Source organism: Mytilus edulis, chromosome 5 (genome assembly GCF_963676685.1).
Source record: "Mytilus edulis chromosome 5, xbMytEdul2.2, whole genome shotgun sequence".
Classification (NCBI taxonomy): Eukaryota; Metazoa; Mollusca; class Bivalvia; order Mytilida; family Mytilidae; genus Mytilus; species Mytilus edulis.
Genome location: NC_092348.1, coordinates 7630077 through 7881360, shown reverse-complemented (window position 1 = coordinate 7881360; position 251284 = coordinate 7630077). Strand labels below are relative to the sequence as shown.

The 251284-nt window shown below is 32.5% G+C and overlaps 13 protein-coding genes and 1 pseudogene across 14 annotated transcripts; 4 read left to right on the top strand and 10 right to left on the bottom strand.

Annotated features, from left to right (window-relative positions):
- Positions 1-10485: 10485 nt before the first annotated feature.
- On the top strand, positions 10486-37202 carry LOC139522856 (23 kDa integral membrane protein-like). Its single transcript, XM_071316463.1, has 7 exons — positions 10486-10691; positions 11085-11312; positions 22681-22755; positions 27359-27466; positions 31474-31650; positions 32677-32760; positions 34693-37202. Exons 1-7 carry the CDS (start codon positions 10620-10622, stop codon positions 34753-34755), a joined length of 807 nt encoding a protein of 268 aa, XP_071172564.1. The 5' UTR covers positions 10486-10619; the 3' UTR covers positions 34756-37202.
- Positions 37203-49650: 12448 nt separating this feature from the next.
- LOC139522855 (uncharacterized) lies at positions 49651-55905 on the bottom strand. The gene is made up of 6 exons (XM_071316462.1): positions 55752-55905; positions 55416-55495; positions 54668-54811; positions 51912-52028; positions 50970-51087; positions 49651-50066 (listed from the first exon to the last, which is right to left on the bottom strand). Exons 2-6 carry the CDS (start codon positions 55462-55464, stop codon positions 49820-49822), a joined length of 675 nt encoding a protein of 224 aa, XP_071172563.1. The 5' UTR covers positions 55465-55495; positions 55752-55905; the 3' UTR covers positions 49651-49819.
- A 7808-nt stretch (positions 55906-63713) lies between these two features.
- Positions 63714-67673, top strand: LOC139522854 (integrase/recombinase xerD homolog; annotated as a pseudogene).
- Positions 67674-76090: 8417 nt separating this feature from the next.
- On the bottom strand, positions 76091-90916 carry LOC139522853 (uncharacterized). The gene is made up of 3 exons (XM_071316460.1): positions 90492-90916; positions 78374-78517; positions 76091-76964 (listed from the first exon to the last, which is right to left on the bottom strand). The coding sequence occupies exons 1-3, from the start codon at positions 90739-90741 to the stop codon at positions 76753-76755; spliced, it is 606 nt and encodes a 201-aa protein (XP_071172561.1). The 5' UTR covers positions 90742-90916; the 3' UTR covers positions 76091-76752.
- A 5630-nt stretch (positions 90917-96546) lies between these two features.
- On the bottom strand, positions 96547-102569 carry LOC139525397 (uncharacterized). The gene is made up of 10 exons (XM_071320714.1): positions 102411-102569; positions 102047-102168; positions 101268-101433; positions 100739-100844; positions 100147-100383; positions 99844-99944; positions 99455-99557; positions 98473-98611; positions 97862-97966; positions 96547-96955 (listed from the first exon to the last, which is right to left on the bottom strand). Exons 1-10 carry the CDS (start codon positions 102464-102466, stop codon positions 96828-96830), a joined length of 1263 nt encoding a protein of 420 aa, XP_071176815.1. The 5' UTR covers positions 102467-102569; the 3' UTR covers positions 96547-96827.
- A 16418-nt stretch (positions 102570-118987) lies between these two features.
- Positions 118988-130874, bottom strand: LOC139525393 (hemicentin-1-like). The gene is made up of 14 exons (XM_071320709.1): positions 130591-130874; positions 129317-129598; positions 128516-128803; positions 127929-128113; positions 126989-127144; positions 126274-126421; positions 125580-125873; positions 124907-125200; positions 123437-123622; positions 122775-122867; positions 121862-122146; positions 121005-121115; positions 120583-120628; positions 118988-119343 (listed from the first exon to the last, which is right to left on the bottom strand). The coding sequence occupies exons 1-14, from the start codon at positions 130640-130642 to the stop codon at positions 119154-119156; spliced, it is 2610 nt and encodes an 869-aa protein (XP_071176810.1). The 5' UTR covers positions 130643-130874; the 3' UTR covers positions 118988-119153.
- Positions 130875-134620: 3746 nt separating this feature from the next.
- LOC139525396 (gamma-aminobutyric acid type B receptor subunit 2-like) lies at positions 134621-138811 on the top strand. Its single transcript, XM_071320713.1, has 7 exons — positions 134621-134823; positions 135248-135383; positions 135868-135975; positions 136243-136365; positions 136656-136997; positions 137295-137435; positions 137972-138811. Exons 1-7 carry the CDS (start codon positions 134663-134665, stop codon positions 138794-138796), a joined length of 1836 nt encoding a protein of 611 aa, XP_071176814.1. The 5' UTR covers positions 134621-134662; the 3' UTR covers positions 138797-138811.
- A 4091-nt stretch (positions 138812-142902) lies between these two features.
- Positions 142903-148221, bottom strand: LOC139522852 (uncharacterized). The gene is made up of 4 exons (XM_071316459.1): positions 148062-148221; positions 145134-145275; positions 143305-143601; positions 142903-143043 (listed from the first exon to the last, which is right to left on the bottom strand). Exons 1-4 carry the CDS (start codon positions 148087-148089, stop codon positions 142977-142979), a joined length of 534 nt encoding a protein of 177 aa, XP_071172560.1. The 5' UTR covers positions 148090-148221; the 3' UTR covers positions 142903-142976.
- Positions 148222-148890: 669 nt separating this feature from the next.
- Positions 148891-154049, bottom strand: LOC139522851 (hepatitis A virus cellular receptor 1-like). The gene is made up of 4 exons (XM_071316458.1): positions 153982-154049; positions 153097-153232; positions 150482-151117; positions 148891-149276 (listed from the first exon to the last, which is right to left on the bottom strand). Exons 1-4 carry the CDS (start codon positions 154007-154009, stop codon positions 149204-149206), a joined length of 873 nt encoding a protein of 290 aa, XP_071172559.1. The 5' UTR covers positions 154010-154049; the 3' UTR covers positions 148891-149203.
- A 7052-nt stretch (positions 154050-161101) lies between these two features.
- Positions 161102-166036, bottom strand: LOC139522279 (V-set and immunoglobulin domain-containing protein 4-like). Its single transcript, XM_071315829.1, has 4 exons — positions 165925-166036; positions 165063-165425; positions 162590-162784; positions 161102-161650 (listed from the first exon to the last, which is right to left on the bottom strand). Exons 1-4 carry the CDS (start codon positions 165983-165985, stop codon positions 161502-161504), a joined length of 768 nt encoding a protein of 255 aa, XP_071171930.1. The 5' UTR covers positions 165986-166036; the 3' UTR covers positions 161102-161501.
- A 7826-nt stretch (positions 166037-173862) lies between these two features.
- LOC139522850 (uncharacterized) lies at positions 173863-178229 on the bottom strand. The gene is made up of 5 exons (XM_071316457.1): positions 178111-178229; positions 176723-176787; positions 175899-176267; positions 175310-175504; positions 173863-174314 (listed from the first exon to the last, which is right to left on the bottom strand). Exons 2-5 carry the CDS (start codon positions 176781-176783, stop codon positions 174154-174156), a joined length of 786 nt encoding a protein of 261 aa, XP_071172558.1. The 5' UTR covers positions 176784-176787; positions 178111-178229; the 3' UTR covers positions 173863-174153.
- A 3411-nt stretch (positions 178230-181640) lies between these two features.
- LOC139525394 (hormone-sensitive lipase-like) lies at positions 181641-199072 on the bottom strand. Its single transcript, XM_071320710.1, has 9 exons — positions 198462-199072; positions 194705-194860; positions 193822-193899; positions 192795-192974; positions 191407-191514; positions 189676-189820; positions 189150-189368; positions 187016-187980; positions 181641-186539 (listed from the first exon to the last, which is right to left on the bottom strand). Exons 1-9 carry the CDS (start codon positions 198981-198983, stop codon positions 186348-186350), a joined length of 2565 nt encoding a protein of 854 aa, XP_071176811.1. The 5' UTR covers positions 198984-199072; the 3' UTR covers positions 181641-186347.
- On the top strand, positions 199042-225292 carry LOC139525395 (DDB1- and CUL4-associated factor 8-like). Its single transcript, XM_071320712.1, has 14 exons — positions 199042-199369; positions 203141-204373; positions 206335-206444; positions 210970-211110; positions 212796-212890; positions 213588-213695; positions 215892-215919; positions 216821-216868; positions 217468-217525; positions 217794-217901; positions 218255-218385; positions 219067-219186; positions 220039-220152; positions 222949-225292. Exons 2-14 carry the CDS (start codon positions 203179-203181, stop codon positions 223054-223056), a joined length of 2364 nt encoding a protein of 787 aa, XP_071176813.1. The 5' UTR covers positions 199042-199369; positions 203141-203178; the 3' UTR covers positions 223057-225292.
- Positions 225293-233392: 8100 nt separating this feature from the next.
- Positions 233393-238364, bottom strand: LOC139525391 (perlucin-like protein). Of its 2 annotated transcripts, none has more exons than XM_071320705.1 (4): positions 236972-237403; positions 234921-235015; positions 234322-234412; positions 233393-233693 (listed from the first exon to the last, which is right to left on the bottom strand). In XM_071320705.1, exons 1-4 carry the CDS (start codon positions 237297-237299, stop codon positions 233428-233430), a joined length of 780 nt encoding a protein of 259 aa, XP_071176806.1. In that variant the 5' UTR covers positions 237300-237403; the 3' UTR covers positions 233393-233427. The 2 variants fall into 2 exon arrangements, with proteins under 2 accessions (XP_071176806.1, XP_071176807.1); XM_071320706.1 differs by lacking the exon at positions 236972-237403 and adding an exon at positions 238104-238364 and having other exon boundaries at positions 233394-233693.
- Between the last annotated feature and the right edge of the window lie 12920 nt (positions 238365-251284).

The window sequence follows — 251284 nt, the reverse complement described above, 5'->3', positions numbered from 1 at the left end:
CCAAGAAACTAACACATTGTCTACCCAACCTGTAATGTATATTATACACATTTAATCATTTTTACCAGCATGTTAGCAGTAGTTCTAAGACATTTTTGGGAAATAGACCGTAACCTGTAGAAGGTGGTGATTACATAGATAAAGTACTTTCTTTTCCCCTACCGACCTGCCTGCCCAAACTAAACTCGACAAAGCATTTTTAAATTACAACATGTAGTCTTCAACTTTTGGCAGGTCTATACAATGGCAAGTTGCTAATCGCCCCAAATCCATTTCAGTGTATCATTGATTGAACAGAGATAATAAAAAGTCTTCAATATTCATCAAATTCTCCAATAACATAGAACACGTTATTGTATGCCGTAAATCAACCATTTGCTAGGTTCCTGATTTGCAAGGTCACATGAATAATAGTTTTGGAGATTTCAATCCTCCTTTTTTATGCCACCAGTTTTGTAATAAAACATACACATCAGACCTTATGTCCGTATACTCCAGTGGACCCGAATATAAAATGGTTGCCTTATTATTTACAAAAAGTGTTTTTGCACATTCAAAATACTTTATAAGTAATTCCATTTCGTAAACATTTTATAATATTGAATTCGTCCTCAAGGTTCCATCTTCGTACTATATTTAACGTTAAAACTTTGTATTATTTTGTCAATATAACGGATATATGAATAGGAGGTTTAGCTATCTTTATAAACAGGTTTTACCCATAATTATCGTTTGAAAATTTCCTGTACCGTCAAAAACGATTTTCACTTGTTCTGTTGAATTTTTAAAATACCAATTAAGGATATTCTAACTCAGGAACAGATAACCTTTGCTGCAAAACTTTGAGGAATAATTCGGTCCATAATGCTCTTCAACTTCGTACTTTATTTGGCATTTTTTAACCTTTTTGATTCGAGCCTCACTGAATAATCGTTTGTAGACGAAACGCGCGTCTAGCGCAAACGAAACATTTCGATCCTGTTATCTATAATAAGTTTATTTACAACCACTGAGTCGATGCCACTGCCGGTTGAGTTCTATTCCCCGAGGGTATCACCAGCCAAGTAGTCAGCACTTCTGTGTTGACATGAATTATCAATGATATGGTCATAATTATAAATTATCTATTAAGAAAACGCGTATGGCGCAAACATTTTTTTTAATCCTGGTATATATGATGAGTTTATTTGATTGATAGCGTTCTAATTTACCAGATTATATGGACATCCCTTTTTTCAATTTACTTTGGAGTTCGGTTTTTTTTTGCAATTTTTTACTAGAGCGTCAATGATCAAGGATTTGAAAGATTGACCCCGCTTCTTGCAAACAAAACTGTACGCCTGGTATCTTTGATGGTTTCTTTTTTACATTTCTAATACTTAATACTTTTATATCCCAAATTCATGTATTTAGTTTTGATGTTATATTTGTTATTCTCATCGGATTTTGCTTAGTTAGTTTATGTGTGTGTTAAATTTTAATGTTGTGTTGTTGTTCTCCTATATTTAACGTTCCCCTCAGTTTAGTTTGTAACCCGGATTTGTTGATTTTTCTATCGATTAATGAGTTTCGAACAGCGGTATACTACTGTTGCCTTTATTTTACAATTATATTCAAATCCATTAAAATTTCTCTCACCTACAATAATTCCATAGGTTATATAAAAAAGGGTCCACCTTTGGTGAAACAGGACGTGCTGTATAATAAAGTAGTTTCATACAAAAGTAAAATCACGAAAATACTGAACTCCGAGGAAAATTCAATCTGAAAGTCCCTTATCACATGGCAATCTCGAATGAAAACACACATCAAACGAATGGACAACAACTGTCATATTTCTAACTTGGTATAGGCATTTCCAATTTTAATCTTATTTTATAGCGCTAAAGCTCTCACTTGTACGACAGTCTCATCAAATTCCGTTATATTTACAACGATGTGTGAACAAAACTGACATAATAAATAAAATAGTCAAAATATGGGTATAGCAGTCATCACTGTGTTACAATCTTAAACATCATTTACAAAAAAGTACTAATAATCATCATCGCCCTCCGATTTGTATACTTCTTTTCAGGTCCTTTCAGTTAAGACATTCTACATAAAAAAAGATGTAAGGCCAATTTCCCCTGAATCCATTCTACAGATGTTCTATTTTCTAAACGTTAATTGTATTTACTAAAATTGATGTATCAAAGATTCATGTACGTCGTATTGGCCACATTTTGTCGTATTTTTGACCAAATTATTATTACTTTAAAGTTTAAAAACAGCAATCTTTATTATCAAAAATAAAGTTTTGAATAGACGATGTCACTGAGAAATTTGCAATAAAGGAATGACAAATTATTTTCATAGGTTGGAGAACTCTAAGGAAAATTCAAAACGGAAATTCCCTTAATGGCAAAATCAAATGCTTAAACACATCAAAAGAATGGAAAACAATTGTCATACTCCTGACTTAGTACTGGCATTTTTTTATTTAGTGTTTTTAACGTGGTAAGCTAGCTAAACCTCTTACTTGTATGACAGCTGCAAGAAATTCCTTTAAATTATCAAACGATTTGCATCTTTTTTTTCCTCAAATAGTCACAATAGACTACCAGTACTTAATATGATCAAAATTAGTTAAAAAAAACTTTCTAATTTCGAACATGTATGAAATACAAATACAAAATAAATTGGTCCTATTTCTTTCAAGTTGAAAAACAAACAAAACAGTGATCAAAGACAAAGAGCCAATCTATAGTCATCAAAACCTTCAAATTACAACTAAATGCAGCACGAATCAAAAACTTTGGTAACGGTGCTATACATAGAGCGAGTATGTTGACACATTAAGTTTTGGGATGAAAACAGTGTTCCTCCATTATTATTAAAACTATTTAAGAAGACTGAACATCAAAACGACCTACATCTAATTTTGCATTCGATCGGTATTTGTATTTGTCGAATAATGTTAAGCCACATACATGCATGTACATACATGTGTGTATATATGATAGTGATTATAGCGAATAAATAGATTGGCTTTCCGGTGACTTTTCTTTCTTTTTAATTTGCAAGTGGAAAACTATTTGAGAACGTTCCATCTACATAATTGTGAAGGATCTGAATTTGTCAGCCTTTCAACGGGCATTCAGAAGTTGTGTATATAAAATAAGATGTGGTTTGAACTATCGACCAGTTATCAATTTTTGACAAATAAAATTGACGATAGCATCTATATGTCACCGTCCCATTCCATACTGCTTTGCTAGCCAAATCTGCAGAATATGTCACCTCCTATTACCGCAATAGAACAAACGTTAAGATTTAAAAAATATATATATAACAGGTTCAACTAGGTCTTGGTTTGGTTTTTATTCTAAAAATCTTTTTGCGTTAAGAATAAGAGTAAGACTATTTATTATTCCAATCACAGGCTCTTGATGGATAGTATGACATATACACAAACTAGTAGAACAAAACATCATGATTCTTAATAGAAAAAAACTTTTTTTTTATTTGTTTGCATTCGTTTAATATGTTTGAGCTTTGGATTTTGCCATTGGATTTGGGAATTTTCATTTTGAATTATCCTCGGAGTTAAGTATTTTTTTTTTTTGCATTGATTGTAAAGGTTCTCCTTCGCCCACTTATCATACAAATCAGAGAAACAAATAATAAAAAAAAACCATAAAAATTGATACCAAGCTGACCTGTCTTCCCGTTGGAACATGAACCATGGGTCGATTATATGTTTTGGGACGAAAAGTCTCTTAGTAAGGACATCGACCCATGTGTTTAGTAAAATATTATTACATAACGATAAAAGCATATATATAACGATTTTCTTTTTGCAGGTAATGATAAAGTATCACCACGGTTCGAATGATCTTAATGTTGATAGATATCAATTACTTTCAAACTGTTTGAACTAGTCCATACCTACCAACATTTAATGCAAATAGAGTTATCCCGCTTATTACCACGTATTTGACGATGCTATCATATAACAATTAAGCTGCGTTGGATAGAAATCGATCTTTTTTTTATTTAGATATCACTGTTCATTACGTCATGTCATAATAAATTCAATTAAAACAAATAAAGTTACGCCAAAATTTGAACTCTCAAAAAGAAATCAAACATATAGCGATTGTTATGGTAATTCTATGCAAAAACAGGTGACGAAGGAATTTTTCGCAAACTTTCATTACGTTATTAACATAAAGGGGAAACAGAGTGGATTGTGTCGGATAAAAAGGTGTTCAGACTACTTAATCTAAAAATACTGAAGCTTTTCATTAGACAGTCTGGTATTTTATGCAGGGTTCGCCTTGTTTAGTTTTAACTGTATACAGGTGTAAAATCACCATTGATTTCCCCTATTAGTCTTCGTTAAATTTGCACTTTTCAGAAACAATGCGCAGTGTATCTTTGTTTCAAATAAAGAAATAATTGGCATGAGTTCAGTTGTATCATGTCTGTATTATAGAAAAATATTCACATAAAATTTCATTGCATATAAGATAATAACCATCACTGGAAGTTAACAAATCAAATGTCTCCCCTTAGTTAATCTGTGTTAAAGCTTTAATAACCAAGTAACCTCAAGTTTCCAGAATATAGAAACCCCAAGTAAAAAAATAATGTTGCTTTGACATGTTTATGACCCAGAAATGTTTTACTGCAATAAAATGTAGGATTAGTTATCTACAACTGTCAAATTCAAGCGAATTTTTTTTTTTTTATATTTCGTCCTTTTTCCGTATGCAACAGGATGTGTCGTACCATGATTTGGTGGTATTACACCTATTTTGATCCTTCCGTTAGTAACACGATGATTCCCGAACTGTCGGGGTACTTTGCCGAACTATTCGGACCCTTCCGGACCAGTAGGAATCTGTTACGAACTAAAACGACTGCGTTCAGACAATAATAGGACATTCCAGATAATTGAGCATACTAGTCCGACTTTTTCACTTTTCGTGTCGTATCGCTGTCTTATCTCAAACGGGAGCAATAATCGGCAATGTGTTAACCCCGCATTAATAAATACCATTTTCTGCAGTTTAACATGATGTTTTCTTGAGTCCGTTTTGATCATTTGTAAATTAAACATACAAGCTTGATTCGCACACTAAGATTAATATTATTGCTGCTATCAGATGATTGGGTATGTAGAAATCAATTAAAGATGACCATCTTCTCTAAATGTCGTTAAATCTTTTTTTTTTCATTTGAATATCACTGCTCATTAATTCATGTCAAAATGAATTCAATTGAAACAAACAATATTTGAACTCTTAAAAAGAAATCAAACATATAGCGATTGTTAAAGTATACTATTTCCATGCAAACACAGGTGACGAAGGGATTTTTAGAAATCTTTCCCTACGTTATTAACGTAAAGGGGAAACAGAATGAATTGTGTCGGATAAAAAGGTGTTCAGACTACTTAATCTAAAAATACTGAAGCATTTCATTAGACAGACTGGTATTTTATGCAGGGTTCGCTTTGTTTAGTTTTAACTGTATACAGGTGTATTACCACAATTAATTTCCCCCTATTAGTTTTTGTTAAATTTGCACTGTTCAAAAAATTGTGCAGTATATCTTTGTTTCAAATAATGGAATACTTGGCACGAGTACAGTTTTATCCTGTCCAGTACAATAGAAAAAAATTCACATAAAATTTCATTGCATATTAGATTATTACTTTAACTGGAAGTTAATACATCAAATTTCCCCCTTATTTAACTTGTGTAAGAGCTTTAGAAACCATGTAACCTCAAGTTTTCAAAATATTCTATAGAAACCCAAATTAAAAAAAAAACAATGGTGCTTTGACATGTTTATGATCCAGAAATGTTTTACTGCAATAAAATGTAGGATTAATTACCTACAATTCAACCGAATATTTGTTTTGACCTATTTTCGTATGCAACCGGATGTGATGTTCCATGATTTGGTGGTATTACACCTAAAGCTATTTTGATCCTTCAATTATTAATACTATTCTCTGACAGAAGAACAAAGTATACAATCAACAATTAATATCAGTAAATGACTTTAAAAGTGTAATCGACTCACTGAATTTCCTATAATTCACATCATGCATAGTACCGCAACTGAATAATTCCTTTGATTATGTTAGAAAAAAACGTTTTTTTCTATTTATGTATATATAAATTATGCATTGCCTCTTTTATTTTATACCTTACCATTCTCTATCATATATTATGAAAAAATGTCGGGGTAAACGACTTTGTTAAAACAATTTTCAATCATTTTTTTCCTTGAAAAGCATGATACATACATGTCCATGATTTTTCTTTATATTCGAGCTGTATGAAATATATTTCTCTTGCGGTATTTTCGTAGCTTGTATAGTGATACATGTTGTATTTTGAAACAGATTTAATTTTCTTAATCTTGTTCTTCCACATCACTTGGTAGGTGTTGCTTAGTCTTTAGTTTTTCTATTTTGTGTCACGTTTACTATTATTTGTCTGTTTGTCATTTTATTTTTAGCCATGGAGTTGTCAGTTTATTTACAATCAATGAGTTTGACTGTCCCTCTGGTATCTTTCGTTCCTTGATATATAGGCCTTAAACCTGTCTCTTAGTAGGGAAACGTTCTATCACTGCCATGAAGACCAACATCATCAACATTTCAAAAGAATATCTTCCCTTATTTTCCCCATTCAGAAATACAGATACAGATTTTAATCAAATTTCTACAGTGTCAGAATTCGGAAATTCAGATAAAAAAACTAAACACAGATAGCAGGATCATAATAGTTTACAGAGGTTAGTTACTGTTGCTTTTATTTACACCAGACTAGCGTTTTGTCTACCAAAAAACCAAAAAACTCACAAGGGGCGCTCGGAACAAAATAATTGTGAAACAAAATAAATCCAGAAAGACGTTGATGAAGATAAAAAAAAATAATAATGAACCGAATCGACTTAAAGCAATGTTTTTTACTGACAAAGAAAAACATTAATAGTATGAAATTTCATTTCCAAAAAGTTTACCTCGAAAAAATAACGCAACATTTTCATTCCATGTCACCACAGTGTTGAGGTGAACTTATGAACAGGAACATCAACGGTTTGATATATGTATATAAAAAACGAGAACCACTCATGAACCACATCAACAAACGATAACCACAGTACAACAAGTTCCTGACTTAGGACAGGTGCAAACAAATGAAGCGGATTTAAACTTTTAAATATTATTGCATTTCCGACTACTGCATGTTTTAAGTTTTTATACTTCAAGTTGGCTTATTGCAACACATATAATTCATTAGAGATAATTTATTCTACAGATTGAATCAATAGGATAAAAATAAAATAAGATGTAAAAGGAAATTACTTTCTTTGTAGTTTTATTTGTCTCAAAATTGAAGACGACATGTATTTTTGTGCGACTTTATATTGTGTATCACAATATTCATTTTCCCATGTTCTATAAGGTCATTTGAATCTAATTTTCAGCACTGATTGCTCAACAAAATGTTGTATTGTTTGATGTCTTTAATACTCAAACAAAATTAGATTTTGTTGACATTCAATAAAAGTTAGATAACAATTGCACACGCAAAACTGTCATTTGCAGTTCAATTCTATACGTCAGTCCAATTATGTTACTTTTATATACCTCAAAAGTGCAGTTGTAAAGTACACGATATGGAGGAGTGGATCCAGGCGGCTTCTTATGGTAGAAAATTTGCGTCTTTCAGTATGTTTGTTCTTTATTTGACTCCCGTTTTCTTTTAATTTGGAAGGCTTCGCCGTATCTTCCTTTTGGAATGTTCTGGATTCGTCACAGATATGCTATGCAATAGTATACCAATACGCAGAATCATTCAGATGTTTATACCATTAACCAACCTATAACGTGCCTTCAACACAATAAATCAGGATACTGTAATAACATTTGATACATATTTGATGATCATTAGAAACATAAAGTAATACATTTCTAAAAACAAACAATTGTAGAAAGTGATAATTATTTTTTTTTTACATTCAAATAATTCAATAGCAATATTTATAGTTGTATTGACCAACTTCAAGCGTAATTTGAACTTAAATGTAATTGACATTTCATTGTAATTTTTCTGACGATGTTTGTGGCATCTTTTTTCCCCGTTTTTTTATGCACTATTAATTTATTTTCCTTCTATCAGAAAATGACTTTTTGTGCTGTAATATGACTCACACGTAACAACATTGTTGTTTTGAAGCGTAACATCATATTATGTTTCTTCCTTTTTACTCTACAGCATGTAAACTAGAATTATTACATCACATGTTTCCTAAGAATTCCTTCTTTTGATTGGTTGACAACAGTCGAAGGGCATAAGACTTTAATATTTTATATGCAATTCAACCAAAACATTTATGGCAGCATGAGTTTATGGTGACAACGTCAGAACAATGCTTTGAAAACAAACGGAAAAGTTGATATAACTTCTGCACTTCATTCAAAATGTATTTCTGCCAACGCTTTTACATCCGAAGAAATTTAAAAAAAGAAGCATTTAATACTTTAATAAAGATTACACAAAATTAAAAGCAAATTTATAAAATAATATAAGTTCACACAGATAAACTGAATTGTAAAAAAAGTCATTTCAAACAAAAAAATACGAAATAAACAAAACTTTGGAAAAAAGCATCGTAAATAAAGGCAATAGTAGTATACCGCTGTTCAAAACTCATAAATCTATGGACAAAAAACAAAATCGGGGTAACAAACTAAAACTGAGGGAAACGCATTAAATATTAGAGGAGAACAACGACACAACATTAAAATGTAACACACACAGCAACGGACTAAGCATTAGACAACATCCGATGAGAATAACCAATATAACATCAAAACCAAATACATGAATTTAGGATAGAAAAGTACCGTGACACGTCTTATAGTAATGTGAATTCACACTCAAAAATAGGAGAAAACAAACGACACAACGGAAACACAACGTAAAAATGTTACACACACAGAAACGAACTATGATATAACAATGGCCATTTTCCTGACTTGGTACAGGACATTTTAAAAAAAAAATGGTGGGTTGAACCTGGTTTTGTGGCATGCCAAACCTCGCACTTTGATGGCATTGTTAAATATAACATTAAAATGACAACATAATAATACAGGACTACAATACAAATAAATAGCAGAACGTATTAGGCATATAAACACATGAATAATAGATAACAAAAGGCATCAGGTTTAAAATTCATTACGTCAAAAACGCGCCTCGTCCAAACAAGACTTACCAGTGACGCCCAGATATAAAAGTTCGAAAGTCAAAAAAAGGGGGACAAAGTTGTACAGCTCTGAGGATCAAAAGTTGAAAAAGGTTGTGCCAAACACGGCTAGGTTTTTTTTGTTTGTGATAAGAACATCTTTATTATATAGAACAATTTATACTATTGCAAACAGTAAATTTTATCAAATGAATATAAAAGATTTACATGATCAAACTGACGTTAACTAATTACAGAAAACAAAACCATAATACATAATGCATTGAAGACCAACACAGAAAATAGACACACCCGACTCGTAAAAGATTTTCATTATCATCATAAGAGTATAATTGTAGTGTTTTAAAAAAAATTGGATATAGAAAGTAAAATATTCTCATTTAGGTTTGACAAAAAGAAAACAAACCAGGCATTATTATAATTTAAGCTGTTTTTTTGTGAGAGATGAATGCGTCTTTTTGATAGCAGTCTTACTATATGTTATATAGCATCATGTAACAATCTTTCAATAAAATAAACTCATCATAGATCAGGATTTTGTGATCAGTCCAAACCTGTTTGTGGTTTTCTTATTTTTCAGGTATTTTAACTATTCATCTTACTTTTCATAATTAGTTTTTGAAGACTAACTTTTAATATTACTCAGATATACTGTTGCTCCGAAGCTATGAATTATTGTTGGCCCTTTTCACTTCGCTAGTATTAAAGTAATCACAAGTTATCACAAAATGACGACTACCATTCATTCACTGGAATATAAAAAAAAAGGAAACAGGATAAGTTTAGAAGGAAACAGGAAATATGCACATTTTAAAAAGAACATTTTTTTTCAAAGTTTTAATGTAACAATATGATTTGCAAATAAATAACAAAAAAATGGAAAGATCAATTTTAAAATGTCAGTCAGAAATAGCTTCTCAATCCTTTTCAATTAGTTTGACACATCCTTATATAATGGTAGGTTAGTGGTCTAGTTTTGTTAGCGCTGCTGGATCTTTTTTACCGTATGGAATATTGTTTGTTTTATACGTCATGCTTCACTCTCAGAATAAAAACGATTTCTTTTTTAAAACTATTACACCATTGTACAATAACATTCTATGACGCAATAGACAGCATACCAAACAGAACATAGATTTTAACATAATACTGACAATTTAATCAATAGCTAAATTAAAGAATATATTCCTCTCAGCCATTTAGAATTGAACATATTTCCAATTCCACGGATAAAATCCATCCTTCCAACTGAACGTGTTAATCGATTACTGAGAGTCAATTTCACTGTAGCTGATGTGCTGTTTAATGATCTACGATGGAAGGATACCACTAAATTAATGCAAATGGGAAAATGCAGCATCGAAACGATATCAAAAATTATTCTTATTACAATCAACGTCATATTTATTGTAAGTCTACTTATATGTATTTTTTAACTATTGGTAAGATTCCAAAAATTGTTTAAATTTTCAATGTTAAAAAGTTGTTCAAAAGTTAACTTAAGTTGAAAAAAAACCTGCATAACAATAAGCCGTTCTTGAAAGTGCAAAATGCAATAAGAAACAAAAGAATAAAATCAACCAACGTGCATTTGTTAAACATTTTAAATAACTTGTAACTGACATGAAAACTTTTCATTTAATCGCGACTAAAGCAAAGAAAACTGACTTTACTATTTGCTTTAATAAACGATTTTTTTTATTATTCAACTTTAACTATGTAAATTTTGGTTAAGAATTAAAGTATTTGAAGAACAAAATGTTAATTAATTCACTAATTTAAATGTAATCTTTTGTTTTCAGGCTATAGGATTTGTTATAGCAGCATTCGGGATAGTAGTTGCCTCTGGAAGTAACATATTTGGAGGCTATATTGAACCTTTATTTCGAGATGCAGGTGGAAGTGAATCTGTTGGTTCCTTTTTTCTCTATGTAGCAATATCCGCTGCCGTTTTAGGCAGCCTTATTCTCGTAATAGCGTCAGTTGGAGCTTGTGGTGCCTGCTGCAATAAGAAATGTTTGCTGTATTCGGTAAGTTTGTATGTTGCACTTTCATCTATCTCAGCATTTTTTTTTGCTATCCAAATTGGTTCTGCTGTTGTTTGGGATGTATGAAATCTTATTATTTGGCGTTAATTAAAACATGAAATATATTTTTAAGATAAAAATCCTTACAAACACAGACAAACGCCTAAATATCAATAAACTCTTCTAGTCATGTTATGCTTTATATATAGAATGTACTTGAAAGATAAAGTTATAAATCGCTCACGTGGGAATTGCTTCAGTTGTTTTCACAAATCCAAGAAATTTACGTTGAACGCAAACTATTTAGTACCGATCTGAAATCTTTACTACTATAACGTGTCTACCATCCTTTTTTTATGTTTGAACTTCTGAACAACCTTATCCAAGACCGATTGTACTTTCCTATACAATTTATGACCTCACTGTGCTGATTTCATTGCATAGCACCATCGTCGATTTTAGAGTTATCAGTTGGTTTAGTACATGTAATTTGAACTTACTTTGAGTACCTGTGATTTATAAAAACAAAAAACAAAAACAAAACGATGTTGTATGACCTAGTGACTTGGATGTGAGCAACTAATTTTTTATACGATATTATATAATCTGTATTTCCTATATAATCAATATCATATTCTGAACAACTTTTATCGTCTGGAATTTTGTCAGAGGAAAAACCTTAAAAGGTGTCAGATTTTATTGATAATTCAGTCTATGTTTTTTTTATTTTCCTAGACTCGGTGCGATTTAAATAGACAAATTGTTAAGTCAACAGTTAAGTGTTGATAACCGTACGTTAACATGACAATGCAATTTAGGTTTTTTGTTTTGTTGGGTTGATGCCTCGTACGTATCAACAACTTTTCCTGAGGCTTATTGATATTAGAAAGGATCTAATAGAGGTTAAAAGAAATGACACTTCTCTGTTATAATTTTGTTTTTGTTTCTTTACCATGGCATTGGTGTTTCTTTATGGTTTTTAATAATTATTCAAGTTTAACATGGAGAAATTTAATGTCATTTCTTAAACGTGGGTTGTAAAAAATATACAATTATTTGACAAAAAAGCGGTGGACAAGGATTACAATTGTTCATGAAGTTTCAGAAGGTACATTAAATATTCAACAACAAACAGCTAAACTTTAGATATTACGGAAATAACCAAACAACAACATTCAAAACACAAATAGACCATAATAGACATCTAAAGACATATTTCGTTTATATTTGTCAGTAACCTAACCAACGGATTCCGGATGTGAACAAAGTTTAGACATATTGTCAATGCTTGTGACTTTGTCGTTGATCAGTGTTGATTACTTTTGTCATATTCATGGTCTGTCTTACCTTCAGTTTGAGGTTTTCCGATTTTTGTTATCCCTATGTGTCATCAAACGTATTCAAAATGAATAATTTACTGTATATTTAAAAATACTACATCAACAGAATCAGAATTCACGTATTGTATGTCTGCATTCTTAAAGGAAAGACATCTATGTTTTACATTCTAATATATTGAAATTGGTGGATCATTTTTTGTACCGGGTACCTTTGGTTACTATTTACACCACTGGGACGATGTCACTGTTTGTAGAATTTTACCAGGCATAGATTACCTTAGCCGTATTTTGCACTACTATTTCTACTCCGAGGGTATCTCCAGCCCAGTAGTCAGCACTTCGGTCATGACATGAATAGCAATTATATGGTCATTTGTATAAATTAAGTGTTTGCAAATGTATGAATCAATCGAAATATTTAGGATTTTCTTATCCCAGGCATAGAGTACCTTAGCCGTATTTTGAACAGCTTTTTGGAATTTTGGGTCCTCAATGCTCTTTAACGTCATAGCTAATGCTAACAATGACCACTGCCCTTTCCTCGATCTTGATATCTATATCACTAACGGAAAGCTGAATACTAAAATTTATGATAAAAGAGATGATTTTTCCTTTCCTATCGTTAATTATCCATTTTTAGATGGTGACGTTTCCTTGTCACCATCTTACGGTGTTTATGTATCTCAACTTGTACGATTCGCTCGTGTATGTAACAATGTTTTAGATTTTAACGAGAGAAATTTATGTATTACTGAAAAATTATTGCACCAAGGTTTTCGATATCACAAACTAGTCAAAACATTTACTAAATTTTATCATCGGTATAAGGACATCATTCTTAAATATAGCTCAACATGCAGACTTCTTATATGTTCAGGTATTTCACATCCAATTTTTTATGGAAATATTCTTTATAAAGCACAAAGGTGTCAGTATTCACCTCAAAAACTAATCAAACCTTTGAATAGACTTATTAAGAAGGGATACAGTTACGATACTGTTGTCAGGTCATTAAAGATTGCATATTTTGGCGTTAATATTGATTCACTTATAGGGTCTTTGCGTCGGAAATAAACACATTTATTCAAAAACTAGTTGTTGGCATGACACGGGTTATGTTCTTCTTATATATGTTATGATGGTATGATACTAAACACCTAACGGGAAGGATTGTGCCTGATGTTCATATGATGAAATCATAATCTTTCAGTCAGTTTAATTGAAGTCTGGAGCTGGCATGGCACTTGACTGCTAGTAGTCTGTTGTTATTTATGTATTATTGTCATTTTGTTTATTTTCTTTGGTTACATCTTCTGACATCAGACTCGGACTGTCCCAAGTCAGGAGCCTCTGGCCTTTGTTAGTCTTGTGTTATTTTAATTTTAGTTTCTTGTGTACAATTTGGAAATTAGTATGGCGTTCATTATCACTGAACTAGTATATATTTGTATAGGGGCCAGCTGAAGGACACCTCCGGGTGCGGGAATTTCTTGCTACATTGAAGACCTGTTGGTGACCTTCTGCTGTTGTTTTTTTCTATGGTCGGGTTGTTGTCTCTTTGGCACATTCCCCATTTCCATTCTCAATTTTATTGATTTCTAACTATTTTATCACCGCGTCACAAGTTTTATGTAGACGAAACGAGCTTCTGACATATCAACTTATAAACCTGGTACCGTTGATAATTATTTACACTAATTGATCGAGGCCACTGCTGGTGGACGTTTAGTCCCCGAGAGTATCATCAACGCAGTAGTCAGCACTTTGGTGTTGACATGAATATCAATTATATGATACTTTTAATTTGTATAACTTAACTGTTTGCAAAAGTATGAATTATTCAGAACACTAAGGATTTTCTTATCCCAGATATATATTACCTTAGCCGTATTTGGCATAACTTTTTGGAATTGTGGGTCCTGTATGTTTTTCAACTTTATACTTGTTTGACTTTCTAACAATGTTGATCCGAGAGTCACTGATGAGTCATTTGTAGACGAAAAGCGCGTCTGTCGTTTCAAATTATAAACCTGGTACCTTTGATAACTATTTAGGTAGCAATACCTAGTAGGGAGTTTGGTTTCTCAATTTTTGCCAGAATTAATGCAATGTTTGCAAACACTTTTTTTTTACGTAGTTTTTGACGCAATTTTACAAAACAAAATGAGATGAAAGACATGATTTTTATTGGATTTCTTGATAGATATATGTAAACAGTTTTAGAAAAGGTATTACTTCAAAAGATTGAAATTCTTATGGTCAAATATTGGGGAAATATATGGCACCTTTACCCACCTTTTTTGCAATATTTTATAACAAATAAATGCAGATTGTTGCCAAGGAGACATTAAAAAGAAATAATATTTTACCATTTCAACTACTGGATATAAAATCTATGGAAGAGTCTGATAACATACATATGCAAATATATGACATAATCAGTAAGCTTAATTTGCAAATAAGCAATGAAAAGCGGATGCTACAATTTATGAGGGTAAATTTTGATATTTTCCACTGGGTCGAGGCCACTGCTGGTGGACGTTTCGTCCCCGAGGGTATCTTCAGCCCAGAAGTCAGCACTTCGGTGTTGACATGAATATCAATGATATGGTCATTTTTATAAATAACTATTTGCAAAAGTATGAATTATTCAAAATATTAAGGATTTTCTTATCCCAGACACAGAGTACTTTAATCGTATTTGGCACAACTTTTTTGGAATTTTAGTTCCTCAATGCTCATCAACTTTAAACTTGGTTAGCTTTCTTACTATTTTGATTGGAGCGTCACTGATGAGTCATATGCAGACGAAACGCGCGTCTGTCGTATCAAATCATAAGCCTGGTACCTTTGATACCTATTGTACCGTATTAACTAATATATATCTAACTAGCTAATCAAGGTCATGTATGAGACAAACAAACGCGCTTTATGACGACAGTTTTCATAACTACTGTCCTGTTTTATTCTTGTGCAACATCTTTAAATAACCTAGATTGGAGATCTTAATTTGAATAGCGCATGCGTGATACATGTGTCTTGATTTGATTAGTGTAAATGCAGGTTTTAGTGTTATAATGTTAAGAAATATAGTCATTTTCCACTTATATCGCGACTACGGGGAAGCAGATTGGGAAGGTTTGGAAGGAAAACATTTGACAGATTCAGTGCTATAAAGAAATCTTCATGACATTTCATGAAGATGGATTTTTTTGGGGTAAAATTCGATTTTGACTCGTCGAAACATATGCCTCTTCACTGGTTAAAAATTGAGCTTTTTTTTTATCAATACCTAATTTGTGTTTAAATTTATTTACAAATTTCTCATTTATGAATTCGCTTTCACCATAGGAACTAGTAGCATTTGGCAACTATCCGACTGATCGAAAATCCTTGATCCGATAATCGCAAAAATTTTAATATAAACTTTTTCGAGATATATTTAAAATAGATTTTCCATAATAATGTAGATACATGATCTTTGTTCCTAAGCAGTGTATTTGATTAACATGTAATTATATAGACTTTATAAAATTGGTTTGTTAACAAGTGAGATATTTGATCTTCAAGAGACGTGAAACAGTTTAACATGAATAAATTGTTAATGACAAATTATTGATAATCAATACATGTTGATATAATTTTCTTTTGAAATATCAGGAAATTTCCTTTAGTCTATTGATCAATCTAAATTCGGTATCAAGCCAATTATAAGTTAAATGTATGTTGCAATATATAAATAAGACGATCTAGTAGGATTTCCAATAATACGAGTTTATGGAGACCAAATAAAGTAGATGTAAGCAATTACAGGTCATGGTAACAAAAACCATCACGGGCAAAATGAAAAACGAAGAAAAGACAAACAACAGAAAACTAAAGATTCACTAACATGAACTCAACCAACAATCAACAGTACACAGAAAACTAAAGATTCACTAACATGAACTCAACCAACAATCAACAGTACACAGAAAACTAAAGATTCTCTAACATGAACTCAACCAACAATCAACAGTACACAGAAAACTAAAGATTCACTAACATGAACTCAACCAACAAACAACAGTACACAGAAAACTAAAGATTCACTAACACGAACTCAACCAACAATCAACAGTACACAGAAAACTAAAGATTCACTAACATGAACTCAACCAACAAACAACAGTACACAGAAAACTAAAGATTCACTAACATAAAGTCAACCAACAAACCGGGGAGGAACCTGGTGCTTTGGATTAGTGAGAATTTCTTGCTCAAATAGGTATACCCGTCATTTTAGTATTGTTAAATACATTTACGAGTCATATACAGCAATTAAGCATCTTAAAATCAACCCTAATCATATATATATGTTTTTTAAATATGTCTATTGGTTATTTGTGTCATTGGGATTGGGTCTCATTGACGTATTCACCAGATCTTCTATTATTTATACCACTTGTACTGATGGAAAAAATATTTAAGATTTTGCATCGATTGACGTATATGTGACATAGCATAAAATACAATTTGATAAGCTTGATTGTTGTCATTATAAAAGACCTCCAGAACATGTAGAGCAGCAACAATGCCAAACATTTGATTTGGTTTAAGTAAAACATTATGAATTGTTGAAAAGATTGTGTTTTGGCTTTAATGCCCTCATCATGAACACTCAAAGCCAAAATATCTGATTAAAAGATATAATAAAAAGAATATTGGAACAGGCAAAGAAGTATGATCAAGAGTTAGAATTCTTTTTAATCTTTCTTTTGCAAGAATGCATGTGTGAGTGTGTTATTTTAAATCAATCTGCCTTTTTCTGCACAAATTTCTATTATTCATCGAAAAGTAATTGTGTTTAAATAAAGAATATAAGGGAAGTTGTACTTTAATTACGTATTCGCACGTACAAATAGCTGTTTTATGAATTATTGCTTAAGTAATTGACAAACATCTGAATATTGAAACATTAAATATTGACTGACAGAGTAGCAATGTTAGTTTAATTAAATTTGCAAAATTATTTTTTATAAGAAAATTTCAAATTACAAAATCATGATAAAAACGAAACATTCACAATTGAGCGGATGCTACCATATCGGACTTTGTCTCGACCAAACTATACTGTCTTAATGTAGTATAAGTTCATACAAAAGGGGGACGAAAGATACCAAAGGGACAGTCAAAATCATAAATCTAAAACAAACTGACAACGCCATGGCTAAAAATGAAAAAGACAAACAGAAAAACAATAGTACACATGACACAACATAGAAAACTAAAGAATAAACAACACGAACCCCACCAAAAACTAGGGGTGATCTCAGGTGCTCCGGAAGGGTAAGCAGATCCTGCTCCACATGTGTTACCCGTCGTGTTGCTTATGTGATTACAAATCCGGTAAATAGTCTAATTCGGTAGGTCACATTCATGAAAGGGAAGGGGATTGTAGTTACGACGTAAGGAACATATCCGATATCATTTGTGAAACGGTTATTTCATAACGGTCAACCAACTCGTGATGGCGTCCGTAAAATTTACGAAGGGATGATTTCAACTTCACAATTTGGAACTCTTGGTTTAATAGCTTCCTTGTGAGCAGTAACCCTCTATCAAGAAAATCATGATAGGAAATACAAGCACGGGAATATCGTATCAATTGGGAGATATATACCCCGTATGCAGGTGCAGCTGGAATGTTGCTACTTAGAAATGGAAAGTTCACAATTGGAAAGCTGAAATCATCTCTTTTGTCGTAAAGTTTTGTTTTCAACCGACCCTCATTGTCAATTTCTAGATGTAAGTCAAGATATAAAGCCGACTTAACTGTATCTGTAGTATCCTTTATCTCCAATTCGATGGGATAGATGCGTTCCACATAGTCACCAAATTTTGAATTGTTTAGTGAAAGAACGTCATCTATATAGCGGAAAGTAGAGTTAAAGGATATTGCTAACTTCTTATCTTTCTTCCTTTTATCATATCATGCATACACAAATATTTTTGATGAGCTTGCTATTAGTGCTTCATGCATATCAAAATTTACTGGAATAGAACATCCAAGAAAACAACTTAAAAAAAAGCTTTGAAAATTTGTCAGGCTTTTTCATACATATATCTTCTATATAAATCAGCATTGGCACAACAAGCAGTACAAATACATGTAACGAACGGTACTAAAGGAAAAAAGTATGAAATTATATGTTCAAGCCCTTACAGTTGCCTATAATTGTTTACATCCACCTGCATTTTGGTGGATAATTGTCTCATTGTAAATCATACTCCAATGACTCGTAAAGTGACATAACTATAGGTGATTCGAGCTTTAATTTCTTTACCGTAGAGATGTAGGCAGACTTTTACTCTCAAGAATCCATATATTATCAATCCTTAATCTGTACAACGACGTTTATTTAGTCTATAAAATTCTTAACAAATTAGAGTATGCTCATATATTTGACCATACATTTATGACGTAAGGCCACGAAATGAGACTGAAGCAGAAACAGTCAAATCATTTGGTGTAAAAATAATATTTATGTTGGTCCCACTGCTTGATTAGGATATAGTAACTGTTTGTTGTGGACAATGTAATAGTATCCCTTGTTTCGGAACTACTTAATTCTGATACGTATCTAAATGTTAATGTTCTGCGATGATTGGGATGATAAATGCATATCCATTTTCTTTTGAAAATTCTTTTTTTTAAATCAAGATACTAATGTCATGTTTACCCGAGCTTTGACAAATAAAAACAATTATAGTGAATGATCGAAATACCTTAAAAGCTCGGAAACAAAACGAAAACAGCAAACATTTTAATCGAGGAAATGTTTAAAATGTCAAAGCGGTATATAAAAGTTTTATGCGAATGGTTGCTTCCTTTCCCATAACAAGAGTAAAAGATATATGATACGACGACAAATAAAAATGGCCATAAAATGTTATAGATCTTTGTTTTAAAATGTTTTAAACAATGCTTAATTGACAAATAGATAAGTCATTTAGGCAATCCCGTTTATTATATTACGTGTATACTAATGTGTATTAACCGACTTCGGTAACATGAAATGATTGATAAAATTCAGTGATCACTGATCTATTTGCTGATTTTACAATCCATTATATAAAAAACTTGCAATTAGTTAAATGACGTACAAATTTCAGAAAAAAATGCGAAACTAAAACTCTCTTTCTCTCTAAATATTGACGTACGCACTCAATAAGAAGGTTTAAAGAGAATCATAAGCTTTTCGAGTTTTTATATTAGAGAGTTTGCATTTTATCTTTTTTTTTATACAAATGTCTAACAAAGACACTGGCCATAAATCAGTTGTATTTTCAAAGATATTGTTGATTGATACATTTATAGAAGGAGACGTTTACATTGTCACCGCTCTCGGTTTTGCTAGTTTTGAAGTACGTGCAATTCTCTTAGGTTTTGTCTGTTACCGTGGTTTGAATCTTATTAATCCTTTTATGAGATTATAACATTAATAAATACTGTTGCCTCAATTTTAAAAACTGAAATTTTGACATATTTGACCAAATTTTTAGTATCTAACCCCAAAAAGTATAAAAAGGACACCCTTAACCAACACCAAAAGTCTGTGTAAATCAGAACTTTATACTGTTCTACGAATAGAAAAAAACAAATCTTATTTAACGCATCATTCAAAAAAATTGAGCAAACATCTTTCTGTCAATGGAATGACATTAATGACCTTCGAACCTAAGCTTCTAATTAAACTGTTTACCTCTATCTGTATAACGGTTGACGACATGCTTTTAAAGTATTCCTTTAATGTTGTGAGTAAAATGTGAATTTATTTAAAAGAAATCAAGGTGTATTGTACTTTAATAAGACGAACGACGTTTATTTATTAGTATCCAAAAAAAATTTACACTAGAAATTATTATGATAAGTAAAATGATAATCTCAACACTTTAACCATTATTGAAAAGAAACCTTAAATTAACAAAGATATCAAATTCAAAACGGAAGGTCTCATTTCGAATGACAAATGATAATAACTGAACGCAAGTAAAAAGAGATAATAACTGAACGCAAATAAAAAGAGATAATAACTAAATGTTTCTGGTTTTCAAAGACTATTTAAACTGACCAGCTGGTTAGGTATCTCCTGTGTAGGTCATTCGCCTCGTACAGAAATAGTGTTGTTGTTTTGATCCATTAGGTTTATGATACTAAAAATCATTTCTAAACTTGTGGACATATTCATAAAAAGTAATAATTAAAATGTTGATAACATTGATATATTGATACTGTTAATAGAGACCTCTACGTACACAAAGATCAAAACAGCAAGAATGACCGTCATTTCATTAAAAAATCTATGGTTGTTTTTTCCAATAACGAGAGTTTATTACATGACAATCATCAGATAATCAAATGTACTTAACTGTATTGAATACAGTCAATGTTATCGGCAATGACGTAATACGGATTAAAAACAACTTAAAATGCATCTTGTTTATCTGTACACGGTTGTTTACCAGATCATCTATACAAGAAGCAACAAAATATTCTACTTAAACCAAACTGACAAGTTTTCAGATCATATTATCCTTCTAAGTCTTAAAGTATAATCACAATGCTAATACTTCATTAAGATGCAAATGATGATATACTACTTTTTCAGCTAGTTAAAATGTCAATGCACGCAACAATTAATTATGTTATTGCTTCGACGAGTTTAAAACGCAATAACAATACACTCAGTAGAATATCAACTTGAAATCCTTTAAAAACACTCTATATAGGATTGGTGCTTATCTTTTGAATCCTGCAATAGTATCCGCCTGCTTATATGTGATTGCGACTAATGAATAGTGATAATATAGGCAAAATTTAATTCATTTTCATAGGTTCAACATCCTGCCTCAATATTGGAAAGACGTATCACAAAGTTGGCCTTGTACTTAAAATTAATTTCATCTTAATTCAAAGGGTAACTTTATTTCCATGTTGAAGCAATTGTTCGATTGCTTGTACATATCTCCAACCAATTTGACCATGGAACACGGTTTGTTTACGTCAAAATTGAAATCATATCTCGTGACGACGGAGAGTATTTGTGAAGATATCAGAGATTGGTTTGCTGCATCTAAATATCTGTTTTTCAGTAGACAATGCAATCAAGTTTCTTTTTAATTTTCTCGTTCATAAATTGTCATTGTGCAAACGACTTATCACCCAATGATAACTTGACATTAGTATTATGACGGATGCTTTAAGTGGAACAGAAATTTTTAAATGTTATTAGCACCATCGTTCAGTTCTTCTTGCTAATTTTGTTTGTTATATTTTGTTTACTCTAACTCTAACGAAATAATCTAAAATTCGCAGTACTCTAGACAAGTTGTAAATATTTTTTTTTTAATTTTTGTCTCGAATTTCCAGACTTCAGGGACACAAAATTCTCAAAACAAGAAAAAAGAATTAAGTCTATTAATATCAACCTTTATTTTGCAGAATTCCTACAATTAAAACCAAATAAGCAAATATACTTGTACTACTGACTTTTGTAAAGTAAATTCGTTAAGACTTACCAGCCCATGCGAAAATTTCTACTCGAAATCTGAAATGTAATTTCATATCAAAGGTAAAAAAGTATGAAAGAATTCGCCATAGATCTAATGGACAACAATGTTTTTTTTTTTTATCAAATAGCAAATTAACACGATACTCGTTTTAAATACTAAACTTAAAATAGCGTCAACATTGATCAACGGTTATTTCAGTACAAGAATTTACAAAGTTTTACCACAATAGCAATGTAAGACATGCAACTAGTGATTTATGTATCTTTGAAGTGCTGTTTCGTAATATTCTGCAGAAACTTCATATTTCAAATGTTGATTAAACATTCTGATATTGTAATATCATAGCACTAGGGCTGTATAGAGCTTGTAATTAAAATAAATTGTTAGAGTTCTTATAAAAGCTCTTCATTTAGGTTATCCCAACTATATTAAACATAATCATTTCATAATACTTTACCAAACTTTTTTATTTTTAGTATGTTGCAGCAATGGTTGTCATCTTAGTTATTGAGATAGCGTCAGTTGTTGTCTGTGTTTTGAAATGGGATTGGGTAAGTTATATTTTAAACTTTTGTGTTTTGTTAAAAATAGAAAACTTTAATTGTATCTTCAAAGTTTTAAAATGTCAACAAACAGCAACTGGTTTACTGAAACCTTTCAGTTTGAGTTTATTTTGTGATTACGTCATAGATATATCGTCCTAATTTTTGTCTGCGGTTCGGATTCTTACTCCAATATCTTCAATGACAATCTTTACAATTTTATGCTATTACAAAAACGTTTTTTCTACGCTTTGTACTAATATTACTACCATGCTCAATTGAAAGTTTCTTTAAAAGGACTTTTCCATAAAAAAAATGAATTATCAGATAAAAATTCCTTGATTTAGGTAATGAAAAATCTTCCTTTGAGAAGAATAATACCGATTCCAACAGCAAATACATCTAAAACATCAAAGTGCGTGACTTTTAATTTGATTACATATTTTTTGAGTTTGGTAGATCGATATCTCAATTTTACATAAGCTCGTTACTTATTGTGCACCCTTACTGGTAGACTCGTTTTTGTACTCATATGAATCAGAATTCATACAAAACTTTCTAAAAGAATAAAAGAAAAACAACCAGAAAAGTTTTTTAAATCCACTGACAAAAATATTAAATATGCCTTGTCACTCAATAACCATTTCAAATAAGAAAAAAAAAGAAACAGACAAAGAATAGTACACAATACACAACGGCAAGAGTGGTATATCGCTGTTCAATCGACATCAAAGACAACAAACAGAACAAAAAACTGAGCAACATAATCAAAACCTGGGTGTTATCTCAGATGCGGATTCTGCTACGCATGTGGCAGCCGTCGTATTGCTCATGTAAGTCAAATTCGGTAGGCCATATTCTGCGAAAAAGGGTCTGGATAGTAGTTATGACAATTGGAACATTATAACTTTTACCGTTACCATCATAGACTGGTTGCTTGGTGTGTGGGTAAACTCACTAGAGACATGTTTTTGAGGTCTTAGATCTTAAGATGTCCGATATTGTCATTGTGATTGAGTGTGGCTTCCAAAGGTGGATGATAGATAAAATGTAGGATAAACATGTTCCTACCCTATACGTCGACGCAACCGTCATTTAATTTGGATTTTATGTTATTCCCTCAGTATGATTTATATCTACTTAATTGATGTATGATGCACAAAAGTCGGTTAACTACTGTTGCCTACATTTGTGACCAGCCACGACATATCCAGGCTTATGGAGGTAGAACGTCATTGTGAGAAAAACGCCGTTCACTATATGTGACTAACCACTTTCAGGTTTGGGAGGGTACATTGTCTAAAATTTGCTTTTTGTATATTTATCTAGAATATTTCGAAACAAAACTCTCTATCATGTTATTATGACATATTTGTTGTAATAGCAATGAAACGAGTCATTTCGAATATCGGTATGAAAATGAGACTATTCTATGACGGCTTTTATTTATTGAAGGCACTAATTTATAAAATACAAAATTATTGTATTTATTGGCTCTTAGTAATGTTCAATAGCGTATTTGAATAAAATTCCAAAGACTTAAATTTACTACAATACAAACAATTCTTAGCTCTTTTTTAGAACATGTAATTTAAACTTGTTGAAATAAAGTTAGTTTTAAATTTGTCAAAGTAAGCTTTAAGAATTCCTTTTTTTTCCTTTAAATTCGTCATTAATTTAGATTTATCATGCATGTCTCTAAACATAGTATGCAACGCGTAACAGTTTATAAGTAGGTGTTCTCATCTATGCATTTGATACGGTGCATTTATTATAGATATATTTCAGACTCCATTTATGAAAGAACATTTATAAAGCAGAGCAATTTTTTTGTAGCTCTATTTTAGAACATGTAATTTAAACTTGTTGAAATGAAGTTAGTTTAAAATTTGTCAAGGTAAGCTTTAAGAATTCCCTTTTTTTTTTTAAATTCGTCTTTTAATTTAGATTTATCATGCATGTTTCTAAACATAGTATGCGACGCGTAATAGTTTATAAGTAGGTGTTCTCTTATATGAATTTTATACGATGCATTTGTTAGGGAAATATTTCAGATTTCATTTATGAAAGGAAATCTATAGAGCAGAAATTTGATTTTTTTTTGTATCAATTTAAAATGTAGATTCAAATATTTTTCACTTCAAACGATAAAGTAAAACTAATTCAAAACTTATATATGATGTATAGTTCGGCGTCAGCAAAAAAAAGAAGCCAAGGAAATTGTTTATCTCTTCTTCACAAATACTTATTTCTTGAATCTTGATATTTATCATGTTTATAATTTTTCTAACAATGACGTTCTACCTCCATAAGCCTGCAAATGTCATGGCGGGTCACATTTATGAACGATTAATGATGCCTCCTCTAAATGTTTTGCTGTATGGGCTATGTCAAACTTTAACACAGAGATGGAAGGTACCAAAGTGACATTAAATATAAACAAGAAGATGTGGTATGATTGACAATGAGACAACATGAGACAACTGTCCACAAGAGACGAAAATGACACAGACATTACAACAATATAAAACAATTCAAACGAGAAAAGTAACGACCTTATTTATATAAAACAATTTAACGAAAAACAAATATGTAACACATAAACAAACGACAACCACTGAATTACAGGCTGACTTGGGACAGGCACATACATAAATAATGTGGCGGGGTTAAACATGTTAGCGGGATCCCCCCATAACAGTACAACATAAGAACTATAAAAATCAGTTGAAAAAGGATTAACTCATCAGATGGACAAAATACTATTGTTAAAACTCATTAGTCGACCATAAGTTTCCGGGGTGTTGAGTCATTTCAAGAAACAATGATCATGTGACAAGGAAACTCATTATTATTTAACTTTCATTACTGTTGATAAATGGAGAATTTCCAAGGCGTCAACTACCCAGAAAACATACTCTTAATTATATTGTTTTCTTATATATAACTGCACACATTTCTCCAGGGTTTTTAACCTGTGTATAGCTAACGTTCTTACTGTCCTTTTCATAGTCTTTAATTTTTTAATAATCTAAAATGTTTTAAATGACTATTTTGTCTCTAGAACATGCAATGACCAATCAACACGCACCTTCTCTAAACTCGGCGCTGTATACCTTCATAAGCCTCGCAATCAACACAGTGTTCAACATACAGAAGCGAACAAAACCACTGTGTATGGTGTATTTCTTTAATAGATTACAGTCCAATTAAGCAACATCTAGGAAAACCAACACGTTATCTGTCGATCCCGCTAAAATTTGCTTATATTATTAAAACTGTTTTAATAAGTTTTACAATTGATAGTTTTAAAATTGAATTTTCATATTGTATTGAAATTCATCCTTAAACATACATATATATATATATATATATATCTGGCAATATATGCCTTTATAATGTACGAATAAAGCTCTTAATCATATCTAATTTTTTAAATATAATAATCAAAAAGTTAAGTAGATATCAATAGTTTGTTATCCTTAAATATATATATACGTTTTTGGCACTTCCTTAATTTTGAGAAAAATAACATTTTTCATTCAGATAACTACAGACGCTATATTTTATTAAAACTTATGAATATATCACAATAGTAAAGCATACGGTGTGTTGTCTAGAAATCTTATCGTTGCCTGATTGATTTTTACTCCATATTGAATTTTAACTTGTTTTGATTGTTTTTTCGATCGGTAATATTTCCATCTATTTCTAAATTTTTTTATTTTTTTTTCTATCTATATTTAACTTGTACCTGTTTTCATATATTTCTAAATGGTATTTGCTTTATTTAAAAAAAAAACTCGAGTTTTGTATAATATTAATTAATAATTGAATGCTTCTTTATGTAAAGTTATTGGGGATGTAAAAGCGGTGAAAGAAGTACATTTTGTATATGCTAGTAAGCTAGTAAAGTTCTGTTTTAATGCTCCTCAATATCGCAATTGATTTGATTTGTTTTTCCCCTTTGCCTGTTCTAGCGCTACTGATAGGACTGATATAAACGAAACTCTCTAACTATGGAATAAATTATACTACACAATCGCTGTATTCATGAAACTGCTGGAGGACGTTTTGCAACTCTACGGTATCACTAGTCAAGTACTAGTCAGCACTGTTTTGTTAACATGTAGTATTATTGATTCTTTCCTTTTTGTAAACTTACTATATAAAAATAGCAATAAAACCAGATTTAATCTACCACCATGTTGTACCAAGGCAGGAAAATGACAGTTGTTTACCATTCGCCTGATGTGTTTGAGCTTTTGATTTTGCCATTTGCTTAAGGATTTTCCGTTTAGAATATTCCTAGTTTGGTTTCTTGTTATTTTACTTTTTATTGTTTCTTAAAATATTGATTTACTAGAATCCGAAATACTGAAAACGTCCACACCAGACATAAAAAAATCCTATAAGATATGATTACATAGTGTTCAGGAAGTATATGCAACATGGAACACTACGTTACTAGTTTCATTTAGGGGTAAATGAATGGGCATATTTTAAAACTCATTAGTGTAGACCGTGTTATGCTGTATGTTTGTACGCTCTGCGACAATTAATCAATTTTTAAACAATTTTCAAAAACATGTATCTTTATTTCCTTATCAAGGTTGAATCTCAACTGAAAAGTGCCTTACAGATATCCATAAATGACCAGTATGCTGGATCATCAGCAACAGATCCGATATCCGTGGCATGGAACTATGCATTTGTAACGGTATGTACTATCATTACTGTACATTGTCAAAATGTTGATAAAATCTATTCCTTTGAGTATTATAGAGTCTACAAAATTATCACATTAACGTTAACGTACCTACATTTATTTTTATTCACTTTACATTTTTTTTGTACATATATTTACAGAGTAAAATGTATATTCCGATTTAAACAATTAAGGAGGCTCGCAGTACAAAGATTTCAGCAAAAAATTAAACATTTGTTTTTTCATTTAAAATTTTATTTATTACACTATTATTACTTATTGATATGGTACAAAAATCAACCAAAGAGATTCATTAGGTTTGGCCCCAGATGACTTTTAAAATGTTAATATCATTGAAAAGGCTCAAAATGATCTCCCTTTGGTGCAAAAGTGTCATTTTTTGGCATTAAAATTGAAATATCTTTTTAATTCATCGGTGACCTATATTTTTTGTTATTGTTTTCATATAAGCTGATCATAAACTAAATAATTCTAAAATTTAAGCGATTTCTGTAATTAAGTTCTTTTTTTATTTCGATATTACCTCTATTTCTCCTATCAGTTCAACAGAAAAAAAGGACATTAACAAAAATGTATGCTTCTTTCGGATGCAGATTGTGAGCTTAAATGAACGGTGACACCAGTTTTTATTTCATTTTTCTATTAAGTATATGATAAAGTTCATTTATAGAAAAATATAGCGAAATCCTATATAAGAAACAAAAGATTTTTACCCGGGAGCCCCCTTAAACATGGCTGTTTATATTTGACACATCATTGCAATTTGTCATGTTGGATGCACCGATGAAAAATCAGAAGTTTTAACATCTTATTTTGATCTGCGCTTTTCCTTTGTCTTACAAATATGTGTTTGATTAAGGTTTAGAATGTTAATTTGACTTACAAAAAGAACCACAAAAAAAACAGAAGATTTCTTCATCATGCATGTTCATATGTTTCATAATGAGTGTGAATTGTGTTTAGATTCAAATCAACTGATGTAAGGCATACACGCGATTCTACGTCAGAATTAATATGAACCTATTCATTCGGTCCCAGTACCTAAAATCTTTCTATCCTTTATGGTGGGTTTAACATATATAAATAAAATAAAAAGATAAGAAAGCAATGATATGTGCCTTTTTGAGCTTCTTTGTTTAAAATGTGGTTTTTTTTTATCGTGATAAAGATTATAACACAATGTTCACTGCTGTATCCCTATTTTTGACGTTGTTACCTATTATGTCTCTGTTTTGATCACGCATCATTGTCAGTATAGTCAAATCTGGTGTGACTGTCATACAAGTGAGAGGTTTAGCTACCTATCAAACCAGTTTCAATCCGCCATTGTCTACATAAGAAAATGCCTGTACCAAGTCAGGAATATGACAGTTGTTATCAATTCGTGTGATGTGTTTGGTTAGGGACTTTCCGATTTGAATTTTCCTCGGAGTTCAGATTTTACTTTTGAATTAGTTATTAACTTGAGTTATTCAATTCAAAAAATATTGATTAAGTCGTCTTTCTCTTATCAAAAAGTCTGCTAAAATATTTTCTATTTTTCAAGCTGTATTTCAAATATATTTCCGCTCACGATATTGAAAATAGTGTGTCATGAACCCATACTATTGTAAAACAGACCAAATCAATGTATGACAGATGTTTTCCATTCGATTGATGTTTTTGAGATTTTGGTTTTGCAATTTGATAAGGGATTTTCCTCTAAGGTCGGTATTTTTGTTATCTTTACTTTCTCCAACCTTTTTTGACGCATCAGAATGACACCAACTTTGTCAATAAAGACATTTTAGGTGATAAATGCCAGTGTTATGTTTCGATGGAAGAAATCACTGATTACGTTTTCCAATGGTCCGTAGTGATCTTCATGATATTTGGCAGTCGCCATTTCCCTTACGAGTAGTCATAAAATAATACCGCACTTTCGTGACACAGTGCAGGAAATGCCTTGGAAATCAAGGGTTTTAATCTCTTATCAATACCACACTCCGTTTGATGGGATATAAGAAATATCTATTCATAGAGGGAATAGATAACAGGTCACAACTATAAGAGAGTACTTGTTAGATGATTTAATAGAAACAAGAAGATGTGGTATGATTGTCAATGAGACAACTGTCCACAAGAGACCAAAATGACACAGACATTAAAAAATTTTGGGTCAACGTACGGCCTTCAACAATGAACAAAGCCCATACCACATAGTCTGCTATAAAAGGCCCCGATATGACAATGTAAAACAATTCAAACGAGAAAACTAACGGCCTTATTTATATAAAAAATGAACGAAAAACAAATATATAACACATAAACAGACAACCACTGAATTACAGGCTACAGACTTGGGACAGGCACATACATAAATAATGTGGCGGGGTTAAACATGTTAGACCCAATAAAGGATTTTTTATCAGCTCACCTGGCACAAAGGGTCAAGTGAGCTTTTCTCATCACTTGGTGTCCGTCGTCTGTCGTCTGTCGTCCGTCGTTAACTGTTACAAAAATCTTCTCCTCTGAAACTACTGGGCTAAATATAACCAATAATGGCCACAATCATCATAAGGGTTTCTCATTTCAAAAATGTGTCCGACGACCCTACCAACCAACCAAGATGGCCGCCATGGCTAAAAATAGAACACAAGGATAAAATGTAGAGTTTGGCTTATATCTCTGAACCCAAAGTATTTAGAGCAAATCCGACACGCATTAAATTGTTTATCAGGTCAGGATATATCTGTCCTGAAAAGTTTAGACAAATCGGACAATACTTTGTTGGGTTGCTGCTCCTGAATTGGTAATTTTAAGAAAATTTTGCAGTTTTTAGTTTTTATCTGTAATATTATTATAGATAGATATAAATTGTATACTGCAATAATGTTCAGCAAAACAGGATCTACAAATAAGTTAACCTGACCAAAACGGTCAATTGACCCCTTAAGGAGTTATTGTCCTTTATGATAATTTTTTAACAAATTTTTGTAAATTTTTGTAATCTTACAAAATCTTCTCCTCTGAAACTATCAAGACAAATTTATCCAAACCTAGTCACAATCATTAGGGTATATAATCTTGAAAATGTGTCCGATGACCCAGCAAGAAAACCAACATGGCAACCATGGCTTAAAATAGAACGTTTGGATAAAATGCAGTTTTTGGCTTGTATCTCTGAAAATAAATCATTTAGAGCAAAATTGTCACGGTAAAAATGTTCATCAGGAAATGATCTATCTGTCCTCACATTTTCACACGAATCAGACAAGCTTTGTTTGGTTGCTGCCCCTGAACTAGTAATTTTAAGAAAAGTTTGCCGTTTTTTGTTATTATTTTGAATATTATTATAGATAGAGATAAACTGTAAAGAGCAATAATGTTCAGTAAAGTAAGATTTACAAATAAGTCAACATAACCAAAACTATCAATTGGCCCCTTAAGAAGTTATTGCCTTTAAAGTAAAATTTAACATTTTTTGTAAAGTTTTGTAATCTTTTACTAAAGCCTTCTCCTGAAACAACTGAGACAAATTGAACCAAATTTGGTCACAATCAGCATTATGGTATGATGTAGCTAGTTAAAAAAATGTGTCTGATGACCCTGCCTGTCAACCAACATGGCAGACATGGCTAAAAAAAGAACATAAGGGGGAAATGTAGTCTTTCACTTATATCTCTGAAACTTAAGCAAACGTGTAACGGTTGCATTATTTCATGCATCAATTGTAAATAAAAATATCAGGTGAGCGACACAGGGTCCTTGAAGCCTCTATTTTATTTGTGCGTCAATACCCGGGGTCAATACCTTATGATGACTTTTAAATCTTTAATGTTATTCCTATGATGAAATTTGCAGCCAACAACATATTTATACATAACAGAAGATGTAATCAAAGAAACACATAGAAGCTTCTCTACAAACTACATGAATTGCATAATTTCTACTTCATCTGTGAAGACAATGATTTTTTGAAAATCATTTATTAATCCTTTTTTAATTATTCTTGACAGTTTCATTGCTGTGGTGTGTATAACTCTACTGACTTGTCGTCCGCTAAGAAATGGAATTCAACAAACAAAATACCAGACACGTGCTGTATTGTAACAGGAAATTTTCCTGACCAAAGTGGTCCCACTGATCCTTCATGTCCCAACAAACCAACAACAGGAAACTCTCATGCACACAAGGTATGGACAATTACTTTTTATTGTTTCTTTTTTATTGCACTGCATTTAGCTTGTATTTTTGTTTTTGTTTGAGTTAATACAGTTGAAATCTTCACCTTATCTTGGGACATTTTCAGTTTTGAAATTAATATTATATCATATGAAAAACGTTGATATCGTTTGGATAACTTACCTTATATAATTCCAAAAAACAACATTAACTGCTTTTGTGCCAATCTGAAAGCATGACACATAAGGAGTTTTACCAGGTAAATATGTTGATGATGATGATTGAAGTCTGTTTGCTGTTCAGTGGTAAATTACTAAGAAGTAATTGCATAGTCAAGGAAAAAAATGTTAATATGATATGAAGCCCACTGAGTACTAAAACGATTCACTGATCAGAATAATCAGGTGCTAATTCCAAAGGTTACAATGCACATATCATCTTGGTCGCGACCAGTATTTGTTCTTACTGCTTAATTCCGCGTGCTCAGCAAACATTGTGCTAATACCAAAAAGTAACCAAAGTGTTTTATCCGGTCTGTGATCGAAGATTTAACCATCAATAATCGTGGCGGGCATATTTAAAACCGTTGCGGTTAACATGTTATAGTAATGATAGTTTTTCTTCTTTTTTTTAACTTTTGTTTGAATTTAAATACTTGGACAGGAAAGCAGTATGGTCATTAACAGACTCGTCTGACAGCAAATCTTTTGCTGAATGTGAAAAGAACCATTTTTTCGAAAGTATTTGGCACAAATGAAATCATACTAATAAGAGATGTTAAACATGTTAAATGATTCAGAACATTTTATCTTTTTTTTATCAGATGTAAATTCTCGTAATTTTAGCGAATTAATTCGAACATATCTGATTTTCAAAAATCTAACAATAAAGCTTTTAAAATAAAAGTTGGAGGATAAATACACCAGCATTGATATCAATCTAGAAAAGTATGCCGACTGTGTTTGAATTTATTTAAACTTTTTAGGAATAAATGTAGGATTTCCATTATTTTATATGGCTTTTTATCTTTTTTCTAGGGCTGTTATGAATCAATCCTGGACTTAATATTACAATACAACGATTATATAATAGGCATTTCGGCTGCGATTGCTGCACTGCAGGTTGGTCTTATTAATATACTGATACAGCTGTTTAATTCTATCTATAGCAAAATCAAAAGTTGTTGTACTAATTTATTCTTTAAGATTCGAGCGTCACTGATGATTCTTTTGTAGACGAAACGCGCGTCTGGCGTACATAATAAATTTAGTTCTGGTATCTATGATGAGTTTATTTACAACCACTGGGTCGATGCCACTGCTGGTGGAGATTTATTTCCCCGTGGGTATCACAAGCCCAGTAGTCAGCACTTTTTGTGCTGACATGAATAGTCACTGATATGGTTATATTTATTCATAATTTTTTAAAATACTATAGCTTCTCTACCTCAGGCATAGATTACCTAAGCTGTATTTGGCAAAACTTTTATGAATTTTGGTTCTCAATGCTTTTCAACTTCGTACTTTATTTGTCCTTTATAACTTTTTTTGGATTCGAGCGTCACTGATGAGTCTTTTGTAGACGAAACGCGCGTCTGGCGTATATACTAAATTTAGTCCTGGTATCTATGATGAGTTTATTTACAACCACTGGGTCGATGCCACTGCTGGTGGAGATTTATTTCCCCGTGGGTATCACAAGCCCAGTAGTCAGCACTTTTTGTGCTGACATGAATAGTCACTGATATGGTTATATTTATTCATAATTTTTTAAAATACTATAGCTTCTCTACCTCAGGCATAGATTACCTAAGCTGTATTTGGCAAAACTTTTATGAATTTTGGTTCTCAATGCTTTTCAACTTCGTACTTTATTTGTCCTTTATAACTTTTTTTGGATTCGAGCGTCACTGATGAGTCTTTTGTAGACGAAACGCGCGTCTGGCGTATATACTAAATTTAGTCCTGGTATCTATGATGAGTTTACTTATTCTTTAAGGGCATACGATACAGTTTCGATCTCACGATGATTTGTTTTCGAAAATTTGCATTGAATCTATTTTTCATCCCAGCAATTCAAATATGTATAAAAAATGTACCTTCATGTTCTTCTTTTAAGACACAACAGGGGTCGAATTTTTAGACATTTACCCAAAACTTTTTTTCTTCATTTTTATCAATTGGATAAATACACCTAACTTTTTTTTAAGAAACATTATGAAAATCTTCTTTACATAAATATGCTCTTCATATTTACAACAATTCTATGGAATGATTTTTAACAAAATTTCTGGATTTTAGAAGAAAAAACACCAGCATTTTTTGCGGTATATTTAATTGAGATAAAATTTAAAAAAAAATCAATGTTGACTTTTTCATTAAAATTGGTACAAGTAATCTGCATATGTAATCAAACCCAATGCCTTTCCCAAAACAAGGGTCCATGTAGTTTTTAAGTAAAATCAGTTTAAATCCTTGAGTAGAAAAATGCATATTTTCCAGTCATCTCATACTTTAACGTCGCAAAAATAACATTTTTCGTAAGCAACGTTATAACCTCCCCTGTAACTGTATCGTATGTCCTTTAATTGCACCAATCTTGATTCAATTATTGACCATGCAGGTCCCGTAATTTAATACTGGTTTTCGACCTCTTAAAATCATCCATAGTTTTGGTGGGTTAGCACGTTAATTGTCATTTTACATCACATACGGTTATTCGAAAAAATGAATAAAAACAGATAAAACATGGCTTTTTGTTTGAATAGGCTGATACATATCTTTAACATTTAAGTACATATTCATGTACTTGCAATATAACGAAGATGGTGCATTTTTGCAAAATAGTGCAGGACAAGAGTTTATCTATGCTATCTCTTTTATATATATGTATTGGGCGGAGCAATGCATTATTTGATTAACATATCTCTGAAGAGAAATCGTATTTAATGATTGTACATTTAGAACAAAAAACTTTAATCTAACTGAACTGAACTTTTGTACCTGACCATTGAATGTCATGTCAATTTGTACAATTATAAATATTTATTACAGATATTTACACTAGTTGCTGCCATCGTGATAGCTAGGACAAGAAATAAAATCCGTCCAACGTGACAAAACTAACCTCCATTACAGCTCCTTTATGCAGTGACCCTTTCATTACAGATTGTAGTATGGTTTCATTAAGTTCGTTGGCAGTCGAAGTATATGTTATAGTTAATTACCTGAACATGGGAATAATATTATGATTTATCAGAAAAAATTATTAAATTGACTGTTAATAAATAAATTTTTATGAAACTAAGGTTTCAAATCTCTTATGCTAAGCTGACCGTAGATTGATGTGACTACATTTTGTTTTTGTCATATAGCTTTTCTGCTGTTGCGGTTCTTATATATATTTGACTTTCAAATATTCAGCTTTGAGCGTTCCTGATGAAATTTAATTTTCTTCTAGCGCATTGGGTTTGTAAAGTTTTGCATTCTCTTTTTCAACATAAGTATGGTAATTATATTGAAATAAGAAGAACTGTACTGAAATATGAAGGAGATTACCTCAACACTGTCATGCTAATGATATTATCTCCGATATATTATGGATACCTTAAAAGCTATATACTATTATAAATTCTTAATGTTTGTTCTTACTTTTAAAAAGAAATATATGTATTCCTTTGTGGACTTTGATCAAAAACGTTGGATAGAAAGAAAAAAAACATCAATATTTTTCAATTAGATGGTACAGGAATAAATGAGATAAAAACCTAGGAAGATATGCAAATTATTGTATTTAATTGATTTTGTATCAAATATGCACCGAATGAAACCGGGAATCAAAAGTAAAATGGTAATAGACGCTGCAACTACTTCTTCCTGCTTTACAAGCTAATCAAGTACAATGTTAATTCCAATGTCATTCTTCTTCTATGATGAGGTATGAACTGTGTGAAAAGAGTCACCTTTTTTATTTATTGTCCTGCCGTTTTCACGTTCGTTAATTTATCATAACCGGAATCCTTTTGATATTTATGTTACTTGGACGACGTTCGAAAACAAAATCTCACTAGTGTGTATAGTATCAAGGTATAAATATCTAAACAAAGTTTTCGTGTTCGTTCTTGGTAAGTGACAAAACTAATTAGTCAACCTTCAAAGTAAATCACTTAGATAATTAATAATGCAATCACCATGATTGTTACTGCACACGTAAGCACCTGAAAAAATCATTTTGGTTGTATGAAGCTTGCTTTACTGTGTCATTATGCATCTATGTTTTATCTACAGTAATTCAGATTGGATATCTGATCATGTTTAACCAAAATGAAAACATTTTTTCTTGTTTTAGGGTCCTTTCTCAAATATGTAAACTTTCTACTGCACCAAACTTTGAACTGATATTTAGGAACGAAAAAAACACGATGTCCTTGTTATTTTATTCCAAATTTGGGATTTGAATTTCAAATGGAAAATGCATGACTTGTCATTTTGGTTACAATGGATAATTGCTATTTGGTAGACATTTTTCTAGGAAAACGGTGGTGTAACCTATGTAAGACTTCTATATTTTACTTATATAAGATGACCAAATCAAAAATACAACTCACATTGATAGTATTCAAAGTTGTATTAAATTTCAGATTTTATAACATATGATATGAAAAGAGTCAGGTTATAGAACGAAACATATCCGAAATACAAAAAAAAAATCTGACAGAATCCCTTCTTTAGATCTAATGTTCTGAATCTGAAGACACTCATATAATTTTATTTTGTATTTATCATTTCGCGGCCTTTGTTTTTTAGCGTGCTGTGGAAAAAAACATTTCATTGTTTACTTCTACGTCATTTGGTCTCTGGTGGCGATTTGTTTTATTGGCAATCATACAACATATACAGATATTAATAGTATATAACAAATTGTGATATATTCACGAACCTTACCTTAAATACGTATCCTTTAGACTTCTGATGTTGCTATGATACACTTAATCCCAGTGTTGGGGTAGCATTTACAGATAAGTGTCATTGTAACACTACTACAACACTGAAATATGTGTTCTCTAGAGTTCGCGCTGTCTTTGCAAATGTTCGATAGAGAAAATATATCATGTCAATTTATATCATAAATATTACATCAGTACAGTTTTTACTTAACATTCTATTTAATATTACTGATAAAAATTATCTATACCGTAGATATGCTTTGCTGTTCCGGGTTGAACATTCTGCGTACTAATACAAAAAAATACATTGTGTAATGTCAAATAAAACAAAACAAAATGGATGCACTTACTTTCGTCTATCATGGCTGTTATCTTGTTTGAATTTGTCAGAAATTCCTTGTATTGAAACTCTTCTAAATAGATTTAAAATTTTCTTTTATATATATATATATATATATATATATTCTTAACTGCAATGATATATCGCATTCGAGTCGACTATTTTATGTATACTTAAAAGTTTTTGTTTTATTTACGTAAATTGCTTTATTGTCATTTCATTTTTTGGTCATTTTATTTGTGCTACATATTAAAAGAAACATGTATATAACTATAAAATTATATTAATTCTTTATATTACAAAAATGTGGTTTGAACCAAACTACATTGTTGAAGGCCTTACGGTGACATATAGTTGTTAATTTCTGTATCATTTTGGTCTCTTGTGGAGAGTTGTCTCATTGGCAATCATACAAATCTTCTTTTTTTGTAAAGACAAAATTATCAGAACTAGTTCATATTTCAAACTTCATTGTGTGAACAATTCTCATAATTTAGCATGATTTGGCAGAATAAGACACATTTGCCAGACTTAAATGAAAACATGTGATAAAAAAATGGAATGGAAGTATGAGAGGGTACTTTATATTAAATATTTAACATAAAGGGTGATAAAAAAAATGTGTGTTACCACGTATTTATAAGTTGATTTTAAGAATCATGAGATGTGAAATCGTGGCAATGACAGTAGATGACTTAAAAAAGAAAATTTACTGTGAATTCCTTTGTTGTTATCATTATAAGAAGTAAAGCACTTCATGTATATTAAAGTGTTAACTGTGGGTTCTTAAATTGACTTATGTTGAGCTGTCCATTCAAGTTTTTATACTGGCTTTTGGACACTTATTTGTTGTCTTTATACACCATACGATATTTCGTACAATTTTGATTTCTTGTTATGTCACTATTCTTCACAAAAAGTGTTGGGTTTGTGTTCGAAAGAAAAGTAAGCATCAATTTGTTTTCAAGCATTGGAAATAACCTTAACTGTTCCAATTCTTAGCTGCAGTATAAAACAGTATTGAGTCAATGTTAAATAGATAAAACGTTGGTTTGGATTCGACATCGACCTTATATTGCATATTTCTTTCAATCCTTATTTCCAATTAACGTCTTAACGTTCATTTATCAGATATTATCTCTCTTATAGTCTTCGATTTCGGATTTCGGATGAATTTTTTATAAGCAATTAGTTTTTATGAGCAGTATTAATCAGTTTACGCTAATAATTTAAATACGTGCATTCGTTTTAATTGCTTCAACGTTCCTTAAAAACTAAGATATTTTTTCTCTTTACAAATTCATTGACGCTGTACTCTTATGGTTTGAAAAAAATGACATGACAGAATTTTGTCGACATATAAATCATTGGAATTTACCTTTTTAATAATTATGTCAATGCAGTGATCATTCATTAATACCGGTATTGTTGTTAAACAACACTTTCTAAACCGCAAATAAAGAATACACATTTAAAGAGGAATTAAATGATTGATTATCATTACCTTTGAATTTTTGCTGCTCACATTTCTTGGGCAACGTAATATCATCGATTACTTTAATAGGTATCGCGTAGCTTTCACTTGATTTGATTTTATTTGTCTAAATTGTGCTATATTGCTAACAGTCTAATAATAATAATAATAATAATAATAATAATAATAATAATAATAATAATAATAATAATAATAATAATAATAATAATAATAATAATAATAATAATAATAATAATAATAATAATAATAATAATAATAATAATAATAATAATAATTATAATAATAATAATTATCATTATAATATTAATAACTCATGTTATTATTGTTATTATTATTATTATTATTTTGTTTTATCAATTGTTTTTAGATTCAATACGGTAAGTAAGAGTGTACTTTGTATATTAGTAGCAGATATCCTTATTATCAGTTTTTATATTTGTATGATTATGTAATGAGGACTTTAGTCTATACACAAATGTACCCTGTGTTAGTGATACGAGTTATTGATAAAGCTTATTGACACAAAATTCCTATCTAAAACAACAGATAATCATAATTCGTAGTAAAACGATTTTTTGGAAATATTTTTTCATGAACAAAGGAAGTATGAATAAAATTTGCTGCATTTGTGTATCAAATTGCATTTTATCTTATAAAAAAACCAAGAAACAGTCAACGCTATTGAATGAAGTGATTTGATTTGTTCGCTATATCTATTCTTTTCATATATTTTTAATTTTCTTTACAGAATAAATATCTTCATGTTAATTATCTAGCATTAATGAAACGAATCCTTATTTGTTGTAAAAGACGTGAACACCTTTTATTCAAGTTTTTTAGTGTCTTTCATGTTTTATAATTACTAAAGTTCAATAGTCTTAAAAAGGAAACTTATATAATATATCCATTGTTTTCATTATCTAATATTTTCAAAGAAATCCTATGCTTTATTTCTTGAATTTATTATACAGTACTGTACATTTCTAAAGAGATTAAATTTTAAATGACAACATTACAAAAATGTGACCTCAAAGGGTTGAAATAATAGATAAAAAAGAAGAAAAATGTATTAAAGTACAAACAGAGCATCTTTGGCATCAATGCATGGTTAGTATGTCAGCACTAAAAGGATAGAGACTGCATTATTATATGGCTGTTGCATGTTATCTACTTCTCGTACAAACAGTTAAGTTTCTTACCACACTAAATTCCCAGTATGCAAACCAATTCGCGCCACATCAATAATACTGTAAACAAACTTATGGTCGCGAATACTTTATTTCGCGTAAAGACTTTTGGAACCCCATTTCACGGCGATTTAATTTCGTGATTTTCTAATTTGCCTTATTTAGTTCAACGAGGAAATATTCAAATTCATATATTCGGAACAATTTAGAGTCGCGATATTTTTTTCTACTCGCGAAAGACGCGAAAATAAATCGCAATAATTAGTATAATTAGTTGGTTTACAGTAGTTAGTTTTACAATACCTTTGAATACTAGCTTTGATTGCTGTTAAAATTGTTGTTAAGAAATTTAGAAAGAGGTTTTGATGTGCACTTGTAAGACCAAGCAACATACCTTGTTTGTAAGGTCAAGTGTGTAGTTTATGTATTCAATACAATGGTGGACAAACTTTCTTTGTCTTTGGTTGATATTCCAAGTAAAATAGAACTGACCTATTTTCTGAAGGATTTTCCCTTCAGTTAGTGTAGCGGGTGTATATGTTCAGCGTCCACGAAATTGTCAATGCTAGTACTTAATTTTTTTTTATTCATATATAAATTAAGGTATGTTATGTTATTTACACAAAAAAGATGTTGATTGTGGATTTATCTGCGGGGGCTGTCGGAAAATACGCGAAGTACAAACATTACGCATTTGGTAACGTTGTAACCATAACGCTTTACTCTGTGACGTTATTATATATGCATTAGCCATCACGACGATTAAACGTATATAGAAAACACAACGCATTTATTGAGATTCTTTAACATTTATTGTGCCTTGACTGACGGAAAATTAGTTTATTGAACAATGGAAACGAAGTTAAGGGCAATACGTGCCGGCAACAGAGCAGCAGTGACGAAGCTATGGACCAAATTCATTTAGCGGAAACAAATTCGAATCATATGTGCGAGGCTAAGAGTCACTTGGTCAAACAGTAGCAGAGATGTATGGTTCGCTTTTGGTATCAGTAGTTTTGGACACGCTACCGATTGACATACGAAAATCTATTGCACGAGAACACGGGGGATCATGGATTCAGACAGATTGTACGCCACTGCGTTTATTATGGGTACGCAATCACTTTCATACAAGAAGGTAAATACACGTACATGTATTTTTTGTTCAGGTGAGCACTTTTCGAAGGAGTGCTATGAAGTAACAGACGCAAACACTAGAAATCAAATTGTAAAACAGAAACAGTTGTGCTTTAACTGTTGAGGGTCCCATCGAGTGGCTACATGTAAGACTTCAAAACGATGCAAAAAGTTAGACGGAAAGCATCATACAAGTACATGTATATGTAAAGGAAAAGAGGCAGTTCCAGGTACTACACTGGACCCTACTACACTAGTCAGGTATAGAGATAGTTGAAATAACAAACATGACAAGTGTTATGCAAAGCCATGACATTCTTCTTAAAACAGCAACTGCACCAGTTACATATAATGATCGAGAAGTAGAATGTAACATCTCATTTGACGAGGGAGCCCAGCGTTCTTTTATAACTCAGAAATTAGCTGATAAATTAGAAATAAAACCTACAGAAAAAGTAAGCATTCATCTGTCTGCGTTCGGAGATTTATCTCAGAAGGTTTGCAACATAGACACTCCAACAATACTGTTACAGACCGACACAGGAGAAAAAGTCCATATCGACACACTCATGGTTCCAGAGATTGCCGTCCCAATTCGGAACAAGATTGCACAGACTACAAGGGACTTGCCACATTTGAAAGTACAGAAAGTTTTGAAATGATTTACTCATAGGCGCTGATTACTACTGGGAATTTATCGAGGATCAAATCATAAGATGAAAAGGACCCACCGCTGTTCAGTCAAAGATAGGATATCTAATATCAGGACCAATGCGCCAACATATACAGATCTGGTAAACGTCAGTACAGACAAGAACACAGCTATTGACAACGAGAAAAGTTGCCTTGGAAACATGATCATCTAGATGATATACCTTCAGGTATGACCGTTGCTAAAAGAAAACCAGATAACACATCACAATGGCTTGTACAAAGTAAATCGCACATGAACCCATTTGAGGAAAATTACCAAGGAAGCAACTATCTAACAAGACCGCCCGAACGAACACACCCTCAACTGGTTGAGTCAAGAAGCCACATAGATACACAAAAGGAACTTATAACGCTTAGAAATTTACCGCTTAGTGAAGCTACCGTGTGTGCCAGAAGAAGCATCCATGAATGGACTATGAGATAATAACTTTAATTGTGATCAGTGAAGGTTAAGTGACTTAAGTATTTTATTTGAGATGGACATTAATTTTCATTTTCATTTATCTACATTGTGAACTTAAACTTTTCATTTTTTGTAATATATTTCATTTTTGTCGGCCCCCATAATGTCGGAAAATACGCGAAGTACAAACATTACGTTAAGGTAACCATAACGCTTTACTCTGTGACGTTATTATATATGCATTAGCCATCACCACGATTACACGTACATATATATAGAAAACACAACGCATTTATTGAGATTCTTCAACAGGGGCAACAACACTCCGAGCTGTCACGGAGGTAGGACAATATATTTTTTCAAACGGAGTTTTGAACAGAGTATGATATGAATAAGTGATATGAAATGAACTTGTCAAAGTTACCAGGATTGAAATTGTGTACGCCAGACGCACGTTTCGTCTACAAAAGACTCATTAAAGACGCTTGAATAAAAAAAAATCTAAGTCCAAATAAAGTACGATGTTGAAGATCATTGAGTACCCAAAATATAAAAAAATAAATTGCCAAAGTGTAATTTGGTTGCCATTTGTATCTAATGTGCTACGAATTTGAGACATTTCCATTGACTAAATTTCATGTCAATACTGACTTTAAACAGTCATGGCGGATCTGCTATGCCTTGATAATAATTTACCAATTAATTATATAAAACACTTACATTTTCATAATGTAAACTTTTGATCGAAGGTTTACAAATACAGCAGAGCTTAAATGGCAATTTTAGCAAACTGGGTGACTGTACCTTTTGCAGTTATACATCTTGTATTTTTCAACTTACTCTTATTAATCAAATTTATTTATTTTTTATTCCAATTTTTTTCAAGTTTCTTTTCTTTCCATGTTTTATTATTTTGTTTATTATTTTATTGGCAAATATAGGTTTAGAAACTCATAGCAGCAGGATTACTATTAGTATCATGTTTGAATCAGAGACCAGACCATCACTACATAACATACATTGTGTTAGCTACTCATTACTTATGGTCAGTTGTGTGGGACATTTTTCAGTTATTTTATGTTTAAAGTATGTTATCAAACCATATGTGTCATGTATATTCAATTGAAAAAAACAAACAGATGTTTAAGACTACCTTAGATCAAAAGATAGTAACATGTACAGTCTTCGAGATCCACACTATTCTGAAAAAGACAAACGATTAGTTAAGAATCATTGGGATGGAGAATGTGTCTTTAGTTCCTTTTCCAAAGAGGAGTGGCCATTTTATTTAATAATAATTTTGAATATAAGATTATCAAATTTAAAAAAATCAAGATGGTTATTTATTAGGAATGAATATCAAAATTGTTACTTTAATTACATTATACATGTTATATGGCCCAAATAGTGACAACCCCGATTTCTGTGACAGTTGGTGAAATGATTGAGGAATTTGATAATCAGATTGTCATTGTGACAGGAGATTATAATAAAGTGTAAAATCAAGACCTTGATACTTTTAAAGACTTAAACAATAATAATCCATAAACCAAGGAAAATGTGTAGATAAAAAGCAAATTTAATATTTAACTGATACCTTTAGAGAATTATAGCCAAAAAGTAAAATGTACACTTCGAGGAAACCAAATCCTATAAAGCAGGCCAGACTAGATTTTTTAGAGTTTTACAGAGCTTTTACAAAATAATTATAGATTAGATCACTCGACTATTATTTTACAAATAAAGCTTAATAACCGCAGTATTAGGAGTGGTTTATGGAAATTTAACAGCTCTCTTGCATATGATCCCAATTATGTCCATATGCTTATCTTGTATATAACAAAGAAAAACCTAAACTTAGTAGACTCTAATGATATTGAGTTCATATTGAGGGATCAATTATTTTTATAAACATTATTTCCTAAAATAAGGGGGAGAAACAATTTAATTTGCTTCATTAAAAAAAAAAGAAAACAACTAAATTAGAACATCTGCTAGCTGAACATATAAACAAGTTGGAAGAAATAACCCAAACTGATGAAATTTGGGAACAGATTGAAATTAAAAAAAAACATATCTCTAAATTCTTAAACGTAGGCTGCATTTCTTTCTAACACAAACGATGCAAACGGCTAAGCGCGCACATGTTTTGATCATTTGTTTCTAACATACATTTGAAAAGTTTACATAAACTTTGACAAACTATGCAAACGTTAAAAATGCATCTACAGTTTGTCGTTCGTCGATTGTTAGAACAAACCTACATTTGTTTCTAAATTCACCCTGATTAAACGAGGTATTTGTTTCTCTGTTTGTCAGTCGTCTGTTTACCAACAACATGTGCATGCATTACTGACAGTTCAAACAGGGTCAGTAAACAAAGATTAAACGATGTATTTGTTTCTGCCTTATGTAGCGTTAAGAAAACAGCACCAAACACCACACAACGTTTACAAACTTTTGGTTAGAAAGAAATACACCCAAAATCAATTGAGGGGTCAATATATATAGTCAAAGAAGAGGGATAGCAACCATCAAAATATCATGAATTTACAGACCAAAAAATACGTCAATAAAACATTATGAAATTAACTGATATATCAGGAAATGTAATTAAATACAAAAAAAAACAAATTCTAAACGAAGCCAAAAATGAGACAATAAAATTTATTTGTTTGAATAATACTGACTATAAATATATACTAGAACACACCCGCGAAATCGCGGGCATTCAGAGCGTAGTTTAAAGTATGTAAAGTGTTGTTGGAAGAATTTTGTAAAATACAGAATGACTGGAGAATTTCAGGAAAGTATCATAAGTCATAGGTTATTGGGGACAGGAAAATGTTTTTTTACCCTCCACCTTTAATTCCAAAGTTCCCAATTTTTGGTTTTCTATCAATTTCAATATGAACATACATTTAATATGTTATGAACATTTATTTAAGTAAGGCGCCTGTAATTCAGTGGTTGTCGTTTGTTTATGTGTTACATATTTGTTTTTCGTTCATTTTTTGTACATAAATAAGGCCGCTAGTTTTCTCGTTTGAATTGTTTTACATTGTCATTTCGGGCCTTTTGAAGCTGAGTATGCGGTATGGGCTTTGCTCTTTGTTGAAGGCCGTACGGTGACCTATAGTTGTTAATATCTGTGTCATTTTGGTCTCTTGTGGAGAGTTGTCTTAACATGGCAATCATACCACATCTTCTTCTTTTTTTTTGGTAATCAATGAATTTTGTAAAAGATTTAATGACTGGAGAATTTCAGAAAAAGTATCAAAAGTTCACATGAATAATTTTAGCGCTTATCTGTATATTATGAACATTCATTACTATATAAATAAAGCGTATTTACTTTCAATTCTAAGTTTACTAATCGATCCATGGTGATCATTGATATAGTATACAGACCCTCTCTATTTAATAAACTCTGTGGATAGTAAACTTGAAAATGATAGCAGATAAAATTCTGAAAATACACTTTATTCGTAGTATACAGAAAAACGCAAACCGGAAGTATAATCTGACTTAAAATTTCGTACAATGACGGAACAATATCCGGATGCCTTTTTTCTCGTTTTTCTCCTAAAATAACTCAATCTGAATAATCATATGAATGGATGACAAATGCGACTATGCACTGTACCTATAGGACACAGAGGCGTGTTGATTAATTTATTCTGGAAAGAAGAGAAGCGACATCAAAAATGAGGTCTTCTCGTTTAATAGTATAGATATATACCAAAACTATGGGAAAATATGAAAGAGTCCTTAGAAGAAGAAACATCCCTTGTTAGAGTTGACTGATGCAATTAAAAGAATGAAAAATGAGAAAAGCCTTGGATCTTATGGATACACAAATAAATTTCTAAAATTGTTTTTGGATAGATATAAGTAACTTTGTGCACACCAAAGCAATACATTATAGTCGGAATTCTATCAGATTTGTAAATTGTATTTACAAATTATGTTTACAAATTAGCAACAAGTTGTATTGCAGAAAGGATAAAATCGGTTTCATCAATCTTAACGGGAGATATTATGCAAATCGTGATACAAGCATGAAATTTGGTATAAAGGTTGACTTAATGATAATTTAACAAAATCAGTTGCTGGCCATAACAAAAATGTTTTTTTTTATCTAAATGGCCACCGCTCATTTTGCATATTGGCGTCATATCCCTTTGGCTACAATCCTTTGAAAACTGTGTTAAAGGTAACATCCATTGTTAGTTTTGATCAAATGTAAATTACAGTTCCTAAAGTAAGATGAAACAGTACAAAACATGGAGAACACAGTGACTTCCGGTTCCAATATGGCGGAGCACACCATAAGAGAAGCATATCCAGGTGGACATGTTTGGGCGCATTTGGCAGGTGCATGTACCAAGTCATGAACACTGGGGTTGGAACTTTGGATGTGCGGATGTAAGAAATTCAGCTGTGTTGGTGACTATAAATGCTACCGTTTTGCCTTCCTTGTAAGGGTTTGTGTATTGGCAGAAAATTATAAGATAAGCAACATGTATTTATAACCAAACTAGGCATTTGAACTTAACAAAGTAAGTGGTATATCTTGTTACGTTGATGGAAATGACATTTTTCAACGTTTTTGGAACCGGAAGTCACTGTGTTCTCCATGTTTTGTACTGTTTCATCTTACTTTAGGAACTGTAATTTAACATAAGGCCGCTGCTTTCCTCTTAAAAATTTGTTTTCAAATCGTGCCTCGTTAAAAGCAAATGTTTATGTTGCCATACATGATGCAAATAAATACTTCTATGATATCCATGTATGTCTTCATACTAAAGCGGAGAAACGCCCGTTAAATCGGGAAATATTTCCAATGTCCGTCAAGCTTACATCTTCACTTTCCCACGAAATGCCGACACAGTGTCACATCCGCTAAATGTATGGAAGAAAGGAAGAGCAGCTACACGAGGAACAACCGCAGCTGATGTTATTTGCAGGAAGCCATCAAAAGTCTTTACTCATTCAAAAACCTATCTACAATTTATCCAGACCTAATCTTGCTGCAATTCCTAATAATTCTACATCTGTGTTAGTACTACTTTTAATTACTTTTGACAACCATTTTAAGCAGCATACACAAACATGTGTGTATCTGTATTGAAATTGCAAAAAAAAGGGTCAATCCACCATTTTCTACATAAGAAAATGCCTGTACCAAGTCATGGAATATGACAGTTGTTATCCATTCGTTTGAATTTTTTTAGCTTTTGATTTTGTCATTTGATTAGAGACTTTCCGTTTGAATTTCCCTCGCAGTTCAGTATTTTACTTTTTATTCATTGTTTCGGTTATTTTGAAATCAGGTTTAAGTAATAAAAAATCACAGATCCTTAGGTGACTTTAATATATATTTACATTTAAATTTAGAACAGAAACAGCGTAAAAAGCTTTCGGAGTAATGACATGTATATGAAAGCACTACATATGTTCCAAGCCGTGTCAGTAGCCTTGCACTTATTTTTAACTTGACAATTACCTTTTGAACTAGCTGCTTACCAGTAGCAGTATCGATCAAGTATTTGAAAATGAAAATAACAGTACTAGTATATAAGTCCGAAGCATTCTTGTTTATGAGTCATTACAGGCATTATCGAACATTATGTTTATATATTATAGTTCACCCCGGCATGAGGCGTATCTGTTACAGCATTTTGGAATGTTTAGTGTTTAAATTTTGAAGTATTTCATATTGGATTTTACCTTCCGACTTATTTTGCTTAGAGTGACAATGATGAATATGCACGTCTACCATATTAGATTGTTAACTTGGTATCGTTGTAGAGGGTAAAGTGGTACAAATGTGTCCTAAGTCAGGAATCTGATGTACAGTAGTTGTCGTTTGTTTATGTATTTATACATGTTTCTCGTTTCTGGTTTTATTATATAGATTAGACCGTTGGTTTTCCAGTTTGAATGGTTTTACACGTCTAGTAATTTTGGGGCCCTTTATAGCTTGTTGTTCGGTGTGAGCCAAGGCTCTGTGTCGAATGCCGTCCATTGACCTCTAATGGTTGACTTTTTTAAATTGTTATTTGGATGGAGAGTTGTCACATTGGCACTCATTCACCATCTTCCTATATCTATATCAAAATGTTAAGGAATACGATCGCTGTGCTAATTAAAAAGGTTTTCTCTTTTTCTTTAACACTTGATCAAAATATTTTTCAAACTTCCGTTTCGTAAATTTCTTTAAATTTTGATCTTTGATCAACAGGTAAAAATGCTTTATAATTGGAACTGAAATGTTGTAAACAATGATTTATAGCCTCAATTTTCATGTAATTTTATTGCAGAATTAATGGATTAGACACAAATAAATCATACTTATGAAGCCGTCTCCATAAATTTCAGGTACACTTTATAACTAAAGAAAGATTGACTTAGATTAGAAATATTCCTTTGGTATCGTCCGACTCTCTTTTTCTTGCATGTTGACAATAGATAATCTAAATATTATTTCTGAAGCGATAAATAATTGAACGTTTAGTAACAAAAGTGAAGAACTTGAATGTTTTTTTCTGTAGTAACTACAGACGAACTTAAATAAAAGAGAAATATTTCATAACTCTCAACGAAGATTACTCTCCATAAATATTTTGGATACATTTTATTTTTCACTCGTCTTACAAACTAACATCTGGGTTTTGGTAAGGTTTATATCGAATATTCTTATAAACATTTATTGTAGTAAGTGATACATTTTCTAAATAAAGGCAATATAAGTATACCACTGTTCAATATTCATCAATTAATAAGAATTTATTATTCATCTTGTATTCATGCTGTTAGGTTAAGGTTAGTCCTACGGTTATGTATCTGATAAATAGCTGACTAATATTTCAACCTTTTTAAACTCGCCACGGTCAATCACTTAAATTTAAAAAAAAAGAATGTGACTATGAATCTATTCCATCGAACTGGAGATAAAGGATACTACAAATACAGTTAATTCTGCCTCATATTTTGACTTATATCTAGAAATTGACAATGAGAGTCGGTTGAAAACAAAACTTTACGACAAAAGAGATGATTTCAGCTTCCCAGTTGTGAACTTTCCATTTCTATGTAGCAACATTCAGGCAGCGCCTGCATACGGAGTACATACATCCCAATTGATACGATATTCCCGGGCTTGTATATCCTATGATGATTTCATTGATAGAGGATTGCTGCTCACAATGACGCTTTTAAACCAAGAGTTCCAAATGACGAAGTCGAAATCGTCCCTTCGTAAATTTTACGGACGCCATCACGAGTTAGTTGACCGTTACGTAATAACCGTTTCACAGATAATATCGAATATGTTCCTTGTGTCGTAACTACTATACCCTTCCCTTTTTATACATGTGACCTACCGAATTAGACTATCTACCGGATTTGTAATAACATGAGCAAAAAGACGGGTGCCACATGTGGAGCAGCATCTGCTTACCCTTCCGTAGCACTTGACATCACCCCCAGTTTTTTAGTGGGGTTCGTGTTGCTTAGTCTTTGGTTTTCTATATTGTGTCTTCTGTAGTAATTTGGTCTGTTTATCTTTTTATTTTTAGCCATGGCGTTGTCAGTTTATTTTCTATCTATGAGTTTGACTGTCCCTCTGGTATCTTTCGTCCCTCTTTTCTAACCTTGACAGCTTCATACTGAAAACTAAGTTGATAAGGTCGAGTCAATTGTTTTTCAAATAAACGCAGTAAGGCTAAATACATGATACTGTTGGATGACTGTTGAACATCCAATGGCAAATTAATCGCATGAAATAAGATATCTAATTTTTAATGCATAGAAACATACTTCAAAACAAATAACACAAGTCCAACAAGAAACCAGTCTCTAAGGTACTCATACCAATTAAGGTCAAAAGATTGAAAGCAAAAATAAAGGTTGTGAAACTTAAACCAATTAAAAATTAGAAAAAGGAATAAAAAGTCACTCTGATGGAGGATCGATGTGTGAAGGATAATAGTAACAGTAGTAAACTTCCGTTGAGTCAGTTTTCTTTGGATGACATCCATTATCACTACTCTTGTTCCTGTAATCTTCGTCATCCATCTTCACATATTCGTCCCTGACAGCCATTCCACGTACACGCTGGCATGTCGATGTATACTTGTACAAATAGAACGGCTCTCTTGCTGGAAGGTCAATGTAACTGTCTATAGAAGTAGCGTCAGACCTATTGTACATATAATTAATACTGTAAAAATCATGTATTATAGATATAGTTCTACATACGTACAAATTACGTTTTTTCTACTTATACATTGACAAAGGATTTGCTGACTATTAAACGTCGGGGGACGAAAAGACGATTTTTTTCACGTTATTTTAGTTTTAAAAAGGGGAGAGTATCTTTATTCAGTTATCATTATTGAAACATTGATAATTATTATGAATTTACTGTTAGCAGAATATGTACATAAAGAGGACTATTATAGGATTAATCGACTTTTTAAAGATATCTTTTGGTGTATAAACTCGACCAATTCACTCACATATAATTAAAAGTCCGAAAGACTTTTAAAATATGTTTGTGAGTGACCAATAAATTTCCCTTTCGTAACCTTTATCACACGTAAATTGTCAATTTGTGGTATTGAATGCACCTGGCGCATAAGTAAATTTCTTGGTAAACGCCAAAAATATCCATGAAATCTGAAAAAATAAACTGAGAGAATATCTTAATGTTTTGTGTTTTTTATTTAATTTGACGACGAATGCGCAGTAGATATAAATATATTTAACATCGAGACGGCGTGCTATTATCGCCGCTATCATTTGTACATTGGTTACAAAAAAAGTAGTTCTGTCAATGACGCCTATCTAAAAATAAACAACATCAAGATTCACTCCCGTAAGCCATCTGTACAAATCATATTAACGTATTCTCTAATATGCAAATCATATACGAATTATTGCCCTATAGCTACGCTTGGTTGATTCCAATAACTAATCTTACATAACAGTTATATATTGTTGACGCCGCCACCAGACACAGCACGCCCCAGTCTTGAGTTTTCGACATTGTCAAAGCGCGACGACACATAACCAGAACTTAACCTATTGAATAATGACATACCTGCAACAGTAGTATATTTTTGTGTTCCTGTTGTATACTCCATCTGGAAGATCACCACCATGCGAGTTGGTATTTCCGCTATCCTGGTCGTCCCAGTAGATAGAACCAGTGCAAAATCCTATCAATAGATATTAGATTTAAACTGTAATGTTTGAATACTTTAACGAATCGTAGACGGATGAGTGCAGTATACATTTATAAGTAAACCCTAAATAATCAAGATATAATTCATTTGTCGGCTATGGAAATATGTTTGATAAATGCTGATTTGCCTAAACGGATGACCAAATAAAGATTGAATAAGGAAAATAAATTTTATCATAAATAAGTTTTTGTTTGAGTTCGGTATTTTTGTTTTTTTTTTCCCCGTTTTTTTCCACAGTCTCCTCAGTGAATCTTTTAGCCAAGCAAAAAATGGGAAGTATATACACAGCTTCTTTTGATTATGTACTTTTTCTGGACCAAAAATCTGTAGAACTTGATCTCTAATTTTGATATTCAGTACTATTTTGTTACTTTAAAAAATGTAGGTACCTGTATTTTACAGTACTTGATTTGTGCTTGAAATTTAAGTACACAGTACTACAGATTTTTGGTTACGTTACATTTTCAGCATTGTGAAACTTTATATATTTCAAGTCTCTTAAAGTTATGATTTTCAAACATGGAATATTGACATCACTGTTGGTATTATTTCTGTACCAAAATATTAAGTACGAAATCAAGCACTGTTAAATATAGGTTCCTAAATAGTACAATAATTTTAAAGTAAAGAAATAGTACTAAATATTAAAAGTAAATTTCCAGTACTACAGATTTAGTGAAGTACAGAAATAGTCCCTATGCAAAAGTAGCAGTGTATAGTAGTTAAATATTTAGTTGAAACTAAAGTGACAGTAATAAATACATGAAAATATGATTGTTTAGAAAATGCAGACATACCTGAAGGACAGGTACCACCTTTTCTGGCAATACAATAATTTCCTTTTGGCCACTTTCCTGATCCGCTGAATGTTTTTTTAGTACAGTAATACATCTTTGTGTTTCTATTAAAGGTACCTAGAAGTACAAAAAGAAAAGTAAAGGCTGGTTTTATTTATAAATACTTATCTATAAATCCATTATAGTTAAACATTGTATAATGGGCTTCTGACTACTTAATTTCCCCCTCTTTTCTATGAGTTAACTATGACATTGATATTATTTTAGATTTTCCTTATACAAGAGGCAATTAACATGGTATAACAATTTGGGATACTGGAATAAATATTTCACAGTTGGCTGGTGATATCACTTGTATTTTGAAAGATGTAATTTTCGCGCAAATTGTATAGGATTCCATAAACAATTTTGAAGTACATGTAATCAAGGTTAAAAGTCATTTTTCTAAAACCGAAGCAACATGGATTAGAAGAAATAGATTTAACAAAGAAGATTCCCTTCCTATTAAATGGACAGATGGTTTTAAAACCTAAGTTTGAAATTTAATGCTATTGAAGAAATGGTTTGTTCTAATTTAGATACATGCATAGAAAAATGGAATCAATAATAAAAATGTGGAAGATCAGAAACCTTTCCTTGATCGGTAAAATCGTTATTCTTAAATCACTTGAAATATCGAAGCTTATTTATGTCATTTCATCTACACATGTACCAAAATCGTATGTAATTAAAAAACAACGTGACATGTATAGTTTATTATGGAATGGTAGTACTCCGAAACTTAAATCGGAAGTTATTCTAAAGTATTCTAGCAAGGGGAACTGAAAGCCCCAATTTTTAAAGTACAGCTGTTATCCTTTGGTATTATGTGGGTAAAAAGATTTCTGATAGAACACAACTCCAAATGGAAACGTGTTTCCAAAGCATTCTTCTCTCGTTCTGATTTAGAGGATTTATTTATGAGCAGTTGTGAAATTGAGTTTTTGGATTTTATTAGCACATCTTTTTAATATAGAAGTGTTATCTGCTTGGAATCGTTTCAGGGGTATTTTCATATCGTTAAATGCATTTCATGTTAGAAAAGAATTTATTTGGTTCATTGGTTTCTTTTTTTACAGATCTTGGTACATGAAAGAGGCATAAGGTTCATCAATGATATTGTAGATGATAAAGGTGATATTTTGTCTCATGACGCTTATAACCAAAATTATAACCTGAATGTTTCTTTTGTAGACATTCTATCTATAAAACGTGCTATACCAAGTGACTGGAAAGTTTGTTATTACAACAACACATGTCACCTAACAGCAACTCATTTGGAATCGTTTTTCAGCATGAGAACAAAAAAGTACCTATCAGTAAATTATTTGCTAAAGATGTTTATTTACTTTTTATCGATCAGGGAAGTGTTTCTCCTATTTCACAATAAAGGTGGGAAGACGTTTTAATATAGAAATTAGTGACGAAAAGTGGAAAAATATGTATTCACTGGCTTTTAAATGTACTATAGAAAGCAAACTACAAGCTTTCCAATATAAAATGTTACACAAAATAGTCTCACATAATTATCTTCTTGAAAAATATAAACTGTCCTTAACTAATGAACGTGCCAGTTGTACAGGAATAGAAACTTTAGGGCATACATTTCTTGAATGCTTAGAAATAAAACAATTTTGGCGAAAATGTTGTAATTGGTGGTATTTAGTTTTTGGAGTAAGAATATTTTTGAATAAAGACTGTCAATTTTGGTGCATTGAATTCTGATTACTTAATTTAAAATTATGTATTCTACACGCAAAGATTTACATCAATAATGTAAAGAACACACAAGCAGACAGAATGTTAATATCTGTGCAAGCTTTTCTTAAATGTTTGAAAAGACGTCTGGAAATATAAGAATATTTATATCTTTCTAAAGACAAACACGAGTTATTTGTCGACAGGTGAAGGGGTATTTAAGGAAGTTATTTAATTACATTTATTTTGAATATTATTATATATTTAATGAACTCCAAAGTATTTTTAAGATGTATCATATACTGTGTATTCATATCGTTAACTTGTAAATTTTTACTATGCCTTATTCGCATAATAACAATAGTATATTAATGCCATCAATGTCATGTCATTCACTTATGTCTTGTAAAAACTATGCATGCACTGTAGTTTGAACATCAAAAAGATCAATAAATGTTTTTGTTTTTAAAAGAGTCAATTTGCACGCTCGTGAAATTTGTTTTATCTGTTCTATTTCATCCAATGTTTTTTTTTTATCTACATTTTGCATGTTTATATACATTTTAAAAATCACGAGTCATAAATCAGATAGGAGTAAATAATTTGGACTATTTTTGGTAAGAATTCCAGTCATTTTTATGTCGCCCAATATAGTAAGAAACTTTTATTCTTACCTCTGAGAGTCCGATATTTCCTTGTTTTGCAATCATGCTGGTAATTAATTTATAACTGCTCAAACATTTTTTGAAAGATTTGCATAAGCGTTTAAGTACTTGTATGCAAACGTTGCCCAAAAAATACTAATAAACAAATTACATTAGAGATAGAGAACTTCTGCACCCATAGATTATATATACAATATAGGTTTCTTCATAAAAAGGCCTCGCATGAAATTTTATAATGTTTTCTTTTCATTTTTGCCATCTCTTTGACGTATGCTTCGCACATTTCCGATATTATTTACGCGATAATATGTTTTTTTTAATTAAATCATTCAATAACAAATACAATGTTCTTACCGAAAAAGTGGTAACCTGTACTCGGGGTAACAGAGTTAATATTATGGGTGTCTTCATTGTCCTGGTACCTCCATCCTTCAGACCATCCCGATGGGCATCCAGTTTGTGGTTTCGGAATCGAATACTTTCCACTTGGCCAACTCACTAAATTTATAAAATAGATGGTGTAATGCATAGTTGTACAACATTAGTAAATAGTATAATGATAGAGTCTTTACATTTTTTACAGAAATTATTTACAGAAATTGATGAGACTGTCATTAAAGTGAGAGGGTTAGCGCTATAGAACCAGGTTTAATCCACCATTTTCTACATTTGAAAATGCCTGTACCAAGTCAGAAATATAACAGTTCTTGTCCATTCGTTTTTGATGCGTTTTGTTATTTGATTTTGCCATGTGATTATGGACTTTCCGAATTGATTTTCCTCTAAGTTCAGTATTTTTGTGATTTTTCTTTTTACATATAACACTATCTGATGTGAAATATGAAAATATATGAAAATATACTCATCGAAGTTTAAACTTATTAAATGGATTGATTAAACACTTATTTCTTAGAATATAGAAATAACATTTTATAATGGGTACAATGTAAATAACAATCAAACAATAGGAAGTTAACAGTAGAATTTATGAAATCCTTTCGCTTTACATAGAGTTTAGATGTGTTTCAAAAACATCTGAAATGTAATCATTTATCAATGAATAGTACCTAGTATAAATTTGAAAAAAAAGTACAAAAATTACCTGCACAAGAAGATGCAATCATCAAAAACAGAATAAACATGTTTACCATCTTGAGCTCTTCTCTACTTGAATTAAAGAGGCTGAAAATATATATGTATAACATAGTTCACTAGTTATGATGTAGAAGCTCATTTAAGATTTGTGTCTATTAAAAGAAGCAGAAAAAGTTAGTGCTTATACTATTTTTTTTATCACAAAATATGGTGCTGCTTCTAACTAAAAATAAATTGTACCTTTTAAATTTTAGTACAGAATATGATGAAGAAATATTTACATCTCTTCGACTTCATAACTAAAACAAACATTTCAGTCTCATTAAAATATAAAGATACATACCTTAAGCGACCTGATCTTTGACAATTGACAGACTGATTATACTTGAAAGAAAAATGTCACTAAATAATTAGTTTTGACCAATAAAATATCAAAGGATATAAGACATACTGCGTAAATCCAAAGTGAAAATAGAAGGACAATTCAGGTTTCGTATGACCTTGTGTGTACTACGCAGAAATAGTTTTAAAAATTAAAAAATATATAATTACAGTATGTATTATCTTTATGAATCAAATATATGGATGAAGAGTGACACATTTTATCCATAGTGTTGCGAATGGTTTGAAATATTAAAATATACTCAGGGATTAATCAAAAACATCAATCTCGGAAGGACAAAGCAAAGATGAAAATATGGGACTAACTGTATCAAAACTTAAGGCCAATTTAAGCAAAATTGTCAGTCAATTAGAAGTCTGTATTCTTTAACCTTGATGCAGTTAAGTAAAAAGTGTAAAGTGTTCCTACTCGTCCAATCAATTCACAAAAGAAGTCTTGATAAGATATTTTATAAGGTTGTTTTTTTTATAAAAACCCAAATTTTGATGTATAGGTTTACAAGTGACATTCATCAAAGACGAGAAGTTATGTTTAGCACTCAATACATTAATCTTAATTCTTATCCTTAACAACACACCATTTTAAACTGAGAACTACCAATGATTTGACTTTGGAAAATAACAATACAACTTTGAGGATGAAACTAATCTTTCTTTCTAGCCAAAGAAAAAAATAAGAAAAAATGAATCCACTCAATATTGTGTCAAAGCCAATAGCTTTTGCATCTATTGTGTAAAATATATAACACAGTTCGATGCCCCTTCCCCCTAAATCTAAAATCAACAAATGATTAACCAGTGATGTTGTGATGAACCTCTGATTAAAATGTTCTTACATAGAAACTGGTTACTTGCATATGTTAAGAGTAAGTCGACATGGAAAAAGTTCATATCAGTATTTTGAGAAAACTAATGTTTACCAAAGGATTAAAGCATGTCCTTGAAGTATTATTGCATTTGCCTTTCTTTTTCATTACGAGCATTAATGGTGTTACTACTGATATTTCTTGTGTAGATAAATTATGTTTGTCTTTTTTCTTAGATATAAAACCATAAGCTGACAACTTTTTTGTTCTTTTGTCTAGGATAACGATAAGCCGGCATCTGTTTTTGTCTTGGGTATTAAACTTTGAGCTAACATCTTTTTATCTTTTTCTTGTGTATAACAGTATAATAAAATTAACGGTACCAATTTTCTTGCACCAGATGCGCATTTCGACAATACATGTCTCTTCAGTGATGCTCGTGGCCAAAATATTTGAAATCCAAAGCTTATATAAAAGATGAAGAGCTATAATCCAAAAGGTTCAAAAAGTATAGCCAAATCCGTGAAAGGAATCAGAGCTTTGCATGAGGGAGATACATTCCTTAATTTATAATAATTTCTAATATTTTGTAACAGCAAAAAATCCGTATGTTCATGCCAGTACCGAAGTACTTGCTACTGGGCTGGTGATACCCTCGGGGACTAATAGTCCACCAGCAGAGGCATAAGCTGGCATCTCTTTTTTTTTTAACTGTGTATGTCTTCTTAGTTAAATTAAATTACTTAAAATTACGTCCGAATGTTTAGAAAATTGAAGAAGCGTAAAAATCTAGTTTCTATCACATTTTCTTTATACGCCATTTGGATTTTTTTTTTCAAAGTTTTGAGAGATTCCAACTAGTGTTAAAAAAAAACACTTCTACCGGTAAAATCGTATTTACTATTGATATTGGCAACATTTTTCTAAACTGACTAACATACATGAAACTTTTACAGTGTTGATGTATGAATAAGTTTGAACTGACTTACTGCTGTGTATGTTTTAGTTTGATTTAAACAACTTATATGTTGGATCTAATTACCCTATTTGAGCATCTGGAATCACCACTCACTTTTAGGTTGTGTTACTGTTGTCTAAATCTTTAGTTTCTTTTAGTATTATTTATGCCGTTATTTGTATTTTGATCATTTAAGTTTTTTGTAATAGAATTGACAGTTGGGTTTTTTTCGACATATATGCGTTTGCATATCACTTTTTGTATCTTGTGCCTCCCTTTTATATGGTTTTAATGTATCCACGGAAATGCATGATATCATATGTTACTTTTAAAGAGGGAAACATGTCAGTCACTCGTCACGACAATTACTTTAATACATCTATGACCATTACAATCTGGGGATATTAAGATTAAAAATTAATTCAAGATTCAGGTGCTTGTATGAAAACTGTCACACTTTATTGTTTACTACAGCATTTTAGCATCCTTTTATTAGTAGTACCTGGACAATGTACAAGTATTTTATTCGTTTCATTCAAAGGTCAATTAAACGCGCTGTTCAAATTATATATAACAGTACACTACCGCTGAGTGTGTGAATATCGTTAATCTAATGTGAACTGACCACGATTCCGGTTTCATCCACAGGGTATCTATGATTTAGGCTCATTTTCAATTATAAAAAAAAAAATGGAGAGGATTGTGCCATCTTTTATATAAAATCTTTTGAAATGTTTCACAATGCAAGAACCTGTTCAAAGTGAGATGTAAAAAATTTGTGAACACGTATGATCTTTTAGGCTTTTATCCTAACAACCACATACTGAAATAGCAGCAGATATTCAATTTATAAACATCCACTTAGTTAAGGTTTATGTACCCTTCTGTAGCCATTTTTGTACGAACTTTTCAAACTTCAATTGTATCAAAACTACAGATATTATGAATAATAGAGATAGGCCATGTTGTACATATTCCAAGGGGAAACTTGATGCAAAGCATTATTTTTTACTGTTCCATTGCATTTAATAGAAAAAGAGGACTTTGTGGCAAATAAATCAAGATTTTTATAGAAAATCCACAGCCTTTACTCTCGTATTTGGCAATTTGATGACTGATAGATATAGGATTATTGCATGCAGTGCTAGCATTGATTTCCTTAAAACAAGTTTATAAATGTAGTTATTGGTTAAGACAAGTATAAATATGGCCAAAATCAAGTACACCTTTCAGGGTGCGCTCGACTTTAGTGACTCAGCACGAGGTGTTTTGGAATTTACAGGTTACTTAGAACTTTTTGTAAAAAATAAACACTAGCACATCATAGAAAATCAAGTGAGTAATTTATGTTTCAAATTTTATAACAAAAATCTCTGTATTAAAGGCTGTGGATTTTCTATAAAAATCTTGATTTATTTGCCACAAAGTCCTCTTTTTCTATCAAATGCAATGAAACAGTAAAAAATAATGCTTTGCATCAAGTTTCCCCTTGGAACATGTACTAAATGGCCTATCTCTATTATTTATTATATCTTTAGTTTTGATACAATTGAGGTTTGAAAAACTCGTACAATAATGGCTACAGAAGGGTACATAAACCTTAAACAAATTTAAATAAAAACAAAAACTATGAAATATTTTGACAATAATTTAACAGTTTATTAAGTATGCTAGTTCTACAAGGAAATTTGCAATTATGTCGGGGGGGGGGGGGGGAGTACAAATATGTATGGCATGGTCAATTTGATGAGTTTGGAAGCTGTGCAGTTATGTCTAGTTTCTGATTTTAAGCTTTTCAACGTTTTCTAATTATGTCAAAAACATAAGGTTGATCTATTGTGTTGGTGTTTTCTTCATCTTTTTTATTGATGCTCCAATACGTGTTAAATGTTTGGAATCTCAAATCTTTGGTCTAGGGCGTGCAAAGTTATTTTACAAACATCGTGGTGTGTTCACCAAAGTTGGTGTCATACCTGTATTGTTTATAAAAGCATGGAAAGAAAATGTTTTAGCTGAAGTTTCCTTATTTGGAAAGTATGCAAGCACAAATATTTATACATAAAAACAAACTTTGACTCGAATCAAAGGCATAAACGATATTATTCACAAATTTTCCCTATTTGTTACACAATGACTTTTCCTCACTTCTCACTTTTAATACGGAAAATATCAATTGATGACCATATAATAACGTATTGCTTATACAGAATTCTAGCATCCTGTCATAAACACTACAAGGAAAGATTACAACTATTTTGTCGTTGTATTGTACAACATCAATTAATATGCGGTGTTGCAAAATATGACCTTGAGCATTTTGATGCGAACATGCAAAACAAAAGTTATAGTTTGTAATATTTTTCTGTCAGATAAAATAGTAGAAATAACAAACTTTTAAATTACTTAGAGTAGTCAATGTATATATAGCCTAAAAATTCATGCGAAAACCATTTTTTTTGGCAAAGGGTCATTTCTGTTTTAATTTGATCAGAGTTATTCTGACTCTTTTTGTCAAGGCTTTGTCAACGTCTTTTATTCTCTTTACAAAAAAAATAAAAAATCATGCAAATTGATAGCACAGACATCAATTTAATTTTGCTAGCACTCAGAATGCATAAAGAAAATGAAAGTTTTTATAACAAATCAGACTTAACATTTCAACATGAGGTAATTTTTTGTGATTTGGACCGTATGCATAACGCTACTTACGTTGAGATTTTTTCCGAACGGACGTTTTTTTCGTCATGTGCAACTATAAATTTGTAATACGATCAGATTTTTTAACGTTAGTGGTTTTATGCATACGGACCCTGCAGCAGAAGATTTATTCTCAGCACAGACTTTCAGGGGCGCTAGTTTCATAGCTTGTTTAATATAGTAAAAAATCAAAACACTGGGTAAGTTGCTTCTCTTGCAGTTTAATGTGAGAAATTATGTTTCCAAAGGGTCTTTCTTACGCTACAAAAGTAGGGTTATGTGAATATTTATCTTGCCAGCATGTTAAAATATCTCTGTTGTTAACTATATTATGTTGTGCATTTACGTATTGTGTTAAATGCACACATTGTAATATATTGTTAGGCATTCCTTTTAGAATTTTCAGTGCTCATGGTTTGTTTCTAGTTTTGTGCCAAATATGATGAGGCTTTATATCACTTTGTCTTTTTCACTTAGTTTTCATTTAGTTATTACTTCGGATAATCCTACAAACACCTTTTATGTGTAAAGAATTTGATATCTTTGTATCAAAATGTTGTTTAAATTTGTACATAATTCACATTATAAAAAAATGTATTTGAATAACCTCTAGTTGTGTTTTGAAACATTTAAACAGAAGAAAAAATTATACGTATTTTTCATGTGTTCCTACTTGTGAATTAATTTTTTCCTCAACAGTTGTTTAATGATTTGATGTACTAAGTATTCAATATGTTCTTTTCCGTTAGTAATCAGTTATTTCATTGCAGTACAAGTATTGTTTACATTTTTCATCGCGGTTTTCCCTCGCATTTGCTCTTTGTGGCGGTCGAAGTTCTAACTATCGGTCTCGTTGTTAAAGGCACTGTATATACGAAACAATATCGCGATGTAGAGTACGGGAGAAATAATTCTGTAGCAGAACATTAATGTAAATTTTGATTATATGACCTATTCAAGTGTATACATTTTTTTAAAGTTTCATATAGCTACACTTTTTTTTTAAACAATGTTTATATTTACCTCCGTTCAGATTACAGATCATGTAAAATTACATGAAAAAAATCTATGTAAACATAAATATCAAGGTATAAACATAACCGTTTCAACAATAGAAGTATTTCATTTAAAACTAATACATGTATCGCCTCGGTTCAAACCAATGTTATGAAAATACCTCAACATATTTCTAGTAAACTTTATTGAGGGCCTGTCTAGAATTTCACCTTTGAGATAAGAGAATTTGGAATGGGACATAAATTGGTAAAATAAAAAGTTTAGACCATGTGAAGTTAAACCATGACAGAATTCAAAACACAATTAGAATGCCATGAAAAAGGGTATTGCTGAATTTTGTCCGACGACTAATGAAAGAAACAAACATTGTATTGCACCTAACATGTATTTTTACAGTAATATATACATCCCCGAACTAGAAACACTAGACAAGGCTTTCTCTGTCTCATTTTTATACTTATACCTCGAATTTGACATACAAAGTCATCTCAGTACCAGAATCTATGACAAGCGAGACGATTTTAGTTTTGAAATTATCAATTTCCCCTACCTTAGTAGCAATATACCAACTTCATCTGCATATGGGATATAAATTTTCCAAATTAGTCGGAATTCAAGAACTTGCAGCTCCTACTCAAGATTTTAAAAACGTCACCAGTGTCTGAGCAGAAAGCTGATGAACCAGGGGTATATCAAAGAATGTCTTGTCCTTTTTCTAAAAAAAATCATCGGAAGGTAACGAAACTTTGTTGATATATATTCCGTATCAACTTCATAAATAATAAACGATGGTCTTGAAGTATAGATTATGTGTACTGACGTTGTGTTTCATCTTAATAAGGTGTTATATAATAGAATTCTTGTATTTGTCTTTATTACTATTACTTTAACTGCTAAGTCTGTTTTTTGTGATATCCATTTGATGCGACTCTGTACTTATGCATCCAGTCGTACTTTGGACGACAAAATTATTTTTTATATTTACCAGTGTGGCATCAAATGCGCGATTTTACGTGAGAGCCCATGTTAATCTAACCATTTGACTGTCAGGGTAATGATTCGGTCCCAGAACATACAACCTTTCAATGCTTTATGGGTGGATTTTACATAAATAAATAAAATCGTATAAAAAATAAACTGTTATCACAAAGATATGTCTCGCCTCTTTTGTTATTTCAATAATGCAAATGTTGAAATTAAAATAGCAATACTCTAACATCTTACACAAGTTATGCAAATATTCAAAGTCAATGAACCATAACTGTAGGGGCATGGCTATACAAGCTCCATGGAAATGAGACGAAAGTGCCAATTTTAATACAACAGTATACCAAATAACATTGACTTATCATACTTATTTCCCTTTAAACAGACCTAAACACAAACTAATACATGTAAAATAAGCAAAATTTCAAAGTCAATAAACCATAACTGAGTGGGCGTGGTCAAATATTCTCCATGGAAATGAGATATGTCAATGCTTATACAACTGCATAGCAATTACCATATACTTACCACTAGTGGTTCCCCATAAGCTGACAAATCACAATGTATTTATCAATGTTATAAAGAACACGTGTATTTGTTGTGACATTTGTCACATGACTAGATATACCGGTTTGAAGGTATTCTCTATAGAGTAATGAGTATTTCACGAGCTAATATAAGCGGGAAGAATTGTAACGGTAAATATATGTGAAGTTATTTGTCATTCGACGCTTGCATTTCGGACAGTTAAGTCTGGTCATTTCTTCAATATGGCAGAACATACAGAAGAAAGTTTACTTCTACAAGACGACTCTTTACCTGATAAAAGCAGTGATGGTGCTAACAGATCTTCTTCTGATAGGGACTTACATGACACGTTCTCTCTATTCAAGTTGTACATGGACGGGAAAATGGATAGCCTTGAATCCAAGTTGGTAGGTGAACAAGACGCGATGTCCAAGAAGATAAAAGAGGAAGTCTCTATCAAGTTTAAGCACGAAGGAAACCGAATTCAATTTAAGTTTAACGAAGAAATCGTGAACGATCTCAATAAGCTTTACAAGTCAATACCGTCAACAGGGGCACATAGTATTCGTGTTGTTCTGGATTTGCTGGATAAAGTTAAAGGCCGTAATAAGCTTATAAGGATTGCTGATTCTTCCCCGGCAGGATGGTCAACCGTCCGTGAGTACGAGTCCAATGATATTGCTTCTGACAGTGAAGATGAGAAGAAAATTCGCCAGGCGGAGAGTCGAGCTATGCGCACGATGAAAGACAAGACAAAAGGACGTCCCGCTCCGTATTCCAACAAACCCAGAGTGCCACCAGCCGAAACCTATGGTAATCCTACCTACAATCAACAGTTTCAGAGGCAGCCCTTTCGTAACAGCGCCGCACGGCGTGAGCCGTACCAGTGGGACATGTGCTTCTATTGTAAGCAGTTCGGGCATTGGAGAAAAAATTGCCCCCTCAAATCTGGATCTGTTGGTGCCGGATCGTCTGGACTTGCCAACCAAAAGTAAACCTGCAGATGCACCCAGAAATGTAAATGATGAGTATAAATTTACTGATATAGATTGTTTTGAATGTGAATATGAGTCACAGTATGAATTAGATAATTCAAATTCATTATTTTGAAGAAATTAGTCATAATTTCATGTCATTTACGGGTGTTAAAGGAAGGTTAGCCAAGCATGTAAAATGTTGGGAAAGTATTGGAGCAAATTCCTTTGTTATTGACACAATACGTAACGGTTATGTCATTCCATTTATTGACCCGCCGGTAAAAATGTTTATTAAGAATAATAAATCGGCACTGATGAACGAATCTTTTGTCAATCAGACTATTTCTGAGTTAGTTACTACAGGTTGTGTTGTTGAAGTACCATTTCAACCTCATGTTGTCAATCCATTAAGCGTAGCGATTCAAAAATCTGGCAAAAAACGGCTTATTCTTGACTTATCTTCTTTAAATAGATCAATCAAAAAAGATAAAATAAAATTTGAAGATTGGAAGATAGCAGTTCAATATTTTCAGAGAGATTCGTACATGTATAAATTTGATTTAAGTTCTGGATATTTTCATTTGGACATTTGTCCGCAGCAACAAACCTTTTTAGGTTTCAGATGGAATAATAGATTTTATTGTTTTACAGTTTTAGTATTTGGTATATGTACGGGCCCATATATATTTACAAAATGTCTGAGACCTATGGTCAAATATTGGCGTGAAAACGGTATAGATGTTGTTTTGTACCTTGATGATGGTTTTGGTATGTGTACAGATAAATCTAAGTGTATAGAAGATTCAGATTTTGTTAAGAAATCTTTAGAAGACGCCGGTTTTCTCATAAATGAAGGAAAGTCAATTTTTTCCCCTGTACAGTCATTAGAATGGCTTGGTATTGTTTGGAATGCTAGCGAATTTAGTCTTGTTATCCCAGACAGACGTGTAAATGATTTGCGTGTATCGCTTGTGTCAGTTGTTGGAAGATTTTCTAATATAACTGCTAGAACCTTAGCTCAGGTTGTAGGTAAAATTATTTCCATGGCTCCAGTCATTGGCAATGTAGCTAGAATTATGACAAAATTTTGTTATATGGCAATAGAGTGTAGAACAGAATGGGACAAATGGCTGTTATTTCCATGTCCATACAAAGTCTTATCAGAACTGCATTTTTGGTTAAAAACATACATAGTTTAAACATTAAGTTGTTGGGTCATTACTCAAAGTCACATGTTGTAATTTACTCTGACGCCAGTGGTAAAGGGGCAGGTGCATATTCAGTAGAACTTGACAAGAAAATTTTTCATGAAACGTGGGATTTTTCTGAAGCTCAAGAAAGTTCGACATGGAGGGAGTTGAAGGCTATAGAGCTAGCCTTGATATCTTTCAAAAATGTTTTTGAAGGCAAAACGCTTAAATGGTACACAGATAATCAGAACTGTGTTAAAATTGTAAAAGCTGGTAGTATGAATGAAAAACTACAATTTTTAGCTTTGTCGATTTTTTTGGTCTGTATTCAAAAATGCATTTCCATTGACATTCAATGGATTCCTAGATCGCAAAACTCTCAAGCTGATTATATCAGTAGAATGGTTGATTACGAGGACTGGGGCGAATCAAATGAGTTTTTTTCAATTTATGAATGATTTATGGGGTCCTTACACAATAGACCGGTTTGCAAATTCTCAGAACGCAAAAGTGTGTAGATACAATTCTATGTTTTGGAACCCGTGTGCAATAGCTGTAGATGCTTTTACACAAGATTGGTCAAATGAGAATAATTGGTTGGTACCACCTGTTTATTCGGTTATTCGGTGTATTAAGCACTTGATTTACTGTAAGGCCAAAGGGACCTTGATTGTTCCTAAATGGAAATCGGCAGCCTATTGGACTAAGATTTTTTATAAAAACCTAGAATACCAGGTACATGTTACAGATGTAATTTAATTTATAGATACAGAAGGTATCTTTGTAAGAGGGTCGAACCCAAGTTCTATATTTGCTCAAGAACAATTCATAACACCAGTTTTGGCGGTTATGTTAGATGCTACTGGGTAGCGGTGACGCGGTCATATACAAAATAGTTGACATGGTTACGTTTATTAATGATTTACCAATAATGTATTGGTGGTGACATGGTCAAGAATTATAGTTGACAAGGTCAAATGTATGTGACAAGACTTCTGGTTTAATGTGAAGTATGGTCATGCTAATTTTAAAATATATATTATGTTTTGAGCTTATTAATTTTTATAACGTTAACACATTTTACAGACATTTTCAATGTTGGGATATGGCAATCATTGTCCAGCGATATTCATCCTAGTATGCCTGATCATCTTGTACAGAAGCTTCCAGATTATGTTCTATCGTCGAGGGCGGACAGCACTAGAAAGAAGTACACTTATGGATTCAACTCTTGGTGTAAGTGGTCAAAATTACATTGCATTTCTTCATTACCAGCTTCTACTGCTCATATTGCATTATACTTAGTTCATATATCAGAAACATTCAACTCTACAAGTAAAATAGATGAGGCTGTATACGCGATTTCTTGGGCACACAAGCTGGCCGGTTTTCCGAACCCTTGCAATTCCGACTTGTTTATTTCTGTTCGTGAAGGGTCATACAGAAAAATTGGACATAAAATTAATAAAAAGGAACCTATTACAGCTAACATTTTATCAAAAATTGTTCATTTATATGGTCATAATCTTAAAGATGTACGCATTGCATGCATGTGCTTATTAAGTTATGCAGGATTTTCTGAATTAGCTAATTTGAAAAGATCTAATGTAACCTTTTTACCTACTCATGTTAAGCTATTTTTAGAACAGAGCAAAACTGATGTTTACAGGGAAGGTCGTGATGTAGTTATTTCTAAAACTGGAAATAATACTTGTCCAGTGGCTATGTTAGAACATTATATGAAGTTAGCTCAAATAGCAGATAATTCTGACGAATTTGTATTCAGGTCTTTAAGTTATTGTAGTAAAAGTGGAACTTATAAGTTAAGGAAAAATTCACCACTTTCATACACTAGAGCTAGAGAATTATTGTTGAATGCATTAGAAACCATCGGTTTAGATAAAAAAAACAGTTCGGTCTTCACAGTTTACGTTCAGGTGGAGCAACCGCTGCAGCAGCAGCAGGGGTTGAAGATCGTCTATTTAAAAAACATGGGCGATGGAAAAGCGAAAATGCTAAAGATGGTTATATAAAAGAAAGTATAGATAATAGATTGTCAGTATCTAAAAAATTGGGTATATAAGATATAATTATTGCTGTAAAATAACTATTATCTGTTCCCTTTCTTTGTTTTCATTCGATGCTTAACTGTACTGTCCAGGCGAGCTGATATCCCAAATAGTGTTTGGTTTTTTATTTATAAATATTTTATGTTCGTTTGAGTTGACGAACAAGAACATAAATGTATTTATCAATGTTATAAAGAACACGTGTATTTGTTGTGACATTTGTCACATGACTAGATATACCGGTTTGAAGGTATTCTCTATAGAGTAATGAGTATTTCACGAGCTAATATAAGCGGGAAGAATTGTAACGGTAAATATATGTGTAGTTATTTGTCATTCGACGCTTGCATTTCGGACAGTTAAGTCTGGTCATTTGACCCCACCCACCCACCCACTTTTATTTTGTCAATATTGAAAATTGATGTATTCATGCTTAAGATTTATGTGGATGTTTTTTAAGATTATACGTGCTTGAAAAGATTGTTAACAAAGATATTTCTTTTGTAGATTGTGTATAATTGGAAAATGATATGTTGAACATGTTGAAGCAGCGGCTACGGGCGTGCAGACAAACATTGTAAATAAATGAATAAATATGCTTAACTGTACTGTCCAGGCGAGCTGATATCCCAAATAGTGTTTGGTTTTTTATTTATAAATATTTTATGTTCGTTTGAGTTGACGAACAAGAACATAAAACCAATACATGTCAACTAGGCAAAATTTCAATAAACCATAACTGAGGGGGTGGGGTAAAATAATCTTCCTAGTAATGAAATGTGCCAGTGCTAATACAACTGCATACTTAATATCATTGACCTAACACTAGTGATTCTCCATAAACCAACATAAGCACAAACTAATACATGAAAATTACCATAAAAATGTTTAATCCCACTGCAAATGTTTGCACCTGTCCTAAGTCAGGAATATGGTGTACAGTAGTTGTCGTTTGTTTATGTAATTTATACGTGTTTCTCGATTCACGTTTTAATATATATTTTTATATATTATAGATTAGACCATTGGTTTCCCGTTTGAATGGTTTTACATTAGTAATTTTGCGGCCCTTTATAGCTTCGTGGGGGTGAGCCAAGGCTCCGTGTTGAAGGCCGTACGTTGACCTATAATGGTTTACTTTTATAAATTGTTATTTGGATGGAGAGTTGTCTCATTGGCACTCACACCACATCTTCCTTTATCTATCAAGTCAATAGACCATGACTTAGGGGGAGGGTCCCAATAATGTCCATGGAAATGAGATATGCCAATGCTTGTTCAACTGCATACCAATTATCATTAACTTACTACTAGTGGTTACCCATAAACTATCCTCATCAAAAACTTATACATGAAAAATTAGCAAAAGTTTCAAAGTCGATAGACCATGACTGAGGGGGTTGGACCAAATAACTTCCATGGAAATGAAATATGCCAATGTTTATACAACTGCCTACTAATTATCATTAACTTACTACTAGTTGTTACCCATAAACTGACCTAATCACAAACTAATACATGACAACTAGGCAAAAGTTTCAAAGTCAAGAGACCATAACTGAGGGACGGGGCCAAATAATCTCCACGGTAATGAGATGTGCCAATACTAATACAACTGAATACCAAATATCTTTGACCCGCCACTAGTGGTTCGTCATAAACTAGACCCAATCACACAAACTAATACAACGACACCGGAAACAGCATACCTATGACTCTCTCAAGCAAGACAAAAAGCTAAATGAGGTTGATAAATTGGATGTATGCTTTTGTGTGCATCTTTGTTACATTTATTTGTTTTGATAGTGATTAAGATGATAACACAATGTTGACTGCCGTATCCCTATTTTTGACATTTCTGTTTGTTTTGTTCAGGTATCTTTAAGAAGCAGCAAATATCAATTCTAAAGTCTTTGGTTTGATCTGTCAAGGGTTTAAACCAACCATCTCCAGCACGGATTGGTAACACAGTATCCCAAGATCACCAAGCACTTACTGAATAACAACATTGAAATTAACAAGAATATTGACAAACTTAATGACAGGTACACATCAAACAATTTAACCAAATTTAAGTTAATTTATTTATATAACTTTTTATTGATACATCTTTTTTCTAGTTTTTGGAAGAAAAGGGGAAAAAGTTAATCTTTCCATAACCTGGTTGAACCAAAATTCTTAAAATCAACAGCTGTATCAGTTAGAAACAAATTGTCCAAAAAGTAAAATCACAAAAGAACTGAACTCCCAGGAAAAGTCAAAACTGAAAGACCCTAATCAAATGGCAAAATCAACCAGATGCTCCACAGGGTGCAGCTTTATACGACAGCAGAGCTTGAACCATGAACGGTTGGAGCAAGTATGGACACAACATTCAAGCTGGATTCAGCTCTAAATTTGGATTGTGATTAAATAATTGACACAGCATAGGTTTCTGACACAGAATGAATGTGGTCTAATGAACTTAAAATTTTTTTTTTGCCTTTGAGCAATTCACTAAAAAGGTTTGAAGAAGTTTCTTTTTATTGATGAAATCTGAAATGAGAAAATTGAACCCCCCCCCAATTTTTTTTTCACATCCCCCTTTCCGTTATTCCAAAACTGATCTCAATTCAAATTTCTAATGGAGTTTGCAACAATAACTACTCATTTAAATACATCATAAAATATTAAAATGTAAAAAAAGTGCTTGTTATCAATGAATGGTAAAGATTGTTTTAATTTATCAGTTGGTAGTAAAAGTGAATATACATGGTATATTGTATAAAACAATGATTTCAGTTGATTCAACTACTATTCTGGACAAAGAAAGATAACTCCAATTGAAAATTTCTTGCTATTGCGCAATATTGTGCAATTAGGTATTTCTTGCTATTGCGCAATACTGTGCAATTGAAAATACTTGCTATTGCACAATACTGTGGAATTGAAGATTTCTTGCTATTGCACAATACTGTGGAATTGAAGATTTCTTGCTATTGCTGAATACTGTGCAATTAAAAATTTCTTGCTATTGCACAATACTTAATACAATAATTTTGGATCCTGATTTGGACCAACTTGAAAACTGGGCCCATATTTAAAAATCTAAGTACATGTTTAGATTCAGCATATCAAAGAAGCCCAAGAATTCAATTTTTGTTAAAATCAAACTTAGTTTAACTTTGGACACTTTGGACTTTAATGTAGACCAATTTGAAAACTGGGCCAAAAATTAAGAATCTACATACACAGTTAGATTTGGCATATCAAAGAACCCCAATTATTCAATTTTTGATGAAATCAACAAAGTTTAATTTTGGACCCCGATTTGGACCAACTTGAACTGGGCCAATAATCAAAAATCTAAGTACATTTTTAGATTCAGCATATCAAAGAACCCCAAGGATTTAATTTTTGTTAAAATCAAACCAAGTTTAATTTTGGACCCTTTAGATCTTAATGTAGATCTAGACCAATTGGAAAACGGGACCTAAAATTAAGAATCTACATACACAGTTAGATTCAGCATATCAAAGAACCCCAATTATTCAATTTTTGATGAAATCAAACTAAGTTTAATTTTGGACCCTTTGGGCCCCTTATTCCTAAACTGTTGGCACCAAAACTCCCAAAATCGATCCCAAACTTCCTTATGTGGTCATAAACCTTGTGTTTAAATTTCATATATTTCTATTTACTTATACTAAAGTTATAGTGCGAAAACCAAATGTCTTCGGACGACGACGACGCAGAACACGGCGCCGACGTGATACCAATATACGACCAAAAAATTTGCAGTCGTAAAAAACTCAAACACATCAAATGATTGGATAACAACTGTCATATTCCTGACTTGGAACAGGCATTTTCTCACGTAGAAAATGGAAAATTGAAACATGGTTTTATAGCTAGCTAAACCTCAAAATAGATCATGAACCGAATGACATTGAAACTAATATCATTGTAGGAATGCAAAATTGTTTCTATAACATTTAAAGTATAAATACACTAGTTTCTATATAAACTTTATTACAGCTTTTATCATACAATCTACAATATTATATTGTAAAATACTTAAGGTGGCTATAACAGACAATGAATGAAATTCTGTGATTAATTTCTAAAAAATATCAATGAACGCACAAAAAGGATGTCATACAACTATTACATATGTATTATAAATCTTTTTTAAATGTTAACTGTTTTTGTGCATTATCATATAAATTTTAAAAAAATGATTGACTGATTTGTTTCAACCATCATTTCTGCTTGAATTTAAAGGAAAAACAACTTTTAAATAATGAGTATAAACTATGTAAAAAAAAGAAAGAAAACAATGATATATAAAAAAAAAATTAAAATGCACTAACAAGACTGACAAGTATCTGCAACGAAATTATTTTGATTGGTAAAATTGGTGGTAATAATAAAATCTGAATTAAAGATTCATTTAACCCTACAATAAATAAGTTGGACATGTATTAAAGTAAGGCCCAACTCAATTTGTATGACTGCAATTAGAATTGTCTGAGCTATCAATTCAGTTGATATGTTGATATATAAATGCTACCACAACCATTCAGTCAATAACATGAATATTCTACTCAGTGTAATTTGTAATGAGATAACTTTTTTTTAAAGATTTGGTGACATGGTTGTATGTGCGTAGAATCTTAGAGTTTTTAAGACTTTTCTACATTATAGTAAATGTCTCAAGGATATATCTAATATTGATAAATAACAATTTATAATACAACTAAAATCTACACTGCTGGACATTTTGAATATACAATCTGTTGAAGAAAATACCTGTCATATGTAGATTTCAATTTAAATCCAAAACAAACAAAAATACACTGAAAAATTCTGATATAATTCATTCCTTAATAAGTGAAAAATATCCCCATTTTACATTAGAACTCCTGTACTTTCTCCTCAATTCAATATAAATGTCTGTATTGGATGATACAAAAATATCTTTGAAGTGGAAGTTGTATAAAAAAAATACAACCAACAATGTCACTTTCTTTTTACATTACTTCTTGTAAAAATAATAATAATTAATGACTTTCTCTTCAATTCTAATTATTAACAAGTAAATCACATTACAACCTCAATACAATCTATTTGCTTTCTCTAAATAGATGTCATAGCTATATTGTTAAAAAAAATAACATAAAAGGATATTTTCATTATTAAAATGCACATATATTCAATGTTACAAAAACAACCCAAGATGCTATCTGCATGAGTAAAAATAAATTATTCTGACACAAGAAAATAAAATTATATTGAAAATTCTGAGTATTTATATTAAATGTAGATTTTTTTCTGTTTAAATGTTTTCATAACACAACCAGAGGTAATCAAAATACCATTTTTTTTTAAACATGTGAATTATGTACAAATTTAAACAACACTTTAATACAAAAATATTAAATTCTTTACACATACAAGGTGTTTGTTGGAAGTAATAACTATATGAAAAGTGTGTGAAAAAGAAAATGTGATATAAAGCCTCATTATATTTGGCACAAAACTAGAAACAAACCATGAGCACTGAAAATTCTAAAAGGAATGCCTAACAATATATTACAATGTGTACATTTAATGCTACATGTAAATGCACAGCATGCTACAGTTAACAACAGAGATATGCTAACATGCTGGCAAGATGAATATTCACATAAACCTACTTTTGTAGCATAACAAAGACCCTTTGGAAACACAATTTCCCACATTACACTGCAAAAGAAGCAACTGTCCCAGTGAATTAATTTTCACTATATTGAACAAACTATGAAACTAAAGCCCCTGAAAATCTGTGCTGATAATAAAAAGTATCACAACATTATACAACAAATTGATAGTAAAAAGAAACCAAAACATCACAATAATACTAAACAAACCAAAATATTCTCATGAGCAAGTTATCATAAACAAAAGGATGAAAAAAAGACACAGTGAAAATTCATAATAACATCATAGGTTTGATTTGATTAAGTGATTTGAAAAAGAATCCGGTGTAATATATACTGGCTTAACAACTGTTGCTTACAGTTACAATAAAAAGTCTACAGTCTTTATGACAGAAAAAAATCACAAAAATTTACTTCAAGTTGAAATGTTCAATCTGACTTATTACAAAAGTTGTCAGTTTCTTTATGCATTCTAGGTGGTAGCATGCTTCAAGTTAAATTGTTGTCTGTGATATCATCTTTCTTGATCATAATTTTTTTAAACACTGGATTTATCGAGCCAATTAAAAGACATAAAAAAACTTGCCAAAAAGAGCATAAACATTTCATGTGTTAACCAATGTTCTTGCAACTGTCCAGTTTAAATCAATATATGATCAACATTTATTGTAAGGTGTTCAAATCAATCTTGCTGATATAACAGCTTGAAACCTGAGATTTACTGCAGTTTCCTTTGACAATTTTATCACCTAGTACTGATCAAATTAAAACAGAAATGACCCCCATGCAAGAAAACTAGTTGCCTCCTGAATGTTTTAGGCTATATATGAAAGTACCAAGTATGACAACAATACTAGTACATTGACTGCTCTTAGTAAAGTTCTCTTATTTCTAATCTAAAATCTGACAGAAAAATATTACAAATATAACACAATATTTATTGCACTAATCTAAACCCTTTGTGTGTATACTGAACTATCAAAAGTAAACAGAAATGCTAAAGAGATATGGTCTACAATTTTAATAATTGAAGTAGATTTTTTTATCTCTCTGAAAGTCTTAAAATCAATTCCTTTTTAATGTTCAAAATGTATCAATAATTTCACTCTTTCTAGTACATTTTAAGAAAGTACTGAATTATGGTATAGGTTGAAATTAATTTAATTAAAAAATCAAAAAAAGTTGCTAGACCATATTCGCTTGACAATAACTGCTTCATATAAATGTTTAAACAATGCATAGAATGTGTGCCAGTTTTTCTACAAATAAGTGATTAAAATACACTAACATGAACATTTTACATAAACAGAAAATAGACAGGTAAAAAAACTGTTCTTATTCTAATGTTAAAACTGCTTGAGCAACATATTTGTTCAGCAATTTTCTCTCAGAATTTGTTCCACTGTACAACAGTATCAACTTTATGTAACCTTTCTTTTAAAATAGTTGGGTATCAAAAATAAGCACACTGATATGATCTTCTTCCTTATTATGCATATCGTTAATGAAATAGTATGACAATTGAGATATATCTTATCAATAAAAGCCTCAAGTCTGTAAAAATTCATCTGCTGTTTAAGGGTTTCACTGTAATTTTATAAAATTTTGAGTATACAATAACTACCTTTGCCAGCATTTTGCTTTTCAGACCATTATTCCAAAAGCTATCTAAATATTAAATACAAACACAGGGCATACAGTTTTCACAAAAATATGACAAAGTTTAATAATCATAGTCAAATTTAAAATTATCCTTCTTACGTTCATCTATGTACTATTTGAAATTTTCAAAAATGTATTTAATAAATTTTTAATATATTTTTTTAAATTTCAATAAAATTATGTCAGCAGCATTACATAAACATAAACATAAAAATATGAAATCATTATTCTCAACATATAACATAAAATAAACTTGCATACACTTGCACTACAAAATAATGACATACAAAATTGTTTATGACTTAAACATGAGTATAATGTACATTTAGTATTCTAAAAACATATAAAATATCTCAATAAAAAAAGTCAAACATTGTTACCCTCAATAATTTGAAAATTATAATAAAAAAAGTAAAGTTTTTCTGTTTAGATATATGAATAATAAAAACTCTATTTTCAAAACTTCATCTTTCATGCAACTGAATATTTTTTTCAAATCTTTATCACACTTGTCTTTGACTTTCAGATTGTTTTGGTCTTCTGAAAATTTGGTTTTATGACATTGTACAGTTTATCTTGAGTGAATAAATATTATCCGACACTGATAACAAAATAAGAGACAGCTGGTAAGAATTTATCAAGTATTCAAGATTAAATAACAAAACAGGGGGAAAAAATCAAAACACTGGTAAAATAACCAATAGGTATCCCCGAGGAACCAGTAATGACGCACCTAACGTTGTGTTTGTCTCTGCATTTAATCTACCATTTAAAAGAAAAAGAAACACGGAATAGAATGAAAGATTGATCACTTGTTAATGTATTTCAATCATTAAACAGTTGATTTTTGAAACAGTAAAAGCAATAAAAATCATGTTTGCTAACATTACAAACGGACTGTCAACTTATGATGGGTACCAGTAATGACGCACTATAAACAAACCAGTAAAAACCACTTGCAGTGTACCTGATGTTCGAAAAATTGCTTCAATCCGGATAATTTAAAGTTAACACTATTCAACAAATTTAATTTTAATAACAAATTTTGACATTTACAGTCACTTTTATGATCATGTTGATAGCAACACAATTTTTTTCATTAATTTAATTGTAACCTATATTTTATTTCAAATTTTATATAAAATTGTTCAAAATTTATCAAAGTGACATATATATTCCATATACTTGAAAATAAGAAGTAATTGCATTCATAAAACAACATTGACATTAAAACATTTATCAATGTATACTTCGTACAATGAATGAAAAAAATCGATAAACAATAGAAAATTATATAAGCGACGATCATTTGTTCTACAGTGATTCCCGCTTAAATGTAAAACCATGTCACATGACAGTCATATGATTTGAAAAACACAATCTGGGGCAGCATGTGCATACATACTTTTGCCGGCCAAAGTGGATTTAGGACTGATAATCATTCTGGGAAGGGTAGACTGTTTTTGACCTTAATAAAATGGCAGAAATTGCATTATCTTTACTAATTCAAGCAATAATAACATTTCTTGACAGAGTTTGAGGCATCTATGTTGTAGTCATATGACCTTCACCATCATGTTATGAATAGTAATTATCGATGACGTCACATCTTTTGTTTAGAAATATAAAACCCAAAACTAAATTGGTGCGTCATTTCTGGTCCGCGTCAAAACAGGTACCAAGACGATATATCTCCTCCTTTAAAGTGTGGGATTGATATTTCATTTGACATAATGAAAAAAAGAGAGGTATGAGTGGTATATGTCAATGAAGCAGCAACCTAACTATTCAATAAAAACACAAAAATACAGAGGTCAACATGCAGTCAATATTTCATAAATTACGGGAAATCTTTCTAATAAAATCAATCTTTAATTTGAAGGTAATAATGTTAGACTTGACTTAAGTACAATATAAATCACAACTCTTAAACAACAGACACTTACACTTGTGTCATATATAATATAATACCTTAGTGCATGAAGGTCTAAAAAATACCTCTTCTAAAATATTCAAATATATCCAAGGAAATCTTTGAAATAATTACTGGCAGCAAAGTTTTGTTAATAAAAAAATTACAAGATTAATGAAAATTCAAATACCAATTTAGTAAAAAATGATTTTAACAATATGCTGTTATGATACTGCAACTTTTTAACGCAAGCCAAACCATAATTACAGACTGAATTTAATGTTTGCTTAGAGATTATTATTACATATAAAAGCACCACCTTTGTTTAAGAAAGATCTAAAGACAGAGGCATTATAACATGAGAATTGTTAGACCTACTGCATTTGCCATTAAAGAATTGCTGCTGAGATGTAGTCATGACGACCTACTTTCAATATAAATTAATATAAATTCTATTTTTAGCATTCATCATAGTTCCTACTTGCATGTCCAACACAATAGTATATTACACTTGACAATAGAGAAAACACCCCAGCACCTACAGCTACCCAGAATCCCCAGCCGTAGATTAACTGCATCCCAGTTGAACTTTCTTTGGTCAGAACTTCAGCTTGATGATCGAGGTATGCTTTAGCACCAAACACACAAACCGAAACAGCAATCAACAGAACTGAAATAAGTATCAGATTGCAATATTTGAAGATAGTCATAGAAAAAAACCCACATCATTTCATCATGTTCATAATTAAATAGGAAAAGAACTACTATCATGAATAGAATCACTCTAATCATATGGTATTATTCACAAGATATAAATTTGTAAAATGTAAACTTTGTAATAGTTTTAAAACATTTTGGTTGGTCAAAAGATCTGAAACCTTATCACAAGGTAATAGTAAATTAGAGAATTATTTCAACCTCAAGACTGACTTTGTAAATGAGGCTTATTTATCAATTAAAGATTTTAGTATAAGAAGAGCTATATGTAAAATGAGAATAAGTGCTCATGATCTTAAAATTGAGAAAGATAGATATAGTAAAAAATACATAGAGAGAACTCAACGTCTATGTCATCACTGCTTATCACATGGATCAAATTCTATTGAAGATGAGACCCATTTTACAGTAAATTGTCCATTATATGATGAACAGAGGAAATTATTATTTGATAAAGATATCACTTTTTGTACTAATTTTAAAGAACTCCCTAATGATAAGAAATATTTCTGGCTGTTCACAAATGAGCATTTACCAACTCTCATGTGCCTAGGAAATTACATTATTAAAGGTTTAGAAATATGATCCAGATGTAAACAAAAAATATGAAGTAATTTAGTATTTATTGTTATAAGATTTAATATAATAGTTATATAAAACACATGTTGTGTTAGGCTCTGATCCTGTCCATAACGTAATAGTACATGTATGTATTAGTTTTCTGTTTTGCTTTTTCCAATCATATTGTGTTGTAAAATGATGCCCTTTATGGGTTCTTGATTAGATTAATAAAATTCTTATTCTTATTCTTATATGTTAAACTTTTTCACGCCAAGTGCTTACTATTCCTCTCCAAAATGATAAACTGACATAGATTTCACTCACCAAAAGGTTTGTGGCAAATGGCTCTTTAGAGGATTTTCTTCTATAATTTTTGTCAAGTTTCAATTTTAGGTATTAGTTACACAAGAACATGAACCTGAACGCTAGCATGGCTCTACCTAAGGTATGCCAGGAGGGATCATGAATCTATTTTTAAATGGTAACTCATTAGCAACCACACCATTCTCCTTTTTCTATATAGTAGACAACTTCATAAGGTCAATAATTAATTATTTCATTAACATAACCTTAAGCTTACACCAACTTACATTTGTACAAAAATAAAATGTACATGACTAAATCATTTGAATCTTTAGCCACTAGTACGATGGCCCAGACTAGTAAAATTTTACTTGGACTAGTAACTATTTGTAACTATTTGTTTTGACACATAAGAGAATTGTTAGAATATTGGTCGTCAGACTAGTATATTGAGAACTGAGCCTGATCTGACACTAACGTTACAATATAAGAACTTACAAGTGAGGTTAGCAAACGCTCCAGCTGCTTGGTGGGCATTACATCCTTTACAGACGTTACACAATGACAACAGACCAATCAAAAGAGCCAGCATGGAGGAGGCAACAGCACATGACATCAATCCCTGTACAGCTTTAAACCAGTCTAAAAACAAAAATGTACATTATTTCAGTCTGTGGTCATGAATACTGTAAATTCAGAAATCATTGCGAGGTTTTTATTATTGCTAAAAATGCAACAGACGTGTAAACACAATAATTCAAACTCGCATTTTGAAATATTTTATATGAATTAAACAGGATATTTCTCAAAATCGTAAAAATTAAAATCGCATTTAAGTCTAAAATGACAAAATTGCAATAATAATTACACACAATAATTTCTAAATTTACAGTACGAGTTATTTCACCTAATGCAATAATATCAACCAACATGTAGAAGACTAGGACTGTTATAAATTGCATACAGCATATATCATGTACATGTACATCTACATACCAGATGTACATATACTGTACACTGAATACTATCTTCATCAATTATCCATCTGCCTATAAACAATCACCTACAGTAAAAGTCTCAAGCATACATGTATGAGTGGTACATTGTACATTCATGTAAGTCCTCGCAGCAATAAAGGGATTAATAGTAAAATAATTATGCAATAACTTTATATCTATTTACACAAGTATAAGGATAATTTGTCTTAGTAAGCACTTTTAGAAGTGTGAATTTAAGAAAACATTGATTTTACTACCATTATAGTCAGAACAAACCATGTATCATTAAGCTGGATTTATTTTTAATTGATAATCAACAGGAAATTTCATGTTAACATTGATTCTTTACACAAAATTAAAAGTGACAAGATAGCTTGCTGATAATTTATAATTCTAGCTATAGGTCATTGTAAATGTTGTAATACAAATGTGTAAAATGTAGTTTTAATTTTGTAACCTCAAACTTCTGCTATGAATTTCAGTTTGAGGTTACATGTATATCTAATAGACAGAAAAAATATTAGTCATTCCTTATAATTTAATTATTTCTTCCATATTTAAGAAGTAAATCGTGAAAAAACTTTGATGGTGTCAAGGTCATATGACAAATCATATCTATGAGCTGATAGACAAACTTTCAGCCAATCAGAAGACATGATACATCCAAAGTTAAATTATAAAGGAATTAAAAAAAGAGTTACTCAGTATAATTCATTTTGCTGATTTTCAAAGTCATTTTAAACAAACTCCTGCCTCATTTTACTCACATTTGTCATAAAAATAAATAAATCCAAAATAAGTCAAGGACCCTCCCCCCCTAAAAAAAGTTTGAGGTCAAATTATTAGTATATTACATATAATTTATAGATATAAGAAGATGTGGTATCGGTATGAAATTATGTACTGTTTATTTGTACTGAATGGTATTTTCCACCCAAATATGTTTATGTCAAAAACCTCATGGTCATCAACAAAAAAAAATACACAAATTTAACATGTAATCATTGATTTGATTGCTTTCTTTTATAAACTTTATTTAGATGTAAGTATTCAATCAATGCACAGTTAAGCAATTTTTATATATACATGTAATGTTAGATATCAAAGAGAATTTTCAACATGAAGAACCCTTGACTAGTCATTAGAAGGTTGAATGTTCAACCATGTATGACAAGCAAGTTCAAAAGTGTAATCAGCTGTCAATGTAATCCCCTAGGCAATGTTCACACCATTTAACAGTTACACCAGTTAACACTTAACATTTCTTAATTGCCAGGGATACAATAATTGGGTTAGGGACAAAACTAATGGGTATTTGGTCAAGAGAGGTGCACCAGTGTACAGATTTAACTAAGCAAAGTCACTCAACCTTTCAACATCCTTTTTGTGAAAAAAATTTAATCTTTTTACTCAGTGCAACATAAAATTTGGGATCTGGAAAAACTAATCTGATGGGTTTGCTAAAAGATCTACTACTGGCTATTTTCCCTGTTATTTTTACTTTTCCCAAGGGAGACAATCATGACCAGACGGCAGTGTAATAAAAAATATACTTGCAGTTTTTTCATGTGCTTTTGTACAAAATGTATATAGAAAGTGACAATAATCTTAATAAAAAGGTTAAGACAATAAAGTCATGATAGTGATTATTTTTTATTGGTACCATTTATTCTGTCAGTCTGACTGTCAACTAGAATTTTAAGTCTAAATCAAATATGTTGGATGGGATATGAGAGAGTAGCCTTAATGATATTATCATGATTATGATAGATTTGGTTCATGAGCATCTGTCTTAAACTATTTTTTGAAAGTCCAGAAAAATATGACCTAGAGTTTGATGAATTTCACATGACTGGAAATTAAATTTATAACACCACAGGACATTATCTTTGTTGTAAATTGAGATTCTTGTTCAAGATTGCAAGCTTATAAATGAAGATATCTGTCTATAGCATATCAATTAACTAATAAAGAGCTAGTTTCTATATAATTTTGTAAAAGATATTTTCCACTTTAACGATGGACACTGCTGATCACAAGCTGGTTGAGTTTCATACAATTTCAATCACATTATCCATCAGTGGACTTTCTACCTTTCATATTTCAATTGTCCATCATTTTAGAACTTGTCCGAGATATTGCCGATATTAACATATACAATAAGTTTTATAAAAATTTGGTAAAAATTGCACCGGTGAGAGCGATAACCATACCATTTTCCATATCTTTAATATTTATAAGTGGCAAAATCTCTTTTTAAAAAGTTGATAGTTCACAATTTTAGAACTTTGTTGTATACAGTGTACTATCAGGTCCTATCGCACCCAACGCATCTTTGCAGACTACACATTTGCACCGCACATGTTTGCCCCCTTGGTCTGTTCATGCCTTAATTTCTATTCAAATTGCATAAGATATTTTTTTATACATTTATATACCAAATAAATGACATTTTCCTGAATATAGCTTCTTTTTTATTAATTTGATGATTAATTATTTAATGTTAATTATGTATCGATTTCTGCTCATTTGAATTAAACACAGCTAAATTTAGTATTATTATTTTGAAAATCATAATAGTTGTTTTGACTTTCTTTGATGTAAATACTGCATATACTTAGATTAGTATGAGAAAAAATTTGTAAGGGTTCCGTGGAACCCAGTGTCTCGCCTACTTTTGCTGTTAATCGCAGGCTCAACAAAAACAAGGAAAAAAAAAAATTGTCTCTCAATACTATCTTTTGATTGTAAGAAGCTTCTGTCCAAGTTTGGTAAAAATCCAGGATAGTTTATTAATCTAATAAATGTTTTAAAAACTTTAACTGCAGACTATACAATGTATGTAATGTAAACTGGAAGAAAAACTAAGTCCATCTATAAGTAAAATATGAAAATAAACAGGTACAAAATTTAAAAAAAACTTCCTTCTAGATACAAGCTTTAGATCGTAAACAAACTTTTGTCCAAGTTTGGTACAAATCCAGCAAAGCTTATGAAAGTAATTAAAATTTCAAAAACAGAGTGAATGTAATGTTTCCTGACAGACCATGCTGACAGAAAACTTAGTCAATTTATAAGAACTAGAGGCTCTAAAGTCAGTAAAGAGCCTGTGTCGCTCACCTTGGTATACATGTATGTGAATATTTAACAAAAGCAGATAGATTCATGACAAAATTGTGTTTTGGTGATAGTGATGTGTTTGTACATCTTACTTTACTGAACATTCTTGCTGCTTACAATTATCTCTATCTATAATAAACTTGGCCCAGTAGTTTCAGTGGAAAATATTAGAAAAATTTACAAATTTTATGAAAATTGTTAAAAATTTACTATAAAGGACAATAACTCCTTAGGGGGTCAATTGACCAGTTCAGCCATGCTAACTTATTTGTAAATCTTACTTTTCTGAACATTATTGCTGTTTACATGTTATCTCTATCTATAACAGTATTCAAGATAATAACCAAAAACCGCAAAATTTCCTTAAAAATTACCAATTTAGGGGCAGCAACCCAACAATGGGTTGTCCAATTCATCTGAAAATTTGAGGGCAGATAGATGTTGACCTGATGAACAATTTTACTCCGTCAGATTTGCTCTAAATGCTTTGGTTTTTGATTTATAAGCAAAAACTGCATTTTACCCCTATGTTCTATTTTTAGCCGTGGTGGCCATCTTGGTTGCATGACCGGGTCACTGGACACATTTTTTAAACTAGATACCCCAATGATGATTGTAGCCAAGTTTGGATTAATTTGGCCCAGTAGTTTCAGAGGAGAAGATTTTTGTAAAAGATTACTAAGATTTACGAAAAATGCTTAAAAATTGACTATAAAGGGCAATAACTCCTATAGGGGTCAATTGACCATTTCGGTCATGTTAACTTATTTGTAAATCATACTTTGCTGAACATTATTGCTGTTTACAGTTTATCTCTATCTATAATAATATTCAAGATAAAAACCAAAAACAGTAAAATTTCCTTAAAATTACCATTTTCGGGGCAGCCACCCAACAATGGGTTGTCTGATTCATCTGAAAATTTAAGGGCAGATAGATCTTGACCTGATGAACAATTTTACCCCTGTCAGATTTGCTCTAAATGCTTTGGTTTTTGAGTTATAAGCCAAAAACTGCATTTTACCCCTATGTTCTATTTTTAGCCGTGGCGGCCATCTTGGTTGATTGACCGGGTCACGCCACACATTTTTTAAACTAGATACCCCAATGATGATTGTGGCCAAGTTTGGTTTGATTTGGCCCAGTAGTTTCAGAGGAGAAGATTTTTGTAAAAGTTAGCGACGACGGACGACGACGCCGGACGCAAAGTGATGGGAATAGCTCACTTGGCCCTTCGGGCCAGGTGAGCTAATAAAAAGGTTAAGACAATAAAGTCATGATAGTGATTATTTTTTTATTGGTACCATTTATTCTGTCAGTCTGACTGTCAACTAGAATTTTAAGTCTAAATCAAATATGTTGGATGGGATATGAGAGAGTAGCCTTAATGATATTATCATGATTATGATAGATTTGGTTCATGAGCATCTATCTTAAACTATTTTTTGAAAGTCCAGAAAAATATGACCTAGAGTTTGATGAATTTCACATGACTGGAAATTAAATTTATAACACCACAGGACATTATCTTTGTTGTAAATTGAGATTCTTGTTCAAGATTGCAAGCTTATAAATGAAGATATCTGTCTATAGCATATCAATTAACTAATAAAGAGCTAGTTTCTATATAATTTTGTAAAAGATATTTTCCACTTTAACGATGGACACTGCTGATCACAAGCTGGTTGAGTTTCATACAATTTCAATCACATTATCCATCAGTGGACTTTCTACCTTTCATATTTCAATTGTCCATCATTTTAGAACTTGTCCGAGATATTGCCAATATTAACATATACAATAAGTTTTATAAAAATCTGGTAAAAATTGCACCGGTGAGTCGGATGAGAGCAATAACCATACCATTTTCCATATCTTTAATATTTATAAGTGGCAAAATCTCTTTTTAAAAAGTTGATAGTTCACCATTTTAGAACTTTGTTGCATACAGTGTACTATCAGGTCCTATCGCACCCAATGCATCTTTGCAGACTACACATTCGCACCACACATGTTTGCCCCCTTGGTCTGTTCATGCCTTAATTTCTATTCAAATTGCATAAGATATTTTTTTATACATTTATATACCAAATAAATGACATTTTCCTGAATATAGCTTCTTTTTTATTAATTTGATGATTAATTATTTAATGTTAATTATGTATCGATTTCTGCTCATTTGAATTAAACACAGCTAAATTTGGTATTATTATTTTGAAAATCATAATACATTTAGTTGTTTTGACTTTCTTTGATGTAAATACAGCATATACTTAGATTAGTATGAGAAAAAATTTGTAAGGGTTCCTTGGAACCCAGCTGTGTCTCGCCTACTTTTGCTGTTAATCGCAGGCTCAACAAAAACAAGGAAAAAAAAAATAAAAATTTGTCTCTCAATACAATCTTTTGATTGTAAGAAGCTTCTGTCCAAGTTTGGTAAAAATCCAGGATAGTTTATTAATCTAATAAATGTTTTGAAAACTTTAACTGCAGACTATATATATGTATTGTAAACTGGAAGAAAAACTAAGTCCATCTATAAGTAAAATATGAAAATAAACAGGTACAAAATTAAAAAAAAAATTCCTTCTAGATACAAGCTTTAGATCGTAAACAAACTTTTGTCCAAGTTTGGTACAAATCCAGGAAAGCTTATGAAAGTTATCAAAATTTCAAAAACAGAGTGAATGTAATGTTTCCTGACCATGCTGACAGAAAACTTAGTCAATTTATAAGAAAAATACAGGGAAAAAAAGATCTTTTTTAATACTAAATTTACATCTGGATACTTAAGAGATAACTGTATTGTATTTGAAGCTTTAAGGACGTCCATCGGTAGTTTTACTGTCGCAAAGGAGTAGGTTCAGTAAGACCCCGTTTTGGCCCCAAAATATAGCAGTTTTACAAAGTTGTGAAAAAGTTATCTTTTAGCTATTTATTGGAAAGTAGAATGCTTCTGCTGCACAAATATTGGCTCTTTTTGACAATACAATGCACATATATTGGGTACTAACATCATTAAGTCATGCTAAATTACTGAAATCTTCACAATTTTAGCATTTGAGTTAAATTTTAGAGGTGTAATACCACCAAATCATGGTACGTCACATCCGGTTGCATACGAAAGTAGGCCTAAAAAAATATTCCCTTGAATTTGACAGTTGTAGAAAATTAACCCTGCATTTCAATGCACTTAAATTTTTATGAGTCGTAAATATGTATGTTGGGTGTCTGAAAGCATCCTTCTTTTTTTATTTGATGGTCTTATAAAATATTTACGGTTACATAGTTACCAAAGCAGGTAACCAGTAAATAACAGTGTAAAAATTGGGTTGTCTACCCTCGGCGGTGGTTACTTTCTTATATGCAATGAAATGTAGTGTGAAATTTTCACTGAATCACTGGAAAGGATTGAACTTTACACATGCAAAGTATTTCTTTGGTTGAAATAAAGGTAAATACTGTACGATTTTTTTAAAAGTGCCAATTTAACAAAGACTAATAGGGAAAAATCAATGGTGGTATTACACCTATTTAGGGAAACTAAATGTGCACTCGTGACCCTATTGTACTTTCATTTTTAAAAGTTATTAATAAACCAGTTCATACATTGTAAATATGGACTATTCGGAATGGATTTAGACACAGAAAGTACGTTTGAGGTAAAATTGCATTGAAATGGGGGTTTACGGGTGTTTTCTTAGTCAAATGGGTGGACAGACGAAGCTGTATTTAGATTACTGTGTTATATTTTAAATTACCCTTACAGTTTTTGTTTTGTTTATACAACATGTGAATTTTTTATTTCAGTGTTAACCATGTTCTGAAGAGCATTCTGTTGAAAAATCTTATATGTGAATTGGTCTGCAGATGACACTTCAGCATTAAAGTATGTATCAACTATCATCATGTTTTTTTTTGTTTTGGCCGCAAAAGTTTACAATTTGCCATTGTGCCGTCTACATTTTGCACAGACAATAACTCATCTAAACACTTATTTGTCCTGGATTTATAAACATCAGAATCCAGTCTCACATACTTAAACTTTATAATTCTTACCAATTATTTTTTGTACCAGCATTCCAAGGGACATAACCCTTTTTAAAAACATTTTGAGGTATTTTTTTATTACTCTTTCTCCCCATTTCTAATGTAAAATACAAGAAAGTGGACTTTTTGTGTAAATCTATTAGAAATATACTGTTATGAGTAAATAAAAAGACTTTGATACCAGTAGCAATAAATGATTGACTGAAAGGGAACCGTTATTTCTCACACTAGGGGAACAGACCAAAAACTCAAGTTACACATAAGGGCTTATAGAAACTTCCGTGTAGACTGTTAACATTTATAGAGACAGTTCTTTCAGCTAAAACACTTAAATCATTGATTTAACATTACATTTATTTCATTTTTGTGGGAAAATAATCACATTTTTTTTATTTTTTAGACAAAAGATATCAAGTTTTGATGAAAAAGGAAGGAAGGAGGAAAAATGGACCAAAACAGACCAAAACAGACCTTCAAATGAACTCTAAAAGGTGCAATAAAATTGTTTATCATCTTAAAGTTGTCTTTTGTATTCTATTTAATTGTTTGAATGCATATATCATGAGTTTATGATCAGATATTAGTCAACACTGCATTTTATAATGATACACTGAAATTAGGATTTTTCGAAGAAATTGGACTGAAATTGCCGTAGGATATGGCCTTACATTATAGCGATTTTCTCTGAAACTATAGTTCTGACTGAGACAAAACTTGACAGTTATGCTTGAAATAACTTGCAATTGGAGGGGAAAAAATTGCATTAAGTTTATTTGACATTTAGGTGTTCTTTAGGTGTAATACCACCAAATCATGGTACGTCACATCCGGTTGCATACGAAAGTAGGCCTAAAAAAATATTCCCTTGAATTTGACAGTTGTAGAAAATTAACCCTGCATTTCAATGCACTTAAATTTTTATGAGTCGTAAATATGTATGTTGGGTGTCTGAAAGCATCCTTCTTTTTTTATTTGATGGTCTTATAAAATATTTACGGTTACATAGTTACCAAAGCAGGTAACCAGTAAATAACAGTGTAAAAATTGGGTTGTCTACCCTCGGCGGTGGTTACTTTCTTATATGCAATGAAATGTAGTGTGAAATTTTCACTGAATCACTGGAAAGGATTGAACTTTACACATGCAAAGTATTTCTTTGGTTGAAATAAAGGTAAATACTGTACGATTTTTTTAAAAGTGCCAATTTAACAAAGACTAATAGGGAAAAATCAATGGTGGTATTACACCTAGACGGTTTCCGTCTTAAATGAAAGTGGCCGCATTCGTGTTCATCCATAATATTGAAATGTAAGTTGTATTTGATGATAATACATAACATATATAAAGGTTGAGGATGAACATGGATGTGGCCACTTTCATTTTTGACAAAAACCATCTGAAAAGTGACGATTTTTTGCATATATTTGATAGATTTTTCATATTTAAGCTTGAATCGGAGCGTTTTTAATGACTTAATCAGTTAAAATCTTTCACATAAACTAATTGAATCAATTGAAATAATCACTTAAGTGTTTAAATAGTGTCCAAAATATTTCGTTAGATAAACCTGAAATTTGAGGCCAAAATCGGCCATTACCGGACCTACTCCTTTAGTTTACCTGGCGACGCGTAGCGCAGACAGGTAAACGGGTATTTGTGACAGTAAAACTACCAATGGACGTCCTTAAAGCTTCAAATACAATACAGTTATCTCTATTCTAATGCAAAACAAGTTCATAATTAAATTTCAATCATTATTTTAGTGTAAAATCTTCATTAAAGAAAATTTTTTGAAAAGATGTTATCTTCTTTGGTCCCTACACTAGGTGACGTCATAGGTATGCTTCCGGCGTCAAACATAAACACCGGGCGTTTTCTAGCTTCTGTGCCGCTTCGGAACGTAATAAAATTTGTTAAAAAGAAGATTTTTAGGTGCAATATGTGAGTTTTTTTGGCTTTTTATTGTAGACATTACATGTCACTACATTTAGCAATTCAAAATGTCAGCTTCCTAATTACAGACAAGGAGATAGAGAATTTTACGCTAACCGTCATCCAATTAGAATCATTGATACACAATAATTGCATTAGAATATCTTATGATAATGAACAAGCTTCTGTCAAAGTTTGGTAGAAAACCAGGTTAGTTTAAGATAGTTATTAAAATTTCAAAAACTTTAACCACAGAGTGAATATTTGTGGACGCTGATGCTGCCGATGGAATGTCGGATCCCTATGTCTTGCTTTTCGACAAAAGTCGCAGGCTCAACAAAAACAATGCACTAACCAAAATATGATTAAGATTTATTCACCACAAAAATCATTGTCAGAATGTCACTTTATGACACAATGAAAAAAAAATGTAGAAATACACCATTTGTACATTAATCCAAACATGATTAAGATTTATTTAACCAAAAATAAACAGTCAGAATTTTACTTTATTTTGAAACAAAGAAAAAAATTACAGCAATACCATGAATACGTTTACTAACCAAAACATGATTAAGATTTATTAAAAACTTGATTACAAAATTATTAAACACAAAACCTAATTCTATTCAAATCCTTGACAAAACCAATAAAAAAAGGAGCGAATGTGATGGGTGTGAAAGGACTTTGGATGGGGTCTCACTAATTAGCGACAACAAGCGTCAAGAAGCGACAACAACCGTCAACAAGCGACAAGAAGCGACAACAAGAATTATTTTAGCGACAACAAGCGACAAGAAGACTATTTAGCGACAAGAAAACATTTTTTTTTTTATTAGATATAAAGAAATTGTATTTAATGGTTTTTTTTAAATATACGAGCAGATATGTCTAATTAAAATGTTTTATTATATAGATAAATAAGTCTGATAAAATTTGTTTTGCGTTCTTTTCATTTACGCCAACCTTTGTTCTCAAATGCCTTGTAACATTTTCACTCAAGTGCCTTGTGCACAATGTGAGTTCAGATGTTGGAAAACTGTCTTTGATAGCTTTTACTAAAGCCTTTTCCGGCCTCATCTGAACCAATCACAAGATTGCTATAACTAAGCAAGGTATCACTTATTGTTGTATCAAGCACTGAGGCAATATGAGTAAAAAAACGTTGGTAGGTGTGGCAAGCACCATCCCAATGCAAATAAATTGGTTCCATTATTATTGGGGTTTCTGTTTTTCCCTTTGCGTTTAAAATTTTGAAATGGCTTCAGTCAGCTTGGTAGAGCAAAGGAAATGCACACGCTATAAAATTGAAACAAAAACAAAAAAAGGTCAACTTTCCTTTGAAGGATTTATTGAAACAAAAACATGAAATATTATTTCCTTTCTAACAGTATAATTCATTGTTCTTGATAGGAACAACATTAGATGTGGCTTCACCCTAAGGTAATAACAGTACACACAATGTGGAACATCAAACTGAGATTAACGAGTCGCGTGTCCCCTGTTTTATTGCTACAATAACATCCAATTCAACTTTGTACACGCGTCAGACTATACAATTACACGCGCCAGAATATACAATCATTGTAAATAGTGAACACCTGTTGAAAACTCAAGATTGTCATTAATTTCCTTTCATCTTCAATCAATATGCATAAACATGATAAATATCGTGTAATGAAGCAATAAACAAATAAAAAGATGAAAACATTCACATTTCAATTTTCTTTTCCTCCTGTTTGATTACAGTTCTTTGTATTTCACAATTTGTGTCAATATTTTCAAGACAATGATGCACAAATAATTCATTTTGCGAGCTTAATATATATTGCACGAAAAGAGTTTTAAAATACAAATTATAAGATAAATAATATGTTCTAAAACACAAGGAAAAGTAATCTCATAATACAATAATTAAACGTAACGTAATACTGGCTGTTATTCATAATAGATGATAAAATATTATGTAAATAATGTTTCATTTTTTTCTATCAATTTTAACTTTCTTGTCGCTAAAATTATTTTCTTTAACATATTCTTTTAATATTTATTGCAATGATTAATTTTAATTGAAAAAAATGTTTTCTTGTCGCTAAATAGTTTCTTGTCGCTTGTTGTCGCTAAAATAATTCTTGTTGTCACTTCTTGTCGGTTGTTGACGCTTGTTGTCGCTAAAATTCTTGTTGTCGCTAATTAGTGAGACCGCTTTGGATGCAAGCATGTAAGGTTTCGAAAATAAAAGTGGACGATCAAGAAGGACTTGAATGTGTTTTGTCTTTTGAGGCAATCGGACCAGGATTCCTACTATAAAATGTATCATTCATGATTATTGTACAAAATGTAGTAACAAACGTAATTTGGTGAAATATCAAAAAATATATAAATGTGTAAAATATTTCCATTTGATCTGCTTTAAAATTACCAGGGAGACAAAATAAATAATTGGGTGGGGTGTACCAAACAAAACCACGCCCACGTTAACAATAACAACATCAATATCAGAAATTATTTTATACCTGGGAGATCTTTTTCAATTTGGAAATTGTCTGAAAAGAACCATTTGCAATTATCTAATATCCCAGATGTAGCAGGTCCGCCAAGACAACTGATCCATAGACCGCAGTCACAGTTTGTTGATGCACAATGGCATAAGGTGTCTTGTTTGTTGACAAAATGTAACCAGTTTGGCATTGCAAAACACACAATCGTAGCTACAGTCGTGATTAACACGAGTAAAACTGCTGTAACAACTAAACAAGAAGCCATTTCTATCGTCTGTTAATCTGTAATTAACAATATATTGTGTACTAGTCAATTTTGTCTTAGACACTTCTTTTCTTTCTTTTATATTTCTTCTGCTTCGGTGCTTTTGTACACTTCCGGTGTCTTTTAAGGCATTTCCGGTTATAGTCTCTTTCAACTTTCGGTGAATTTGAACAATGCTTTAACGTCACATAGGAAGAAATTTTGTCGTTCAATGTTTACACAAAACAATTTTATAATTTCACATGGGGAAATGTTAGCATACAGGGTTAATAAATCAAAAGTATGTTAGAATTAAATCACGGTCATAAAACTTTCGAGCATGATTTTTGTACTCAGACTCGAAAATCAACCAATCAAATTGCTGGATTTCATGTTTCGAGCATGATTTTTGTGCTCCGAGCACTGAGCAAAGTTTTATGCCTTTAAATAGACTGAGATTTAAAATTGTCCAGAAGGTCTGTAGAATGTCTAAGAATCCAAAAATGCCTACCACTACTGGATTAAAATAATTTTGTCGTTTGTCGTTCAACGTATTTTCTTATATATATAATAGAACAACAACATAATGATATTTAATAGAAGAATAATATAATGACGGGATCTTTTAAAGTACAGAGTCACGTTATAAGAACCAAAGAAACAGAAAAAGTCGAATATACAAAACACAATTCCTCGTTTTGCATCAGGAACTTTCTATACTAAGTTAGTACAGAAAGTTATACTAAATTAGTATAGAAAGTTATACTAAGTTAGTACAGAAAGTTATACTAAATTAGTATAGAAAGTTATACTAAGTTAGTACAGAAAGTTATACTAAATTAGTATAGAAAGTTATACTAAGTTAGTACAGAAAGTTATACTAAATTAGTATAGAAAGTTATACTAAGTTAGTATAGAAAGTTATACTAAGTTAGTATAGAAAGTTATACTGACTAAGTTAGTATAGAAAGTTATACTGACTAAGTTCGTAGTGGGTGTCATTGGGGTCTAAGCGTGACGCGGGATTGCCGATTTTTTGTAAGCGTGACACGTGAAAGCCAAATTATTGTGTCGTGAAAATGGGAAATGAGGTCTAGCGGGACCCGGGAAATGACAAAAAAATGAGAATTGCTTACGTACATAGTGTAAGCGGGATACGGGAATCTGACAAAACTATAAGCGGGATCTGGGATCGGAACCCCCAATGAGACCCCCTTAGTATAGAAAGTTGTACTAAGTTAGTATAGAAAGTTATATCAAGTTAGTATAGAAAGTCCCTGTTTTGCTTGTAGTAAAAGAACCCTTCATAAAACGGTACACCAGCATAATACATTTTTAGTATTCTATTCCCAGAGTATAGTAAGACGGACTAGAACACAGGCGCTTGGTGAATGGACACCTCTTTTTTCTTTCCCATTTTCTTTCTGTTTGCATGGTGTTTACATTTTTTTTAGTAAATATTCTTTTTACTCATTTGCATGACAGTGATTCCGGCATTTCGAGTCCTCTATACGTATTTTCAACGTAGACTATTAATGAAACTGGGAACTTACACATATTTTCGGCTAGGCTGTCTACTGACTGGCTGCTTACCAGTGATCACTTGCACTTGTCTCTGAATACGATTTTCTTTAATAGTATAGATACATATATGTATATAGGCTATGCAAAATTCTGCACTTAATCAAGAGATTGGGAGAACTTTTTCGTATCTATAAAAACTGGCTGTGTAACTGATTGTAAATGTACCAGCTGCAATCCCCGGGTGGATCTTTTGCTATTCTCCAGTGTGAAAGAATATTCTTTAAATGTTCGATAATTTATTTTTTTATTTTCACTGGCATAGAGTAAAAAGAAATTATTCAACAAAATGCATCCCACAACTGGCCTGTCCCGTAGTCCGTACATCAGCGTGAACGGTATGCGTTCGATCTGTCAATCCATTATATGTTCATGCCGGTGTGGGCGGAACTTAGCACATGTCTGTACTGCAAAACTCTTTATCCCGTCGAGTGAAAACCAGAAATTTGGCTTCTTCGTGGTACTCTTACGGATAAGAGGAATTAGTTTATAACTGCATGCAACAATCGAATACTGAATACAAAACTGTTTTGTGGGACGCCAATTAAAAATGAATTTTACTCCGCTTTCAGGCGATGCAGCTTGAACTGGATATTTACTACCTTTTATCCTGCAATACCAGTGCTATGGACTTAACAGTTGACCAAATTAATAAGATTTGTGTTTTTAACAGTGACTGGAGCAAGTCTTCAAGAATGTAATGAATTTGTTGTTCAGGTATTTAGCAAAGTTTTCATTGGGGCTAATGCAGTAAAAAATAGTACGTAAAATAGAACAACCTCGATTACGGTGTTTTTTTGTTTTTTCGGGTTTTTTTTATTTTTATTTTTTGGTGCGTATTTTCGATTCTTTAAATTTTAGCTCACCTGACCAAAAGGACCAAGGTAGTTTTTTTTTCATCACTTCGTGCTAGTCGTCCTTCGCCGTTAATTTTTACAAAAATCTTCTCCTCTGAAACTACTTGGAAAAAGTTAACAAAACTTGACCACCTTCATCATTGGGGTATCTAGTTTTTAAAGGGTGTTCGACGACTGCCAACAAACATGGCAGCCATGGCTAATATATCTAACATACGGGTGAAATGCAGCTTTAGGCTAATATCTCTGACACTAAAGCATTTAGAGCAAATACCACAAAGGGTATAAAGATGTTCATTCGGTTCAAATAAACTCATCATAGATACCAGGATTAAAATTTTATATTTACGCCAGACGCGCGTTTCGTCTACATAATCTTATGACTCATCAGTGACGCTCGAATCAAAAAATGTTTAAAAGGCCAAATTAAGTACGAAGTTGAAGAGCATTGAGGACCAAAAATTCCTAAAAGTTTTACCAAACACAGCTAAGGTAATCTATTCCTGAGGAAGAAAAGCCTAGTTTTCCAAAAATTCAAAGTTTTGTTAACAGTTCATTTATAGTTATGAACATATCGATGATAACTCAAGTCAACACAGAAGTGCTGACTACTGGGCTGGTGATACCCTCTGGGAAATAAATCTCCACCAGCAGTGGCATCGACCCATTGGTAGCAAATAAACTTATCATAGATACCAGGATTAAAATTTTATATTTACGCCTGACGCGCGTTTCGTCTACATAAGACTCATCAGTGACGCTCGAATCAAAAGATGTTTAAAAGGCCAAATTAAGTACGAAGTTGAAGAGCATTGAGGACCAAAAATTCCTAAAAGTTTTACCAAATACAGCTAAGGTAATCTATCCTCCTTGAAATTTCAGACTAATCAGACGAATCAGACAACCCGCTGTTGGTTTGCTGTCCCTGAATTTGGAATTGGGAATTATCAGGAAATTTTGTAGTTTTCGGGTTATTATCTTGAAAATTATTATAGATACAAATAAACTGTAAACAGCAATAGTGTCAGCAAAGTAAGCTCTACAACAAATCAATATGAAAAGTGCTTGAATAGAATGGCGTATTCACATAGGTAATTTTCTATGCTAAAGTGACTGGGAAATTTCATTGTTGAAGTTGACTCTTAATGTGTGCAATGCATTAGAAACATTAGGTCACATTCGGGTGAAAGTGGACGGGTGTGGTTACGACAATTGAAACATAACCGTCGTGTTGTCAACATGAACACTGTTTTAAAACGAGTAAAACCCTTTTCTCTTTCACTAGTTACTACAATCTAATTAACATATAGATCTCTGATTTCGTTAAACTACATATGATAGTTTAATGAAATCAGAGATCTTTATCTTAATTAGATTGTAGTTGTTACTGGTTAGAACCATGAGTGATTATTAACTAACTATTAATAGGACGAGTGTATCACCCACCCAGAAGTCATATATTGCTTTTGGTATCGCACATATGTATCATATTATGATATCAGTAAAGAATTTACAGCAAGCATTTGACAAAGTTTAAATGTTATAACATATAGCACATATCGTATCGTGTTAGCATGAAGCAACACATTTAGAGTATTCAGCATGCGCATTAGTCTTGTTTTCTATGTTGTGTTTTATGTACTATATTTGTTTTTTTGTCTTTTTTTGAGGAGCCATTGATTTGTTTGTTTATTTTCGATCTATGAGTTTGATTGTCAATCTGATATCGTTCACCCCTCTTTGGTAAGAGGGTGCTATAAGAAAAGACTGTTAACCCTCGAAAACATTGTCAACTTGGGGATCGGAGTAACAATCAGCTTCAGCACCCTCTCAGTTTAAAACTCAATTATTTAAATAAATTCCGATTGATTCAAGATGTCAAAAGTGATAATAGTGGCAAAAGCTTCAAATAAAAACCGGTTTCCATTAGTATGAATGTTTGTGACAACATCACGTGGTAAATGATAATAATGATCTTATATGATAAAATGTGTCTCTATTGTTAAAAGTTATCTACAGGTCAAAAGTGTTTCACCATTCGGAAATTCACCCAGTATATGTATTTCATATAAAATCACCTTTTTAATAAATGTTGAAAACTTACTTAAAGGTCCAATTTCTATGAAGGCGATATGAAATGTATCATGAAATGTAATTCACATTGGAAATCATGTTGTTTATATGCCAATATCGAACACATTTTCTATGTTGCCATATGATTTTTTTCGAGCAGAAATTCATGTTTGTCTAGGTATATAAACAGTGATTTTCTTACAAGTATAAATCATAAATACATATCATAGTTATTGCAAGAAACTGTATACAAACTGTTGTATCTTATGGACAAATGTGTATAATGATTAACCTATAAAACAAGATAAATAACTCAAAATACATCAGATACAGCGGATATAGACTAGTATTGCAATCTAAATACAATGTACATTATACAAGTTATACACGATAATCAATTAAGAAGTAAATGATAACCTGATATAATTTACATACACGATATAATTCAAAATATATTAACCCAACAATATTTGAAGTCACGCCCTTGCGTAGTCATATAATACAAGACTTCGTACTGAAGTCTATATAATTTGCATACAACGGTTTTAATTATCGGATATATGTTTTTTGCTATGAATGCTGAACCCCGATAAAACAAAAGTATGATGTAAACGACATGGACCTACGAAGTCTTATGTTATTGGACTAGCCCTTCCGGAGTACCTGAAATCACCCCAATTTTTGATGTGGTTGTGTTTCTCAATTTTAGATTATTATTGTGTTTTGTCTTCATTGAACTGTTATTGATTTCGTTTTTTTGCCATGGCGTTGTCAGTTTATTTTCGACTTACGAATATAAATGTCGATGTCGTATCGTGGCGGATCCAGAACTTTTCATTTAAGGGGGGAAGGGGCGCTGACTGACCTAAGGGGGAGCTCCAGTCATGCTTCAGTGATTTCCTATATAATCAGCCAATTTTTCCCACAAAGGAGGGCGGGCCCCCAAGCCCCCCCCCCCCCCATCCCCTGGATACGTCTATGGTCCCTTTGGTGTCTCTCCACCCCCTTGATAACTTTTAGTAAACAATTTTTTTTTCTGTGTGTGACGTCAGGTAAAAGGATCAATTTCTGTCCCTATATCCAACATTCCCTCTTTTTCTAGCGCAAGTCTAAATTTCCTGTCCTTCATCAAATTGCGAGAGACTGACGTGGATGTTGTTTTCCTTTTTTTACAGAATAATCGCAAATGTATTTGATATGAAATGTTGGCCAGATATATATCTATACAATTTGGAAAAGATGATAAAAATAAGATCTATTCATAAAATTAACTATTTAATCTACAGCTTTTATAAACATACATTTACATTTACTCTTATACATTTACACTCAAGACAAATCTTTTCTCTCTTTCTCCCTCCCAAAACACAAATTTCTCTCACCCTCTATAAATCAGTCCTACAACCGCCCATTTTCACACACACGGTTACTAACAACTTCTCAGTTTCAGACAGAAATATATATACTCTCATTCTCCCAACCATACAGACACAAGTGTATATATGATACCATATAAAAATAATCACAATCAATCACAATCAAAGCACACGGAGTTCTGATCCATCCATAAAATAATTGGAAAAATCTCATCAATGTTTATGTCCTCATGTTGTCAGCAGATTTGCAAAAGAATCCCCATCTCTTTTGGTTCCATGGATTTACCTTATACCACCCAAAGGCAACTTTTGATTCGTCTGTGGCAATCTTCAACTTGACGATCATTCCTGAAAGTTATAAGGCCGTGTTAATCATTCTCTATATTATTTATAGTAATTGCAATATAAAACAAATTCTTAACATTGTATAAACATACCGGTTATTAATTCGACATCTTGTAGTCTGTATTTACAGAACCACTTTAGCTGGTTTATAATACTGTTCATGAGAATGTAAATTGGCGGAGCATTTATTATGGTGATATTGGCATATCTACTTTTAAAAAGGCCGATAATATAACACTGCGCAATAATAAAGCGCCAACCTTTACTAACATGCGTATGTTCAAATGTCTTTCAACCAATTCATCCCCTTCAAAATATATTTTAAAAATTTCAATGTTCACAACTCTTTGTTCCCTAAACATTGTCTAAATTGTGACCCATTATGTTCCGGAAACCCCCAACTACTGAAAATAACACTCTGGATTCTGAATACGTTTAATAGGCATACTATGTAACACATCCACTCATAAGTAATAATGCAAATTCACAGAAAAGTAAATTCAGGCCCGCAATATTTTAATTTTCATTTAGCAAAAATGTCATTCATGCAAATTTATTCTGCTAGTTTTAGAAAACAACATCACCAAAATCTCTAAGAGCTTGGTGTATTTATTAGGCACTGTATTGAATCATCTAGATGATCTCTTTTTGATGTCGAATTGTTATCTCGTGTCAAGCCTAAATGCAATTTTCTCTGATTGAGATGATACATATCTGTGAATCTTCTTCAAGTTGTTAACATCTGAAAATATCAGTTTGACCTCTAGATGTCCTTTTATGGTCTTATTTGGTTTTGGTTTGCAGTTTCATTGACACATTCATACATCTCTCCTTATCCATATGTTTTTTTTTTCTGGTCATCAATTGTTTTGTTTTCGATCATAATTGAAAGCCTTATAATAACTTTACCTTTGGTTATATTGACGAAGCACTCGTTGGGTTTCTCTGATAAATCTTTTGTTTTCACGTAAGTGTTGCTTAAAAACTTGAATTGGTTGTCTTGGTAACTGATGTCTGAAAAAAAAATCAATATTTTTTTTTCATTAAAAAGACAAATCATATCACAAACATACTTTATATTGTTTAAGCCTCAAGGTGACCTATAGTTGTTAATTTCTGTGTCATTTGGTCTTTTGTGGAGAGTTGTCTCATTGGCAATCATACCACATCTTTTTTCATGTTTAGTTGTAAGCATGTAGCTCCTCGGACAATACCGCCTTTGGTTTTACAGGTAATATATTCTATGTGTTCGAGATTTCCTCTTGATAACAAACTTGACATATCTATGCTAGCAAAACACGGTGAACTATAATAGATGTCTGGTTTATTGTTACAAAATTGACGGTTCCTATTTAAAAATAAACCAGCCGATATAAAACTGATTCAAAATGATAACATGACCTACGTACATGTACAAGAGATAACATGACCTACGTACATGAACAAGAGATAACATGACCTACGTACATGCACAGGAGATAACATGACCTACGTACATGTACAAGAGATAAATGACTTACTATTATTATTACGTTGTTCTTCTGTCTGTTCAGAATGAGGCTCTGATGGTTGTTCCTTCGGTATCTGTGTAGCTGCTTTGCAACTTACAAATCGTGTATCTGGTAACTTGGCATTAAATCCGTTTGCAATGTGAAATTCCTACATAAAGATGGTTCAAAATAATTAATTATTCTACAAATTATAAAATGTATTTTCCAAATATATGTATATGGCAAAAAGTATGAAAACAAATCTTGCGCCTTTTTCTGTTCTTTGGTCGGGTAGTTGTCTCTGACACATTCCTCGTTACTATTTTATGGATTATGTATGACTATCCGTGGCTGAAAAGTATCCGTGACGGAAATCGTTCCTTTGACATATCTTTCTCTGAAAAAACGAACTTTAAGATGTTAAAACATTTAGAGGTGACGGTGCATATTTCTGCTCAGCAAAAAAAAAAGCTGTTGCGAAAGTTAATTACAAATGTCAAGTTGTTAGATTTAACGACTTAAGGAAGTTCGCTTTTGTCAGATTTTCGGAGTCCTCTGGTTTTATCCATTTGAATTCCTTAAAAAAATTGCCCATTGACCCCCATTTTCCTTTTTATAAATCTTTTATAATAATAAGCCACCTGTAAAAGTCTTATAAAATTTTAATTATTTTTTAAAAGTTTTTGAGAACTTAATAATGATAAAGCTATGAAAAGTCAAGAGAGAATATTTCCCCGCCAAAATCTCAATGGCTAATATCTCAAAAACAAGCACATTTACCTTATTATATTTTTTTGCTCTTTTGATTCCTTTATTAATCCCTATATAAAATAGTATTTAAAATTAATTATTTTGAGACTGAGAAGCGAGCTCCCTTAAAAAATGTTTCAAGTTAACAAGTGTGGACACAGATCAATTTGGATAGTATGTTTGGATGTTTGACCATGTTTTCTGACAAAAATTCTCTGGTATAAGTTAAAAAATTAATGTTCATTAGAAAAACCCTATTTACCTGTGGTGAATTATATTGGTATTTGGAGCTAATCTTCTCTATTAGTGACTCTGCGGCCAGTCGGCAGTCAAAGTCGTCAATAATTGGAAGTAATTCATAAAGTCTACAAACGAAGAATGAAAATGAGTGAACTTGGGTGTTGATGAAATAAATGATTTCAAACTAAGATTCTTTAAATAACGTATTCGTTGAAACTTGGTGTCAATATAAGATAACCGTCATGAAAGCCCTCCAAAATCAACAGAGAGTTTAAAGTATAAAAGTGTTAATTTTAAGTAACCATGTTGTAAGAGTATTCACCCCTCTTAGGTAACCATGTTGTAAGAGTATTACCCCTCCATTTGCTTTTACCCTCCACAATACATACATATTTGATATAAATAGCTTACTTATTAGTCTGTGAGGCTAAGATGTACTTCATAGATACTAGTCCGCTCTGAATACGATCTATCAAGTTAAATTTGATATCGTCCAAAAGGTTCCTTTCAATCTATAAAAATAGAATTTTAAAAAATCAATATAATACTAAAATACAGATAAAAATGTTAATTGGTGTACGAGAACCATTTTATCGATTAGTCTACAACAATATACTGTTCGCCTTTCACAATTTCAATGAATTTAAATATAACTACATCTTTTTCTGATTTGTCACGATTTATAAAAAAATGTCATTCTTCTGTTTTACTAACCAGTCTCAAGGCATTTCTTGTTGCCTTCTCCTTTGTTATTAAGGTTTGGTATGTCTTGGCTGTCTCCGCTGCTCTCTCCTTTTTATCATTAAGTGTTTTCTGCAAAAATTGAATGCTGTCATCTCGTTCTTTCAATTTTGCACTAGATAGTTTTTCTGCCATGTAGTTTCGTGACATCTCGGCCGTCTTCAAGCATAATTCGTATGTCTGAACCTTACTATTAGCACTCCAACATATCTTTAAATATAAAACATTTTTATTTCAAGTTGTGCGCCATATGCACACTGTATTATTTATCACTAGCTTTAACTAGTCAGTTGAATATTTGAAAACACTTGAAATTTTGTGTGGAAAACAATGAACCCCGGTAAGATTAAAAGTATACCAATGATTCTATAATGATCGTTATTAAATGGAGTTCTCAGAAAAGTAGTTGCTGAATTTCGGCCTTCGACTAGGAGGAATAGACCATATCAGTCACATAAGCAATATCTACAATTTCTCAATTGCAAACAATAGCTCTTGAAAATAATTAATTAAACTAACCACATGCAGAAAAAGTTGTTTACAAATGTATGTTGTTTGAAATTACCTCTTGTTGTCTTTGCATGTCTTTGTATATATGTTTGTGTGTTCTCATCAGTTTATACATTTCATCGACATCTGTATAATATTCCTCAGTTTTTACATGATCAAATCTGAAAATGTGTAATTTGATATGAAAAATAACTTTTACAAATATATTGCATGTTACTTAAAACTTTTGCGTATTTGAAGCAGAAATCTACTCATGTACTATATTTTTTTTTCATAAATGCATTGGCAATTTGGTAAGTAGGGTTTAATTGTTAGTTATCCTGTTAATATATATTAAATCATGTCCATAGAACCTTTTTTACACAATCATAGACCTCTTTCACAACCTATTACCGGCTATCACTACGGTAGATCGGTAGGTAATGCCTTTCGGGTTGTCATTCAAATGTTTTTGTCTGTTGTTTTCTTTATTAGCGCAACAAGGAATGATATATTAAAAATCAATGCTTTAGTTTACAGAAAACTCCTGCCAGTAAATATAAGAAAACAATATTTCTGTTTTATTTCTAAATCAAACAACTTACGTTGGTATTGGCTGAAAGTTGTCAGAGGAAACCAGTTTAAGAAATTTGTTCTGGATCCTTTCACCAACGGACTTTCCACTACTGACATTGTCTATCTGGTGTGATTCGACAACACCCAACACCATTTCAGTCAGCAGATAAAGCAATTTGTTAATTTCTGGGAAATCTGGAAAACAAAAATCCTGCAACTTAATGATTAAATAGATATATACAATCAAATGGTATAATAAAATAGAAAGAAAAAACTTAAAAGGGAGAAAACACCAAGTTCAAATGATCTTTTTCTGTTCACTTCACCGCAAATGTTTTTTGTGTCGTCTTTGGAATCATTGTAATTTTTTTTTTATTGTATTTGCATTTTCAACTTATATCTGTCATCAAAAGGGCCTTTTATCTATGCTTTATACATATCTTGGAAATCCTTTTGAGAAATGTTTTCTATTGTAGCCGGATGTGGTAATTTCGCCTTTTTAGAGCTAAGGCGAAATCGAAGCGAAAACAAAACAATTTCGCTCCTTGGATATATGGAAGATTAAATAAGAAAACGCAGAACGACCACCTCCGGCCAGCATACTTTAAATTTATTTTGACTATTAAAGAAAGAATACACGTTTTATTGAAATGTCCTCCATTGTGTATACAGGCGCTGCAGTACAATACGATGAAAGTTTCTGTTTTCACAATAGATGTTTTTTCTCGTCTAAGTTCCAATCAAGTGGTGTCATAATATATGTGTTGGCAATGTTTTTTTAAATTGATTACATTACTTAAAATCTTACCCGTCTTCTGTCTGTAATTCACCATTTCATGCATGATGTCATGTATTTGTTGTCTTGGGAAATCTGTTCCCGAATTGAAGTTCACTTCCAAGGACTCGCTGATGGTAGCGAAAACATCGATTCTAAAGAAAAGAAAAACTAATTACACTTGACACCAAGTGAGGACCCTTACTTATAAAAACAAATCTTCATTTTTCCCCATTTAAGAACAATTTCTCTGCCTATGGTGAGGAACAATTGTGAACTAGTTAAAATTCGTAGACAGAGGTTTTATGTTTAAATCATATACTTTTTAAGCAACTAATTGTATATGGAAAAAAGAGTATCGATAAAAATCTGATTACTAAAAGAATTAAAAACTTACGTTCTGTGTGAAACTGAGGTAATGTTGAAAATATCTGGAAAATAAACACAATCCATTTTCCTTTTCTTCGAAATCTTTTGAAAACACTGCTACTAAGAAATATCTAACTGGACGTTCTGTCGTAGCGAGGGAAAGATAGCCCGGACGACGAAAAGTGGTAACGTCATAATCTGGACGTCTTCTTGTTGGACGTTGGAACCAGACGTATGGAAAAAACGTCACAATTTATCTATCTAAGATGGGTTTATTTACATATAAACATATATGCAAGGTGTTAAATAATAATATGCTTATATTTATTTTCACCTGCTTGATTATTGTGCCACAAGATCAATATATTTTGATTGTAATAAAATTGAAAATAGAAATGGGGAATATGTCAAAGAGACAAAAACCCGACAAAAGAGCAGACAACAGCCGAAGGCCACCAAACGGTCTTCAACGCAGCTAGAAAATCACTTACCCGGAGGTGGTCCTCAGCGGGCCCCTAAATACAATTATGTACTATTTTATTGAAAATGGACGTCACACCCAACTCTGAAACATATATAAATAACATATATAAATGAACTAAAATTTAAAAAAAAACATACAAAAACTAACAAAGGCCAGAGGCTCCTGACTTGGGACAGGCGAAAATGCGCTTGTAAATTCACGAAGAAAAAATATATATATAATGTAGGACTCTAAAGTGCGATGGTACTCTAAAGTGCGATGGTAACGCTAAAGTGCGATGGTCTACGCTAAAGTACGATGGCGTCTCACGCTAAAGTGCGATGGTTGTTTGTTCGCTAAAGTACGATGGTGTGTCACGCTAAAGTGCGATGGTTCAAAGGGTAAGATTCGAAGTAATAAAACATCGAGGTTTAAAAAGTCTTTTTGCAAAAGCTAGTATGCTAAGGCATAACATATGTGATAGGCTTTACAATTAACCGGTTGACTGAAGTGATTGCTTCTAAATTAACAAGTCCGACCAAGTAATAATTGCTATATTAAAGGTAATTCAAGTTTTGCAAATATTATAAATCATGTAAAATAAATATTTAACAATTCGGAGCATATTGAATATTTGGATAATTGGTGTAGAATGCCGTTCACACTAATGTTACAATCTCCCTTACATTTGTCATTGAAAATTAAAAATCCTTAATTAGTTCATTGTCGGAATATGCAACATTTATTTGCGTTAGCTTAAATCTAAATGCGATAGAAATGCAATGTTCCCCCGAGCTTTCTCCTTTTCCGTATTTTCCTACAATATACAACTACGAACTTATGTTTTAACAGACAATTTATAATTAACGCATGCATGAAAACATGTATCTCTATTTTACCGACGTTACTTTTCATTAAAATCGACGGCATTTTAACGGGGATCACAAAGTAAACTGCCACATAAACAATGATTCGAATGTACCCGTTTGCTTCAAGTAGAAGCAGGATAAGTATGCGTATACTGTTTCGAATTTATATAGTAAAATGGTCGACTGTAGGATACAAGTCCTTTTTCCAGCACTCGAAAAAAATAAACATTGTGATGTAGCCGACAAAAGAACGGTTAAATTCAATCAATTACTCGTAAATCATGGACATATATGGTGTAAAAATTATTAATCAAATATTCCTAATATATTTTCCGGTATGTTCATTAATAGTTTGTATAAACAACTGTTAACGTCATTATCGAACTACGTTTTTACGTCTAAATTTTCCCGGACTATCGCACTTTAGCGTGTGGAACCACGTACTTTAGCGTAGACCATCGCACGTTAGCGTGACCATCGTACTTTAGCGTCCCCATCGCACTTTAGAGTCCTACATATGTATATATAAAAGATAAAAACTATATTATGCAAGGTGAAAATCCTCTGCATTTCGAATTGATTAAAAGAAAGTATGGTCCGTTCCTGCAAATAAATGCTTATACATGCATGTTATACAAACGCATTTATATTTGTGTACGTAGACTAATGGTGAAGTTGTACTCTCTGAAGATATTCACCAGAATATAAATGAATGTGTTTAGTAGCGGATTCAGAAATATGTCTCTCGGAGATACTATATATCTGAGAAAATAAAATATCCTTATTTCTTTTTTGACCCAAAAATGTTTTGAAATGTTGATTGGCAATTAAAACAGGGTATACTAAAAACCAAAGGACGCGTCATTTCATATATACGAATAAGACCTGGAATGACCGAATTACACATGAAAATTTAATTTTAGCACATATTTGTGACTTTCAAACATTTGTTTTTAAATAATTGTACGTAAAAAAATTACGACCACCCAATGTGTTAATTTTGGACCACCAAAGTGGAGCGCTCACGCCACGACAAGGCACATAAGAATGTGAGGGTGGGCACCTCCCCAATAAAACCCTGAATATGTTCTATCTAATTTCCCTTTAAATTACCCTTTTAAGTTACTGTAGGTAACTGTCAAGAATAATTATGCTTCATCGTATATATATATTATCTACATTTTCTAATTTTTCACATTATAATCAAAAGTTACGATGTATTAATTAGAACGAAAGAAAACTTTTTACAGGAACCCTCTTGAGAGATAACAGGAAACGGGCATACCTGTCGTAGTACGCAAAAAACTTTTTATTTAGAATTTATTGTAAAAATTTAAAACTACTAAGATATCCTGCAGAAGGTACGGACATACCTGTTCTAGTCCGCGTAAACACTTTATTTAGAATTTATTGAATAAGTTTAAAACTATTACATATCCTGCACAAGGCACGGCATACCTGTCGTAGTCCGCGTAAACTTTTTATTTAGAATTTATTGTAAAAGTTTAAAACTACTAAGATATCCTGCACAAGGCATGAGCATACTTGTTGTAATTCGCGTAAACACTTTATTTAGAATTTATTGTAAAAGTTTAAAACTACTAAGATATCCTGCACAAAGACACGGGCATACCTGTTGTAATCTGCGTTAACACTTTATTTAGAATTTATTGTTAAAGTTTAAAACTACTAAGATATCCTGCACCAAGGCACGGGCATACCTGTTGTAATCTGCGTTAACACTTTATTTAGAATTTATTGAATAAGTTTAAAACTATTAGATATCCTGCACAAGGCACGGCATACCTGTCGTAGTCCGCGTAAACACTTTATTTAGAATTTATTGTAAAAGTTTAAAACTACTAACAAATCCTGCACAAGGCACGGGCATACATGTTGTAGTCCGCGAAAACACTTTATTTAGAATTTATTGCAAAAGTTTAAAACTACTAAGATATCCTGCACAAGGCATGGGCATACCTGTTGTAGACCGCGTAGACACTTTCTTTTGGAATTTATTGTTAAAGTTTAAAACTACTAACTTAAAGATATCCTGCACAAGGCACGGGCATACATGTTGTAGTCCGCGTAAACACTTTATTTAGAATTTATTGAAAAAGTTTAAAACTACTAAGATATCGTGTACAAGGCACGCGCATACCTGTTGTAGTCTGCGTAAACTCTTTATTTAGAATGATTGCAAAAATTTCAAACTACTAAGATATCCTGCACAAGGCATGGGCATACCTGTTGTAGTCTGCGTAAACTCTTTATTTAGAATTTATTGTAAAAGTTTAAAACTACTAAGATATCCTGCACAAGGCACGGGCATACCTGTTGTAGTCCGCGTAAACACTTTATTTCGAATTTATTGAAAAAGTTTAAAACTACTAAGATATCCTGCACAAGGCACGGGCATACCTGTTGTAGTCCGCGTAAACACTTTATTTAAAATTTATTGTAAAAGTTTAAAACTACTAAGATATCCTGCACAAGGCATGGGCATACCTGTTGTAGACCGCGTAGACACTTTCTTTTGGAATTTATTGTTAAAGTTTAAAACTACTAACTTAAAGATATCCTGCACAAGGCACGGGCATACATGTTGTAGTCCGCGTAAACACTTTATTTAGAATTTATTGAAAAAGTTTAAAACTACTAAGATATCGTGTACAAGGCACGCGCATACCTGTTGTAGTCTGCGTAAACTCTTTATTTAGAATGATTGCAAAAATTTCAAACTACTAAGATATCCTGCACAAGGCATGGGCATACCTGTTGTAGTCTGCGTAAACTCTTTATTTAGAATTTATTGTAAAAGTTTAAAACTACTGAGATATCCTGCACAAGGCACGGGCATACCTGTTGTAGTCCGCGTAAACACTTTATTTCGAATTTATTGAAAAAGTTTAAAACTACTAAGATATCCTGCACAAGGCACGGGCATACCTGTTGTAGTCCGCGTAAACACTTTATTTAAAATTTATTGTAAAAGTTTAAAACTACTAAGATATCCTGCACAAGGCATGGGCATACCTGTTGTAGTCTGCGTAAACTCTTTATTTAGAATTTATTGTAAAAGTTTAAAACTTCTAAGATATCCTGCACAAGGCACGGGCATACCTGTTGTAGTCCGCGTAAACACTTTATTTCGAATTTATTGAAAAAGTTTAAAACTTCTAAGATATCCTGCACAAGGCACGGGCATACCTGTTGTAGTCCGCGTAAACACTTTATTTAAAATTTATTGTAAAAGTTTAAAACTACTAAGGTACACAAGGCACGGGCATACATGTTGTAGTCCGCGTAAACTCTTTATTTAGAATTTATTGTAAGACTTTAAAACTACTAAGATATCCTGCACAAGGCACAGGCACAGCTGTTGTAATCTGCGTAAACACTTTATTTAGAATTTATTGTAAAAGTTTAAAACTACTAAGATATCCTGCACAAGGCACAGGCACACCTGTTGTAATCTGCGTAAACACTTTGTTTAGAATTTATTGTAAAAGTTTAAAACTACTAAGTTATCCTGCACAAGGCACGGGCATACATGTTGTAGTCTGCGTAAACTCTTTATTTAGAATTTATTGTAAAAGTTTAAAACTACTAAGATATCCTGCACAAGGCACGGGCATACCTGTTGTAGTCCGCGTAAACACTTTATTTCGAATTTATTGAAAAAGTTTAAAACTACTAAGATATCCTGCACAAGGCACGGGCATACCTGTTGTAGTCCGCGTAAACACTTTATTTAAAATTTATTGTAAAAGTTTAAAACTACTAAGGTACACAAGGCACGGGCATACATGTTGTAGTCCGCGTAAACACTTTATTTAGAATTTATTGTAAGACTTTAAAACTACTAAGATATCCTGCACAAGGCACAGGCACAGCTGTTGTAATCTGCGTAAACACTTTATTTAGAATTTATTGTAAAAGTTTAAAACTACTAAGATATCCTGCACAAGGCACAGGCACACCTGTTGTAATCTGCGTAAACACTTTGTTTAGACTTTATTGTAAAAGTTTAAAACTACTAAGTTATCCTGCACAAGGCACGGGCATACATGTTGTAGTCCGCGTAACCACTTTATTTATAAAATATTGTAAAAGTTTAAAACTACTAAGAAATCCTGCACAAAGCACGGGCATTCATGTTGTAGTCCGCGTAAACACTTTATTTAGAATTTATTGTAAAAGTTTAAAACTACTAAGAAATCCTGCACAAGGCACGGGCATACATGTTGTAGTCCGCGAAAACACTTTATTTAGAATTTATTGCAAAAGTTTAAAACTACTAAGATATCCTGCACAAGGCATGGGCATACCTGTTGTAGACCGCGTAGACACTTTCTTTTGGAATTTATTGTTAAAGTTTAAAACTACTAAGATATCCTGCACAAGGCACGGGCATACATGTTGTAGTCCGCGTAAACACTTTATTTAGAATTTATTGAAAAAGTTTAAAACTACTAAGATATCGTGTACAAGGCACGGGCATACCTGTTGTAGTCTGCGTAAACTCTTTATTTAGAATGATTGCAAAAATTTCAAACTACTAAGATATCCTGCACAAGGCACGGGCATACCTGTTGTAGTCTGCGTAAACTCTTTATTTAGAATTTATTGTAAAAGTTTAAAACTACTAAGATATCCTGCACAAGGCACGGGCATACCTGTTGTAGTCCGCGTAAACACTTTATTTCGAATTTATTGAAAAAGTTTAAAACTACTAAGATATCCTGCACAAGGCACGGGCATACCTGTTGTAGTCCGCGTAAACACTTTATTTAAAATTTATTGTAAAAGTTTAAATCTACTAAGAAATCCTGCACAAGGCACGGGCATACATGTTGCAGTCCGCAAAAACACTTTATTTAGAATTTGATGTAAAAGTTTAAAACTACTAAGATATCCTGCACAAGGCATGGGCATACCTGTTGTAGACCGCGTAGACACTTTATTTAGAATTTATTGTTAAAGTTCCAATCTACTAAGATATCCTTCACAAGGCACGGGCATACATGTTGTAGTCTGCGTAAACACTTTATTTAGAATTTATTGAAAAAGTTTAAAACTACTAAGATATCCTGCAAAAGGCACGGGCATACCTGTTGTAGTCCGCGTAAACTCTTTATTTAGAATTTATTGCCAAAGTTTAAAACTACTGAGATATCCGACACAAGGCACGGGCATACCTGTTGTAGTCCGCGTAAACACTTTATTTAGAATTTATTGTAAAAGTTTAAAATTACCAAGATATCATGCACAAAGACACGGGCATACCTGTTTTAGTCCGCGTAGACTCTTTATTTGGAATTTATTGCAAAAGTTTAAAACTACTAAGATATCATGCACACGGCACGGGCGTACCTGTTTTAGTCCGCGTAAACTCTTTATTTGGAATTTATTGCAAAAGTTTAAAACTACTAAGATATCCTGCACAAGGCATGGGCATACCTGTTGTAGTGCGCGTTAACAGTTTATTTTAAATTTATTGAAAAAGTTTAAAGCTTCTGAGATATCCTGCACAAGGCACGGGAATACCTGTTGTAGTCCGCGTAACCACTTTATTTATAAAATATTGTAAAAGTTTAAAACTACTTAGAAATCCTGCACAAGGCACGGGCATACATGTTGTAGTCCGCGTAACCACATTATTTAGAATTTATTGTAAAAGTTTAAAACTACTAAGATATCCTGCACAAGACACGGGCATACCTGTTGTAATCTGCGTTAACACTTTATTTAGAATTTATTGTTAAAGTGTAAAACTACTAAGATATCCTGCACAAGGCACGGGCATACCTGTTGTAATCTGCGTAAACACTTTGTTTAGAATTTATTGTAAAAAATTAAAACTACTAAGATATCCTGCCCAAGGCACGGGCATACCTGTTGTTATCTGCGTAAACTCTTTATTTAGAATTTATTGTAAAAGTTTAAAACTACTAAGATATCCTGCACAAGGCACGGCATACATGTTGTAGTCTGCGTAAACACCTTATTTAGAATTTATTGTAAAAGTTTAAAACTACTAAGATATCCTGCCCAAGGCACGGGCATACCTGTTGTTATCTGCGTAAACTCTTTATTTAGAATTTATTGTAAAAGTTTAAAACTACTAAGATATCCTGCACAAGGCACAGGCACACCTGTTGTAATCTGCGTAAACACTTTGTTTAGAATTTATTGTAAAAGTTTAAAACTACTAAGTTATCCTGCACAAGGCACGGGCATACATGTTGTAGTCCGAGTAACCACTTTATTTATAAAATATTGTAAAAGTTTAAAACTACTAAGATATCCTGCACAAGACACGGGCATACCTGTTGTAATCTGCGTTAACACTTTATTTAGAATTTATTGTTAAAGTGTAAAACTACTAAGATATCCTGCACAAGGCACGGGCATACCTGTTGTAATCTGCGTAAACACTTTGTTTAGAATTTATTGTAAAAAATTAAAACTACTAAGATATCCTGCCCAAGGCACGGGCATACCTGTTGTTATCTGCGTAAACTCTTTATTTAGAATTTATTGTAAAAGTTTAAAACTACTAAGATATCCTGCACAAGGCACGGCATACATGTTGTAGTCTGCGTAAACACCTTATTTAGAATTTATTGTAAAAGTTTAAAACTACTAAGATATCCTGCCCAAGGCACGGGCATACCTGTTGTTATCTGCGTAAACTCTTTATTTAGAATTTATTGTAAAAGTTTAAAACTACTAAGACATCCTGCACAAGGCACAGGCACACCTGTTGTAATCTGCGTAAACACTTTGTTTAGAATTTATTGTAAAAGTTTAAAACTACTAAGTTATCCTGCACAAGGCACGGGCATACATGTTGTAGTCCGAGTAACCACTTTATTTATAAAATATTGTAAAAGTTTAAAACTACTAAGAAATCCTGAATAAGGCACGGGCATACATGTTGTAGTCCGCGTAAACACTTTATTTAGAATTTATTGTAAAAGTTTAAAACTACTAAGAAATCCTGCACAAGGCACGGGCATACATGTTGTAGTCCGCGAAAACACTTTATTTAGAATTTATTGCAAAAGTTTAAAACTACTAAGATATAATGCACAAGGCATGGGCATACCTGTTGTAGACCGCGTAGACACTTTATTTAGAATTTATTGTTCAAGTTTAAAACTACTAAGATATCCTGCACAAGGCATGGGCATACATGTTGTAGTTCGCGTAAACACTTTATTTAGAATTTATTGCAAACGTTTAAAACTACTAAGATATCGTGCACAAGGCACGGGCATACCTGTTGTAGTCTGCTTAAACTCTTTATTTAGAATTTATTGCAAAAATTTAAAACTACTAAGATATCCTGCACAAGGCATGGGCATACCTGTTGTAGTCTGCGTAAACTCTTTATTTAGAATTGATTGCAAAAATTTAAAACTACTAAGATATCCTGCACAAGGCATGGGCATACCTGTTGTAGTCCGCGTAAACATTTTATTTAGAATTTATTGTCAAAGTTTAAAACCACTGAGATATCCTGCACAAGGCACGGGCATACCTGTTGTAGTCCGCATAACCACTTTATTTATAAAATATTATAAAAGTTTAAAACTACTAAGATATCCGGCACAAGGCACGGGCATACCTGTTGTAGTCCGCGTAAACAATTTATTTAGAATTTATTGTAAACATTTAAAACTACTAAGATATCCTGCACAAGACACGGGCATACCTGTTGTTATCTGCGTTAACACTTTATTTAGAATTTATTGTAAAAGTTTAAAACTACTCAGATATCCTGCACAAGACATGGGCATACCTGTTGTAATCTGCGTTAACACTTTATTTAGAATTTATTGTAAAAGTTTAAAACTACTAAGATATCATGCACAAGGCATGGGCATACCTGTTATAGTCCGCGTAAACTCTTTATTTAGAATTTTTTGCAAAAGTTTAAAACTACTAAGATATCCTGTACAAGGCATGGGCATACCTGTTGTAGTCCGCGTAAACACTTTATTAAAAATTTATTGAAAAAGTTTAAAACTACTCAGATATCCTGCACAAGGCACAGGCACACCTCTTGTAATGTGCGTAAATTCTTTGTTTAGAATTTATTGTCAAAGTTTAAAACTACTAAGGTATCCTGCACAAGGCACGGGAATACATGTTGTAGTCCGCAAAAACACTTTATTTAGAATTTATTGTAAAAGTTTAAAACTACTAAGATATCCTCCACAGGGCACAGGCACAACTGTTGTAATGTGCGTTAACACTTTTTTTAGAATTTATTGTAAAAGTTTAAAACTACTAAGATATCCTGCACAAGGCACGGGCATACCTGTTGTAATCTGCGTTAACACTTTATTGAAAATTTATTGAAAAAGTTTAAAACTACTAAGATATCATGCACAAGGCATGGGCATACCTGTTATAGTCCGCGTAAGCTCTTTATTTATAATTTATTGCAAAAGTTTAAAACTACTAAGATATCCTGCACAAGGCATTGGCATACCTGTTGTAGTCCGCGTAAACACTTTATCTAAAATTTATTTAAAAAGTTTAAAACTACTAAGATATCCTGCACAAGGCACAGGCACACCTGTTGTAATCTGCGTTAACACTTTGTTTAGAATTTATAGTAAAATTTAAAACTACTAAGGTATCCTGCACAAGGCACGGGCATACATGTTGTAGTCCGCGTTAACACTTTATTTAGTATTTATTGTAAAAGTTTAAATCTACTAAGAAATCCTGCACATGGCACGGGCATACATGTTGTAGTCCGCGTAAACACTTTATTGAAAATTTATTGAAAAAGTTTAAAACTACTAAGATATCCTGAACAAGACACGGGCATACCTGTTGTAGTCCGCGTAAACACTTTATTTATAATTAATTGTAAAAGTTTAAAGCTACTGAGATATCCTGCACAAGGCACGGGAATACCTGTTGTAGTCCGCGTAACCACTTTATTTATAAAATATTGTAAAAGTTTAAACTACTTAGAAATCCTGCACAAGGCACGGGCATACATGTTGTAGTCCGCGTAAACACTTTATTTAGAATTTATAGTAAAAGTTTAAAACTACTAACATATCCTGCACAAGACACGGGCATACCTGTTGCAGTCCGCGTAAACACTTTATTTAAAATTTATTGAAAAAGTTGAAAACTACTAAGATATCCTGCACAAAGCACGGGCATACCTGTTGTAGTCCGCGTAAACTCTTTATTTAGAATTTATTGTAAAAGTTTAAAGCTACTGAGATATCCTGCACAAGGCACGGGCATACCTGTTGTAGACCGCGTAGACACTTTATTTAAAATTTATTGTTAAAGTTCAAATCTACTAAGATATCCTGCACAAGGCACGGGCATACCTGTTGTAGTCCGCGTAAACACTTTATTGAAAATTTATTGAAAAAGTTTAAAACTTCTAAGATATCCTGAACAAGACACGGGCATACCTGTTGTAGTCTGCGTAAACACTTTATTTAGAATTTATTGTAAAAGTTTAAAACCACTGAGATATTCTGCACAAGGCACGAGTATGCCTGTTGTAGTCCGCGTAACCACTTTATTTATAAAATATTATAAAAGTTTAAAACTACTAAGATATCCGACACAAGGCACGGGAATCTGTTGTAGTCCGCGTAAACACTTTATTTATAATTTATTGTAAAAATTTAAAACTACTAAGATATCATGCACAAGGCACGGGCATACCTGTTATAGTCCGCGTAAGCTCTTTATTTAGAATTTATTGCAAAAGTTTAAAACCACTAAGATATCCTGCACAAGGCATGGGCATACCTTTTGTAGTGCGCGTTAACAGTTTATTTAAAATTTATTGAAAAAGTTTAAAACTACTAAGATATCGTGCACAAGGCACAGGCACACCTGTTGTAATCTTCGTAAACTCTTTCTTTAGAATTTATTGCAAAAGTTTAAAACTACTAAGATATCCTCACAAGGCACGGGCATACATGTTGTAGTCCGCGTTAACACTTTATTGAGAATTTATTGTAAAAGTTTAAAGCTACTGAGATATCCTGCACAAGGCACGGGAATACCTGTTGTAGTCCGCGTAACCACTTTATTTATAAAATATTGTAAAAGTTTAAAACTACTTAGAAATCCAGCACAAGGCACGGGCATACATGTTGTAGTCCGCGTAAACACTTTATTTAGAATTTATTGTAAAAGTTTAAAACTACTAAGATATCCTGCACAAGGCACGGGCATACCTGTTGCAGTCCGCGTAAACACTTTATTTAAAATTTATTGAAAAAGTTTAAAACTACTAAGATATCCTGCACAAGGCACGGGCATACCTGTTGTAGTCCGCGTAAACTCTTTATTTAGAATTTATTGTAAAAGTTTAAAACCACTGAGATATCCTGCACAAGGCACGGGCATACCTGTTGCAGTCCGCATAACCACTTTATTTATAAAATATTATAAAAGTTTAAAACTACTAAGATATCCGGCACAAGTCACGGGCATACATGTTGTAGTCCGCGTAAACACTTTATTTAGAATTTATTGTAAAAGTTTAAAACTACTAAGATATCCTGCACAAGGCACAGGCACAACTGTTGTAATCTGCGTTAACACTTTATTTAGAATTTATTGTTAAAGTTTAAAACTACTAAGATATCCTGCACAAGGCACGGGCATACCTGTTGTAATCTGCGTTAACACTTTATTTAGAATTTATTGTAAAAGTTTAAAACTACTAAGATATCATGCACAAGGCATGGGCATACCTGTTATAGTCCGCGTAAGCTCTTTATTTAGAATTTATTGCAAAAGTTTAAAACCACTAAGATATCCTGCACAAGGCATGGGCATACCTTTTGTAGTGCGCGTTAACAGTTTATTTAAAATTTATTGAAAAAGTTTAAAACTACTAAGATATCCTGCACAAGGCACAGACACACCTGTTGTAGTCCGCGTAACCACTTTATTTATAAAATATTGTAAAAGTTTAAACCTACTAAGATATCATGCACAAGGCACGGGCATACCTGTTGCAGTCCGCGTAAACACTTTATTTAAAATTTATTGAAAAAGTTGAAAACTACTAAGATATCCTGCACAAGGCACGGGCATACCTGTTGTAGTCCGCGTAAACTCTTTATTTAGAATTTATTGTAAAAGTTTAAAACCACTGAGTAACCTGCACAAGGCACGGGCATACCTGTTGTAGTCCGCGTAACAGATATATTTATAAAATATTATAAAAGTTTTAAACTACTAAGATATCCGGCACAAGGCACGGGCATAGATGTTATAGTCCGCGTAAACACTTTATTTAGAATTTATTGTAAAAGTTTAAAACTACTAGATATCCTGTACAAGGCACGGGCATACATGTTGTAATCTGCGTTAACACTTTATTAAGAATTTATTGTAAAAGTTTAAAACTACTAAGATATCATGCACAAGGCACGGGCATACCTGTTGTAGACCGCGTAAACACTTTATTTCGAATTTATTGTAAACGTTTACACCTACTAAGATATCCTGCACAAGGCATGGGCATACCTGTTATATTCCGCAAAAACACTTTATTTAGAATTTATTGTAAAATTTTAAAAATACTAAGATATCCTGCACAAGGCACGGGCATACCTGTTGTAGTCCGCAAAAACACTTTATTTAGAATTTATTGTAAAGGTTTAATAAAACTACTAAGATATCCTGCACAAGGCACGGGCATACTTGTTGTAGTCCGCGTAAATATTTTATTTAGAATTTATTTTTAATGTTTAAAACTACAAAGATATCCTGCACAAGACACGGTCATACATGTTGTAATCTGCGTAATCACTTTATTTAGGATTCATTGTCAAAGTTTAAAACTACTAAGATATCCTGCACAAGGCACGGGCATACCTGTTGTAGTCCGCGGAAACACTTTTTTTTAGAATGTATTGTAAAAGTTTAAAACTACTAAGATATCCTGCACAAGGCATGGGCATACCTGTTGTAGTCCGCGAAAACACTTTATTTAGAATTGATTGTAAATGTTTAAAACTACTAAGATATCCTGCACAAGGCACGGGCATACCTGTCGTAGTCCGCGATAGCATTTTATGTAGGTTTAATTGTAAAAGTTTAAAACTACTAAGATATCCTGCACAAGGCACGGGCATATCTGTTGTAGTCCGTGAAAACACTTTATTTAGGATTAATTGTAAAAATTTAAAACAACTAAGATATCCTGCACATGACACGAAGTCTGCAAAACACTTTATATAGAATTTATTGCAAAAACTACTGAGATATCTTGCACAAGACACGGACATACATGTGTCATCATCCGTACCCCTTGTAGTCAGTGTAAGATTTAATGTTAAACATTTAACGCTTTTTGGACTGGAATTTCTGGCAAGGTTTTTTTCAAAACACCCACCTTACCTAAGTGTAAAAAGGAGAACATCGACTAGAAGATTTTAAATGGATGTAACATAACAGTAAAATTACAAAATAACATAAACGTGTCCATATTATTCTCTATGTGCGGTGGATCGTAAAATTGAAATGCTAAAAAAACCCTCTAATTTTGCATTATTGAGGCCAGGGTGTTTTCCTCAATTTGGAGTTTGAAAAGCAGATAACATGTCAATCGGTCTAAATCTTGAATGAAATGTGCAAATTTCAAGAGTAGTGTGTAATGCATGTGCAAGACTTTTCGTGTTCTTATAGAAAATTATGTATTGTATCATATTTATGGTTAAATTTTACAAAAGAACAGAATTCTTTGTTTGATTAACCTTTTTTAACTTTGTCCATCAAGGGGAGGTTACTCAGATATATGGTTGATAAATCCGATTAAGTTATTTCAAAAATAGAATGTGTCATGAACTTATCTTATTTTTTTTGGTGTAGCAAGAAAACAAGTCCGGTGACGCCATTTATTTCTTTGTCTTATCTAGGCCGTAGCATATTATTAGACCGACACATGTATCCCTAATATTGTATCGTTAAAGGTGTAGTTTTCTTTCTATCCCACAGAAGTTGGTTTCCATGCATATTAGTTTATACAACCCATAGCACGACAAAAAGCCCGGAATATAAAAAAAAGCATGATATTTTGTTTATGTAATTTAGACCCCTCCCCACCTACCTTAAAATTAGAAAGATCATATATCATAGGGAACATATATTTAGTTTAAAGTTGATTGGACATCAAAAACCACCTTGACTAAAAATGTCAACCTGAAGCGGAATGTTTGACCAAAAGATTACAAATCTAATATAATCAATTTACAGTGGATATGCTCGATAATTTTATTAATTTTCAGATTACCATAATATCAGAATGTATTTCTGAATTTGCAGAAAATAGAAAATGAAATAAATTTTCTATACTGCGATAATAATTTTATTATTCAAGTTCAATGTTTCTTCACTTTTATCATCTACAATACCGTTTATAAAAAAAAATGTTAATAGAATAAAATAAAAAAAAAACCTTACCTACTTAGGGCCTTGACAATGTCGTACTGGTTGTCTGTTAAGCAGCAGTCCTTATATAGAACTTTAGAGACTTATCCAGGCCGATTACATTGAATCATCATTGGGACACAAGCACTGTAAACCCAACGATCACAACTGCTACACTAAATTATACAATAAACACATTATTTTCCAAAAAATATTTTACTTGTAAAAACACATTTATATTAACCAATGAAAATCTTTTAATTTCGTTTTGAGAAAATGCTATTACAACTCACATAAACATCATCCATTCAGCTGCTTTGTTTTTATTGTAATACAATTAAGTATAATCAAGGTTGAAATTTAAATCAAATTGAATATGTGAAAGGTCTTAATTACATTTTACTCATTAATGAGTAAACCGTTAAGATAACTAGTTGGTGATTGGAGTAATGTCATGGCTTTGATGTAGTATTCATCTTTTTAAAACTTCGCCGAAATGCAATAATCAGACAATATCACATTAATTAATACTTTATTTTCAAAGCATTACTCTTTGAAATGTATGCAATCGTTCTTTTATTATCCCATTTTGATTCTTTGGTCATATCGACTAAATGTATAAAAAACATCTCTATGAACTTACCTGCTTTTATAAATATTTTTTATGTTATTTCATAAACTTCTCAAATTTTATAATTTATTTATCAATGTTTAAAATTCACTGTTGTGTGCTTTATAGAAGTTAAAATTTCAGACGTCATTTGGTCATTCCAGGTGTTATTCTGACAATGACGCGTCATTCGGTCTTCTGAGCTATCGACACAATGTCACAAGCCCTAAAGAGCCTGAGTCGCTCACCTTCGTCTATGTGCATAACAGACAAAGGACACTCTCCAACATTGTAAATGAGAATAAACTTCATGACAATAATCTCTATTTTATTGATCTTGTATTACTGATCTTTTAGTCTGTTTGGTTTCTCTCTATTTTTTCTAGTTTAATCTGAACTTTTTTGCTCCTTTCAGATTTACTCTATTCACAATGGTTAAAAAAATAACAGACAAAAACTTGCCTTTGACCCCTTTGTTTTATTTTAAGCCATGTCGGCCACATTGATTAGTAAATGGGAGGGGGGTACATCGAATATATTTTAAAACTAGACACCCAAATGATAATTCTGGCCAAGTTTGGTTAAATTTGTCTCAGTAATTTCAGAGAAGAAGATTTTTGTAAATGATTACAAAAATTAAAAAAAATATGTTAGAAAAATACTTTTAAGGGCAATACCTCCTTAAGGGGTCAATGGACAATATTGACAATGCCAACATATTTGTAGATCTTACTTTGCTGAAAATTATTGCTGTTTAAAGTTTATCTCTATCTATAGTAATATTCAAGATAATAACCATATCTGCAAAATTTCATTAAAGTTACAAATCCAGGCGCAGCTCCCCAACAACGGGTTTTCTAATGCGTCTGAAAACTTCCCGGCAGATAGATTTTGACCTAATGAACATTTTAACTCCATATCCGATTTGTTCTAAATGCTTAGGTTTCAAAGATATAAGCCAACCACTGCTTTTTACCACCATGTTCTATATTTAACATGTTTTACAGTGTTATAATAAGATATTGATTGGTTCGTTTCCAAAGGCACTAGGGAGAACCATTGTAGATATATATATCTATCTGATAAAACTTGCATGATCAATCACTGCCTGGGTTTGTGATTTTTTTCGAACTCATAGATGTAAACAAACAATTTTATATGACCGTGCATGGATACAATGCTTGTTTTAATGTAAATTAATAATAAAGATAAAAGAAAATATAAACTTTATTAAGAATTAACAAGAATCACAAATGACACAAGATATTTAGTTTTATATCATCATGTTGCTACCTGTTGTATTGTAATACCACACATACAAAATATCCATTTTATAGCAGACTTTCTGCAAAGGTGAAAATGTTCATCAGGTTTGCTTATTCAAGCTGACGAAATTTGCCTGTCGCGAATTTTTGGTATACGTTCATATGTCAACGACGAATCATCTATCGTTGATGCGTCCTCCCATGGATCAACAGGTGGCGGTGGAGGTGGAAGTTGGTCAATTTCTTCCAATGACGTCATACTTTTGTCACGCGTTACAACTTGCATTTCAACGTATCGTCTTGTCCTGAAAAAAAAACCGCAAACAATAATTAAAAAAGTTATTGTGACTTTTACACTGTAAATACACAAGAACACCAAATTAAAATTGCCAGTTTAATGTTTAACATTGAAAATGGTTTCTGACCTTGCATGATACTCATGGGGTAAATTCAGTAAATAAACATACGTCATCAGGGACCGCCTATTTGGGGGAAAGCTTTCAGTACAAAAGTGAAGTCCTGTGCTCTTCTGATTGGTAGATAATGTTTGTAATAAATATTTTTTGGAAGATGGATCAAAACTAGAGTTGAAAAAAAAATGCTGAATGTACTATTTTTTTTTACTAAAGGGTTGAAAAGTAATGGGGGACAGTAAAGGAATTCAGTGCGAATCTAGATTGTTTGTAAACAAGGCCATGTGAATGCCCAAAAATGCCCATGACCCTATGTTTTTATTGTTGAAAAAGATAGGGCTACATTTGTACTTTCATGAATGGTTTATGAACGTTTCTAATTTCTAAAGGTAAATCAGATATACATTTAATTCCATACATAGATTTATTTAGCCTTAAAGTCAATGGGAGATTTTTTACTGAATTTACCTCTCATCAATCTCCCATGCAGAGTTATCGGTCCTTTCTCTTACCGAAAACTCTGCATGCTCGAGAGAGAGAAAGGGCCGATAACTCTGCATGGGAGATTTGTTATTTCCGGGAATCCCTTTCCTTGAAAGTATTGGTTTGTAGTTTATGTTTCATTTCTGTAGGTTATATGGTTCACAGTTGCAAAAAATCCATTTCCATTGGTGTCATGATTAACCATTTGATACAATTAATTGCAGAAGTCAGTTATTCTTCGTATTTATAGAAACATTTGTTCGTAAAACAGTAACAAATGTGTTTGGCAACTTTACTGCGTGAGGTAAACTATAGTTACAGTTGGTTTATGTTTTAAAATGGAAACGAAGGAATGCAGATATAGTTGGTACACGTCAATGAGTCAGGATCCAAACAGCATTAATACAAAAAAAACAGAGGTCAACAGGTCTTCAAGAATGTATGTTTTAAAACCTGCAATTTTGAACTACACATATATAAAAGATAAGACTATATCGCGGCAATTGAAAATTAGAGTTGCTGTTGCTTATATGGATTTAACACGTATATTCAATCATTCTGATGTTGTAAATGTATTTTACAAAAAAAGTATGAAAAGGGATAAGAGATAAAAACGTCAATGAAATTGTAAAAAATATATATACTTACAGAAGAGGTTTGTTTTGCAATGGAGTCCTATACTGCATTGGTTGCTCTAAAAGTGACAGAAAAGTTCTGCTTTAAAAAAAAGTTCGTTAACGACTTAATAATCAACACTGTTATTTCAAAATTATATTTTGGTTTGGGTTTTGGCTTAAGTAATTGTTAGAAACGTTTAGACTGAGAACGAAAGCATGCACTGTGCCGAAACATTTTAAGAAGCATACAACAAACATAATTTGTCATTTTTAATTTTACATTAAGTTCGTCTTTCGCTTCAAAAAAATACGAAAAATGTAATATTAAAAAAAGTTCAATTAATTTCTTTTCGAGAAACCCTTATTATTTCTCTTAAATCCACACCAACTCTAAAACAAGAAATATAAAAGGTTCATTTACAGGTTATCTTAATGTTTCTGTACTTCACTTACTATGTTTTGATTTACATCTGATGCATGCAGCACAGCATACTATAGCTAGAACTATTACTGAACCTGTCACAGCCACACACACAATCAACAAGTCGTCTGTCAATAAGTTACCTAAAATCACATATTTTAAAAACTCTGAAAAATCACCATGCTCCTATTTCAGAAAACACACAGAAAGTACACAAAATAGCATAACATAAGCCTAGATTGTTACAGAGTGACCTCTTATTTTGAAAAAAAAATCAATACAACGTTGCATCGTTTTATCGCCTACTGACAAATCTGTGTGTACCATTAGTCAATAGTGTTTACTATAGAAACAGCTAGATACATTTCTCTGAATCACGAAGTCAATGAATACGGCCGAAATTTACCGAATGTCAAATATCGTAAATCAATTTAGAAGAGACACGATGAAGATATGACATGTACTCTGAAAGCAGCGAGACCGAGAACATCGACAAGCATCTCCTGCTATGCGAGTTCATATTAAGTCAAACTGTCACAATCGGCAAAAAAAGGACACATGCGATAAAATTACTAATTAGACAAATATACTGTATCGTAATTTCAAAGACACCGACAATTAATCGCTAGAGTTGAGACATTGACACATCATATGATGAAACATCGGTCAACTAATTTGAAAAGGTGACCGTAAAACTTATGTAGCGTCGATATCAGTCGTTCTTCCACATATTCATGATATTGTACTGAAGCAGTTTTGTAACGAACAAAACCCTGTTGATGAAGTCCATACATTACATATTCAAAAACAATAAAAAAAAAAAAAAAAAAAAAAAAAAGACATAAGAAGAAATTGAAACAATAAACAACATACAAATAAACAAACATACCTTTAACTGTTATAAGCAGAAACGATTCTACAAATTCAGATTCCACTGTAGTTCCTCGGCATTGGTATTTACCCTTGTCGCTTGAATTAATATCAAACAAAACAAAATGGCCTTTCTGTGCGTCATCGTAAGGCAGAAAGTTACATCTGTCACCACCAGTTATTGGGTTGTCATCTTTATACCAGGCTATCGTAGGAACAGGGTAACCAGTAACTTTACAGTATAGATGTAACGTGTCGCCAGTCTTTACCTCTTTCTGTCCTTCCAGGCTTATCGTAGGTTTAGCTGAAATATCAAAAAGTGTGAAAAAATAGTTTTACAGGCATGACTAAAAAGAATCCTGTGTCTTTATATCGCTTCCCTTTTCTCAATATTTGCACAATATGTTTGCTTTAAATTTTATGAATGAATGTAACTCAGAGCTAGTGCATGTTAGAAACTTTTTATGCTTGAAATAAGTTGGTCTTTTAAGCTTAGGTTTAATATTGACCATTTAGTCAGCTTGTGAATTAACACTTAAACGAGTAAGCAAAAACATTATTAACTTAACCAAATCCCACACTTTTGTATTCTTATAAGTTTGATAGCATGAATACTTTTAACATTATCCGATAAATCGTCAAACATCCATTATCCAGCCATTCGAATGTAGATGACGGAAGAAAGCTGTTAGACATATAACTCTGTCTTCATAGTTTCGTTTCTTATACATCATTGTCATTCAGGTATTTAGACTTGAGCGTTTTTGATAAAGGTTAATCCACAATAGCGCTTCAGATACTTTAAATCTACAAAGTTAGTTTGTAGCTTTCAAACATATTAAAAACTAACAATTTTTATTTTATTTTGGTCAAACAATTTCTGTTTTGTAGGAAAAATATTGAGGTAACTATTTCAGTGGCTATGTACTTACAATTGACTTCTATGGGTAAAGTCAAATGCTGTTGTTGGCTGCTGCCAACCTCCAGTAATATATTGCACTCATAATGACCTGCATCAACTATGTCTACAATGAAACAGCAACATAGTACCAGTAAATTTGAAAATAAAAACAATCGAACAGCCATGTAAGCTCTTTCAATATGTTAGGTTTCATTTTGTGGTATAAAAAGCAAGAAAAATTGTTTACCATGCAAAGAACCGAAAAAAAAAATATAGTTGAAGTCTATAAAATTTAATTGCAGTTATATGAATTAAAACAAAGCGGACAAGCAGAAGGAAACAAATACTATTAACAAATGAACCGAATATACCATGTTTCTTGCGTACAATAGGTAATTGAAAAACTTGATTAAAAGCCAAAATATATTTAACCAATTTTTCAAGAGTGTATTTTAACATATAGAGAATACCTATATACGTTAAAGTTGCAATTGTAATTGTATTTCTGTCGTTCCAATTAAATCAAGACGCCTAATATACTTTGTATAAAAAGAATGTTTTTACTACTTTTCTACGAGGAGAAAGGGAATGAAATGACCACAATTAACTGAATGGTATGACATCTATAAGTACCGAGGAGATAGGGGAATGAAATGACCACAATTAACTGAATGGTATGACATCTGTAAGTACCTGCATGCTGAATTGTTAAGGTCTTAGTGTCAGAACTGTATTTGTATTTCCCTCTCAATGATTCTATCATATTTAGTGGCTTGTGATTTTTAGTCCAATAAATTTCGGTGGCGACGTCTACTTCCCCTATTTTACATGATAATACCAAGTCTTCACCAAGTACCAAATACTGTGAATGTCCCTCTCCTATTAAACGAATGAAATTCAAGCAGAGTCATTTTACTTTTTTGTACTTATACTTTTCTGTAATCAAAATGAATATAATTACAGTAATGCATTATAATATGTAAAGTGCCCTTTATTTTCCCACAAAAATATCCCTGCTGCCAATGTGCATAACATACATGTATTCAGTGTGAAATTTGAAAAACAAAATGTTCCTTCTTTTTTTTATATAGTGGTTTGACATCCAGAAACACTATATGGAACTCAAATAACAAATCAGCAGTTTCGAACAAATTATCCGAACGGAGAAACAACAAAACAGTTTTACAGAGAATCCACAAAACAATCGTATGGAGAAACAACAAATTATTCGTAAGGATAAACAGGATAAACAACAAAGCAGTCAGAGGGAGAAACAACAAAACAGTCGTTTGTAGAAACAACAAACCATTCGTACGGAAAAACAAAACAGTCGTACGGAAAAACAACAGAACAGTCGTATGGAGGAACAACAAAGCATTCGTATAGAAAAACAACAAAACAGATGTACAGAGATATATAAAAAAAAATCATCCATACGAAGATATAACAAAACAGTCGCACGGAGTCATAACAAACTATTCGTAAGGAGAAACGACAAAACAGTCGTATTGGGGAACAACAAAACAATTGTACGAACATATAATTAACAAATGTGATCATACAAAGAAACAACAAAACAGTCTGAAAGGAGAAAAATCCTGGCAAAGAACAAACATATAAAATTATATGAACACAAATGTCGGGTTGTTGTCGGTTTGACACATTCCTCATATCCACTCTCAATTTTATATGAAACGTCGAGTTGAACTATCATTAAAACCAAAAGTACTACAGATATTTAAGCATATCCTGTATCGCATGGGAAATATGTGGTATTGTCCAATCGCTAAAGCCTATTATTATTCACATTTTACAAGGGTTGAAATAGTCCAAAAAATGAAATACATTTGTCGACCGTCATCTGTGACAAATTCCTTGACTATCCTCATGCGATTGAGCTCTTCGGGAGTGAACTTTTACATGTACATTGCTACAAGAAGATAAAGAAAATGAAAAGACCACAATTAACTGAATGATATGACATCTATAAGTACTTTGCAAATTCCTTGACTATCCTCATGCAAATGGGAAGTGAACTTTTGCTTTTAAGCAAGGTATGTTGCTACTCAGAATAGGAAAATTCACAAATTGGAAATTAAAATTATCACGCTTGTTAAAGATTATTGTAGCCGATATTAATCATTTAGATTATGTTTTACTGACCTGTCAATACTCTCACTTGTATAGTCCTAGACAGATCCCCTTCAGAACATGTGATATTATTTACATTATCCATTGTCTTTGTATCCTTTGTTATAGTCGATGTAGTGTGTGAAACACTGTGCTCAAATTTGGTGTTTGTCACCACATTAAAACCTAAACTTTGTACATTTCTATTGTTGTTGTGAGTCCATGATATTCTTTTTGTCTTTGAACCAGAATATTTACAAGAAACTTCAAGTTCCGTATTTTTTAGAACCCATACTCGTTTAAAATTTGGGTTCATTTTCAATTGTGCTGAAATCAAAACAAAAAAGTTTAAATTTACATTGAAATGATATATAGTTACTCAATTTTAAGATGTTATGATGTGGTCGTTAGTGCTTATGGTATTTCTGCATTTAACATATTTTCAAACTGTTGCATGTATTTAAACCTTTATATTATTGAAAGATTTTATGGAAAGTTTCTATTAAAACCGCGAATAGAAAATATACTTTATTCAAAGGCTAGCACAACACAACACTTGTAAAAAATAAAATCAAATACTAGTATAGATCAAAATTCCTACTGTTTTAAAGCGTATAACTGTCAGTAGTCATATCATTTTTATCTTGTTTAATAACAATTTCTGAATATGATTTCAGAGATTAAGCAATGTTTTTACAGAACCTACCAGCCTCCACTGTCACAGACTTATTTTGTTTGCTCGTTCTGTCGACACATGTATACAGTCCTGAAGCATTGTACATAGTTATCTCCCTTGTCAGAGAAGCCGTAGACACAATCCTGTCGTCAAGCCAAGACGTGTTTACTGTCTGCATGAAACCAGAACTGTCCAAGATTCTAACGCCATCTTTATACCACACAATATTAGGTCTGAATGGACCAGTGTAGTTACATTGAACATTTAAATTATTCGGGATGAGCAAGTTTAATTTCCCAGTGTCTTCCTGTGTTATACGCAGCTCTGAAAAAACATTTATTAAATTATGAATGAGTCAAGAACTTTTTTTAAAAGACCTTTTTTTCAACAAAATCAGTGTTTCGTGTAAATTTTAGCATGGAAACTTCAGCAATTGATCTGGAAGAGGACTGCTAACTGTTATCAATAGAGAATGATTGAATACATCAATTTTTTTCTTGTAAACAAGTTATATAGATACAATTTTAATACAATTTTGTTAAGTCTCTTTTTCTTATGTATCTTATGTAAAATCAATAAAAACAAAATGACGCCTCCAAATAACAGTAACACTTAATTTGAAAAAATCATTAATGAATTATAAAATATTACAATCTAATTAAAATTAAATCTCTCACTCGCTCATTTTTGAGAGATTTAATTTTAATTAGATTGAAAATATTACCGCTAGGTAGTAAACATCCAACCACGTCAAATCTGAGAGATATCTTCTGGTTCCATGATGTTGGTTGTAGACGTAGATATCTAGCAACAACAGGTATGGGAAGTACAGTAGATACCGGGGTCGATTTATCAAAGTTCGCTGCAAAATTCTGTAATGTATCGAAAAATGTATAATATTTTTCTCGTTCACTTATCTAAGATCTTTAAAAAAAAAATACTTTTAATGAAGATAAATTTTCGTAGGTGGTTTAATTTTTTCACTCTAGATTTTGAATAAAGTGTCTTTATTCCATTTTCCCTTTTACATAGGACGTACACTAGGTTTGCTAATAGTCATTATTTCTCTGTTCCTCTATAGATTTTAAATTACACAAGTTATGATCATGCAAATTTGTATTTGCATTTTATAAAAAGATTCCATTGTTTTATGGAATATATAGATATTATAAAGATGGTAAACGTATACACAAATTGTCGATGAATTTCATTTCGATTTTGTTATTGAGACAGCACCCCAACAACACAAATCAACGAATGTGTGCATTTAGAAGACAATTGAGTCCACATTTTAGACTTGGAAATATTAGTTTGTGTATTTTAAGTGACATCAGATACACGTGTTTTTACTTCACGAGCAAGCTGCAAAGAAGGGCGACAAAAATTCTTAATACAAGTAAAATCAACTTTGTATTTCTAAGGTTACCATTTCTACTCACCAGTATCTTGCCTTTGGTATCTTTGTACTTATCCCAGTTTATTCCATCCTTACTGTATATAACTCTGTAAGCCGTTACCCATTCATTTCGTGATTCCGTTGTATATCTCCCCGCGGTCACTATAGATCGTACTACTGTAAAATGTGGAAATGACACCTGCAAAAGTATTTTAGGATTAATTGTAAAAGAAAGGTTTGAAAATAAACTAGCTTGACTTTTTATAATACTAGGAGATCATAAGCAGCAGTGGGCATACATGTATAGTTAAAAATGCATAAATAAAAAGTCAAATATGTTGTTACAAATAATTAGTACGCCATTTTACAAAATCTATATTTTGTGCTTCTTTATTTTTATTTTTATTTTTACATTTAAAGACCATTTTCTTTACAAAAGCTCTCCAATAATTATATAAATTTGGTCATCCCGTGACTTATTCCGTTCCAGTAGTTCAAACCTTGGTACAGTGGGGCATCCGTTTTACAAAAAAATATGCAGGAAAGTCTGGTTGAAATGATGACGTGTACTCTCGTGCTTCGTGTAGAAAGTGTCACTCTCTAAGCAAGTTATAGATTCATTGCAATTACTCTTATGGGTCCGAAGGTGGCCTATTGCCAGGCATCATTTTTGTCCCTATCAAATAACCTAATTTTCTAGCTGCAGTCCAAATGTCCCTTCCTTGTCCTGGTCGATCAATACCTTACAGAACCTACATAGCTTTCATATGTACTTCTAATTGGTTCTTGTCTGTCTTCAACATGACTGAAATATTCGCCACTAGACTAAGGAGGTAAAAACACTTATTCAGTTAGTTTTGGAATGTATAATTGATGATTGATAATGTTGTAATACATCTTTCATTAGAGGGTTTACTAGATGGAAGGATAGTGTACATCACATGGTAAAGATATCAAATAAATAAATGAGATGTGGAGTATACCTGTATCCACTGTCTTGTATTCATAGCGATGGGAGACCATCCTCCACATAAAGGTGTGTTTGTATGATTGAGACGAGCGCAATACGGCGAGTCATCATGCAGAATATCTTTGTAGTATGATAAAGCTGTAATTTTGTCATCTGGTATACCAGTCATTCCAGAAACTAGTCGATTATTACAAGAATCTAATAAAAAATATGCATAGTGTCAGTATTCGTCATTAGAATAAATGCAACGTCCTTTGCGTTCAGTAGTTTTCAGTTCTTTTGCCATTAAAAACAAAATATACCTTTCTGTATGGACAACTTATTGTTTTTAAAAATGAAAAATGGACTACAAATATACAAAAATATTTCATGAGGCAAGATTATCCTCTTTTTAAGATGTCTATTGTTGAAAACTGGATGTAAGTGTTTAGAGTCTTTTGGTTATTTTTGTCGTTGAGTTGCTGTCATCTTGATAAATATCTCGCGTCTCTTTTTATGTATATCTAGTTCTTGACCGACTTTCCCCCTCTAATAATATAATTACAGTCAGTTGTGTTATTCTAAGTTGTGTTGTTTGTACAATAAACTGATAATACAAACCTGTAAGTACATGAATTACTATTGTCTTGATATAAGGACCAGCTTCACAGTAATAAGACCCTCTATCAGATCTTGATAGTCGTGTTTTAGTTGTCTGTAAGGTTGTTTTAACATTCTGATTGGATACTGTTCGTCTGCTGGACACAAATCCATGACTAGCTAGTGATTCTTTCTGGTCTTTGTACCAGTTTACATCCAGTCTGGTATCCCCTTCATACTCACAAACAAGAGTTAACGTTTCACCTTCAAATGCTGTTATTCCACTGGAGGGATTTGTCTTTACGCGACCTAAAATGAATTTATAAGGATGTTTCTTTTTGTCTAAAGTAATTGTCGTATTGTTGAAATTATTTTGCTATTTATTTTTTGGCCTTTTTTGTCTGATATAGCTTTTCACGTTTTCAAATAGTTAAACATCCTTGCCTTTCACATTTTTGGGTTTCAGAGTTCCTGATAAAGTGTTACTTTTAATATAATCGTTGCTCAAATAACAAAGTAATGTAATAGCTTTAGTCCTGTCTCGCATACAGCATGACAGTAAACAAATTTTATATAACGATTTTGTGGTTGTATTGTACGACTGTTTCAGCTCTACCTAAACTGTAGTTCCAGTGACATGTAGTCCATCAGAAGGGCATGATTAAAATAATACATATTCTGTACTTTCATCTTATTATAATTATGTCTATCATACATAAGCATACAATTTGATTTAAGTACTCTTAAGAATAAATAAAATGTTATTTTTAATGGAAAAAAAAATTTCAAATTTTAAATAGAAACTTGTTTAAGTTATCTTGCCTTGAACAACTTTGACTTGTATGCTCTTTTGTTCAGTTCCATCTGAGCAGTTGTAAATTCCACTGTCCGTCGGAGTGGTTTTGTCGATCGCAATATCCGTCACATGCTTTTCTGTATTTCCGGTTACCAAACGTTGCTTCGAGATAATTACATTGTCATTGCTTTCTAAGAGTTCTGAACTTTTGTACCAATTTATTTCTTTATCGCCATTACAGGATAGTTTGAACGATCTAGATTTCTTTATCCATAAGGGGTTATCTGTTGTTTCAAGGTTTACATACCCTGGAAATTAGTACAGGCGTACATAAAGATTTTATAAAATATAATCTGTACATCAAAAACATTTGACACGACAGCAACCAGACAGAAACAACCAATAAATACAAGCTCATGCAAAAACGACCATCTAAAAATCATAAAAAGGCATAATGACTTGAATGGTATCTGAAAAAAATGTGATGGGTTAATTTGTGTTTCTTGTTGCATCAACGCACGTTATCTTAATTGTTTAAAACACTGTTCGTGTTGTTCTAGTTTGCTACGACGGTGTCGCATTAATAGAAAGAGGGATATTCTTTCACTTATTTTAACAGCAACAGTTACAAGAAAAACTGAAAATTTTGGTTTAACAATTTTGAAACAAACAGCCTCGAAAGATGTCTTTTATTTTTAGAAAATGTTGGTTTATAAATTTATCTGATTTTGTGTTTCATTGAAAATATATATTTCACTGTTGTATGAAGACCAAGGTGTACATATTCAAGTTTATCCTCTAACAAATATATCTCTTTGATTTATGGACATTAAAATGAAATTGAGAATGGACTAAAATGGGGAATGTGTCAAAGAGACAACAACCCCACCAAAGAGCAGACAACAGCCGAAGGCTACCAATGGGTCTTGAACGCAGCGAGAAAATCCCGCACCTGGAGGCGTCCTTCAGCTGGCCCCTACATAAAATAGTGTACTATAGGTTATACTATATGAAAATGAAATAAATAAACTTCAAAACATATAAATGAACTAAAATTAGAAAAATACATACAAGACTAAAAAAAGGACAAAGGCCCAAATCAACGTGTATATCAACATCAGCTTTACTATAGTATAATTTTCTCCTATCGTATAATTTAAGAAACTGGTATGTAGCCAAATGAGGACAGTATTGTTAGCTTCACGTATGTTGGTTTTTAGTCTTTATTTCTAATGCATGTCATTTGGAACTATTTTTTAATTTTATTTTTGTTTTCTAACATCAACTTTTATTTTCTTACCTGATGTTTGTGAAATATACAGGATCATTAACCATCCCTGCCAAAACATCATGGTGTTATCTTAATAGCCTCCATATTTGACAACTATAAATTATTTACTAATATTTATCGACATTGCTTATTAACATTTCCTTAAGTAAAATCATGACATAATTTCTCCTATCATATTGTTTTATTAACTTATTTCATGCATAGCAAAACGAGGGGCTCCATGGCAAAATAGATTATAATCTTATATGTATATCGAATAATGCATACATGTTGTGTATTTGTATATTAGGATTAGATAAATCAAAACTGCTTTGGTGTGAAGAAGATCTTCGAACTGTCATCTTTTATTTGATGATATAATAGAATCTGAGCGTATTGATATATAGACCCTCAAGTATCAATGTTAAAACGGACAAATCAGATTTAGACCTTGGGTAATCGTTCGTAAACATAATAGTGTGGTGTTAAGTTATGTTACGAAGTGACGACAGAAAGACAAAAGATAGCTACGGATGATAATTTTCAATACACACTAATTTTGAACTTAGATTGACAAGTTTGAAGTCTACAGTTTTTATCTAGTCATGTCTGTTATACTGAAAGAAAAGTTTTAGTAATAGAAAAAAGAAACAAGTCGATTAATTTAAACTGGTTCTGTCAAGAAAGATTAATTTACAGCCGAATTAGAAAGTTATTACATGTGGATGTCCCTATATACGGCCAACCACTTTATTAGACTTTATTATTTTTGTTTAAATTGGGTATTTTTAAATTTTATTTGCTAAACGTCCAGTGACAAATACCACGATTTCTACTGATATAACTTCAAAATATACCTAACTTGCGCGATTTGAAAGCTTTAGTGAAATTTGATATTGCAAAAGAACAATAACTTTTACATGGGTTTATGATCAAAGCTCACCTTTTCTCATGTGCAACCAAATGAAATTTAAGTAGGTTAATTGGTTCATTTCAAAACGATAATATCTTTCTGTTCATTTCATTGTCTTTTGTCAGCTTTTTTTAATACTACTTTTCATTTTGATTTTATAAAATAATAAGCCTTTGTACCGTAACAGACTTTAACCATGACCGCTATGCATTTGTTGTCACTGGACGTAAAGCAACCAACAATCAACATATACACGAGATGTTCAATACATTATGAAATACATGCAGGTCAAACTGATTCTTCTATCAGCCTATAATGTGGACACCAACACGATGGGATTGCAATTACATTGGAGATCACTTCTAACCTCTCATTAGAACTGTCAGAATAATATGTCATAGAACTGTTATAAACTGTCATAGAACTCTTTTAAACTGTCATAGAACTGTTATAAACTGTCATAGAACTCTTTTAAACTGTCCTAGAACAGTTCTACCTAGAACAGTTTTACCCCCATAACTGTTCTATTAATAAGTAGAACTGTCAGGATCAATTCTAGGGTAGAACTGTCTAAAACTGTTCTACATAGAACTGTCCAAATCAGTTCTTGTCGTAGAACTGTCAGCAGAATTGACCAAATCAGTTCTAACCGTAGTGAACTGTCAGCAGAACTGTCTAAAACTGTTCTAGCCGTAGAACTGACCAAACGTGTCAGGATTGTAACTGTTCTAGCCGTAGAACTGACCAAACGTGTCAGGATTGTAACTGTTCTAGCCGTAGAACTGACCAAACGTGTCAGGATTGTAACTGTTCTAGCTGTAGAACTGACCAAACGTGTCAGGATTGTAACTGTTCTAGCCGTAGAACTGACCAAACGTGTCAGGATTGTAACTGTTCTAGCCGTAGAACTGACCAAACGTGTCAGGATTGTAACTGTTCTAGCCGTAGAACTGACCAAACGTGTCAGGATTGTAACTGTTCTAGCCGTAGAACTGACCAAACGTGTCAGAATTGTAACTGTTCTAGTCGCAAAACTGACCAAACGTGTCAGGATTGTAACTGTTCTAGCCGTAGAACTGACCAAACGTGTCAGGATTGTAACTGTTTTAGCCGTAGAACTGACCAAACGTGTCAGGATTGTAACAGTTCTAAATGATTTTTTTTAATACGTATTATATTCTTTTGGCTTATTTATATTTAAGACAAAGAGTTCTTAAAACTGTTCTATGGATAGAACTGACTAATCAATTTTACCGTAGAACTGACCAAATCTGTTCTAACGTAGAACTGTTCTAGTCGTAGAAATATCTTAAACTGTTCTAGGGTTGAACTGTCTGGATCAGTTCTAGGTAGAACTGACCAAATCAGTTCTAGGTAGAACTGACCAAATCAGTTCTAGGTAGAACTGACCAAATCAGTTCTAGGTAAGAACTGTTCTAGTTAGAACTGTCTAAAAGGTGTCAGGGTGACAGTTCTACACACTGTCCTAGAACAGTTCTGACAGATTCTGACAGATTTGAAAAAAATTTAATCCGTTTGACATGTTGTTTCTGTAATTAATTTATGAATTGATTTTATTTATATTATTCGGGTATTTATATCAGAGGTTTTAAGTAATAAATAAATAATAGAATTCACCAATCATGTATTGTATTTTAGACAGTGTTTTTGTTGTTAAAGGATGATTTCGAGCGATATTTCATTAATTTTAGAATGGCTGTAACGCAGGAGTGTATTATTATTGGCGGTCAGGTCTGTACATTATATTTTTGTTACTTCTTCTTTTTTTTAAAGACAAATTTATTAAAATGAATTTAATTTCACTTATCATAAAAAAAATATATATGTTACTTGCAGATAAGTATTTCTATCAATGTCTGAAGGCGATTGTATAGAATTATAGTTACATGTATCCTGTTTGTGCCTAATTATAATAATTGCAATTTTTGATTAACATGATAAGTGCTTCCTGTTAGTGCCTCCAATTGTTTACGGTGTAAACAATACATTCTTATCAGTTTAACAATAATTATTATTTAAAAATGGATCAATAAGTCACACATCATTTAAATCTATAGTATAAAAACCCATCAACGAGAAATATGATAATTATTATTGAAATTCTCTCCCAAATGCGGTAGCAAAGCAGAAATAGTATACACATGTGAAATATATATATATCAATATTTATTTCAAAACTTTCTTATTTTTGATATTTCTATTTTTGAAATATACAGTAAATAATTGGTAAGCTATTTGATTATTTTTCCAAAACCAATTGTGTATTATGTTCGTTGATCTTAGAAGTGTGACTGCTTTTATTTGGCAATATTTTAACACTGGAAAGGTTAGAAAGAGTTTTTCGTGTATTGAAGGAAGAAAATGCATTTAAGTTTATAAGGCAATAGCATATTTCAATTGATTTTCCAATCATTCTTTAAAAAGGTAAAATCTTAAATTATTTTGAAGTGTGGTTTTATTCCATTTGCAAAAATAAAGCCATATTTATCTGTTAAAGAATGCCTATACTGTGAAAGAAACAGTGAAAACACAATCTAATTAAAAACCGATCTCTCAGAAACAGGAGCGATGAGAGATCGGGTTTTAATTAGATTGGTGAAAACAGTGCTCGTAATTTTATATTGAAACAAATGTATAACATGACAAATTGTAATTTAAATTAGAACATTGTTTATAACAAGTCGAGTTGTCGGGTTCACGTACCTGTCTGCAGATATTTATCTTTCAAATTTTCGTTTAAAATCAATGAAAAAAATCTTGATTTTAAATTCATTTCATTAACTTTCGAGAAACAAGATAAATGTTTGTAAGGTATACGATAGTTTTACACAAAGACAGTATAATTTTCCAGTTAATTCTTGTTTGTTTCCCATGACGCTTTCTTCTGTCAGTTTAAAATATCGATAAGCTAGGATAATATCTCCAAAAATATTTAAACGATTTAAAACAAAAATATTTTCTTTACATATTCTTCTTTCTTTTATATTTACTAATTTAAAACATTTAAATGATAAGAACGGAAAGCGAATTGAAAAACAAATAGAAGCGAATCTTTATTTATTACAAGTTTGCTCGAGTTAAAATTGATACGTTTATCACACAGTTGAGAGCAGTTTCTTGTGTGACAATATATGGTAAAACATGCATGATCAATAATAACATTATAATATGAACTTTTCAGTAAAGAACAACAGCAGTGTTGGAATGCTGACAATGGAGACCAGAACTATATCAGTGGGGACCTTTGTGGCCTCTTGTTTCGCCACCACCATCGGAGTCGTAGTATCAGTCAGTTTTCTCACTTTTAATTTGTTCCACAGACATAAAAGGTAGGAATCTAAACTTTTGCATCTCATAAATAAGCGAAGTACAAATTTGGCTAAAACAACCACTTTTGATATTGATATTCCATTGAAAAATATTTTTTTAACATAGTTTGACATTGTAAAAGAAAATTCACACTGTGTTTTGACATTGTAAAAGAAAATTGACAATATGTTTTGCCGGACATTGTAAAAGAAAACTGACACTGTATTATGACATTGTAAAAGATCATTGACATTATATCAAATTTGAATTTTATCTTACGAAATTTAGTTGAGAAATAAAAATTAAAAAAAGAAATAATTCCTATTCAGATAAATCAAACAAAAGTCTTTAAGATTAAAATGTAGCTTTTTTTATCATACGTAGCTGAACAAAAATTCTGTATGAAATATGCAGGTATTCAGTTTTTATTTTGTCTTTTTGCAGATTTATGAAAATGTCGAGTCCGAATCTCAATATTCTGATCAGTGTTGGTGGAATACTGTTAAACATTGTCTGTTTAATGTATGGAATGGACTATTTCTTTGTGGAGCGCTATCAGGAGGCTACAGTAACATGTCAGGTATACAGAAATGTTTTATTTTTTGTCTTAAAGCTTCGAGATTTTCTATAAATCATCTCGTCTTCAAATACTAGTAGTCGGAATTATCAAATTCGATGGGATGTAATTTGTTCCTTTTGGTTCTTTTGTCTCTCTTTTAATATGTATCTTCGTAACAGCTATTACAATCATTTCTAACGGAATTGAACAGATTTTTGTGTTCGTTCCTTTCGAAATGTACCCCAATCTAATTCTACAATCAGATTTGCTGTCGTTAAAATGGAGCAGGGCACTAATATAAGGGACACGTTTCATTTTTGTTATCGACAATATTAATTACCGCTAATGTGTCATAAACAAACATTACCGGTACTGTTTGTAGAGGAGCAACATTGAAAAAAATGCGGGCTATAAAAAATGTATAAAAGCAGTTAAAATTTTCAAATAACTAACGGAACATACATTATTTATATGTTTTCTGTAAACATGAATATTTATTTTCCAGATGAGACTATGGATGATAGTGTTTGGGGTATCCTTGGTGTTTGGACCAATTTTCTCTAAGAGTTGGAGAGTGTACAAAATATTCCGGAATGCTGGCATCAAGAAAGTGGTAATTATTTTTTCAAATTTATCTTTATTTCTCTGATATGTGAAATTGTGTTTAATAAAACGACTTGCACTTTAAATTTCTTGTCAATGGTACCGTGATTATTATTACATGTACATTCAATCATCACAGTATGAAGATACTATAAACGTACTTCTTTTTACGATTTAACCTAGTAAAACAGAAACAAAATTGCATATTGAATACTTGTATAAATAAATAAATAAATGATATAAAACCATGCATACTAACCGTTTTCCCATTTTATAGGTAATCAAAGACAAGAAGCTATTTATGATATGTGGTATTGTGATGTGTCTGGATGCTTTCTTACTGTTCCTTTGGCAAATCATTGATCTCGTCCAATCAAAACGTGTGGCTGTCTTGTTAAAGGTATGTGAAATTCTAAATAGTTTTTTTATATAATTATCAACAAAGGAAAAAAAATATGTAAATTCTATCAGAGACACTACCTTAAGAAAAGCACTTTTCTATCCATTGACATTTGTTGAAACTTGAATATATAAAAGGCAACTTATAAAAAAGTATGTTAATTAATAAATTATAAAAATACTTTTTGAAAATGGTTTTAATCATGTTTTTTCTTTAACATCGTTTGTTTGTATTTCATTGTGACTTAAATTTTGGTGCATCAAATTTCATTTTACTTAAATCTCTTTCAGAAATCGAATACAAACAACACGCATAGTCTTCAAGATCTGGGTTATATACAGGAATGCACGTGTGGAAGAGTTGACGTATGGCTCAGCCTTATCTTTATCTGGAAGTCACTTATATTTTCCTATGGACTTTATATAGCCTGGAAAACGAGAAACGTCTTGTTGCCTCCAATGAAAGACTCGCCAAGTATCATCATCAGTGTTATTTTCTGCATGTGTACTACATCATTAGTTGTTGTGTTGTCGTCATTATTACGCCACGACCCGGATGCAGTTTATGTTCTCCATATATTATCGATAACCATATGTTGTGTGGTTATTCAAATAACCGTATTTTTACCCAAGGTAAGACTCCAATCTTATTTACAATGAATTAAATGTCTAGTTATAACAAGTCTTATAGTAATTTCATTTTAAATTTAGAAAAACAAATATTTTAATTGATTGTTTTTTGCTTTAGGTTCAGTGTCAAATATTTCATACCTGGTCAAGACTTTAACAAATTCACATTTTAAACAATAGGTAGGTATTGTGAGGTAAGGCGAGAATCGAAGACAGTTTTTTTCGGCTGCATATAAAAAATGTGAAGTACACAACACTGCTTTCATTAAAATTGAATTAATTTCATTCTGAACATTTTAGGTTCTGTATTGGTGGAGAACCCCAATAGAAAAAAACGTCCGTCTTTCAACATCAGTATACGAGTATGGAGGGCTAAACTCGGAAGAGGAGATGTACGAACTTATAGCAGAAAACAGAGCTCTTAAAAAGTCTTTAACTGAGGTAATCGCTAATAGAGTTTAAAAATACTACCAAGGATTTGTATAGTTATAGTTATAATATATTATAGTCTACTATACAAATCCTTGATACTGCTATAAATACGCATGAAAGGAGGGAAAATACTACATTTTATATGCATTAAAGGAGGGAAAATGCTACTTTAAATACACCTGAAAGCAGGGAAAATGCTACTTTTAATACGCATGAAAGGAGAAAAGATACTACTTTAAATACGCACGAAAGGAGATAGAGGGTAAACGTCATTGAGACAAACGATACAAACAAAAACTAAAAATAATCTACTGTGTTTTACATACTATGCATGGAACTTCGCTAGAAAGTTGGATTTATTGAATTATACAGAACTTGCTAATCTTTAAATACTGCACTGGACAAATTTTGTCGTATTAATCGAGTAAATATTGATTGCCTTCAATTATTTATTAATATCTGTCTATTTATGATGTTCTTAATAACCAAAATGAATCTACTTCTAACTGTTTTGTATTCTTCTTTTATTCATTACCAATTTTCAGAAAGCATCTAAATTATCGAAGTTGGAAGAGAACTTGCAAACAGCGAAACAAACACTCAAAAGTATGTCAGAAAAAGATTTCAAATTGGATGGCGAGTTTGACGTTGATTTATCCGAATTTAAACTTGACAGTGGCCTCGATGTCGATTTGTCCGAGGTAACTAGCACCGATGATGAACTGTCTATTAGATATGGTAAAACAAGAATAAAGACTAGTATGACTAGACTTATTCCAGGAACTAATGAGGTCTCTAATGTAAATGAGGTACCAAAGTTTCGAGACCATGCTACCTTACAAAGATCGAACTCGGATAGAGGACGTATGGTGGCTTACCGGAAACAGCAATCCAGAACAAGTGTATGTAGTTTACAGAACTATTACCGTTCGACAGAGTGTTATGATAATCTGCAAGCATCACTTAAGTCGAAAAATGACATTGTTGGATCTGTAGCTAAAAGTTATAATCTAGATGACAACGAAGATACTCTATCGTATGTCAGTAGTTATCTCCCCTTGAAGGGTACCAGAAGAAAGCTTAACTACACTTTAAAAGACACAGGAGTTTACTTATCTCCGGCCAATACAACAACTATATCCAACGACCAGTTATATCCGTCTTTTGATGACGAACTCAGTTTTGGAAGTACAATTATTGCTAAATCATCAAATATAGACCCTCATGACAAACCATCAAATATAGACCCTAATGACAAAACATCAGTGTCTAAATCAAAGAGACACAAGAAGTATAGAACACCCAAACCTTCTTACGAAAGGACTAAACAAGGAGATAAAATTGTTGTACGCAAATGTTATTATTTGTAGAGTCTGATATTATTTATAAACATTAAATTATTCTTGATTTAACTAATAAAATTGTGTATAAATGAGGAATTGTTCACTGGAATGAACATAACATGTAGATATTCCAAGTTCTGACATCAATGAATTTTGTTAAATTCCAGCTAAGGACCATGTTCTACGAGAGCCCAAGTGGATTGTGTAACGATATGGGCATCGTCTTTATACTTTAGTTTTGGGGTTGTGACAAGCGCATGAACAAAAACACGTCTTACGTTAACGACATTTAATGAAAGAGAATGAAACAAAAAGGCGTTTCCGAACATCACTTATACAATTCCGTAAAACATAAAACTGAACGACACATATGTAAAACATATATTTAAGAATTGAATGCTTCTTTTTGTAAATTTATTGGGGTGTAAAAGCGTTGACCGAAGTACATTTTGTATGAAGCGCGCGGAAGCGCTTCATTCTAAAAATGTGCGCACGGTCAACGCTTTTACAACCCTATAAAGTTATAAACTTATAATTACATTTTTTAGCTATGATCATGAAAACACGAATTTTATATATTTTTTTATTTAATTCAACTGTGCACTTTATTGTTGGACCACGTGTTATCATGAATGAAAAGTTGTATTGAGCAATGCAACTGCTTACGGAATAACACGTGATGTGCAGTTAGTCAATCAAAATAAAGTATTATAAGGAAACATACATCTAATGTAATTATTGTCGAGCCTGCAACTTTTGTTGCAGAAAGCTCGACATAGGGATAGTGATCCGGCGGCGGCGGCGGCGGCGGCGACGGTGTTAGCTCACTTTTTAAAAGCTTTATATTTCAGAAGGTGGAAGACCTGGATGCTTCACACTTTGTATATAGATGCTTCATGTTACGAAGTTTCCGTCAGTCACATGTCCAATGTCCTTGACCTCATTTTCATGGTTCAGTGACCACTTGAAAAAAGTTCAAATTTTTTGTAATGTTGAATTCTCTCTTATTATAAGTAATAGGATAACTATATTTGGTATGTGCGTACCTTGCAAGGTCCTCATGTCTGTCAGACAGTTTTCACTTGACCTCAACCTCATTTCATGGATCAGTGATCAAGGTTAAGTTTTGGTGGTCAAGTCCATATCTCAGATACTATAAGCAATAGGGCTAGTATATTCGGTGTATGGAAGGACTGTAAGGTGTACATGTCCAACTGGCTCAATATCTTTAATTGTTTTTACATAGGCGGTAATGATAACGTTTTTTCCTGTAGCTCAGTCCATATCGTGAACTTGGATATGTATGATAGCTCGTTTCGAAGCTGTGACATTTTCACATATGTGGTTAAATTTTCGGGGTACGAAGTGAGATTACTTTTTCCGTAAATTAGCAAACCCCGAACATCCTTTTGTGATGCGGCTCCTTGTGGTAAAATATCCCCTTTTTAACACAATAAGTTCTTTGAAAATTTAATACTTTGAACACATTCAATAGCTCCATAGTTTTTACACATTTATTCTATGTTCCTCTACTTTCCTAATCACCACAAATAATTAAGTTCAGTCATTTGTTAAAAATAGAAACATGTCCAATATCACTACACAGAGATTTTTTCTTTACACGTGACTTTTGAGTTCCTCATTTCGAGGCGCATTAGGGATGTTGTCCCAACTGGCAGGTGTCATCTGACCTTGACCTCATTTTCATGGTTCAGTGGTTATAGTTAAATTTTTGTGTTTTGGTCTGTTTTTCTCATACTATATGCAATAGGTCTACTATATTTGTTGTATGGAAAGATGGTAAGGTGTACATGTCTAGCGGGCAGATGTCATGTGACCTTGACCTCATTTTCATGGTTCAGTGGTCAAAGTTAAGTTTTTGAGTTTTGGTCTTTTTATCTAATACTGTATGCCATAGGTCAACTATATTTGGTGTATGGAAATATTTTATGATCTTTATGTCAGTCGCGCAGGTTTTATTTGACGGTGACCTCATTTTCACGGTTCATTGCACAGTGTCAGTAAGTTTTTGTGTTTTGGTCTATTTTTCTTAAACTATAAGTAATGGGTCAACTATATGTACATGTCTGCCTGGCATGGTTCATCTGACCTTGACCTCATTTTCAAGGTTCATTGGTCTTTGTTTAGTTATCTTGGTTAATGTTAAGTTTATGAGACAGTTGTAATAAAACTAAGCTTTATACTTAGGACTATCAACATAATATCAATGACAATGATAAGTATAGAAGGCGAGATATTTCAGCGTGTGCATTCTTGTATCTAAATATATAACAATTGTCCTTGTTTAAGACGACTAAGCATCTTTTCCGTCTGGTGCAGTGTAACTTATGTAAACATAACATAGTTTGTGTTACGTCTTCTTGTACACGAAAACTGGTCGCTAAGCAAACAGTTTCGAATATTTGTATACCGTGACAACTGTGTACATAAAACACCTTGTTACCCCGGTTTTAGGTGGGTGTACGTTACTCAATCTTTTGGTTTTTATGTAATGTTTTGTGAACCTGCTTGATTATTTTGGATTTTACTCATTGTCAGTTTCTCTCGTCTTGTGAGGTTTGGATGTGCTGAAATATTTCCCACCTCTTTTATAAATTATGAACCAAAAAACAATAAATCGAAATTGGTGCTCAAAATTTTAATCTCACCTTGTCACGTAAGATGTAGTTAATAGATCTTAATAGAGTACCAGCCGAGCAAACAGACGGGTGCATACTCGCAATTAGGATAATTTAAACTCAAAAACCAAGAATGAACACAAGATGCAAGAAAAGAAAAGAAAAGAAATCAGTTAAAAGGTGCAAGGTATCAAAACTGAACAAGGAACAAATATAAGTAGCGTATAGGTAACAGGGTATCAGTCGAGGCGCGTAAATCATTAATGTATAGAGACGCGCTTGTTAGTGTAACTTAACCTCTACCAACCAAACATTATAACAAGAGATAAAATAGAAAAGAAAAGAGGTGATACGTATAAATAAAGGCAACAGTAGTATACCGCTGTTCAAAACTCGTAAATCTATGGACAAAAAACTAAAACTGAGGGAGACGCATTAAATATATGAGAACAACGAAACAACAGTAAAATGTAACACACACAGCAACGGACTAAGCATTAGACAAAATCCGATGAGAATAACCAATATAATATCAAAACCAAATACATGAATTTGGGATAGAAAAGTACCGTGACACGTCTTATAGTAATGTGAATTCACACTCAAATATAGGAGAAAACAAACAACACAACGGAAACACAACGTAAAAATGTAACACACACAGAAACGAACTATGATATAACAATTGCCATTTTCCTGACTTGGTACAGGACATTTTTAAAGAAACAAAATGGTAGGTTGAACCTGGTTTTGTGGCATGTCAAACCTCGCACTTTAATGGCATTGTTAAATATAACATTAAAATGACAACATAATAATACAGGACTACAATACAAATAAATAGGAGAACGTATTAGGCAAAGAAACACATGAATAATAGATAACAAAAGTTAAAAATTGAATAAGGAACAAATAAGTAACATGGTATCAGTCGAGCGCAAAAAGAAATATGGAATACGAAATAAATAACAAATAAGGAATAAGGAATGCATATATATAACGAATAGGTATCGGATAAGGAATAAGTATTAAGTAACAATAACGGATAAATAACGAATAGGCAACGAACAAGGAATAAGTAACTAACACGACAACCATGAAAAAATTACCAATCCATCTAATAAATAACCTTTGCAAATTCGGTCGCCCATGATGAAGGACGGGAAATCACAAAGATGCACTGGAAAAAATAGTATGCCGGAAAGAGGAAAAACCTAATTTATTGCAACGGACCACCTAAGAACCCTGAAACAAAAGTTGCAATGTTTTTCAAGCGCAAAGGATTTCACTCCTCCATTCTGACAAAACCGGACGTGGCTGCGTATTTATACATGATCCTGCACAGCAAACAATTTTAAACACCCTTTTAGGACAAGTCTTTATACTCATGAGACGCAGAAACTGGAACCAATCTCTATTTAACATTTATTTCTTTAATTTCTTCAATATAGCTTGCACGTCTTCTATTATTGTAAAGCTTTGGTTAACTAGAAGTGATCAGATCAATTTTATTGAACGATACTGTATGGGATTATTTCTTCCGTCAAATTCTTTATTCAAGCTTTTATTCAACATTGACCCGTCTTTACTATTGTTAGCCAGATGTTGTCACATTGTGCCTTTTGAAACTCACAGCTGAAAGAAAGAAAGAAAAGATTGCTTGATTCAGATTAATTAATGATTAAAGTCTATTTTTTCTCAGCTAAGTGTTTAGTGGTGACTGGAAACTTTTCGTTCCACTAATAACATACCAATGTAATTGTTTCCAATTGTTAATACTAACTTAGATGTATTACTACTGCATTTGAATCTCAATAATTTAAGTGTTAGTGAGGGGGGATAGTAAACCACCCTACACCCATAACATTTTCAAATGACACGTAATATCATACTTACTTATTTGTGTGTGTAACTCCATTAGAGGCGCAAACTTTAACTGGATCATAGCTACATGTTACTATGCCTTTGTTATCACAGAACAATTGTCCGAGCTGGTCACGTGTTGGCTTGGGCGTGGTCGTAGGTTTGGTCGTTGTTGTAGTAGGGGTAGGCGTGGTTGCAGGCATAAGTGTAGTTTTCATTGGAGTTGCCATTTTGGTTGTAGATGCCATTTTGTTCGTTGTCGTCAAACATCCAAACTCAGCATCTATTTGTATACGTTTGTCTTTACATCTGGCCTGATCAAAAGCGCAGCTATAATAAAGAATAATGATATTCATTTTAGATCTTTAGCATAGTTTCAGCTGCTTTCATATCATTTGAATTGTAAATAAGACGGCGTATTCACCGGAAGAAAATGTTGAAAATGGATATTCAGCGCTCAAAGCGTCAGGTGTAATCTGTAATGCCAGCATTTTATAATGTTCTCTATATATTGATATTTCGTTTAAAAAGTTTATTCATGAACTTGTTGAATAAAATTGTTACAGCCGATTTCAATGAGTGTGTAGCTAAAGGTAATATCTTTGGTTAGCTTGCTTGCTAGCTGAACCGTGAAGTCATTATGAGGTAAGGTATACTACCCTCCTTTCGAAGTAGCCTAGTCATACAGAAAGATAGAGTGGTTATCTGTCGGAATAGGCTAATATTAAAGGAGGGTAGTTTACATAACCTAACAATGACTTCACAGTTTAGCTAGCAAGCAAGCTAGCCAAAGATATTACCTTTAGCTATAAACTCATTGAAATCGGCTGTAAAGCAAACTACATTGTTGAAGGCCGTACGGTGACCTATAGTTGTTAATGTCTGTGTCATTTTGGTCTTTTGTGGATAGTTGTCTCATTGGCAATCATACCACATCTTCTTTTTTATATACTAGTAATCAATTATGATGAAGGAAGTTTTAACGATCTTGACTGGCTATACAAACCTCGCACGGCCAATTAAATAATTGCACATAAAGTACATATCAATTAGACAACACAGAGAAAACCAAAGCACCATAAATACATTTAGAGGTCAGTCTATGGTTTCCAACAATAGACATCAATATAAATAACATACCAGCTCTTTATCGCATCGAGTATAATCAGCTGTGAATGGATTAAACACAGAGACTATGAAATCCCATACTACCAAATACACCCCTTCCCCCCTTCCCCCCCCCCAAAAAAAAACCACCCCAAAAAAAACTAAATAATATATCTCAGACCTTTGTTTTAATCTCAATCAATGTACAAACGAGAGTGTTTTTAAAAAATAACATAAATAAGTCAATAAATGGAAATCGTTTAACTCTATAATAAGTTTATAAAAGGGGTTAAAAAAACCAACCACAAACAAAACAGCTTTGAACAATATTATATCAAAGATTGATCATAGTAACCAGGTGAAAGCAAGTTCTCAGAAATAAATAGGAAATCATACTGAAATATATCGGTTACCTTACTTCAAATTGTTTTCACAAGAAAACACAACCTTGTGAAATGTCCAGAACAACCTGTACAGAAAAGAAACATGCAAAGATGTTTACAAACAAAAACCAGACAAAATGATTGAACGACATCAGCTATGTCTTTCTTAGTAAGTCTTTCAAGCCAATTGCTAACGGTGTTAGTCTAATAAATAATAATTCCATTACCATAGATATCTGTTGAGTAATATTACAAATGCTACAAAAACCATGCACACTGCCGTTCTTTTCTGTCAAATGTAATCAAACACTTAATGTACACAAATATACCGTAAGGCCGCTCACTGGTAAAGTAAAGAGATTAACTACTCACAAATTCATATACGAGTTTCCATTAGAGTCACACACTGTTTCATCTGTGTCGACTGTCAGCTGACTACAGTCTAGTAGTATTATCTCCCGGCATAGCTCTTCAAAACTTACTGTGGCTGATACTCCGTAGATCACGCTTACAACTGTAATACATAAAACAAATTTCGTATATGTAGGCTTGACCAATATTGGTAGAATTTGTCCACAGAACATGTATTACTTATTATATTGAAAAGGGGTATAAATGATTATTTAAATACATCAAATTTGTTTTTATATATACTAGAAAATACCCTCGAAATATACATTTTTGCACCCCAAACCCCCTAACATTAAATCCTGGATCTGCACCTGATTTCTGGTATTTCCGTACTCAGAACAACCCAATATATGAGTGGGCTTAACATTTTATGCGTTAAATATATGAATGGGGTGGGTCACATTCCAGCCGAAAACTGAAGTTGAAGTAATCCCCCCCCCCCCCCCCCACAGGTCACCACCCTTTTCCTGTTGAATTGATGCAGTTCCGCGGAAGGAAAAGCTCTTAAACATCTGTTGTTAAATTGCAGAGAGCGTATGTGTATCACAAAGTGTTTCAGTGTAAGGTCAATATTTACCGTATCTGATACGAAATAAAATTTAATTTTGCTGAGCAGACGTGCAATGACGAAAATGTTTGATGACGGCACGTAAATTTCAGAGCCGAACGTCGTGAAGGGCGGTCGATCCGAACTGGCATTTTTCCCGATTTTAACAAACAAAAAAATCTTGAAATATACATATAATAAACTACGCTTTGTGGTATAAAACAATATTCGTGGATTTTATGTGAAAAAAGAAAACGCGACAACCAATTTCAATTCCATTCATTTAGTAATATAGACACGGTTGATAGAAAATGGTGAAGTGTTTTCCGAGTACAGTAATTGAATTGAGAAGGGGTTAAATTCACCGCGACCAATAGAGTGAATGGATGTGTCTATATCCAAGAATGTAAATTAATTGAAGTGTATATTTATGACCTGAGTGTTTATAATAAATAAACCAAATCAAATCAAATAATTTTACTGGTGACAATTCCTATACAGAAATGATACCAGCCGACATTTACAAAAAACAAACAAACAAACAAACAAACAACCAAACATATTTTCTCAATGATCATGATAAGAGATACGTATTATATATTTACATTGCGTGGAGATGTTATTCATACAATATTATTAATTCAAGCTATTACAATCAGCTTTAATACTATAAAAGCTCTTAACAACATTATGTTTGCTTTAAATGAATGTTCAAATCATACATATCGCTTATTCCAGCTACACTTACAGTACTAATGTCCGTATCATTACTTTTCAACCTGACACTAAACTTATCTTGTTCACACATCTATAATACTAAAATTACGAGGTCCAATGTGTCAGCCGTCATCACGTAAAAACGACGAATCACAGAATTCAACTTTATATATAACTAATATAGTACAAAGGTGTAGATTAAAAATTACACCACTCCAGGCCCTTTTGTTTTCCACGTAATTAATATTGCCAATAATTAAGAAGTTCCGGGTCGAGTCCGCTACCGATACCAATAGTATATTCACCTGTTACCTATTACCTTATCTGTACGTTCCGCATCTGACAGGCGCACCACCAAACGTTGTATTCAGGATTAATATGCTATATACACGGGTCATACCCACAGGGTTGACACTACTAAGTTGTCAAATTGTTACCTATTGTAGTATTTTAATCAGTAAGACTTTCTAAGATAACAATACGAATACTAAAAATCTGGACTAAAAATAAGGCGTATAGGTACAGTTTTCAATTTGTTAGTGGGCATGACGTAAAACAGCGAAGCAAAGAATTCAACTTTATTTATAACTTATATAGGACAATGCTGACGATTAAAAAATACTCCATTCCAGGACCTTTTGTTTTCCAAATAATTAATATTATTGTTTCAGTTCGACGGGTTCAAACAGAAAGACTTGAAAGCAGAGAAAAACTGTGTATCTTATAATCGGCATGACTTTATCAGATGACAATACTAATACTAAAATAAGGCTTGCGCATAGTTATATTCTTTAATTCAGTCACGGACCCGTGATATCACGGGTGTGTTCTAGTATTAACAAAAGATGGAACTATATAACTTAAATTACAAAAGAGTACATTTCTATTAAGTTCTAACGCTTTACATTGAATGAGGAAATGGAACTCATCTTCAATTCCATCCTTACAAATTGGACAAATTCTCTGTTCTAAAGGTGTTCTTGTATATCTACCAACTTCTATTAGTAATTTACTATCACTAATTCTGATTTTTACCATTTTAGAAATAACACTTTTGTTAAGGTCCAGTAGAAGATATTTTTCTAATTCAAAATTGTTTTTAACTTTGCGATATGTTCTTAGTTTATTACCATGACTATTACCATTATTAGAGTCACAAAAAGAGCATGTTTCCAGTATTTTATGAATTCCTCTTCTAATTTCTTTTGAAATGAAAAAAGTAATTTTTTCTTTGACATAGTATTTTGATTTTCCCAGACATGCTGAAAACCAAGTTTACCTAATAACACTTTTAATTTACTACAAAAACCATTAAGAAAGTTTAAGTTTTCATAACTTAAATATGTATATCTGAACATGAGTCTTTAAAGCCAGTGCCTTATACCAGCTCCGTGACACTGGGATCGCCTAAGACCTAATTGACACGTTGCCCCTTGGATGTCTTTTTGGTAATTTCGTCGTTGTGTTTTTTTTTTCTCACTAGCGTACTCATCTCTTTCTCGATTTTTTAAAAACTGCTCAGTTAAAAATAAACTTTGAACTTGCAAATTGTGGAACTACTTTTTACGGAATAAGCAATACCAATTCACTGGAATTGGAAAAGTGATTTAATATACAATACTTACCAGCACACAGATTTATTAAAACATTCATTTTAGTGACGTTTCCTTTTTTGTTTCTCCTTTGCACACCTATTACTGTTCCTTATGTGCTATATCCGTGACTTATCTATGTTCTTATCATGACGACTTCGACCTGAGTCAATCTTGTTATTGTTGTAGTGTATTTACGAGGAATGTTTTTATCCATATAGAACTATTCCGTCATATCATGACAATTATATTGAGGTCGTGTAGTACAACAGATAGACGCTTAATCTGATCCTCATTTATTACTCTTCCAAATGATTGCTAAAGCCAACAAATACTTTTAAAAAGAAGTTCACTTGGAATAGTTATAAATAGAACAAAAACTCAATATCAAAAGAAGTTATGTGTTTTATGTATCCGAGCAGCTGCACACAAGTAAAAATAAGGATTGAAGTTTCATTTTATTCTGAAATTGACCTAAAAAATGATTATAATGGGCAGTCCCATTTCTCAGCGTGCGAACTTCGTCTATTAAAACATACGTCCACGTGTTCGATACCATTATTAGTTCCTAAATCAACGGGATTTTGTATTATGAATAAGATGAGATATTGGATAAGAGACAATGAGATACAAACCAAACTATATACAAGATAACAACAAATGACATTTATAGGTTTACAGTTTGGTCTTTAAAGATATAAAGACGTCCATTCAGTAAGACACTATTTAAAAAAGAACTATATATTTCTGTGCATGCGAAGATTCCATATCATACATATAAAATAATTATTGTCCATTGCAAGGCAAAGATTCCATATCAACTTGAATAGTTTCTGAGCAAGAAAAACACTAAAAAATCTACTTTTCATTAAAACATTCCTTTTAAAGCCAAGTATTCATGGCTCACAAATTATGGCACTGCCTGACTATACACACGTTGTCGCTATTTACACCTTCCAAAAGTGAAAATAGTGTACAATAAGGCTTTGCCTGTTAATCAACCAAATAGGGCGAATTAAGATCATTTGTCTGTTTTTAAAGATCATAGGATGACCTCTAGATGTCCTTTTGGTTATGTAAGTTATAATTTTAAAACCGTTTTTAAAGTTCTCATATCAAAATTATAACCATAGTTTGAAAGCAGTATATTTATTTGAGTGAACCCGTAAAATAGTCTATGAACTGCAATCTCCAGCGTTCTTTATTTGCAAGTAGATGTCATCACACTGTACTTTGGCAAACTCACAACTGAAAAAGTAGCATATAAAAGTAATATTAATTGTGTAATTGGAACATAATTTCTAAGAATTACTAGCTGTAGACACAAATAACAATAGATTGTTTACACCGAATCTAGAAAGATTTACACCAAGCGGATTATGTAAAATGTGAAGAGTCAAAAATTGATTTTATGGTTCATTAAATTCAAAATAAATTATTGACTTTCATTATAAATAAATTTCCATCAAAAATAAAACTCAAAGAACTTTTTATATTATTTATATTTACATTAACAATATACACACATGATGACGTATGAATACACAACGTCAGAGTGGGCGTGTCGCCATAACAATTGACAACATTGAAAATAAAAGTAATACTTTTAACCAATCAGAAGACAGTAAATACACCAAATTAAGTTATAATTAAATGTCTCCCATTTCATTATTACGAAAATGGTTATATTTTTACAAACGTTTTAAGTTCTTATACTCTCTAAATTACAGATAGAGCAAATTTTACCCAAACAAAATATTGCCAACCGAGTCAAAGCCAATGTTGACAATGTTTTTTCCCCTGGGTAACAATCTGCTCTGTCACATTCTCATATATATTTATCAAATATGTTATACTGAGTTATCTGTCCTTTTTGTATTCAAATTTTTAATTAACTATAATTAATGCATTTATATAACGTTACAGCCATTCAAAAACTAACAAATAAAGCAAGATGGGTTAATTTATGTTGACAGTCTATTTCTAATGTCATTTCAACTGCTTGGGCGGAGCTTACGTTTTAATTTGCATAAGGACAGTCTATTTGAAGATGTGTGTGATTAGGATGATTGCTGTTATAATTATTACTGATTTATAATCACCTATCAGTGCCATCAAAGGAATTTGCAAAAGAATGACTGGACACTTCATTGATGAGTTTATCCTAAAACACCTATCTATAGATGGAATGGTTTATTATGAGCGAAACATTCAAACTCCGCCCAGTCAAGTGAAATAAATTGATGTAATACGAAACCGGAAGCATGTGTTGAAATTAAATTTGTTGTCTTTTAAATCATTGATTTTTGATAGTTCAACACGAGAGTGACATTTAAAAAGAATGTTTCCTGCTGATCCATGTGAAAGAGTAAAATGTGTCTCTCGTATTAACTATCAATGAAAGGTATTTAACTTCCAATAGAATGATATAAAACAACATGAACGGTACTTACTTGTTATCATACGTAACGCCATCAGTACCACAAACTTTGTTTGGATCATATTTACATACAATTGTATTCTTATTGTCACAAAACATTTGTTCTAACAGATTACGTGTAGGTCGGGCTGTCGATGGTTGTTTAGTCGTTGGTTGGGGATTTGATGTCGTTGAATTAGGCTGTGGAGTCGTTGATTGCGGCTTTTGTGTCGTTAAGGTTGGTTTATCCGTTGTTCCTGTCATTAAGATTTGTGCTGTTGTAGACATTTTTGTGCCGCTTGTCATCGTCGTCGTTTTGGTTGCGGTTGTCGTTAGTTCAATCGTTGCTGTTGTTGGTGGTTTAACCGTTGCTGTTGTCGTTGGTTTAACCGTTGCGGTTGTAGGTGGTTTAATCGTTGCTGTTGTCAGTAGTTTAATCGTTGCTGTTGTCATGGGATTAACCGTTGCGGTTGTCGGTGGCTTAACCGTTGCTGTTGTCAGTGGTTTAACCGTTGCTGTTATCAGTGGTTTAATCGTTCCGGTTGTCGTTGGTTTAACCGTTGCGGTTGTCGGTGGTTTAACCGTTGCTGTTGCTGGCGACAGTAAACATGAGAATGAAGAGTCTATCACTAATGTGCTGTCTTTACAAACGGCTTGATCAAATGCGCAGCTAGTTAAAAAAAATAAGTTTGACTAAATATATCAATTGATTACACATAACCGTATTCAAATTCTAAAACAACTTTAAAAATAACACACGGAGCAGGATTTACTTACCGTTCCGGAAGACATAAGATCACCCCTAGTTTTTTTTATGAGGTTCGTGTTGATCCGTTTTTAATTTCTATGTTGTGTTTTGTGCTTTGTGTTTGTCTTATTTAGGCATGGTGTTGTAAGTTTATTTTTGACGAGTTTGGATGTCTCTTTGGTATCTTTCGCCTCTCTTATATACGAAGGCGTTTAATAAAGTCCTATATCGTTTAGGTATTTTATTGTTCGGTCAATAAATAGAATAAAGGTTACGTCCGTGGAGAAAAAATGTTTATGTTTTCAAAATTATATACAACACTGAGAGATAAGAATCAAGGTCAAAATCAAACGATTAGAAAGAAACAAAACATTTACCCGAACTGACGATAATTACTTAATATCAGATGTTTTTTATATATTAAATTCTTCAAACTTAACAGTATGTATTTCTAGGACGAAATAAAAATCTTAATCAAAATGTATTAACCTTAAAATGATACAGAACACTTTAGGAAGAACACACAGTTTGGCTGGCCCCTGACTTCTCCCATCCATCAGTAAATCCCATGCTTAACATTGTCCATTTGCTAGCGTAGGACGTATTGATACGCAGCCGCGGTCTCTGTGCGTTTATGTTTGGTTTTTTTAGTGTTCCTGGTGAACGTTAATCAAGAAAGGCGCTTCTGACTTATGAAATAGTTCATTCATGGAGCCTTTGCATGCAACATTGCTTTTTATAGATCCAAAGATGACAAGTTGCAGACAAAAATCCGGTCCTTTTTTAATACACCCTCATTTTTAAGTGGCATAATCTTTGCAAAACCTATCTATTATGTCATCCTGACAATGCAGAAAATATGTTGGCACTGGACATTCGATCGATCAATCCACATTGGGATTAGAGTAATATTTTAAATAGCGTGATCAAATTTATGATTTGATGACAATTCTTCTAAAAAACTTACTTTCACAAAGCTAACTTTGGATCTACTCATGATGTTATATAATATGAATATCAAGGGTTGATTTTCAAACAATATAAGAAATATTACTATTACTTAGTTTATCTTTGTGATATTTGATATAACCTATGATGAACAGGTTGATGTATCTTAGAAGGTGTGCATTGTGAAAAAGAGGTACGAAAGATACCAAAGGGACAGTCAAACTCATAAATCTAAAACAAACTGACAACGCCATGGCTAAAAATGAAAAGGACAAACAAACAAGAGCACACACGACACAACATAGAAAACTAAAGAATAAACAACACGAACCCCACCAAAAAACTAGGGGTGAAGGTGTTTGAATTTCAATATTGTAATGTCGTTAAACTCCTCTCTGGTACCCCTGTTTCTATGGTGATGTCCAAACTGTTTTCACTTCTATCATAGAACATGTAAAACAATATTGGCTCTTTTATGTAAAAAAGTCATGAGAATTTAAGGCAGTAGTCTTAAAATATTTCCCCAATGTGTTCATTTATAATAGAATTGTTATTCTTTTGCTATTGTGTGGTTTGTGTTTCACAACCTAAATATGCTAGATAGTAAAATATTAATTAGTATGTCCTGTTCCAAGTCAGGAATAAGACAGTTGGTATCAAATAGTTTGTTTCTATATAGGTTGGTGTTTGTTTTTGTTGCACTTCAGTGTTCTCTTTATTCCCTTTTCCTCTTATAGTTGATGACTTTCCATCGGTTTTAGTTTGTGACCCACATTTGTTTTATCTCTGTCGATTTAAGACTTTTAACACCGGTATGCCACGGTTGCCTTTATTCATAACATAATGGGTTTTTTTTGCCACCATACTATATGTATCTAACCTATTTGGGGTTTATGAGGCTTTTATAAATAGCTGTTAATAAAATGCAAATTAAAGTCATACAGATTACTCACAAGTTGTGATACAAGAATCCGTTTGTGTCACATATTCTCTCGTCGGTATCCACACTGAACCTGTCACAGTTAAAGCTTAAGATGACGTCACATGGCATACCACTATTGAAGAAAGCCGATGTCTTTCCAAACAACACTACAAAGTCACGTGAAAAAGTCGTAAAAAAATAAACTTATTTATCTGTATGATTGTTGTAGAAAAAAGTGCAAAGGACTAAGGGAGCTACCAATTGATTTTTAGGGGGGGGGGGGGGGGTCTAGGATGAAAAATTTTGTCCTGCATTTTTTTTTAGTTGTAATCTCTGTCCTGCCTTTTTATTTTTCACTCTATTCGGTCCTGCCTTTTTTTTTATTAGTTTATCCTGACTTTTTTTACCTAAATTGTCATCCTGCCTTTTTTTTTTTTGCAAAGTGTCTCATCCTGCCTTTTTTTTTTACTCAAAACTCCTGTCCTGCCTATTTTTTTCAAATTTCATCCTAGCCCCCCAAAAAATCAAATGGTAGCTCCCTAATTCCTCAAACAAGGGTTATGTGAATGATCAAGTTCTTCGAAGAAACGGTTTGATAGTTTTACTGACAAGCCTTTGTGTTATTAAATCAATTAAATTTCCTATTTTCATGCATAACATAGTAATAAATTGTAAACGCTACACAACCAAAAATCTTCTAAAAATGTTGAAACATCTTTTATAATTTCAAGTTTTTCCTTTAAACAATATTAAAAAAACATTCATTAAACAGCTCGAGTTATATCAAAATAAGCAAACACCATACAAAAAACAACAACATTGTGCTTGAAAAGAATAAAAAAAATCATAAAAGTTTTGATGGAACAACAAAAAAAGGTAGTGAGTAGCATCAACATATTTTCATAATTAAGCTTACCACAAAAGAAAATACACAATTTGTACATTTTTCCTGGTGAATTATTGTTTACTTCTGAATTTTAATAGTTCGTAAATATTGTATTAACTAACGAGCGTGACCTATCTTATCAATAAATATTAAGTACAAGTATTAGTACTACCAAATTCTTCATCTAACATTCTTTCTATATATATACCCTATATACTTCCTTTAGTCTTCTAATAATAATTTGAATAATGGCTATTTCTCAATTATTTCAAAAATGACCGTGTTTCATTAAATCTCACCACAATATAGAAATTATGTATTTCAAGGATGATTCCATCTACAGGAATTAACATTTGTAATAAGAAGTTGTATTTCTCTGTGATTCCTGGTTCGGTTAATTTTACGCAATGTATTTTATGACTTTGACTTTTAAATCTTCCCATTTTGCTATGAACATTTATCGATAAAGGTTTAAACAATACAACTTTTCGACCATTGCTTCTGGTTTTTTTTTTTTACCTTAAAATGACATTAGCAACGATATTAAGAAAAGAATCAAAATATGATTTATTTTGTTCAATCATTAACAAAAGTATAACAGGGAAATGATAATTCACTTAAGATGCCAGTTTTGGTTCAATCTTTCCAAAAAAAGAGCTAAGAAACAACGCTAATGAATTATTCACTTGCAAGTAAAAAAATCGAATTCATTGAATCCATTTTTATGGGATCTTCAATTCAATCCCTAAGCTACATATGGGTTACGCATGAATTAGGAGTATTCAGTTATAAAAGAAAAAGAATGTCAACATTGGAAGTGAAGGAAGAATGAACTCATTTATATACAGGTAAAAACGATGATTTACATATATCTTTAACCTAAAATATGAAATCAAACAGTGTTTAAAAAAATCTAATTGAAAAAGTTCCCTATCTGTTCATATGTGCATTTATGTTATATATCGGGTTATATTACCGATGGCAGTCTGCGGTGGTCACCTCAATTGTTAATTAGGTGGTGTCTTTACTAAAATACACATAATATGCTGATACATATAATCAAACCAATACATTGTAAGTTGTTATCCTAGACTTGTAATAAAAAAGATATAGAACAATGTAAAAAAGACAACTTTAACATGGGACAAAATGGCGTTAAGTAAAATAACGTGCACAGACAAATTCAAATATAATAATTTTGTTGTAAGGAGTGCGGAAACAGTTTTTACAAAATACAATTAATGTTAAAAAATCATCCATCAGAGACAAAAATCATTTACTACACATCCCAGGGATTTAGTGTTTTAACGCCATGAAGAGTCAAAAGAAGACATGATTTGTGCACTGCCAAAATGGCTTAGCATTTTGAGATTGCTTTCAGTGATGCTTATTCCATTTGATAGCATTTTGTTATAAACATGTTCTAGAATTGTTTTTTTTTTGTTTTTTGTGTATCTGTTATACGTAATACTGTAATGGTTGTTTCCCCTGTATTGTTTTTTGTTTTATATTTTTGAATGCACTTCCGGCTATTAGTTTACTGATTGGGAATACAAATGTTAAGGGATAAAACAATCTAGATTAAAACCACTGTTTGTCCAGTACCTTGACGTTGAATCTATTAGGTTTTGACTACCATGGTGTCTTCTATTTTATGTCAATCTGAACTACTGCATTGAATGGCTTCATCACAGAACATGCAACTTTCTTCCAATCCAAACTGTGACATAACATCTCATGCAAATAGAGGCCTGAAAGACACTCCACGCCGAGGTCGTATTTCATTATTCATTTATTGTTGTTTGTTTTTTATTTTTTTTCATTTTTACCATGGATACTCTTTTCAATTCTTTTTGTTTCTAATGTTATATACGATTTCCAACAAGCCATTCGTAAGGCTAAAAGATTGAAATTAAACATGGAGCTTGCATAAGACAAAGGATCTCGCACCCCTTATGTATTACATTCTAATGATTTATTTTCATTTCGTAACAGAGAGAATGCTTGTTTGTATTGTATTCACTAAACTATGTTGTGCGTCTTTTAGTCGTTTTTCGTCATTATGCAATGGCGGTGTCAGTTTGTCTTTGACTAAGGAGTTTAAATACTTTGGTATTTATCATTTATCGTGAAAATGCCTTACCAAGTCAGGAATATGACAGTTGTTATCCATTCGTTTGATGTGTTTGGGCTTTTGTTTTTGCCATTTGATTAGGGATTTTCCTTTAAGAATTTTCCTCGGAGTTCAGAATTTTTGTGATTTTACCTTTTATCTTTTGTAATCGATATTCACTTGTTGGAGAACATGGAGAACACTTGATATAAATTTTAATAGACTTTGACATGTAGTACTTTATAATATCATCCGTTTTTCATGTTTGTATTGTTGTATTTTGAGCTTTCTTTAGTCGTTATGACCCCGAGAAAACGTATTATATCCTGCTTTGTGGTCCTGTATGTTACCCACCTTTTTGGGAGCATTTATAAATGTGCATACTGGATCCCATTTATTTATTTTAAAAGTCAATTTGACTATTCAAAACATACATTTTATCACTTTCAACCTTATATAGAGATGCACAACAACCTTAATGCATGCCTTGTCATTTTTGCCAGAAACCTGTAACCTAGTGGTTTTCTTTGATTTTTGTCTACCATAATTGTCATAACTTCTTTTTTGTTCATGTGAATCGCAAGTTAGGGCTTTAGTTTTTGAAATATTTAATATTTTTTATCCCGGCGGCGTTCATGGCTTACTTTAAGATGTGAGTTTTGCTATAAAAGAGGGACGAAAGATAACAAAGGGACAGTCAAACTCATGAATCTAAAACAAACTGACAACGCCATGGCTTAAAATGAAAAGGACAAACAAACAACAGCACACACGACACAACATAAAAAACTAAAGAATAAACAACACGAACCCCACCAAAAAACTAGGGGTGATCTCAGGTGCTCCGGAAGGGTAAGCAGATCCTGCTCCACATGTGGCACCAGTCATGTTGCTTATGTGATAACAAATCCGGTGAATAGTCTAATTCGGTAGGTCACATTCATGAAAGGGAAGGGGATTGTAGTTACGACGTAAGGAACATACCCGATATCATTTGTGAAACGGTTATTCCATAACGGTCAACCAACTCGTGATGGCGTCCGTAAAATTTACGAAGGAATGATTTCAACTTCACCATTTGGAACTCTTGGTTTAATAGCTTCCTTGTGAGCAGCAACCCTATATCAAGAAAATCATGATAGGAAATTCAAGCACGGGAATATCGTATCAATTGGGAGATATATACCCCGTATGCAGGTGCTGCTGGAATGTTGCTACTTAGAAATGGAAAGTTCACAATTGGAAAGCTGAAATCATCTCTTTCGTCGTAAAGTTTTGTTTTCAACCGACCCTTATTGTCTATTTCTAGATGTAAGTCAAGATATGAGGCCGACTTAACTGTATCTGTAGTATCCTTTATCTCTAGCTCGATTGGATAGATGCGTTCCACATAGTCACCAAATTTGGAATTATTTAGTGAAAGAACATCATCTATGTAGCGAAAAGTTGAGTTAAAGGATATTGCTAACTTCTTATCTTTCTTCCTAAGAAGTTCCTGCATGAAGTCAGCCTCATAATAATAAAGAAACAAGTCGGCAAGTAGAGGGGCACAGTTTGTTCCCATTGGAATGCCGACAGTCTGTTGAATAACACGTCCTCCGAACGTAACAAATATGTTGTCAATCAAGAAATCAAGCATCTTGATAATATCAGTTTCAGAGAATTTTTTGTTCGAATCAGAGTGATCCTTTACAAAGTAGGATTTATCCCTCCCTAAGACAAGATACTTGTATCTACGTTGGCCATTCTTTTTTACGAAACAAAGCAATACCAACTCTTTCAATTTGTCTTTTAGTTTGCAATGTGGAATACTAGTGTAAAGAGTAGAAAAGTCAAATGTTTTAATACTGTTACAAGATGAAAGAGAGTTAGATTGTATGTACTCTAAAAGATCTTTGGAATTTTTAAGTATCCACATCTGATTCACGCCCCTCTAGAATAGGCAGTTTCACAATAACTTTGAAGCCCGTCTTTGATTGCTGATAAAATAGATGTTAATAATTTCGAAAGAGGTTTCGTGGAGCACTTGGAAGACCCAGCAATATACCGTTGTTTGTAAGGACACTTATGTAGTTTAGGTATCCAATATAGTGATGGCAGATCCAGTTCTTCATCTTTGGTTGGAATTCCAAAGGAACACAGAACAGACCTATGATTATCCAGGATTTCCTCTTTGGTAAGTGTCGTGAGGGTATATGTTGAGTTTCCAAGTGAATTGTCAATACCTAATTCGTTTATCAAGCAGTTAATGTAATGAGTTTTACACACAAAAACGATGTTGTTTGGGGCTTTATCTGCGGGGACAACAACATATTTGTCATGGAGGTAGGATAGGTGTTTTGCAACATTTGGGTCTTTAAAGATTGACGTAGCATGGGCATCGAAAGACCAATTCAGTTTCTTAATTCTGATTTGTATCAACGACCTCACTGCCTTAATCCATTCGGAAAGAGTGTCTACGTCTTCCTTCTCGCGATTAGCCCATTGCCTGGCATATTCCTCAACTGAATCCATCAAAATTTTAGAGGTGTATTTCCAATTGATGGATTTAGGCTCACGATATTTCGGACCTTTCGATAAAACATTTCGTATATAATTTTCGTATATAATTGCCGTATATAATTGTCGAGCCATATATACGGTAACTTTAATTCACATCCTTTTTATTCTTTTACGGGTAGTTGTCTAATTAAACCATACCTTATTATTTGTATATTGATTTAACGAGTAGATTTTAAAGTAGTGTTATATCCTTTTGTCAATTCCTTTTGGTTTTGAATTTGCATAATTTTTAAAACACGTACAAGTTGGTAAAATATGACAACTTAGAGAATGGTCGTTCTATAGTATGTCTCTAAGATATATAGCATTTGCAACTTATCGGGTTTTTTTTTAACAACAAATATATTTTTTTATTCTAAATATCTTGTTACAATTATACTTCACTGTACAAGCGCCAGAGGAGTATTCCTGCAACTTTTGCAACTATTTGCAACTTATCAACACGTCAAGAGAGGTACTATTTTTGTTGAAGTGATAGATTTATAGTTTTTATTATTATTATTTTCATCGATATTATCACAATTGTCACTTATATGTGTAGGACTCTAAAGTGCGATGGTACTCTAAAGTGCGATGGTCACGCTAAAGTGCGATGGTCTACGCTAAAGTACGATGGTCTACGCTAAAGTACGATGGTGTATCACGGTGTGACGCTAAAGTGCGATGGGTACGGTTGTATATCACGCTAAAGTGCAATGAACCAATATAGTAAGGTTCGAGGGATTATAGCTAATTTCCTAATACTTTTAGAGTAAGACTTTTTAGTCAGCTTGCTTGCATATATGCAATATTCGCCAAGCTTTCTTCTTCTTCGTAATGAGTACCAATACATATAGCTAGATGTTGTATGAGTGCCAATGAGACAACTTTTCATCCAACTGCATTACAAATTTATAAAAGTAAACCATTATAAGTCAAGATACAGCCTTCAACACAAAGGCATCACTACATGTTATATTTTCCTACACTGTACAAAATAATGTTTTAGCGGACAATTTATGATTTACGCATGAATTTACTAAAAACGAACGAAAAGGTGAGAATTCAATGAACTTAAATCCATTCTTAAGCGAGCATGAAGATTTTGACCAAAACGATGTCCTATATAATAATACACTGGGACCTTACTATTTTGGGTACTAATTTGTGTTTTAAATAATGACAGAGATTCACATTTTAGATTATAAACGGGTCCGTGTGTTGACTTCTGTAATATTATTTCTTGTCTTGTATTATGATCATGCCTACTTCCTACTGAATCAGGCAATAAGTCTATTAAATATTTGAACGGGGACCGCAAAGTAGAAAAAAAAACTGCAACATAAACAATAATTTCAATTATCCGTTATAGCTTCTAACATAGAAACAAGATCAAGGATACTTTTGTATCTCATCTGTATAGTAAAATGGTCGACTGCAGGACATAAGTCCTTCCAGAACCCGGAAAAAAACATTTACTTCAGCCAACAAAGCACGGTTAGGTTTAAATTAAGTTAGTCATGGAAATTTCGTTTAAAGTTATTAATCAAATACATTTTTTTGTATTTTAAACATTTATCTTTCGGCATGTTCAGTTTTCGTTAGTAAACGACTGTTCTCGTCATAATTCATTGTACGTTTATTACGTCTATACTTTCGCGGACAATCGCACTTTAGCGTGTGTAGGCATCGTACTTTAGCGTAGACCATCGCACTTTAGCGTGACCATCGTACTTTAGCGTCCCCATCGCACTTTAGAGTCCTACATATGTGTTTGAGCTTTTGATTTTGCCATCTGATTAGGGACTTTCCTTTTTGAATTTTCCTCGGAGTTCAGTATTTTTTGTGATTTTACTTTTCTTTTATACACTACAACCTATCAGTTTGCCCTGATGTCTCTGATTGATCATTGGGGCTAATTTATTAAAGTTTGCTTTGTATCCAAGCAGTAAAAGGTCATTGCTCAGATATTTTGTACGAAATTGACAGAAAAACAAATCGACAAATACAATACATGTTTCTGAATATATCAAAGAGGCAACAACCCTACAAAGGGCAGACAACAGCCGAAGGCCACCAATGGGTTTTCAACGTAGCGAGAAAATCCCGCACCCGGAGGTTGTCCTCAGCTGGCTCCTAAATAAAATTATGTACTAGTTCAGTGAAAACGGACGTCACACAAAACTCCAAAACATATAAATGAATTAAAAAATAATTTAAAAACCACAAGACTAACAAAGACCAGGGACCCCTGACTTGGGATAGGTGGGGTTAAACATGTTTTGTGATATCTCAACCGTCCCCTGTACCTCTACCCAATGTAGAATTCTTTTTTATCCGAGATTTTTTCCTTTACTTTGGTCTTACTTGCAGTCGAGAATAAGGCAAAGTAAAATATGGTTTGTTAATACCAAGATTTTGAAGTCTTGTCTAATTTTATAAACTTGAATAAGTTTTTTTTTAATCACATTTTGATTTTTAAAGCTACAATGAGATTTGCGGCATTCAGTGAAAATAAGTGTCTTTAATGGGTTTTTATTTTAGTATACAATTGTTGAAAATAAACTCATACCATATCTTCTTTTTTATATATCATTATAGATACCAAGATTGAAAGATACCAAGGCATAAAATTGTACGAAGTTGAAAAGCATAGAGGACCAAAAGTTCCTGAAAGTTTTGCCAAAAAAACATCGAATAATCTATTTCTGACGCAGAAGAGCCTTAGTATTTAAAAAAATCAAAGTATTGTTAGCAGCTTATTTATAACTTTTGCCATATAAATGACAATTCAAGTGACAATAGTTCTATTTATGTGTTCTGGCACTTAAGCTATATACTTGAACAGTTTGATCAAGGATAAATTGTTTGTGGTTTAATTTTTAAAAGGACCAATTCAGTTCGAAACATTTATAATCACGTCTTCCTGTTCATTTCCTACTGCACACCTAAGTCTGACTTCCGGCGTACTTATTGATGCAATAAATCCAAGTGGAAATGTTGTGTAATAGTTGCATAGGTTTCCAATCGGTAATCTTCGTGAAGCTGCAGAATAAATTGTTAATATAAGATTTTATTCAATCTCAAACTCGACAGAAGATATTGGCAAAATACTATCTCCCCTGTAAAAACAAATCAATATGATTGTTAAATACATGATATACATACAATATTTGCCTCTGGATGTTCAACATTTGGTGGGGTTCGTGTTGCTTATTCTTTAGTTTTTCTATGTTGTGTCATGTGTACTATTGTTTGTCTGTTTGTCTTTTTTTTCATTTTTAGCCATGGCGTTGTCAGTCTATTTTCGATTTATGAGTTTAAATGTCCCTCTGGTATCTCTCATCCCTCATTTATCCAACTATTCATCTATCTAAAATATATATTATTCATAAAGTAAGTATGTAACTTTCGTGTACGTGTTTGTTATACACTAAAACTATTGATTAAATTATCATAATAAATTGAATGATGGAAAAGCTTCAAAGGTTTATAAAAGCAAGTTACAATATTGCATGACAGACGCGCGGTTCGTGTACAAAAGTCTCATACGTGACACCCAAATCAACAAAAATTGTAATATGAAATAAAGTAAGAAGCAAATATCACTTAAGAGTGAGGACCCAATTCTCCAAAATGTTTGCGAAGTACATCTAAGGCAATCTATTCCTGGGGTAGACAATCCCTAATATTTAGAACAACTCAAAGGCTGTCATCAGTAGCATATCAGATCTTTCAAGATTTGTAAATATTGCAAATCTAGAATTTTCTGTATTTATCATTATTGAAGAATATTAAAAAAATTTAAATTAATTGGATCATATCACATAATATATAAAGATAGACTCTGTAAACAGAACCCATTCCAGTTTTGTAGAGTTATTTTACCACTGGTATTTCCCTATTTAAAAATACAATTCATCCTGAATCATTCTTTGCACATATTTTTCAATATCTTTTGGGACAAATTTCGATAAAACTTACGTTTGCCTGTCATGTTTCTTTCGGTGATATAGGAACCATTGTTTGCATCATATTTGTACCAGTGCATAGTTATAGGCGGTTTCCCAACATACGCATCACATTCTATATGAACTTCTTCACCTGCCTTTACCCCTATGAATGTCTTATTAAGAACAGATGATCCATTTACTGTTATTGTTGGTCTTTCAGGGTGAGCTGTAAAATAAAAAAAAATAAAAAAAATAATAGTTATCAAAGGTACCAGGATTATAATTTAGTACGCCAGACGTGCGTTTCGTCTACATAAGACTCATCAGTGACGCTCATATCAAAATATTTAAACAGCCAAACAAGTACAAAGTTGAAGAGCATTAAGGATCCAAAATTCCAAAAAGTTGTGTCAAATACGGCTAAGGTAATCTATGCCTAGTATAAGAAAATCCTGAGTTTTTCGAAAAATTCAAAGTTTTGTAAACAGGAAATTTACAAAAATGACCACATTATTGATATACCGACGTGTTGACTACTGGGCTGGTGATACCCTCGGGGACGAAACGTCCACCAGCAGTGGCATCGACCCAGTAGTGTAAATAGTTACCAAAGGTACCAGAATTATGAACATGTGTTTAACATTGAATGAAGCAAGAATAAACATACATAATTGGTTCTAAATGAAACAAGCCTTGTTTAACTATTTCTTTTTATAATCATTATACGAAAATTGAACAGTTTGAGTTACAAAAAAAACGTTGTCAACCTGTAGTCAAATCACTCTGCTAGTGTGAGCCAAAAATTTGTTCCTGTGAAAAAAGTTCCAGTGGAACTAATTTCACAGGAAATATGTTCTGGGAGAACTTTTTTCATAGACAATTTCTATATAATTTGTTCCATCTCTATGAAATAAGTTCCACACTTTACCTAGTGAAATAAGTTCTGGGTTGGTGAAATTTGTTCCTTATCTAGTGAAATAAGTTCCATGTTTGTGAGATTTGTTCCTTACCTGGTGAAATAAGTTCTGGATTTGTGAGATTTGTTCCTTACCTGGTAAAATAAGTTCCTTGTCTGTGAAATATGTTCCACTGGTTAAACAAGTTATCTTATATACTGAGCACTTGTCATCAGTGAGTTTAAAGTTATTATAAAAAAACATGTATTACATTGATTATGTAATAAATAAAAAGTGTAAACATTCAATTTGGATTATGTGGAGTAAAGCAAAAGTTTAATAATATACTCAATTAATAATACTAAAAATGACACTTATGAATCTGGAAAGAGTAGAATAAGAAATAATAATAAAAGTCATTCTGAATAAAAAGTCTTATATTTAAAGATGAACATTTAAAATGACTGATCAAATATATTAAAAGACATAAAGGAAAAAAAGACACACTCTTTTAAAACTGTGCAGTGACCAAAGCTAAGAACATGTATGATTAGAACACCCATGACAGATCAACAGGAAACAAGAAGGTTGAATACCACATAAACGATAAAATATAGATACAAATTATGATATTGATATATTATCTTCTCTTTTATTCCTTATCTTCATCCTACAGTCATGCCTTCAATTGCAAATGTACCCCATGCAAGCACTTATTTTCTGTGAAGTAGGTTCGAGCAGAACATTTTCATTGATTTCTATAAAATACATTCGTTCAAAACAAATATCACAGGAACTTATTTTACATCTTCTTTTTTTTATTTTAATATTGGAACAAAACTCATGCATGGTGCTGTGATTTTTGTTCCGGAACTTATTTCACACTTGGTTAAAAATTAGTTACGGAACAAATTTTATAGTGCTGGAACATATTTTCTATGACATAAGTTCCCGTGGAACATATTTCCTATGAAATTTGTTCCGGCGGAACAAATGTCACACCGGAACAATTTTTTTGTTACACTAGCACTTTTTATCGTTACTGATTTTCTTGTGAATCTCCGTTAAATTTCTATTCGCGCGCGCGATCGGTAGTGCATATTGCACATTATGTCTCTGCGTTCTTTCGTCCGGTCATTCAATTGTCCTTTTGCACTTTTCTTCATTACCCCATGATGACCTAGTGCACTTGCAGTTTTATTTTTCATTCTATTTAATTGATTTTTAGGGTTTCCAACAACAAAACAAGGACATACTAATGTCTGTTAACATGAAATATAGTGGTAGGAAGAATTTTAGTCTACTCCGAAATCAATAACTGGATTCTCAGATATGGTGCTCTATACTTATTTCTAAAAAGGTTTTCATGACATATGCTGGAGACGAAAAAGTTAAGGAAGTCTATCATTTCCGTTATATAGCACCGGCTTATAAAAATAAAAAAATAGTCAAAATTACCCGTTTCTCGACTTTTCAATTTATTTGAGAAACCTTCATTTGTTTGTCAGTACATTTATTCTAAAAGTAAATGAAACACTGAAAATGTTTTAAAAAAGTGGTTCCTTTCAAATTTAATGAAATATTGATATAAATTTTGTACATACTCACAATTAACAACTAAAGCATACGAATCTGAAAACATTTGCAGTGACTGGCCATTGTGACCACCAACAACGCACTCATAGTGTGCTTCATCCTCACACTCCATTGTTCTCATCATAACATTAACACGTTGGTCAGCTACACTTCCACTAATCTCCATCCTTGATCTGTATTTACTATCACGGAAAAACTCGCCCAATTCTGTTTTATTACCAGTAGCAATAACTACGTCGTGTAATAGGAAAAGACCATTTCTTCTTATAGTTATCCACTGTGGAGTTTTCACCAAATTTGAGTTGAACTCACATGATATATTAACATCTCTTGAATCAAGGTAAACATGCTCTGGTACGATTTTAATGTTGATATCTGATAAGTAAGAATTGTAAACATTGTTTTTATTTTATTATTGTAAGAGTCTATATTATATTGTCTCGAGCTAAATTTCTAGTGAAAACAAGTCACATTTTAAAATAAAATAATTTTTAGATGTAGGAAATAACAAATTAAAAAGAGAACAATCACTGAAACAAAACTGTGAATAGGACAATTGATAAATACCCAAAGCCTATGGCAGCCCATTTGATAGCATCTCATTTCTAGGTTCAGAGAACCGTGAATCGGGTCAACAGTAACTTAGCATAGATTCGCATTATAATAAACAAACTGATGTTGACACAACTTTATTGTCAACTGTCTTAACCTAACACTTTGACCTGATACAAGACTGACTAACGGACGTACGCAAAGGCATGAAAACATAATGTTTTATTATTATCGTAGGCGGAACTTAAATATAACGTTCATGGTATAGTTTCTAAGATAAAATAATAGTAAACACCTGAAAAAGACTAGTACTATGACTTACCTTTTGTCCCTGCTTCAGCCAAATAAAGAGCTATGAAAGCTAATCTGACATACGTTATCATATTTCATAAATTTTGGATTTTTAAATAGATATCTGAATACATGTTCTTCTGTCCTAGTTAAATTATAGTAGATAGGAAGTATACAATATCATACTTACAGATAAATATGGAAGGTTGTAGACTTCATGTCACTGACTGTCCGTGGTCCAACGTTGAATTAATCTATCAATATTTTTTTCTAGATATCTTTATTCCTGCTATAATTTCTAGTGCTTTACAGTTTGTTGAATAATTGCAACAGTAGTATAACGCTGTCCGATAGTCATAAATCGATTAAGCGAACACAAATCAGGGTCACAAACCAAAAAGAGGAAACCAGCGGAATAACAGAAACATTGAACTGCAACAAAGATAATTGCCAACATACATTGAATAGGACATTTGATAACAACTGTAATATTCCTCACTTGATACAGGGTATTTTAAGGTAGATTCGAACTATATTTTGGCCTTTATAACTTTTTTTACTCGAGCGTCACAAGTGAGTCTTTTGTAGACGAAACGCGGGTCCGGCGAAAATACAAAATGTGTATCATGGTATCTATGTTGAGTAAATTTACAAGCATAGAGTCACTGCTGATGGAGTTTTTTTATTCCCCGAGTGTATCACCAGCCTAGTAGTCGGCACTTCTATGTTGACATGAATTATCATTGATACGGTCATAATTATAAATCATTTTTTTTTAAATACTAAGGTTTTTCTACAACAGGAATGCGTTACCACCTTTTACAAAACTTAGAATTTTTGAAATGCTAAGGCTTTTCTACCTCAGAAATAGTTAACCTAAGCTGTCTTTGGAACCTGTTTGGATATTGTTTTATCCCCAATGCTCTTCAACTTCGTACTATATTTGACCTTTTAACTCGTTTTGATTAAAGCGTCACTGCTGAGTCTTTTGTACACGAAACGCGCGTCTGGCGCACATAGAAAAGTTTCATCCTGGTATCTATGATGAGTTTATTCACTGTATACCGCCATCTTGGATTGTTCAAAAGCAGTTCACAATCGTTGTACATTTTTTAAGACAGATTTTCATTTTATATGTTACCTTAGTCGTATTTGGCACAACTTTTTCGAATTTTGAGTCCTTCATGCTCATCAACTTTGTACTTGTTTGGCTTTATAACTATTTTGATCTGAGCGTCACTGATGTGTCTAATGAAGAGGAAACGCTCGTCTGCCGTTTTACATTATATGCCTGGTACCTTTGATAACAGATCTTCATTTTTTTGTGTTACCTTAGCCGTATTTGGCACAACTTTTTGGAATTTTCGGTCCTCAATGCTCCTCAACTTTGTACTTGTTTGGCTTTTTAACTATTTTTATCTGAGCGTCAAAAATTAGTCTTATGAAGACGAAACGGTGGTCTGGCGTATTAAATTATATGTCTGGTACCTTTGATAACTATAAGCCTACTTACTGGTTTTAAAGAAAATAGGTGATTCATGGCATTATCTAAAACGTTAAAACAAAACCAAATATTCATGTTTTTAGAATCAATGTTTCAACTTGGCAATTTAATATATTTCTTAAAGTAAATATTTTGAACTGTAATGAAAGTGAAATTGCATTTTCTTATTTGTAGCAAGAAAGCAAGTTCGCTGATACCATCTTGTATTTTTATTTTTTTAAAGCATGTTAAAAAACCTATGTGTGTGTTACATTTTAATGTTGTGTCGTTGTTCTCGTCTTATATTTAATGCGTTTCCCTCAGTTTTAGTTTGTTACCCCGATTTTGTTTTTTGTCCATCGATTTAAGAGTTTTGAACAGCGGTATACTACTGTTGCCTTTATTTCTCATGTTTTATTTCAAATTGTATCTCAAATTTTTTTATTCACAAAAATGTGTATTTTCATAAACAATTTATACAAATTTGAGCAATTTTGCACGACTTGTAGCTCGAAAAACAGCAACGCGACCAATGCTTTACATTGTATTTATAAACAAAAACAAAAACATAGAAAAAATTTCATTTTGGCGAAGTTGAAAAAGTTCTATCTGAAGAAATAAATACTTTATGATGATCCACCTTTAGAAAAAATGGTGACTTGAACCGGGTGTTATCATTACAAGAATGTTTAAATCAAATAATGTCAGTAACGGTGTAAATAATTGTATATTCTAACCGTGTTGGTGTTGCCTTCTAAATCAAATAAGCAAATAAATCATGTTCATATAGTTGCTTTCAACTTAACATCATGTTTATGAACTAGCTGATTAATTATCTTAACATTTACATACATATAGAAAATAAAATTAGAATCCAAACCACAAAAGATGAAACATAACACATTATCGAATCAGACTAACAAAAGACACATCATAACGAAAAACGTAAATGTTGAATATATATATAGACACCGAGACAAATCTATTAGCAATGTAAATTCAAACTCGGTAAAACAGTCATATTCAGAAATAGGCCATTGTCGGTACTCCTTGGTTTTGATTGTCATTGTCTTAGCAGACCAGACAACGTAGACGGTAAACCACAATCTAAGCTGTGATAAAAAAAAAAGTAGTGGTAAATGAGTGATGAAAGTGAAAGTTTTAAATAAATAACTGTCTTTTGTGGAGAGATAAAAAATTAAAACGAACAGCTATTGGAACCCAAGGAAATGATAATCTAAGTCGAATGGCAAAATTTCTTTCTAAATTTAAGGTCGTCAATGCTGATCGGCATTTTATTTTACCTTTTTAACGTTTTTGATTCAATCGTCACTGATGAGTCTTTTGTGGACGAAAGGCGAGTCTGATGTATAAAATGTTAAATGATTAGTTTATTTCAAGCAAACCTTCAGATGAGTTTAATATGAAGGACATTGTGAGATTATGATACTTATGGAACTTTTTTAAAGGTACAAATTTCGACTGGAATTCGAAATTTCTACTTTATAGTCCTGCAAAATGAGAAAAAAAAGAAACAAACCCTGAGTAAGAAAATCAAACAAAAAATGAAGGACCATAAGCTATGTTTTGAGTCCTATTTTCACAATGAGAGAAATTAACGTAACGAACAGTCCTTCGAAATTGATTTGTTATAGATTTAAATTGTCTTTCACAATTAAAGGCATGTTTATATTTAGTATGGAATGTATACACAACTGTATTATCCGATATGATATTTTACCTATACATAACTAACATAATCCTCATTGCACTTTTATAAAAAAGTGTGTAACAAAATTACCAACTTCCAAGGTATATCAAAAATGGGGAATTCCATTAAAACTGACAAAATCAAATTTTATCAAACAATTGAACTAGTTGAAAACAACTGTTTTATTCCTTACTTCGTACAGGCATTTTTCAAAGAAACAGATTGGTCAAACATGGTTTATAGCTAGCTCACTTAAATCAAAGTAAAACATGTTTTTCCTGATGTTGAAGGGGCCTCGGTGGCCAAGTGGTCTTAGTAGTTCTACTACTGTAATCACTAGCCAGTCAACACTGAAGTTGGGAGTTTGAACCCCGCTCGTGTGGGTGCACTAGACTCCAATCTTATCTTAATTGACGAGGGATTTCAGTTTTCTTATCAAAGGTCGGTGTTTTTCTCCGAGCACTCCGGTTTCCTCCATCCATTAGAACTGACCGCTACAAAAAAGCACAAGAGTGCCGCTTAAAAGTTGCATTAAAACACCAACAATCAATCAATCCTGATGTTGACAACAATTGGTGCGTGATTAAAACATAGGACAGCAAAATGGTCCATATTTTACAGTATTTTTAGATGGGTTTGTTTTTTCGGCAACTGTGACAGCTTCAATAAGAGGATGTTTCCGATACAATATATTGAACTCACGTTCCTTGAGCCATAAACAAAAAAAAATGTGTTTTAATCTATGTACATGAACATTGACTCTCTCATCAAAGCCTTTGCTTTACGACTAATTTTATGATTTTTAGCGAATGTTATAACATGAGCAACACGACGGGTGCCACATGTGGAGCAGAATTTGTTTACCCTTCCGGAGCACATGAGATCACCCCTAGTTTTTGGTGGGGTTTAATTAAGTACAAAGGTACCATGCTTATAATTTAATTCAACAGACGCGCTTTTATTCTACATAAGACTCACCAGTGACGCTCTGATAAAAATAGTTTTGCAACTGTCCTAAGTCAGGAATCTGATGTACAGTAGGTGTCGTTTGTTTCTGTAATTTATACGTGTTTCTCGTTTCTCGTTTTTATATAGATTAGACCGCTGGTTTACCGTTTAGTATATTTGGGGCCCTTTATAGCATGTTGTTCGGTGTGAGCCAAGGCTCCGTGTTGAAACCGTATACACTGAAATGCAGTCAAGTTTAGCGATGATTTAATACGCCAGACGCGCGTTTCGTCTATATAAGACTCATCAGTGAAGCTCAGATAAAAATAGTTAAAAAGCCAAACAAGTTCAAAGTTGAAGAGCATTGATTATCCTAAATTTCAAAAAGTTGTGCCAAATAGGGCAAAATTTGCCATTTCTGTAAATACTATGCAATTTATTTTTGATAAGGAATTATTGTATTTCGTTTTATAAAATACATACCATTTCATAAAACGATAAACAAACAAGAGCCTGGAAAAGGCATTTTGATCAATACTTCTGAAAGTCCTTTGACTAAAATTGAATGGAAAAAGTAAAATCACAAAGTCCGAGGAAAATGCAAAACGAAAAGTCCCGAATAAATGGCAAAATCAAAAGATAAAACACATCAAACGAATGGACAACAACTGTCATTTTCCTGACTTGGTACATGCATTTTCAAATGTAGAAAATGGTGGATTGAACCTGGTTTTATAGCGCTAAACCTCTCATTTGTATGACAGTCGAATCAATTTCCATTATATTTACAACGATGCGTGAACAAAACAAACATAACAGGCAAAATGGTAAAAAATATGGGTACAGCAGTCTTCACTGTGTCACAATATCAAAACAAACAAATATTTAACAAAGAAGCACAAAAAGTATCTATCAAATTTTACAACCACATTCATTGTGTACTAATATATGTTTTTAAAATCTACCCATAAAGAATTGAAATAGTTGAAGTCCTGTGTCTGCATTTACATCAACTCTAAGTGTAGTTGCGTATTTGATGTCAGAAAATGAACACGTCACACAGGAAGAATTTTTTTTTTGTCGTTCAAAGTATTTTCAATATTATAATAGAACAATAACATAATGGCGGGATCATTAAAAGTACAGGGCCACGTCATATGTACCAAGAAACACAAAAAGTCTCACTGTACGAATATTTTACGACCGAACAAATCTGAAAGTATGGATAATAAATAAGCTTTCAAATGACATACACAATTTGTAAGGTTGGGACATTAAAGTCGTTAACGATGGGGATTGATGAAAAAATGTCACTCTACGACGAGGTAAGTTATAGTTAAGATTCAGTACTCATCAGAAACTCTTTTTTTTTTTTAGTTTTTTGCTTTTATTTAACGTATTCTTGGTTAAAAGCAATGAAAACAACACGTTATAAATACTTTTGACGCGCTTTTCTTGAATTACCGCTATTCATCAGGAACGCTAAATGCCAAACATTTGAAAAATAAAGGCAACAGTAGTATACCGCTGTTCAAAACTCATAAATCCATGGACAAAAAACAAAATCGGGATAACAAACTAAAACCGAGGGAAACGCATTAAATATAAGAGGAGAACAACGACATAACACTAAAATGTAACACATATAGACAAAATCCCACGAGAATAACAAATATAACATATATATATAACATCAAAACCAAATACATGAATTTGGGATAGACAAGTACCGTGACACGTCTTATCGCAATGTGAATTTACACTCAAAAATAAGAGAAAACAAACGACACAACGTTATAATGTAATACACACAGAAACGAACTATAATATAACAATGACCATATTCCTGACTTGGTACAGGGCATTTTTAAAGGAAAAAATGGTGGGTTGAACCTGGTTTTGTGGCATGACAAACCTCGCACTTTTATGGCCATGTGAAATATAACATCAAAATGACAACACAGGACTACAATATAAATAAATTGGAGAACACAATTGACATAGAATCACACGCACAACAGCCAACAAAAGGCAACAAGTTCAAAATTTTAATACGCCAGAAGTGTATTTTGTCCACACAAGACCTATGTGTGACGCACAGATACAAAAGTTTGAAAGCCGAAACGAGTACAAAGTTGAACAGCATCGAGGACCAAAAGATCAAAAAGGTTGTGCCAAAAACGGCAAGGGTTTTCTGTTAAGTTACCAGAAAATCCCTATAATTTAGAGTAATTTATACTTTTGCAAACAGTAAATTTAATAAAATGAATATTCAAAAGATGTACATGATAAAGCTGAAGTATTAACTAATTACAGGAAACAACTGAAATACATTTACATAACCAGACATTTGAAACACAAAAGTAGACACATCCGAATACGTTTAAACCTCTACGCCAAGTGACGTCCTATTTGAAACTGAAAAATGACGAAAAAATGAAAGCCAGGGATATATAAAAATCGAAACAGTTGAAGTACCGAGGGTATCATCAGCTACGTAGTCAGTACTTCGGTACTGACATGATATAACAAACTTTACAAAAATTGTCCGATTATAAATTTTGAAATTATTAAAAACTATGGTTTCAACTCCCTCAGGCAAAATTGGCTTTAGATGAATTTGGCTATTTATTTTAGGTATTTTTGACTTATAGCTCTTCAAGTGTTTCGGTTCTTATACATCTTCGGATTTCAAATGTTTGGCTTTGAGCGTTCCTGATGAAGGTAAATCCAGAAAAGCGCTTCGGACGCATAGAATTATTATACGTGTTGATTTCCTTTTTTTAACATCACTGGGTCGATACCTCTTCTGGTGTACTATCAGTCCCCGAGGGTATCATCAGCTCAGTATTCAGTACTTCGGTACTGACATGATTTAACAAACTTTACTAAAATTGTCCGTTTATAGATTTTGTAATTATTAAGAAACTATGGTTTCAACTCCTTCAGGCAAAGTTGGCTTTATATGAATTTGGCTCTTTAATTTAAGGTATTTTCGACTTAAAGCTCTACAACGGTTTCGATATTTATACATCTTCGGATTTAAAATGTTTGGTTTTGAGCGTTCCTGATGAAGGTTAATCCAGAAAAGCGTTTCGGACGCATAGAATTATTATACATGTTGATTTCAATTTTTTACATCACTGGGTCGATACCTCTGCTGGTGGACTATCAGTCCCCGGTGGTATCATCTGCTCAGTAGTCAGTACTTCGGTACTGACATGATTTAACAAACTTTACTAAAATTGTTCGTTTATAAATTTTGAAATTATTAAGAAACTAAGATTTCAACTCCCTCAGGCAAAGTTGGCTTTAGATGAATTTAGCTATTTATTTTAGGTATTTTGGACTTATAGCGCTTCAACGGTTTCGGTACTTATACATCTTCGAATTTCAAATGTTTGGCTCTGAGCATTCCTGATGAAGGTTAATCCAGAAAAGCGTGTCGGACGCATAGAATTATTATACGTGTTGATTGCAATTTTTTTAAGACAATACGATAAAAAAAAAGTACATAAAAATAGCCAAATCCATCTAAGCTCAACTTTGCTCTCGGGAGTTGAAACCTTAGTTTCTAATTAATTTCAAAATTTTAAACGGACAATTTTATTTGGAATGTTATAAATCATGCCTATTCCGAAGAACGACTACTAAATGAGGATAACCTCAGGGACTAATAGTCCACCAGCAGAGGTATATGACCATTGACGTTATAAGTTCTATACGTCAGAAGAGCTTTTCTGGATTTACCTTCTCACTTAAATCTTATTACTTTGTGTCTATATGTATTGCATATAATTGTACAGACATATAATAATAACAGGCAATATTTGAAACATTTTCTAATGCATATTTACAAGTTTGAAAAATATTGAATATAAACAGATCTGGCATATCATTTGGTTTTTAAAAATCAATTTTAATTTGTGTTCTACAAAAAAATGCATGCGAGTACTAATGTGCACAACTGAGTAGTACATATGCATCAGTTGTTGAATTTTAAATAAAGATATTGCAAAATACTGAATTCAAAACAGCAAAGAAAATCCAATCTTGATACACAAATATTTTCACTTGAAAACGTGTGTGATCATGCATGTAACAATGTTTAAAATGTTCTATTGACCCATGGCCGGTGTGACTTTAATAATGACGTCCTCCTCTTCATTACCTACGGCACATCTAAGTCTTACTTCCGGTGTACTTAAGGAGGCGACAAATCTTATAGAAAACTTTGTATACCATCTGCAAAGGTCTCGCTCCAACAATCTGCGTTCAACTGTAAATAGAACATTCTTTTGTTTAATTGAAACATTATATTGCACACAAAAAAAACAATAAGAATAAAGAAGTTTCGCTTTGTCGAGAAAACAGAACGTTGATCACTATTGATATGGAGTTTCAAAAGATCAAATTATGTTGAATATCTGCCTTATGTCGTAACTACAATCCTTCCCCTCTTCACAACGAATGTGAACAACCGAATTAGACTATTTACCGGGTTTTTAATAACATGCGCAACACGCCGGGTGCCCCATGTGCAGCAAGATATGCTTACCCTTCCGGAGCACCTGCAATCACCCCCAGTTTTGGTGGGGTTCGTGTTGCTTAGTCTTGAGTTTTCTATGTTGTGTCTTTTGTACTATTATGTGTCTATTTGTCTTTCTATGTTTTAGCAATGGGTTTTTAGGTTATTTTCGATTTATGAGTTGGACAGTCCCTCTGGTATCTTTTGCCGCTCTTGTATCTATATTTATCAAAGATTTAAAATTCATAATTTACTTATTTTTCAATGATTTTTCATTATAAATGAAAATTTTCCTTTGATTGTTGATCTGTAGGTTTAGAGAACCTCTGACTAAAAATGCAATAATTTCAAATGATGAACATTATATCAGTATTTTCATACAACACGGCGACACAATCACCAATCCTTTTATTGAACCAACTTCTGCAATATTTGCGTCCAAGATTGTACAACTTGACGCTAATGAGTTAGTATTTAATTATGTCAACTAGAAACCCATTGGAAATACATTTCATCTAAATCTGATAATCTGACGAAGCTATTTCAAAAACTTTGTCACCACCTAACCTATTGAGCTTCAGAGGAAAGAAGGCATTGGAACAGGTTTTCAGGCAACATCATCCAATACGAAATATGGCTGTGTAAAGGGAAAGGGAACATTTTTAAATATTGCTGACTAACTTCAAAGAAGAAGGTATGGTTCTGAGCATATAAAATTTATCTTGTGTTTAATCGATAATACTAACTTTTGGTTATCATATTTCTTTCAATAACATAGGAACCATTATTGTTGTCATACCGGTACCAGAACATAGGTTTTGGCGGTTTGCCAACCAGAGCATCACATTCCACTTTCACTTCATCACCATCTACCACACCAATTGCCATCTTTGGAGGAACAATCAAGTTATTCATTTTCACAATCGGTCTCTGTGCATGTGCTATAAAAGATCAAAACTTTTAAAAGGTCAATTCATTCCCAATATATGAAAAGCTTGAATATCGACATCGGTCATAACATAACTCGTACAAATTGTTTTTCGCGAATATGTATCATGCAGAGCATTCGTTTACCATGTATACCTGTGCAACGCTTTATAATTATTAAAGTAGTTGAAATTGTATCCAGTTTTTTTCTAAAGGACTTTGAAATTACTCCTTTGATTAGAGAATGAAGAAATGTAGTGTGTGCACGGGCAGTATTATTACTAACCACACCAAAAAGCATATTAAGGTCGATTAAAGATACTCCTTACCAGGCAAACTTGTAAGAATAATAGTTTAAACAAATAAATAACATAAAACATGGTATTATAAGTATATCAATACACTTACAATTCACAACTAAGGAATATGAATCTGTAAACCTTTCCAGCCCCTGCTGCTCATTAAATCCACCAGCTGTACACTCGTAATGGGCCTCATCCAAACATTCCACGGTTTTCATCGATACTTTTACAAATTTCTCTTTAATACTACCGGTTACTTCCATTCTGTTAGTAAATTCACTACCACTGAAGAAGTAACCAATACTAGGTGGATTCCCATCAGTCATGGTAACCATGTCATGTTTTCCATACCAACCGTTCCTGGTGATGGTTATCCATCTAGGAGTTTTGACAGACTGTGAATTGTACTCGCATGTTATCATCAAGTCGTCTGTGTCTAGGTAAACAATCTCGGGTTCTATCCTTACATTGATATCTGGAAAATGTGTGTTAAAGAACTTTTTTTTTAGAGAGTACACATTCAACAAAAACCAAAGACGAATAATGTGCACATAATGTTTTAAAATCCCTTTCGTTTGGATTTGGATGTGGTACCTTATTTTTGAAAAGCGGCAGGATTATTTCCTTGAAATTTATTTTATTCAAGGGAAATTGAAAATCCATTCTTACTAAAAATGCAGCTTAATGTAAGAACTTTGTGGTTCCATAAAAAAAATATTTATTTATTTAAACTGTAGACATTTGAATTTTTTTTTTAAATGCACGTTTGCTAGATTTTGTCAAATCTTAGTGTTCATCCAAAACTAACATAAAAAGACATTCTATCATATAAATCATATAAACGTAAAGCGAAACTTGAAGTTAAAAGAAGCTATTGACGTATTTAATCTTTTTAAATACTTTGATAAGTGTTTAGATAATACAATTTACCTTTTGAAAGTACTCCACCGAAATATATACCAAGAACAGCTAAGACCACATACATCTCCATGTTTCTGAAAGTTGTCAAATGACTAGTACATCTTTACTTTTCAATACCTTTGTATATAAGACTTTTGTTGACATTATACAGTTGATAGGAAGTCAACAGTATCCTATTCTGATTACATATATCATCAAGGTTATGTCAATAAATAAAGAATTTAACAATATGAAATTCTCTTTCTAGTTACTTTTAAACAATATGTTACGTAATGGAATTACATAATGTAGAATCATTTCGACATTGTTGTTTTCCATTCGTTCCGTTTGTTGATATTGTCGCGCATTTGATTTGGTCAGGTTTAGCGGAAATCCCCTTTGTTTAATTACCTTGCAGTTTGGTATTTTTGTTAATACTTTTTTCCGGTGTTTTCGTCGTCATGTTTATCTTTACTAACTGTGTACATACACCGAATGTAAATACTTCAGCTTTCTTGTAGAAATAAATTCATTTGATATTGCTGTGGGTAAAAATACGGATATTATTTGCTTTCGGCGATGTTACAAACGAGAAAAAAAAGGCGGAATAGTTGTTACGACAAATATAACATATGCCTCGTTATCAGTGACACAGTTATTCCATATCATTTACAATGACGCTCATGACATTTAAGAGGTTACTATTTGAATTTAACACTTGGTTCCATAGCTTTCCTGTGAGCAGCAATCTTCTATCAAGGAAATGTCTCAATAGGAGATTATTTGAAATCATCACAGTAAACACTAGCACTGGTATATCGTACCAATTTAGAGATTTAAACTCTTTCAACGTACAGCAAAGATGTTGCTGCATGTTGTGAGATGGAAAGTTTACAATGGGAAAACTGAAATGATCTCAGCTAGCATCACAGTCTCTTTTCATAACGTCTGTCTTATACAAAAAAAGGCGCAATATTATAGAAAAGAGTGGTGGTTACCTTATGGAAAACCGACTGGGTTGTCAAAACACAACATCAACTCAACCAAGCGAATGTCTATCATAAATCAATTAATTTAATGGTGCAAGTTTCATATGATAATTGTGCTGTTTGTATTAGAGTAGCAGTATTCAAAGCATTATCTGTCCCTTACTCAAACAATATGTATGATATTTAAAATGAAATCCACTTATTCACTCACAACGAAGGTACAGTATATGCACCATGACCTACATAAAGATAAATCATATGTAACTTCAGTTGTTCATATTCCCCCTTAGATATTATAGTGAAATAAATACTAAGTAACTGTCTGATAACAGTAGAATCATACTCAATCACAATGTTAGTGCCTACAAATTCTTGTAGGAAGGTCAACAACAGATCAATGATAATTTAGAAGTATGATACAAATATTACCTTATATAGCGGTTATACAATGCACAATAGTCATGATAAGATCACAGGTGCATATGAGCAGCGTGTAATAATGTGAAGATTACAGTCAACTGTTAATACAGAAAGTTAGATACTAAATCTGACACCATTTTATATTTGGACAATGCATAACAATTATGTAAGTGGCGAACTAACCTGTAATGTTCACATTGCCACTAAAACTATAGCATAGTTTGGCAGTAACTTTGAAGCTAAACTTTGATTGCTGATAAAATAGATATTAATAATTAGAAAAGGAGTTCGTTAAGCATTTGACAGACAAAGAGATAGGAAAAAATAAGAAATGAAGTGTTTGAAGAGTAGCCATCGTTAATTGGTGATGTGACGATCACCGATGTAGTTTTATGAAAGTTTGCAATACAGAAGTTTAAAATGATAATTTCAATATCACATTCAAGAGTGTATCATCGCATTATGAATATTTGGAGTATTTTATGTTTATTATTAAATTTATCACTAGATTTGACTATCTCCACTTTATTAACATTTTTTTTCTTCATTTCCATGATATATATCCTAATCAATCATTTTCATGTCAGATTCATAATTTTATGATGATAATTTTCAAAACCACATTTTAAGCCAAAGAAACATTTGGGATTGTATCATTTCCCTTACATGTATTCCAGTTTTGAATTGTGTTTCCCTTTTGGAAAACTCAATCCAAATCCATCCTATAAAATGTTTTACACCACTGGGTCGATGCCACTGCTGGTGGACGTTTCGTCCCCGAGGGTATCACCAGCCCAGTAGTCAACACTTCGGTGTTGACATGAATATCAATAATGTGGTCATTTTTATAAATTTCCTGTTAACAAAAGTTTTAATTTTTCGAAAAACTAAGGATTTTCTTATTCCAGGCATAGATTTCCTTAGCCGTATTTGGCACAACTTTTTGGATTTTTGGATCCTCAATGCTCTTCAACTTTGTAATTGTTTGGCTTTATAAATATTTTGATATGAGCGTCACTGGTGAGTCTTATGTAGACGAAACGCACGTCTGCCGTACTTAATTATAATCCTGGTACCTTTGATAACTATTTACGAGTGCACGCAGTATTTTAATGCACACCTATTCTAATAGATTTGAAAGAAAAACACTGCAATATATACAAGAACTCCAAAATAATTTTGATTTTACATGTACATAATCATATGAAAGTTACACGAAATATTATTGATAAATTATGTCCTCCTTCATAAATGTTAGGAAATCCAGTCATGTTTAGGAGGCAAAATTAGATAGCATCTAGGTAGTGAATTTAAACGAAATATAAAATTCATAAATTCAATATTTTATGCATATTGATTCAAGCAATGCAGAACATATCCATCTGGAAAGTGAAACTAAATTACCTGAATAGATATTTATTCTTTCATTGAGAATTGTTAAATACTATGTTTAAGGGTTAAAAATTTATACATTCATTTATTATGTAAAAACAGTTTTGATTTTCATACATATTTTACATGCAGTTATGAAAGTCTTGTACTGATTTAAATCTAAAGTTAGAACAATCAGTATATTGGAAATTTAAAACGATGAAAACCATTAATATTTTCTTCAAGTTCAATCTTAAAATAGAGGAACCCTATATGGAAGAACTTCAGGAAAAAAGGATGCTGCAATTTTAGGTTAAGTGAGTGTAAACTGTACAAGTAGCATTAAGGTAGATTCAATTCTAAGAATACCAACCGGACAATTTAAATGTCCCAATTATATTGTCAATTTTACATTCTGATTGAACAATAGGTGATGGTTAAGGCAACACCTATAGTCAAGTCACAGTAAAGTGCCGACCTCTTCTTATTTTCAAATGAGTCTTTTCTGATTGGATTCCATTAATAAATCCTCAAGAACGAACTAGTTTTTAAAGAAACATCTGCCTGATATTTAGACTTATATCTCGAATTTGACATAAGTGGTCATCTCAGTAGTAGAATCTATGACAAACGAGACGATTTTGATTTTTAAATTATCAATTTCTCCCACCGAGCAATATACCAAATTAACCTGCATATGCAATATAAATTACCAGATTGAATTCACCATTTTCTACATACGAAAATGGTTGTACCAAGTTAGGAATGTGAAAGTTGTTGTCCATTCATTTGTTGTGTTTGAACTTTTTAATTTTGCCACTTGATTAGAGACTTTCCATTTTCTTGTTATACCTTGTGAAATGCAGTTTTAAAAGAAACATTTGGTTTGGTATATCAATGATATCTCAATCTATTACAGATTTGTGGGACTTTCTGTTTTGAAATTCCCTCAACAAAATGCTCGATGTTTGGTATTTTTGTAATTTTACTTTTTAACCAAACCATTCGGTATTCAAGAGCTACTCAGACTGCGTAAAACATCATCAGTGTCTGAATAGAAAGTAGATAAACCACATTTATGTCAAACAACTTTTCGAGGTTTTTTTTTCATCTGAAGATATGAAGACCTTGCTGATTGATATTTTGTATCATCTTCACAAACAATACACGATGGTCTTGAAATGGAGATTCTAGGTAGCGACGTTGATTCTCATATTAATATCGTGCTATAGTGTTCTTGAGTTTGTTTTTGTAAATTATTACTTTTACTGTTGCTCGGTACTTACATGTATACATTGCTTTGTCTATACGCCTTTTGGTTTTTTCTATGTTGCCATATTTGTTTGTTTTATAGTGGTTACATTATAACACAATGTTCACAGCTGTATCCCTATTTCGACATTTTTATTTATTGTCTGTTTGGTTTGTTCACACATTGATGTCAATATAATCGATTTCATTCAACTGTCCTACAAGTTAGCTATAAAACCCAGTTCAATTTAAATAAGATAATATATGTACCGGCACTAAGTGAGGAATATGACAGTTGTTATCCTTTCGTTTAATATGTTTGAGCTTTTGATTTTCCTTTCAGATTAGAAACTTTCCATTTTCTTGTTATACCTAGTCAAATACAGTTTTAAAAGCAAAAATTTGGTTTAGTAGATCAATTATATCTCAATCTATTACTGATTTGTATGATCTTTGCGTTTAGATCCAGTTCAATGCAACCTTTGTGATACACTATATTTTTATTGTATACCATGAAACTTATTTGATTTCTCCTCTTTTTCAAAACAAGAAACCATCTAGGTATTACTTTGCAATATTAGAATGAATCACTTGTTGTGCTAACCGTACCAAAACATGAAGTAGGTGTATTACAGACACTATAAAACACATAATTGTCAAGCTGCTCACCATATGAAGTGATTCTCTAAGTAGTATTGGAGAAAAGTATCAAGCAAACAAAAAAAAAACATCTGCCAGAAATTTTTGTAAACTGTTCCAAATGATTCCTCTGAAATTTAATACAACATCCCATGAATCAAATGACTGTCATTAAATCTAAATTCCTGGAAATTGCTTTGGTCAACATGATAATTACTGCAGAGCAGAACAACAATTGAAGGGAACATATTTTGATAGGGACAAACTACAAAACAACATTTTATATAATTTTTTTATTATTATTTGCATTATTTTTAAAAATGAATTCCTCAGAAATAATGATTTCTGAATTTGCTACTGCAATCCAGTTTTGTTCAGAACACAAGTGAAAAGTCAACATAAAAATGATATAACAAATTAAACAATACTTATAATCAACATATTGTAATTAATCAAAATATGGTATACATTTAACTAGTAATTGCACATGGGAGAAATTAAAGACCAGAAAATATTCACTGCTTTTCTGACCTCATTCATATATATCTTATTTATACATTAAATAAATATCATTATCCATAAAAATGTAAAAACCTTTAAAAACATCCAATGAATAATATGGTATGAAAATATTCTGGTATATTGTAGTGTTTCTATTTTCGTGTCATATTGCTTTTGCTTTTAATTGCATCAAAAATCGTTTCATTTATTTTAGGATATTATAAAAAATGTAATGCATGACTAGGTTTTATCCGACTCGAGTGGAATTTTTAAATAACCATTGAGGCATGTTACATTTTTGTCATGAACACCCCAAAAATATGGCGGCAATGATGCATATATATCCAACATGATACAAATATCATGTTAAGTAAAAAAACAATGAAAAATTATGATCAACATTTTTTCACAACAGATCAAACTATTGGCCTGTATTGTGGAGAAATAAACTTCATACTGAAAAGTATGCTATCCACATCAACAAAGCTCAATCCTGTGGAATGACTGGAAGAACTCTGTAGTCAAAAGTATGTAATCAACAGCATTAATATACAACCAAAAGGTTCAGACAGGTACAATTTTCAAAGGGTCATAATGATGTCAATTCATATGCAAACTTGATTTTCGACTAACCATTATACATTATATATCTATAACCTTATAATCAAAACCAGCTCAATATCTACACCCATTACAAAGAAAAAAGGGGGTTTGGTTAAAAATCACAGGAAGCTACAATATAAAATTGTTTTTAAAGAAATTTGTAATATGAATGAATTACTATTCAAGTTGTTTTGGGGAAGACAATTGGAAAGCACTGATATGGTTACAGATTTGTAAGTCTGGCAATGATTGAGCTATATAGGGGGAGGTTTGAATCAAGTTACAAAATTAAAATTATGGTAAAACTGAACAAATTAAAATTAATATTGTACTAAGGAAGACAATAGACAGCACTGATAAAATGGTAGACAATTGTGTATGGCAATGATTGGCAAAACAATGAGCAAACATTTCTCCATGAATTCATAACACATGCATTGTATATATTAACCTTGGAATAACTCACAGCGAGATAAAAACAAAGGTTTCTGTTACTTCAAGAAATTAACCTACAAGCAATAACCAATACAATATAAACATTAAGCTTCTTAGGCTAACTGCCAAAAATCATACAAAATGGAAATGTTGGGTATTTTTAATAATAAAACTGTAAATTCAGTAATTTTTGTTTTTTGGTTTTGCAAAAATGGCAACACAACAGGTATTTGAACAGCATAATTTGAATAAAGCCTTTCGTAAAATCATAATACTTGAATCTAACACTTTTGTCTGTTGTTGAACAGGAATAATTATAATGACAGCAAAAAACTGAATTTACAGTATTATCATAACTGATGAAATGGGAACATGTTTAATTTTATCAAAAACTATAATGGTCAATGAGGCAGTGTTTAAACCTATATGTAAAAATAGTAAACTTTAAGTACAATATGCCTTTTGCAGATAATATAAAGGGTAGATAGATATTATCAGGTGAAGTAAATTAGCAATTGATAGGAAAAGGAAAGGCAGTTTGTTTCAATGTTTATACTCTGTCATTATTTAGATCTGAATCTTTTTGAACTTCCTCTTTAATATATCTTGTTAACAACACAAACTATATTAAATGATTACAAACATCATCATCAGTGGAAGAAACTTAAGATATGCTCATTGAAATAAATTAGCACCATGACAGTGTGCACATCCCAAATACCAATTTAGAATAAATGTAACCATGGTTGACCTTAATAGGACATTGATCTATTCTTATGTATGACAATTTTTGGCTTGCTACTTGATTTGCTAAGTTCTGTCCTTGTTGTTAAATCTATCCAAGATCGTATGTGCTGAACAGTAAAAGTGGAAATAGAAAATGTCAAATTTGACCTTCTTTTTGTTATCAATAGAAAATTTGAAAAGCATTGGTTGAAAACTTCATAAATTAATTCACAATAGCTATTGGCTGCTGAAAGACCTTCGAAAAATCTAATTAAAATTTGTCATTTAACAGCAATCGCTCCTTTAAAAAAACTTATTAAAATAAACAGTAAGTAAATCTTGACATTGTCATTCCAAACATTTCTACTTTTGAATAATAATCTCTATTTATAAGATTAATTTGATAATAAAAATTGTTGCATTTTAACCTTTTGTTCTATCTTTAGCCATGTTAGCTAACAGGAATCATAATCAGACACACCTTTTATTTACTTACATACTCAAATAATGATTGTGGCCAAGTTTGGTTTGAATTGGTCCTGTGGTTTCCGAGAACATTTTTTTAGTTAGCAGATGAAGGATGATGCAAAAAGACAATAGACAACTAGTAAGGACATTGGCTCATACTAGGACCAGATGAGCTTAAAAGGGAAACAACATAATTATCAATACTAAACATTATCCTTGTATTGCTAATTTTAAATACAAAGGAAAGAGATATTTAATATTGATAGTGTGAACACTTTTTACTCTGTTTCAGTTGAGGTAGGTATAATAAACAGCACTGAAAATTAGGAAAATACAAAACACAAGCTTCCTCAACATTGAAAGCTAAAAAAATACAAAACACAAGCTTCCTCAACATTGAAAGCTAAAAAAATACAAAACACAAGCTTCCTCAACATTGAAAGCTAAAAAAAATACAAAACACAAGCTTCCTCAACATTGAAAGCTAAAAAAATACAAAACCACAAGTACACATGTATACACACATTTAACACTGAAAGCTAGGAAAATACAAATGCATGCTCATTTAATACTGAAAAATAGAAAAATATATTAATACAGGCTTTTTTAACCGGTAAAGCTAGGATAATACAAAATACAATTTACAACCATAGCTTACACTGAAATCTGGAGAAAATACAAAATACAAGCATCTTAAACAGTGGCATCCAAAGAAGAGCTGTGTAAACAATGACAGCTATGAATACATTATATATGAATATACAAAATACATGCTTCTTTAATACTAATATTGAAAGCTTAGAAATACAAAATACAAGCTTCTTTAATATTGAAAGCCAGGAAAATACAAAATACAAGCTTCTTAAAAACACTGAAAGCAGGGAAAAATACAAAAGTCAAGCTTTTTAAACACTGAAACCCTACATATTGATAAGACAGTAGAATTCCATTTCATAAAGTTATTAGAACTTGTATGTGTTTTGACCAACATTGAAATATAAACTCAAGTTTATGTTTGTCTTATATTTGCTACGGCATATCAAAAGGGGCCATAATTTTTTTTATTGAAGGAAAAATATATTTGATTTTCAATGAATTTGTTTACAAAATTATACTCTCCACCTGAGTAAATATCTATATAATGATATATATATTTAATGTATGACTGGCCATCTTCAAACTTAATGCATTGTATTAACAATGTAGAGCACAGTCTTTGAAGGTAAGCAGGCTACCAACATGGAAGTGTTCCTAAATATTTTTACATTAAAAAAACATTTTATAAATTAAATTATATATTTCATAATCACACAATTCAAACAGTATTTTAAATGAACACCAATTTGACTAATTTAACAATGAAGACATTATATTATTATCAAAACATACATAACATGCATTGCTCTGTTTTGTTATTGCACTCAGAACTTTTGGTGTAGTATTTCATATTTATTTGTAAAGTATATAATTTGTTCAAAGCTTCATTGTGTTCAGAATCCTAAAACAATATGAAAGATAACAATAAAATAGAAGTTAAGAGGTCAATTTTGTTCTCCATTGATTAATGTGCTTTCTTGGCCAAAACACTGGAAAACTCAAAATATCTAAACCAAGTTAAGACCCTGGTATTATAGATGTAATATCATCATTAAAGTAAATTTCAGATCTGTAATCAATTACACTTAACATGACATTTAGCATATATTCTTTTAAAATAAAAGATCTGTAAAAAAACATAATATTTATAGATCATTGATTATTTTAATACATTTTTGTAACAAGAGAGTGTATCTCAGATACAACCTCTTTGTACATGTACTACTAAATTTGCCTCGATGTGACAAATAACACCAGCTTGAAATAAAAAAAAAAATTAAGAGCCAAAATGTTATAATAAAATAGTGAACTTGAATTTTATAACTCTTTTATCTAATTTATTGTGATTTATTCTAGAACTTTAAAATTTCTTAAAAAAATAAAATGCTGTGTACATGTATCACAACAATTACAAAGTGTGCATTTAATTTAAATTTTAACTTCACTAAACAGACTACATGTAACAGTGCCATTTTATAAGGCAATAACTATAACATAAATATCAACAATTTATATCACAATTTTTAAACAATAAATTAGTGAAAGACAATATTTAACAACAATGCCATGGTTTTTCACTCAGGAACAGTCCTATGTGAGTATGTCACTGGTTTCCTGTGAACCCTTCGCATCAAAGAACAGTCATACTTCATTGATTATCCAAGAACACTCATTATTTTACTGACACATATATCAGATGCTAATCTGGCCTCCTTACTGACCATTGAAAAGTTTAGAAATCCATGAGGTAAATCATCAATAAGGTGAAGGTCAACTTTCTTATTGAGATCTCTCAGCTTTTTAGCAAATGAAACAGAATCATCCAAAAGAGGATCCAAATGGCAGGCCTAAAATTAGAATAATAGTGCAATTAATAATATGACATCATTAGGTATACAAGTAAGTGTGGAAATTTCAAATACACAATTCAATATTAACATGATTAAGAAAATACAAAAAAAATTGAAACAGTTGGACATCATTTGTAAAATATGTTAATCTGTCTCAAAATTCTGTTTCAAGTTTTATTTAACCAAATTTTCAATTTTTGATGTTTCAGCCATTAATCAGAAGTGTGTTGCACGTGTATGTCTATGACATGCATGATAATTGTATAAACATATGTGAACATGATTTTTTAGTTTATTGATCAATCATTGAACACAACTTGTGAATTAGATGGCAGCTTACTCCTGAACCAGGCTGTTTACATTGGATGTGAGTCAATGGAAAGAAAATACTTCTCCTTTAATTTTATTTCCTATGTATCCTACTTGCAAAACATCATAGTGTTTCAAAAATTTGTACTATGAAATAAACTTACGACAAGATAAACAGGAGGCAAATCTTTCAACAACTCCTCTGACGCTAACAATGGAGACATGTATGGATTCTTCACAATAGGTAGATGACGAAATGCTGTCAAAGGACTATGTTGAATGTGATGTTTGGCAGCTCTCAGGGGCACAAAGTTCAATGTTCCAGTACAATTTGTAACAAAACTGGAATCTGAATCACCTTGGACACCACAATCAAATGTTTTTGACCGAGATGTCATGCTCTGACGGGGAGGAACAGATTGACACACTTCCTTTGGTAAATCAACAGATGCTTGTTTTGAAATCCCTTTGCTGACTCTAGCTAACTTTTTATGTTTGTTACTCTGACCAGAAACACTATCTGACTGACCAATCATATCCTTTGAGAGAGTTTGTTCATTAAAAGCACCATCTTCCATAGGACTCATTACAACATTATCCTGTGATAGCTCATTAACAGAACCATTTTCTACAGAGTTCGTTCCAATTTTTAGTTCTGACAGTTCCATTACAGCACCATTTTGTTCAGAATCATTGACATTTACATTCTGGGAAGTACTATGATCAGCACCTTCTGAATCAAAATCTTCTACTGAAAACTGTGAGTCCGTTGAATCAGGAGTTCCTATAGCTTCTTTTGAAACAGTCAAAACTTCAAAACTTTCTTCACTTTTTACATCCTCTTTTTCAGTAGTTTCGTCATTTATTGGAGGTATCGGTACCTGTCCATTGTCAATTTCAACTTCTTCAAAACATGATTCCGTTCCACTGTTGCTTTCCATTTCAGAACTAGATGTCAAAGTATCCATTGCAGAGTTACGTAATGAGCTTGATGCTGAAGTATCTGTTGGAGAGTTATCCCCCTTTGTAGATTTTTCACAATCTTCAAACGAGTGGTCACTCTTCTTGTATTCTACTATAACCCATTTGTCATCTTTTGGTGAAAAACATGTGGACACCCCAGCATATGCTGTAAACAAATGAAATCAATGACAATTTAGTCACAAAGTATTCATTATTTTTTAAGATTACTGCCACAGGTTACAATGGTAACAAAAGTATCATGCCATGGCTTGTCAATTTATCTCCTATTGCAATCATGTAGGTTGCTTAATGAATTTAGTTCTTTGACTTAATATCTCAAATAAAAACAAGAAATGCAACTGATGCCATGCTAAGCATACACCAACTCATAATTCAAAATGTAAGAAAACAGGAAGTAGGCATCTAAATTGAGATTCAAATATTTCCGGAAAAAGCTTGTTTTGTTTTCATAAAAACATAATGATATGCCACAACATGCAAACAACAAAACACCATCTTTAATTCAAACTCATTTCTCCATTCATCTGTTGTTATTTTAAGTATTGTTCTGGAATAGGTTTCACTAAAAATCTTACAACTTAGATAAGTCATAAGTCTTGAACAAATCAGTATACTTACGATCAATCTTAGTCGTAATTTTTTTTGTGAAACTGACTCCTGTTACTTGACTGTAGCAAATATCAATATTGAGAAAAACTTGTCTTATACATGTATCTTTTTTTTCACATCTTTGTTTACTGTTTTTATCAAATAGTCTGTTTCTATGTACTTTGGCTTTTGTTAGTGTTTCTGTTGTTCTGTTGTTTTCCTTTTATAGTTGATGTGTTTCCCTCGTTTTAGTTTGTATTCACTTAATCAAGTTATGACTATTGAACAGGGGTATACTTCTGTTGCCTTTATTTAACTAATTAACTTTATACAGGAAAGTTAGCAGTGACTGTTAAACATAACTCTTGTCATAAATCTATATATTGTAAAAAGCAGAAATTTTCGTTGAGAATTTAATTTCATTTATTTTGTGAAAAGAATATATCGACGAAATTAAAAACCCCAGGAAAATTTAACCTACATATAATATCACTTGCATTAACTGGAAACTACAAAATTAAATCCCCATGAAATCTTAAATACAGACAAAACCACTAAACTTTAACCCCATGAAAATTAATGGTTCTACAGTCTATTAAGAGCTGTGTTATTCTCAATATAATTGCTTATAAAAGACCTTACATTTATAATTGTTTAATGAAATATAAGTCTGAAGCTAGTGCATTGTAAACCTTCATTCTCGTCATCCTGTGTGTTATTATTTACCTGCTAAACACCTAGTAAGTATCCCCATAGGAAGTAAGGGATCCATTAATCCCATCATCCTTGATGGTGAAGGTGTATATCTGACCATGAATGGTGTATAAGCTGCCATGATTCCATCTGGTACCCTGATCTGGAAGGATGCGGCTCTGATTGCTGTGGCCATCATCAGGTTACCACCAGCACTATCTCCAGCAAAACATATCCTCTCACCTGTCCAGCCTAAAATGTTATAAAGGTACTTGCATGTAAGATGAATCACGTCTTTAAATGTAACCAACCATTAAACATCAATAATACTAAAAATAGAAGGAGTTGACCAATAAATGAAAGAATACTGAGACTTTTTTTTTGAAAACTTGACGTCAGCAGTTTAATACTTGAGAACTCAATATCATTCAAAAATCTTATTCTAATGGCAGATAATATTTTTTTAAAGATATTTTTCCAGATGAAATATTTAGAATATTATGTGTCAGTTCTGAAATAAAGCTGATATATATATAATTAGAAAATGTAATATATGTACCTAGAAGCTCTGAATTCTCCAGTGCCCAAGCATATGCATAGAAACATTCTTCTAAAGCTCTAGGGAAAGGGTACTCAGGAGCCAATGAATAGTCAATAGATAATATAGGTACATCCAAATCCTTGGCCCATTGTCTCAAATATACCTACAAAACAATAGATAATATAGGTACATCCAAATCTTTGGCCCATTGTCTCAAATATACCTACAAAACAATAGATAATATAGGTACATCCAAATCTTTGGCCCATTGTCTCAAATATACCTACAAAACAATAGATAATATAGGTACATCCAAATCCTTGGCCCATTGCCTCAAATATACCTACAAAACAATAGATAATATAGGTACATCCAAATCTTTGGCCCATTGTCTCAAATATACCTACAAAACAATAGATAATATAGGTACATCCAAATCCTTGGCCCATTGTCTCAAATATACCTAAAAAACAATAGATAATATAGGTACATCCAAATCCTTGGCCCATTGCCTCAAATATACCTACAAAACAATAGATAATATAGGTACATCCAAATCCTTGGCCCATTGTCTCAAATATACCTACAACACAATAGATAATATAGGTACATCCAAATCCTTGGCCCATTGCCTCAAATATACCTACAAAACAATAGATAATATAGGTACATCCAAATCCTTGGCCCATTGTCTCAAATATACCTACAAAACAATAGATAATATAGGTACATCCAAATCCTTGGCCCATTGCCTCAAATATACCTACAAAACAATAGATAATATAGGTACATCCAAATCCTTGGCCCATTGTCTCAAATATACCTACAAAACAATAGATAATATAGGTACATCCAAATCCTTGGCCCATTGTCTCAAATATACCTACAAAACAATAGATAATATAGGTACATCCAAATCCTTGGCCCATTGTCTCAAATATACCTACAAAACAATAGATAATATAGGTACATCCAAATCCTTGGCCCATTGTCTCAAATATACCTACAAAACAATAGATAATATAGGTACATCCAAATCCTTGGCCCATTGCCTCAAATATACCTACAAAACAATAGATAATATAGGTACATCCAAATCCTTGGCCCATTGTCTCAAACATACCTACAAAACAATAGATAATATAGGTACATCCAAATCCTTGGCCCATTGCCTCAAATATACCTACAAAACAATCAACGAATCACATATTGCAGAACAGTTATTGTAAGTCCTTCATATTTACCTACATAAAATATAAATAGTGAATGATTTAACTGTTTCAGTAATTGATTTATTATTTATGAATTCTTAAAAAAGACTGCCATAGACCAGCCTGTTTAGTCTGTCTTCAGTTCAACATTTGTATTAGATGTTAGATATCTAAATATTTTGGCCTCTAGCATCACTGAAGACATTATTTGTTGACCTGCTCATCTGTTGCATTAAATTGGTACTGTTTATGTTATCAATAGCAGTTGTAATGGGTACTTAAAGTGACATGTAATAACTATCCTGTTAGATTTCTGTTGACTGACTTCAGGGTCAGTATCAAGCATTATTCAGGGTCATGATTGCATCATAAACTGCACAAAACAGAGATGCTTATTAAAGAAGTGGTGTAATTTATTATGAACTGATAACTTTTCTTAGGACGGCCTCATAAACTGCATAAAACAAAGATGCTAAAATTTATCCTGGACTGGTTAATTTCTTATTTAGGATGTTTTTATTTTGCCCAAGTTCTATACCTCATGTGACCTTGAAGACTGTGCTACAAATCCTCCACCATGACAATGTAGAACTAATCCTGAAGATTTGGGGTTTGGTTTCTTCTTCATCTTTGTATGTGGAACTTTCTGTTAAAAAAAAGTATGTTTAAACATTGACACTCTATAGCTAAATAAAGCAACAACAACGGTTAAATTTTGCTTAAGGGGGCTCGCGGGTCTAAATCATTTTTTTTATTTAATATAGGATTTCGCTATATTTTTCTATAAATGAACTTTATCTTATACCTTATTGAAAAATGAAATAAAAAAATGGGGTCACCGTTCATTTACGCTCACAATCTGCCTTCTAAAAAAGCATACATTTTTGTTAATGTCCTTTTTTTCTGTTGAACTAATAGGAGAAATAGCGGTAATATCGAAATAAAAAAAGAACTAAATTACAGAAATCGCTTAAATTTTACAGTTATTTAGTTAATGTACAGCTTATTCAAAAACAACAGTAAACAAGAATGTGTCCTCAGTACACGAATGCCCCACTCGCACTATCATTTTCTATGTTCAGTGGACCGTGAAATTGGGGTAAAAGCTCTAATTTGGCATTAAAATTAGAAAGATCATATCATAGGGAACATTTGTACCAAGTTTGAAGTCGATTGGACTTCAACTTCATTAAAAACTACCGCGACCAAAAACTTTAACCTGAAGCGGGACAGACGGACGAACGAACGAAGGAATGGACGGACGGACGAACGGACGCACAGACCAGAAAACATAATGCCCCTCTACTATCGTAGGTGGGGCATAAAAATAAAGGTCACTGATGAGTTAAAAAAGATATTTCAATTTTAATGCCAAAAAATGGCATTTTTGCACCAAAGGGAGATAATTTGGAGCTTTTTCAATGATATCTACATTTTAAAAGTCACCTGGGGCCAACACGGAATGATTTTTTTGGAATGATTTTTGTACCATATGATAAAGTAACAACTACTGAAGGTAATTAATAAAATTTGTAATGAAAAATAAATGTTTAATTTTTTTCTGAAAATCTTATACCCTTAAACTCAAGATCATAATATGGATGTTAAAAAAAAAATTGGGATGATTGATGTAATAAAAAAGAAACAACAAATTAAATAAAATTAATGGAAACAGTGGCAGATGTTGGTGTTATGTTTCCTGACATGTCATTCTTTCAAATGATTTGAAAAGGGTCTCATTTGGATTTTCCTTGGCCCTGTGGAGGCATATGTTGCATTGTTGGTTTTATGCTTCCAAACTTTTACAATTTATTTTGACATGCCTGCTCTCCAGTGATTTAAGAAGGATCTAGTTGGGGTTTTTGTCTGGCCCTGAGTTAGCATATGTTGGTGTTATGTTTCCATACTGTTACAGTGAATACTAACCTGTCCTTCTCTCCAATGATTTGAGAACAGTCTCATTTTGATATTGCCTGGTCCTGTGTAGGCACATGGAGGTGTTATGACAACTGTTTCCACACTGTTGTGACAATTCATCTCAAATGGTCCTGGTTGAATTGTAATAACTTCATTTACATGAACTCTTGGACATGCAAGATGTGACAACTACAACGAAATGTTAAAATCTAATGAACAAACCAACCTTTATACATGTACAAATGTATTATGAAATGATTAAGTTAAAACAACAAATAATTAAGAATCTAATAAGTGATACACTCATTCAGTCAAAAAGCTTTACTGAAACAGTGTCTACCATCATGCATCCATGAACATCATTTGTAGGTGTAATACCACCATTGATTTTCCCCTATTAGTCTTTGTTAAATTTGCACTTTTTCAAAAAAATTTGAGAATTTATATTTGTTTCAAATAAAGGAATACTTGGCATGAGTAAAGTATAGAAATCCCAAATAAAAAAATAATGGTGTTTTGAAATACCCAAGTCCAAGACATATGTTTATGACACAGAAATGTTTTTACTGCAATAAAATGTAGGATTAATTACCTACATTTGTCTAATTCAAGGGAATATTTTTTTAGACCTACTTTCGTATACAACCGGATGTGACGTACCATGATTTGGTAGTATTACACTTCGTACATAACATAAATAACATAATTGATGGATTCTGAAGGTTACACTCAGAATATGTGAAATACTTGTACACATATTTTCTTTATAATAAGAAATATTTGTAATGATCTATTTCAATATTCTATCTAGACAAATGTTTGAAGAATTGACAAGTCTAGACTATATGGCCCTTTTGAAAAAATTGCTTTGCTACAACTGCGAAATGCTTCAAGCTTAGGGTAGAACGAAAATATGTGTTACATTAATAAATTCTTTGGTTTAAACAAGCTGATAATCCTACCTATTTTTCTCCTCTTTTTTTTAAAAATATTTAGTACATGAACTAACACAACTGCAAAACAATATATTACAAACCTGCATAAAATCTGACTCAGGTATGGACCAGAAAGCTTTACAGAAACTTATATCTGCTGTTCTAGTGACATCAACAACCTAAAACAGTTAGAAAACATTATGTTTAATTCTCCATAGGGTTTTTATGCTCACAATTATGTCATTCTTTAAACATGTACAATGCCAATTGGTGGCCTTTGGTTGTTATCTGTTCTTTGATCCGGTTGTTGTCTCTTTGGCATATTCCTAATTTCCATTCTCAACTTTATATTTCTTTTGCTTTCATTATCTTTTACCCTGGCATATCCAATCAATGAAAATATAAAAATCTTTCTAAGCAGCAAAATGAGTATCTGTGACTTAAATTACTTCCCTTGATGTCGGACTGTAGGAAGACATGGGCATGATCTCCTACAAAATGTATTATTCATACATGTACAAACAAATTCATAAACTATATTATTTTAATTTTCTAAAATGATTTCCCAACAGTCTTTGCAAGCATTGTATTACAATTGTACTTAGTATGTATGGCCTTTGTTAGTCTTGTATTATTTTAATTTTAGTTTCTTGTGTACAATTTGGAAATTAGTATGGCGTTCATTATCACTGGACTAGTATATATTTGTTTAGGGGCCAGCTGAAGGACGCCTCCGGGTGCAGGAATTTCTCGCTACATTGAAGACCTGTTGGTGACCCTCTGCTGTTGTTTTTTATTTGGTCGGGTTGTTGTCTCTTTGACACATTCCCCATTTCCATTCTCAATTTTATGATCTTTACCTATTCATTGAAAGTATGAATAAAAGTTGCATACATTCAAATATCGTTTAAATTTAGTCTACTGTATCAATATTAATGAAGTACACATGTTAACATTTGTAAATGCATGCATACGTGTACTTACTCTTTGTGCTCTTAGGTCTGGGTCTAAGAAGTATTTTCCACTATTGAACAAAGCTGTTGTCAGTTGTAACAAATGTGATTCATTTTGGTATCCATCACTAAATGATGCCATGGCAACACCAACTCCATGTAAAGGTTTTATCATTGACTCACAAAACTAAAAGTAAAAATGCTAATTTCATGAACTACATGTACTTTAATTAGGTTTTTTTAAATTTTTTATTGTATTTGTATGTGCAGCTACCTATGTTCAGTTTTGAAAGTGTGTCGCGCATGAGTTTACTATCAGTGTTGTTCGATCCCGAGTTCAATGTTCCAGCTAGGCAATTTTCAAAGGGTGTGGCTTCCAACCTTATACGAGTTGCTTTGATGTGATGTCAATGACAATGTCTTGACATCACTTATTTTTGTATGAATGATGTCAGAGGAGTGTGAAATTATCGGTTGATGAAAACTTTACATTTAGAAAAAATAATGTGATACATTTCTTTTGCTAGTGCCTCAAAAGCTTCCAATTAATTAAGTTTTGCCAAAATTGATTTTTATACATGTTATATTTCATTTTTCATGTTTTTTATAAATAAGAATTTTTTCAGTAGATTCTTTTTTTTACAATTTAGCAATACGTATATATATGTAGTCTCCTACATTGAGGCTACAAATGTAAAATAAAAATTTAGTCATATATTATTGTCTAAACCATGTTTGACATTAGAAAGTTCAAGCTAGTATATACTCCTGGTGTTTACTTATGAAGGAATTGTAACAAAACTAATAACATCCAGTGTTCTCCCTTTTTCACTAAGGTAAGGTGGGTGTTTTGAAAAAAACTCTTGCAACTGGGTGATTTTTTTTTTAAATTTTCAACAGGGTTGATTTTTTTTTACTGTGGGTTGGGGTCACAAAAAAAGAAGGATAAGTTTTGTATTCACATTTAATGGAATTGAACCATTCTTCTGCTATCACTGCTAGCCTTTCATTAAATGATTTGACAAATTAGTTTTGTGCATCTCGGATAGCAGATATCATGATGGCTTTTGCAGGACTCCCTCCTGCGAATGCATGGCCTATCGAACAAAGTTTCTGTCCTGTTCCTCGCTTTAGTGCTGTATTTTGGCACACAGAACAGTAATATCCTTCTGTGACGATTAGCCATTTAAAGTCCTTATCATAATTATCACCACCCCTCAAATGAGGGGTAACCTCTCAATGTAATGACTATCCCTTTTATGAGGGGTACATTTAAAGACATATAAATGAGCACATATTTATTTCTGGACTGATGGACATTAAAAATAATGGGACTCTCTTTAAGAAAAGATGTACCAAATAAAACGATTTTCCCCCTTTATAAGTTAAAAAAATCAAAGTTTTTCTTTTTCTTTTCTTCAACAGTAATATGACCCATTGCCTGAGGGACAGTCCCTCACTTAAGGGACATCCCTCATTTGGGGATTGTTCCCGACCTGTTTATCTTCGCGATCGCTTGTATGCCTTTTCTGTTGTTTTGATACTTTTTTTCAATTTCACCAATTTCAATACAACTATCCGTTTTAGTTGACTTATATGGCTTAGAATTTTCCTTATCACCATCATCTGACTTTCCATTCCCCCGATTAATAAAAGAAAACATTGAAATTTGACGATCTGCCATTTTTGTCAATGAAAACAAATCTGTGAGGCGCGATTAGTATTTAAATTTTTACGATGCGGACCCAGAAAAAATCCAGAATTTGAAAAAAAAGCCGACCACCTCCTAAAATGGAAAGGTGGTCGGCTTTGAAAAGAAGGTGGTCGGCACACCCGCTTAAATGCCGATGGAAAAGATTGACATCATTTCATAAAATAAAATGAAAAGAATTATTCTAACCCTAGGCTACTTCATTATAGTGATTCTACATTTTGAATAAAATCTTCATTAATTCAATGAACAGAATAAATTAATCCGTTAATAAAATTATTCATTTTGTCATAATCATTGAATTTAATCAACAATCAGCATGATCAGTAATGTAAATTTGATTATTCTACTAGTACTTAAGTTTATCAAGAAAGTGATAATACTTGGGAACAACACCCAATTGTCTTTATATATAGACAAACCCATATAGACGACTGACGTCTCTTCATATAGACATCTGAGTTGAGTTATTTGTATACTCAAAATCGGCTTCAAAACTTTCATCAGACACATACTTTTTGATCATTAATTTTGTCATGAGCCTAATTTTATACTAACATGACTAAACCTGTAGACGCTCAAAGTTTTCTTATTGACGGTCCGAGTTGTCTCTAGGCTGACTAGTTTGCACCTATTGATTCAAAATGAATTATCATTAACTAGATATCATTGAGATGGGAGCCATCTCTGTGGGCCCCGCTGTCAATAACGTGGGGTAAATAAGTTGTATGGATAATCTGATATGAAGCATTATTTGAAGTTATTACATAGTCTCATGTGTGATTTTGATCTAAGATTTTAAGTTAAAACTGATAAATATTCTCATCTTACTTTCATAGTATAATAGTGATATGACTGCATGATGTGAACTCATTGTTTACTACTCTAAGGTGACTTCTGGATATATGGATTGATGTTTGAACAATATGTTTAAAGGTGCTGCCCAATTGATATTTGTCACATATTTTTAGAATTATGCCTTCAATATATTATGACCCACCAAGTATAAAGTATGAAATATTAATGGTTCTCGAGAGGTAGAGCGGACACAATTTGTTAAGAACAACGAACAGATGGACAGACCGACAGACTGATCTTAGACCTAGGATGCATACATTATGACACATTCTCTTGTGTTGGTTAATATATATGTTAAGTTGAAAATGTTTGTCAGGTATAAAGTATGAAATAATAACAGCTGTCCTCTCAAAATATAATGTGGATCAAATTTGTTAGCGATGGACAGACCAACAGACAGACAGACCTTTGACCTAGGAAGTGGTACATATATCATGACACACCCTCTGGTGTTGGTTAAAATAGATGTCAAGTATAATATTTGAAATCATAACGGTTTTCAAGATATAGAGCGGACACAATCTTCACCACAGGACACAGGGTTGTCAACTGAAACCAAAGTTTTTTTGACGTTGACCTTTGACCTAGGAAGTTGTACATACATCATGACACGCCCTCTGGTGGTGGTTAAAATGTATGACAAGTATATACTTTGAAATCATAACGATTATCTAGATATGGAGCGGACACGATCTTCACCACAGGACACAGGATTGTCAACTCGAAACCAAAGTTTTTGACCTTGACCTTTGACCTAGGAAGTTGTACATACATCATGACACACCCTCTGGTGGTTGTTAAAATGGATGTCAAGTATAAACTTTGAAATCATAATGGTTATCTAGATATGGAGCGGTCACGATCTTCACCACAGGACACAGGGTTGTCAACTGAAACCAAAGTTTTTGACCTTGACCTTTGACCTAGGAAGTTGTACATACAACATGACACACCCTCTGGTGTTGGTTAATAATCATGTTAAGTATTAAGTATGAAATCATAACGGTTCTCTAGATATGGAGCGGACACGGAAGTGTTACGGACGGACGGACGGACGGACAGACGGACGGACGGACAGACTGATCACTATAGGGCGACCCGCCGTCGGCGGGGCCCTAATTAATGTCCTTTCAGAAAAGCTTATTACTTGAACAGGCACTCTGACAAATGGACAAGCATCAAATTTAAACTTTTAGAGAAACATAAAATATTTTTATACCTGAAAACCTAGACATCTTCCATAGAAACAGTCCTGACTTAATCGTTCTACATCCTTCAATAAATTTTCAGCAACTTCATTATCAAGATAGGCTTCATTAGCAAAAAGACATCCTTGATCACAGAAAGGAATAAGCTTATTGGCATAATGTAAACTAGCTCTAAGTTGTCCCAAAACTGAAACATAAGCTTCAAGTTCCTTTGAATAGTGGTGGCCACGGAAGAACAGGGAAGTTCTATTATTTGAAATGTGTCGAGATAACTGTAAAAGATGAAGGCAACATTTGTGAACAACTTTGATCAAACTTCGGTAACCGTTGGCATGAATATCTGGGGATAAATCATAATCAGCCAAACGAGGGGTGATTTCTTCTATGGAGGGTTGAATCCCCCTATCCAGATGTTCATGCATGAGACTAAAAGATTTGTGAAATAATGACGTTGATGTCGTGGTTCCATTCTGATAATATTCAATGTTGTTAATAGCATGAGCTCGAAGATCTCTTAGAAGCGTTGAAAACATTGTTTATCCTTAAAACAACAGGTCACGAGTCCAAAGTTCAGATTTGTTTTGACAGGTTGTTGACAAATTCGTCCATGATTCAGCACAGCAGCAAATGACCAGGAAAACAAAAATAAACAATTTTATTCAAAACTTTATAAATAGTAAGAAATTAATATGTTTTGTGATAATACATAAACGATTAATACTATTTTATTCTGTACAAATTTAAATACCTTTCTAAACATACGTAGGAACCAATCAAAAGGCAGTTTATCATTCATCAAAGAAGGAGAGAGAGAAAAACACAGCTGATTGTGGAAAAAGAAACAGACTTTGACAGCTCTGAACTATCAAGTCTGCTTTAAAACAAGCATAGCTTCAACCATACAGATACAGTCTTACATGTCAGTGACAAACAACATAATTAATAATTGCCAAGTTTTATCGTCGTAAATAGACATTTTTTTTCACAAAATTGTTTTGTTGACAACTTTCAATAATTTTCAGTCATCCTTGATCATGCTGACCCAACAAAGTTTATCACACTTGTAAATAATGTACAGGAAAACATCTTTAGATCCCTTCCCTTCACTATAAATTAGATTAAGTTAAAGTATGATATGCATTATTATTTGATTCTTTTTTACTTCACTTTAGTTCAGAAATTTTATAGGAGTTATCTTCTTCTTTAGGTTTCTAGCGATCCTTCAATTATTGAAGATTATTCGTCGGGCGTCGACTATAAAATTTATAATTTACACTTTAGCAACAAGAATCAAAAATAACAAAATCAAAAAATCAACATAACGTATTTACATTTGAAAAAATGAATTGTGATAAAACTATATACATTTGATAACAGAATAGACGTATTTACACTTGTATGCAAATTTGTCCGCCATTACGTAAAATCACACAGGTTCCCGTAAACTTTGACATCATAATTTAAAATATTTGACGTCACAATTTAAAAGTGATTGTTGCTTGACGTCAAAAGGTGATTCAGAGTAAATCTAAGGTCATTCGGAGGCAAGATTCAGCTAAATACCCAAAGTGTAAATACGTTTATAGTTAGGGATAGAATATGGGGATGAGAGCAGATTCTGAGATCATACTCTTGAATCCCTGTACTGTACTGCATGATACTATTTGTTGTGGCAGATGATTCCAATTTATAACAGTTCGTGGATAAAATGAATATTTATAACTGTCTTTGGATGTTTGTATTTTCCTAAATGAGTGTGGTTTGCTATGTCTGGTTCTATTGTCTAGTGGGATCAAAAGGTTATGTGTAGGGACTGCAACAATTTCATGTATAATTTTGTAAAAGAAAACAAGTCTGTATCGTAAACGCCTAATTTCGAGTTGGTACCACCTATTTAGGTCTGTCATCATTTCAGTAACTGAGCTGGTGTTATGGAAGCGGTTGCATGAGAAGCGTGCTGCTCTTCTTTGAACTTTTTCGATTTGTGAAATTTGCTGTTTTTGATGTGGGTCCCAAATTGTTGAGCAGTACTCTAATTTTGGTCGGACAAGAGCTTTATATGCGTGAGCTTTAACTTTCGGTGATGCTATTTTTAGGTTTCTACGAATAAATCCAAGGGACTGGTTTGCTTTTGATGTCATGTTATCGGGAGCGTAGCTATAATCCGACACCCTGAAATTCCGACAGTCCAGTAGTACGACAGTCCGATAGTCCGACAGTCCGATAGTCCAACAATCCGATGGTCCGACACGAAGCCGTGCTGCTGCAAAGGATGATTGTCTTCTTAAAAGCATATTAGCATACTGCTGAAACACGAGCAGTGTTTAAAATTAAAAAAGTGGAATGCATCGAAATTAGAAATAAATTAAATCAGTTCTTGAGGGAGGGCAATAGGGGGTCCGTTAACATGTTAACAACACCTTGATTTTGGCAAAAACAGTTAACAAAAAATGCAGAAATGCTGATAACGGTTAACAAAGTGGGTTGAAAACAGTTAACAGCTTAAATTGATCTCAGATAACAGTTAACAACACATTGAAAAGGGCCATAACAAGTTAACACAAAAAGGTATTGCCCCCCCCCCCCCCCCCCCCCCCTTCTTGTTTGAACAATTAATATAAGATTCCTTATATCATCATGTCGATGTTGATAACGAGAATGTCTGTTTACATACATTTTTTACATGCGCAAGCGCATGCATGTAAACAGGAGCACATACATTGTATATTGTTAAATATACTGTTCCAAGATGTAACGTATAATCTGGTTGAATGTGATATGTCACAAGTATTAGATGTATGCTTTTATATCTGAGGGGTTTTGCCCCGAAGATATGAAACGACTACTTCGGATAGAATAACATAGAAGTATCAATAATTTTTTTTCTTTTCTTTTGTTTTCTAAAACGAGCAATTAGTTTTGATAAAATAGAAATAGTGTCATTATCTCAAATTTCAGTCAAGATGCAAAACCACTTTCAGAACGGTTTCATAGTTAATGATTTGGTATGAAATCTTAACTTAAATTGCGTCTATTTATAATACCTTATCATTGCTCTAGCTTGTAGGGCAATATAAACCGCTGTACTATCTAGTATTTTTTTGGTTTACTGATTGCCAAAACCTGAACTCTTTGCTGATAAAGGATAACACTTATATATGTCGAGTTTTGGTTAATATATTAATTGGGCAGTAATAGTATTGCTATAAATATGTTTATCATTGTTTCATAATAAACTAAAGTAAACGTATAGGGTGCAAACGGACTTTTGGTAAGAACGTGTAGGGTGTGAACATGAAAGGGGCGAATTTGAATGAGAGCGATCATGTTTTAAGGTGAACGGATTCCGTTCATTTCCGATTCGTATGGGATTATTGCGGTCCTGTACTAGACGTCATACCGACTGATTTGTTAATTTTTTGTGTGAAAAAATATACCAATTTACAAACGTTCCATGTCTATATAGGCATACTTTTCAGAGACAAGTGACCGTGCGTCGGACTATCGGGCTGTCGGATTATAGGACTGTCGGACTATCGGGCTGTAGGATTATAGGACTATCGGACTGTCGGATTATGGGACTGTCTGATTATAGGTCTGACCCCCATGTTATCGATATGTTTGTCCCATTTTAAATTTGATTGAAGAGTTAGGCCTAAATATTTTGTAGAGTCGACTTTTTCTAGAGAGTGATTATGTAATTTATAAGTGAAGTTTAAAGGTTTCCGTTTTTGAGTTACACTGAGAACCCCCTTCATGGACATGCTTTGGAATCTGTGACACTTTAACTTTTGACATTATACATGTACATGTTCAGTATAATAATTTGTTTTGCTTCATGGCCATGATGGCGACAGGCATTTCACCTAAGATGCCAAAATGGTACCCAAACATCTGGCATGGGTACGTGACATATAGCATGTCCAGTCATAGTCCAAATAATTATGACGTCTTAAAAGGCTATTATTTTTTTTTTTTCTTTGACGGTCAAAGTAAGGCGTCAAAGAAAAAAAATATAATAGCCTTTCAAGACGTCATAATTATTTGGACTAGTCCAGTCATGGCTTTTGAGCAAAAAGGGAAGGGGGAGCTTGTGCACAGGGACAGGAAAATCTAATTGTATTTCATTTAGAAACGAAAAAAAAGGTTTCAAATCACTTTGCTTTTTTTTAACAAATTAAACCTAATGTCTTTAGTCTTATAGTGGCTTTAAAGCACACATCATACATCTGATTAGTTCCAGCAAATTTGAGGGACAACTCACTGGATTCAATAAACAGCTTGGAAGTTAGACGAACCGCTAATAAACGTCTATTATCTCAGACTTATAGGTCATAAATAATACATTTGGACGTCATGTACCCCCCACCCCCTGTTTTAAATTATAATTGATTGATTGGTGCTTGCTTTATGCCACATGAGCGCGAAAAATTATAACAAATATATGTGCTCCTAAAATAGGACTAACATACAAATTTGAATACTAAATTGTATAAGGATGTTAACTTGAGGGTAAAAAATTTCTTTCAACATAGGATAAGAAGTACAAATGTATATCACAAATTAATTTTGATAATCATACTTTCATTAATGCACTGACACATTTATACATGTATGTTTAACTTCTTTAACGCACTGCCATTAGCTAATATTACTTTAATACTTGTCCATGTATATCTATGTTTTACAGGATGTGAAATAAAAGTAAAGTCATCTAAAGAAGAAAACATGGCTGAAGTAGAAAATGAAATTACAGAACCCAGGAATAAAGACAAGATATCCCTTAATGAGTCTGGGATTGGTCAAAATAAAGATAGGATATCCCTTAATGAGTCTGGAATTGGTCAAGACACAAGTATCATACACACTCCCGGGAAAGCATACCTGACTAATGACGAGTCTGGCATAGGAAGAGATCTCTGTTGCAACAACAGTTTATGTGATGGGATTGGAGGATCGACAAATTGTTCTAATGATTACGATAAATCTATTTTGGGAGACAGTGCATGTGCAGATATGACTGAGCACAGTAAAAATGGTGTCTTAAAAGAAACAGATGATACTTATAAATGTACGATTGTCTGTGAAGATTCAAACAATGTTAAAACAATGTGTGATATAAAGCACAATGATGAAACCAATGAAATGACAGATAAATGTGAGGGGACAAACAATTTTACCAACAAAAGTATTGGAATAAAGAAAGACGACAGTGGTCTAGATTTGCATAGGTCCCCAGGGAGAGATGGCGTATCAGATCTGGATGTTAGTGAATCTCATAGTGAAAGTGGCGCCATGTCTACAAAAACAGACTCAGGTCTTGCATTAAGTTCAAAGTTGTCAGAAAACGAAGACTCTTCTAGAGAGTCATACAATGCCATAGTTGGACAAGGCATGGACATGGATGAAAGTGAGCCATCATGTGATGTAACGATGCCGTCAGGTGATGATGAAGATGTTAAAGAGACAGGCAATGAAAGTGGTAGTGAAAGTGAAGATGAAGATGATGAAGTCATTGTAAGAACAAAAAAAATTAAACGCAAGAGAAGAATGAACAGAGTGGATTCAAGTAGTGAAAACGAAAGTAGTGAAAATGAAAGTAGTGACAATTTGGATTTAGATTCAAGTGTTCATAGAAGTGAAGATGTTCTTGACTCTGATGACGATTCTGATGTGGAACAGAAAAAAAGTAGTGAGTCAGAATCGGAGGAAGAAGTGGCATTTGAAAATGAAAATCTGAAACAAACATTCAAAGCAATAAAAGATCTGCGGAACAGAGAATATGGATATTCAAAAAAGATTCCACCATCGCATTTCAGAGAGAAAGTTCAGGGAAGTGTAAACCTAGTGAAAAGATTTGAATTACAATGCAAACTTGAGTATCATGATGGATGTGTTAATGCATTACATTTCAATAGAATTGGTAAGTTATTGTGGGCCCACCATTTCCTTTTGTGGGAAACATTTGGTTGATTATAAAGGGAATCAATGAAGCATAACTGGAGCGGGCCCTTCCTTAGATCAGTCAGTGGGCCTCCCCTTACAAAAAGTTCTGTATCCGGTGTCACTGGGTAAAAGTAAATAATATGTTGTATACATGTACACAGGGTTTCCGCTGGCGGTCGCCATTTTCGCAATTTGCGAAAAAATAATAATTATGGCGATAAAAATTCGTCATTTGCGAAAGAATTTGGCGAAAGAAATATATTTAACGATTTATTTTCCTCCATCTTGTTTATTTACTTTTTTTCAAGTTTCTCGGACTTTAACCAATCAGGCAATACTCGGAATCCACTTTGACCTCATTAAGATTTGGACAGAAAATCAATAATCAGCTGATTGCATTTTATAGCTATCGACAACAAAGGAGTAATTAATAAAGGTGTTGATTGAATTGTTCGACAAAATGATATGGTTAAATGGCTTCTGCTAAATGCCACATAAAGAATTTATTTAAGACTTTGCGACGCACGTCTTTGAAGCAAACTTTTGATGTCTCCTCTCCTTTTAAAGATTATTTAGAAAACAAAACTTTAATTATCCTTTGACTTCAATATAGGTAATTGATTAGGGAGACTACCTTTAAGTCGGTTGAGGGACACACGTGTTTGAAGCAGTTTTACGTCTCAACTTTTTCATTAACGATGGTAAAGAAAAGAAAACTGTCGCTATGAAGAAAGGAGTAGGTCCAGTAAGACCCCTTTTTGGCCCCAAAATATAGCAGTTTTACAAAATTGTTAAAATGTAAACTTTTAGTTATTTATTGGACAGAAGAATGCTTCTGCTACATAAATATGGGCTGTTTTTGACAATACAATGCACATATATCGGGTACTAGCACCATTAAGTCATGCTAAATTACTGAAATCTTCACAATTCTAGCATTTTAGTTAAATTTTAGACAGTTTTCGTGTGAAACGAAAGTGGCCGCATTCGTGTTCATCCTTAATATTGAAATCTAAGTTGTATTTTATGATAATACATAACATATATAAAGGTTGAGGATGAACACGGATGCGGCCACTTTCATTTTTGACAAAAATCATCTGAAAAGTGACATTTTTCGGCATATTTGGTAGATTTTTCATATTTGAGCTTGAATTGGGTTGTTTTTAATGACTAAATCAGTTAAAATCTTTCGCATAAATTAATTGATTCAAATGAAGTAGACACTTAAGTGTTTAAAAAGGGGTCAAAATCTTTCGTAAGATGAACCTGAAATTTGAGGCCAAAATCGGTCCTTACCGGACCTACTCCTTTATCTAAAAGGTTGGGAACAGCCCCTCCAATGAGAGTAGCCCTTCAATGTAATGACTACATATGAAATGAGGGATCAATTTCATGTAATAAAAGCTTTTGTTTAGTTGTAAAAACCTCTTCTTCTTCAATGTAGACTCTAAAATAAGTTTGGGAGGATAATCATAAACACAATGGGGCAAAATCATCTTATTTAAGGGGAAAAGGGGGGCGGGGTAGAAAAAAGGTACATTTTAAACGAAAAGTAATTATGTCACCTGGCGAAAAAAATAATAAAGTGGCGAAAAACATATTGTTTTGGCGAAAGAGGTGGCGAAAAAAATAATTGACCCAGGGGAAACCCTGCATGTACATGTACATGAAACATTGTCTATACACATCCCTGTGACATGTTCTTAAAACAGACAGTCTGAATAGCAAAGCCAAGGAAATCATTTCCCTGATCATGTATGATGTATCTTCTTTTAATTTTCAGTGGTATTCAAATTTCCCTGACCTTCATCCTAAACAGCCTCTTTTACAGGACCTACATTGTACCAATTGTATTTCTTGTTAATTTGTTCTCGTCTTAAACATGCATGAAACTTTTGCCACTGGACATTTAAGAATCAATCAATCTATTTTTAGGTACACTTTTAGCCAGTGGATCAGATGATTTAAATATAGTTCTTTGGAATTGGATACGTAAAAGACCAGCATTGTATTACGACAGTGGACACAGAAGCAATGTGTTTCAGGTAAGAGTGAAGATGAAGATGAATAAGTCATTGGGTAAGTATGTGATGACTATATATACATTCACATTACATTAGAGATTGACTGCTCCATTGTCATCTCCTGTCAATATGAGAATGATAAGAATAATGTGATACAATGTACCTGTAGCCTTCTACGTCATGTACAATGTAAATAAAATTAAGTCATGATTAGCAGGCAAGACTTATTAGCATGTGCCCTCTTGGAAACATCTTTCAAAACTATTGAAAAAATTTAAATAGTATTAACATGATTAACCGTTAGCAAAAAACTGGTAATTATGTGTACATTTGTATAGTTTCAACATCATGTTTATATTGCATGTACATGTAGTTAAGAAACGTTAATATTATCTCAATGAATAGGAACTAGATTGATTAAAGATTGCATGGGTTATCATTTTACTTTTACTTCACTATCTTTATTTAATTTTCACTATAAGGCCAACTAAAATTAATTAGTAGATTTTCATCCAAATTTTTGAAAAACATGGGGCGGGTGGGAGGATTTTATTTTTTAAATTTTATTTCATATGAAACCCTTGTCACAAGTTCTTCATACCGCGGGGTATATGCTAGTGGAAAACAAGCTTGTATAATGTATATTCATGTTGTATAAGGAATCTGACACTATTTTTTAAACTCTTAAATAAAAATCCCTGATTGGCAACCACTGTTATATATGTAATTGCCGCTTTAGAAACCTATTTATAGTATACATCAAAGGGAAGAGAAATGCTCTCTTCAGTTGGACTAGACCTACACCAAATTTATTTTGCTTTCTAAGCAATGGTTTGTAGTCCACAAAAAATCAATAAAATGTATTGGTACAATTGTATGCAACACAAGTATTATGAGTACAAAATAAAATGTAAACTCAGTGTGGAAAGTAATTATGTGATGTAAAACATGAACTTAACCAAAAAGTAGTTTTTTAATGACTAAATTGAGGGTATTGGGACAGTTACAGAGGGGGTTTGCTGTTTGTCAACAAAAACAACAGCCATGGGTAAATATAAGGGAATTAAAATGCGTGTTTGTCGACTTTTTTTTCTCAATATACGGTCATAAATCAAACAAATTCGTGCTTGTGTCAATTTCTTTAATCCAGTCATGTTTTTTGTACCAATTTGTTCTACGATTCTTGCGCTTTGGATATCATTTACAGTCCAAATTTCCTGACACAAAGTCATAAAAATAAAAAAACACGGTTTTCGATTCACTTGTGACTACCGCAATTTGCGTTAAATGACAAGGCGTTTTACTCGTTACTCGAATATTTCATGCCCTTCTCGTTATCAATCTCTATTCTCGGTAGATGTTGTCATAATATAATAGAGTAGCAGAATATGTCGACTCAATCATATCGTTATTTAATAGATTACTCGGAGAAATACAAACGAAATTTGAAATAGGAAGTGTTGAATGAAACGAAATTATCGGGTACACGACAACTCGTACTTTCGGCAAGTCGTACTCAACCAACTCGTACCCTATTTTTACCAACTCGTAACCATGTTTTATTTGATATTATTTATCAAGTTTATATGCATAGTTATTGTAACTTTCTTTCGTATATCATTATATAGCAAAATACAAATAAAAAAAACAACTTTCATTGTTAATAAAATTCAATCATAATTGTTTTAAATAAGCTTATAAAATGCTAATCGTTATAATCATTAGTATTCCTTAGAATTGATTGTTTGAAATTGTTTGCACGGCAATTTATTTGATATGCACATTAAAATAATTATGAGTACACAATATGCTAATCAGTGGTCATTAGTGGATAACATACCTACAAAAATAGAATGGATTTGTTAAAAGACCTTCAGACCGACCCACTTCAGCGTCTTGTTACGTATGTAGAAGACACGTGGATCAAGAGTACCGTTTGGCCCGTGGAATCTTGGACAGTCTTCAGCCAGCCGACACGTACAAACAACTATGTAGAGGGGTGGCATCGCCGCATCAACAAGAAATCATCAGAAGAAAAGAAGCCCTCCTACTTACTGCTTCCAAAACTGAAAGAAGAAGCCGAACTTTTACCCAATCAGCTGAAGATGGTTTCAGAGTGTAAGTTGACACGTCAACAGCGATCTACTTCCAAGTTTCTTCAAGCCAAGTATTTCCAGTTGTGGGACCAGTATAGAGACGGGGATTTAACCGCAAGTCAACTTGTCCGAATGTGTGGTTTGTTGAACGGTCCGTCTGCGGATTAAAAGACATTTCGTTTTCTGAATGAAAACCGCTCAGTGTATTGTTATTCTTATCTGTTATTGATTATAGTATCTAATAAAAAATATATACAATGTAAATCTTTTGCAATTTGCTTTATACATATGCATGTGCTTTATGGTTTCAAAACTATTAGAAATGCATTCATTATATACATAAAATATACGAAATAAGACATATAAAAAAGAAGATCTCGTATGATTGCTTATGAGACAACTCTTCACTAGAGACCAAAATGACACAGAAATGAACAACTATAGGTAATCGTACAGCCTTCAACCATGAGCAAAACCCACCCATACCTCATAGTCAGCTATAATGACCAGTAAAACAATTCAAACAGAAAACGAACTGACTGCCATACTTATATAAAAAAAAAAAACCAAAAAACAAAGTGTTAACACATCAACAAACAACGTGTTTATCGCAATATTCAGTAAAAAATCTCTTCAAATATTCTAAGGATCGAGCACACCTTGACACTTGAGGATTTTTTTTCAGATACAAATCCTATCAGTAGATAAATCAGTAGGTAAATAATAAAATATGAAGCATTATAATGTTAAAAATATTTTCTACTAACACGAAAAAACTAAGACATGTTCAACGCAATGTTCAGTAAAAAATATCCTTTTCATATTCTATGGATCTACCTCAGGGTGCACTGGGATACTTCAGGGAGTTAAAATATCCATATCTACGGATATAAACGTAGAAAACTTATATTATAATGCTAAAAAAATATTGGGTACGACTTAGTAGAAGTACGAGTTGGTAGAAGTACGAGTTGCCGAAAGTACGAGTTGGCTGAGTACGAGTTGCCGAAAGTACGAGTTGACATGTATCCAAATTATCGATGGTTCCCGGTAACGGACATGATAAAATCCGGAAATCGTATTTTAGTTAAATAAAAAAAATCGGGGCGGGACGATTTCAGAGGGGCGGGCGGGGATGAAAATCTAGCAATTAATTTTAATTGGCCTAAATACAGGGCTCACACTACTTCAGAATTATAGGGAGAAGTGACTTCTCTTTTTGAAACTGATAGGGAGAAGTGGTGAGATTTGAAAGAGAAGTGCTCATTCGCGCGGGTGCGCTACAATGTTTGGATTTTACAATAGTATAAAGGGCCATATGTAAATAATGTTCTTTTTATGTTGTTCAATTCATATGAGTAAAAAATTACAATTAAAGTAACATTTGAAATTAAAAGTTGTTTAAGTTTTACTAAGGTTCTTGTGAGAAACTACCAACTAAATATCTAGCACTAAAAAAAAAAAAAATATTTTAAAAAATGTAAAGAAATTATATCAATTACAATTTAGTTAAAAATTATCTTGTGTATGAAATTCAGTGTTTCTCATAAAAAAAATATAAAAGTTATTAAGCTGGGCCATAATATATTGATATTAGTATAATAGTCTCAGAGTTAAGCAACTTTAATCAATAGTTTGAAACATTCATAAAAAATATAGGGAATTATATACACCAATCAATTAGATGTAACCAAAAGTCTCTTAATGCGTGCGGGATGCGTAATTTTTCCCTTTGGGATCAATATTCTTCTGTCAGCTGTTCCATCCGTGCGTCCGTAGTAATTATTGTAAAAGTACGGATTTCGGTCATAGCTGGTCCGGTTCAGATCCGTAGTTTAGAAATCGGTCAATGGCGGACGAATGCAAAAAAATTTACAAAAATAAACGATGTTTGACAAGTTATTTGGAAAGAAACATGACGGTTTTAATGCAATAAATGGATTAAACATTTATTGGAGGCAACTTTTATCACGTTTAAATGAAGTAACAAACTTATTTTGCCGCCGAAATTTAGGTTGATGTACGTTTTCGAGTAACAAGCACCGGAACTTGCGAAAAATGCACGAAGTGATAAAAAGTTTTTTTTATCAAATAACCTGATACACACTGCGAAGACAATGCTTCAACCTCTTTTCTAAAGATAATGAATAGTTTATGTCTGAATTTCTTTAATTATCAGTAAAAAATTGATGTTTCATCAACTTGGTAAAAATTGAAAATGTCCGATGACGGAAGCGACTGAAAGCGACTTTTGTCAAGAACAGGGCGACTTGTTTTCGCTTTTGGGGGTCGGGGAAAGCGAAGTGACGGTCGGGAGGGCGACTTCTTCGCCCAAGTCGCCTGGTAACGTGAGCCCTGAAATATATTTATTTGTGACCTTCTGCTGTTGTTTTTCTATGGCCGGGTTGTTTTCTCTTTTCCATTCTCAATTTAATTCCATCTAATTTTAGGCCAAGTTTATGCCATTTAGCGGTGACTGTCATGTGGTGAGTTGTGCCAGGGATGGACAGATAAGATTGGCTGAACTTTCACTGACTGGTGTGTGTAAAAATACAAAAAAGTTAGCTCAACACAAAGGAGCAGCTCATAAGGTAAGCTCTAGCTTCTAAACACATTGTGGTTCATTTACAAGTGAGCAAAGTACTGAGAAAAGAAGGTATGAAATTAAAAAGACTATATTCTTGTCTGTTAGTTCAATTCTTAATTAGATATAGAAGATGAGGTACAGTGTATGCATTCCAATGAGACAAATATAACTCTCCATCCAATTCACAATTTGTAAAAGTAAACCATTATAGGTCAAAGTATGGCCTTCACAGAGACTTAGCTAACACTGAAGAGCAAGCTATAAAGGGCCTAAAAATCACTTTTTAAAACATTCAAACAAGAAAACCAAATTTATAATCTATATAGAAAACGAAAAAGAAAAAGAAAAAACACTTATGAACCACATCAACAAATAACAACCACTGAACATCAGGTTCCGGACTCAGAACAGGTGCAAACAAATGCAGTAGGTTTAAACATTTTGAAATTTTATCAATGTATCATAAACATGATAAAGTTCCAATTCAAATAGATTGATTTTATGTGAATTTGACAATTACAAGTATAGATTTATCAAATGTTCATGATAATCATGATGCATGTCAAATAAAAAAATTCACACCTCTTATTTTTTTAAAGGTATTTTCATTATAATTACACCTTATATTAGAATGCCAGCTTTTGATTGGCTGATAGCCAGTGTATTTTTCGCATATTCTAACATTTCTTCCTCATTTCAAACGAATCTGACTGTTTTTCACCACTGCCGGTGAATATGCCTCAAATACCATGGTATTTGCCATTTTGGATATTCCTTTTTTACCCTCTCGAGCATTTTCCCGCCAATTTTTCGGATATGACGTTACATAAAGACAGCGCGAACGCGTATAAGTACATGTATAGTTCCCGCGGTATATTTTATGATAGTACTTGTCCTCAAATAAATATTTCCTTTTCCTAGTACAGAGAGTTTTAATTAAAATTCATTCGGTGTAATTAAACAGATATATCATGTTATGGAGGGGTATTTGCAAAAAATACAAGTCTTGGGACAAAATTTCCCTTGCCTAGCGGCTCGGGAAATTTAAGTCCCTCGACTTGTATTTTTCGCAAATACCCCTCCATAACATGATATATCTGTTCAATACATAAAATCGCAATTACACCTTATATAAGAAAGCAAGATTTTGATTGGTTGATAGCCAGTGTATTTTTCACATATTCTAATATGTTTTCCTCATTTCAAACGAATTTGCCTGTTTTTCACCACTGCCGGTGAATTTGCCTCAAATACCATGGTATTTGCCATTTTGGATATTCCTTTTTTACCCTTGCGAGCAGCTTCCCGCCAAAAGATTTCGGATATGACGTTACATAATGAAAGCGAGCTAACGTGTATTAGAACATGTATAATTCCCGCGGTTCTATGATAATATCCACTTATACCCTAAATTATGCATAAACATGTTTATGAATTGCAGCTTGATAGTATTTATCTGCACATGTACAGAGAGTTTCAATCCAAGTCTATTCGGTGTAATTAAATAGATATATCATGTTATGGAGGGGTATTTGCGAAAAAAAGAGAAAAGGTCTTCAGAACAAAAAATAAATAGGGAGGGTTGTCAAATCTTTGTAAGCAAAGTCTGGCACAGAATTTATATTTCAATCAGAATCAGTTAAATCAATCCTTCAGGAAATGTTATTACATATATTGAATTTGTTACAGTTGGCTTTAGAGCATGATTCTCCTCATGTGTTCCTAAGCTGTGGAGAAGATGCTTTAGTGTATGGTGTAGACCTGAGAGAAGAGAAGCCAACTAAGTAAGTATATATTTATTCTAATATACAAATGTTGAGACAGGAAAGTCATGCATTTGTAATATTATTCTTTTGAATTGAGATGATTATGTATTGTATTGTTTTACTTCAACTGTTTTAAAAAGTACAGAATATTTTTGGTATACATTTTTTTTCTCAACTATGGCAAATAAGGGAAAGCAACTCATATAACTTTTACTACAAAATATTAAATTGAATTAAACCACTTTCTGCAAAATACATTTTGTTATAGTTTAAGTATGTTTTCATAGATAGTAACAGACTTGTTTTTCAAGGAAAAACTTTGTGTTGCGATTAGTTGCAGGTTGTTTATTAAATTGACTAGACTATATAAGTTACAAGATTTCTCAAAGAATCTCATCAAATATTTTATATGTCAAGGAAAGCAGCAGTGGCTAGTTTCTACTACTGATTGCCTGATATTTATACAGATAAAAAGATCAATTAATTGTGATTGGTACTCATAGATGTAGTGTTGTGACAGAAAACTATAAATACCAGTCATTGGTTTTTATTTAAAAAAAATTAAACAACACTAGGAAGAAAACATAAAAAAAAAGATTGAGTCTTTTTGAAACGCAATATACATGAGAATTGATATAATTCCTTTAGACTTTTAAATACAAGCTATTAAAATATTTTCTTAACTAAATAGAATGATTTTTAAAATGTATTTCAGGCTGGCACTTACCAAAGAAGGAGATAAAAGAATACCATTATATTCCATCCATTCAAATCCTGGCAATTCATTTGAGTTCTGTGTTGGTGGGCGTGATCATTTCATCAGGTAAGAAGTTTATGGTTTGACAGTTGTCTTTTTCTGTCTTGTGAGTCCTTGTTGAGATTTTGTTTTCCCAGTGACATTTTTTTGGAGTCAAGGGTATGTGAGTGTGCTCACAGAGGTTCTTACATTGCATAATCTAAAGCAAGTTTGATTTAAATTATTTGTTCTAATACTAATATTGTTCAATTTCATGTCTTAAGTTTCTCATAATTATATATTTTATTTTTTGGGGAAAGATGGCTTCAAGCTGTCAATTCCCTAATGTGGTTGGCCAGAGTTCCATGCCCTCATGTCAATTATTTTGTTTTAATAGTTTGGAAACCCCTTTAAAATATCATACTGAAATTGATGACAAGGAGAACAGATTGACTTTAAACACTTATTTTAATACACATTTTCCTTCTGTTACTTGTGAAATTATCGTATATTGAGCTTTCCCTTACACTATATACGTTTCTGTTACAGTCAGGAAAAATCAGTACTCAGAAATATTCTAAATATATCTAACCTAGTGATGTCATTGTTGGAATGCCACACTACACAGGGATATCCTTTATTCATTATAAAATCATTCACAGTATTTGTATACTAATTTAACTTCCGTATTTGTTTAATATAAACCTAATTGTGTTTGCTGTAGTGTAGATGATTCACACACCAGCATGCAATGCTTTAATCTGAGGCTAAAGGTAATTTGTATGTCAACTTTTGCGGTAAACAATGTCAATGGGGATACATGAGATTGGGGAGAGAAACGGCAGTTTTCATTCTTCCTGTAAAGTTCTGTTTCTAAAATCTTCCTCCAATTCAGGACACCTCAATTGATGAGTAATTATCCACTAAAATCAAAGTAAATGTATCTGAACACTTAAAATGTGACATTTAGTATATGATAAGTAGTCTTCAATTAAAGAATAATTTTGTGTACCAACATAATTATTGTAATGGTTAAAAAAAATTTTTTATTAAAAATAAAATGTTGTATTTTTAACCTATTGAGATTGGGGAGAGCAACTGCAGTTTTTATTCTTTCTGTAAAGTTATGTTTTTAGAATCTTTCTCCAATTCAGGAGCACCTCAATTGGTGAGTAATTACCCACTAAAATGAAAGTTAATGTATCTCAACACTAAAAATGTGACATTAAGTATATGATAAGTAGTCTTCAATTAAAGAATAATTTTGTGTACCAACATAATTATTGTAATGTTAAAAAAAAAATCATTTTTTTTTAAATGTTGCTTTTTGTAGTTTAAGCTATTTATCATGAAATTTACAAATATATCAAAATGTGGGATCTGGAAAGAAACTTCACACAGCTTATATCAATCATATTTGATTTTATAAGTACGTGTATCCCTGTGATGAGAGTTGTAACTGGGAACTTTATTAATGGCAAATTAAAACTGAATAGATTTTTCAGTCCTCACTTTCTTGAGAAAAAATGAAAAAATCTTGAGAGTACTGTCACAAAAAATTGAGAATGGTCCTAGCCTGCCTTTCAGTGGTACATAATGAAAATTCTAAAATATATTGTAGTTGTTAAATTCAATTGAACTCCCAACTTTAATCAAATGTTTTGATTTAGAAGGTGCAGATCTCATTAGTCCAAATTGTCCCTATGATGAATTCTTGACTTCATTATTGTCAACCTTTCTATATGTTCTAGCTGTTCTTTTGCTCATTCTTTGTATGTAGACTATCAAAAGATACCCCCCAAACAATAGAAACAATGGCCATCTTTTCCCTCAGAGCTCTTCAGCTCTTTGATTATTGTATATCATTGGTGTGCAATGGTGTGAGATGAATAAAGCAGTATGATGTGAATATTAAAAAGGAAATTGTATTGTGTATTAATTTATTGCATAATATCACCAAACACATTTGGAAAAACTAAAAGCCAAGGAACTGTGCTTTTCTTGCTGTCTTTCATCTTATAATCTTGACCTGAGTTTGATATTTACTGGCTTCACACAAATTTTGCATGGCTATAGTTTGTAACTTCTATTTCATTTGGTCTCTGGTGGAGAGTTGCTTCATTGACAATCATACCACATCTTCTTACTTTTACATAAACACAACAACAAAGCAATCTAGTTTTTTTTATTTGTAATTTTATCTTCTAAAGTAAAATTGTTTGTTTTTGTATCAATGATTTCTTGCAAATCAGAATTATTTATAAAACTTTTTTTATGTTGTAGGGTGTATGATAAAAGAAAGATTGACAAGGTAAGAACATGATCAACTTCATTAACAACAAAAATCAGGCAACAAGTGAAAGTATAGCATTTAACAGAAATCAATTTGGATAACATTTAAGACCCATTTTATATACTATGTACATGATGTAACAGTAGTTTACAGATCAGCCAACTTGAAACCTATAACATTCTTATATTATGAAAACAATCTTATGCGGATGCTAAATGTTCAAGACAATGGTCTTTTACAGAACTGGTAAATACATATATGTAAAAAAAAAATGCATTCATAAAATCATCAAGCAATGTCTAGCTGTCCTCTTGAAACAGACAGATAAATACAAAAAAACTATAATTCAATGTAATAATTAATTGTTTTATTTTGATGCATGAAATACTACAGACTATGTATGTTAGATCTTTGGATTCTTGATTATCAGATATTCAATTTTGAGATTTAATATGAAAAAAAAAAAATGATTTAAAACAAAATTGATTAACTTCATCAAAAATTTATAATATAGAAAAAAATCTTAAAATTTACCATGTCAACCAGTAGATAAAGCTTATTTCTTGAGGAGCTCTGTGTGTGTTTAGATAAAGAATGAATTACAATCAAAACCCTATGATACTGAATTGATTTCTAAATCTTCAAAGGCTTAACACTACTTTTGAGATACACAAAATATAGTGCATTGATCATAACATTTTAAGCATCCTATCCATGAACTTTTCGAGAAATTTATCAATGAAATAGTTCTTGCAATGTAATGTTTGATCTTACTTCCCATTGAAAAAGTAAAGCCCTATAGTACTAACAAACACTTTGATTCCTGTGATCTCTTGCTATACATTTTAAAAGTCACTCTTTCATTATCATTGCTTCGATACACAAAATTGCCATGTGTATGCTTTCCTTTCTGTTATAGGATGATCCATCTTCAGGGCTCCTGAAAAAGTTCTGTCCTCACCACTTGGTAAGTTTAATATATAAATAAAATGGCAATACTAGATGTGGTAATTGACTGTAGATAGAGTAGTTAGCAATATAAGGAGATGTGGTATGATAACCATTGAGACACCAAAGTTATAAATAAGGGGATTTGAGCAATAATAGGCACCCATGCTGCTTTTAACCATGAGAAAAAACAATATTGTATAGTCGATAAAAGAATCTGATAAATAATTTGGATCGTTTAAATGGAAAAAAACAAAGTCATATTTAATAACCAAAAAAAATTATCAAAAAACAAATATGAGAGACAAGCACTGAACAATAGCCTCCATACTTGGGACACACACTTAAAGGAATGGCAGATTCAGATATGTTTTTGAGCACTCAACCCTCCCCATAACCTAGGATAGTGGTTTAACCACACATTAGGAAACTAAATATAATTTGCAATTGGCTCACGGTAACTCAAAAGGTTGACAAGGCACAAGAACAACTAACATAAAAGCAATAGAAACAAGCACCAATATGAGAGTACTAGCAGTTAATTGTAGTTGTATATAGGAATTAGTTTCTTGTCATCATAGTTTAAATTGTGTTGTTATTTTATTTTAATGATTACAGGTAGACAGTGATGTAAAGGCCAATGTCACATGTGCTGTGTATAATTACAATGGCACAGGTAAGTTTTATAATTGTTTACTTTTACAAGTTGTGACTGGGATGGAGAGTTGAGACACTTGCACTCATACCTCATATTCATATTTATATGTACAGTATACCAAGAATAAAACAATATTTCAGTTGAATTTCCTTTACACACACTGAATTTGTGGAAATTTTAACTTTTGTCATTTGCATTGATTCATTTAGTCATAATAATAGTAAATGTATAATCATGATAAATCTACAATAATAAAGCTAAAATTAACTACTTTTCATATTTGCAGAAATAATAGGATCATATAATGATGAAGATATCTACATGTTTAATAACTACCATACTGACGGTGCAGAATATGTCAAACGCTATACTGGACATAGGAATAACCACACAGGTAGGTCATTAAGATAAACTACTAAGGTTAGGTGTAAAAAAGAGACACAATGCTATTTTATTGATTTGACATAATGATGATATTAGGATAAGGCTTAGAAACGTGATAGACTAGACAATATATAGTCAGAGACAGTATATCACATAAAAACTTTCATTCAACGCATGTTGACTGCTCAAATAGAACCGTTGCAGTATGAAGACAAAAAGTATGCTTGTCTTAGCTATTAAATTAAATGAAGATTATTTTACAGCAGGCAATTACAGATTTATGCTTATTTAATTGTGAACATATGATCATAGTTCAAATGTCATGTGGATTATATTTTAAAATATGTAATATTATTATTTTAGTAAAAGGAGTGAACTTCTATGGCCCTAAGAGTGAGTTTATTGTGAGTGGGAGTGACTGTGGACATGTATTCCTGTGGGACAAAGAGACAGAACAGATTGTACAATATCTCACTGGAGATGACAATGGAGCAGTAAGTCATAGATACAATATCACTTTGAATAATGTCAATTCACTAAGATACTATTTTTCATGGGTGAAGGTGGAGCTGAAAAAATACACATTTCTTATAGACATGTGTGCAAAGGTTTTTGAAACTACAAAATCATGTTTTCAATGAAATACTATTTGTTAATATAGATAAATCCATGTTATCATATGCCAAACTTACAGCAGTTCATTGATGTATAAACAATTTAGACAATGTTTTTGTGAATTATCTGATGGTTACTTCCAACAAAAGATAGAACAAATTTAAACAAAAGTGGTTTACATTTTTAAAACAATGGATTTCTGTTTTTGTAATAGACCATTATTGGTTCAATATAAATATTACTGTCTCTGTTTTTTACACGTATATGAAACGTCTTGAAAATTGGTTTGATACTACAATTATGAAAAATATGTTCCCTATCGGAATTTTTAAAATAAGAATTATAAAAAGGTCAATACAATTTATGTTGAACCAATTGTTATTTTATGCAAGTTGTAGTTATTCCCCTTGTTACATAGTATGTGTAGAAAAAAAACAGTATTAAATAAAAGTTATCAAACAATATATTCATAATTTTTAATCATTTTATTTTCAATGTATGAAAATTTTATTCTCTCACTGTAAATTTGCAAAGCATGAAATGAATCTTTTTGTGTGTAGATAAATGTATTAGAACCACACCCAACCTTGCCAGTACTTGCTACTAGTGGATTGGACCATGAAGTCAAGATATGGTCTCCTATGGCAGAACAGCCTACAGATCTCAAAGGAATTAAAAAGGTACATATCTTAGTGTTGACAGTTTAATAACATGTATAGATAATTGTGGTAAAGGTACAAATCTTAGTGTTGACAGTTTAATAACATGTATAGATAATTGTGGTAAAGGTACAAATCTTAGTGTTGACAGTTTAATAACATGTATAGATAATTGTGGTAAAGGTACATATCTTAGTGTTGACAGTTTAATAACATGTATAGATAATTGTGGTATTTGTGTGTGTTTTGATTTTATATAAGTGAGTGAGTGAGATTAAGATGCTAAAAATCATATTGTGTGGTGTGGCCGATATTTTACAATATATTATACTTTAAAAATCTGATAAATCTGTATTACACCATTGCTCAATGACAGGTTGTCATCTGTCTTTCTGTTCGTCACTTTAACCGAAGTCACATTTTTATTAGGAACTACATATTTGGTATCAAGCTTCATATGACATGTGAACATGCTAACTGTGTGTTACCAGATTGATGGCTGATATATTTCCTGTTTACCAAATCTTATAAATTCCATTTGATAATGACAATTTATGAAATTCTTAATACTTTTTTTTTCTGATTTTTACAGAGTTATCTCCCTGTAGTGTTATGTACCACCTTTATAAAATAAAAATGTAATTTTACTGTTGTTATTATGTTCCAGCATAAATAAGATTGTATTTTACTTCAGTATAAATTTTTAAAAAGTACATGTATGGTATTTGATGATAATTTCAGTATATTTAAAATATGTATTATATATTTTTATAAATTTTTCCTACTGTACACATTAAAATGAAATTCATTGCTGTATTAACAAAAAATACTATTTACTTTTGTATCTATATGTTATTTATATTCCAAAATAAGGCAACAAAACGGAATATGAAAGAAAGAGAAGATGAAAGAATACATGATGTAGATATGATAGACGGGCAAATGTTATGGTATATTATGCACCACATGCCTAGGGCAAGAAGGCGGGTAAGTGGTTTTATAGTAAGACATGCTATGTATGCTTCTGACAAGTAAATTGAAAGTTATTATCAGTCCAACAAAAAATTATTGAAAACTCACCCTAAATTCATATAACGCTTGATAAAGTTATATATAAGCAGGCGTTCTATTGAAAACAAATATGTGTTTACCAAAACAATATTTAATCATGGTAGACCAAAAACTAGGAGGATTTCACCTTAAAAAGAATCCTATACTGGGGATTCATTATTACTTATTGGATACAATTTTTGTGGATTTTGAGGGTGAAAGTTAGCCACAAATTCAATTGTTCAATAAAGAATAAAGTTTCTTTATGCTTGTATGCAAACTTTGGCAAAACCACGGACCACAAAAATGTGTATCCACAATAATAAATGAATCCACAGAACAATGTGATGGGTTTCACATCCACAGAACAATGTGATGGGTTTCACATCCACAGAACAATGTGATGGGTTTCACATCCACAGAACAATGTGATGGGTTTCACATCCACAGAACAATGTGATGGGTTTCACATCCACAGAACAATGTGATGGGTTTCACATCCACAGAACAATGTGATGGGTTTCACATCCATTCCTCTTCATTTATACTTAAAGCATTGATATTAATGGTGAACAGTAGCTGATAGTTTCACATCCATTTCTCTTCATTTATACTTAAAGCATTTCTATCAATAGTGAACAGTAGCTGATAGTTTCACATCCATTTCTCTTCATTTATACTTAAAGCATTGATATTAATGGTGAACAGTAGCTGATAGTTTCACATCCATTTCTCTTCATTTATACTTAAAGCATTGATATTAATGGTGAACAGTAGCTGATAGTTTCACATCCATTCCTCTTCATTTATACTTAAAGCATTGATATTAATGGTGAACAGTAGCTGATAGTTTCACATCCATTTCTCTTCATTTATACTTAAAGCATTGATATTAATGGTGAACAGTAGCTGATAGTTTCACATCCATTTCTCTTCATTTATACTTAAAGCATTGATATTAATGGTGAACAGTAGCTGATAGTTTCACATCCATTCCTCTTCATTTATACTTAAAGCATTGATATTAATGGTGAACAGTAGCTGATAGTTTCACATCCATTCCTCTTCATTTATACTTAAAGCATTGATATTAATGGTGAACAGTAGCTGATAGTTTCACATCCATTTCTCTTCATTTATACTTAAAGCATTGATATTAATGGTGAACAGTAGCTGATAGTTTCACATCCATTCCTCTTCATTTATACTTAAAGCATTTCTATCAATAGTGAACAGTAGCTGATAGTTTCACATCCATTCCTCTTCATTTATACTTAAAGCATTGATATTAATGGTGAACAGTAGCTGATAGTTTCACATCCATTTCTCTTCATTTATACTTAAAGCATTGATATTAATGGTGAACAGTAGCTGATAGTTTCACATCCATTCCTCTTCATTTATACTTAAAGCATTTCTATCAATAGTGAACAGTAGCTGATAGTTTCACATCCATTTCTCTTCATTTATACTTAAAGCATTGATATTAATGGTGAACAGTAGCTGATAGTTTCACATCCATTTCTCTTCATTTATACTTAAAGCATTTCTATCAATAGTGAACAGTAGCTGATAGTTTCACATCCATTCCTCTTCATTTATACTTAAAGCATTGATATTAATGGTGAACAGTAGCTGATAGTTTCACATCCATTTCTCTTCATTTATACTTAAAGCATTGATATTAATGGTGAACAGTAGCTGATAGTTTCACATCCATTTCTCTTCATTTATACTTAAAGCATTTCTATCAATAGTGAACAGTAGCTGATAGTTTCACATCCATTCCTCTTCATTTATACTTAAAGCATTGATATTAATGGTGAACAGTAGCTGATAGTTTCACATCCATTTCTCTTCATTTATACTTAAAGCATTGATATTAATGGTGAACAGTAGCTGATAGTTTCACATCCATTCCTCTTCATTTATACTTAAAGCATTGATATTAATGGTGAACAGTAGCTGATAGTTTCACATCCATTTCTCTTCATTTATACTTAAAGCATTGATATTAATGGTGAACAGTAGCTGATAGTTTCACATCCATTCCTCTTCATTTATACTTAAAGCATTGATATTAATGGTGAACAGTAGCTGATAGTTTCACATCCATTTCTCTTCATTTATACTTAAAGCATTGATATTAATGGTGAACAGTAGCTGATAGTTTCACATCCATTCCTCTTCATTTATACTTAAAGCATTGATATTAATGGTGAACAGTAGCTGATAGTTTCACATCCATTTCTCTTCATTTATACTTAAAGCATTGATATTAATGGTGAACAGTAGCTGATAGTTTCACATCCATTTCTCTTCATTTATACTTAAAGCATTGATATTAATGGTGAACAGTAGCTGATAGTTTCACATCCATTTCTCTTCATTTATACTTAAAGCATTGATATTAATGGTGAACAGTAGCTGATAGTTTCACATCCATTCCTCTTCATTTATACTTAAAGCATTGATATTAATGGTGAACAGTAGCTGATAGTTTCACATCCATTTCTCTTCATTTATACTTAAAGCATTGATATTAATGGTGAACAGTAGCTGATAGTTTCACATCCATTTCTCTTCATTTATACTTAAAGCATTGATATTAATGGTGAACAGTAGCTGATAGTTTCACATCCATTTCTCTTCATTTATACTTAAAGCATTGATATTAATGGTGAACAGTAGCTGATAGTTTCACTTGTTTTTAATGAAGTTTTCTTTTTTTAGAGAGAAAGAGAAGCAGAAGGTGAAAGAGACTCAACCAGCACTGAGAACAGTGAGAACGATTCTTCCGATTCAGATGATATTCCCAGAATTCCCTGTGCACCATCATAGTTACCTGGACATTTCCTGTGCCATATATGAAATTCACTTTGTCTTGTTTTCTACAAATTGCATTTGTTAAAAGGAAACTGTCAGTAAATAACTTAGAACAAAAATGTTCAACAATGTTTTTTTATTCATACAGTTTTGTCAAATAATTGTCTCCTATTTTTATAAAGCATTTGATAAAATGGTAGCTAGAAATGCTGTAATAATATTAACATATTATATCAATCCTGCATTGTGTCAAAGTCTATAAAATAATATAATAAGGAAAAAATAAATATTTTTTAGTATTTTATATATTATAATAACAATGCTGGTGGGTTGTTTTTTTTGAGAGTAAAGTTATTTTTATTATCTTTATTCAAAAGTACATAAATTTTCAAAAGTAATCATATTTTATGGATTTTTGATGTCTGATATTTTTTTAAATATTGCAATTTACAGCAGTATTTAGTACCTAAATGATCACTACACATTTTTGGCTAACAACAGCTTGTACTACAGTACTAATAGTTATTTAGGAGAACTAATTGATAGATATGCATTTTGAATTCAGTCTGACATAGAAACAAAAATTTATTTGAAAATATGTCATTTTGTGACTTTGTTTATATCATCATTTTGATGTTCCATTTTTTGCTACAGTACATATTCAGATTATATTATCTGGATATCAAACCATAATTCTGCTTCTGTATATAACAATACACATGTTTATAGTTATTGACGATTTATGTTTCTGACATGTTTAATTTACTGATAGAATTTTATGTTTAAAATCATAATATGAAATATCTTTGACGCATTCAATCATTTTTCCTAAAATCACAATTATGATTTTTGTTGAATGTTTACTCCTAGTCAGAGAATTAATCTGTCAGATTTTACGGATATACTTGGCCATTGCAGAACCTGAGGGCTTGTGGGTAATTTTGTTGTGTTTACACCAAAATGAGAATGACATTTCACTGATGATTGGATATCCATTGTTTAGGATGCTGTTTTGGTTGTACAGTTTTGAAATATTTCCTAGAATTGATTATATTCTAATTGTTTAGAGTACTTGAACTAGGTTTGTAAAGATACAGTGATCATGTTTGCTAGTCTTGTGAATGTAAATATTGTTATTTGATGAAGGGAGTGATTTGTTTTGGTAAAAACATTTGTGTATAACAGTGTAAAGTTATTTAGTACTTAACCAACTTTTGGGACTGATACATTATTTTTTTTAGTTTTCTAAATTTGTTTGCAATAGAAGAAGATTCTGTTTTTGTGTGTTACTAAGATGATTGCATGGTATTTGTAAAATGGAATTCTTTTGATGGTGTTGAAGTGAATCTCTGCATTGCAGGTTATTGTATTTTGCGTTAAGCCAAATTATGATATGATAATGGAATTAGAACATGAAAAATGATCAGGGGCTAATCTAAGAACCTTTAAAAAATATAAAGTGACATTTTGATTAATCTTGGATAAAAACATTTTTGTGGAACCCCTTATTACATTTGCATGTCTAAATATGTCTGAAGTGAGAATGAAATGAGGTATAATACTAATTGCATGTAAATTATGTTTTTAAATTTAAAGCGTGGATTACAGCCAAATATATAGTGAAACTGACACAGATTTGGTCTCATGCTATATGAATGTACACAGAATCATGCTGACAAAATCTTTCAAGTGCAAAGAAATGATGCAACATTGAATTTAGTGATACTTTTATGATGCAATGTTATTATAAGATGATAGTCTAAAAACAGATTTTGTTTAAATTTATTAGTTTTGGTAGAAAATTTTCCTTAAACATAGTCTCTTAGCTTTTCTGGCTTGTACACACAATGTATATGTGTAAGTGAACTTTTCACTACATGGTTTAAGTTTTATTTTTTAAAGAGTAGAACATCTGATTTGTTAATGATGTACTGTTTCTTTTTTGTGTTAGTATAGTCAGTATACAAAATCATAGCTTCAACAATTCATGAACTTTCATTGTCTAACTTTATTATACAACCAATATTTCACTAATACAAGAAAGCACTTCTGAAATATATTGTTTGTATATATATCATTGTCATTTTTGATTCCACAGTGATTAGATTTGTTTTCTGTGGATACATATATATATTTATTATGTTCTTGTATGACAAGAATTAACATGGAGTATAAATACAACTTAAGAATGTGTGATAATTTATACCAAATTGTTCCTTTGGTGATAAAAACCATTAAAAGCATAGTTTGACTTTGTATTATTACTTTTTATGCAGTTGAAATTAATTTTCAAATATTTACAGTAATTTGTTTGTGGTAAGTGTCTACCCAAATGTAACAATAAAAAAGTGGGAGATGCAGTATGCTTGTCAATGAGATGAACTATCATCAAAGTTCAAATTAAGTGGACGTAAGGGATAATAGGCAACTGCACGACCTTCACCATTGAGAAAAAAAAACTATATTGTGTTATTGGCTAAAAAAGGTTTTCAACAAACAAAATTATACAAGTATACACATGTATTTGATGGCCTCTAAGATATCTTTAATATCCTCTCTTTTTAGCTCACCTTGTCCATGTGAACTATTGCCATCAATTGATGTTCAGGGGTTTTTCATTAACTTTTTCAATAAGTCTTCTCTGAAACTGCAAGACCAATCTCCCTATGTTGCTGTAAATAAATCTTTGGGTAACTAGTACATTTTGTATACACAATTTTTGTCAATAAACATGGACCCAATGCATGAAATTGAACATATCAACAAATGAATTATTTCTCTTATATATTGGAAAATATAACAGAGAAAATCAGAGAGGTGTAAAAATGCTCAGAATGTCATCTACCTATCTCCTATTAGCATGGAAACATCAGACAATGCCCTTGAAAGACAACTGCATGTTGGCTATTTATTTAAAAATATGTTGGACAGGCAGAACCTGTTAAAAGCGAAATGTTGAGCTGTACAAGTTCTTTAAACTCACAAATGAAACCATTGGATCACTCCGAAGGAGGTTTTGCCTGTAAACGACTTCAGTGTTTATGCCTATTATCTAAAAAAGAAAACCAGAAACAGCAAAAATATTCAGAAATACAAGATCTACAAAATTCAAATACATCTGAAATAATAGGATAACCTCTTAAGGAGTTGCAACCTTTATTTATTATTTTCTATTCATTTTCTTGTTCATATTATACTTTCTCCTTTGAAACTATTTAGGATAGCCAATTTCCAGAGGAGGATTTAGGGGGGGGGGGGCCCTTTTGAGAAAAAAATGGTTGCTTATATAGGGAATCACTGAAGCGTGACGAAATCGGGCCCCCTCTTAGGCAGCCAGTGGGCCCCTACTTAATTTCTGGATCCGCCACTGATTTCAACCAAACTTATTCTGATCAGATGATTTACAGAGGAATTATGACCTTTAAATCGTCCCCAAAAGTATTTTGATCTATAATAATCAGCTATACAAGATTGATGAAAAAAATAACGGATTGCAATAAAGCTAAAAATGAATATCAAAATGGTATACCTATTCAAGGTCAGGTTTCTGGCTCTTAGGAGCCTCTTGTTTTGGTAATGTCTGAGTATTGGATTACCCCCTAGAACAAGGTAACTAACTACAAAGCAGACCATATTAATGATATTTTGCATTATTCAAATGATGATTTTTAGAATTGTAAATTATCATTTCTGCTTCAAACAAGACACAAGCTGAAATAGATTTATTTGAGTGTATTAAGTTGATAAATTCTTTTGACTTTTGCAACAAATGTGTCTTTGAAAATTATTTAGTCATCCTATGTCATAATGGTTAAGTATACTTGGTTTGATATATGTTGTCGATTCATTTGTATGTTTCCCAAGTTTTTGGGATACGATTGCTTTGAGGCAATCTGTAGACTTATACCATTGGCTCAGGACAATGCCCTCACGTCAACCGTTTTATTCTAAACATTAAGGACCATCTCAGATTCTTATGATTGTCTTGGTTTAAAAGGTAAAAACAAACAAAGGGATTGAACTTAAACAGCTTTCCTATAATGTTCTTTTCATAATCTTCATGTTTGATATTTCCCTTGACTTGTATGCCTGTTTTTTTAACAACACGGAAAATCAGAATTAAGCAGTATTTATATTTAGTGTTTTTTTATAAATTTAGAAACACGTCAGAGGGAATTCCCCAGTTGTGATAAAAATGGTAGAGTTCTCTGAATTCCGATAAATCTATGTCTGTCATATAAGAACTGAAGTGGATTTTTATGCCCCACCTACGATAGTAGAGGGGCATTATGTTTTCTGGTCTGTGCGTCCGTTCGTTCGTTCGTCCGTCCGTCCGTCTGTTCGTTCGTTCGTCCGTCCGTTCGTTCGTCCGTCTGTCCCGCTTCAGGTTAAAGTTTTTGGTCGAGGTAGTTTTTGATGAAGTTGAAGTCCAATCGACTTCAAACTTGGTACACATGTTCCCTATGATATGATCTTTCTAATTTTAATGCCAAATTAGAGATTTTACCCCAATTTCACGGTCCACTGAACATAGAAAATGATAGTGCGAGTGGGGCATTCGTGTACTGAGGACACATTCTTGTTACTTATATGTCACCGTTATTAAACTGATATTTGATATTGTACTTCCATAAAGAAATAGAGAACCATCTAGGTTTAATATACGTTCTTACTACAGGGTTTATTTATCGTTTTGAGTTGTCTCTCTTCCGGAAGTCACTTCCTTGAATTCTGAATCAAAACAACACGTTTAGAAAAATTAATTCGGTCTGTCGATAAACGTCGTATTATATTAAAAACGATCGCAATTTAAACCGAGGAATGTGTACGGAAAGGAGTCATGATCACTGACCCAAAGGAAATTGAATATTTTAAGAGTTAGGAATGGGGTTCCTCCTAGAATTAACGTAGTAAAATAGGTGATAAGATACGAAGTGAAATACTTCTCTCACTCTGAGTCTCAGTGACTGCTGTGGAAAGTAAACTTGGAATTGATAGTATAAAAATAAAACACAATAGGCCTAAGTACATTGTTCATACACTTTTAACCGGGATTGGCTATTTTGTAACTATTCAGATTACGTAAATCACATTTTACATGTGCAGTTGAATTAGTTTTGAAAATAATATTATCCAGCTACATGTTTCTGTTTCTGTCGGGTAATAGCCTCCTTCAACAAACTGAAGATTCTGCTATATATGTTTCTGACGAGTTCCGTTTGCAGGAGAAGACATCCAAGTAAATAAATTGTTGAAGTAAAACCGTGGAACTAACTATATATACAGTGAATTTGAATTAAACTTTAAAAACTGACTAAAATCAGTAGGAGCCTCCAAGGCTCTAGAGGTTTGACACTAGGGCCTTGAAGGCACCTAGTGTCTCTACCTGTGGGATGTCTGGTGGTAAGGCGTTCCAGTCCCTTATAGTCTGTGGTAAGTATGATGTCTTGTGTGCATCAATACGTGAGTGCGGTACTTGGTATGCCTTAGGATGTATATTTCTCCCTTTTCTTACTGATGGTGTGAGTCGTCCTTCTTTCTCTATTGCTACAATATTATTCTCTAATTTTCTTTATTAGTAATTTAACATGTATACATGTGTCAATGAAAACAATGGCAATCGTATCCCTCAGAGCAATCTGCTCTTTGATTAAAAGGTCAGCTCTAGCATCTCAGATGGCCGGAATATTTTGACAAATGTTTTGATATCTGATTTACTGTTCACATATGTAGCTTAGCCTTCATGTTAATATCCCCTCCTCAAAGTGAAAGTGTATATTTTTGTGTGTCATATTGATAAACGTATGTTACTGACACACTCCTACATTTTAGCATAGAGAGTGACAATACTATATGCACAATTTGCAATAAAAACGAAGTGTTACTAATATTGTAAGTTTTCAGCAGAAGATTGAAGCACTAGACTATGAAACTTTTGTAGTAATTAATTGCCTTTCTTTTCGAAATTCGTACAGACTTCCAGCAATCAATTTTCAGTGGGTACTCATGATCACTGCATGTCTTTGGAAGTTGATTTGTTTTTATATGTAGCTGAATTTAATGCAAAATGCTCTATTCGTGGAGAAGTAAAAAACTTCCAGTTTCTCTTCGTAATATATTTGTAATGATCTTTCCCCAATAAGCTCTTTCGAATTTTTAATTGGGAAGTGCCATATGTAAAATCAGAAACAGTGCCCATGATCGCAAAATAGAAAGAGATCGCAAATATATAGCCAGATTCATCTTAAGTCATCCGTTTGCCTGAGGGAGTTGAAACTTTAAGAGATCAAGGCTTTGTAAGAAATGTAACCTAAATTTTGTCGAAGAAGAACACCATTTTATTATTAGTCGTCCAGCATATAAAGATGATATTTTTTAACCAAACATAATGTATCTATTAGTAATTTAACCTATGAACATGACCATGAAAGTTATGTTATGATAGTTGGTATTGTCATTCACATGAGGTTATAAACTTGAAAGTTTCAAGTGCAGTTGAAGTATATATTGTGTCATGTTAACAAATAAGTTGCTGGCTAGATTGTATAACTCAGAATGACATGACAGTTAACTTTGAAGTAGCTTGTGGCATAAACGAGTCAGACAAGTAGGTATTTTACTGAAAATGCGAATCCAAGATATTGAAAAGGGGGGGGGGGGGGGGCTAAAAAGGCAACGTATGTAGAGACACTTGTAAGAGTCTATGTCAAATATTTAGAACTATTTAAGTGTGTACGGATCCTAAATCCTCTTCTGTATTACTGTCATTCAAAATTATAAAATAAAAAATCGCTGGTTAAGTCTGTAGAATATCTGTTATATGAATGAATGAATAAATAAATAATTTATTAAAGTGCAACCTGAATTGCCATAATATAATACATATGTTATGAACATATATATACCACCTGATATAATGATTGTTCATCTATATGTACATATATATACCACCTGATATAATGATGGTTTATCTATATGTACATATATATACCACCTGATATAATGATGGTTTATCTAAATGTACATATATATATACCACCTGATATAATGATGGTTTATCTAAATGTACATATATATACCACCTGATGGTTATATATGTAATAACATTAACATTTCAAATATGACAGTTTTGTCAGGATTGAAAACCAGGGAATTTAACCAGCAAATCCCCCTCTTGAATGATTAATTTGTTCATATCCTGAATATGCATGGTATATTCCTTGGCGGAATCAGGATTTTTTGAAAGGGGCTTATTCCAGAAAAAACGAATTTTCAAATTAAAGAACATAGTGAGGCCAATCCTTTTAAAGACGAGTTTATGTTGAAATTATATAATTTCAATCAAAGGGGGCGTATGCCATTGAAGTCTCCCATATTATCTGATACTAATATTTTCCACTGGACGTCTAGCAACAGTCGTTAAACAGGATCATTCTAAAGAAAAGCGTATGTGTTGTGTTGTGTTTGCTTGACGCCCAGCCACTGATTTTTCTCAGAAGAAACAACTCAAATACAGCTTCCACCTCTTCATTTTATACATCCGTGTTCGATCTCTCTAGTGCGCTTAAGTGTTGAACAATCTGTTGAAATGACTATATTTTGATAATGCTATGTAATTGTTTATATAGGAACTGTGTAGTCAAACTGTATTGTTAGTTTGTTTCCGTATGAATGTCAATATAGGAAACTTGAACTTTTATAACAGTTTTAAGTTACAGGAAAGTGGTTTCCGAGTCACATCTATATTGGATTTTGTTATGAGTGGTAATGTTCTGATGGACGTAATCCAAGTTTATATATTTGTGTTGAAAATGGGTGAAATCCATGTTTAATTGGATTTGATATAAACACCACGCATGCAACTATGACCATACACATATCGTTGTGGTTTGTTTTAAGGTCGCTGTACACGAAGTTCATTACTTGCTTCTATATATTATACCACTATAGGTATACATGATTCTTGTCATAAAGGCAAAGGGTGCAGATTGGTTTGAGATGAAAAATCAGTCACGACGGGTTCCGAATATCGAGTAAAATATAAAAATCAAAGGGAATTTTGAGGAAAGCACACACACGAACTCTTGCATCCTACATAGTTGATGTATTCATAGGCGACCATTTTCGGTCACTATATATGGCTATTTCTTATCAAAACACCTGCCTTGAGTAAACATTTATCATATAACACTGGGATACTGTTAGCAATATTTATAATGTCTAACTTTAGCATACTGTTTTGTTGTTCTGCTTTATTGTATTTGTAAATTGTAACTTTATATTGTCATATATGCATATGCACTATGCCCCTTGAGGGTACCACCTATGGAAATAAAAGATATTCTATTCTAGACTATTCTATTCTAATACCAAGCTTGAATTCATAACGACAGTCAAATAAGGCTTTTTTCGACAGGCCCACCATTGTATTTCAGTATTCTACACATGGTTAACTCGTGGCGGATAATATTTTCTTCCGAAATGATGTTCTTCGATAGTGGTTTTGTCCACAACGGTTGCTGGTGGTCACTATAACAATATGTAAACACCGACGAAAATGATGACTTTTGACGTTTATCTGATGATTTAATTTTGTTTCTTATTGCCGGGGTCAAAGCTATTAACTAAGAAAATGGCCATATATGCTGCTTTAGTATATAAACCCAACGGTTTTCTTAAATTGTTTAAAAATATGTCTGGGCCTTTCACAGCCGACTATGTGGTATGGAGTTTTCTCATTGTTGAAGGCCGTATGATTTCCTATGATTGCTTACATCTACTTCATTCGAATATTGGTGGATTTTTTTCTTTGGCGATCATACCATATCTCCTTATTTTTGTCCGATTTATCAAAAATTCCAAACTTGTCTTGTTTTACTTACCATATAAGGTTTCTGCTGAAGTATTTGAGATACAAGTCAAACACTGCAGTTTTGCCATGGATGGACCAATTCCTAGGATATAATGTTTTATCTAATAAGTATTTGCAATTATACCAATCAAATAAAAAGAACACCGTGTCAGGAAATTCTTCATCATTGCCAGCAAATTTTTACGACTATCAACAAATTACTAGAAAATTATCTCTCATCGTCAGCAAATTACCAGGACATTCAATCTCTTCAGCAGCAAATTACAAGGACATTCTTTCTCATCACCAGCAAATTACAAGGACACCCATTATCATCACCAGCAAATTACCAGAACATTATTTCTCATGACCATCAAATTACCAGGACATCCTTTCTCATCACCAACAAATAACCAGGACATTCTTTCTCATCAACAACAAATAACCAGAACATTCTTTCTCATCACCAGCAAATAACCATTCATTCTCATCACCAACAATTTACCAGGACATTCTTTCTAATCAACAACAAATAACCAGAACATTCTTTCTAATCAACAACAAATAACCAGAACATTCTTTCTCATCACCAGCAAATTACCATTCTTTCTCATCACCAACAAATAACCAGAACATTCTTTCTCATCAACAACAAATTACCAGAACATTCTTTCTCATTACTAGCAAATTACCATTCTTTCTCATCACCAACAAATTAAAAGGACATTCTTTATCATCACCAACAAATAACCAGAACATTCTATCTCATCACCAACAAATTACCAGAACATTCTTACTCATCACCAGCAAATTACCATTCTTTCTCATCACCAACAAATTACCAGGACATTCTTTCTCATAACCAACAAATTACCAGGACATACTTTCTCATCACCAACAAATGACCAGGACATTCTTTCTCATCAACAACAAATAACCAGAACATTCTTTCTCATCACCAACAAATTACCAGAACATTCTTATTCATTACCAGCTAATTACCATTTTTTCTCATCACCAACAAATTACCAGGACATACTTTCTCATCACCAACAAATTACCAGGACATTCTTTCTCATCGCCAACAAATAACCAGGACATTCTTTCTCATTACCAACAAATTACCAGAACATTCTTTCTCATCACCAACAAATTACCAGAACGTTCTTTCTCATCTCCAGCAAATTACCATTCTTTTTCATCACCAACAAATTACCAGGACATTATTTCTCATCACCAACAAATAACCAGAACATTCTTTCTCATCACCAACAAATTACCAGGAAATTCTTCTTACCACCAGCAAATTACCAGAACATTCTTTTTCATCACCAACAAATTACCATTCATTCTCATCACCAACAAATTACCAGAACATTCTTTTTCATCACCAACAAATTACCAGGACATGCTTACTCATTACTACCAGACTTTCTTTCTCAGTTCACAGAAATAAGTAGATATTATCACTATTTTAGAGTTAAATGGTTATATACCATAATTCAATAATAAATCAACCAAAGTTTTTTTAGCGATTATTTTTTATATACATATTTACATACGAATTGTTTCTCTTTCGAGCATTGTTCATTGTTCCATTTGTAATTCTTCTGTTTCCAGACATGAACACAATTTTGTATTGGCGGGGAAGAATTTAATTGTTTTCCAATTTTTAATGGTGAAGGTTTGTCTTGTGCCCAGTATGTAAAGTTCATGACCTTAGGAATACTGTCATGTCCACCAGTAAACCACTTAAAGTTACTACTATTTGTTCCTCTTCCACCTATCCATGCATCATCACCTGAAACAGAAATTCCATACATTACGAATTACTAAGAAATTCTAGTATTTTTTTCTTTAAAACTGTTTTCGGATTAGTTTAAAAGACCTAACCCGTGAATTGCAAGTTCACTTCTTAAGAATTTATATTTGCATTTGAATCAGTCACGAGTGTTATTAACTCAGGGGGGATTGGTCTTACCACCTCTTTTCAAAAGAAAGCTCAGAAAGTTTTAAAACCAGCAGCTTAACCTTTTTATGATGATAATCCTAGACTTAAAGGGACGTACAATAATTAAATCATCTACTCTGGATGAATTCTGGAACTACTGCCACCCTCACCCAACCCCAAGATATCAAACAGTCGTCCTCTACATTTAGATATGGTAAGTGTTTCCCGATCGCCAGTAACACACATACACACAGATGATGTATGTGTTAAGAATCACGAGCATTCCAAATGTAAATGAAAAGTATACGAAGAAATGGATATGAAATTGAACGAGAGAAATGGGATAAAAAAAGTTATACGAGGAAATGGACAACGAAAATTCTTCATGTTATCAATTTAATCATTCCACGTTTTTTGCAGCTTTCAAAATAACAAATTATGAGTTATTGGGAACGAGATTATTTTGAAAAATACTTGCCTATAAATAAGTTCGTCACTGATGCAAAATAAAGAGCCTCTTCTTGGTCCTCTACATCCGTCAAATGGGATGACATATTGGTACAATTTGTCTGTATTAAAAATACACTCAGTTTAAAGACACAAATCTTTCTTTTACATAAAGACATTGTCATCGTTTTAGCATATTTATAAAAGCATGTTTATTTTTTTAATATAGAAAACTTGTCATTCTTCTTACTATATAATAATATATAAGTAATGCAGGTCACTAAGTTAAAGATAGTTAATATTAGTTTGCACTTTCTTGTTTATTTGATTTAATAAGTACGCAAATGATTCAGGTTATCTGTTTTCATATCTTGTTAACATAATATATTTTATTATGAATATGTGTCTATGGTATAATAGAATGACATCTACTACATTTTGACAAAGAATCAGCAATTAATATTATTCATTTTCTATCCTCCATACTAGTCACAATTTGTAAAAAAGTCAACCATTATAGGTCATAGTAAGGCCTTCAACACCGGAGCTATGGCTCACACCGAACAGTAAGCTATAAAGTGTCCCAAAAAAATACATATATCATAATTGACGGTTTTAATCTTTACTAACCTGAGCGTCTGTCCATGACATATTAGATTTGCTGAAAAAATAACAGTTCCCTTTGTATCGTTCCCAGCCTTTTAAACATCCCATCTGTTGTGTACCTGAAAAAAGTAGACGGGATTAAACTCAATATAAAAAGAAATTCTATAATCTTTCTTTGTTGCCAAAGAGACAACAACCCGACCAAGCAGCAGAAAACAGCTCATAGCGACCAATGGGTCTTCAACACAGCGAGAAAATACCGCAACTGGAGGCGGGCATCAGATAGTCCCTAAACTAAAATGAGTACTAGTTCAGTAAAAATGAACTTCACAATAAACTCACAAACATATAAATGAACTAAAATAAAAATAAAACATGCAAGACTAATGATTAAAAGACCTTGGACAGGCGCAAAAATGTGGTGGGTAAAAACATGTTTTGTGATATCTCAGCCCTCCGCCTATACCTTTAGCCAATGTAGAACAAACAAACGCTCAGCATCCGTATCATGCCAACAACCAGTTTTAGAATACACGTGTTTACTTCCGATGCAAAGGCCCTATATGAGTGAATCAATATTAATTCCAAAATATGCCATTTTTAGTGATCTTAAAACAAGATAGTAACTATGTCCGTTCTAAAAATTTCTGTTTAAAGGTTTGGTTAGCTTTTGAGGTGTATGGCGAAATTTTTGTGCTCTGTATAGAATATTACCATAAAAGATTGGATATGAAATACCTGAACGTATAAGATGTCTGCTATTTACGAATGATGTCCTTGTACCGATGATTAAATTTGGTAAATGTTTTGACTAGTTTTTGATACTATTAAAAATCCTTATGTAATAATTTTTCAGTAATAAAAAAAATAAAAAAGATGAGTGTAAACAAAACAAATAGTCATTCGACATCTGGTCTGAATTATAACTCTGAAAACTCGAAATGGAATCCTGAATACACAATATAACAAGAAAATAGCTTTCTCCTAATACATTTGTGGGGCTGACTTTACAACAGGAATTAAGTCAAATACAAGTCTATCATCCATGGGGTTTAATAGAAATATTTGGAAATTTATATTGTACACATATCTGGGAGACGTAGACAACATTTATAATTCATGTGCATTCGCCGATACACAAAGGATATATTAACATAAAAAATATATACATGATTCCGTTAAAAAAAAGAAAGCCTATTACGGTAAATGAATCATATTACTTGACAGGCCAATAGGTCAGGTTATTATAAACCACCGTTAAACAGAATTTTATTAAGATTATCATGAATTGCATATTTGATCGGACAATTTTTATTTGTGGTCAATTTTCTGTTTTTTTCGTTAAACCCCCCCTAGGATTGTGTATTTATGATTATCAATGTTACTGTTTTCAGACAGGATATACGATGAAGTGTTTCCTTTATAAGTTTGATACTTTAACACTGTATGTATACTGACTCCGATTTCATGAACAATACCAACAATTATCGAGACAGAAGTAGGGAAGGAAGAGTTCAGTGCAAATAAAATCAGGATACAACAGGCCAAATATGAAGTGGACTTTAGATGATTAGAATATTTACTAAATAAGTTCGTCATTATTCAAATAGTTTCGATTTTGGTTAAGAATGCATTTCTTATTCGTTTTATTTTAATAATCACTCTACGTTGAAGCACTCACAGCGACACTGCTGTACATGTGCTGTTTAATTGTTTTTGTGCGACTTGACACAGAAGTACAAGTGTTGTTTAATGGTTTTAGCGTGACTTAAGACAGTTAATAAAGTGTTGTTTCATTGTTTTTATCTGACTTGAAACAGCAGTAAAAGTGTAGTTTAATTATTTTGTGATGTTGAAACCCTCATTATGGCTTAAATCATCAGTAAACGTGTTGTTACATTGTTTTGAGATTTGTCTGGTGCGTGTTATGATTTTTATAAATTAAGATCTCTAGGCGTGTCATACTAGAGCCGTATTTATTAAGATATCCATTTGGTGAATCAAAAATTGTACAGTTCTAAACGTTCTAAAAGTAAAAAATAACAAATAAGAAAAATAATAACCATGCAACATACCTTTTGGTGACGGTACTAAATAAGGCAATACAAAATAATATACCAAGACACAGACGCCAGTCGCAAATACACATCCTAATGTAAAACCAAGGAAACAACAGCAACAACTAAATGTTCGAACAGAACGGGTGGCTCTTTCTGCTTTTAAATTTTCTTCGGTATCATACAAGTTACCAACAAATTTATAACGTTTAGACACAGGCGCCGTTTTTGTGTCGTTTTCATGATAATCAACGAATCGTAGTTTTTGTTTTTCTTTTAGAGTGTTTCCATTTTCATAACATGGATCGTCGAAATTGTATTCTGTCGTGTTTGCGTACAGTTCCATGTTTTAATTCGTTTATGACGAGATGAAAATACAAACTAAATGTTTTCACTGGGAAGATATAAAAATATAACTTTGTAGTGACTGTACCGGAAATCTAAGTCCTTGTGATATGGAAAAGGATGACATGCGTTGTTTCATTTTAATTCAAAGGTAATTTCCTTTAGGATATAAGTTTAGGTCTTAATTTTTATTATCAAAATTAATGCAAACTTAAAGGCAAAAAAAGTTGTCTCGTAAATTGCAATATGCCGATTGCTTTTGCTATGCCAACTTGACATTTTATCAAACAAGGTTTCATTTCTCATTCCAAATATAATTTTGTCGTTAAATTCTAATTACTAGTACTAGTAACTTGATTTTCCTTTTTCGTAATTTTGTTCTGAATAATCTGTCAATACCCTTGATGCATGAGCTAATTAAAGATAATAAACTTACTTCATTAATGTATTATAGAAATATGAAAGTATGCTTTCAAACATCATCTCTTTTTAAAGAGTATATATAAAAAAGAAGATGTTGTATGATTGCCAAGGAGACAACTATCCACAAGAGACCAAATGACACAGAAATTAACAATTATTGATCACCGTATGGCCTTCAACAATGAGCAAAGCCCATACCGCATAGTCAGCTATAAAAGGCCCCGAAATGGCAAATGTAAAAGCATTCAAACGAGAAAAATTACGGCCTAATTTCGTACAAAAATTAATCGATTTTTTTTTAACACAACAACTGAATTATAGGTTCCTCATTTAGGACAGGTACATACATACAGAAAGTGACGAGGTTATATCAGAAACTTACCATTATTATTTTTTTTCAAATGATTTGATATGCTGTTTTGAAAGTACCATACTATTCCGACGATGCCACCAATAGTTGCAGCACAACCAAAGATAAATCCACACACACAGCAGCAAAACAGGTGGCGCTTCTTAATTATGCTACACGTCGAGGTCGCTACCATTTTGATATTGTTGTAGATTCAAAACGTAAAAATTGATAAATTTGAAGGTATAAATTTTTAAAAGATACATATATTGACTAATTAACATTTCTTGAAGCTTGATTCTTTTAATTTGTTTCAGCTTTTATAAAAGTTATAGTTTATTTATAGTAACCAATGGTATGATATTAATCATCATCTGTTGTCATGATTTAATTGGCAACTAATTGGAACTTACACACGTGATAAATAATGTATTGTAAGGGGATACTTGTTATGGGTCTTTACTTACCCAATAAGGTAAAACATCTTTTCCGTGTGGATTGAAATGTAAACGCGCCATATATTTCTTCTTCATATAGCGATAGTGTTTCTGACGACTATATATGTCGATTTTCATGTGTATGTTATTGCACTGAATTCATTCAACATAATCATGCTGCATAATTAATTTCCTTTAACGTGCATCGATGTGTACATATATTTAATTATTCCGTTTCATTGTCATTACCAGTTTTCTGTGACTGGAAAAGTATAAAATACAATTAGGCCACTTTTCTTAGTCACTTGAAAAAAAGTATCACATATATATCAAGTAACATCCTTTACAAATGATTGTAGAAAAAAATAGAATAAAAAAAATATTACAAAAATAGGCCACAGCAATTGGGTATATATGCTACAGATAGATTTTTTTAAAAAAATTTGTTGTTGAATAAAATATTCAATTTTCTATAATACATATCTATCACGACTCAGAAAAACCATTTTACTATCCATACTCAGAAACATAGTAAAATTTGATTTTTTTTTCTCTGAATCGTTTAAATCACTCGAAACTAGGTGAGACATGCAAAGAAGTGATAGATATGTATTATATTATAGAAATTGAATATTTTAATCAAACAACAAAAAATAAAAAAAATAAATAAGATATCTGTGTCATGTGTACCCGAGCACCTGTGGTTTTCCCCGAAAAGAAATCTGTTAACACGATTTTTAATACGTTGAAAGATGTTAAGTCGGGTAAAAAGTGTTTTTTTTTTAAATAAGACCATCATTTATTTCCAATGCTGCTTCTAAATTATGAGTTAATGACCATTTTAGGTGAAAAACTGTATGTCAATATCAATTTTATGACATAACAGTGACACTTGTGTGTCCAGATTATATCATCCTTATAAATTTAAGTAAAAGGAGATACGGAACGGTGAGAAATATCCATACAGTATACAGTTAGAAAAGACTCTGGCTTGACAAATCGTAAAATATGGTTCGAAAATGGGCTATACTCAAAGTACCGAAGTACTGTAATGTTCCTTTGTTATGTATTGCTCCAGAATAACTAATTATTATTCTCAACAAAAAATTAAGTTTTTAAAGTTTGATCGTTTGTTTCTTTTTGTTCCATTTTTTTTTTTTTTTTTCAGAAAAAGTGACCTTGGACTTGGACTTTGAATTTTTTTTTTTACATCAAAATCATTCTCTCCTTCCCTTTGAATACGTCTCTATTAGGATAAAGCAGGTGAAAATCAAGTTTCCATCCATAAACCATTTGATAAAAAAAATAATTACGATAACCTTGACTTTAGACCCCGTAATAAAAAGGATTCTATCCTTTTCCTACAATTGACGTTTCGTTTCAATAAATCAAGTAAAACAAATTTAACTTCCAGCAGACCTTTTTTAAAAACTCTATTTGTAGTAACTAAGACTTTCACGGTTAGCAAGAACACTATGACAAGACCTTCCAGGTAAGCAAAAACACTATGACCAGACGTTCCAGGTTAGCAAGAACACTATGACCAGACCTTCTAGGTTAGCAAGAACACTATGACCAGACTTTCCGGTTAACAATAACACTATGAACAGACTTTACAGGTTAGCATAAACACTATGACCATACTTTCCATGTTAACAAGAATACTATGACCAGACTTTACAGGTTAGAAAGAAAACTATGACCAGACTTTCAAGGTTAGCAAGAACACTATGCCCAGACTTTACAGGTTAGCAAGAACACAATGACCAGACTTTCCAGGTTAGCAAGAACACTATGACCAGACCTTCCAGTTTAGCAAGAACACTATGACCAGACCTTCCAGGTTAGCAAGAACACTATGACCAAACTTTCCATGGTTAGATGGAACACTATGACCAGACCTTCCAGGTTAGCAAGAACAATATGGCCAGACCTTCCAGGTTAGCAAGAACACAATGACCACACTGTCGGTGTTAGCAAAAAGACAATGACCACACTTTCAAGGTTAGCAAGAACACAATGCACACTCTTTCCATGTTAGCAAGAACACAGGACCAGACATTCCGGTAAGTAAGAACACTTTGACCAGATGTTCCGGTTAGCAAGAACACAATGACTAGACTTTCCAGGTCAGAAAAAACACTATCAACAGACCTTTCAGGTTAGCAAGAATACAATGACCAGACCTTCCAGGTTAGCAATAACATTATGACCAAACTTTAAAGGTTAACAAGAACACAATGACCACACTTTACGGGTTAGAAAGAACACTATGACCAGACATTCCGGTTAGCAAGAACACTTTGACCAGATGTTCCGATAAACAAGAACACAATGACCAGACTTTCAGCAAGAACACTATGACCAGGCTTTCCAGGTTAGCAAGAACACTATGACTGGACTTTATTTAAGGTTAGCAAGAACACTATGATCAGACTTTCCAGGTTAGCAAGAACTCTGACCAGATGCTCCGATAAACTATGACTAGAGCTTCAAGTAAGCAAGAACACTATGACCAGACTTTCTAGTTAGCAAGAATACTATGACAAGACTTTCCAGGTTAGCAAGAACACTATGACCAAACTTTCCATGGTTAGTTGGAACACTATGACCAGACCTTCCAGGTTAGCAAGAACACTATGACCAGATTTTACAGGTTAGCAAGAACACTATGACCAGATTTTCAATGTTAGCGACAACACTATGACAAGACTTTACAGGTTAGCAATAACACTATGACCAAACCTTCCAGGTTAGCAGGAATACTATGACCAGACCTTCCAGTTTAGCAAGAACACTATGACCAGACTTTCTAGTTAGCAAGAACACTATGACAAGACTTTCCATGTTAGCGACAACACTATGACAAGACTCACCAGGTTAGCAATAACACTATGACCAAACCTTCCTGGTTAGCAGGAATACTATGACCAGACCTTCCAGTTTAGCAAGAACACTATGACCAGACCTTCCAGTTTAGCGAGAACACTACTATGACCAGACCTTCCAGTTTAGCAAGAACACTATGACCAGACTTTCCATGTTAGCGACAACACTATGACAAGACTCACCAGGTTAGCAATAACCCTATGACCAGACCTTCCTGGTTAGCAGGAATACTATGACCAGACCTTCCAGTTTAGCAAGAACACTATGACCAGATTTTCTAGTTAGCAAGAACACTATGACAAGACTTTCCGTTTAGCAAGAACAATATGACCAGACCTTCCAGGTTAGCAAGAACACTATGACCAGACCTTCCAGGTTAGCAAGAACACAATGACCACACTTTCAAGGTTAACAAGAACACAATGACCACACTTTCCAGGTTAGCACTAACACTATGACCAGACCTTCCATGTTAGCAAGAACACTATGACCAAACTTTCCATGGTTAGTTGGAACACTATGACCAGACCTTCCAGATTAGCAAGAACACTATGACCAGACCTTCCAGGTTAGCAATAACACTATGACCAGACCTTCGAGGTTAGCAAGAACACTATGACCAAACTTTCCATGGTTAGTTGGAACACTAAGACCAGACTTTTCAGTTAGCAAGTACACTATGACCAGACCTTCCAGGTTAGCATGAACACAATGACCAGACCTTCCATGATAGCAAAAACACAATGACCACATTTTTCAGGTAAGCAAGAACACAATGACCACTCTTTCCATGTTAGCAAGAACACAGGACCAGACATTCCGGTTAGTAAGCACACTTTGACCAGATGTTCCGGTTAGCAAGAACACAATGACCAGACTTTCGAGGTTAGCAAGAACACTATCACCAGACCTTTCAGGTTAGCAAGAACACAATGACCAGACCTTCCCGGTTAGCAATAACATTATGACCAGACTTTAAAGGTTAACAAGAGCACAATAACCGCCCTTTCCAAGTTAACAAGAACACAATGACCACACTTTCCAGGTTAGCTAAAACACTATGACCAGACCTTCCAGATTAGCAAGAACACTATGACCAGACCTTCAAGGTTAGCAAGAACACTATGACCAAACTTTTCATGGTTAGTTGAAACACTATGACCAGACCTTCCAGGTTAGCAAGAACACTATGATCAGACTTTACAGGTTAGCAAGAACACTATGACCAGACTTTCCATGTTAGCGACAACACTATGACAAGACTTACCAGGTTAGCAATAACACTATAACCAGACCTTCCAGGTTAGCAAAAACACTATGACTAGACCTTCCAGGTTAGCAAGAACACTATGACCAAACTGTCCATGGTTAGTTGGAACACTATCACCAGACTTTCCGGTTAGCAAGAACAATATGGCCAGTCCTTCAAGCTAAGCAAGAACACAATGACCACACTTTCCATGTTAGAAAGCACACTATGACCAGACATTCCGGTTAGCAAGAACACTTTGACCAGATGTTCCGGTAAACAAGAACACAATGACCACACTTTCCAGGTTAGCAAGAACACAATGCCCACTCTTTCCATGTTAGCAAGAACACAGGACCAGACATTCCGGTAAGTAAGAACACTTTGAACAGATGTTCCGGTTAGTAAGAACAGAATGACCAGACTTTCTAGGTTAGAAAAAACACTATCACCAGACCTTTCAGGTTAGCAAGAATACAATGACCAGACCTTCCAGGTTAGCAATAACATTATGACCAGATGTTCCGGTTAGTAAGAACAGAATGACCAGACTTTCTAGGTTAGAAAAAACACTATCACCAAACCTTTCAGGTTAGCAAGAATACAATGACCAGACCTTCCAGGTTAGCAATAACATTATGACCAGACTTTAAAGGTTAACAAGAACACTATGACCACACTTTACAAGTTAGAAAGAACACTATTACCAGACATTTCGGTTAGCAAGAACACTTTGACCAGATGTTCTGATCAACAAGAACACAATGACCAGACTTTCCAGGTTAGCAAGAACACTATGACTGGACTTTATTTTAGGTTAGCAAGAAAACTATGAGCAGACTTTCCAGGTTAGCAAGAACACTTTGACCAGATGTTCCGATAAACTATGACTAGACCTTCAAGTTAGCAAGAACACTATGACCAGACATTCCGGTTAGCAAGAACACTTTGACCAGATGTGACGATAAACAAGAACACAATGACCAGACTTTACATGTAACCAAGAACACTATGACCAGACTTTCCATGTTAGCAAGAACACTATGATCAGACTTTCCAGGTTAGCAAGAACACTTTGACAATATGTTCCGATAAACTATGACTAGACCTTCAAGTTAGCAAGAACACTATGACCAGACTTTCTAGTTAGCAAGAACACTATGACAAGACTTTACAGGTTGGCAAGAACACAATGACCAAACTTTCCAGGTTAGCAAGAACACTATTACCAGACATTCCAGTTAGCAAGAATACTATGACCGCACCTTCCAGGTTAACAAGAACACTATGACCAAACGTTTCATGGTTAGTTAGAACACAATGACCAGACTTTCCATGTTAGCAAGAACACTATGACCAAACTTTCCATGGTTAGCAAGAACACTATGACCAAACTTTCAATGGTTAGCAAGAACACTATGACCAGACCTTCCAGGTTAGCAAGAACACTATGACCAGACCTTCCAGGTTAGCAAGAACACTATGACCAAACTTCCCATGGTTAGTTGGAACACTATGACCAGACTTTCCGGTTAGCAAGAACAATATGGCCAGACCTTCCAGGTTAGCATAAACACTATGACCAGACCTTCCAGGTTAGCAATAACACTATGACCACACTTTCACGGTTAGCAATAACACTATGAACAACTTTCCAGGTTAGCAAGAACACTATGACCAAACTTTCTATGGTTAGTTGGAACACTATGACCAGACCTTCCAGGTTAGCAAGAACACAATGACCACACTTTCCCGGTTAGCAATAACACTATGACCAGACCTTCCAGGTTAGCAAGAACACTATGACCAAACTTTCTATGATTAGTTGGAACACTATGACCAGACCTTCCAGGTTAGCAAGAACACTATGACCACACTTTCACGGTTAGCAATAACACTATGACCAACTTTCCAGGTTAGCAAGAACACTATGACCAAACTTTCTATGATTAGTTGGAACACTATGACCAGACCTTCCAGGTTAGCAAGAACACAATGACCACACTTTCCAGGTTAGCAAGAACACAATGACCACACTTTCAGGGTTAGCAATAACACTATGACCAACTTTCCAGGTTAGCAAGAACACTATGACCAAACTTTCTATGGTTAGTTGGAACACTATGACCAGACCTTCCAGGTTAGCAAGAACACAATGACCACACTTTCCAGGTTAGCAATAACACTATGACCAGTCCTTCCAGGTTAGCAAGAACACTATGACCAAACTTTCTATGATTAGTTGGAACACTATGACCAGACCTTCCAGGTTAGCAAGAACACAATGACCAGACTTTCTAGGTTAGCAAGAACACAATGACCACACTTTCACGGTTAGCAATAACACTATGACCAGACCTTCCAGGTTAGCAAGAACACTATGACCAAACTTTCCATGGTTAGTTGGAACACTATGACCAGACCTTCCAGGTTAGCAAGAACACAATGACCAGACTTTCCATGTTAGCAAGACCCCAATGACCAGACCTTCCAGGTTAGCAAGAACACTATGACCAGACTTTCCATGTTAGCAAGAACACTATGATCAGACTTTCCAGGTTAGCAAGAACACTTTGACCAGATGTTCCGATAAACTATGACTAGACCTTCAAGTTAGCAAGAACACTATGACCAGACTTTCTAGTTAGCAAGAACACTATGACAAGACTTTACAGGTTGGCAAGAACACAATGACCAAACTTTCCAGGTTAGCAAGAACACTATTACCAGACATTCCAGTTAGCAAGAATACTATGACCGCACCTTCCAGGTTAACAAGAACACTATGACCAAACGTTTCATGGTTAGTTAGAACACTATGACCAGACTTTCCATGTTAGCAAGAACACTATGACCAAACTTTCCAGGTTAGCAAGAACAATATGACCAGACTTTCCAGGTTAGCAAGAACACTATGACCAAACTTTCAATGGTTAGCAAGAACACTATGACCAGACCTTCCAGGTTAGCAAGAACACTATGACCAGACCTTCCAGGTTAGCAAGAACACTATGACCAAACTTCCCATGGTTAGTTGGAACACTATGACCAGACTTTCCGGTTAGCAAGAACAATATGGCCAGACCTTCCAGGTTAGCATAAACACTATGACCAGACCTTCCAGGTTAGCAATAACACTATGACCACACTGTAACGGTTAGCAATAACACTATGACCAACTTTCTAGCAAGAACACTATGACCAAACTTTCTATGGTTAGTTGGAACACTATGACCAGACCTTCCAGGTTAGCAAGAACACAATGACCACACTTTCCCGGTTAGCAATAACACTATGACCAGACCTTCCAGGTTAGCAAGAACACTATGACCAAACTTTCTATGAGTAGTTGGAACACTATGACCAGACCTTCCAGGTTAGCAAGAACACAATGACCACACTTTCCAGGTTAGCAAGAACACAATGACCACACTTTCACGGTTAGCAATAACACTATGACCAACTTTCCAGGTTAGCAAGAACACTATGACCAAACTTTCTATGGTTAGTTGGAACACTATGACCAGACCTTCCAGGTTAGCAAGAACACAATGACCACACTTTCCCGGTTAGCAATAACACTATGACCAGACCTTCCAGGTTAGCAAGAACACTATGACCAAACTTTCTATGATTAGTTGGAACACTATGACCAGACCTTCCAGGTTAGCAAGAACACAATGACCAGACTTTCTAGGTTAGCAAGAACACAATGACCACACTTTCACGGTTAGCAATAACACTATGACCAGACCTTCCAGGTTAGCAAGAACACTATGACCAAACTTTCCATGGTTAGTTGGAACACTATGACCAGACCTTCCAGGTTAGCAAGAACACTATGACCAGACTTTCCATGTTAGCAAGAACACTATGATCACACTTTAAATGTTAGCAAGAACACTATGACCACATTTTCCATGTTAGCAAAAACACAATGCACACTCTTTCCATGTTAGCAAGAACACAGGACCAGACATTCCGGTTAGTAAGAATACTTTGACCAGATGTTCCGGTAAACAAGAACACAATGACCAGACTTTCGAGGTTAGCAAGAACACTATCACCAGACCTTTCAGGTTAGGAGGAACACAATGACCAGACCTTCCAGGTTAGCAATAACATTATGACCAGACTTTAAAGGTTAACAAGAACACAATGACCACACTTTACAGGTTAACAAGAACACTATGACCAGACATTCCGGTTAGCAAGAACACTTTGACCAGATGTTCCGGTAAACAAGAACACAATGACCACACTTTCCAGGTTAGCAAGAACACTATGACCACACTTTACAGGTTAGAAAGAACACTATGACCAGACATTCCGGTAAGCAAGAACACTTTGACCAGATGTTCCGGTAAACAAGAACACAATGACCAGACTTTCCAGGTTAGCAAGAACACTATGACCAGACTTTCCATGTTAGCAAGAACACTATGACCAGACTTTCCAGGTTAGCAAGAACACTGTGACCAGACTTTCCAGGTTAGCAAGAACACTATGACTGAACTTTATTTTAGGTTAGCAAGAACACTATGACCAGACCTTCAAGTAAGCAAAAACACTATGACCAGACCCTCCAGGTTAGCAAAAACACTAAGACCAGACTTTTCAGGTTAGCAAGAACACTATCACTGGACTTTCCAGGTTAGCAAAAACAATATGACCAGACTTTCCAGGTTAGCAAGAACACTATCACTGGACTTTCCAGGTTAGCAAAAACACTATGACTGGTCTTTTTTTTTAGTTAAGCAAGAACACTATAACCAGACTTTCCGGTTAGCAAGAACACTATGACCAAACTTTCCAGGTTGGCAAAAACAACTATGACCCGACTTTCTAGGTTAGCAAGAACACTATGACGAGACTTTCCAGGTTAGCAAAAACACTATGACCATACTTTCCATGGTTTGCAAGAACACTATGAACAGACTTTCCGGTTAGCAAGAACACTATGACCAGACTTTCCAGGTTAGCAAAAACACTATGACCATACTTTCCAAGAACACTATGAACAGACTTTCCGGTTAGCAAGAACACTATGACCAGACTTTCCAGGTTAGCAAGAACACTAAGACCAAACTTTCCAGGTTAGCAGGAACACTATAACCAGACTTTCCAGGTTAGCAAGAACACTATTACTAGATATTCCAGTTTGCAAGAACACTATGACCACACTTTCCAGGTTAACAAGAACACTATGACCAAACTTTCCATGTTAGCAAGAACACTATGACCAGACTTTCCAGGTTAGCGAGAACACTAAGACCAGACTTTCCAGGTTAGCAAGAACACTATGACTGAACTTTATTTTAGGTTAGCAAGAACACTATGACCAGACCTTCAAGTAAGCAAAAACACTATGACCAGACCCTCCAGGTTAGCAAAAACACTATGACCAGACTTTTCAGGTTAGCAAGAACACTATCACTGGAATTTCCAGGTTAGCAAAAACAATATGACCAGACTTTCCATGTTAGCAAGAACACTATCACTGGACTTTCCAGGTTAGCAAAAACACTATGACTGGTCTTTTTTTAGTTAAGCAAGAACACTATAACCAGACTTTCCGGTTAGCAAGAACACTATGACCAAACTTTCCAGGTTGGCAAAAACAACTATGACCCGACTTTCCAGGTTAGCAAGAACACTATGACGAGACTTTCCAGGTTAGCAAAAACACTATGACCATACTTTCCATAGTTTGCAAGAACACTATGAACAGACTTTCCGGTTAGCAAGAACACTATGACCAGACTTTCCAGGTTAGCAAGAACACTAAGACCAAACTTTCCAGGTTAGCAAGAACACTAAGACCAAACTTTCCAGGTTAGCAGGAACACTATAACCAGACTTTCCAGGTTAGCAAGAACACTATTACTAGATATTCCAGTTTGCAAGAACACTATGACCACACTTTCCAGGTTAACAAGAACACTATTACTAGATATTCCAGTTTGCAAGAACACTATGACCAAACTTTCCATGGTTAGTTAGAACAGTACACTAGGACCAGACTTTCCATGTTAGCAAGAACACTATGACCAAACTTTCAATGGTTAGTTAGAACAGTACACTAGGACCAGACTTTCCATGTTAGCAAGAACACTATGACCAAACTTTCCATGGTTAGTTAGAACAGTACACTAGGACCAGACTTTCCATGTTAGCAAGAACACTATGACCAAACTTTCAATGGTTAGCAAGAAAACTATGACCAAACTTTCCAGGTTACCAAGAACACTTTGACCAGAATATCCAGGTCAGCATGAAAACAATGACCAGTCTATGTAAGTATCACATTAACTTAAACATGATTCAAGAAATGAGGTCAATGTCATATAAACCAAACAAGAAATACATGTACACCTTATAATCATGATTAAATACACTAAATATAGTTGACATATTGCTTATAGTTTCTAAGAAACAGACTTTACCAGAAAACTAAACATTGATAAATAACCCATGAAAATAAGGTAAAGGTCAGAAATACCATGCCAGGCAGACATGTATAGCTTACAATTCTTCCATACAACTAATACAGTTGACCTTTAGCTTATTGTTTAAGAAAAACAGAACAAAACACCAAATCTTTACACTGAGCAATGAACTGTAAAAATGAGGTCAAGGTCAAATAAAACCTGTGCGACTGACATATAGATCATAAAATAGTTCCATACACCAAATATAGTTGACCTATTGCATATACTGTGGATTCATTTATTTTAGTGGGTACCAATTTTCGTGGATTAAGGAAAACTTACATGTTCATAGATATTTTTAATTTCGTGGTTTTGCACAAGTCTACATACAAGCCTATAGAAAATTTATTATTTGTTAAACATTTAATTTCATAGTTCACCTATACCCACAAAATCCACGAAAATTGGTATCCAACGAATAATAATGAATCCACAGTAGTATTTAAAAAAGAGACCAAAACTCAAAACTTAACTTTGACCACTGAACCATAAAAATGAGGCAAAGGTCAGATGACACCTTCCAGCTAGACATGTACACATTACAATCATTCCATACACCAAATATAGTAGACCTATTGAATACCGTATAAGAAAAACAGACCAAAACATAAAAACTTAACTATAACCACTGAACCATGAAAATGAGGTCAAGGTCAGTTGACACCTGCCAGTTGGACATGTACACCTTACAGTGCTTCCATACACCAAATATACTAGACCTATTGCTTATAGTATCTTAAATATGGTCTAGACCACCAAAACTTAACCTTGTTCACTAATCCATGAAATGAGGTTGAGGTCAAGTGAAAACTGTCAGACAGGCATGAGGACCTTGCAAGGAACACACATACCAATTATAGTTATCCTATTACTCATAATAAGAGAGAAAAATCTTAGCTTTTTTTTAAGTAGTTACTGAACCATGAAAATGAGGTCAAAGACAATGGACATGTGACAAACAGAAACCTTACAAAGTATGAAATTGAAACTTCCAGGTCTTCTACCTTCTTAAATATAAAGCTTTTAAGAAGTTAGCTAACGCTGCTGCTGGATCACTATCCCTGTGTCCAGCTTTCTGCAGGCTCGACAAAAATGAATAAAAATTTTAAAATTCTTAATTTTTATTCTGAATAGAATACAATACTATATATAAATGCACAATTTCTAACATAAGTGACACATTATTTTCTTTAAATAACACAGCTATACAAACAAATTATTCACTAGTCGTAGTGAAAAAGGACAAAGATTTTACATATTCACAGACCAGGCAAACCAGGTGTAACATTAAATGTAAAATATAAATGAAATGATTTGAAATTTTTGAAACAGTATCATGTGAATGGCAGTGTTTTAAAATAATAATTTACATTGAAGTAGAGAGAAGCGAAGCTAAATATTTTCCTAAATTTGGTTTGTATAAAGATTTATAAATCATTATCTGAACAGAATCACCATAATGACTGAGTGTGTGAACTCCATTTAGAATAAGATATAAGTTGTAAATTCAGATCAAGTTCACTTTTCTTCCTATTTCCTTTAATATTTTAAATATGTAACATAATGTAATATAATATGCAGTATTAAGTGTCGAAAATGCATGAGTGTTCCATGAAGATGTGTGCTGCTGGAAAGATAATACAAGCAAAAATGATTAATTTCCTGTTTTAGTATGTGAAACCCAAAAGGATCACTAAGTTCAAAAGCAAAATAGGCTGTGCAAAACTTCATGCCTATTAATAATCTGAGCATGTTTGGTTAAATTCTGTCCAGTTGTTTTTATAAAGTTATAAATAAACAAAGTGTGATATGGATGCAGCCAGGCGACACAATAAATGCAAGCACCACTACCTAAATTAACACAATATACTTTATGATGACATGACTGTAGTATGAAATTTCATTCATTAACGAAAAGTTTATATATTAAGGTAGCACAATACAAAGATTTTTCATCCTCAATCAGACATCTTTAAACTGATGTAATTCCACTCATCTTTCTTTAAATTTTATAAATGAGGTACCAAAAGAAAGAAGAAGGATTAATCTTTCAAATTGTGATAATTTAATTATGACATAATTATTACATAATTAATTGTTATGTAATTAGTTGCCATTCTGTGATGTCCATACTTGAATGAATTTAGC

Bases quoted from the DNA above. Each gene is read 5' to 3' on its own strand.
- LOC139522856 (XM_071316463.1), top strand. From the start codon at position 10,620: ATGCAAATGGGAAAATGCAGCATCGAAACGATATCAAAAATTATTCTT. The intron at 22,756-27,358 runs GTAAGTTATATT...TTCCTTATCAAG, and splicing joins GTGTTTTGAAATGGGATTGG to GTTGAATCTCAACTGAAAAG. The intron at 31,651-32,676 runs GTATGGACAATT...TCTTTTTTCTAG, and splicing joins GAAACTCTCATGCACACAAG to GGCTGTTATGAATCAATCCT.
- LOC139522279 (XM_071315829.1), bottom strand. From the start codon at position 165,985: ATGATAACGTATGTCAGATTAGCTTTCATAGCTCTTTATTTGGCTGAA. The intron at 165,426-165,924 runs GTAAGTCATAGT...CTTACTTATCAG, and splicing joins GGCTGAAGCAGGGACAAAAG to ATATCAACATTAAAATCGTA. The intron at 162,785-165,062 runs GTGAGTATGTAC...TTTATTTTACAG, and splicing joins GTATGCTTTAGTTGTTAATT to CTCACCCTGAAAGACCAACA.
- LOC139525394 (XM_071320710.1), bottom strand. From the start codon at position 198,983: ATGTTTTCAACGCTTCTAAGAGATCTTCGAGCTCATGCTATTAACAAC. The intron at 193,900-194,704 runs GTAAGTACACGT...TAACTGTTTTAG, and splicing joins CAGACCTAAGAGCACAAAGA to GTTGTTGATGTCACTAGAAC. The intron at 186,540-187,015 runs GTAAGTTTATTT...TTCTAATTTTAG, and splicing joins TGCCTCCTGTTTATCTTGTC to GCCTGCCATTTGGATCCTCT.
- LOC139522850 (XM_071316457.1), bottom strand. From the start codon at position 176,783: ATGGAGATGTATGTGGTCTTAGCTGTTCTTGGTATATATTTCGGTGGA. The intron at 175,505-175,898 runs GTAAGTGTATTG...GATCTTTTATAG, and splicing joins ATATTCCTTAGTTGTGAATT to CACATGCACAGAGACCGATT. The intron at 174,315-175,309 runs GTTAGTATTATC...TTCTATTTACAG, and splicing joins AAGAAATATGATAACCAAAA to TTGAACGCAGATTGTTGGAG.
- LOC139522851 (XM_071316458.1), bottom strand. From the start codon at position 154,009: ATGTACAAATTGTGTATTTTCTTTTGTG. The intron at 151,118-153,096 runs GTGAGTAATCTG...TTTTTTAACTAG, and splicing joins GGATTCTTGTATCACAACTT to CTGCGCATTTGATCAAGCCG. The intron at 149,277-150,481 runs GTAAGTACCGTT...CTACTTTTTCAG, and splicing joins GGCGTTACGTATGATAACAA to TTGTGAGTTTGCCAAAGTAC.
- LOC139525393 (XM_071320709.1), bottom strand. From the start codon at position 130,642: ATGATGTTTTGGCAGGGATGGTTAATGATCCTGTATATTTCACAAACA. The intron at 127,145-127,928 runs GTATACTCCACA...ATACTTTTGCAG, and splicing joins ATACAAGACAGTGGATACAG to GTGTCATTTCCACATTTTAC. The intron at 119,344-120,582 runs GTAAGTATATAT...TTTTTTTTTCAG, and splicing joins TTGCAAAACAAACCTCTTCT to GACAAGACGATACGTTGAAA.
- LOC139522853 (XM_071316460.1), bottom strand. From the start codon at position 90,741: ATGGCTTCTTGTTTAGTTGTTACAGCAGTTTTACTCGTGTTAATCACG. The intron at 78,518-90,491 runs GTATAAAATAAT...TTTTGTTTTTAG, and splicing joins AATTGAAAAAGATCTCCCAG to ACTGGTTTAAAGCTGTACAG. The intron at 76,965-78,373 runs GTAAGTTCTTAT...TACTTATTTCAG, and splicing joins AGCGTTTGCTAACCTCACTT to TTCTGTTGATTGCTGTTTCG.
- LOC139522855 (XM_071316462.1), bottom strand. From the start codon at position 55,464: ATGGTAAACATGTTTATTCTGTTTTTGATGATTGCATCTTCTTGTGCA. The intron at 54,812-55,415 runs GTAATTTTTGTA...TTATAAATTTAG, and splicing joins GATTGCATCTTCTTGTGCAG to TGAGTTGGCCAAGTGGAAAG. The intron at 52,029-54,667 runs GTAAGAACATTG...TTGTACTTCTAG, and splicing joins TACAGGTTACCACTTTTTCG to GTACCTTTAATAGAAACACA.
- LOC139525391 (XM_071320705.1), bottom strand. From the start codon at position 237,299: ATGGAACTGTACGCAAACACGACAGAATACAATTTCGACGATCCATGT. The intron at 235,016-236,971 runs GTATGTTGCATG...TACTTTTTTCAG, and splicing joins TTTAGTACCGTCACCAAAAG to GTACACAACAGATGGGATGT. The intron at 234,413-234,920 runs GTTAGTAAAGAT...TTTTTAATACAG, and splicing joins TGTCATGGACAGACGCTCAG to ACAAATTGTACCAATATGTC.
- LOC139525397 (XM_071320714.1), bottom strand. From the start codon at position 102,466: ATGGATTGTGTTTATTTTCCAGATATTTTCAACATTACCTCAGTTTCA. The intron at 97,967-98,472 runs GTAAGTCATTTA...TTTTTTTTTCAG, and splicing joins AGAACAACGTAATAATAATA to ACATCAGTTACCAAGACAAC. The intron at 96,956-97,861 runs GTAAAGTTATTA...TATAACTTTCAG, and splicing joins CTTCGTCAATATAACCAAAG to GAATGATCGTCAAGTTGAAG.
- LOC139525395 (XM_071320712.1), top strand. From the start codon at position 203,179: ATGGCTGAAGTAGAAAATGAAATTACAGAACCCAGGAATAAAGACAAG. The intron at 216,869-217,467 runs GTAAGTTTAATA...TAATGATTACAG, and splicing joins AGTTCTGTCCTCACCACTTG to GTAGACAGTGATGTAAAGGC. The intron at 217,526-217,793 runs GTAAGTTTTATA...TCATATTTGCAG, and splicing joins GTATAATTACAATGGCACAG to AAATAATAGGATCATATAAT.
- LOC139522852 (XM_071316459.1), bottom strand. From the start codon at position 148,089: ATGAATGTTTTAATAAATCTGTGTGCTG. The intron at 145,276-148,061 runs GTAAGTATTGTA...TATGTATTACAG, and splicing joins TTTAATAAATCTGTGTGCTG to TTGTAAGCGTGATCTACGGA. The intron at 143,044-143,304 runs GTAAGTATGATA...TCTTTCTTTCAG, and splicing joins GGAGTTACACACACAAATAA to CTGTGAGTTTCAAAAGGCAC.
- LOC139525396 (XM_071320713.1), top strand. From the start codon at position 134,663: ATGAACTTTTCAGTAAAGAACAACAGCAGTGTTGGAATGCTGACAATG. The intron at 134,824-135,247 runs GTAGGAATCTAA...GTCTTTTTGCAG, and splicing joins TTGTTCCACAGACATAAAAG to ATTTATGAAAATGTCGAGTC. The intron at 135,976-136,242 runs GTAATTATTTTT...CCCATTTTATAG, and splicing joins ATGCTGGCATCAAGAAAGTG to GTAATCAAAGACAAGAAGCT.